At 40.9% G+C, this 250,116-nt stretch overlaps 3 protein-coding genes across 8 annotated transcripts in view; all 3 read left to right on the top strand.

Moving 5' to 3' along the window:
• Nucleotides 1–55,310: 55,310 nt before the first annotated feature.
• znf148 (zinc finger protein 148) lies at nt 55,311–100,515 on the top strand. 3 transcript variants are annotated; one of them, XM_039755372.1, is made up of 9 exons: nt 55,314–55,423; nt 59,871–59,987; nt 62,136–62,226; nt 65,154–65,494; nt 74,073–74,198; nt 76,626–76,749; nt 80,269–80,352; nt 93,834–93,952; nt 97,681–100,515. In XM_039755372.1, exons 4-9 carry the CDS (start codon nt 65,183–65,185, stop codon nt 99,283–99,285), a joined length of 2,370 nt encoding a protein of 789 aa, XP_039611306.1. In that variant the 5' UTR covers nt 55,314–55,423; nt 59,871–59,987; nt 62,136–62,226; nt 65,154–65,182; the 3' UTR covers nt 99,286–100,515. The 3 variants fall into 3 exon arrangements, with proteins under 3 accessions (XP_039611305.1, XP_039611306.1, XP_039611307.1); XM_039755371.1 differs by lacking the exon at nt 59,871–59,987 and having other exon boundaries at nt 55,311–55,423; XM_039755373.1 differs by lacking the exons at nt 55,314–55,423; nt 59,871–59,987 and adding an exon at nt 55,597–55,716.
• Nucleotides 100,516–118,102: 17,587 nt separating this feature from the next.
• Nucleotides 118,103–239,003, top strand: slc12a8 (solute carrier family 12 member 8). 3 transcript variants are annotated; one of them, XM_039755369.1, is made up of 14 exons: nt 118,103–118,420; nt 124,749–124,988; nt 132,968–133,114; nt 141,587–141,778; nt 143,056–143,287; nt 198,137–198,250; nt 207,422–207,509; nt 211,997–212,084; nt 218,666–218,812; nt 227,580–228,258; nt 228,470–228,567; nt 233,513–233,630; nt 235,196–235,256; nt 238,079–239,003. In XM_039755369.1, the coding sequence occupies exons 2-14, from the start codon at nt 124,857–124,859 to the stop codon at nt 238,242–238,244; spliced, it is 2,262 nt and encodes a 753-aa protein (XP_039611303.1). In that variant the 5' UTR covers nt 118,103–118,420; nt 124,749–124,856; the 3' UTR covers nt 238,245–239,003. The 3 variants fall into 3 exon arrangements, with proteins under 3 accessions (XP_039611303.1, XP_039611304.1, XP_039611302.1); XM_039755368.1 differs by having other exon boundaries at nt 118,104–118,415; XM_039755370.1 differs by lacking the exon at nt 218,666–218,812 and having other exon boundaries at nt 118,103–118,415.
• An 8,196-nt stretch (nt 239,004–247,199) lies between these two features.
• The window catches only part of heg1 (heart development protein with EGF-like domains 1), a 75,158-nt gene continuing 72,241 nt past the window's right edge, over nt 247,200–250,116 (top strand). For both annotated transcript variants that reach the window (XM_039755365.1, XM_039755367.1), the window contains exon 1: nt 247,200–247,726. In XM_039755365.1, the coding sequence (XP_039611299.1) occupies nt 247,339–247,726 (388 nt within the window). In that variant the 5' untranslated portion in view covers nt 247,200–247,338. The remainder of the gene's footprint in view (nt 247,727–250,116) is intronic.

The following is a 250,116-nucleotide window of genomic DNA, read 5'->3' as shown; positions in this document are numbered from 1 at the left end:
AAAATTACTCTGTGCAGAGTGGTATACATTATTGACAAATATTAAACACAAAATAGTTAATCGTGTCAAGTACTCACTTTGTTTTTAATACGACACGCCTAAATCATCACTAGTTCAATGGAGACCACCGGGCTGCGGTTTCAGTTGAGTGTAGTCTGAATGCTCCTCTCTGTAGATGGTACCGAGTCAGAATCATGACCCTCTTCATTTTTTTTTTATAACAGTAAAATATGGAAACTTCCAAGGGCGTGAGAACTTTCTACAGACACTGTATGCCTAAAGAAATACTATCCCTGTGTCATTTTTAATTTAACTGGCTAGAGTGAAGATGAACAGGTTTGGAGGCTGCATCGTACAGTCTTAATTACTGCAGCCCAGTAGGACCTCCTAGCACACTATGGTGCCTAAATGTGTGCTTCAGGACAGAATGCGTTGGAGGAGGGCTGCATTAGACATGAAGGTCTCTGATACTTCCATTGGCTCCAGTTAGTTCATGGTCAGCTGCGTTTATCATTATACCTAAGCCATCATTACTACTCTAAAGAGATGAGCCAAGTTACGGTGCTTTACTGCACAAGTTGGGTAGCTGGTTACAGTGCTAAAACAAAAGGACAGCTTTTTGAGAATGTGAAAAAACCTCAACTTGCATAAATTTGACTGCATCCTCCATCACCAGCTAATGTAAAAATAGCCTAGTGATCTGCTTGCATAACTTCAACTGTATCTTCCATTACCAGTTTATATAAAAATGGCAGTGTTGTGCCCCATATATAGTACACGAAAGGTCTTCTGTACTCTCACTCTATCACACTCTCTGCAGAACAGGATGGTGCAAAAAAAAATTAGATCAAGAGTACAGGAGCCACAGTTTAATTATTTCACTCATGGAGTCACAAAAGTAATGGAGATGACCTCTTTGTGTACATGTTTTCCATTGTAACACTGATGGCGACCTTCTCTTCGTTTTGTTACATCATCCTGCCACCATGGCATAAAATAAAATCAAGTACTGGTCTGTCTTACTCACCTCAGTGTGTGGTGATACAACATCGAGGGAGATGAGCACCATCTGTACTGTTGTGTCATCTCACACATTGCTGCATAGGAAGAAGCAAGATGGGCACCTTCTGTACTGTCTGTCTGCTTCACTCCCCACTGGCATCTTCTCCTGTGCTAATGGCTCAAGGCTGGCTGTATGCTTTTTGAAACCGTGCTGTGTTACGACTCTTTTGGTCCAATACAAGATACAATGTCTGCCTATGCTATAACCTTGTGCACAGAACCTTAGGTGGCCACAAAGCAATGGTCATGCTCTTAGACATGTTGTAATTGAAGCTATTGATGGGTACATATTAATAGGCAAGTTTACTGTATTTTAGAAGCAATGTAAGGGGCTTTCTAGAGTCATCACGCTATAGGAGATTTTCCATTATTAGAAAAATCAAGAGACTCCTTCCCTGTCTTGTGTTGACATTTTATTCAGCCCTTGTTAAGGGACTGTTTAGCCATTGCAGTGCGAGAAACTGTAAACAAGGTTTGGTCTTGGCCATTTTTAAGGTATTCCGAGGGTTAGTGTTCAGTAACCTCTACAAACTTGGAATAAGATTAGTCACGTGTTAAGAATTTCAGAGGTAAATTTTGAGACGTACAGTCATGGCCAAACGTTTTGAGAATGACACAAGTATTGGTTTTCACAATGTCTGCTGCTTCAGTGTTTTTAGATCTTCTTGTCGATGTTTCTATGGTATACTGAAGTAGAATTACAAGCATTTCATAAGTTTCAAAGGCCTTTATTGACAATGACATTACGTTTATGCAAAGAGTCAGTATTTGCAGTGTTGGCCTCTGCAATTAAGAATAAGAATGAAGAATGGGACCAAAACATCCTCCGAGAGCAACTTCTCTCAACCATCCAAGAACAGTTTGGTGACCCACAATACCTTCTCTAGCATGATGGAGCACTGGGCCATTAAGGCAAAAGTGATATATAAGTGGCTGGGGGAACAAACCATCAAAATTTTGGGTCCATGGCCTGGAAACTCCCCAGACTTTGATCAATGTCAGTCCTGGAGAGCCACAGTGGCTGCAGGTTTTTGTTCCAACCCAACTGCTTCAAGAGACGTCATTTATTGCTGATGAAGCACTTATTGCTCACGTGCCATTTTTCTGCTTCATTTTAGTCGTCTCTCTTATTAAGATTCTGAACAATTTATTTCTTATTTTAGTCTTAAACATGTGCATTCACTGTTTTTATTAGTATTAAGATATACATGACAAAGCAACATGCACTTCTCCATCTGGCTTGTTTCCATTTACACCTGTGTGTATTAATCGTGCACTATTTGGTTTAATAAAATACTGAGAAGAAAACTGAAAAGAAAGCAAAGAAATGAAAATGACTCTTACATTTTTGCCTTCAAGTCATTTTGATGATATTAGTAAGGAGGATTAAAAAGTATATGATTTAATTGTCCTGATATTGCAGAGTTTAAACACTAACAAGCCATGATGTTAAATAAGACCTGTTATTGGCAAGAATTGTTCTCTAATGAAGCAACTGGGTTGGAACAAAAACCTGTAGCCACTGTGGCCCTCTAGGACTGACACTGATCACCCTTACCATAATCCCACCGAGAACTTGTGGTCAATCCTCATGAGGCAGGTGGACAAACAAAAACCCACCACCAATTCTGACAAACTCTAAGCATTGATGATGCAAGAATGGGCGAGTGCCATCAGTAAGGATTGGGCCCAGAAGTTGACTGACAGCCTGTCAGGGTGATTTGCAGAGGTCTAGAAAACGAAAGATGGACCAACACTCGATGGACCAACACTTCAAATATGGACTCTTTGCATTAACTGAATGTCATTGTCAATAAAAGCCTTCGAAACGTATGAAGTGCTTGTAATCCTACTTCAGTATACCATAGAAACATCTGACAAAAAGATCTAAAAACACGGACGCCGCAAACTTTGTGAAAACCAACACTTGGGTCATTCTCAACACTTTTGGCCACCACTGTACACGTTGAACAAAGGTTACCAAGATCAGGGACATTACTTAGGCATTTCTATGATTAACTTACCCTCTAATAATAAAAGAACCCTTGGAGGCTAAAATGCCTTTCATGAACACTTTCATGACAAAACACCTCCTCTCCGTAGCAAAGGTGCAATTTAGAAAGAAGTCACAGGAAGAAAAGAGTTTTTACTGTTGTTCCTTAGAGAACAGCAATACATTTGGAACTGTCTGATTAGCTTCATTAAAGTGTTCCTGATGTTAGTAAATACGTCTGTGTTTAATGTCGTAAAGGCAGTTGCTTGAATCGCTGACAGATACACTATAACACTTATTCTATTAAGTTTATGGCCTGCTTTCACAGAGTTCCAGGAAGTAACTGTAATGTGGAATTAACCTTCTTATAAATATTTGAAAAGAAAAAAATAAAGTGCTATGTAAGCATAGAAGCCTACAAAGAACCTCACTTAATCCAGGTCATGACAACATGGAATAGGCCTCATCCTATCACACACATAGCCACATAGGGCCATTTGACAGTCACTGATCAGCCTCATGTACAGTATATACAAAATGAGGCAGAAAATAACAAGAAGGGGCTGCCCTGAAAGTTAATTTCACTCCAGAAAGCTAAACCTTAAAAGCTCTGGTAGCTGTCTTTGATTCGGACTACTACATTAGCTTCTCTAGCACTGGAGGGTAGAGTTTATGGAAGCCTTGCCAGGGATGGTGGCCAAATGAAGGAGAAACATGAAGCAAAGCTGAACAGTACAGCAATGAAAATGGCCAGGTGGATGTGTAGAGTGTCATGGAGTGAGATGAAGGCTTGGCGTCGAAGAGATGGATGTTGTTCTGAGATGGCTTGGACATGTTGAGTGAAAGACAAGAAGAGCTGCGCCAAGTAGGAGGTGGAGGGGAAGATGCCAAAGAAGACATGTTTGGAGCTGGTGTCAGATGATATATAACAAAGGACCTTACCCAAAAAGATGCCCAGAACCAATGGAGAGGTGAAGAAAAATATTTGATGCCAACCAGCTAACCTGGAAAATGAAAAAAAGTCGTGAAAAAGTAGGTAACATGCCATAATTTTTTTTTTCTTTTTTAACAAATGAGGATATAAATCAAGATTTGACCTTCATTCAAACAGTATCTATACATAAAGCTGATGTAACTGAAATTAAAAAAAAAAAAAAACACTGACTTTGCAATAATTTATTGAACAATAAATGAATAGACGTGCCATTTCAGTCTGATCAGTCTGAGTAAGTCTTCCCTGCAGCTCTAATAGCTGGTATTGCCCCTCAAGTCGGCGTTTCCTAGGACTGGCAAGCAGTCTCTGACAATGACAGGCATAAAGTTTTTCCCATTTCTCCATGAAGAATTCTTTCAGCTGTGTGATGTTTGAGGGGTGTCTTGTGTGCACAAGAGGGACTCGATGCAAAACTGAGTTGTGGGAACATTAAGGTTGAGAAACGCTGGTGAAAGGACGGTGATGTGGGCTGAATGTGTGGAGCAGCACCCATCAAAACAAGCGTGAAAGGGGCCTCCTAGAGTAGAAAACATAAGAGGCCCTGTTAAATAACAATATTAATAATAATACTGAAAGATTTATTAACAAAACAGCAAACTAAACTAAATGCCTGAGGGTTAAATAAGATGGGTTCAAACAAGATCCCCTCTAATAATGTTCTAACAATTTATAAATGATTCCAATTTGATTTATTTCAGGTAGTTAAATTAACAACTGACTACACTTGTCTACACAACGCAAGAGCAGCATGACGTTTCTTATATTACATCACCTTTATCTAATGATACTGTTTAAGTGAAGATCAAATTCTGATATGTACCCATATGTTTAACAAGAAGAAACATTTCATGGGGTGTACTTACTTTTTCACATGACTGCATTTTGAACCTTTGAAGATGATCCGGCTGCAGCTGTATACTGATGAAGGAATAAAACATTATGCATTTATCAAACGGATATCATTATGATAAAGGAAGAGAATATTCCCTTTAACTGTGGTACAATTGTAGCTCACATTTCAATGATATCAGGGTAGCTTCTGAGTAGTTAACATGATTGAAACATTTGGTTCATTACTTTTTACTAAAACAGTTATTAAAAATAACCAAAAAAACTGTAAAAATCACTTTAGATTTCTATTCAGTTTCTGTTTTGGGGATTGAAAAGAACACTTGGTGTTTTATTAATTTACTGCTGTGTCTCTTGCAAAATTTTATATAAATGAATTGCGTTAAATCAGTTATTCACATTTATTCTTTTAAGAAACAAAATGAATACACTAAAGTGGACTGCCCTATATACAGTATACGTGGACTTCCTCTATTAATTATAATAATACTTCTTATCAATTGAGATGATCTGTACACGAAATGTCCGCATGTTATGCTGTGCGTTTATGCTTAAGGCTTTCTGAGATGTAACGGTATATGCTGCCCTCTTGTGGCAAAATTAAAATACTTTGTGCTTTTTCGATACCTGCGACTTCACACACACAGTGATGTTCTACGCATTTATTATAAACATCAATTAGCTGCATTATGGATGATTCATTTTAATAAATCTAAAATAAGCTGGGCAGGCTGGCAAAACTGGTGGTGCCATGACCTGGATTTGAATTCTGCTCCCCGTTATTTCCCATCTGGAGTTTACTCATCCTGCCCAAGTCTCGAGTTTTTCTCTGGGTACTCTGGTGTCCCTCCCACATCAAAATGTCTGCCAGTTAGGTTAATGTCGGCATATGGTGTGTGCCCCTGCGATAGACTAGTGGCCCATCCAGTGCAATTTCCTGCCTTGCATCCTATGCTGCTAGGTTACGCTCTGGCCCCTAGTAACCCTGATTTTCATTAGGCAGGTTTGAGAATGTTATGTAAAAAAGTTACAAAATGTCTGTAAAGGACTAGGGTCAGGCATATGCAGGTGGATGAGCTTGTGGTGTCCTGTGTAATATACTATCCGTCCAGCAGTCTGTCAGGCTCAGGTACTGCGTGAGCGACACTGGAGCACCAGAAATGACTGCCCTGGTAGTGATTCGGCACTAATGGAGTGTATTGATGAAGGGATGCAATTGAGGAGAGGAATTTGGTGAAGAAAAAAAATTGCCTGCAACTTAACATCAGTAAAACCAAGGAACTGGTTATTGACTTTTGCCACACCAATGGGCCTCTATGCCAGTCACTGGCATAGTCAGTCAGGGCAGAGCAGACTTTTTTTCCCCTTAGGAGACTACACTTTTTAATGTGGGTAGTGACATCTTTACATCTTCTACAACTCTGTGACAGCAATTGTGATTTTCTATGCTGTGGTGTGCTTTGCCAGTAACTTCACCTGCAAGACAGACCCGTCGAATGGATCACCCCTTGAAATTACTGGAGGTAGTGGGTTCAGGCAAGAATGAAAACAAAACTGATTGCCATTATGAACAATGCTGCACATCCTCTCTCTGTGACATGCTAACTTTGAGAACTTTTAGCCAAAGAAATATTGAGCAGAAGTTTGTGAAGAAACACTACTTGGGCTCCTTCATACCTACAGCAATACGCCTTTGTAATGCATCACTGGAACTGGGACTGCTATTTTTATCTTAATCCATTACATCCCAGTGCCCTACAGCACTTAAAGGACCGCTTCTTAAGAAAGTAACTGCCCTCTAATTATTTTATTTTTATTTTAGTGCACCTGTTAATGTTTGGTTGAAATGTTTATTGAATAGAAAACTGGAGACATAATGGGTTAAGACAAGTCAGGACTTTTCATTTCTGGTTTTCTTTTTTAGTCATTCTAGTGTCATTTAGTCATTTGAAAGGGTTTTGGTGCTTGTCATAATATAATATGTATTTATCAATTGCATTTCTGTAAAAAGCCAAATCCCCTCCCCCTCAACCGTGGGTCAAATAAATTGCTATCTATTTCTCTATCTATTAACGTTCTTATAAAATGAAAATGCACCCTATTGGCATTTTGTCAGGGTAATCAAGACAAACACATTAACCCACGCTCCTGATTGACTGGCTTCTCACAAACCAGCTCCATCATCAACCTTTCTGACACAGGCTGCCAGCCTCAATAACTGATTTACATGAAAAGGTGTTGCTTATTTTAATGATCTCCCTTCTTTATCCTTTATTTCCCACTCTGTTCATCCAACATCTTTCAGCTATTGGCCTGACTTGTTTAAGTGTATGTATATGTGAAATGGAGGGCAGAGGCTTCTTTCTCAAAACAGCTTTATATGTTTAAATTATTGCACATAAACCTTTTTTTTTTTGCACTTTTACGTGACAAGTATATGATTTCATCGTGAATGGACCCACACATGCTATGACCAGTTCACATGCCCTATGCTACTGCCGGTTTCTCAGTGTTTCTGTCACTTTAATCACAATGGTAGATACGAAACTGAAGAAGGAGGATTGTTTATGGTACCTTAGGAAATGAGGCAGTACTGGCCTGGATCGAGCAGGTGAGAGGTGTGAAATCACTTAGGCACTGCACATAGTAGGGGTGGTGATTACACTGGAGAATTACTGCAGTTGTATTGGTTTAGGACAGATATGGCACAAAGGGATTTCAGTAAGTTTATAAGTAGTAGGTTACTTAGCTGTGACGAATGTAGAATTTTCAGTTTTCTTTCACATAAGCCATGGGTGCATCAGGAGTTCCTGTACTGTCAGGCGTTTTCCATATTGGAAGAAAAGACTCTTTCGGATCAAATCCTTGCTTACTGAGGAGAAGGAGAGACGGAGATGAAAAAAATATGTATTACGATACACAATACAATATTCAAAGAAGCAGACCTATTTCAAGGTTTCAACTTTTTTTTCCTTTTACCTTCAGAGAAATGACTAGTGAAGATGATGTTGCACTCTATAATTTCGACTGTGCTATGAAAAGGCTGCTTTCCACTCAATATCTCAAATAGTAAGACCCCCAGAGACCACACTGTGGCAGGTTCGGCTTTGTACATGCCAAACAAAAACCACTCTGGAGGTGAGTATAGAGGTGTGCCTGGACATACAAAAGATCACCAGTTACACACAACATTTTTCAACAACAAAATCCTGCATTCCAAGTGAAAACTTACCAGGTGGAATCACGTATGTCTTATTGGAGAGTACAGTACTGCATCCAAAGTCAATTAGTTTGATGTGGCCTGTGGTACTCTGGTACAAGATGTTCTCAAGTTTGATATCATTGTGAAACACTTGTTTGGAATGGCAGTAGAGAACCGCCTTAACAATCTGAAAGAAGACCTTCTTTGCATCATTCTCAGCCAAAGGGTGCATTCTGATTAAATCAAACAGGGTCATGCAGAAGTCAGGCAGCTCCATAACTATAAAGGAGAATATGGGACCAACAATCGTGTCAAGTATCCGAATGATATACGGGCAATCGTCACCAACTGAACGTAGGAAAGCCACCTCGGGTGGAATTCTCTCATTTGGCTAGGATGTAAGTAGGAAGAGATGATAAGACAAATCAACAGGTGGCACATATATTGATTCAAAAAATCAATAGTTTGCTTCTAACAATTTTTAAATCAGCTTTACTTAATATAGCGCCAATCAGAATGTATGCATTTTTATTAAGCTTTACCAACCAGGCTGCCAGCTGCATGGGTTACAAACAAGCAGATCTTTAGTAATGGAACAGATACACTGACAAACATGGGGGATGATGCTCAAACTTAAGATGAGTGAAAAGAAGTCAATTACCTATGACAATTTGTGGCAACTTTAATAATTTACTCTACTTCGTTGGTGTATTTTTAGTTCTTAGTTTGCAATTTCTGAAAGACATCTAGGTCTTCATGGGTTACTCTTACTCAAGCTGCAGAGCCAGACATATAATACATAAACAAGCCTGTAGACAGCCATGAGTGAACTGTACTTAAACATGGGTGGGAACAATTTAAGACGGTTCACTAAATTTTCAATTTCTAAACCAAACCAATGCCTCATGAAGGCAGAGCTTAAAGTAGGGACGAGAGTTTAAACAACAGAGACTGACAGTGTGCTTATTAACCTAGTCTAGCAGACAACAAGCCTGTGGCTAGGAAGGATAAACTTCTGTGGCTGAAAAAAAAAAAAAGTCCTAAAAAGACCCCCATTAAATATATATATACATATGTGTTGTGTGTGTGGAACACACCGTACGTTGTTAACAAAATAAATATAACCTGCTGCAAAGCAACAACCTTTTTGTAAGAGCAGATTATACTTCTGACATTCAAAGGCATGACTGGGCTAGTGGTAAAAGTGAGCTGTGGCTGGCTGTATGTGGTGTGTGCGACTATACTGCTGCAGTCAATGTGAGGTTAAATGGCAGCTGGGTTAGTCAAAAGATGAACTGAAAAATATACATTTGAATTAAATGGTGGATGGCACGGTGGCGGAGTGGTAACACTGCTGCCTCGCAGTTAGGAGACCTAGGTTCACTTCCCAGGTCCTCCCTGTGTGGAGTTTGCATTTTCTCCCCGTGTCTGTGTGGGTTTCCTCCAGGTGCTCCGGTTTCCTCCCACAGTCCAAAGACATGCAGGTTGGGTGCACTGGCGATTCTAAATTGTCCCTAGCGTGTGCTTGGTGTGTGTGTGTGTATGTGTGCGCCCTGTGGTGGGTTGGCACCCTGCCTGGCGTTTGTTTCCTGCCTTGCTCCCTGTGTTGGCTGGGATTGGCTCCAGCAGACCCGTGTGACCCTGTGTTAGGTTATAGCGGGTTGGACAATGACTGACTGACTAAATGGTGTGACTGGTGGTTTGTCCAGTTGTTGTTCCTGCCTTGTGCCCCATGATTACTGGGATATTCCCAATTTGCCCCAAGACCTTGCTTTGGATAAGCGGTTTAAGATAAAGTTGTAAAGGAGCTGACAAGAACTGCTGTTAAGTGTGTTGTTAAAGGAGGGCCACATAAGATGTAATTTTAAGTACTCAGTACAACCGATACAGTAAATGTGCCCAATCACACTGACAAGACTCCAGCAGAACCACGGATGAGGCTTCATAGCACCTGACGTATCACTGCACATCTAAATGAACAACTAAAGTAAGTTACTGTCTAACTGGAAATGTCAAAGATGCCATACATGAATATGGTGACAATGTTTCAAGTTTTATTGCCATATACAATCTGCTAACACGTAGAGTATATATAAATACAGTGGTGTGAAAAACTATTTGCCCCCTTCCTGATTTCGTATTCTTTTGCATGTTTGTCACACAAAATGTTTCTGATCATCAAACACATTTAACCATTAGTCAAATATAACACAAGTAAACACAAAATGCAGTTTTTAAATGATGGTTTTTATTATTTAGGGAGAAAAAATCCAAACCTACATGGCCCTGTGTGAAAAAGTAATTGCCCCCTGAACCTAATAACTGGTTGGGCCACCCTTAGCAGCAATAACTGCAATCAAGCGTTTGTGATAACTTGCAATGAGTCTTTTACAGCGCTCTGGAGGAATTTTGGCCCACTCATCTTTGCAGAATTGTTGTAATTCAGCTTTATTTGAGGGTTTTCTAGCATGAACCGCCTTTTTAAGGTCATGCCATAGCATCTCAATTGGATTCAGGTCAGGACTTTGACTAGGCCACTCCAAAGTCTTCATTTTGTTTTTCTTCAGCCATTCAGAGGTGGATTTGCTGGTGTGTTTTGGGTCATTGTCCTGTTGCAGCACCCAAGATCGCTTCAGCTTGAGTTGACGAACAGATGGCCGGACATTCTCCTTCAGGATTTTTTAGTAGACAGTAGAATTCATGGTTCCATCTATCACAGCAAGCCTTCCAGGTCCTGAAGCAGCAAAACAACCCCAGACCATCACACTACCACCACCATATTTTACTGTTGGTATGATGTTCTTTTTCTGAAATGCTGTGTTCCTTTTACGGCAGATGTAACGGGACATTTGCCTTCCAAAAAGTTCAACTTTTGTCTTATCAGTCCACAAGGTATTTTCCCAAAAGTCTTGGCAATCATTGAGATGTTTCTTAGCACAATTGAGACGAGCCCTAATGTTCTTTTGCTTAACAGTGGTTTGCGCCTTGGAAATCTGCCATACAGGCCGTTTTGCCCAGTCTCTTTCTTATGGTGAAGTCGTGAACACTGACCTTAATTGAGGCAAGTGAGGCCTGCAGTTCTTTAGACGTTGTCCTGGGGTCTTTTGTGACCTCTCGGATGAGTCATCTCTGCGCCTTGGGGTAATTTTGGTCGGCCGCCACTCCTGGGAAGGTTCACCACTGTTCCATGTTTTTGCCATTTGTGGATAATGGCTCTCACTGTGGTTCACTGGAGTCCCAAAGCTTTAGAAATGGCTTTATAACCTTTACCAGACTGATAGATCTCAATGACTTCTGTTCTCATTTGTTCCTGAATTTCTTTGGATCTTGGCATGATGTCTAGCTTTTGAGGTGCTTTTGGTCTACTTCTCTGTGCCAGGCAGCTCCTATTGAAGTGATTTCTTGATTGAAACAGGTGTGGCAGTAATCCGGAAATTGAACTCAGGTGTGATACACCACAGTTAGGTTATTTGTTAACAAGGGGGCAATTACTTTTTCACACAGGGCCATGTAGGTTTGGATTTTTTTTCTCCCTAAATAATAAAAACCATCATTTAAAAACTGCATTTTGTGTTTACTTGTGTTATATTTGACTAATGGTTAAATGTGTTTGATGATCAGAAACATTTTGTGTGACAAACATGCAAAAGAATAAGAAATCAGGAAGGGGGCAAATAGTTTTTCACACCACTGTATATAAGGACCAGAATGCTTCTCTAAACACTATTTGCTGCTGTTATGCCATGCAATGATACAACAGTCAAAACGACACCAAGATATATAAATTAATCATTAAGCTAAGGCTACTGAGCTCATGAGCTGAGAATAGAAATTTTAGCTTTCTGTTTTCTGTCAGTGTCATGTTTTTTGTTCAGTTTCTATTTCTCTCTCCCAGTCTTCCCACAGTTACTTTATGTATTTTTCTAACATGTGAGGATAAATGGGGTACTGCAATCCTGAATGTTTAAATTGCATGGTCTGAAGAACTCTGGGTAGGTTTTTAGAAAGATGCTATGGGCTGAGTCTTTCTGACGTCTATTCACGACAACCTTCTTAGCAAGTTGTCCCTAAACTTTTTCTTGTTTGAAAATCACATCTAGCCCATGGAGATAACTTTAATTCATGCATTTTAGTCTTTGACATACTGTACACTGTATATTTCCAGTTTTCTACCATCTGAAGGCATATATCAAAGAAATAAGTCTGAATTATCAGTTAACCAACTGACTATATTTACTGTGTGTACAAAGCAGTAAACACAATAGTCTTTTGCAAATTGCATTTTTAGAAAAGCTCTGACTGGCTACCCTATAACGTGTACTCGGTGTCTTTGGACAGATGAAGGTTATGTCTATGCCACATGCCATTAATATTTTCATTGCAAATTACTTAAGGGTTCAAAATCACCACAGGCTGAAATTCACTTCAAGATATACTGAAATAATCTTTTATTCATTTTTAGATATCTGATAGTTCAACTATCTTCAAATGCTGCCTTCTGGTTTTTTAGATGCATGAAACTCATTTTCATAATATCTTAAAATAAGTTCATTAATATTTTTAGATATCTGAAATGCATCTTGCTACATTTTTCGATATTTCCACATGTCTTCCTGTGCATTCAATGTATCTGATACTTATGTATTTAAGGATATCTCTATTACATTTTGAGATCGAGCTCAAAATCACTTTCTATAAAATTTCCTATTCTTTCAATGGATCTTCATATGTATTTTAAAATATTTCAGAATAAATTCTACATGTTTCAAAATGCAGGGGAAGTTATTTTAGTATATGTGGAAATTAATCTGACATATCCTGAAAAGCACAGGTAGTTATTCTGAAATATAATTAAGATATCTTAAAAAGTAGTAGACCATGGCCCCCTGGTTAAGAACCAATGCCTGATGTTTCAGCAGCAAGTAAGCTATCACAAGTGTAATTAGATTAAAACGTGAAATCCTCCAGAAACTAAATGAACAAACGCAAACTACTGTATACACAGTTCTCATGTCTACGTGTATTATTATCCAGTTGGTCATCATATTTGATGGAAAGCTTCATGGTGAGGTATAAATCATCACAAAAAATACACGGCTATAGGAACACATTTTTACAGAGATCATCAAAGCAAGGTTTTGATAAAAAGTCACATTAAAGACTGATTTGGGAATGAAAATTAACTTGACTAAACATTTTAATTGCTGCCACTGCAAATTCCTACTCACAAAGTTAACCATTCCTGAACTACATCGATAAATTTTGATGGCCACCTACAAAAAAGGAAACAAAAAAACAAGATGTTAGCCAATGCAGGGGAAGTTTCCATTAATATATATTTAACACTAAAGCAGGTAAAACAATCAAAATATTTTTATTATTTCTATTGAATCACAATCAGATATTAACTATGGAGAAATAATTTGTGCAAAAATAAATACATAAATGTGCAAATAAATGTAGAAATGTGAGAATAAATAATAACAATGATATGTGAGCATAAATAATTAAATAAAATTTATTTATTTCAATAATTAATTACATTTATACAGCGCTTTTCTATTCTCCTCAAAGCACTTTACATAGATAGTGGGGAGCCACTTCCTCTACCACCAATGTGCAACATCCATCTAGATGATATGATAGCAATTATTTTTGCACCTTTATGCTCACCACATATGAGCTATTAGGTGGTCAAGGGGTGAGAGAGAGAGAGAGAGAGAGAGACAGTTAGCTTATAAAGGGAGAGGAATGATTAGGGGGCCAGAATAAGCAGGCCATGGTGGCTAGTTTAGCCAGGACATGAAGAAACACACTACTCTTTTTTCTGTAAAATACCCAGGAATCCTTCATAGCCACAGAGAGACTGGTCCTCAGTTTTACACCTCATCCCAAAGGATGTCACCAATTTTTACAGCAGTGTCCTCAACACTACACTGGGGCATTGGGATCCACACATAGACCACAGGGAAAGCATCCCCTGATGCCCTCACCAGCATGTCTTCCAGCAGTAACCCAAGCTTTACCTGGTTGGACTTTCATCCAAATATTGGCCCAGGCCCAAACATGCTTAGCTTCAGGTGGATTACCCATTCAAAGATTCCATGGAAAACATGAAATACACCTTGAAATGAAACCTGATATTTTCATCCATCAACATACAAGGGCTGTGGTTTAGAGTGATGAGCCAAATGATTCCCAAAGCAAGCAAAGCACATACTCAAAATGCCATTGAAATAAATAAACCAAAATATAATAAAAATAAATGCCTACATAATACATATATGTAATTGTTTTATGTTTTAGACTTCAATTTTGTTTAATACTGTTTATCAGAGTCAGACAGTTTTATTAATTTTGTTCTGTCCATTTATTTGTCTTATTGTGTATTTTCTGTTCTATTTATTTATTATTGTTTCTATGTATATAATACTGCTATTTTCTTATATTTTGTGAGTGGAACCTCAAAGGTCAGGACCACTCCTTGCATCACTGCTAGAGATCACCCCAGCCCATTAAAAGCAGGCTAGGAAGCGATTTCCTTGTGATTCATCAAGTGTGTTTATGGAGTTTGTGAGTCCAATTTGCCTCTTTTGAGCATATTGTTCTATTTTCCTATTTTTTTTGTTAGTAAATCGTGCTTACAAAGATTATTTGCTGTTTTGTCTGCAATCCAGGGGTTTATTCTCCCTCGTGTTGGGCTTTTGCTATATTTTGGGACACTCCTTGTGATTTTTGAACATTAAAAGGCTGTTCTTCATTTTGAGGCCTAGCTATGCCTGAAACCTCCTATTTGCTTTGGGTCAGGCATGCCTTGGGTTGACACCCGTTTTGGGCAGGCCAGTCAAGATTTTGGCTTTTGTAGGTCTGTTTGTGGGCCTCACCTGTTTTTTGCAATTTTGGTGCTAGAAACATATTTATGCTAATAAATCATTTTGTTGTTATTTTTTTACAAGTGAAACATTCAGACCTACAGTCCTAGTATTTTTTTCACTTCTAGTGGCTGATTTATAGCACACAGAACCTTTCTATTTTGGCAAGATATGGTTTTGTTCTCAACATGAAAAAATACAGTGTGACATTGATCACATTTCTGATGAAAGTTTCTAAACAGTCATATATGTGTGATGCTCAGTTTTCTTTCTTTCTAATGCAGTGTTCCTCCTCACACAATTGACCTCTGTGATTTGCATGACACTCAGCAGATGTCACTGCTCATCTTTTTCTTTCTGATATGTCACTTTATTGATCATTCTGCCATCATAAACACATGGCCACATATTACTTTGCCAAGGTTACTGCTACCTAAAAGTTCTTGAAGATCCAGGATGTATCAGGTCATGTGCTTTAAATTAAGAGCAAGATGAAGGTTCTGTCCCCAGTAGTTCACAAGTAATCATTTTGTTAGCATTTTTTTTATATATTTCATTATACATTTATTCATTTAATTTTGTCAGAAATATTCTTCCATAGATAGAGCACAGCCTGAAAAATCAGCTTACAGTTAAGTTATCCATCTTCCTTTGAGCCCTTCTAACTTGACCAAAAGATCCTTTTCCAAGCACTTTTCCAAAATTGTACTTTTCCCGAACTAACATAAACTCTGAAAGAAACAAATGATCACGTGCATGAGGAAACAAAAACAATTAATTCTCATTCCCCATTCCCCCATATCAAATGTATAATTAATTATTTGAAACCGTTTTGATTAATAAAAACACCTCAGTGTCAGCCAAGCATTAAAATAAACAATAATAATCTGAAGAAAGTAAAGATGTTTTCAAGAGTATTCATCAGTATGTTTTTGTTTAGTTGTTCTACAATCAGACTAGATTGTTTTTCTCCAGAATCTGCACTATGAAGCAGTTTGAATTATTTTCTTCCACAAAATTTTTAAACCTCAGGTTTGAATCATTGCTTAAAATTCATTGGCTTACTGAGGGATTTCACAGAGACAGGTGTAATTATTGTGCAACTAAATTAAACTAAATTGTTATGCAGAGGGTTCATTTAGGTAATAGTGGTTTTAGGCACCAAACATAAAATTAACTGCGCCAGGCCTTGTGAAGATTTTCCATCCATCATCTCTTATTGTGTATGTCTACTTCTAATTAACCACAGTCTGCACTGCATCATCAGTTGAGCTTCCATGCTTTCATGTGACACTACTGTCAATACCGTAGCTGATCCATAATGACATATTCTTTTTGTTCGCCATTATGGATGTATTTAGAACTAAACTGAAGATTTCTCAGGACTAGAAAACGATGTGGTGGGCCAAACAATGATAAAACACAAACTAGTAAGGTGAGATTTCTGAAGAGTTAAATAAAAACAGTTTGTAAAAGACAAACAAAAGCCACACAAGCATTAAGTTCATATGTCATGCATAAATACTGTATATTTATAATATATAGGTTTCAGGGCCCACATCTCTATAGAGGTGATTTTTTATATAGCTATTTAGTTGAAAAAACCCAAATGACCTATATTTAACTGCTATTTGATTTGTTTTGGTTGTAATCTTTGATTATGAGGGAGAGATGATTATGAGGGCAGACATTTTTATCTAAAGTGACTTACAAAAGGAGTCAACAAACTCAAGTAAACATCAGTCTGTTTGGAAAACAAGTGTTACAGGATATGGTTACAGAAATGATCACCACAAGTGGAGAACTCAGAGCAAAATTCAAGCATGTTACAATTCCTTGGTAACAAAAAACTAATATCAGTCAGATAAAAGTTCATTAACCAAGAGAATTTTCATAGGCTCCTTAAACATATTAAGGGACTCATTATTGAAGCCACACAGAGGCAGCATCATCAGATGCCATTTTTCAGCAGTACTAAGCATCAAAAATTTGAACTTAATGTGTGCTGCAATAGGGAGTCGATGTAGTGATCTGAAAATATAAGTAACATGTGCCCACCATGGATCGTTGAATACTAGACATGCTGTGGCATTTTGAATCATCTGAAGTGAATTGGAGACAACATGCCAGTAACCCCTGCCAGCAGAGAGTTGCAGTGGTCCAGACATGACAAAACAAAAGCCTAGACCAGGAGTAGTGCTGCATGTTTTGTTATTTACAGTCTTACCTTGCACAAGTTATACAGTATAAAACAAGTCGGCAAGAGTGAGAGATCATTATGACATGGTCAGAGAAGTGTCTTCAGGTCATCTGGGCATTGATCATCACCCCAATGTTACATACAGACTATGGATTTTAGTGATAAAAAGCCAAGCTGAATAGAGATGGAGTGCTGAACGAGCTGGGACAACGAGAAGGTCCGTCTTTGCCAGGGTGCAACATTAGTAGCACATTAGTAGATTTTAGCTGATACTGTAACTATTTCATTGTATTAATGTACAATAACAACAAAACTAAATGTAATAAAGAAAACAGTTATCTATCAAATCATGCCTCTCGAGCATCAACAAAATTAGTCTTTAAAACCATATCCATTATAATGTCAAAATATTAAGATGAAACCCATAGTCCTCATCATCCTAACAAACAAGTGTCTGTAGATCATAATATGCTTTAAAGTAATAACGCCTTGTCTGGCAAGAGCCACCAATGCTAAGAATCAACTAGCACCATTAGACTCAAAACTAAAAGTCTGTCAAATTTCTCCTTTACAAGCTTATTACAAATGCAATGCAATACAATGAAGCTAACTGTGAGTTACTGGGTAATAAAATAAAATTGGAGCATGGTAAAGTGTGCAGGGTTAATATTTGCAGTGCTGTTCATTTTACTATAATGGTTCTCGATTTTGAATGATGTTGTTAAAAATGCATACAGTATTTACTTTTTGATCATGCCATTTACTCTTAACATAAGGAACAAATAATTTTGCAAAACCATGAATGTGGTCAGTTAATAAGGGAGTAGTTACCTGGCTCTCTTCTCAACATGTGCAGACTGGGAAATAGAGAACCTTCATCCTCACCTTCAGTTTCTTCCTCAGATTTTCTAAAATCTCCCAAATACATCCAATTTTCTTTAGAAATTACCTGTAGAACAAACAGTTATATTCTATTATATATATCTATTTATTATATAAAAAAATCCTAACGTGACTTTTTCAGAGAAATGCTTTCAAGTCCCGCAAGATGAGACTTTGTGCCAAGAGATTTAACCACACCTGGGGCCGGAAATAAAAGACAAAGAGTAGATGACAAAGTAGAACATCGTAAAGAGGTTCCAAAACGTTGGCATGATACACACGAAAGAACTAAAATTCAAAAGTCTCAAAAAAAATGATAGTAAAGATCATATTAGTGCAAACAAACGGAAATTATTACTCTGTGAAATAACGGAACAGCGAAAAGAGATTGAATATGTTGTTCGGATTTAAAATTAAGTCGGACACTTGTAGATTGTCTAATTCGTGTTGCCATCATGGAAAAGTAGTGTTTCTTCCCAATGAAGGGGCGTATCCGCAAGAATTAAAAGGTTTGTTGTTTGGTGAAAGTGAAATCCACATATGCAAGCAGCAGAGACACCAAGTAGCTGGCGCATAGCGCAGGTCGGGAGGTTGGCAAGCAAAGTGAGCAGGGGGCAAAGCCCCGTAGTATGTGTGTGTGTGTATATATATATATATATATATATATATATATAATTTTCATTATATATATATATATATATATATATAGTAATAATTTCCGTTTGTTTGCACTAATGCAATGTTTACTTTAATTTTTTGTGACTTTCGAATTTTTTGTACTTTCATTATCTCAAACTTGCTCTGGATGTGATTTGCACCAACGTTTTTTAACCTCTTTACAATGATCTACTTTGTCATGTACTCTTTGTCTTTTATTTCTGGCCCCGGGCGTGGTTATACCTCTTGGCATTAAGTCTCATCTCGCCGAATTTGAAAGTATCTCTCTGAAAAAGTCATATCTAATTCCAGGCTAAAAAGTCTCATCTCGTCCCAGGATTTTTTTTATATAATATATATATAAATATAATATATATATATATATATATATATATACACATATATATATATACACATATATATATACACATATACATATACATATACATATACATATACATATACACACACACAGTATTATTGGTCTTGTAATTTGACTTGAACAAAGGTATTAGCCCAACATATAATAACACTAAGTGCTGGGCTGAAAATGGCAATGTTGCAAGGTGAACCAGCACTAATTAGGCTACCAAAACTCTAAACTGTGCTCTAATGCAGTGTGAAATGTTATTTTCCATGAAAGATGCTAAATCAATCCTTCTTTCATTTTATATAGTGCCCTTTTACAGAGCACACCAACAACAGGTGTTTTACAAAACATAATTCAAAGGAAAAAATACATAAGATCAGTAAATACATAATCATTTACAAGGAAACTTCAACTTTTAAGAGTAACCATGAATGTAGAAGATTAACAGTATGAAATGACAATACAGTGAAATCATAATTTGTATATTGAGTACAAGCATTACCAATTAAAACATTGGAGAGAAAATGTGTTTGTAGGAGTTTATAAAATAAAGACATAATGTACACTGTATGGCAAAAGACTGTGGACACCTGACCGTTATATTCTGTTTCAAAACCATGGACATTAATAAGGAGTTGGTGCTCCCCTTTGCAAGAGCATCAGCCTGCACTCTTTTAGGAAGGCCTTCTAAAAGATTTTGGTGTGCATCATCAGCTCTCAGTGGCTCTGCTCTGTGAGTTTACCACTTTAAAGCTGAGCTGTTGTTGCTCCTCAATACTTTCACTTCACAATAATAGCATTTATAGTTAACCAGGGTAGATCTAGCAGAGCAGAAAAGGTGGAATCTTTTGACAGTGCTATATTTAAAGTCACGGAGCTATTCAGTACAACCCATTCTACTGCCACTCTTTTCCAATGGCGATTGCATGGTTATGTGCTTCATTTGATGCATCTGCTAACAATGAAACACCTGAACTCAATCATTTGGAGAGGTGTTTGCGTACTTCTGGCCATACAGTGTATATGGACTGACCGGATACAGTCACATTAGCAATGAATGTTAGTAACAAAATGTACTACTTACCTTTGTATTTTCCACAGCTCCTTCTGATCTAACAGTTTGAATAAATCTTTCCTCATCCACAAAGGTTTCATAATCATTTTCTACAAAATTCATTGTTTCTGGATGACGAAAATAAAAATGAGAAAGTGTTGTACGAGAGAATCCTGATGAAAACACCTCTGAACAGATGAGGCAGCCCTTTACAAGTTACCTGTATCTTTCCTCAAGCTGCTGACAGAAGGGAATCTCAATATTGTATCCTCCCTATTAGGTTGTTCTACAGTTACGTCATCAGAATCTATACATTCTCCTCTATGTACACCTTTCTGACTACATATTTCCTGCAACAGAAAGATACTAATTCAGCTGAACCAGTATACGATAATGCTAGCAATGGACAATGGATAACACTGTGCAGTCGGAGTCAGGTTTATCCTCCAGGCTCTGTTATATACATTAAGTTTTAATAACATATTACAGCATCTAAGAAGATAATTGATTAAAAAAAATTGACAAGCAATTATACTTAATGGCAGTTTTTGTGCTTTGTAGTTTGACTTAATAATTTCAGAGATTAAGTGAACAATATCTCATATTAATAGGCAAAATCTTAAGTTTATTTTACATCAAAGTTGTCCCTTATCTTTGCACTCCAATATATTTATTGACTTACAATATCTTCAAAATATAGGTTTTATATCTACAGTGGTGTTTATTTCTGATGATGCAATAAATCCATCCAATAATCAGTTACAAAAACCCACTTAATTCAGTAATGATTAATGAGAATCTAAGCTTATGCTGGGTGCATTAAACAGAAAGAAATAGCTCTAAATGGGGTGCCAGTCCATTGCAGGGTGCACTCACCCACACTAATGAGGCCAAATTAGTTGGAGGAGAAGTATAGGAAGCTAATCAAAGACTTTGTTAAATGGTGCAACTCAAACCACTTACACCTGAACCGGAACTGGTAGTGGATTTTAGGAGGCCCAGGCCCCTAATGGACCCCATGATCATCAGAGGTGACTGTGTGCAGAGGGTGCAGACCTATAAATACTATATAAATCCTTCAACATCTGCAATAAGATGCTGCAGATGTTCTACCAGATGCTTGTGTCGAGTGCCCTCTTCTACGCGGCGGTGTGCTGGGGAGGCAGCATAAAGATGAAGGATGCCTTATGCCTGGACAAACTTGTTAGGAAGGCAGGCTCTATTGTAGGAATGAAGCTGGACAGTTTAGAATCTGTGACAGGGCGACGGGCGCTAAGCAAGCTCCTGTCAATCATGGAGAATTCACTGCATCCACTGAACAGTGTCATCTCCAGGTAGAGGAGTAGCTTCAGTGACAGACTGCTGTCACTGTCCTGCTCCACTGACAGACTGAGGAGATCGTTCCTCCCCCACACTATGTGACTCTTCAATTTCTCCCGGGGGGATAAATGCTAACAACGTTATTGTCTGTTTACATGTATTTTTATTACTCTTTAATGAATTTTTTTTTGTATCAGTATACTGCTGCTGGATTATGTGAATTTCCTCTTGGGATTAATAAAGTATCTATCTATCTATCTAGTTGCCAATTAACCTAATACACATTTTCAGTATGGGCAGAAAAATACACTTCTTGGAGAAAAATCAACATAATGTGACCGGTTGTGTCACAGGGTGTTTAAACAAATTAATTTATTGTTTTTAGTGGTTTTTAGTACACTTCCTGTTGGCTTAATTACTACTAACAAGCGGGTCATACGTGAGCATGTGTGATCACTTGTATTTAGTTAATTGCTGTTGGGGTGGCAGCTAATAAACTGGCATCAACTGCAGTTGCCACAGTATAAAAAGTGGACATGGAGTAAGTGAGAAGGAACAGAGAAAGAGAGAGAGAGAGAGAAAAAAAATGGAGATGGGTAATATGAGAGTGGCAGCACTGACATCATCAGTCTATCTGATTTGTTGACCAGGGAGCAGGGACCATTGGCTGATGGAGGGAGTTCTGGGATTCAGCATGATTCAAGTCTGAAAGAGGGAGCAGAGGAGAACAGACGACAGCTGCCACAGGAACAGTGTGTGGGACAGTATCTGGAGTGTTGCAGCATCAGTAAAGAAGGAGTTTATCAAGAGCTTTGTCGGGAGGAAAGGTCCAGTAATCTCATTCTACCAATAGAGAGGGTTGCAGGTACTGATGGTGGCGACAGTCCTACATGCTGAGGACTTTGCTGGAGGGATGCGTTTCAGTGACTTCAGAACAAAAAGAGTACCTCATGGATGGGGTTTTGAGTTTTTTTTTGTTATTGCACTTCAGATGGTATTGTTTAATAGTACAATTTTACTGAATATGTATTTATTCATATTAAATTTCTCTGTGGCACTTTCTTTATTCTTTCTGAATAGACACTGTTGAGTTTTGCACAGAATTTCTGGTCTGCGTTCCAATGCAAGATAGTGTGCATGTGTGCAGAGTGAATGCACTCAGAGGCACCCAGTCGAAGTATATGTGAATTGGAACACATCTTGGGATCAATACAGTGCATATTTTAGTTTAGTTATTTTAAAAATTAAGATTAAAGTGACATGGAAAAGACAATGAAACCTTTTCAGAATTTCTCATCAGGAGGCTATACTTTTTTATTTTTTAAGTGGCTTACTTCAGTTTAATCTTTCAACATGGACAGATTTCTTTTCAAGAATTTTGTTGTATGGCAGTGTTTGTTTTTAGGTTATTTAGCTATTTTTGTATTATTATTGTAACCACATACTCCCAGTTATTCTGTTTGTTTTAGTTTAATCCTTCAGAGGAAGTAGGACAGATTACATTTTGTGATAACGAAGAGCTTGAAACTTAATTTTGTTACTTGTTTAAGCTTTTTTATTCAGAGATTGTTTATGTTATTGGAAATATTTATAATGTTTATTTGTAGCATCAGATAATTCAGCAGCCTGAAGTATAAATAATAAGAAAGTGGAGTTGCCTTTTTACTTCCATGTAAATGGAATTTTGGTTATGGAATCAAAAATTCACTATTGAGTGAAGTTCAGATTTGGATTCTACAATGTAAAAAATGTCAAGAAATGGTGTGTGTGCGCATATGTCTGTGGAAATAAACTCTTTTACAGGGGGTTACGCTTTTGAATTGAACACAGATTTCTGACCAGTGACTGAAGGGAAGAGGCAAGTCTAATTCAAAAGTGTGACTACTTGTGAAGGGGCTTCCAATTTGCTTTCATTTTCGAGTTATTTACTGTATTTAACAATATTTTAATAAGTCATATGCATTCTTAGCATATGACTGGATGACTTGACATGTGGAACATGCAGCACAAGTAATGTGAGATTTTTTTCTTGAATTGTTTGCTGTTGTCCAGCATTGGTTGCCATTGGATCTTACTCTATCAGAACATTTATGTCTTTCTTCCACAAGAACATGAGATTAACATTTTTTTTCTCAGGAAACACTCCAAACTACATGGTGTAAGTAACATATAAAAAAATATAATTTCTGGAGGGAGCTGTCCTTTAAATCAAGAGGCTTGAACAAAGGGAAAACTGGGTACATGATGATGTACTATCACCTTGTAAGAATGCAATAGTTTGGCAAGCTAAACTCTTGCAAGTAAACAAACAAATTAGTTATTTTTAATTAATGAATAAAGTGTGGGCTCTTACCTTTTCAATTTCTGCCAAGTTCATCTTTAACTTATCCAAAACAATCAATTTTTTGTCATTGTCTTTAATTCCATTTATAAGCCTTGAGTTAAACAAAAAAGAAAAAAGTGTGATAGGCCGAGCGATGTTCAGTGGTGTTCTACACAGTTCTATTAATAATTGATGTCCATAAATGATAGTAATGAAAATCACATTCCCAACTTCTTGTTGGATAGCAGGTTCACCCAAGTCAATCCTGACAGGATGAGCATCAGTAAGTGCACTGTAGAGCTACACTTAGAGAAATGACAAGGATCATGGTTCAGAGAGGACTGCCCACATGTGCAAGGTGTCAAGAATAGCAAGGAGGGTGAAGTACAATCACCTTCTGATCTAAAATGCCATGGATGCAGTAGTAGTTTCCTATTCATGGTTCCTATTTTTAAAAATGTTTACTATCATTTATTATAGTACTTTTCTGAGCTCTGTTTTATGAGGAAATTGTTTAATGACATTTTGCTGCTCATACCTGGACTAATTTTCATTACTGTATGTGGAATTTCATATAGTCCATGTGATCTGGTGAGGTTTATTTGAGGGCATTCAAGTTACAGTATTCCAGAAAGGGCAATTTTTTAAAATTCATTTTATTGTAATCATTCCATACAAAACACTCAATTTTTACAAAAAGTAGGATTGGAAGTCGCACACCCCTGAGAGAAAGAGAGAGAGAGAAAGAGAGAGAGAGAAAGAGAGCGCATGGCCAATGGGGTAAAGCTTATGGCTTGTAAACACACCTAAATTGATGAGTTTGATAAGCAGTAGAGATGAATGGAGAAGAAAAAGAAACGTGAAAATATTTGCTTCCTCGGTGCTTTAAAAGCTTATTGGATCTTTGAAAGGGAGGGAAATAAAATAATAAAATAATTTTATATATTGCAGAGATGATGTCTAAGTCCTTGAAATTGAGCAATATTTTTTCCAGCATGGACGAGGATGTAACATGAGGAAAATCGGGTAGGTTCTGTTTAACAAAGTTTCTAATTTGAAGATAGTGGAAGAAATGTGTAGCTGGAATGTTAAATTTGGAATGTAATTGTTCATAAGATGAAAAGATGTTGTCCATATAAGTATCTCTAACCAAGTTAATCCCATATTTTTCCAGATATTAAAAACTGAAAGAGGTGGTTCTCTTGCAGAGGTGCCACAGATAAAAGCTTCTCCATCTTAAAATACTCTCTACATTGGTTCCATATTCTGAGTGAGTAAAACACAATTGGCTTATCAGTATATTGCCGATAACTTGCATTTATGGGGGCACAAACCAGGGAATATAAAGAAGTACTGCAGGAGTTTACTTCTATTGCGGACCAGGTCTATGTATGTTCGTCTATTTGTGTCCAGGTTTTTATAGCTTGTATGTTTGCTGCCCAGTAATAAAACTGAAAGTTAGGTAGAGCCATGCCTTCTGCCTTTGGTCTTTGTAAGGTTGCTCTTTGGATATGTGGATGTTTTAAGTTCCAAATAATTGAGGTTATTGTTGCATCTTATTGCTTAAAAAATTATTTATTGATGTATATTGGAATGTTTTTAAATAAAAAAGCTTAGGAAGAATATTCATCTTAACAACGTTAATTCTTCCAGCTAGAGTGAGATGAAGGGTTGACCATCTATGCAAGTCTTTCTTCATTTTTTCCATGCAGGCGGCAAAATTTTGCTGATAAAGAGCTTTATGTTTACTTGTGATGCTTACCCCTATGTATTTAAACTGTTCTGCAATAACAAAAGGTAGGGTGTCTAATCTGATATTATATGCTTGAGAATTCATTGGAAAGAGTACACTTTTATTCAGATTAATTCTGAGACGAGAGATCTTTTGAAATTCTGTAAGTGCTGTTATGACTGCAGGCACATAATTTTGTGGGTCTGATATATACAGTACCATATCATCTGCATATAGAGAAATTTTCTGTTCCAGTCCTTCTCTGATAATCCCCTTTATCTGATCAGCATTTCGACAGTGAACTGCCAGTGGTTCAATGGCGATTGCAAATAGCAGCGGTGACAAGGGCCATCCCTGTCTGGTACCTCGTTCTAGTTTAAAGTAGTCTGAACAAATGTTGTTGATACAAACTGAAGCTTCTGGATTGGTATACAGTAGTTTGATCCATGCACAAATGTTTGGGCCAAACCCAAATTTCTCTAATGTAGTGAAAAGGTATTTTCATTCAATCATGTCAAATGCTTTTTCTGCATCCAATGATAATAGTGTTTCTGGGGTGTTTGACTTTGTTGGTGAGTATATTACATTAAACAGACGTTGAAGATTGGAAGATAAGTGTCGACCCTTGATAAATCCAGTTTGATCTTGTGATATTACCGAATGGAGCACTTTCTCCATCCTTCTAGCTATGATTTTTGAGAGTATCTTAACGTCTTTATTCAGAAGTTAAATTGGTCTGTATGATGCACATTGTAACAAGTCCTTATTTTATTTAGGAAAGACGATGATTAATGCTTGGCGAAAAAGTTTGATTGTCTCTAGCTTAAGTTTGAGGAAGAATTTGATTGTCTCTAGCTTCTGTAAATGTTGCTAATAGGAGGGGAGCTAGCTGAGCGGAGAATTTCTTATAAAATTCTGCAGGGTAGCCATCAGGGCCTGCTGCTTTCCCACATTGAAGTAACTTTATAGCATCTATTAATTCTGATAGCGCCAGAGGTTTTAGTTTCTCCGCACTAAGAGTATCTATTTGTGGTATCTGTAATGTATCCAGAAATGTATCAGATTGTGTGCTGTCTTCTTTAAACTAAGTAGAATACAGTGGAACCTCGGTTTGCGAGCATAATTCGTTCCGGAAACGTGCTCGCAGTCCAAAGCACTCTTATATCAAAGTGAATTTCCCCATAAGAAATAATGGAAACTCAGATGATTCGTTCCACAACCCAAAACTATTCATATAAAAATGATTAATACAAAATATAAAATAAAAATACATAAAACAAATTAACCTGCACTTTACCTTTAAAAAGAATCATGGCTGGTGTGAGTGAATTTCTAAACTCTTGTGGGATTTCACCCAACGGAACAACACGTGGAAGAGTGTCCCAAAGCAATCGCAGTCTCCCAGCGCTGTAGCAGTTCGCCGTATAAGCGTATCTAAAAATATCACAGACATGCTGTAAGCGCCTGCTGTCGATGGGTCATACAAGGAACATTATAAAGCTATCTCGCTACAATAAATAACAGCACTGTTGCTGTTTCAAGCTGAATAAAGCTGGTGTTGTTAAAGTACTGAGACTCAGCTTCCTGTTTTGGGGCGCAAGACGGGGACTCGCACTTCACAGCACACACACACACACACAGTCACAATGCTGTAGTAAACAGTATACGCTCGTACAGGTGTTGACTATATGAGTGAGGCACACAGATTCAGACGGAGAATAGGAGACGATTGCCCTCAAGAGGGGGAAGAGAGAGAGAGAGACACGCGAGCGAGCAAGAGATAAGGAGAGAGAGACGCGCGTGGCAAACGAAAGGAGAGAGGGATGCGCGCTGAGAGAGAGAGAGAGAGAGAGAGACAGACGGGCGCTGAGAGAGAACAATCTGCTCAGTTGTGATCACATGACGCTCAGCAGATAAAGTGTATCCATACTACTCATACTGCAAGACATCGCTCGTTTACCAAGTCAAAATTTATTAAAAAGTTTAGCTCGTCTTGCAAAACACTCGTAAACCAAGTTACTCGCAAACCGAGGTTCCACTGTATAAGGATTTATAGTAGTCTCTAAACATGTGCATTATATTTTTATGCTCGATGATTTTGTCTCCGTTCGTGTTGGTGATTACTGGGATTGCGTTGCAAACTTCTTCCTTGTGGATTTGTTGAGCTAAAAGCTTATTAGCTTTCCCTCCATGTTTATAGTAATGATGTATGGATTTATAAATTAGTTGTTCAGTTTCTTTAGTTGTCAAGAGGTTGAGTTCTGAATGCAGAGCCTGCCTTTTCTATGTAGAGCCTCGCTTGGAAGCCTGGCATGTTCTTCATCTATTCTAGTAATTTCACTTTTTAACTCTGATACTTTCTTGGTTTCTAAGTTATTTTTGTGGGAAACATATTAAATAATTTGTCCTCTTAAGAAGGCCTTAAGAGTTTCCCAGAGTATTCCTGCAGAAATCTGAGGATGTATTTGTCTCTAGAAAGAAGATGATTTGTTTGGATATAAATTCTGTACAATTCTCATCTGCTAATAGATGCGGGTTAAGACGACATCTGCGAGGTGAGTGTGTGAGGCATAGTGACTTTAGCTCCAAGATCAGAGGTGCATGGTCGGAAATAACAATAGCATCGTAATTGCAAGATTTAATCGTAGGCAAGAAATTATTATCCATAAAGAAATAATCAATTCTTGAGTAGCAATGATGTACTGGTGAGTCAAAAGAATAAGAGTTTGGGTTTAGAAACCTCCAGAGGTCTGACAACTTGCGGTCTGTTATAAACTTTGTAATTATCTTTACAGTGTTAGATATCGTCCCCCCTGTGATAGAAGTCCTATCTAAAAGTGGATTTAAAACACAATTAAAGTCCCCAGCCATTATAATTTTATGAGTGTTCACATTGGGAATGGATGCAAATAAATTTTGTATAAATTCCTTATCATCGACATTAGGTGCATAAGCATTTATCAAAATCATTTTACAGTTAAATAAGTTGCCCATGACCATCACATATCTCCCTTCAGGATCCGATACTACATCTGATGCTACAAATGAGACTGTTCTATGTATGAGAATTCCCACACCTCTAATTTTCTTTGTAAAGCTAGAATGGAACATTTGGCCAGTCCAGTCCTTTTGCAGCCGGAACTGGCCCTTGCTTAGTAAGTGAGTCTCCTGTAAAAATACTATTTTAGCATTTAAACCTGTTAGGTGAGAGAATATTTTCTTTCTCTTTAAATTGTGATTCAGACCTTTCACATTCCAGCTCACAAAGTTAACTGTCCCATCATGGAGGCATTGATTCTGAATTTTTTATGTCATTTTATAGTCTTAACTGGAAGCAAGACAGCTTTAAACTTAATTTCCTATTTTCCCAAGAGTTATTGCCATGCAGCCTATTGTTACATTGGTAGTTGTAATTATAAGGATTAAAAGGATAGATTAAAATAGATATAGCCTGCTCTCTTTCTCTCCCCACTCTCCCATTTTGCCTCCCAACATGAGGCTGGACCCCACTTCACACAGTCCAGGTCCTCTAACATACCTAGAGACATTGCACGTCCAAAGCAAAACAAGCCCCCACGCAGTGGTGTTTTAGGATTAAAAAATAGAGCTATCTATTGCCAATATAGTCTAAATACGATATGCCTAAAATATAATCATTAACAAAATATACACTTAAAATATAATCTTCAGCAATCTTAAAGTATTAAGATAATAAACCCGGGGAATGGTGTTAGAAAGTGCTTCAGAATAAGCATAGTAAGACTTGATGCAATAATAACAACAACAATAAACCAGGGGTATGATGTTAAACAGTCTCCTTTAGGGTATCAGAAAAGAAAAATAAATAAATAAATAAATACATGTCTATAACTGTAATTAAAACATAAACTAATTGTGTCCGAGTAATAAAAAGGATGTATAACTATAATACCCGTATCATTACAAATGGCTCAGACAGTAGGTTATATATCCTTGCCATGTCATGACAGGCTACGACTCACTATTGTGTTTCAGAATAGTGTCGGGATCAGCTTAATTAATTCCTTTTCTGCTTCTTCCTTGCTGGCGGAGACAAAGAATTGGCCTTGCACTTCCACTTTCAGTTTGGCAGGATACAAGAGGCTGTATTTCATATCGGCTTGCCGTAACCGCTGTTTAATGTAATAGAAGGCTGCACGTTTAGCAGCTGTTGAAGGAGAGAAATCAGGAATGATATGAATGTGGTTATTTTCATATATAATCTCTTGCTTGTGTCTGAGGAGTGCCGTCACCTCTAGCTTAAATAATAATCTCTCGAAGCGGATAATAAAAGACCTAGGTCTAACGGTATTTGATCTGCGTATGCAATAAGCCGCTGCTATCTCAGAATCTGATTTGAAGTCCTCTCCAATTATTTTAGAGAATAGTTCAGCTGCGAATTTCACTGGGTTTGGACTTTCACGATTCTCAGGTAGACACTCGATTCTAATATTATTCCTTCTGCTTCTATCTTCCAGAGCAGCAAGTCTGTCTCCGAGTTTTTTGCATTCGGAGTTGGCAGCTGTTCCTTTTCCTTCAGCAGTGGCAGCTAGACTTTCGCTGTTTCAATCCGAGTCGTAAATGTCTCCTTGACATCCTCCAGTTGATCGGCAAGTGTGCTCAGTTTAGACGTGGTTTCCTGAATGTGCTCTTCAATTTTACCCATCATATCTTTAAAGACTGCCTCCAAGTGAATATATATATGCGTTTCTCCAAGTCTTTATTATCCTGCTGCAGCTCCCGTCGCAGCTTCTCATTTGCCTTTTCATTTGCCTTCTCGCTTTTCCATATATCTTTCTTTATCTCTTGATTGAGCTCTGCGATCATCACCTTCAGTTTAGACAGATCATTTCTGCTTTCGTGCACAGTAGGTGAGGCGGTGGGCTCTATTACAGCTGGTGTTCTTGGCTTGTGCGGAGTAGTTGAGAGTGCGGACTGCAAGGCCTTTTCCAGTTTCAGATGATCTTCTCCAATCGAAGAGCTATGGTGACCTGCGTCATTCACACTCGTACATTCGCCCCCATTTTTCTCTCAGCCGGAGACGATGTAGCGAACTGTAGTCCCGAGGAGTTTGGGCTTTCGCCCATCTTATCCAGGTCAATCTCTGAAAGGCCACACTTTGAGCTTGAACTTGTCAGTCTGAGCTTGGATGTAGCTTTAGTTTTCATTTCTTTCTGAGTCCCTTTCTTGTTGGCCATGTTTATATATGCTTGCATATACTGCAGTAGTACCCTCAGGTTGGATAAATACAGGATGTCTCAGGATAATAAGAAGATAATATAAAAAAATAACACTACTGCTAACGGAGCTCTGCTTCAGACGTCCATCTCTCGCAACTGATGAGATCAATCCCCGGGCAACGAGGGCAATTTTAAGACTATTAACTTGATTTGGTATGAGTGAATGTGCCCTTTGATAGACTGGCATTCCACTATAGGTGGGATTTTGCCATGTGCCTTATTCTTCCCACAATAGGCCCATGTAGACTGCAACCTTGTACTGGAGAAAGGATTTGTAATCTATATGGGTAGATAGATTGAAAATTTACACTAAGACATTTAATTACTGAGAGATGCCAGAATGTTTATGAATGATTTAGTTACCGTTTCACACTTTTGTTAAGATCCTTTACTTTCAGCAATGCATGCACCCACTCCCACACAGAATTTTCCTTCACCAAAACTTCCTGGGAAGACATTCCCTCCTGGTTCTAAAAAAAAGACCAGAACAACAGGTTGTTGATTATATGATTGAGATTCTAGAGCCTATTTATGTGTTGGGTGTGTTTCTTACCAATTACTTATTAACAATAAATAAAAAAAAAACCTTTTTGGGAACTCAAAGCAATCTATCACATCCTATGTCATGCTCAAAAAGGAAGTTGAAAAGAAAAAAAACAATGAGTGTGGAATTAATTACACAAAATGTTTTATTTCTGCTACTGCCCTTGGAAGATTTTTATATACTATCTTTTCTGGTTATTTATCTAGCTAGATATTACAGACTGATGGAGAACAAATTGTTAAATACAACTATTTTGTGTGTGAAAGCCATGATATAAGAAATGAAAATACTGAACACCATGAGAATTGCAGAGTGTTGCAATTCCAAGTTAAGTAGTCATATCATATACAGCACTCGATGTAAGAGACAGGTCTGTTGTTCCAGAAAATGTGATAAAGTTGTGAATCACACTAATACAATCAAATTGATAGACACATTAACGGTTCTTCTTAAGTACCTGGCCCATGACAAATAATTATAAAGCCACTCTTACTTTATATTAGTTGTTGCTCTGTATTTTAGAGGGAAATTAGAAGTTTCTTACCAAAGCAGTGGTGGTTCTTCTGAATAAAGGCTGGCGCTCCATCTATAAATTTAAACAAAAATCAGATTTTTAAGGATAAAGTTAGGTGCTACTTTTAATACTTGAACTTGAATGAGGTCCAGTACTTTAAATGTGGTGTAAGAGTTATGATTTTAACAGAGGAAAACTTAATGCAGTCTGCATGAAAGCTGCATCTTTAGAGATTTGTTTACCAGCAAGACAATGCTGGTAAAACATAAAACATAAAGACATAAAGTCAAAGCTACACAGGAATGGCTCCAAAACAACAATGTAAAATGTCTTGGTGTGGCCAGTCAGAGGCCGGATCTCAATCCAGTTGTGAATTGGAAGGCTGATGACTCACGATCCAATCAGCATTGCAATCAGCAGTTTTGTAAAGGGTGTCCAGATGTGCAAAGCTCATAGGGCAAGACCTGTCGACACAGACTGGTACCATCTAATAAATACTGACTTGAATATTTATGCAATTAATTATTTTGTGTTTTATATTTGTAATAAATTCAGACCACTTTGCACAGATATTTTTTCACTTTGACAATAAAGAGTCTTTTTCTGGTGATCAGTGTCAAAAAAACCAAATGAAATCCACCATGGTTCAATGCTGTACAACAGAAAAATCTGAAAACTTCACAGGGGGCAGTGTATGCTGCTATTGGTAGTGTTAAGTAAGCACACACCATTCTATATAGTTCCTTTTTAGAGTAAAACTCATAGTTATGTTGGCAGTGCTGTTACACAATTACTGTTTTCATACAGTTTTGTTTGTGATGTGTTGGATTTTAGACAGACTTGTAAGCAAGAATTTCACCATACTCTGCAAATGGGACAAAATCAATACTATTCTTACTGTTGTTATTATTATTATTACTGTTACTATAATTATGTAGCTCATTTGTTAGTGCAACTTCCATACAGAAGCAATAACCCAAGTTCAATTACTTGGCAACTCTATATCAGTCTCAATTAGATAAGTGTGTCAGGTCAGTTCTGCCTTATACCTGTTGCCACCAGTATGGATGCCTGGAAAGAAAGTCCATATGGAAAAGCAGTGTTGTTATTGGGAAAGCATTTATATAGTGTCTGCACATTCTCCTCATGTTTCCATTTATTTTCTCATGGTATTCAAATTTTCTCATCCATCCAAAACAGAGGAGTGTTAAGTCAGCTGCTAACTGTAAATTGGCCTGGTGTTAGAGAACACATGTGTTTGTCCTGCAATGGTTTGTTATTCCAGTCAAAAGTGAATCTCATAAACCTACCAATAGGTTAATTACTAGTACATTAATCTGTGTAAGAATACTTATTTTAGAGCTCTCTGTTTCAGATTAAATGGAGGCACTAACTCTAAATGAAAACGATCAATCCTTTATTGACACTACTAAACCTATTCAGTGTTAGCAAGCGTTAGAGTCTCTTGCCAAGATCACACACAATTCCTAAATGTCTTTCACATATTCAACCTAGTAAATAATATGGTTACACACTCTGAGGATTTTGTGGGATTTGCTTATTTAGCATATTGGGTCAATATCATCCAAGACATTGCATGGGAAGGATAATCACCACCAACGCCACAATCATTTTTACCGTTGTTTAAAAAAATGGACAGTCGAATAGCCGACACAACTTCTGATACAACAATTTTCCATGAAGAAAAGCAAGTACTCAATGTACTTAAATGAAAAAGATTCATTAAAAATATAAGAAAAATTATGACTGCTAAATTGAGCAATAACAGAGCTACACATGAATTTCAGACACCCGCTGCTGTAGTTAAACCTTCATAAAACCCTATCTCTGCCAGGTGAGTGATAAATAACCATTTAAAATCAGTTCTGTTTCACTAAACTTACCCTTTGTATTTGCAGCACCCATGGTAAGCTCGTCTCTATGACTATGTTGTACAGAAAGATGCAAAAGATGGACCAACACAAAGTACACATGACAGATACATTTGCTATGAATATACTATTTGTGTAGTGTTTTATCCTATGTGTCCTATGTTTCATGCAGAGAAGGCGTTTTTGTCACCAGCTGCAGAAATGGCTAAAACACAATTTCCACTGCTAATAGAGAATGACTCCATCTATACTTTTACATGGGATATTGACTATGGGTTGCCCAAAAAAACTGTACAAAACTTTATATGTAAGTTATAAAGTATAGGAAATGTCTGCAAATTATTCTATAATTAATATGACCTTGTCCTGTTTGCCTTAGAATATTCAAAAATGTGTGCTTACTGGCTTCCACAAAACCTAACCATAGACCACAATCAGTGTGCGAAAACAGATGTGATCAGATTTACTCTTCCATTATGAGGCAGAGGGTCAAATCTTGGATCATTATTAATGATGACATACATGAAATGGAGACTAAAAGAATGGCAATGGTGAGCTTCTTCTGAGAAGTTGTTTAATGGTATTTGTTTGGTAGGGAAATTCAGGACGGTAGATAATAAAGCGGATGATCAAACCATTAACTTAAATCAGTACATTCACGATGCTTGAGTTGAGTTCAATCTCACAAAAATGTTGCTAAAATCATTCTTCAATATACAATTACATTTTTCAAATATCCACTTCTTTGCAGCCATTAGTGGGAAAATGTTTGGCAGTAATAATAAGGTCACTGAAGAAGTGCAGAAAAAAATATAAATAAAAAAACACCTTAATGAACTACCTTGTAGCAAGCAACCCACAAGAAGAAGAATGGCTAGTTGGGTTAAAGCTCTGAGTTTGTCTGTTAAACCTAATAAATGACACCCAGAGGTATAGTTTCTGCAGAAATCCTGTTAACTGGGTTTTTGATTTACTTTCCTCTTATCAACTGTCAACATGTTAATTTCAGTATTAATAGAGGTTGTACTGCCACATTTGTTTATATTAATCATCGAGATCACTTAGTTTACTGTGTGGTTAAATTAATTTTATATGTATAAATTGTGTAAGATTTTATAACTTACCGCTAGTGTATTAGAGCTGTAAATTTGTGTATTAGCTCACCGAGACTGCAGTCAGTGCACACTGCTATACAAAATCAAACTGAAACTTGCTAGCATAGATCTAGCGCTGAGGTATACACCACATGGCTACATCCTGTAGAAACAGAGTTTAGCAATTTGCTCCTATACTAAAACTAAGAATCTCCAATATTCCAGGGTCTGTCCAGTTTTCAAGTTATTTCCTAAGCAGCTAGGCTTGCAAACAAATACAGTTCAGCATTAACTAAGAAAAGGCTTAAGCAAATCTCAGAATAATATACAATTCTCACTTGTGTCTCACAATATTGGTTTATTCACATTAACACTGTCAAAATATACTAAATGACTGACATGATTATTCATTAACACTTTGGAACTAATCCCTGCAAATCATAATTAAGACACTGGCCTAGGAAAGTAACAATGGTAGTTTTCATGTCTGAAAGGGATTGATGGATAGATAAACAGATAGAGAGATGGACATATTTAGCTCAATACATAAACAACAGACCTCAAATACACACCAGAAATGTGAAAAATAAAGAAAAATATCTGACTTGGCCAGAGATAAGACAACAGTCACAGTAAGGTATTATAAATGCTACTGCCATTGGTATAAAGAAGCCCCAGTAGCATTTCTTGATACACTTCTGCTAAATAATTCATTGGCTGAATGTCCTCAGTTCTAGTAGGTCATGCACATCCTCCATAATAACACATTTTTTTCACTCCCTCTTTCACTACTACATCAGTGGATCAAGAGTGCATTCCTAAGTTTCCTTCTTAATCAGCTTGTTGATCCAGTGGTCCTCACAACACAATGCAATCACCAAGAGTTATAGAACATGTAACGAATGCCATTTTCCAGGTTAAGAGAGCACAATTTCATAAGAAAAACAGAATTTGCTCTGCTCATTTTTATACAGTTCCTCTGTATTTTGTACACAATATGCATGGCACATATCCAGCATTCATTTGTAAAACTCAATGCCTCAGAAAGACCCAACGAAAGACATTTGTATTACACCATTTTACATATTCCACCATTTTACACATACCTGTGACAGTTCCAAATGAAAACTGGCAATATCTTGGTCATATCCTTTTACAGGTGGCAGCTTATTATTACACTCTGTAATAAATACAATTTATTAATGTTTTAAATAAGCACTGTTATGTCTCTTACTGAAACATTTTCTCATATGCTCATCTAAATCAAGGCAGTGTAGCAGTGTAGAGTTGGCACATATCTCTTGGCAGCAATGTACTCAAACCAGCCTCATAACAGATGTTGAAAATGCATTATAGGGCAAACTCATTCTCATCAGGGCAATTCTGCGACATTAATAAAGCACACTTCTTGTGTTTAGCAATTAGGAGAGAAAAAGGAGAAAACGCATGTAAACCTCAAAGACAAGGACTTTATTTGTAAACTGGAACCAGACCCAAAACCTGCTAGGTGCCAACACTACCTGCTACACCATTTTGCCACTTGTAAAAGGAAATGATCTAGATCATAATATCTTTACACCAGAAAAACAGAAAATCCAAACTACATTATATATTCTGAGGAACAAAGGAATAAAAAACTTGAGGTGAGGAAATAAAGTGACAATCTGGTGGTTTACATTCCAATATCTAAGCCAATGGATCACATTACTTGTCTAGAATACTGATAAGGAACAAAATGAATGTGTGGCGATACACAAATTTAAAACCAAATAAACGATCAATGAGGCACTGAGAGGGCTCACCTCTTTAAGCCGCCTACTTTCTGACCCATCTGTCCAGCATGTCGTGCCCACTCTGATCAGAGAGAAATGCAGACTACTACAGAAAATAACTGAGCAATACTGTATATAAGATTAGACCTGAGATACGTAATAGCATCTGCCAAACATACAATAAGAATAAGAAACTAATGTTGCTCTGTGAAATGCATTCACTAAGGTTACTATTCCAACTTCTAATGCTTTTTGTTTTTCCTTAACATTACTAATATTGTCCTTATCTCTTTCCTCCAATTTTCTGTCCAATTTAGGATCCTAGCAGCATCTGGCACAAGCTGATCAACAAGTTAATATGGTTTGGTGGCCCACTACAGCACACACACAAACATCTTATCAGGTTTATTTTGACAAAACAATTTAATTAACATGTGCATCTTTGGGGTGTGGAAGGATGGCACAGATCCTGAGGAAAACATATGTGGACACAGGGAGAATGTGCACAGTGACTGGGTTGAAAATCAAATCTGCATTCTTACAGCTCTGAAGCAGCGGTAATAACCACTGTGCTGCAACGATACGTCCTAATTGTAACAGAATTTTTTCATCAGAGCGGTAAAATACAATAAAAATTGTATTTTTGGCCATGCAAAAGTGGTTTCTTTTTTTGGCACCTTGCTTGGTTCAGTTTGATTTCCAAATAATAACATAAAACTGAAAAACACTCTAAATCCTGAAACAATCAGAAAAAAGACACAAGGTATTTAATTTTAATCTATGTTCTTAAATGTAATAACTCCTCTATAACACATTATAACAACAAATGAAAAAGATTAATTACAAAGTATAAACAAGTTATAAAATATTTTAAAGTTAAAAATATTTTATAAAAATAAGAAAAGTTGCTAAATAAATATTACCGATGTTCGCATGCAGCTTTTCCACATTCTTTTGAACCACTTAGGCTGAAAACAAAAAGTTTAAAATATTAGCAACATCTTTAATTCGTTTACATAACAAAACCACACTTTATAAAAGGGGAAGCTTTATACATATTTATTATAGAAGGTAGAATAGTATTATAGAATAGTATTATATAGTATATATATATATATATACAGTGGAACCTCGGTTCACGAACGTCTCGGTTCACATACAACTCGGTTCACAACCAAAAAGTTTCCCAAACTTTTGCCTCGGTTCACGACCACACACTCGGTATACGAACAAAGCCAGTTTCCCTTTCGGTTTGTGTGCGCCTATGATTTCCGCACATGTTGCATTGTTCTCAGTCAGACGTGCCTAGAGAGAGAGAGAAATAGAGCTAGCCACGTGCCTGCCTGCCTGCCTGCCTGCTACTGACAGGGGGTGCGGGTTTGGGTCTGGAGGGAGGTTTGTGTGCACGTATGTGCCCGCCTGCCACTGACAGGGGAGGGGGGTACAGCAGAGAGAGAAGAGCCGCGTGCCTGCCTGCCTGGCTGGCTGGCTGGCTGGTTCATTTAAGCAGAGCCGCTCCCTGTTCATTGTTCTCAGTCAGACGTGCGTGCTTTACTTGAGCTCTCTTTGTGCTCTACAGTATTTTGTGTGCTTTTCCAGTTAACTATGGCTTCTAAGCAAGTGAAGAGTGGTGAGAAGAAAGTTTTGAAGAAAATTAAAATCGAAGTAAAGAAAGAAATTATTGAAAAGTTTAAGAGTGTGGCGTTCGTGTTACTGATCTTGCCGCCGAGTACAAGAAGTCAAAATCTACGATTTTGACTACAGTATTCTAAAGCAGAAAGAATCTATTAAAGCAGGTGATATTGCAAAAGGAGTTACAGCGTTAACCAGGCAGAGGCTTCAAGTGCTGGAAGAGGTGGAAAAACTGTTTACCAGTTTACTTATTTACCAATTTGAGAACCCCCGTGCTTTCAAGGAGCACAAAGTAAACAAAGCCAGACTGCCAGTAATGTGGAGGGCAAACACGAAGAGCTGGGTCACAAGAACTTTCTTTTTGAAATAGCTGCATGAGGCTTTCGCTCCCACCAGCTAAACAGCTAAAAACACCAGAAACCCAAGAAATCACAAGAGAGAAAACACCTAAAGGAAAACATCCTTCCATTGTGGATTCAGACTCTTCCTCCTCACTTCATGCCAGAACTCGACTCATGCAAGGTTAGTTTTCTTGGTGGTTTTTGTATTATGGATTTTTCAAAAGTAAATTTTTCAGTTCGTAGCGTGAATTGTTGCAATGTTACTTTTCTCTTTTTTCAAATGTTCCTTTTTTTCCGCTGTGCTTAAAACTCATTTTAAAAAAAGTGTTTACTGCGATAGGGCTGTAAGGCTATTAGCATGAACCCCTGCAATGTTACTTTTTTGGTTGCTTGTGGTTGGTTTTTAAATTAAAGTTCGGATTTGTTCAAATGTTCCCCTCTGTTCAGAGAGAGACAGCGTGCGAGCACAGAAAGAGAGAGAGAGCGAGCACGTGCTGCTGAAGGGGGGGTGTGGGGGGGTTGTGCTACAGAGAGATTAGCGAGCGCGTGCTGCTGACGGGGTGGGGGGTGTGCTACAGAGAGATTAGAGAGCGCGAGCAAGCAAGCGCAGAGAGAGAGTGAGCATGTGCTGCTGACAGGGAGGGGAGGGGAGGGGGTGGTGTGTGTGTGTGTGTTACAGAGAGAGAGAGAGAGCGCGAGCGAGCCTGGGTGTTTTGTGTCAGCATTATTCAATGCTTTTACATTAGTTTACTATTACACTGTGCATTCTATGGTGTAATTAACTATATTGGTGCTTAATCTTTACATATATTTACATACAGTTCGTACGTTCTGGAATGGATTAATTGTATTTACATACAATCCTATGTGGGAAATTGCTTCGGTTCATGACCAACTCGGTTTACGACCAAAGTTCTGGAACGAATTATGGTCGTGAACCGAGGTTCCACTGTGTCGTGATATATATATATATATATATATATATATATATATATACACATACATACACATACATATACATACATACACTATATATATATATTATAGTATAATAGTATTATAACATATACACTATTTCAGGTATTTCAGTAAATGACTTAGAGTTAGGATTGGGTAAATGACTTTTAAGATGAAAAAATATAACACGGTACAACATCCCAGTACTATACACTTGTGTTAAAAAGCTTGGAATAACCTAAATATGAAATTGATACTTTTTTTATCACTGTACTGTACCATTATTCAAGACATGACTAATGCTGCGAATAACTATTTAATAATAATAACTGCTTAAGATTTTAGTGTCCTAACGATGAACTCTCTTAGTTCATGCTCAATTAATCATTTTTAAATGTTAATTTGGTTATTAGATAAATATTAGTAATTGTGATAGCACAATAAACAAGTCGATCGTCTTTCCTTGAGTTGCAAGGTATTGGTATTCTTAAAGTTCAATTTCGGGTTCAAAAATATCCAAAACAACCATTTGCAACATTAATAATGTCTTGGTTGTATTTTTAAATCAATTTACTGGTATCTTGATAAAAAAGTATTAATATTAAAAAAAAAAAAATTCTGGACAATTTCAAACTTCTGCAATGCTAATTTATGTATTGTTATACTTAAGTGCTTTACATTACAGTATACGTTTAATTGCTTTACAAGCTGTTTTATGGTTGTGATCATGATGATAGAGTGCCATAAAATAAAATATGAATTGATCATTAGATTAACACAAATGTATTCAAGCCTTTCAATTCAAACACTTTAAAATGTGGTGGAGACATAACATGGAAAACATTGTGTTTTCCTGAATATTTTCTTAAAAATCCTCTATGCACTTTAAAAAAAAAAAAAAAACACCTATGCCTATTCACTCATTTTCTGAACCCTATAAATCCAATATGGGGTCACATAGATCGAAAGTCTGTTCCAGTAGCATCCAAGCACTGCAAACTGGGTGATGATGCCAGTTCAATGCAGGGCACATTCCAATATGTACCTATACATACTCCCTTACACTGGGTTATATTATAGTAGTCAACTAACAAAATGGAGGAAAGCAGAGTGGCCCAGATAGTAACCCTGCTGGCTCACAACTCCACAATCATTGGAATAAATCTTGGTCCTGACACTTTATAGGTCAACTTTACACATGGGAACCTCCATGTTTAAGTGGGTGCTCTCTGTGTGCTGTAGCTTTCTCCAGTCATTTTCTTTTTTTTTTTATTACAAAACCTTAAACTAAGGATTGTGTAAGTATTGACATTCCTCTAAATTGAGAGGAGGTAATCTTAACCCTTGTGGTTTTTAGTTAAGTTTATTTTAAAATTAAAAAAACTGCTCAGACAGCAGCAAATTTTACTTGATAAATAACATGCTTTTTACAATGTAATGTGAGAATGAGTGCTTGTGGGTGGTAACAATATCTTTGACAAAGCAATACAAAACACACCACAATTTCAATGAAAAGAACCTAAGAATTGCAAAAACAAATAAAAAAATAGCAAAAACAGTATAAACACAGTCTTAAAACCATGACTATCATATGGTGGTCATTTGTAAGACCTCCATCACCCAAACAGATGTATAGCAGTTTTTATCATCTACTCCATCCAATCTCAAACAAACTTAATCTAATTTAGCTGTGTGCAGACAAGAGTCTCCGCTGCATAGAGTGAGACAGACCTATATAAAGACAGAATGTGCAACCACCACACATAGTCAGGATAGAACTTTAGGAAAAACTGTACTGAGACTAGGCCCAAAAAAGCTCATTCATCCTATTTATTTACATTGTCCAAAATAACTTCAAGTCAAAATCAGAAGGTCCCAAAACTCCTGCTCTTCACGGCACGACTTGGTAATTTATTCTAAGGGTCTATGATTCTTGAAGAAAAACTTGTGTGAAGAAAAACTTACTAACATTTGATTGCAAGCTACATTTAACAAGTTTCCAACCATATTCTTCTTGCAGAGTTTATTTTAAAGTAAGAATGGATGTGTACTGTACTAATTCCTTTTATAATTTATAAACTTCAATTATGTCCCCTCTTAATGTCAGTTTTCTTAAACTGAAAGGGTTCAACTGCTTCAATCCCTTCTCAGAAGTCATGCCTGTTTGTCCCAGGATTCAACCCTAGGTCCCTGAAACTGTGAAGCAGCAGCATAAATTACTGTGCCATGCCACCCATATAGCAAACATTATCTAGCTGACCTAGATAGCCAGAATTCAAAAGAATTCAGCTTCAGATTTTCTTTTCGAACTTTAATCCTTAGAAAGATATATAAACAGCAATCAAAACCATAAAAGTTTAAAATAAAATAAGCTTCCTCCATAAGAGGGGACGACACTTGATTGTGTGGTTCAGGAACAAATGTAACGCTATGGCAAGTCTTGGTAGTTTAACATGACTCCAAAACCATATCCTGTGTTTCACTTACCAGTTTCTGCTTTGTAGTCTTTTCATACTCATCATGACTTTCCTGTTCATCGTGACTTTCTCTCTCATCATGACTTTCCTGCTCACAAGGGTCATCCTGTACAATTTGCAGCAAAAACAATAAGAACTTTGTCAATGCCTATGAATCAAACACATTTTTAATCCTAGTGATCCACTATATCTATAGCCAGGCATTTTTTCAACCCACTTAGTCCTGAACAGGTTCACAGGGGTCTGCTGGAGCCTATCCCAGCTAGCATGAGGGCAAGGCAGGAACAAACCCTGGAAAGGATGCCAGTTATTTGGGCTCTTTAATGCTCAAATTACAATGATGAAAAGGCAATATTTTTTGCTTTTTCTACACATATCAAATAGTTATGCATGTGGTATGTATACAGTATGTATTTATGTATACAGTGGAACAGATTTAGTGTTTTTACTTTCAGTTTTTAATGGATTTACACATTTTAGGCATCCCAACTGTGATATTTACTGTGGGGAATGTTGCAGCAATATGGTCCTCTAGTTGCCAAGATTTTATACAGTAAAATTAAATTAATCCATGGAATGTGCTTCCCAATTAATATTTACAAACCAGAAATTAAATCACTTATAATTTCTACTTACTTTCACCTCATGTATTTGTCATTAGTTCAAAACCTTTGCAAACACTTATGAGCAAATTAATATCTGTCCTAAATCTAGTAAAGTTAGCTTTGAAAGCACGTCCATTTTGTAAAGCAATATAAACAGTATGACAAGTGACAGCAAATCCCACTTTTAAATATAAGTCATATTACCAGTATTTTCCCCTTGCTCGTCCAAAAAAAGTATAACTACTAAAAAATTTAGTTTTATCCTAGGATATTGCAGGTTGAATTTTCACTGCTGTGTTATATTAATGAAAATGAAAATTAAGATTCTTAACCTAAATCTCACCCAAGGCCCTAAATCCTTCTACATCATATTAACAAATTTCCTCAAAATATAAATACAATAAAAGGTTTCTAAATGTAATCAGAAACCAATTTTCCTTACTACAAATAATGTAAAAATGTGTGAAACTTGTGCTTTTTAATGAAACACTGTATTACCTTACACAGTATTAATGTCACATCCCATATAAAACAGGTAAATATTTTAAAAGGTAAATTGGTATAGCATCTCTCATAGTTACAATTTAAAAATATTGTAAAACCTGAAAAAATATAACTCCCTCACATGACACTTTCAAGTACTAAAATATTTCATAACGAAGTTTCTCCACAACATATATTTTCTGAGCTGTACTGTTGTGATAATTATTTATGTTTCCATGAATTCCATGCTCTTTTACTACAATTTATACTGTTCAGTTACTTTATTTTTTAACAAGCATACTATTATCTACTTTATATCTTTATTATACTATATATATATATATATATATATATATATATATATATATATATATATATATATATATATATATATATATATATATATATATATATATATATATATATATATACAGTGGTGTGAAAACTATTTGCCCCCTTCCTGATTTCTTATTCTTTTGCATGTTTGTCAAACAAAATGTTTCTGATCATCAAACACATTTAACCATTAGTCAAATATAACACAAGTAAACACAAAATGCAGTTTTTAAATGATGGTTTTATTATTTAGGGAGAAAAAATCCAAACCTACATGGCCCTGTGTGAAAAAGTAATTGCCCCCTGAACCTAATAACTGGTTGGGCCACCCTTAGCAGCAATAACTGCAATCAAGCGTTTGCGATAACTTGCAATGAGTCTCTTACAGCGCTCTGGAGGAATTTTGGCCCACTCATCTTTGCAGAATTGTTGTAATTCAGCTTTATTTGAGGGTTTTCTAGCATGAACCACCTTTTTAAGGTCATGCCATAGCATCTCAATTGGATTCAGGTCAGGACTTTGACTAGGCCACTCCAAAGTCTTCATTTTGTAATTCTTCAGCCATTCAGAGGTGGATTTGCTGGTGTGTTTTGGGTCATTGTCCTGTTGCAGCACCCAAGATCGCTTCAGCTTGAGTTGATGAACAGATGGCTGGACATTCTCCTTCAGGATTTTTTGGTATACAGTAGAATTCATGGTTCCATCTATCACAGCAAGCCTTCCAGGTCCTGAAGCAGCAAAACAACCCCAGACCATCACACTACCACCACCATATTTTACTGTTGGTATGATGTTCTTTTTCAGATGTAACGGGACATTTGCCTTCTAAAAAGTTCAACTTTTGTCTCATCAGTCCACAAGGTATTTTCCCAAAAGTCTTGGCAATCATTGAGATGTTTCTTAGCAAAATTGAGACGAGCCCTAATGTTCTTTTTGCTTAACAGTGGTTTGCGTCTTGGAAATCTGCCATGCAGGCCGTTTTTGCCCAGTCTCTTTCTTATGGTGGAGTCGTGAACACTGACCTTAATTGAGGCAAGTGAGGCCTGCAGTTCTTTAGACGTTGTCCTGGGGTCTTTTGTGACCTCTCGGATGAGTCGTCTCTGTGCTCTTGGGGTAATTTTGGTTGGCCGGCCACTCCTGGGAAGGTTCACCACTGTTCCATGTTTTTGCCATTTGTGGATAATGGCTCTCACTGTGGTTCGCTGGAGTCCCAAAGCTTTAGAAATGGCTTTATAACCTTTACCAGACTGATAGATCTCAATTAATTCTGTTCTCATTTGTTCCTGAATTTCTTTGGATCTTGGCATGATGTCTAGCTTTTGAGGTGCTTTTGGTCTACTTCTCTGTTTCAGGAAGCTCCTATTTAAGTGATTTCTTGATTGAAACAGGTGTGGCAGTAATCAGGCCTGGGGGTGGCTATGGAAATTGAACTCAGGTGTGATACACCACAGTCAGGTTATTTTTTAACAAGGGGGCAATTACTTTTTCACACAGGGCCATGTAGGTTTGGATTTTTTTTCTCCCTAAATAATAAAAACCATCATTTAAAAATTGCATTTTGTGTTTACTTGTGTTATAATTGACTAATAGTTAAATGTGTTTGATGATCAGAAACATTTTGTGTGACAAACATGCAAAAGAATAAGAAATCAGGAAGGGGGCAAATAGTTTTTCACACCACTGTATATATATAGTATAATAACTTGAGTATACTGTAGCTTTTCTCAGAGTTTTTTTTTCTCCACAAGGTTTCCAGTTATACGAACATAAAAATGGGGGTAAGGAGTACATTAGGTGAGCTGACCTGTGTTTTCTATTAATTAAAATGTACCTATGTATTTAATATGTTCAGTGACAGAGAGTCGCAACATTTTGTATGTTGGTCAGACATTCAAGTAAGAATTTCACTGTACTTAGTAAATATGTCAAATTATGAGATTTTTCAGGTAAGGACCACTAATCATGGTTCCAGAGAACAGTGGCATATTGCATGTGCAAGTAAGAATTCCACAAGTCTTCTGTACACTAGCCAATAATTACCCTACAAACCTATGAAGACGGAGTGATTGAACGTCTGTAAAGGAAACAACCACATGATTTAAAAACATGATTTGAATCTGGGCAGCTAAAACCCCTCTACTAGAAGAAAAGAAAAATAAATTACCAGCACATCTGTATGGTTCCTCCACTGTCGACTAAACCAGTCATTCTGCAGACAATTGAAACATTAAAATTAATCATAATTGAATACTTTTACACTACACATTAAACATTTCTTGGGGAAAATGACAAAACAGTGTTCATTAAGGTCTGAAAGCTTTTAAAAAGTATTTAAATTAGAAGATAAGAATATAGTAAATATTTCTGAAGGGACCTCGATGGACATACAGGCTGATTGAGATAGATGTGGAAGTTGAAAGATGTGGAAATTAAAAATATGAAACATACCATGAATAGTCTAAAATGCTTATCAGTACTTTTCAACTGCAGTTTTAATTTATAATACAATAACTTTTAAAAGGAAAATATACATTCTCTCCCTCTCATCTTTTACTTTCGTCCCTCTCTCTCTCGCTCTTTAAATTTTAAACTTTCTGACTCTAAGCTCTACGAGTCACAGTTTTGAGACAGCTTTGAGACAGTGTTTGCTTCAGGGCCAAGCTCCAGAATCACTTCCAGGATTAAGAACAACCATCTTGGATTAAAATTCACCTATAACAGGAATTCTCTCTAGGAGTTACTCATGCTGCTGATTATTCCACTCCTCTCATGAAATCCCCTCAACCTTTGGTGCTCCCAAGGACTTTCTTTACCATAAAAGTACCAGCACATGCTTACAAGATAGAGCAAGCCTGCTCCTTCTAGATGGGGAGTACTGGCCATTCACTGCTGTGTCAGCCACCTTCTATTGTTTTGAAGGAACGTTGCATGCCCCTATGTAACCTGTATCTCCCCCCCTCTCTCTCCTGGGACCGATGATCCTTGCCTATTGCCCTGCCTAGAGTGCAGCATTCACACGCACACACATGAGAAGGGCTTCTGCTGATGCAATATTGGCTTTACTCCTTCCCTGAAGGTCTTACTTAAGACTTCCCACTTGCTCCTGGCAAACTCCTACCAGCTAAGCACTCATTTATATTACATACTGTAGTAGCAAAGTGCCCACACATGTACTTATAATCCAAAATAATAATGCATTACAACAATTCAAATATAAAAATGTATTTATTTATTATATTAAAACAACAAAGAAAAAATGAACACAATATGTCAAAAGAATATACAGTAAAAAAAGCCAAAGCAAAAAAAACCCTTGTCTCCACACTTCACTTAACTAAACACAAAGCAGTAAGTCTGGACTGTCTATTTCTCATACAGCCACACACTTTCCAGAGTTCACCTTTTAACTTTTTTCACAGTCTCGCTAGCAATGATACTCTCTTTACAACCCAGCTACTTAAAGAACAAGGTCAGAGGATACCATACAAAGTGTTCTCTGGTTACACTTCTCCCCTGAGCTCTGACACACAGTTGAAGGGCAATGCAATTATAAGAGATCTTAGCCTAACTGTCTTCCGACACATAAGGAAGAGAGTTAAGCAAACTGTTCTTGGAGAATCACAGTCTCAGACGCTTCACTACAGGAGCTATTTCTCCCTAATGATGCTTATTTATATAAATATCTTTAAGAGAAGGCCTTCAGCTCCTTGTTACGTACAATCCCTTTGACAGCCTCTCCATGGTCTCATGCCCATTCTAGCTTCCTGTTAATATGTATCTTTTATACATAAACACACATACACAGTATAGTCCCAAAGCGATCCTCTTTCTTTTAGACACTTGCAGAAAAAAGAAAAAAAAATTATTTTGTTATCATGCCCCAACTAACTATTTTCCTTTGTTGCAACTTCTGTTTTAGCAGCCTGTGATTGCACTGAAAGAAGTTGGTTAGGAAAATTAATTTGGTAATTAGTGTGAAGTTCACCTTTTTTATCCTCCTGCCATCACCATTGGTAACTTCTATCTATCTTATAAGCCAAAGTGCTGCTAAACTATGCCATATCAAGAACCTTAAAATTCCTATCTTTAGCAATGTGAAATGTCTTGTATTCAGTACTTGACAGAAGGCAGTTGCTAGAGCATAGGTTGGCAAAAAAGGAAGAAATAATACACTCACTGAGCAAATTATTATATACTAATACTAATAAGCAAATAGGGCCTACTTTGGATCTCAGTATCCTCAGTTCTTTGTGGTACAGATTCCACAAGATGTTAGAACCATGCCTTTGATGTTTTGTTCCATGATGACATGACTACATCACATAATTTCTGCAGATTTGTCAGCTGAACATCCATGCTTCTCATCTCCCAGACAAGAGAGCTGGTGACTGGGGAGTCAATTGAAAAACAACTTATTGTCATGTTCATGAATCCAGTTTGAGACAACTTTTGCTGTGTGACATGGTGCATTATCATGCTGTCAGTAACCACTGGAAGATGGGTAAATTGTGGCCATAAAGGAATGCACCTGGTCAGCAATAATAATCAATAGGCCATGACATTGAAGTCTTGAATGATTTGTATTAATGGCTCCAAACTGTGTCAAGAAAACACTCCCCACACCATTACACCGCCACCGCCAGCCTGGACTGTTGACACAAGGCAGGCTAGGCTGGGTATATGGATTCATGCTGATGGCACCAAATTCTGACCTAATTTCTGTCTACCTCAACAAAAATCAATATTTATCAAACCTGGCCACATTTTTCTAGATTTCATCTATCCAGTTTTGACGAGCATGTGCCCACTGCAGCCTCAGCTTTCTGTTCTTGGCTGACAGGAATGGAAAACATGATGTGGTCTTCTGTTGTTGTACTCCATCCACCTCAAGGTTCAAAGTGCTGTGCATTCTGAGATGCTTTTCTGATTGCCACAGTTGTCCAGATTAGCTAAGTCAGTTACTGTAGTCCTTTTGTCAGCTTGAACCTGTCTGGCCATTCTCCTTTGATTTGGCTCATCAACAAGGTGTTTCTGTCAACACAACTGGCATTCAATGGATGTTTTCTGTTTTTCTGTCCATTCAGAGTAAACTCTAGACAAAATTGTGAGTGAAAAATCCCTGGAGATCATTGGTTACTGAAATACTCAAACCAACACATCAGAAATTGTGCCACAGTCCACATCACCGAGATCACATTTTTCCCCATTTCGGTGTGTGATGTGAACATTACCTGAAGCTGCTAACTTGTATCTGCATGAGTTTATGCATTGTGCAGCTGCCACATGATTAGCTGATTATATAATTGGATGGACAAGCAGGTGCACATGTGTTCCTAATAATTTGCTCAGTGAGTATATAGGTGAAAACTTTTTTATAAACTGTTGACACTTATTTAAATATCGTATTCAATGTATGTGACAAAGTCTGCCTATCATTAATACTTGGCTCACCAAAAATGCCATTTTAAACAGAAATAGATCTCACTCCTCCATAGCTCTTCCCCCATAATGGTCTCTGCCTGCCTTTACTGAAGAAATGCAACATGCTGTAAATATAAATTATATTAGGAATCTACCATATGGATAGAAGGGGTGAGAGATATTTTTATGCCATATGTTCTTTCACTTTTACTTATCATATCTGCTTTCCTTCACCGTTTTAACATTCCGAAAATAAATTGCAAGATGTCACGGATAAACCAATTTACAAATTTCTATACCTTGGTAAACAGGTTAAAACTCTGAACTCCACGTCAACCTGCATTTAATGTAAGTATGTCTAAGCCACATTAACCCCTTAATTACTGCAACACTAATGAATTAGTAGGGTGTGCAGTGAACTGCACCTGCCCAATGGATATGCCAAGCAAGTCAGCAATCTACAAAGATCTAAAGAGAAATTTTTTTTTTAACCAAGTACACGAAAGATAAAACCCATTTGGTCACTGAGGGAGCAATGCTACTGTGCTACAGTGGCACACAGGAATACTTTTAGTGGGTACTAATTCTGTAAATAGCAAGACAATAACAACAATAATTACTATAGGGTTTCAAATTTAGTTATTACAAATCCATATAAAACACAGGTGTTAAACTTGACAGTAATCTGTTCGTCAACGCAATTGCCACCTCAATTTCTAAACTGGAGAAATTAGATTTTTCTCAGCATGTACCAGAATGTTAATCAGTTTTTAGTTAGGCCGAGATCTGTAACTGGCCCATTGTACACAGGTTACTGTATATCAATGGTATGTTCTTCAAACTATTCATATGCCACTGGCCACTCATACTCTGACGATAGTGGCACTGCCATTTTGGCAGTTTCCACTATTTCTAGGGGGTAAAAAATTACTGTATGATTAATGTGCTATACCATGTACACAACGTGAATGATAACTAATCTCACCATATCATTCCCCCCTTAGCACAGTTTCACTCATAAGTCTATATTTTAGGTCTATGCACTAAAATACGGCAATATTATCAATTTGTAAGAAGCTCATGAGGGACTGTACTTGGTGAAAATTCCTTTTCTCAAAGAATGGAGTTGTTTGTTTTTCATCGTCCTTCGAAACAATGCACAAACATTACAGTCTGTCTCTGGAATGATCTACCTACCAGTACTGGAGAAGCCCAATTAATTTTAGAATTTAAATCAAGGTTGAATGCATGTTATTTTAGCATAAAGGTTTTACAGCTATGGTTGAGTTATCACATAGAACCTAATAAATGTAGCCATTTTTTTTACTCGTCTTTGGTTTTATTTTTTTTTTCTCTTCTCCTCTTATGGCCCTTGAAGTCATTGCTATTTTGATCAAGTAATCCAAAGGGAACTGACCTTAGAATGAATGTGTCATCACAAATGACAAAAGTAATGTTAGCCTATTATTGCATTCTGCTGTACCATAGCACCTTGTAGAATACCCGGGGGGCTGTGTGAACAATTGACCAAAAATGGGAAGATTGTGGCCTGCTTTATTCAATATAACCATAGGTCTTAAACCATTATTGCCTCAGAAATCTGTAGGCTGGAATTTTGTTTCTTTCTTCCTCAATATCCGGAGACCTTAAAATTGATTTATTGAAGTCAATTTTAATCTATTGACTACATTATAACGCATAATGTTTCTGATTTAATACTTCTCACTGTGAATCCCTTAGTAAATTACTTTAATTGTGCTCCAGTTGAACTACATATATGTAAATAATTATGGATCCTAATCATTGTAAACAAATTGTAATTCTTGCATCTGAATGAACAGGTTAAGATGTAGATGGATGGCTGGAAGAATGAATGAGTAGGAAGACGGACCTTATGGGTGGTAAGCCAGCAAAATAAAAACAGGTGGTGATAGAAGGTGCAATGTTACAGAAAACATTCAGTTTGATTTCAGAATTTTTGCCTTAATCATCTATGGTCAAAAGAGTATTTCTGGAAGTATTAATGCAGCTGCTATTGCTCTTTAAACTGTATAAAAATTGTTAAAACTGCAGGTAAAACAAAATTAGATGGATTAGCCAACATCATAGAGACACCAAAATCACTACAATTCAAACTGGGCAAAATTTAAAATGTAATAAGTATAAGATAAGTGACAAATGAAAACCTCACATAAATAATAAAGCTGTGATGGACTGCTACTGTGTACTGGGCCTATTTCTACTACTAAATGCTGAACCTAATTTATGAAGTGAAAAAAAAATCAATTGAAAAACCAATGCACAGCATTTATAGGCTGGCAATATAGTATTCAAAGCACTGGACCATAGACTATATTTTTTCTGATTTAATTCCTGCCACTGATTCATTGTTTATCCCTGAGCAAATCACTTAATCTAGACTGTGCTCCAATTGCAATACTGTATATACATGTAAATAATTATGGATCCTAATCATGCAAACTGCCTTACATAAACTCATTGGACAAATATGCAAAAAATGGAGTTTGTCAAGATTTAACGTCTTTTTCTGATTGATAAACCTTACCCCAATGCAGTCAGGAAACAGCATATTATTTCACGTCAAACCCATATGCTGTGTCTCAAAGTTTAAAAATATAACTTCCTCATATTACACTTTCTTGAAAAAGCAATGATGAAGTAACACTTTTATATGTAGAACAGCTAATTTAACATGCATCACATACAAATTAGCTGAAATGAAAATAAGTATATAAGAAAAAGTAGAGGAATAGATCTACAGTACATTCCTGGTCTACTGCTTGACAGACAACATTGCTTTAGATGAGGGAGATTACAAAACTTTAGCACATCAGTGAAAAATGAAGTAGTAAGAAAAGCATTTCATTATACCATAAAATGGAAGATTTATTTTGACTTTCAAAATCTTTAGATCAGGAATATCAAACTCAGTTCCTGGTGGTCCACAGTGGCTACAGGTTTTCATTCTAGGCACTTTTCTATTAGCAACCAATTACTAATGGAAATGGCACATAATATGTTGTCATGATTTATGTGACTTCCATTTTGATTGTCTCATTTCCTCTTTAACGATCAGCCAAATAATAATGAGACGCAAGCAAGTCAAAAGATAACCAGCCTAACTTAGATCCCATTTTCATATGTGACTTTCATACTAAATCTATTTCAATAAAATTTCTGAAAAGAAAAACAATGAAGATCTGAGAAATAATGATCTGCTCTGGTCCAGGAAATATCTGGATGGTGATCTCAGAAAAAAGAAAATCAATTTTGAAAATGACTGGTGTGGCAGAATGAGAATACAAATGTGCCATTCAATTAAATAAAATGCTTCTTTAACAGCTAAGTATAAAATTGAGTGGAGTGAAAATGTGAACTTCCAGGACTGTTTAATCCCCCTGAAGCTGGTTGGTCATCTGTTGGCCTGCTCTGCACAATACCTCTTTATAGTTTGGTGCTGGTCAAGGAAAAACAAACATTAAGAAAGTCAGTCATAACTGAGGCATAAACTTTGTTTAATTAGAAGTAGTAACTGGTTATTATTATTATCATTAATAATAATACATTCATAAGCACATTTCAAGGTACTCAAATAGCTCACCAAACATTAGCCGTTAGGTGGTGAAGGGGTGAGCGATAGCCAATCAGAGACGGGGGATGATTAGGCAGACAAAATGACCAGGCCATGATGGACAATTTAGCCCAGACATCGGGATACACCCTACTCTTTCTGAAGGTTGCCCAGGGATTTTTAATGACCACAAAGAGTGAGGACCTCTGTCTTATATTTCATTCAAAGGACGGCACCATTTTTATAGCACAGGGATATATATATATATATATATATATATATATATATATATATATATATATATATATATATATACATATATATATACACATATACACACATATATATATATACACATATATATACACATATACACACATATATATATATACACATATATACACACACATATATATATATATATATACACACACATATATATATATATATATATACACACATATATATATATATATATATATATATATATATATATATATATATATATATATATATGTGTATATATATATATATGTATATATATATATATATATATATATATATATATATATATATATATATATATATATATATATATATATATATATATATATATATATATATATATATATATATATATATATATATATATACACATATATATATATATATATATATATATATATATATATATATATATATATATATATATATATATATATATATATATATATATATATATATATATATATATATATATATATATATATATATATATATATATATATACATATATATATATATATATATATATACACATATACATATATATATACATACACATATACATATATATATACATATACATATATATATATGTATATATATATATATATATATATATGTATATATATAAATAAATATATAAATATATAAACTGCTCAAAAAAATTAAAGGAACACTTTGAAAACACATCAGATCTCAATGGGAAAAAGAAATCCTCCTGGATATCTATACTGATATAGACTGGGTAATGTGTTAGGAACGAAAGGATGCCACATCGTTTGATGGAAATGAAAATGATCAACCTACAGAGCCCTGAATTCAAAGACGCCCCAAAAATCAGAGTGAAAAATGATGTGGCAGGCTAGTCCATTTTGCCAAAATTTAATTGCAGCAACTCAAAATTGTATGCAGCACTTTGTATGGCCCCGTGTTCTTGTATACATGCCTGACAACATCGGTGCATGCTTCTAATGAGATGACAGATGGTGTTGTGGGGATCTCCTCCCAGATCTGGACCAGGGCATCACTGAGCTCCTGGACAGTCTGAGGTGCAACCTGGTGGCATTGGATGGACCAAAACATAATGTCCCAGAGGTGTTCTATTGGATTTAGGTCAGGAAGGTGTGGTGGCCAGTCAATGGTATCAATTCCTTCATCCTCCAGGAACTGCCTGCATACTCTCACCACATGAGGCCAGGAATTGTTGTGCACCAGGAGCCACTGTACCAGCATAGGGTCTGACAATGGGTCCAAGGATTTCATCCTGATACCTAATGGCAGCCAAGGTGCCTTTGTCAAGCCTGTAGCGGTCTGTGTGACCCTCCATGGATATGCCTCCCCAGACAATCATTAACCCACCACCAAACTGCTCATGCTGAATGATGTTACAGGCAGCATAATGTTCTCCATGGCTTCTCCAGACCCTTCACTTCTGACACGTGCTCAGGGTGAACATGCTCTCATCTGTAAAAAGCACAGGGCACCAGTGGTGCATCTGCCAATTCTGGTATTCCATGGCGAACGCCAATCGAGCTGCATGCTGCTGGGCAGTGAGCTCAGGGCCTATTAGAGGACATGGGGCCCTTGGGTCACCCTCATGAAGTCTTTCTGGTTGTTTGGTCAGAGACATTCACACCAGTGGCCTGCTGGAGGTCATTTTGTAGGGCTCTGGCAGTGCTCATCCTGTTCCTCCTTGCCCAAAGGAGCAGATATTGGTCCTGCTGATGGGTTAAGGACCTTCTATGGCCCTCTCCAGCTCTCCTAGAGTAACTGCTTGTCTCCTAGAATCTCCTCCATGCCCTTGAGACTGTGCAGGGAGACAGTAATGACACGTATTGATGTGCCATCCTGGAGAAGTTGGACTACTTGTGCAACCTCTGTAGGGTCCAGGTATCGCCTCATGCTACCAGTAGTGACACTGACTGTAGCTAAATGCAAAACTAGTGAAGAAACAGTCAGAAAAGATGAGGAGGGAAAAATGTCAGTGGCCTCCACCTGTTAAACCATTCCTGTTTTGGGGGTCATCTCATTGTTGCCCCTCTAGTGCATCTGTTGTTAATTTCATTAACACCACAGCAGCTGAAACTGATTAACAACCCCCTCTGCTACTTAACTGACCAGATTATAGTACTGACCAGTATATAAAGTGAATCTTGAGACGTCACAAATTTTATCCTGCTCAGTTATGAATTTACCAGTAATGATTTTAATGTCTTTAAACTTAATTGGCTTTCAGTGCATCTTCCATTGTGCTTTTTTTTGTACCGTATTAATTATTCCTCTGAAAAGAACAGTGATATAATTCATGGCATTAATGGCACTATATAAGTGAACACTGAATGTTGCACATAAAAATATAAAAATCAAAAAGTCGGCACCGGAAAGCATGTACTTAACTTTGTACTTACAAACTGCCAGTTGTTCGACATTTCTTTTCCTTTTTTTGAAATAAGACACCCACGCACTGTTTAATAAGACGAAGTCGAAAAGAAACGTCTGAAATGATTAAACACGAAGCACAGCAGAGTGCGCGGGCCTTTTTTTTCTTCAGGGCGCACGCCGCCGAAACGAGCGTTCCCATGATGCACCGGCGCCGAGGAGGGGGCCGTGCGGGCAGGAATGTTGTTGCTGTCACAGGGAGCTTCAGCGGAGAAACTTTTGCAGACAAAACATGACAGCCAGGCGTGTTTAACGGCGCTTAGCAGAGCCGGTATGTGACATTCAACTCCCAGTTCAGCTAGGTCGCTCATGACGGAAGGCGGTGTGGCGCTGCGCACTTTACGGGATTAAAATGGCACTTTTCGTCGTGCGCTGCCTGCGCTTTTTTGTTTGTGTGTGCGCGCGCGTGTGTCTGTCTGTCTGTGTATGTATGCATGTTCGGATGTGTGTTATGTGTGTGTGCGAGTGCGAGCCAGCCGAGGCAAGCGGGCCTTAGCTCCAAAACCTCGGAAATTTGGGGAAATACAAAGCGGCAGGCATTTCTAGCTTGACAAGAGTGAAGAGGTGCAGTCTTTTTCCTTTCTAAGATAATTTATTTTTGCAACGCGTTTGCTTTAAATGGGACGCCGATTGCGGCGCTACCTGCTTTTTTAGCGTAGTTGCGCGATGGCGAGTAGCGCGAATAAAAGACAGCGAGCAGGCCCTGGAGAGCAAATTGGCAGCTCCTGGGTTCGTACGCAAATGAGCAACATTGACATTTACGATTCTATTTAACTTTTTTTAATGGAAATATTAGACATCTGCGACTGAAAAAAAAGACTTAAAATGTTGTGACCGGCAACTGAGCGGCGCTTTGTGGGTGGTCTAAGTTGTAACTTCCGTAGTGGTCACTCGAGGCTCTCTCTCTGGGTGCGAGGAGCGCCGCTCAAGGTTTGATCAAAGTTCACCCCCCTCACCCCGCCTCAAATTTGGGCAAAAGAAGAAAAGAAAAGAGACGTCAGACGGGGGTACAAACAATTGCGTGCTACAAACCTACCTTTAATGTTATGCGATCCTGGCCTAGAATTCTCTCGGCCTAATCGCTGATGTGTCATCTTTAGCGTAACATACGATCTTGCGCTGCGTTTAGTACGATCTCAAAAAGTGTGAAATCCTGTTTTGGCCAAGTTCATTCAAAAAGTGAAGTGAACGTTAATATATTGGATAACTTGAGCTAAGCCGTTCGAGAACCCCTCTTTTAAGTGGGCAAGAGTGTTTTTATTTCGTTTTATTCTTTATCGAACTACAGCCCTTAGAACAAAGTGCGCTGTGATTTTTATTTTTTATTTATTGAAAATGCGCGCTAATATTGGAATTATTGTTTACTATTTAATTGGGGGTCATTAATTAATGGAGAAACAGGAACTTGAGTTTTATTTTAATCAGTGATTAATTTGACCAGCAAGTTATACTTAAGACGTGTATTTACTTGGCCGACGTCAAATTTACAGCATTTGAGATACAATTGTTAAATTGACTTGCTCGCGGTCACACAATGTCAGTAGTGGTATTGGAATCCACAACCTCCTGGTTTAAGCCGCTACGCCATACTGTATGCCTGTAGGGTATACCTTTTACTTAATCACATTCGATTGTAGAATTATTTATTAGTTGCATTTTTTTTGTTCTTCTAGTTGGAGCACAGGTAGGTGATGTGACTTGCTCATGGTCATACGATTCAAATGTTTGGCTGTGCTTGTTCCAAATTAATTTGGATGGCATGACTAGGTTAACGTCGGTTGTGGAGGAAGTACATTATATTCTCTTTTTGCTCGTATTTTTTTTTTACTTCCATGCAGATGGAAGTTTGGTGATGGGGCCAAAAGTTTGCTTGTTAAGTACAGACTGATTCAACGATTTTTAAAACGTTGAGATAATTTGATTTTTACCATGGTCTCTGTGTGTGTGTCTTAATAATAATACATTTTATTTATATAACACATTTCCCATTCACAAAGCGCCTCACTGAAAATCAGAATGAAAAGGGCATATATTATAACAAGTACAAATATTTACATTAAACAAAAAAATAAAGATAAATACAGGATATACTCATCTTTGGAAGAGAATACAAGACAGTAAACCAAATAAAAATATAAAAAATCTACAGGAAAACTGTGAACAAGTAATGTCATTTGTGATAGAGATGCAAATCATCCTGAGCATCTGGACATAGAGGGTGAACCGAAATACACACTACATGTGTTTTTGGAAACCTATGTACAACAATAACCTCTGGAAAAAGTTGTCCTGTCTTCTTCAAACAAGTTGTATCATGTTTGTCTTGTTACAGGTGCCACTGTTATTTTTGGTCAATACTTACCTCCATATCCTTCAAAAAATGGTTTGATTGTGTCCAGCATTTTTTATTTAACCTGGATTTTTGTAGTCTTCTCCATTTAGTCATAAGACTTGGCCTATTGATTTGCAAAATATTTGCATAAGTAGTTCTTAAGATACATAATTTATTTAAAAGTACATGTATGCACACAAATGTATACTTTAATGTTTAAGTCAAAATAGCTGACAGCTTGTTTGACCTACCATAGTGTATGCCTCCTAGTAAAGAGAAAGAAATTTAACACAAACCCCCACACCACTAGATCTGTTAAGGTCGACTTGAACAGAGGTATTAAGCCACTTCTGTACCAATATATTCCCACAATATGATGCTGTGCTGTTTAGGATGACCTGTGACCCTAAATTGTACGAGTATGATTCAGTGTGTATGTGTACATGAGTACCACTAGCAGTCAACAGGTCTTTGCATTGTTGTTATTGGAATATGCTCTGAATCTGTTGTTTGTAGAACTGGAAAAGCCATGTGTGGTGTGTTTTTTTTTTTTTTTTGAGTTAGTTGATTTGTTGTTTTTTCTTTTTTTTCCCCCTCTCACTGTCACTGAGGTCAAACTTACAAGGTCTTATTGTAAAATAGTCCTTTACAGAAATGAGGGACACTGTGTGGTGCAAATATAATATTGCTGTTTCACTTCTGATTTGATTACCAACTGCAGTGCTTTTTATGGTGTCTGTATGTGCTCTGCTTATATGGTGTTCTGTCATTTACTTTGGTATCCTGCAACAGTAAGATACACTACATTGTGCTGGTTTGAGAGTGGACTGTGAATCTGGGCACCATTGCAGGATTAGAACACACATGATCATTTTAATTAGAGTCTTGGGTTGTTTAAATATTTTTTGTCTTTAAGCACAATGTTTCAGATCACATACTTGTAGACACGTGTCTAACAAATGTGAGACATGCTGGTTCACATAATAGTACTGCTGCTAGCTTTTTATTCTCTGAATGGTACACATTTATTATAAATTATTGTTATCTATATATTCATTAGTTAGTTTACAAATAAGATAAATGGTTTTATTAATTATCTGAATATTTTTTTTATTTATTTCTCTTAAAGCTTGTATTGTAGAACATTGGCATGCAGACGATTACCTACAGTATCCAGGAGGTTTTCATTATCTGTTAACTTCATTAATGTCAGTCTGTAATTTTTAATACACAAATATGACATTTGAAATGTTTTGCTTTTTTACCTTACAAGGCTTTGAACCTGGATTTAGTTTTGGCTGAATTGCCTTCTGTTTTGAATTTTCATGTCCTGTTCATGTGTGTTATTCTGTTTCTTGACTGTTTTTTTTTTTTTTGTTTTGTTTCCCCCAGACTCTGAATACCTTACGTAGCCCAAAATATGCAGGCAGAAGCATAGTTGATTATAGAATTCATTCCCAATATTTAAAATAAAACTATATTTTGGCTCTAGTGTCATCATGAAATGCTGTTTTTTTTTCTTGGTCATTACTATCACTGTTGTACACATTACGAGGTTTCACAGTATGTAATATAAGAAAATACACTATCATTTTCAGGCTCACCAAACGCACTTTGGTTTCAGTTTTGCATTTTGCTTTAGAATATTGCATGTTCATGGAACAAAAAGTTTTTAAAAGAACAAGTAAAACCATGACATTTCTCCTTTTTTCTATAATTTCAGCAGTGTGACCATAGAGACTTAAGAACAGTGTGGAAGCATGTAACAGTAGCAGTTAAGCCTGCACAATTCAAAGTGCCTAGTTTTTCTTTCTAGAATACATTTTGATATGTTTTGAATTAAGTCAAATCATTGCTTGCAAGTTAGGAACGTCATTGGGAACAACTTTATAGGCGGAGTGGTGGCTCTGAGGCTAGAGATCTGTACTGGCAATCGAAAGGTTGCCGGTTTGAATCCCGTAAATGCCAATAGGGACTCTGCTCTGTTGGGCCCTTGAGCAAGGCCCTTAACCTGCAATTGCTGACTATATAAATGCAAAGAATTATTAACTTTTAAAAGCCATAATAGTTCATTGGATGTAAACTTAACTATTTTCATTTTTTAAAATGCCGACATTGGAATTCATTAAAAGTAAACAAACTTGCTCCAGCATTAATGTGTGCATACTTGCCATTTATCTTCAAATCAAAAAGATAAGATTGTTTTCTTTTTTGAAGACCTCACCTGTATTACTTTTTAGTGATTTCCATTACCTTTAAAAATATTCCTTTTAGCATTTTTATAATATGGATTAACCTTGAAAGCCATTAACAATTTGACATTATTTGGTATCAGAATGTCACTTGGGCCTCAGTTTAAGGGTGCATTTTGCATTGCCTTTTCAAGATAGGCCAGAAGTATCCAGATGCTGAGAGATGTACTCTAAGGTCCCTGGCATCGCCATGCCATATGAGATTCCTGAGTTTGGACAAGTTGGCGACTACAACTTGGCAAGTTTTTAAAGTGATTGTTACTATCTTTATTTCATTAAACCACTTTCCCTTTAACAAACTTGCATATTATAATGTAATATGAACATAAATGTTTTAATGAAAACACATTTTAGTCTTTTGACTGCATTATTATAAAATAACTATTGTATTAAGCCATGTTTATGTCAGATCTACAGTGAAAAATATTCAGCTACACTAACTTGTGAATTATTTCTCGTGAAATTTGTTCTCCGTTTACATTCTCACATTTTGAATGAAATTTAACCCCAATAGCCTTCTATATGCAACCTTGTGTTCTTGATTAGTAACTACCATGTTATTAAATTAACAGCTGAGGTCCACTCTTATAATTCCTTTCATAATTTTAAACAACTTTATCACATCAACAGTTTATTCCTGTTCTCTTGACCTTAAAGCATTAATCTATTTTAATGTTTACGCTTAACAGCAAGTAGCTGTTCTCTGCTTTTTCTCTGGTAATGTTATGACATCTTCAGAAGTTTTTTTTTTTCCTTAGTTTTTTTGGGGATGTTACTTTATTTAGTTTGGTACACATCTAAAAAACTATTTACAGCTTGTTCATGTTGAATCTATTAGTTACTTTCTGGGAACTCCTTCAGTCATCCTCAAGTGTCACATGGATGATTCAAAATCAGGATAATTTTTAGGCAATGGTTTAAAGTAGTTTTAAAAGCTTTGAGTGCCCTTAATTACCTGTTAAATTTTAAATAGCATTTTTGTTCTTGCATGGTTGTCAAGAGACTACAGGATTCCTTAACTATTAGAGAGGCTCCAATCTGTTTTTTTAAGGCTGATACCCATCATCGATTTCATTGAAAAGCAGGGGCTGAAAAATAGAATTTTTTTTGTTATAGTCCTTTTCACAGATCACGATTGAGTCTTTTTTTTTTTTTTTTATTGAAAATTGGCCAATTTCAATTGGTGGCAGATTGATCAGTGTCCCTGTTATCATTCGGTGTACCAGTCATCCATTTTGTGAACCTATTTTCTTTCAATAAGATTGTAGGGATTTTTGTTCCTGAATTCATTTTTATCCAGTGGTGAGAAGTTTGGAGTGTGGGGCAGAAATGATTTGAACGTGATATAACAGTGTATGTGAAAATATTCTGGTTATTTTTAATGCTATATAATTTTTTCATATATCAGATTTTGTTCAGATTAATTTTACAATTTTGAAATGCAGTTTAAAAATAGGATATTGTTAATTTTGTATTGTACCTTGTTTTAGAGGTGGTCAGTTTCCTGTTTTGTTTTTTTAATTGAAAAATTGCATCATTCTAGACAGATTAGTACCATGTACGGAACCTGATTGTTTCTTGTTGCAGCAGCTTCTAACTCCATTTAGTGTAAAAGCCCATAGCTAGTTTGCAGTCAGTGTTATCCTCCATATACAAACAGACTTTCATTTAAATGTATTGTGTAGTTTCATTTTGAATAAATCACACATGCAGTAGTTACTGGCAGCATGCATAGTGCACTCATCAATCTTAAATATAGTGTGAAGCAGCATACTAAATAAGTTGCTACCTGTGTTTTAAAAAGTGACTTGAATACGTGAAAATATTTTAATTGATAATTTACCAGCTATTCCTTGCCGCTCAATGAATACTTATATATTTGTACCCATAACAGTTCTTCTCTTTTGACTTTCTTCAAAGCCATACCTTTGTCATTAATTATAAATGGAGATGCTGCTTTTACCATACTAAATGTACATATTAGAAAATGAGGCAACACTATTCTCCACCAATGTCTCTTTGCACCTTAACATACTCTGCAGAATGAGCACAGTAAAATGCATTGAACTGAATGCTTAGTAATTCAAAATTGTATCCCCTGGAACCTTGGATTCTGAATAGAATAGGTGTAAACATATTAGACTTTTAGAGGACCACGTTATTTCATTTGATTTCATGTATTTTTAATATAACTATTGCAGTTATCAGTTGTTCTTTAGAGAAAAATGTGATAGCTAGTTTCATTAAGTACAAGTTTTATTAATGATTTTAACCAACACATTTGGGTTTCCAATTTCAGACTTAATTTATGATTTACAAAGTATTTTTTAATAGTAGAGTGCTCTCAGTGTATTTTTCTGTGTGATTTTGGTATTGAAACTTTTTTTTTCCCTCCACAGCTACAGAACCATCATGTTATATCTTCATAAAGTCAAACCACACCTCTGCTACTGTCTTGATTTAAGCCTGAAAGTCATCATTGAACTTTAGGTAATAATTTCAAAATGCTACGTTTATTTTTTTTTTCCCCTCCCTGTTTGTGACAAAATGCAAGTACTGAAATTGTGTTAACCTCATTAATTGGTAATCTTGGACTTCATCATTTTTTAAACCCTTTCAGACTAATTTATTTACTTTAAGGTAGTGTAGTAACTGCTCTGAGGATATAGCCAGTAAAACTGAAGTATTTTGTCTAAACTCCAGAGTACAAGTGCCTCTGCGGTACATTGTAGTTTTTTAATATTTTGAAAACAGCAAAGCGTATCAAGTGGTAAAGGGGCTATCTTACTTTATTTGGGCATGCAACATACATATCAATATTAAAATAAGATTTAACAATCACTGCAACACTATTCTTGTTTAAGAAAGTTGCATCCTGATTTGTGCACATGCTTTTCTAGCAGGTGTTAATACCATTGGAAGGCTTTTTTTCCCTTTCTTTCATTTCTAGGAACTGGCATTTTAAAAGTGTATGTATCACTCTACCAGAAAAACAAAATTGTGTGTGCGTGCGTGCATGCATGCATGTAATGTTATATGTATGTGTGGGTGTGTATATAAGATATAGATATATATGAGAGAGAGAGAGACTGTGTGCACAATTATTAGGCAAGTGAGTATTTTGACCATATCATCATTTTTAATGCGTATATTCCAACTCCAAGCTGTATTAACTTGAATGCTTATTGGATTTAAGCACGTCAGGTGATGTGTATTTGTGTAATGAGGGAGGGTGTGGCCTAAGGAGATCAACACCCTATATCAAGGTGTGCAGAATTATTAGGCAGCTAGTTTTCCTCAGGCAAAATGGGCCAAAAAAGAGATTTCACTGACTCTGAAAAGTCAAAATTGTAAAAGTCTTTCAGAGGGATGTAGCACTTTTGGAATTGCTAAGATATTGGTGTGTGATCACAGAACCATCAAACATTTTGTTGCAAATAGTCAACAGGGTCGCAAGAAACGTGTTGAGAACAAAAGGCAAATTAGCTGCCAAAGATTTGAGAAGAATCAAACGTGAAGCTACCAGGAACCCATTATCCTCCAGTACTTTCATATTCCAGAGCTGCAACCTACCTGGAGTGCCCAGAAGTACAAGGTGTTCAGTGCTCAAAGACATGGCCAAGGTAAGGAGGGCTGAAACCCAACCACCACTGAACAAGAAACATAAGTTGAAACGTCAAAACTGGGCCAAGAAATATCTGAAGACAGATTTTTTTCAAAGGTTTTATGGACCGATGAGATGAGAGTGACTCTTGATGGACCAGATGGATGGACCTGTGGATCAGTAATGGGCACAGAGCTCCACTCCAACGTGGAGGTGGGGTACTGGTATGAGCTGGTATTTTTAAAGATGAGCTAGTTGGACCTTTTGCATTGAAGATGAACTCAAAATCAACTCCCAAACCTACTGCCAGTTTTTCGAAGACACTTTCTTCAAACAGTGATACAGGAAAAAGACCATGATTTTTATGCAGGCCAATGCTCCATCACTTGCATCGAAGTTCTCCACTGCGTGGCCAGCCAGTAAAGGCCTTAAAGATGAAGGAATAATGACATGGCCCCTTCCTCATCTGACCTAAACCCTATCGAGAACTTGTGGGCACTTCTTAAACGCTAGATTTACGGGGAGAAAAACAATACACCTCTCTGAAGAGTGTCTGGGAGGCTGTAGTCACTGCTCCACAAAAGCTGATCGTCAACAGATCAAGAAACTGACAGACTCCATGAATGGAAAGGCTTATGACTGTTATTGGAAAGAAGGGTGGCTATATTGGTCATTGATTGATTGATTTATTTTTTGAAATGTCAGAGATGTTTATTTGTAAATTTTGAGGTTTGTTTATTATTCTCACTATAACAGATGAAAATAAACAAGTGAGATGGGAAAATTTTCATTTTTCCTTTAGTTGCATAATAAATCTGCACACTAATAGTTGCCTAATAATTGTGCACATATGTATTCCCCTGATGATGTTCACACTCACATTTCCGTTGTGAAACATTCAGGTTTATTAACATTTTGGATTGACTGATAGCACTGTGTTTGTTCCATATTAAAATTAATCCTCAAAAATACAACTTGCCTAATAATTGTGCACACAGTGTATATATAGAGATATATTATATATAGATATATATATATATATATAGAGAGAGAGAGAGAGATATATAGATACTGTATAAACATATAAACACACACTTGTGCACAATGTAACATAATATAATAATAAATGTATTGCATATTAGCAATAAATTAATTGACATGCTGAAATGCTAAATCTCAGTACGTATGGAAGTTATTCATCAAGTTAACAAAAAGTAAATGTTGATGGAATACTTGAAATTTTCATGAATGCCCCTTAAAAACAGTGAAAAATGTTATTTATGTCGGATGGAATCAGAAGTTTGATTTTACTGTAATTTTATAACCCATTTATGCAACTTTTAATTTATCCTTCGAATAACATAAACTTTAGCTTCCAACTATCCCTGTGACTGATATGACAGGATGATGTCTTTGTGAATTTCATACGTTCTCACTGTTTCTGTCTGAGCTTTCTCTGGGTACTCTGGGTTTTCTTTTGCATCCTCAAAGACATGCTTGTTATGTTAATTGGTTATTCCAAGTCAGCCTTGGGTGTAGGTGTCAGTGTTGGTGGGGGTGTTTGTGTGTGAAGATGGGCTCTGTGAAAGACTGTTGGCCTGTCCAGGGCTATTTCCTACCTTTTGCCTGATACTGCTTTGAAACCAGCTTAACCCAATTCAGTGTCACAAAGTGTTATTTTATGTTGTATTTTTTTTTATGTAAAATGTGTTTTTACTGGACTAGAGAAAATGTAACCAAGCAATAAATATATATATATGTTTGTGTAAACATTACTTTTTTTTCCCCTTCTTAACTGACATCATATGTTTAGGGGCCTGCTGCACTGTCTCCTTCAGAACAATGAATATTGACGACAAATTGGAAGGTATTCTTCTTAAATGTACGGATACTGCAACAATGCAGTCTTCCAGAGGTCTGGTGTCGTTGCAACAGCCATTAGGGGGCAAAGTGGGAAGCCTGGATACTGGACTGGGAGACAGGGGTCTCTCACATGATGACATTCTGGACAAAGATCATGGGGAAATACAGGGTAATCAACTTATCCCACATGATGAATTAATGGTTCATGAGGAAACTGTGAAAAATGACGAGGAAGACCCAGAAATGCATGATAAACTGTCCCAGGATTTGCCATATGCCATGCATTTACCAGTAAGTTATTTTATGGTAATATCCCTTAATCCAGTAGTTTCATTTAGTGACACATTTTGACAATTGTTCCCATGTGATTATTGTATGAGGGAGGTGGTGTATTTTTACAGTGATTACATATGGAGTGTGACCTTATACTTAATTTTGCCAAAAGGGTGTTTAAATTCCACCAGTGCTTTTCTGGAAGCACAATTGGACTGTTGCTATAGTGTTGTCCTACAAAAAATGTTGCATTTTGCACATAATGACCATGTTTATTATATGTATTCCATTTACATAGCAAATACCAGCTAGAGATACCAACAGTTTATATGTGGGTACTGTGGGAGCGTGTGAATATTTTTGCACATTCTTTCATTTTCTTCTGGATCAATTTTCCTTTCACATCCCCTAATATGTAAATCCTAGGTAGATAGAGGTATTTTTGAGTCACCAAAGTCCAGTTCAGTGTTGTTTTCTGCCATATGTGACTTGTGCAGAATCAGTTTAACCCTATATGTATTAGGTTACTTGTCCTATATGAGCCAATTCTTGCCTTGTACTCCCTGTCTTTGTGAATGTGAAATTGAAGTAGGAAACAATGTATATAATAAGATAGTTACTGCACTTTCTTAGCACACTTCATTAACTCTAATCCAGTTGCGTTCAGTGATTGAAAAGGCAAGATGCATATCAGATGTAGAATTAAGTTGATTTTGGTGATTTGCATGCATATCTTTTTGTAGAGAAACGGCAGTCTCTCTCTCTCTCTCACACACACACACCATTTTATAGTTACCAGTGAATGCAACGACTAAAATAGTTTTAAACAAATTTAACAGATCTGTAATAAGGCTCATTTATTTGGTAGATGTGTTGCAGTGCTTGTGCACAACTGTGATTAACTTCATGTCCCATGTTATATTTTTAATTGTGTTTATATTGTATTGGGTAAACCAATAATGGCAGTTGATTTCAATTCTTAATAGTTTTATGCCCATTTTTAAAAATCAGATGAGAGAGGTACTGGAATGACATCATCTTAAGTGGAAACAAGATGAGACTGGAAAGTTGCAAGCAAATTTGACCAGATGCTTAGCAAAATTTAGTATGTTGTGCTGTCTTTCTAGCACTTGACCTCGGTGCAGAAAGAGGCCTTATATATAGTGTAGTGGCACAACTAACACTACAACATAAAAATGCATTCATGAATAAAATTTGCATTACTCAGCAGTTCTTCAATATTGACCAGGATGCTGTTTCAGGTGTGGTCCAGGATTGAGCATAGACTAACATGACAGTTGTAAACTTGGTTGTCAGAAATACTTTAACTAGATAGTTTTAAGCAGTTAGCTGTCTCTTTTGGTGTAGTTCATGTGATTCATAAATGTTCAAGAGAAGTTACTCGCCAGTGTTTAAATCGGATGCCAAGGCAGGTCTGCAGACCATGTCTCCAGAATTTGTTATAAATGCAGGCTGGCTGACTGCAGGTGGTGTGATTAACATGGAACAGTAGTCCCACCTGCACAGGAAGTGTGATAGAAAAAAAATTCTGAGAGCTCATAGCAAATGTTATTTCATCCAACTAGATGTTAATGTGGGTGCTTGGGCATAACTCACACAAATCTATATAAAAATATTATCTTAATTGATTGCAGATTAAGATTAATGTTTCTTTGTTTTATTTTGTGGCTTTCAAGGCCAGCCTAGTTATCAAGTTATGAGATATTGCCACCTTTAAATTGTACAAAATATTGGAAACCGAAGTCCCTGTGTCTCTGCAGCATCCCCTGGCAGTACCCACAGTACCCAGCAGGGCTGTGAAACCAGAACTCCATCTCCCATAGTGTCCTGCAGAAATCTGGAGCACTGCTAAGCTGCAGGGAAGTCACCATCTATATATATATCTATATCTATATCTATATATCTATATATATCTCAAAATACCCGCGCTTTGCAGAGGAGAACTAGTGTGTTTAAAGAAGTAATGAAAAAGAAAAGGAAACATTTTGAAAATAACGTAACATGATTGTTAATGTAATTGTTTTGTCACTGTTATGAGTGTTGCTGTGAGATATATATACATCTAATATAATCCAGAATCCATCAAGGAAGAAAAATGAAAAACATTTGTGCAAAATCTTAATTTACCTATCCATTCCTAAATAATTAAATGGGCAGGCTATTTTTGTATCAGTGCAATACGCTGCTTGTTAAAACGGATGACTCCTGCTCTTACGTGCACATCCTTTCTGTTCAAGTTCTATTTAAATTTTAAATACAGTGATCCCTCGCTATATCGCGCTTCGACTTTCGCGCCTTCACTCCATCGCGGATTTTAAATGTAAGCATATCTAAATATATATCATGGATTTGTCGCTGGTTCACAGATTTCTGCGGACAATGGGTCTTTTAATTTATGGTACATGCTTCCGCAGTTTGTTTGCCCAGTTGATTTCATACAAGGGACACTATTGACGGATGGCTTAGAAGCTACCCAATCAGAGCATGTATTACGTATTAAATAAAACTCCTCAATGATATACGATATGCTTCCCGCGCGGTGCTTTATTGTTTGCTTTTCTCTGTCTCACTCTCTCTGCCTGACGGAGGGGGTGTGAGCAGAGGGGCTGTTTACCTAGAGGATACGGACGCCCCTCTAAAAATGCCTCTATATCGCGGTGCTTTGGCATACTTAAAAGCCCAAAAGCACGTATTGATTTTTTGATTGCTTTTTTCTCTCTCTCTCTCTGACATTCTCTGCTCCTGACGCGCACTCCTTTGAAGATAAGATATGTTTGCATTCTTTTAATTGTGAGAAAGAACTGTCATCTCTGTCTTGTCATGGAGCACAGTTTAAACTTTTGACTAAAGGGTGTTATTTCATGTCTAGAGGGCTCTAATAATGTTAACAGTGTGGTAGAGTTTATAAGGGCTTAAAATATATAAAAATAACCATACAAACATATGGTTTCTACTTCGCGGATTTTCACCTATCGCGGGGGGTTCTGGAACGCAACCCCTGCGATCGAGGAAGGATTACTTTATAAGTAATTTTTATTTATTTCGACAGAAATATGTTTTGTAGGAATGTAAGTTAAATTTAGTCATCATTGCATAAATTTTTCTTCAACATAGGAATTTAAAGACTAAATTCAACTTGCATTACTACCAAAGATATTTCTGTCGACTAAATAGAACCTACTTATCTCCAAATAGAACTTGAAAAGATATATTTTTTCGAATCTGATCGCGTATTTTAGATCGACTTGACGCGCACTACATCGAGCCTGCGAGCTATTGAGCTGTTGCCTGCCTGCCTGCCTCAATAAGTGACCCTCGCTTCGCTCTTACTTTTGTAACGTTCATTTAATCATGGCTAGTCGCGAAAAAATTAGAAAATGGAAGGAGGATTACACTGAGTATGACTTTATTCGCCATCAATAATTGTTTTGGTAAAGTATCCATTATTCATAAAGCTTCAATTGGTGATCTGTTTTTCTGCGTTAACCTCATATTTTTTCATATTTCTTCTCAAACCAAGGGGGTGCTAGGGTAAAATGAATCGGGAAGCGCTGATATAGATTTTATATATATATATATATATATATATATATATATATATATATATATATATATATATATATATATATATATATATATATATATGCCCTAATTCTGGGCTCATTAGTTGTACACACTCACTGTACCCGCTCTCGGGAATCGAACCTTGGATGTCCGCGCTAGAGGCGAAGCCTCTCGTGTTGCACCACGGCGTGTGGTTCGTTTATTTGACAGTATGTAGATCGTGGTGTGTGTATATGTATATAGGAGTATGTGTGTGTATATATATATATATGTGTGTATATATATATATATATATATATATATATATATATATATATATCGGAGCTAATTCTGAACGGCGAACCCGCCCTATGGTATTTCTGGCAAAAGTCTGAATTCGCTTTAGGGCTGAAAATGTCCGCTCGACAGAAGCAGTGTACACGGGAATGCTCACCGCCAAATATACCAATGTGAACAGCTGCCCCATGCTCTCATTCAGATTTTTCTGATGAAGGAAGTCAGGGAGATCAGTGGGAGATTTTCCTGAAAATCATCCATGGCATACATTACAGTCAGTTCTGTTTTTAGCCGAGGCAGATGAAAAAGCGCTCCATGGCTCTTGTGTTAAACTGGAGAAGGCTGCATGCGTGAAATTTTTCTTGTATTCCCGAAACTTCTGGGGCTCGAGGAGTGTGACAAACATCAGGTTTTCGTGGTCTTGAAATCTGGTCTGTGTCTGGCAAATAATATTGTCCAGAATCCTGCCATGGAGTTGGCCGTAGTGCGTGTGATGATCTTTCGCTCGGAGCATTTGTGGTGCGTTCAGTGGCCTTGTAGAGTTCCTCATATCAGCTTCTATCCAATCAATGGGTCCGAATACAGTGACGTTGCATTACGCCTGCTAGAGGGCCCTACTGACACCAACTCAAAATCTAATCGGTTGAAGCAACAGGTTAATCGACATTTATTATTTGTTAGAGTGCCTGCACAACGGATTGTGAAGGCCTCTCTGCCTGGCAACAAATGATGGCTGAAATGTGATTGGTTAAATGTTTTAATACGAAACTACGCCTCCCATGAGCTGCAGTCTATTACAGTATATGGACGAAAATATGTTCCAGTTATGACCATTACACGTAGAATTTGCCAAATTTCAGCCTTCTACCTATACGGGAAGTTGGAGAATTAGTGATGAGTGAGTCAGTCAGTCAGTCAGTGAGGGCTTTGCCTTTTATTAGTGTAGATATATTATGTGTATATGTATGTAAGTGTGTGTGTGTGTGTGTGTGTATATATATATATATATATTGCTCAAAAAAATTAAAGGAACACTTTGAAAACACATCAGATCTCAATGGGAAAAAGAAATCCTCCTGGATATCTATACTGATATAGACTGGGTAATGTGTTAGGATCGAAAGGATGCCACATCGTTTGATGGAAATGAAAATGATCAACCTACAGAGCCCTGAATTCAAAGACGCCCCAAAAATCAGAGTGAAAAAATTATGTGGCAGGCTAGTCCATTTTGCCAAAATTTAATTGCAGCAACTCAAAATTGTACGCAGCACTTTGTATGGCCCCTGTGTTGTTGTATACATGCCTGACAACATCGGTGCATGCTTCTAATGAGATGACAGATGGTGTTGTGGGGATCTCCTCCCAGATCTGGACCAGGGCATCACTGAGCTCCTGGACAGTCTGAGGTGCAACCTGGTGGCATTGGATGGACCAAAACATAATGTCCCAGAGGTGTTCTATTGGATTTAGGTCAGGAAAGTGTGGTGGCCAGTCAATGGTATCAATTCCTTCATCCTCCAGGAACTGCCTGCATACTCTCACCACATGAGGCCAGGAATTGTCGTGCACCAGGAGCCACTGTACCAGCATAGGGTCTGACAATGGGTCCAAGGATTTCATCCTGATACCTAATGGCAGCCAAGGTGCCTTTGTCAAGCCTGTAGCGGTCTGTGTGACCCTCCATGGATATGCCTCCCCAGACAATCATTAACCCACCACCAAACTGCTCATGCTGAATGATGTTACAGGCAGCATAATGTTCTCCATGGCTTCTCCAGACCCTTTCACTTCTGTCACGTGCTCAGGGTGAACCTGCTCTCATCTGTAAAGCACAGGGCACCAGTGGTGCATCTGCCAATTCTGGTATTCTATGGCGAATGCCAATCGAGCTGCATGCTGCTGGGCAGTGAGCTCAGGGCCCATTAGAGGACATGGGGCCCTTGGGTCACCCTCATGAAGTCTTTCTGGTTGTTTGGTCAGAGACATTCACACCAGTGGCCTGCTGGAGGTCATTTTGTAGGGCTCTGGCAGTGCTCATCCTGTTCCTCCTTGCCCAAAGGAGCAGATACTGGTCCTGCTGATGGGTTATGGACCTTCTATGGCCCTCTCCAGCTCTCCTAGAGTAACTGCTTGTCTCCTAGAATCTCCTCCATGCCCTTGAGACTGTGCAGGGAGACACAGCAAACCTTCTGGCAATGACACGTATTGATGTGCCATCCTGGAGAAGTTGGACTACCTGTGCAACCTCTGTAGGGTCCAGGTATCGCCTCATGCTACCAGTAGTGACACTGACTGTAGCCAAATGCAAAACTAGTGAAGAAACAGTCAGAAAAGATGAGGAGGGAAAATGTCAGTGGCCTCCACCTGTTAAACCATTCCTGTTTTGGGGGTCATCTCATTGTTGCCCCTCTAGTGCATCTGTTGTTAATTTCATTAACACCACAGCAGCTGAAACTGATTAACAACCCCTCTGCTACTTAACTGACCAGATTAATATCCCATAAGTTTCATTGACTTTATGCTATACTCTGATTAAAAGTGTTCCTTTAATTCTTTTGAGCAGTATATATATATATATATATATATATATATATATATATATATATACACACACTCACCTAAAGGATTATTAGGAACACCATACTAATACGGTGTTTGACCCCCTTTGCCTTCAGAACTGCCTTAATTCTACGTGGCATTGATTCAACAAGGTGCTGAAAGCATTCTTTAGAAATGTTGGCCCATATTGATAGGATAGCATCTTGCAGTTGATGGAGATTTGTGGGATGCACATCCAGGGCACAAGCTCCGTTCCACCACATCCCAAAGATGCTCTATTGGGTTGAGATCTTGTGACTGTGGGGGCCATTTTAGTACAGTGAACTCATTGTCATGTTAAAGAAACCAATTTGAAATTTTTCGAACTTTGTGACATGGTGCATTTTCCTGCTGGAAGTAGCCATCAGAGGATGGGTACATGGTGGTGATGAAGGGATGGACATGGTCAGAAACAATGCTCAGGTAGCCCGTGGCATTTAAACGATGCCCAATTGGCACTAAGGGGCCTAAAGTGTGCCAAGAAAACATCCCCACACCATTACACCACCACCACCAGCCTGCACAGTGGTAACAAGGCATGATGGATCCATGTTCTCATTCTGTTTACGCCAAATTCTGACTCTACCATTTGAATGTCTCAACAGAAATCGAGACTCATCAGACCAGGCAACATTTTTCCAGTCTTCAACTGTCCAATTTTGGTGAGCTCGCGCAAATTGTAGCCTCTTTTTCCTATTTGTAGTGGAGATGAGTGGTACCCGGTGGGGTCTTCTGCTGTTGTAGCCCATCCGCCTCAAGGTTGTGCGTGTTGTGGCTTCACAAATGCTTTGCTGCATACCTCGGTTGTAACGAGTGGTTATTTCAGTCAAAGTTGCTCTTCTATCAGCTTGAATCAGTCGGCCCATTCTCCTCTGACCTCTAGCATCAACAAGGCATTTTAAGCCCACAGGACTGCCGCATACTGGATGTTTTTCCCTTTTCACACCATTCTTTGTAAACCCTAGAAATGGTTGTGCGTGAAAATCCCAGTAACTGAGCAGATTGTGAAATACTCAGACCGGCCCGTCTGGCACCAACAACCATGCCACGCTCAAAATTGCTTAAATCACCTTTCTTTCCCATTCTGACATTCAGTTTGGAGTTCAGGAGATTATCTTGACCAGGACCACACCCCTAAATGCATTGAAGCAACTGCCATGTGATTGGTTGATTAGATAATTGCATTAATGAGAAATTGAACAGGTGATCCTAATAATCCTTTAGGTGAGTGTATATGTGTGTGTGTGTGTGTGTATATATATATATATATATATATATATATATATATATATATATATATATATATACACGTACGTACACACACACACATACATATACAGTGCACCCTGTCTCTGCCTACTTCACCATATTGAGAGGATTTTTTTCATACAAGGAGGTCAGTGTTCATGTCTAATAAAGCCAACTGATCCATATTTTGCAAATCCAATAAAGGATGAACCTCAAACCCCAAAGATCAAAACACTCTGGACTGCCTAATAACTGCCGCCCACAGGTGAACTCACAAAAGTACAATCTGGGATGCAATTTGGCGTTTACCAGAGGCAAACGATCATGAATGTAACGTCATATTGAAATCAATTAGGTGCCACTACAAAACAACTTAAATGCTTAGATCGTCACAGCACATTCATTTAACCAAGATTTGAATGCCTGAGTGGACAGGGCCTTTATCGCGTTGTACAATTTTCAGATGATCCAAATTAATTTATAATTTGTAGTAGATTATTTGTGTTATCATTTCAAAGTATCCCCAAAATGTGTAAGAAGTTTGCAGTTTTAATTATTGTAAAACATAGTAAAATGAGATTCAATTACGTAAATTTTAATCATTTTTTAACTTAATGAATGCAGCAACACTGAAATGCCATTTTATCTTTTTTACTTACCTGAAATATTGTTGTATTTCTCCAAAATATTTAAATATTATTATTTACTTTAGAGTACCAAGTTAGAATGAGTCTAGGAATGCTATTTTTGATCTTTCTGGGCAGTAATATTTGCCTGGGTTTAATATAAGAGATTTGTTGTTTTGAGAATCACTTTTATTGCATCAAGCCAAAAGTGAGTAAAGTTTATTTCAAACAATTGGTAAACATAATCCAATCTTTTACAGGTTAATGTTAAACAAGAAAAGAAAGTGTCAGATGAACCAGTACAGACGAAAAAAGATAAGAAATTAGCAAGAGATGTTGTAGATGCCCAGAAAAAGAAAAAAAGAAAACAACGATCCCCTGCAAAGGTACATAAGTGCCTATTGTAAAATGTAAGACTGTTGTAATCTTTCAAATTGTTTGTTATTCTTTTTATTTAAAAAAAGCAAAAGTTTTATGTGTAATTTTTTTAGTCTACTATTTAGGTAGTATCTTAACTTGGCTGTCATTTGTTACCTCACTGTATTACAGTAATGTAATGTTTACATTCAGGTACCTCTGCACACGCAACCTGGGGAAACTGGCAGATTAACCATTCTAGGAATTAATTAATGTTATTTGGTCTTTCGCACTTGACAGTCCCAGGGACTGAGGATCTGAAAAGATATTCCAGTTTACCTAATAAACATGACACCCATTGAAGCAGTTTACAGCTACAGTAAACTATTGTGATTATATATCTGTTGTCTGTACCATTTTCTTCAGTAGATGCAATTTAGGAAGCACTACTGGGTAAACTCTTGTCTGTCACAGCGTAGTCTTATGAAGACACACCTATATTGAGGGATATTTGGCTTGTATACACTTGCCAATTAAACCTTTACACATTTTTTTGTTAGAAAGCCTGTGTCCGAAGAAAATACATGTGTGGACTTGTTAAGAACATACAGACCACTCACAGGCAGATGCAGGCCTCAACCCAGTTGAACCCAGTCATCCAGTATTATTAGTCAACAGAGCTCATTACTTCATGGCTGTTCTATCCCGAGTAGCTAATTGTGGTAAATAAATGAAGATTGCTATTTAAAACTTATCCAGTGATCATTTAAACTTTCTTTTCAAATTATTTCCATCCTACAGTGTACATTGCATGCATTTCCACAATGAAGTAAAAAATAGCTCTCAGCTAAAAATCATTTGTTTATTAATTCCCAGTATGGGCACAAGTGGGATGTGGTTGAAAGTCAGTGTTACTGTGAGAAACCTGTTTGGTTATGTTAAATCTGTACTTATTGGGTCTTGTGTTGGTTGCAGTTATGGTAAATGCTTCAGGGTCATCCATTGTACCCAAAAAATGTAATTTGTTAAATTAGAATAAAATATAAAAGAATTGTTAAAAACAAAATGTTTGATTTTGTGTGTGTATATGTATATTTAGATATATATAATATACACTCTGAGTGTGCCATCACAAAATACTTTATATAATCATCCATAAGTGATCATAAACCGCCTTCAATAGGTCTGAAATTCTGATAAGGTAAAAAATGTAAGTTGCATATCATTGTTCTATTTTCTTCTGGGTGTTTGCATTTTTTTTGGGGAGCTTCATTATTTTATCTATTTTTTTATTTGATCAAAATAGTAAGAATCAATTAATGTTTGGAATTTGAGTTCTTTGACCAGTTCATTGCAAGAGTGGTGACCTCATAGGTCCACTCTTCACTGGCAATATACATGAAAACAGCTGTATTGTTTCACATCCCTTTTTTTCCCTCTCCTTTTCAAAGCTCCCACATGAAAGAGTAATTTTTGCTATATAAAGATAGAAAAATGTGGTTGCTCCCTTTTAAAGTTCATATCTTCCAGTGGGGATTATTCTCTTTCAGGTTACCTTTTGTGTATAACCTGTTTTCATTTTAACAGTATATATGTTTTCTGAACTTGCTTTAGTATTACGTGACAGAAGGAATAAAAGGCCTATTCTAACAGCATTGGCTATGGAGCTAGAATTATTGTATTTCAACTTTTAATAGTTTTTCTTTATTAATGTGTTTAACTCGGATGCCTTAAATTGAACTCAATATATAATGCCTCTTTGACAACTTATTCAATGGAGCATTTTCAACTGCCAAACTAATGGCAAAATTTAATAATCAGTTTTTGGTTTACTTTGCATTTGCCAAATGTTAATTGGTGTTAGGATAATTGGCTGTTTTAAAATTGGCCCAGTGTGAGTATGGATAAGTGCATGACAGTCTAAAGCTGGTTCCGTTCTTGCATTTGATGCAACAAGGAATAGGTTACAGTCTCTTCCTAACCCCCACCCTTGCAAAACTCTTAATTGGATTAAGCAGATATGAGAATATTATGTAGGATTTACTGTCAGGTATGAGAATATTAGGAACTAACTGTGCTACCCATCTAAGACAGGTCAGAATCCCACTAATCAATGTAAACCTCGGCATTAACATTTGCAGTGCACCAAGCAGTGCATGTGTTTCTGTTATATGCCACTTGGTATGGGATTCGTGAAGGCAGGGTTATTGTTTGTGATGTGAAATCATTTGGAATGTCAGAGACATAGCAACCAGAAGGACACTGACAGACACACAGGCACCCTTTTATTAAGATGGATGTTATGATGTTAAGTATATGAAAGTATTCTATTACTTCAGAAAACGGCTCAATCTATCTGATACCTGAATTATAAAGACATATGGTAGTTTTTAATACATAGAAATAGATTACATATTGTTTTGCTAAACCTTTGTGTATGTTTCTGTTCATGTTAGATTCTTACAATAAATGAAGATGGGTCACTTGGTCTTAAAAGTCCGAAGTCTCATGTGTGTGAGCACTGCAATGCTGCCTTCCGAACCAACTACCATTTGCAGAGACATGTGTTCATCCATACAGGTATTTGGAGCTCATTCCTCTGTTTTACGTTTTTTTTTACTGTTTGCTAATTTTGAAATTTCTCATAATATTTCTCATTCCTGGAACCTTCATGTTTAAATGTACTGTCCCCTCCCACTTATTTTTCCATTCTGTTCTTATTTTATAAATAAAGGCTATTTACAGTGCATCCGGAAAGTATTCACAGCGCATCACTTTTTGCACATTTTATGTTACAGCCTTATTCCAAAATGGATTAAATTCATTTTTTCATCAGTATTCTACACACAACACCCCATAACGACAATGTGAAAAAAGTTTACTTGAGGTTTTTGCAAATTTATTAAAAATAAAAAAACTGAGAAATCACATGTACATAACATAAGTATTCACAGCCTTTGCTCAATACTTTGTCGATGCACCTTTGGCAGCAATTACAGCCTCAAGTCTTTTTGAATATGATGCCACAAGCTTGGCACATCTATCCTTGGCCTGTTTCACCCATTCCTCTTTGCAGCACCTCTCAAGCTCCATCAGGTTGGATAGGAAGCGTCAGTGCACAGCCATTTTAAGATCTCTCCAGAGATGTTCAATCAGATTCAAGTCTGGGCTCTGGCTGGGCCACTCAAGGACATTCACAGAGTTGTCCTGAAGCCACTCCTTTGATATCTTGGCTGTGTGCTTAGGGTCGTTGTCCTGCTGAAAGATGAAGCGTTGCCCCAGTCTGAGATCAAAAGCGCTGTGGAGCAGGTTTTCATCCAGGATGTCTCTGTACATAGCTGCAGTCATCTTTCCCTTTATCCTGATTAGTCTCCCGGTTCCATCCCCACAGCATGATGCTGCCACCACCATGCTTCACTGTAGGGATGGTATTGGCCTGGTGATGAGCGGTGCCTGGTTTCCTCCAAGCGTGATACCTGGCATTCACACCAAAGAGTTCAATCTTTGTCTCATCAGACCAGAGAATTTTGTTTCTCATGGTCTGAGAGTCCTTCAGGTGCCTTTTGGCAAACTCCAGGTGGGCTGCCATGTGCCTTTTACTATGGAGTGGCTTCCGTCTGGCCACTGTACCATACAGGCCTGATTAGTGGATTGCTGCAGAGATGGTTGTCCTTCTGAAAGGTTCTCCACAGAGGACCTCTGGAGCTCTGACAGAGTGACCATCAGATTCTTGGTCACCTCCCTGACTAAGGCCCTTTTCCCCGATCGCTCAGTTTAGATGGCCGGCCAGCTCTAGGAAGAGTCCTGGTGGTTTCGAACTTCTTCTACTTACGGATGACGGAGGCCACTGTGCTCATTGGGACCTTCAAAGCAGCAGAAATTTTTCTGTAACCTTCCCCTGATTTGTGCCTCGAGACAATCCTGTCTCAGAGGTCTACAGACAATTCCTTTGACTTCATGCTTGGTTTGTGCTCTGACATGAACTGTCAACTGTGGGACCTTCTATAGACAGGTGTGTGCCTTTCCAAATCATGTCACATCAGCTGAATTTACCACAGGTGGACTCCAGTGAAGCTGCAGAAACATCTCAAGGATGATCAGGGGAAACAGGATGCACCTGAGCTCAAGTTTCAGCTTTATGGCAAAGGCTGTGAATACTTATGTACATGTGATTTCTCAGTTTTTTTTATTTTTAATAAATTTGTAAAAACCTCAAACTTTTTTCACGTTGTCATTATGGGGTGTTGTGTGTAGAATTCTGAGGGAAAAATGAATTTAATCCGTTTTGGAATAAGGCTGTAACATAACAAAATGTGGAAAAAGTGATGCGCTGTGAATACTTTCCGGATGCTATGTGTGTGTATGTATGTGTATATATATATATATATATATATATATATATATATATATATATATACAGTCATGTGAAAACATTAGGACACCCTTTGAAAGCATGTGGTTTTTGTAACATTTTTAATAAATGGTTATTTCATCTCCGTTTCAACAATACAGAGAGATTAAAGTAATCCAACTAAACAAAGAAAACTGAAGAAAAGTCTTTTCAAGATCTTCTGTAAATGTCATTCTACAAAAATGCCTATTCTAACTGAGGAAAAGATAGGACACCCTCACATGTATTCCCTCTTAAATTGGCTCAGATCTCACACAGGTATATCACACCAGGTGCACATAATTAGTAGATCGTTACTCTGCATGTTGAATGAGGCTTGCCCTATTTAAACCTCAGACATTTAGTTTGGTGTGCTCCTGACTGTTGAAGTGAGAGTGAGCACCATGGTGAGAACAAAAGAGCTGTCAGAGGACTTCAGAAAAGATTGTAGCAGCCTATGAGTCTGGGAAGGGATTTAAAAGATCTCAAAAGATTTTGAAATCAGCCATTCCACTGTCCGGAAGATAGTCTACAAGTGGAGGGCTTTCAAAACAACTGCCAACATGCCCAGGACTGGTCGCCCCAGCAAGTTCACCCCAAGAGCAGACCGCAAGATGCTAAAAGAGGTCTCCAAAACCCTAAAGTGTCATCTCGAGAACTACAGCAGGCTCTGGCTACTGTTGATGTAGAAGTACATGCCTCTACAATCAGAAAGAGACTGTACAAGTTTAACTTGCATGGGAGGTGTGCAAGGAGGAAACCTTTGCTTTCCAAGAGAAACATCGAGGCCAGACTGACATTTGCCAGAGATAAAGTTGACAAAGACCAGGACTTCTGGAATAATGTTCTTTGGACAGATGAGTCCAAAATTGAATTATTTGGACACAACAGCAGAGGACATGTTTGGCGTAAACCAAACACAGCATTCCAAGAAAAGAACCTCATACCAACTGTGAAGCATGGAGGTGGAAGTGTCATGGTTTGGGGCTGCTTTGCTGCAGCAGGACCTGGTCAGCTCACCATCATAGAATCCACGATGAATTCTACTGTGTATCAGAAGGTGCTTGAAGAACATGTGAGACCATCAGTTAGAAAATTAAAGCTGAAGCGGAACTGGACCATGCAACATGACAATGACCCAAAACATACTAGTAAATCAACCAAAGATTGGCTGAAAAGAAGAAATGGAGAGTCCTGGAATGGCCAAGTCAAAGTCCAGATTTGAATCCCATTGAGATGCTGTGGGTGACTTGAAAAGGGCTGCGTGCAAGAAACCCTCAAACATCTCACAGCTGAAAAAGTTCTGCATTGAGGAGTGGGGTAAAATTTCCTCAGACCGATGTCGAAGACTGGTAGATGGCTACAAGAACCGTCTCACTGCAGTTATTTCAGCCAAAGGAGGTAACACTCGCTATTAGGGGCAAGGGTGTCCTATCTTTTTCCTCAGTTAGAATAGGCATTTTTGTAGAATGACATTTACAGAAGATCTTGAAAAGACTTTTCTTCAGTTTTCTTTGTTTAGTTGGATTACTTTAATCTCTCTGTATTGTTGAAACGGAGATGAAATAACCATTTATTAAAAATGTTACAAAAAACCACATGCTTTCAAAGGGTGTCCTAATGTTTTCACATGACTGTATATATATATATATAAATAATTTTTATGATAATCTAAACAAAAAAATAATTAACCTGTTTTCTTTGTTTAGGTGAGAAGCCATTTCAGTGCAGCCAGTGTGATATGCGTTTCATCCAGAAGTACCTTCTGCAAAGACATGAAAAGATTCATACTGGTAGGGTGAGAATTTATAAGGATGTGGCTCAGATAACAGGATTTAATTTATTAAGAATTATGGTCACCCTTTTCAGCTTTCTTTTTTCAGGCATAGTTATGGAATAATAATGTTTAATGTAAGAGTTTTTTAGACATTAATAGATAGATCTTTCTGCTTAACTAAGCAGTGAAATTGTTACTTCTAGAAGCTTGTTGATGCCCTTTTTCAGGAAATAAAGAATAGTATTTGACTTGCATGCAAATATGGAATCTCTGTAGCACGTGGTTCCCACCAACCTTTCTAGGAATATTTCAAATTTAAACTGTAAGAACCTTTTGCACGAGTTGAAATGGGAATTTCAAAACATACTGCAGTAAAGCAATTCTAAAATTAAAATCTAATAGGAGCCAGTATGAATTTTGCAGTTGACCACAAGCCTAAGATCATACACCCCTCTGAATATGTTAAAAATAGCATATGGTTTTAGGAAGTAGAGCTGTTAAACCCTAATATTGTAAAGAGATTTTAACATCAGTATTAATCAATATGTGTAAAATAAAGTATAACCAATAATTTCATAACCCAGAATTATATTTGATGAGATTATACAGAGGGTCTATATTGCAGCCCCTCCCTTTAGTTGGTGAAATTTAGAAAGACCACTCACCCTTTTGCATAAGTTGAATAAACTTCCTCTAGTCTTTTGTTTGTAGCTTCAGCCATGCTCAGTGACAAACCTATCCTCTTTTGTTTATATTGCCAATGGTGATGGTATATAGCTATGAATGTTGTCAAATTGTATTATCTACCTCTGTAGGACTGATTTTAGGGGTTAACTGTACATGCAGATGGTTTTAATGAAACTGTGAAACACTATAATATAGGTTTCCTTATGTATATCATTACTAAAGAAAACTGTATAACAGTTTTAAAGAGTTTTTATGAAGAAAATGTACTTTAACACGAGATTGTGTCAAGTCACCTTTGTATTACAAAGTGAAGCTTACTCTGATTTGATTACACTGCACAACAAAGTTTTTGCTTCTTGAACACTGTTGGGTGTTTCTTATAGGTTTTTGGGTGCTGATCAGGAATATCATGTAAAAATTTACCCATCACGTACAGTTTCAGTTTTGCCATGATATTTTCTTATATTTGTATCCAAACATTTTTGCTCCCATAAGTGAGTTATCAACAACAGTTTGTGCAGCCTGGGCATGTCCAGGTATGGAATCAGGCCAGGTTAGAAGCTGTTCTGTGAAAGTTGACATCCTGGGCAGGTCTGAACGAGCTTGATGCTATCTCAGCATACTATAAAGGTGGCTTGCATACACCGATCCTGCTCATTTGGTTTATATAGATAGTCAGTATGTATTTATAGTATCAGTATAGTAAAGTATAGTATCTGTAGCAATACAACAGTAAGTAAGCTTGATGCTATAGACGTTTTGCTGTCGGGCGATATGTCTCGTAAATGTCGTAACAGCCACGATACATTCTGCTATATCTGTGGTGAATATACACTTGTGCCTCAGAGACGTTGGATGACTGCTCTTGTGAAGAAAGCTTATCTGTATTTCGGCTGCATTATTGGTGATCAAGACAAGGAATGGGCGCCTCACATTTGCTGTGCAACGTGCTGTCAGTCTTGGCTATACAAAGTACTGTTGTTTCATCTGTGAATGGGACAGCCGTGCCAAAGAGTCGCTCTGTTCTCGACAGAACTGGCCATTCCATGAAAAGTTAGTTCCAGCAGAGAAAAATGTGGCACATGAATCGCTTGTCCACCCTGCAAATTTATTTTTGCCTCATCTTCACATAAAACTGGGACTTATGAAGAATTGCGTTAAAGTACTGAACAAGGAAGGTGAAGGTTTCCGTTATTTAAGACAGATGTTCCCAAGAATAACTGACGCCGAGATCAAAGAGGGCATTTCTGTTGGTCCCCAGATCAGACATGTTATGAGTGACAACGGTTTGAAGAACTGTTAGTTGGGCCGGAAAGAATTGCCTGGAAAGCCTTCAAAGACGACGTTGACAATTTTCTAGGCACTTACAGATCCCCAAACTACATTCAGCTGGTAAACAAACTTCTCAAAGCATACAAGACAATCAAATGCAACATGTCACTCAAGATTCATTTCCTGCACTCACACTTGGACTTACTTCTTCCCTGCAAATCTCGGTGCGGTCAGTGACAAACACGATGAAAGGTTTCACCAGGACAGTGCTATGATGGAGAAACGATACCAGGGCAACTGGAATATGTCGATGCTTGCTGATTACTATTGGACACTGCAACATGATGCACCAGACATTGAATACAAAAGAAAATCAGGAGCAAAACACTTTTAATTCTGTTGAATTTAATAGCTTAGGCGAAACATAAACGTGACTAAATATGTTATTGTTAGTAAACATATAAACGTCTGAGTTCCTTCATGATGCAGTAAAACCAAAACCATATTTGTGCATACCTAGTAGGTACCCGTCGCAATCAGCAAAAACTTCAGGAAGCAAGACTTTTCAAAAATATTGTTGTGCAGTGTTATTATTTTTTTATTATTTTAGTGTGATGTTGGTGACCAAACCTTTTTTTATCTTTATGTGATTGTGAAGGGTTTTTCTCAATTAACAATTGTTTGCTTTTTGTGATGCTTTTTATGGTCACTGCTTTCCAAAGTGCGTCATATGTTAAATATGCATTTCTTTAAGAACCGTTCTGAACCTTACCTATTTTAACTGTTTGGTTGTAGGGATTTCCTTATGGTCCCAAAGTAAGTAAGCAAAGGTAGTATATATGGTTTCTATCTTAGATTTGCAGTCTGCTCCATAAAAACTAAATTTCACAGCCTATTTATTCAGGTTTATCTCTTTCTCTTCACACGTACACTAGTATTTTTACTTAGACTGGTGACAAAGCTAATATTATGTTAGGAAGAATGCAACTTCAAAACTGTACAATGAACAGCATTCAATTTAATTTCTTAAATATATACATATTACACTTTATAATGCAAACTTTATGTATGGAAATTTAAAATTAAACTGAAATAATAAATATACTGTTGTTTATTCACCTCAGATGACTTTTATATAAATGTCAAGTATCAATCATTAATCCTAATCCATTACTTTGTTTAAAAAAAAAAAAATTTTTTGTTGCATTTCCTGGAGTGTGTGTGAGCATTTTCTTACTTTACCCTGTGTAGTTTGTAACAGTGGTCAAAAAAAGTTTTTAATCTCATATTTTTTTGGAGAAAGGACATAAAAAAGATTCTGATGGAATGGACTGGACAATAGTAAATGTTAGATGGCACCTGTAATTGTACAAGCTGACAAAAACAGAAAACCCAGCACAAGTTTTATGGGAGAAAATCAGCCCCCCAAACTCCCACCCGAAAAGGAAAACCTACTGCTCTGAAAAAATCAATTTTGAATCTGCAGTAGAGCCCAAAAAATCTGGGAATTTTGCCAGTGATAACTGTTCTAATAACAAGAGTCTGATTTATGTTATTACTGAATGAATATTAGTGACCAAGAAATAGCCCCTCACCTCAAAAAATGTCAAGTACAAAATATTTAATGTTTTATATTTCATAACAAAATATGCATACGTTATTATTGTAACAATGTACAAAAAAGTTAATTATTCAGAAAAATCACTGAATTAAACTATATTAATATAATTACCGTAGATACTCGCCTATTAGTCGACCTCGCAGATAAGTCGAGTGTATTGTTTAAGCTGAAAATTATGAAATTTGTTATGACCCGCGTATAAGTCGAGGGTAAACCATGACAGCCTATCAAATTCTTTGAATTTCATAATTATACCCAATGTACCTGGGCCCAGACTTTCAACATTTTAATCTTTGAAGAATTTTAGTAAGCCAAAATTAAAACTCCAAAAACATTTTTATTCATTTACTTACAGTTAGAATATAATTAAATTCATATTCAAATCCCTCGCATATAATAAAGTGGCCCTAAGTGTCTTCTTCAAATCCTTCAAAGTCTGACTCTTGTTGGGATCAGAGCTTAAAATAGCAGCCTGACATCCCAATTATACTGAATGTGGGATGTGGTTTTGGGGGGTGGAGTTTTGGGAATGAGTGTTTGTTTGTGGACGGCGTGGTGGGGCTCTTGTGTTTTTGGTCTCTGTTAAGCTAAAACAGGCACCTTAAAAAGGAGATAATAAAGTCAACCATTGAGCAGTCAAGCCTTGTTTGTCACTCCCTCCTGTAAATTAGGAGAAGGGAACTCAGGGACAGGGTTTTACCCCAGAGCACGTTGCTCTGGCCCTGGTGCTTCACACCACTGGACACGAAGAAGGAGAAGCTCCCTGCGTCACCCGACCACGGTCCGGAGACAGGCAGGAAAGGTAACACTGGGGGCTTGTCCGGGATTATTCCTGCCAGCACTAGTGAGTGACATGAAGCTTGTAAAACTGAAAGAAAATTGGTGCATTCCCTCGGTGGAGTGTGTAACTAGGAAACTATGAATGGCGACAAAACTAGGGGTAGACGCTGACCTGGAAGCAGAGTTTTCCAAAGCCACCGCAATTAGCACCAACCCCTTTAGGACATCGCCTACGCAAGAGGAAACTATGTCCCACCGTTTTCCACTAGTAAACTGGGAGAAAAGTGTCGAGGATGGGATTGTCGGACGCGAACGTTAGCGCCATTGTAACCCTTTCGTACAGACGGCGTGGACCGAACTCCGAGAACATGTGGACTCGGTCGCTATAAAGCCTGAACTGTTTTGTGAAGGGTATTATTCAGCGATTCGACCGCACACCTCCGGTACCAATCCGTTTATTTCGTATGTAACAAACGAAGATACTTATGACAGCGGGATCGAGACCCATTCATTGATATTGCGCTTTAAAATCCGGTGCACCTTATGATCCGAAATACTGTATGTTTCTGGTTACCGCCATCTACTGGCGGCTAATGGTATGTTTGTTATCCAAAACCTGCAAAAGCTAATGCTCAAATTCAAGTGCGGTATTTCACAGTTTAAAGAATTTAATGAAATTAGTGTTGCCCCGTGGATAAGTCGACTTTGTGTTTTTGAATGAATTTTAAGGCATAAATTTTTTAAATTATATATGAGTATCGACAGTAAATAAGATAATTCTTATAATTGTGAAAAATACTATATTTAATTCTGTACTGCTTACAAAACAATAAATAAAACGGTAAAACTCAATTATTGTAAAGAGCAGCTAATATGAGTAACGTGGTCAAATTAATACTTTAATTCCAGCAAAAGGTATGTGAAATGTCCGCTTCGGTCATGTTCCTTTCCATGCACAGAAAATCCCATTTTGGTGATGGGCAGCAGTGTTAATTTTGTTGATAAAATCTAAGACGAAAAATACTTGACATTTTTTGTGTGATGAAAATGGAATGAAAAGTTAAAAAAAAAAAAAAAATGTGGCTTTAATAATGAAAAACTAAGACTAATACTTTTAAAATCATTGTTGACGAAAAATAAACAAAGCTCTTTGCACATCTCTTATTACACATGATGTGGTCTGCTAACAGATAAGGGAGCATTCATGCAGTGCAAATTTAAAAACTTGTATACACGCTTGTAATTGGATAACACTAGTTTGGACACCATCAGGACATCATCACGTCAGCCAGAGTCCTGCTCCGCCCCCCTGTTATTTTGGCGAAGAAAGCATTCAGAAATATTGACCAACAATTACAACGTTGATAAAAATAAAACTTGGTGTAAGCCATGTGGAAAGAAGCTCACGGGAAAGAACGCCACAGACCTGAACCTAATTCACCGTGCTAATACTAATGCATCAGGTATGTCGGTTTATTTTAGGTGTGCTGCTAGTAGGTCTGTCACAAGAACTGATACTTCAGTGTTTGAGGATTTCAGCCCGTAATTGTGGAAAATGTGCTTATTAATGAAAAAGAAAAAAGGCAGCACACAGACATACACAGGATTTTGTTATTGCCAGTTTTATCCCTTTATGGGTTATTTAAGAAACAGATTTGGGCAGCTTGGAGTGTGTAATCACATGCACTAAGCCTCAGATGTGAGTTGTAACTGTTTAGCTTGTAGTGCTACGCATTTGTTACAGCAGATTAAATGACGGTGCTGATTAATAGCTTTTAATACAGCGTCCTACACATTCCTGATAAAGGAACAGCAGCTTTGCATTCATTCTTTGATTGTAATGAGCACATATACGCATTTATCCGTGTACCCATCCATATTGTAATTGGTGGATACAGTTCAGGGTTCCGGGTGAAGCCACATCACTCACATCCACTTAAGGCACAGTAGCCGTGACAACAGTAGTCGTAGCAATTAAAAATCAAGGAAAGTTTCAAACAAAGTGTCTGTTTTGCCTGTCTACATCATAGAAAAAATGAGCTTCTCCATTTGTTAAAACTAACATAAAATGTATTTAGGATTTCAGTACTTAAATTGTTTGAAACACATCTCCCAGTTAACACATAATGTATAGTATGGCAAAACAGCATTTGTTCATTAATTAATATGAATCTGCAAAAACTAAAATTGTGATATTTGTTTGGTTTTTGAGGACAAACTAATGTTTTTGAGCATAACCCCTAAAATGTGAAGAACATAGTAAAAGCACTTATGTCAAATACAGTATTAGAATGGTACAATAGTGAATGTAATGCAGTCTCTCAGTTATGATTTACTGACTACAGGCAACATTTGTAATGCTGGATTTGCACAAAGGCTAAGCAATAACTCGGTCTGATCACTCATGGCAGACACTTTGGAAACAGCACAGCAATATAAAAAATATTGAGATTCATGTAAAACATAGTACTCGTCCATTAAATTTTACTCTTCAGTAAGTTTTTTTTAACAAGCAAGCTAACAATAGCATTATTGCACACCTAACAGAGTGATTCTCTGAAAGGCCAGATTTTAAAAGTAGCTTTTAATGGTTTGTTTAAATATAAGTATCCTGAATTATTTTGGAATTCTCCATTCAAAACTACACATAATAATGTTTGAATTTTTAGTTTTTGTAATTTAAGCTGTATTTTTCAGTTCCTGGAGAGAAAATATCACAGAATACATTTAAAATGTGCACATGGTCAGGTAAATTAGTTGGTCCATGATGATCTAATTCTTTATAAACCCTATACTGAAATTACCCCCAGTCCCCCAGATAACAGCACCCTATTTATTGTTATACTAGGGCGATCTCTATGACTATCACACATTAAAATTCAAGTCCTACATTGTATTTTGATATTTATGAATGCCAATACTAGTTAACTTAAGTGACAGTTGGGTAACTACTGGAGGGATACAGTATACCACTGTTTTAAACCTACTGTTATCTTTAGTGTTTAAAGCTGTTACAGTGTTCTCACTGTCACAGTTTTTGAAAGCGAAGAAAGATTTACTGCCATAGCTTTTTGCTGTTTGAAAGATACATTTTCTAAGTTAAAAATGGTTTAAATCTTATTTGCTGGAAGGTTGTTTTTTTTTTAGAAAAAGACCTTGTCGTTTTCTGCGAAAAAGATCAGATGTGTGTTGCGTGGTCCAGTCTTTTTTGGTAAAATCTTATAGCCACGTATCTAAGGCAGGTTAATGGCCTACTCTTCATTTTATGTTCAATAATCACTACTTGTGGTTTTGGCTCATTTAGTGTATATGTTCGTATAATACAGGGTGATTAAAAATTATGTTAACATTTTAATGGCGGAAACATGATTTACAGGAAGGTCTCAACCTGTTTGCCGTCATGTTCAACACATATACCATATGTGGTACATAAATTGTCCACAAAAATTATATATAGCTATAGACATGGCACTACCATTAGAGTTAACATAATTTTGACTTGCCCTGTAGTTTTAGAGGTACAGTATATTCTGTACATGTATGTTAAACAAGATATCCATCTGATTTGGACTGTTTGGCTAATTTACATTTAGTTGACTAAAACAGATTTCCTTTATCTCGACTACAATTTACTTTTTCTCGACTAAAACTAACAATAATTGACTAAAACTAAAATGCAATTTAGTCGTTAAGACTAAAACAATCAAAATGTCTTGTCAGAATTGGGCAGTGGTTTTCAAGCACAAAAAAGCAAATTTATTGGTAATTATGAAGCATTCAAATCCATGTTAAATACATACATGTAATGTCATTTAGGACTTTCAACCTACGTTTAAATATGTTTAAATATTTACTTATTTTTAATGAGTATTCAAACCTTAATTTTGTATAATTTGACAGCCCTAGATAATCCTGTTAATTAATATGGTATTTATTTATTGGTAGAGAAATCCTGTCTTATGCTTCACAAAAGTGAAACACAAATGGTTAAAAATTTCCAGCTCTACCCCCACCCCAAATGAAGCTGCCTACCGTCCATGTTTTAAATAGTATGTAGATCCACAGAGTAATACATAATTTGAAAAGCTGCCTTTTATAAGTTTTTAATGATAACATACATCTACTGTAACATATTGTAAATTCACCATTAAAGATGATTATCAGCTAAAGATGAGGTGCTGTACTTGAAACATTTTTCAGTTTTGACAAAAATAAGAAGGGCAGATGCACTCATTTATGCAGTCCATTCACTGTTTTTTTACAAAACCAGTCTTTTTTATTTTTAAAGTATATAGTCAAGTAATTGTTTATCTGTGGCATAACTGCTTTTGAAATGGAAGAGTAGGTTTACTATCGTGTAAAGAAAAGACAAACCACTGAACATTTGCTGGCTACAGTGAAATAGACTCGAGTTAAGCTTAGAAGAACAATCTTTTGACACTGGCATTGCGTAGGATATGTACACAATGTATATTTATTCGCCAAGAACAAATAAGGCTTTCCTGCTGTGTGAAATTAGGATTTTTTTCTCAAGTACACTTACCTCCACTTTTTGTGTGTGCACCAAATCATGTGCATTTTGACAAACTCAGTCACTCAAAATGTTGACACCTTATTGGCATCACTTCTGCCAATGCCCCATTAAGTTATTAAGACCCATTATTGGCTGCTCACATCTGCCATGTTATTAATCAATCAGGCTCTAATCTGCACATAACTTATTCACGTCCATTTTTTTTGTCACATTCTTATTTTCATGCTCAAATTGAAGCAAACATTTTTGTATTGAATTTTCCATTTGTGGCATCATGTTGGCACTCAAAGTTCTGGATTCTGCAGTATTTCAGATTTTGGTATATTGGATTAGGGATTATCAACCTGTACAAGTCAGAATGTAATTTTATTTGATTATCAAATAATCTGAATATAATTAGTCCTCAAATTTAAATCTCTGTAGAATTCAATAGAAAAGTCTTATAAACACCATGAAGTACATTACAGATATCTCAAACATTCTTATAAATATCAAAAAGTACATTACAGATATCTCAAATACATTATGGATTTGTCAAATTCTGACAAGTTTAAGTTGAATTCGGACTGGTCAGAATATTATTGTGACTAAGTCATAAGAAGGCACTAAATGTTAAAATGGTTTTCTGTGCGAGCTTCCACAGAAGACCCCTCTAATGGTTTATAAAAAGCCTCATAATCATAGTTTGAAAGTATGCTTTCATTGGTAATGTCTCACTCTAGAGCATAGTGCTCCTTACACAGCATTAGTAAACTTTGCCCATCAGTGCCGAACAGACTTATTTAGAATGGCAGAGTGCTTCCGGAGTTTCTTTTCACATACCTCTCACCTTCCTGTTACTGCTATAACTTGACACATTGTGTCATTTAATTAGCAAAACTTCCCGACTTTATATAAAACGGCTCAATTGCCAATATCAAATTTTCTACACCCCTCTTGCATACTTTCAACAAACACGGGTTAGGCTTTTAACCTTTAGACTTACCTGCACACCACTTCCCACAAATTGTGTACTGGAGTGGTTTTAACACACAGCCGACCTCTTTCATGCCCTTTTCCTCCAACCATCATCTTTGTCGTCTTTTCATTTACCTTGATGTGTTTGACCTCTGTAACCTGGAGTTAAAATAAATCGCCATCTCTCGTGTGTGCTGTAAAAGGCTACTAAAGATTGTGGCAGTAGGGGGCGCTAGTGCTCCCTTGAACCCTCAGGTACAACTCCAGACACCGGATAAAAGTCCAAGACTCTTTATTATTTTTCACAGTGCACCAAGCACCTTCCACACTACTCATAAACTCATAATAAATCACCATCAACTCTCCTCCTCGCCCAGACACTTCCTCCTCTACCTCCCAGCTCAGCTCAGTGTCTGGACTAAGCCATCATCCTTTTATAGCCCCTGACCCGGAGGTGTTCCTGTCCCAACAGTCCACAGTTCCTTATTCCTTCCAGGTCAGGGCAATCAGGCCTTTACTTCAACCTGGGAGCACGTCGTTCCTTCCCGTCACGTGACTGTGATGTACTCCCCCATAAGCCCCCAGCGACTCCTGGTGGTCCTCAAGGTATCCAGCAGGGCTGTGTATAAATACTACAGCAGGATAGTGCCCTGCTGCACCTCGGGGCACTATCCTGCTGTCGGGAGAGCTCCTCCTGGCAGCCTGTGGGTGAGGACCGGCATGAGAAGCCGGCAGTCCTCCACAAGATGTTTTTCTGTCACAAAGGCTTTTTGGCCTTAAACATTTCTGCTCCTTGATTATATACTGCTCAAAAGAATTAAAGGAACACTTTTTAATCAGAGTATAGCATAAAGTCAATGAAACTTATGGGATATTAATCTGTTCAGTTAAGTAGCAGAGGGGGTTGTTAATCAGTTTCAGCTGCTGTGGTGTTAATGAAATTAACAACAGATGCACTAGAGGGGCAACAATGAGATGACCCCAAAACAGGAATGGTTTAACAGGTGGAGGCCACTGACATTTTTCCCTCCTCATCTTTTCTGACTGTTTCTTCACTAGTTTTGCATTTGGCTACAGTCAGTGTCACTACTGGTAGCATGAGGCGATACCTGGACCCTACAGAGGTTGCACAGGTAGTCCAACTTCTCCAGGATGGCACATCAATACGTGTCATTGCCAGAAGGTTTGCTGTGTCTCCCTGCACAGTCTCAAGGGCATGGAGGAGATTCTAGGAGACAAGCAGTTACTCTAGGAGAGCTGGAGAGGGCCATAGAAGGTCCATAACCCATCAGCAGGACCAGTATCTGCTCCTTTGGGCAAGGAGGAACAGGATGAGCACTGCCAGAGCCCTACAAAATGACCTCCAGCAGGCCACTGGTGTGAATGTCTCTGACCAAACAACCAGAAAGACTTCATGAGGGTGACCCAAGGGCCCCATGTCCTCTAATGGGCCCTGAGCTCACTGCCCAGCAGCATGCAGCTCGATTGGCATTCGCCATAGAATACCAGAATTGGCAGATGCACCACTGGTGCCCTGTGCTTTTTACAGATGAGAGCAGGTTCACCCTGAGCACGTGACAGAAGTGAAAGGGTCTGGAGAAGCCATGGAGAACATTATGCTGCCTGTAACATCATTCAGCATGAGCAGTTTGGTGGTGGGTTAATGATTGTCTGGGGAGGCATATCCATGGAGGGTCACACAGACCGCTACAGGCTTGACAAAGGCACCTTGGCTGCCATTAGGTATCAGGATGAAATCCTTGGACCCATTGTCAGACCCTATGCTGGTACAGTGGCTCCTGGTGCACGACAATTCCTGGCCTCATGTGGTGAGAGTATGCAGGCAGTTCCTGGAGGATGAAGGAATTGATACCATTGACTGGCCACCACACTTTCCTGACCTAAATCCAATAGAACACCTCTGGGACATTATGTTTTGGTCCATCCAATGCCACCAGGTTGCACCTCAGACTGTCCAGGAGCTCAGTGATGCCCTGGTCCAGATCTGGGAGGAGATCCCCCACAACACCATCTGTCATCTCATTAGAAGCATGCACCGATGTTGTCAGGCATGTATACAAGAACACAGGGGCCATACAAAGTGCTGCGTACAATTTTGAGTTGCTGCAATTAAATTTTGGCAAAATGGACTAGCCTGCCACATAATTTTTTCACTCTGATTTTTGGGGCGTCTTTGAATTCAGGGCTCTGTAGGTTGATCATTTTCATTTCCATCAAACGATGTGGCATCCTTTCGTTCCTAACATATTACCCAGTCTATATCAGTATAGATATCCAGGAGGATTTCTTTTTCCCATTGAGATCTGATGTGTTTTCAAAGTGTTCCTTTAATTTTTTGAGCAGTTTATATTAAAATGTTTTTAGAAAAACTGGTGGTGTTGATAATTGAAAAATGTTGTATTTAGTCATCAAGCAACAATATGACTTGATATGGCCAGCAATCCTACCACTTGCACTTCAGGATAGGTAGTCCGCCTGAAGCTAAGCATGTTTGGGGCTAGCCAGTACTTGAATTGGATACCATCTAGGAGAAGATTGGGTTGCTACTAGAAGAGGTATTGGTGAGGCCATCAGGAGTCACTTACCCTGCAGTCTATGTGTGGATCCCAAAGCCTCAGTGCAGTGATGGAGACACTGTACTGTTTTATTAAAAAAAAAAACATAACCCAAGATCCTGACTCTGTCATTGTAAAAGATCCCTGTGCAACTTTCAAAAGGAGTAGGCCAAAGCCTTGTCCATTCTGGCTCCGAATACTGGATTTCAGTCTCTTACCCCTTCACCCTCTGATAGCTAATGTGTGTTCAGTGTACTCACACAGGAATGAATGTCAATGACTTCTCTGCTGCTGTGAAATGGTTCTTATCAAAATATGGCTTACACATTACTAGTAAAATATAATTTACTTGTGCTATCCAGGTTATGGTATTGAAAGGGACACGGTTAAAAAGTTTCCTGACAAATGTATAAACCATTGGAAAAACATGCTGATATTGTACAATAAAAAGGAACCAAATGTCAAAAGCTGAAATATTGGAATTTGCATGCACACTCTACTTTAGTGTGAATTTTTCTTTTGGTGTGTTTAATGGATTTCTCAGGTCTTTTACTGCCACTTGGAGCCATTGGTTGGAGAGCTTCATGTGCAAGCCAGCCTCATTTCATATCTGTGCATAAATGTAATGCCCAAGTTATGTGATTTGTGATCCTGCTTAAACTCAAAAATAGGAGCAAATTGTGCATCTATCTTGGTTTCAACTTTATTCTAAATTGCTTACAACTTTTAGCACATGTATTTATACTATTTTTTTAACACCATGCAATCTGTTAATGATACCATTTAAAACCAGTTTTTGCCTTTTTCATATCTGATGTAGATTGGCAATATTTCAATTGCTTATTATCTGAAGTACATGGGGAAAATGCATTTAAATGTGTTTTTAACATTTTGCTAGCATGAAGTAGTACCTTTCTAGATATTGTAGATACTGAGTAAGTCCTCATACATTAACCCATTCTATTGTGCATATATAATTTAAATAAGTTTTTTTATTTGTTGAAAGTTATTGGGCCTCTGTTTGTGATTAAAATCTTCAAAAGAAGCATATTCTTTATTTCTGTTTCTAGGTGAGAAACCATTTCGCTGTGATGAATGTGGTATGAGGTTCATACAAAAATACCACATGGAGAGGCATAAAAGAACTCATAGTGGAGAAAAGCCTTATCAGTGTGAATACTGTCATCAGGTAACTATGAAAAGCAAAATTCAGTATAAATCTGTGCTTCTGTAAATACTTGTAAACAAACAGAATTTAAATATATACAGTGCATCCAGAAAGTATTCACAGCGCATCACTTTTTCCACATTTTGTTATGTTACAGCCTTATTCCAAAATTGATTCAATTCATTTTTTTTCCTCAGAATTCTACACACAACACCCCATAATGACAACGTGAAAAAAGTTTACTTGAGGTTTTTGCAAATTTATTAAAATTAAAAAAACTGAGAAATCACATGTACATAAGTATTCACAGCCTTTGCTCAATAATTTGTCGATGCACCTTTGACAGCAATTACAGCCTCAAGTCTTTTTGAATATGATGCCACAAGCTTGGCACACCTATACTTGCCAGTTTCGCCCATTCCTTTTTGGAGCACCTCTCAAGCTCCATCAGGTTGGATGGAAAGCGTTTGTGCACAGCCATTTTAAGATCTCTCCAGAGATGTTCAATCGGATTCAAGTCTGGGCTCTGGCTGGGCCACTCAAGGACATTCACAGAGTTGTCCTGAAGCCACTCCTTTGATATCTTGGCTGTGTGCTTAGGGTCGTTGTCCTGCTGAAAGATGAAACGTCGCCCCAGTCTGATGTCAAGAGCGCTCTGGAGCAGGTTTTCATCCAGGATGTCTCTGTACATTGCTGCAGTCATCTTTCCCTTTATCCTGACTAGTCTCCCAGTTCCTGCCGCTGAAAATCATCCCCACAGCATGATGCTGCCACCACCATGCTTCACTGTAGGGATGGTATTGGCCTGGTGATGAGCGGTGCCTGGTTTCCTCCAAACGTGACGCCTGGCATTCACACCAAAGAGTTCAATCTTTGTCTCATCAGACCAGAGAATTTTGTTTCTCGTGGTCTGAGAGTCCTTCAGGTGCCTTTTGGCAAACTCCAGGTGGGCTGCCATGTGCCTTTTACTAAAGTGTGGCTTCCGTCTGGCCACTCTACCATACAGGCCTGATTAGTGGATTGCTGCAGAGATGGTTGTCCTTCTGGAAGGTTCTCCTCTTTCCACGGAGGACCTGTGGAACTTAGACAGAGTGACCATCGAGTTCTTGGTCACCTCCCTGACTAAGGCCCTTCTCCCCCGATCGCTCAGTTTAGATGACCGGCCAGCTCTAGGAAGAGTCCTGGTAGTTTCGAAATCCTTCCACTTACGGATGATGGAGGCCACTGTGCTCATTGGGACCTTCAAAGCAGCAGAAATTTTTCTGTAACCTTCCCCAGATTTGTGCCTTGAGACAATCCTGTCTCGGAGGTCTACAGACAATTCCTTTGACTTCATGCTTGGTTTGTTCTCTGACATGAACTGTCAACTGTGGGACCTTCTATAGACAGGTGTGTGCCTTTCCAAATCATGTCCAGTCAACTGAATTGACCACAGGTGGACTCCAATGAAGCTGCAGAAACATCTCAAGGATGATCAGGGGAAACAGGATGCACCTGAGCTCAATTTGGAGCTTCATGGCAAAGGCTGTGAATACTAATGTACATGTGCTTTCTCAGTTTTTTTTTATTTTTAATAAATTTGTAAAAACATCAAGTAAACTTTTTTCACGTTGTCATTATGGGGTGTTGTGTGTAGAATTCTGAGGAAAAAAAATGAATTTAATCCATTTTGGAATAAGGCTGTAACATAACAAAAAGTGGAAAAAGTGATGTGCTGTGAATACTTTCCGGATGCTCTGTATATATTTAAAATAAAATCCAACGTCTGCATGTCTGTCTGCTTTTCATGAGAGAACTACTTAACAGATTTAAATAAGTTTTTTTTTTCTATAATTTGCTTGAACATTCAGGCTGATTTTTGCCACTTCTCTCATCATGCTAAATCTCATAGTTTGCTTATACGAGTGATTTATTCGCGCTAATCAGAGACAAAGGCTGTGGGCCGAGTGGTGGGGGAAGCGTGATGTCAGGAGTTTTTACCTAAAATTTACATCTTGTGTGGATTGCTTGCATTAGTATTCATGTATATGTGATTTGTCATTGAGTTTAAGTAACACTGTCAAATGTTTGTCTCACTGTCAACAGTTATCTAATGAGACGGATAAAGTAAACAATAATATCTACTGAAGGCTTGTTTCATTTGCTTTAAGCTTTGTATTATTGATGTTAAAAAATATTTTCAATGAATTATGACATTATATATTTTAAGCCTTGGGTTTTGGTTTTATCATTCTACTTTTTAAAGTTTTCTTTAAATACTTTGTGTCGTCTTCTTTACTGATAAATTTTATGTGCTGCCAGTAAAGTTCTTGTTTTTTTGTATCTATCTTTAAGGATATTTTTGTTGCATGTGTTTAGGGCAGCTGTCATTTGTTTTTAAATATAGTCTCGTTTTTCCCAGACAAAGTTTTTTGATTACTTTCAAAGTGAAAGTTTATATGCGGTCTTTTTAAGTTATGGTATGCTAATACTGTGTTTTTAGGTCATAGTATTAAATCATAAGGTTTACATAAAAAATGAAGCCTTGTGGTATGCATCCATTGTTGTTGTACCACTACATTAACATCTACTGTACTATTCAAAATTATCAAATATTCTCTGTTTGGTGGCTATTTTTATAAATCACATGTATACATGTAAATTTGTATAGCAGTTTCAGATCTTGTTTTCTCTGAGAACTAAAATTTTGCATACAGTAAAGCTGTCTATTTTTTTCTGATTTTTTTTTGTGTATTTAGCAATTAATGTGGTTTATTTTTTATAGCATGGAGAATTTTTTTTTGTTGTTGTTCTTGGTCATTTCTGGTCTTAGCTCTAAATTTATTTGAAAGATCCTACACATGTGAAGTGGGCTACTGTGATCATAATGGCTAAGTTACAGGTTCTAAACATTTAAATATTAATTCAGAGTATAATGGTTCATTGGATCTGGCAATTTCACATGACTCAGTTATGTGTTTTTTTTCCCTCATTACTCTCTTTTGAAAAGTATCTGAAAATTGAATACATTCTCAACTATTTTTCCATCTGAAATTGTTGATCAGTTATCAACTGTCATGACTTTGCTGTTCACTTTATGGTCATTTTTACCATCCATGGTATAGTTTATAAACCAAAGAAGTCTTTTGATTTAAGGTACGTCTTACTATTTAAAAAAAAAAAAAGTCAGTAAAATTAATGTAGCACTTGACCCCAGCTACTTGCTAGTCTATTTTCTGTTAGACAGAAATGCAAACAGCTGTGACATAAATCATTGCTGACTATTTGCACACTTTTTTATTGATCCCCTTCTTCTTATCTGGAAATACAATCTATGAATAGTGTGGACTTGTCAAATTAAGTTATTATAGTAGTTAGGAATAAGCAAATCCCCTAGAAATGTCCTGAGTTCTGGTTGTGAAAGACACAGTAGTAGAAATTGTAGAAAGCAAAAATCTTGTGTATTGAAGGATATTATTTGAAAGTTTATATTTTCTGTTCTTCATACTTAATATATGCACAAATTTCACAAACGTTGTTCAGGACCTTATTTCAATTATAATGATTAAAATACTCTGGTACAAATGATAAATATTGGTTGTTATTGCTATATTGAAAATTAAACTGCTTTCTTTTCTGTTCCTTGTTTGTGAGATGTACTATGATGGTACTTAGAAAATAATATACAGGTTTTTTGTCAAATGAGTAGTCTTTAAATTATTATATCCTATGTATGTAATTTATGTACATTTCTTAATTTCTTTTTTCAGTATTTTTCAAGGACTGATCGAGTACTAAAGCACAAACGCATGTGTCATGAAAACAGGGATAGAAAATCCAATAAAGCTAAAACGGGATTATTGGGACCTGAAGATGATCCAAGCTTCTCACAATCTCAGAAAGAATCCTCCCAGCCAAAGAAAAAAAGGCAGAAAACTGGAGAAAAGCAAAGAACTCACACAGCCCTTTCCAGTAAAGAAGGCAGTGAAGGAAAACAAGATCCGAAAAATTTAAAGAATGACTATCTGCCTTTGTATGCAATTGCCTCCAAAGTCAAAGATGAGTATATGGTGGCAGAGTATTCAGTTGAGTTGCCGCATTCTTCGGTTACTGGAGGACAGCTAGGTGAATCATCTTCTGAGGACATACATCCTCCAAAACTGGTCCTAAAAAAGGTAACCAACAAAAGAAATCCCAAGCAGTCTTTGGAGCACAGTCAAAGCCTTTCACCTCTATCTTCTTTTGATGAAGGTAAAGTTTCAAAATATTCTTTTGACCTTGTGGACAAACAAGGACTTCTTGACTCAGAGACCACTAGTGACATGGATCAGGTAGATGCCCTACAAGAGGGTCCAAGTAAGCCTGTGGCAAGTAGTACCAATTATGATGATGCCATGCAGTTTTTAAAAAAAAAGAGGTACTTGCAGGCAGCCACTAATACCAGTAGGGATTATGCTCTTAATGTGGGAACAATTGCTTCTCAGCCCTCTGTCACTCAAGCAGCTGTTGCCAGTGTCATTGATGATAGTTCTGCTGCCTCAATTTTGGATACACAGACATTAAATGTTGAAATTAAATCAAGCCATGACAAGAATGTGATTCCGGATGAGGTCCTTCAGACACTTTTAGATCACTATTCAAACAAAGCAAATGGACAGCATGAAATATCTTTCAGTGTGGCAGATACAGAAGTGACTTCCAGTATATCAATTAACTCTACTGATGTTCCTGAAGTTACACAAGCTGAGACCGTACTTACGACGTCCCAAGCACCTTCAACAGAAAAAGCCAGCATGCTTCAGGAATATTCCAAATTTCTGCAGCAAGCCTTGGACAGAACTAGCCAGAATGATGCCTATTTAAATAGCCAGAGCCTTATTTTTGTTTCTGAGAACCCGGCCCTTGCAAGCCAGCCTTTGTTTTCTACATTAGATAAGCAGTATACTTTGTCTAACCGATCCGCCTTTCGTTCTGGAATGAATTCTCCATTAAGGTCCACTTCAGAGAAGTCACATTTTGGACTTTTGGTTGGGGAATCCCAGCACTCATTTTCATTTTCAGGGGATGAAGCCAATCATTCTGCTGTTACTCCTACAGAAGATTTTTTAGAGCATGTGACTGCCTCAAAAAAGGCTGACACTCAACAGATCCATCAGGCCTTTCAGATAGGTACATTTGAACAGAGCTTCAGACCTCAGTTTCAGAGTTCAAGACCTACTATTTCAGCCCAGTTCAGTGCCACAAATGGACAAGTGAACTTGCGCAATCATACAGCAAACAATGATTTCTCTGAATTCCCTCTGGTTAATGTAACTGAAAGCCGAATACAAATGACTTCTTCACCAGATACCACCAGCAGTCAAACATTTGGCTAGAAAATGTTTTTCTAAATTATAAAGGCACTTTACAGTCACCATTTCTAGATGCTTGGGATGCGTTTTAGGTGATAGATCTTACTGAAATTTATTGGTGAATGCTGATTTTCATTGATAAGCAAAGTGAACGTTGATATGTGGAATTCTTACTTTAATCTTAATATTTCAGCCTATACTGTACCCAATTTCAGGGACTAGAGATACTTATAACTTCATCTCATACTTTGTGTTCTGGCATGCCTTTCTTTAAAATTTGTTTACTGCAGGGTTGAATAACCTTGAATTTTTTTTTTTTTTTTAATACACAAAATTACTTATGGAGATATGGTTGCAGTATTTGCCTTCTTCATTCGCTTTTAACTGTTTCCTTGGCCAATTACTGTTTATACTTATTTATATCAGTGGTGAAACCTTTTCAATAAGTTGTCTGTTTGTCGGTGTGTTGATTTTCTTGTGGCGTTTTCCTACCAGTGATTGAAACTTTCTCAAACTTTGAATTCAGTTTTAATCAGGATTTTGCTAAATTTAGTTATTTTTGGAAATATCAAAGTATGGTGTGTCGTGAGTGACCTCTAAAGACCATACACTTAATCTATTCATTGTCTGAACCCCCTCATTCCAGTCCTGGGCACTAATACGTAAAGCTGCTTTGAAAAATTATAACAGGCATAAAAACTAGAATTTTAGGGCAACACCCAGTGAGATGTTTTATATGGCTTATATACAAAATTAATTTAAACACGTCACCTACAAATACATTTTTGATTTCTATACTTTTATTTACAATAAGGAACAGAATATTTGTCATATTATGTGTGTGTTTGGGGACTTGGAAAGCTATAGGTCTGCTTTTATGTTACTGTTTTAGAGACCAAAAATCACTGTCACTAAATGAGACTCCAAGACTGGCTTATGAAATATTTTATATTTTCCGCAGTGTACTGTTTATCATGCAGGTACAAAGGAAAAAACACAATACAACTTTTGTAAAAATTCTCCACATAAATTTCATGTATGTTAACATTATAGACAGTGCATGCACACATCACTGATATCTGATTTGTTGTGCTACACCTGTATGTTCTCCAAACTGTTCCTGTGTTATTTGCCTAGATTATGAAATCATTCTGAGTCTCATATTTTTGCTTATTTGTTTCATATTGTTTGTCTGATAAATACATTCAAATTAATAATATATAAATAACATAATTTATTTTTTAAAAGTAATTTTATTCCCAGGCATGTGATTAATTGTATTATTAAATTGACTGTTGTTATGGTTATTATTTTTAATATTTTATTTTGAAAACCATAACATTAGAATGACATGATACATAATCAACTGTATAATAATATACCAGAGAGAACAATGGAAAAATTATAATTACTAAGGAGAAAACAAAATAAAAGAAAAAGATTCAACTCCCACTCAAGTAATTATTATAATTATATAGTATATTTATCAACAATATTTTCTTCATAAATCTGTCGTCCATTCCATAAAGTTCAAAAGATAAAGAGATTAGAAATTCTTCCATTCAAAACTATTCTAAATAGCTATTCATATGAGGTTCTTTTAGGTTAAATTCTTCCTGTAATGTGTAACCCTAATAAAATAAACACATGGTATTCCAGCAAATTATCTCCTAACGTGCTGAATTAGGCTTAATAATTGTTTAAAACTGAATATTAATGACAGTAATACGTGTAGGCTTTTAGCATTTGTGCTGCTTAATGTTGAAACAAAATCTAGGTTAATTTTAAAATTGAACATAAAACTTTACATTTTGTTGATGTAGCTCATGTGTCTGCCATGTTTCTATATAGTTTTAAAAAAATATATAATGATATTGCAGTGAAACTTTCATTAAGATATAAATAATAACCTCACAATGTTTTAAATAACTGCTTAATTCAGTTAAGTAAGATGTTCAGGGGACTGCATAAAAACAGTTTTAAAATCATGAGTAAAAGGTCATTTGATAAATCGAATAATATATCTGGAGCTTTAGAAAGAAAGTATACATAAAACATACCTCTGGGTTTAATTTACTTTTATTTGTAAATCTGTGTGCTTCTATTTGTAGCAAGGTGTGTAAAGAGATATTTATTTCCATAACAGAAATGAGTTAACCTATAAATGAATCTGTAAAATACTACATTAGAACAATATAAGCAAGTTTTGAACAAGCTGCCTGTAAGTCCTCTTTCCATTGGATGTTTTACCCGACAGTCAGGATGTAGGACCGTATCCTAAATCATATATCATTGTGTTTTAACATCTTCTGTCACCATACTGGGTTTTCTGTTTGGAAAGCCAACTTGAACAGAAGTAAAGTTATGTATGCATGGAGAACACAGACTTGTACAGATTAAAACCAGGCCACATTCAAACTTCCTATTGAACAGCTTTGAGGCAGTAGAGTTAGCTCAGGGTGACAATGTGCAATCCAGATTTTTTCTTTTTTTTAAATAATACCTGTTCTCTGTAACTGCTAATTGGATGTACTTAGACATAATATGCATAAATATGCATGTCCTGTATGAAAATTGAGAAAAAAATGTCATAAAAGGGAAGAATAAAAAACTGATAAAAGTGACAGTATACTTTCAGTGCAGGCTTGTTGTACGTTTTTTTTTTCTTTGTGCTTAGTTCTTTAAGAACTACAAACACATTCTTTGGGGGTGGTTAGTAGATGGCAGATTTTAAAATGTTGATTATGGTCCATCCGGGAGAGTCAGATATTTTATTAGCAGTAATTAATTTTTGACTGTTATTTTGAAGCATTCTTCATCGTGAAGGGTAACGTTTTAATTAAAGAAAACTCTTTTTAGAGCAAAACTTTTTTTGTTGTTTGCCATATAATGAGCAAACTGAGATGTAGTATCCTTTCTTTGCACTTAATTGACCACTTTATTATTTTGTTAGTGAAAATTGAGTATGCAATTTGAAAGTTTTGATAATCCATGAAAAAGGGAAGGTATTGTTACTTAGTAGTGGGAGTTTTATTCTGAAATATAATTGATGTTTTATGAGTAATGTTAAAGGTATCAGTCTTTGAATTTGTTTAAAATTTTGTATTAAAAAAACTGAAACCTAAATCTGTACAAGATTCACAAGCAGAATATGTGCAGTAACAGTTAAAGTTGCAGGAAGCAGTGCATTTTATACGCACATTGTGATCTTTTCCATTCTGACAATGTGGTTGAGCAGCATTCATATCCCTTGATTGAATTACCCATTGGATAATTTGTAGTGCTGGGGAATTAATCAAAATGAATGAAATGTGTACAGTTATTTTACTTAGCAAGAAAAATGAAAACAACTAATATCACCATGCGCACTGCTAATTGTTTTACCACTTCTATTTATATATTTATTTTTTATAATGTACAATATGGGTAAACAAGTAGTTAACAGTATCCAAATAAAGCAGAAACTTAAAAACAAATATTTCAAAGATCTCCATGCATAGTCCACGAGTTTGTTTAAAAATGTGCTGTATATAGGATTGTTTATCCTATAGGAAAATCAAACTATATGGACTTACATGTATTTGCTCAGACTGGTTGCCATGCATATTCAAATATAAGTGAATATTTTCTTGATTATATTAAAATGATTTTTTTACCGACTCTCCTTGAGTTTTCAATAAATTACATCACAAGCTGCCTATGGCTTGACTTTTCCGATACCAGTTCCTACATTTTTAATCGGTCTTGATAATAAACATTTTCATTTTCAGCATTTAAAAATATCCAAACAGGTTTTAATCTTGAAATGGGGAATATCTCCTGTAGTCATTCTTGTTTAAACGGAGTCTTCACACACCTTCAACAAACCACTTGCCTGATTAAATTTTCTTAGTATTCAGAAACTTTCAAGCACCGCTTGCAGACAGACCCCCATGCTACTATATTTTTTTAAACCCACTTGTAGCAACTATTGTACTGAAAAATGGTTTTCCAAATATTTTTTGCGTATGCATCATGGCCCTGCAGCCTCTTCCTGTTCACAGCCAGTTCTTTGATTTGCCATAGTATTAATAATTTGATCGACAATTGACTGACATGTCAGATCTTTCTGCCACGTATAGCTTACATCTGTTTTACATTTACAGTTTTTGGGCAAATGGTGAGAACTGTTGTTTTTAAGCTTTATATACCTTAAAGCTTCAGTGGCAAAATTGTTTTTTGTACTTATTTAATAAGTTATCGAAATCTACCTTTCTATTTTATGACTTTTATAATTTTATCCACAAATTATTCTTGCTTGTAGAACTTGTAAGTTAAACACGTCCTAAGTACACTTAATTTGACAGTGCATTTTATTTCCTTGTGTGTGTACTTTGCATGTTTCTGACTCCTCATCTCTCATCAGTGCCTTTTTATATCTCTTAATGAACTATCCTGTTTTACTGTAAGGAACAAACATTATTTTATAAAATAAAGAACAAATAGCACTTTCAGTGTTGGCAGCCTGTTGTTGCCTACTTATTTGTCCCTTATTCATAGGATATTAAATTTAGAATGTTGCAATGCTTTAGTAAAGATTTAACCACAATAAATGAATTAAAAAAATATGTTCATGAAAAATGAAAGCACTTTTAACTCTGAATTTCTATCAGTGGTTGTATAACGTTAGAGATAAAAATTTTACATTTTGACGTCTGTAACTTCAGAGTGTGTGAATGCTGCGACAGGTATCAAATGCCCATGCAATAAGACGCCCTAGAACATGTTACAATATATGAAAAAAGTTAAAAGGTTACTTCCACTCAGAAAAGGAAAGAAGGTAAAAGACGCAACGTTTCAGCTATATAGCCTTCATCAAGTGTGCCAGACATAGCAAAGATGTTGTGTATTTTACCTTCTTTCCTTTTCAGCATGGAAATAATTAACTTTCTCTTTACAGTTGCACGCTGAGGGATCCCTACACAACCTACTCTAAATGAATGACTTCCTGAAATAGATCAACATAAAGGAGGAAAATTAACATTTACAACACCACCAGCATTTGTTTAAGTACATAACTTACATACCATTATATTTAAAAAAAAAAAAAAATAATAATTATTTCCTTGAACAGAAAGGGCATTACTTGAGAAGGCAGCATTTAAGTAAAGCTTTTGCAATTTATGCTCTTCCGAAGTTAAATAATTTGATATTTAATATATTGATTGTAAATATAAAATACATATCTATATAACTGAGAGGATTCAGCATACAAGTTGCCACGAGTCATAAATATTGGCATGGACAGCAGGTTAGGTGCAGAGTTAAAGTACATTCTGCGATATCTAAATTTCCTCATGTTTTGCTTTTGTCCTTATTTTTAATGCACATTTTTTTGCTATAATTTGGTATGTTAATATTTGTATGGCCGTCTTCCCAGCTTTTAACACTTGTATATAAATGATAATCCAGTCAGAATGTTTATGTGCTGTTTTCTGCATAGTTTTTATATTGTAAATATGGAGTGAATTGGCATGGATTAAGGTATTCAATTTCAAATCACCTTTGACAATCAGAGACGACAAGGAGTTTCTTTTCTTTTTAGTTACACATTCCATTGGTTTAAGGTAAAGATAGTGGACTCGGTGTTGCCTGTAAATATGTATTGTATTTTAATTTGTATACTTTCTGTTATCTGTACATACAAGTTGTAAAGCAGCTACACTTTATTCTTAATAACTACCTGATCATTTTCAGTAAAGGCAATAATGTATAAAATGTAAAACTGGATCCAATGAGAAATTATATATAGTTTTAAAATTTAACCAAGAAACACATTGTAATCATGCTTATGTTGACTATAGAACATTAAATACTGGTTGTAAACCGATTCAGCCATGCAGTCTTTCCATTTTGTTGTTCATTTGGCTCCTTGTATAATATTCTGGAAACTTTAAAATGGGACAGAGACAAAAAATCCTCCAAAAAAGCCTTCTGTCCAGTGAAGTACATTATTGCAGTTCAGTGTTGAGTATTTATGTTCAGCATTTCAATTGTTAATAGTTACTGTTTGATACAGAGTATAATTTCAAGAAAATGCTAAACCCTATCAGGTTGCTTTTCATGGAGTATTACAAATGGTATATTGTCTATGCAGAGCAGCCTAATCATGATTAAAAATACTTAAAGAAAATAATTTACATATGTAACTTGAGTTTTATGGGGACATGTTTTTAAATGCTAGTTGTTTTATATTATATGTGCTTTACCATATTTGCTAGTCCTTTATTTTTTTTGGCATTTCCAGTACAATGGGTATCTTTTTTTATATGTATGCTAAGCATTTATTGTAGCAGAAGCATTTTGGTAAAGAAGAGAAAGATTTTGCAATATAATATATCAGTTTTTTTGGTCAGAGTCTAATTATACTGAATGATGTTTGTGTTTCTGTTTGTCTTTTTTCTGCTATTGTGAGCTAATTTGTTATTGAAATATAATATTTGCAGTACAAGAGTGGCATCAGAATAAAGTTTTGTATGTGGATATGTATAATGTATATATTTATATGTACGTGTGTGAGTGTATATGTGTATTGAGACAACATTCAATGCAGAAAATAGCCCTGAACAGGGCACTTAGACCATTGTGGGTGCCCACTGTGCCAACCCATATGTACAGTGGCTTTAGAAAGTATTCAGACCCCATTCACTTTTTTCATGTTTTTTTATGCTGCATCCTTGTGCTAAAATCATTTTAATTTATTTTTTCCCCCTCATCAGCCAGCGATTCCAGCCTGGGGTGCTGCGTCAGTGGACAGCTATTTTCAGGTCTCTCCAGAGATGTTCAACGGGGTCCAAGTCCAGGTTGTGGCCAAGCTACTCAAGGACATTTCCTGTGTTGTCCTGTTGGAAGGTAGATCTTTAGCCCAGTCTGAGGCCTGAAACACTCTGGAGTAGGTTTTAATTAAGGATATCGCTGTGCTTTGCTCAGTTCAGCTTTCCCTCAACCATGACTAGTCTCACAGTCCCTGCTTCACCACTTCGATGGTAATGCACAAGTGATGAGCGGTACCTGGTTTCCTCAAGACATGATGCTAATCTTGACTTCATCAGACCAGAGAATCTTGTTTCTAACAATTTGAGAGTCGCTTAGGTGCTGCTTTTTTTTTTTGCAAACTCCTAGTCGGGCTCCATGCATCTTTTACTGAGGGGAGGCTTTTGTATGGCCAGTTTATTAAAAAGCCCAGATAACTGGAGTGTTCCGGAAGGACAGCCATCGTTCCAAGTTTCTGCTCTCTCCACACCACATAGGTTTTCTAGGGCTCACTCAGATTGACCGTTAAGTTCCTGATCCCCCTCTCTTACCAAGGTTCTTTACCCACGATTGCTCAGTTTGGCCAGTGTCCAGCTCTGGGAAGTGCCATGGTTGTTTCAAGCGCCTTCTGTTTATGAAATAAATTTTTTACAGCCTTTCCCAGATATGTGCCTTGACACAATCCTGTCTCTGAGCTCTACAGGCAATTCTTTCAACTTCATGGTTTGGTTTTTTGCTTGCTAGTGAGACCTTCTATTAGACAAGTGTGTGCCTTTCATAATCAGTCCAATCAGTTGAATTGACCACAGGTAGACTCCCAACAAGGTGTAGGAGCATCTCAATGATGATCAAGAGAACTGTCAACAGAAAGGGTCTGAATACGTGCATCAAGGTGAAGTGTCATTATTTCTAAAATCTTGTTTTAATTTTGTCATTCGGGATTATCGAATGTTGGTTGATGAGGGGAAGAGAATCATTTTAAATGATGTTAGTACAAGGGTGCAGTGTAACAAAATATGGAAAAAGTGAAGGGCTCTGAATGCACTTTATTTTTGTACATCTATATGCACATACAGCACTGTAATAAAGGATGAAAATGTTTAAATATTTAATATTCAATTAATTTGGTGTTACAAGGTAGGAAACTTAAAAAAAAAAAAACACATTATAATGATGGGTTCGAACATGGCCTGGCCCAGTAAGAAGTTAGTTAACAAACCAGCTGTTCTGGTGTGGTGCTGAGGGGTCACCCGCTGTACTCGGGTACCAATCCAAGTGGTTTGGCATGTGGTGGGTGTGGCAATGCACATTCTCCAAAATGCCAGCCAATACAGAATAAAGGAATGTACATCATTTAAGGGTCTCCTAAAGGCTGTCACATTACGCAACATTTCCAGAGATTTCCTGTCATCCTCAAATACATAGTCTTAGTGAGTTTGTGACCGTCACTTCCCACTCCAACGAAGACCAGTCATGTAGTCTTCACATACCCAGCGATTGATTCACTGTGACTAGTGGGTGACTCTCTCCGATAGAATCGAACAAGGGCGGACTCTGTGTGCTTTAGAGCTGCCAACCCGTGAATGTACAATGCATGCAGTCATGTGAAAAAGAAAGTGCACCCTCTTTCAATTCTAAGGTTTTACATAACAACATAAAAAAAATCATCTGGTCCTTAGCAGGTCCTAAAATTTGGTAAATGCAAGCTCAGATAACAACATGATATATTACACCATGTTACATTATTAAAAAACAGCCAAAATGTAGAAGCAGTGTGTGAAAAATGAAGTTCACCCTTACAGCTTCCATAGGAGTTAAGCGGGTATTTATTGTAAGTAGCAGCCAGGTGCCGCTAATCAAATGCATTTGAATTATTGATCATCAGCAGCTGTGACCACCTCGGTAAAAGCAGACATTTTGGCGCTTTGCTGGTCAGGAGCGTTCAAGTCTGTGTTAACACAACACCAAGGTGGAAAGCCATCCATGGTGATCTCAGAGAAGCAATTGTCACTGCCCATCAGTTTGGGAAAGGTTATACGGCCATTTCCAAACAGTTTAAAGTCCATCATTCTACAGTTAGAAATATTACTCACAAATGGAAAACTCTACTGGGCCTCAGCATGTGAAATGTTAAAGTTCATGGCAGTACAATTCGAAAAAGATTCAACAAGGATGGCTCGTTTGGAAGGGTTGCCAGGGTAAAACTGCTTCTCTCTAAAAAGAACATGGCAACATGGCTTAGGTTTGCAAAGTTGCATCTGAACAAACCATAAGATGTCTGGAGCAATGTCCTTTGGACAGACGAGACCAAAGTAGAGATGCTTGGTAAAAACCGAACACCTCAGACCAACTGTCGAGCACGGTGGTGGAGGGCTGATGATTTACGATTGTTTTGCAGCCGCACGACTTGGGCACCTTGTAGTCATTGAGTCGACCGTCAGCTCCACTCTATACCAAAGTATTCTGGAGTCAAATGGGCCAGCTATCTCTCCGACAGCTAAAACTTGGCCAACATTGGGTCATGCAACATGACAATGATCCCAAGCACAGCAGCAAATCTACAGCAGAATAGCTGATAAAGAAAAGAATTGCAGTGTTTAAATGGCCTGGACAAAGTCCGAGACCTCAACTCATACCAAATCAATAAAATCAAAAAAAAAAAAATAAACTGTAAAATAAATCCAATTAAACCAGAGGTTAAAATGTAGTCACTGGTTCCTCCTGATCTCAGCCCACCTCTATCTTTGTCTCCCCGGCTCGGCCATCACTCATGCAGCTAGTGGAGACTCAGCAGCCACGAACTTCATCCACCCGACTCTAATCTTGGCTGCCTCCAAACCACTCAGCCAGACTGTCTGGTGTCGACTGTCCTCCCATCTTCCTTCACGCACCCGCAGTCGTACCTCGGATACTTAGGGAAGTCCTCTTCCATGCTCTCCCCACTCCATACCATAATTCAGTGGAGCGAACCAGCCCCTATAGCGTCACAGCGTACACTCCTTTGTGGGTCCTCAGCTCGTACTGCCTTTCCTCCCTCTTGGTGGTCAAATCATCCACCAGACACTACACTTCTGTCATCTTTCTACATCTGTTCTCTTTCTTTGCCCCCTCGATCCCCTTTCCCCCGTGCCCACCCATACTTATACGGCTCTTTGAGCGCAGCGTCTTAATCACGCACCACAGGAAGCTGATGAAGCAACTGAGACTGATTGCACCCTCATGGGCAGGTGCGACTTGCCCCAGTTACCTCATTAACTGCGATCGTGCCCACCGAGACTGACACTCCTGTCTAGATTATTTAAAACTGGCCATTCTTTTGAAGCTGCGGAGCTGCTACACCACAACCACAAAACACTTGCCCACTGCATCACTCAACGCTCAAATTATAACTCGCACTTACAAGATCAGTGGAACTCGTAAGTGAACTATTGGCAGTAACATAACTCCATATGACTCATGTACCTCCCGCCACAAAGCCCCGCCCCTTTCAGGTTAGTCTCCCGACGTTCATTTGAGGACTGCAGGTCACTACCCGATCTGTGCGCGCACACACACGTGCCAACACCGCCCCTTAAGGTGGAAGGATCGATCCCTCGCCTTTCTTTTTTGTCGTCTCGGTTGATGCCGAGTGACTTGCACCCTCAAATGTGTTATTCTTTGTCTCCCCCCCCCAATTTTCTTTAAACGGGGTGACCATCTGGTACCCCAAACTTTTGCTTTTTCCATGTCATCTTTTCTGAGCACAATGTCTAAGAGTTATCGTTTTTTCGTTTTTTTTTTTTTTTGGTCATCCTTCTTTTCAGCTTGCAGCCATAAGCGCTATGCCCCACCGGTCTGTTGTCACAGCCTTCTTTCCATGGCTGCCGCTACGCTTGTTAACTTGAATGATGGGATAGGAAAGCCGAGACAGAGGGAGTCCTGAGCCGAGAACTCTGCTGCTCATTCAGCCGCGTTAACCAACGCACGTTGGCCAAAATTCGAATTAGTATAAAATGGAGAGAGTAATAAAATGTACAGTTAGGTCCATACATATTTGGACAGTGACAACTTTTTTCTAATTCCGGTTCTGTACATTAATTACCACAATGAATTTTAAATGAAACAACTCAGATGCAGCTGAAGTGCAGACTTTCAGCTTTAATTCAGTGGGTTGAACAAAACGATGGCATAAAAATGTGAGGCAACTAAAGTATCTTTTAACGCAATCCCCTCATTTCAGGGGCTTAAAAGTAATTGGACAAATTAAATAACTGGAAATCAAATGTTCATTTCTAATACTTGGTTGAAAACCCTTTGCTGGCAATGCCAGCCTGAAGTCTTGAACTCGTGGACATCACCAGACGCTGGGTTTCCTCCTTTTTAATGCTCTGCCAGGCCTTTACTGCAGCGGCTTTACTTTCAGTTGCTGTTCGTTTGTTGGCCTTTCTGTGCGAAGTTTAGTCTTCAACAAGTGAAATGCACGCTCATTTGGGTTAAGATCAGGTGACTGACTTGGCCATTCAAGAATTTTCCACTTCTTTGCTTTAATAAACTCCTGGGTTGCTTTGGCTGTATGTTTTGGGTCATTGTCCATCTGTATCATGAAGCGCGCCCAATCAATTTGACGCATTTAGCTGGATTTGAGCAGACAGTATGTCTCTCAACACCTCAGAATTCATTCTGCTGCTTCTGTCCTGTGTCACATCATCAGTAAACATGAGTGTCCCTGTGCCACTGTCAGCCATGCACGCCCAAGCCATCACACTGCCTGCCTCCACCGTGTTTTACAGATGATGTGCTATGCTTTGGATAATGAGCTGTTCCACGCCTTCTCCATACTTTTTCTTGCCATCATTCTGGTAGAGGTTGATCTTGGTTTCATCTGTCCAAAGAATGTTTTTCCAGAACTGTGCTGGCTTTTTTAGATGTTCTTTAGCAAAGTCCAATCCAGCCTTTCTATTCTTGAGGCTTATACCTTGCAGTGCACCCTCTGGATTTCCTTTCATGCAGTCTTCTCTTTATGGTAGACTTGGATATCGATACGCCTACCAAGCCCTGAAGAGTGTTGTTCACTCGGTTGGTTGTTGTGAACGGGTTTCTCTTCACCATGGAAATGATTCTGCGATCATCCACCACTGTTGTCTTCCGTGGACGTCCAGGTCTGAGTTCACCAGTGCTTGCTTTCTTTCTCACGATGTACCAAACTGTAGATTTTGCCACTCGTAATATTGTAGCAATTTCTTGGATGGGTTTTTCTGTTTTCGCAGCTTAAGGATGGCTTCTGTCACCTGCATGGAGAGCTCCTTTGACCGCATGTTGTCTGTTCACACCAAAATCTTCAACATGCAAGCAGCACACCTCAAATCAACTCCAGACCTTTTATCTGCTTAACTGATAAGACATAACGACGGACTTGAACACACCTGCCATGAAATAGCCTTGGAGTCAATTGTCCAATTACTTTTGGACCCCTGAAAGGAAGGGATTGTGGTCAAAAAATACTTTAGTTGCCTCACATTTTTATGCAATCGTTTTGTTCAACTCACTGAATTAAAGCTGAAAGTCTGCACTTCAACTGCATATCTGAGTTGTTTCATTTAAAATTCATTGTGGTAATTAATGTACAGAACCAAAATGACAAAAAAAAGTTGTCTCTGTCCAAATATGTAAGGACCTCACTGTATACAGTGGATTCAGATTGTATTTAACCCCTTCACGATCCGCACACTTTGTTGTGTTGTAGATTTCATTTTAAACGGGTAAATGTGCTATTTGTTTTGCCTATCGATGTACATGTAATAACGCAGACTTCCGACCCTTTGCTTATTCCACTCCAAAAACGGTGGTCAGCTGCTTCCTTGTGACGTGTTTAGTAACTTGATTGGCGACCACCTGTGCCAACTTCAATTGATTTTAGAAAGGCTCACATGTATAGTCGCCTCGCAGGTCAGGACAAAAAAAAAAAAAACAATCCATGATCTTCAAAGCTGGGATTGGCTCCAGCAGACCCCCGTGACCCTGGAGTTAGGATATAGCGGGTTGGACAATGGACAAAGCAAACCTTAAAATATACTAATAATATTACATAAAATAATAATTTTACATTCACTGAGCACTAGAGAGATTCCGAAAGACTGGAAAATAGCAAATATTATCCCATTATACACTAACCTAAAGGATTATTAGGAACACCTGTTCAATTTCTCATTAATTCAATTATCTAATCAACCAATCACATGGCAGTTGCTTCAATGCATTTAGGGCTGTGGTCCTGGTCAAGATAATCTCCTGAACTCCAAACTGAATGTCAGAATGGCAAAGAAAGGTGATTTAAGCAATTTGGAGCGTGGCATGGTTGTTGGTGCCAGACGGGCCGGTCTGAGTATTTCACAGTCTGCTCAGTTACTGGGGTTTTCACGCACAACCATTTCTAGGGTTTACAAAGAATGGTGTGAAAAGGGAAAAAACATCCAGTATGCGGCAGTCCTGTGGGCGAAAATGCCTTGTTGATGCTAGAGGTCAGAGGAGAATGAATGGGCCGACTGATTCAAGCGGATAGAAGAGCAACTTTGACTGAAATAACCACTCATTACAACCGAGGTATGCAGCAAAGCATTTGTGAAGCCACAACACGCACAACCTTGAGGCGGATGGGCTACAACAGCAGAAGACCCCACCGGGTACCACTCATCTCCACTACAAATAGGAAAGAGAGGCTACAATTTGCACGAGCTCACCAAAATTGGACAGTTGAAGACTGGAAAAATGTCGCCTGGTCTGATGAGTCTCGATTTCTGTTGAGACATTCAAATGGTAGAGTCAGAATTTGGCGTAAACAGAATGAGAACATGGATCCATCATGCCTTGTTACCACTGTGCAGGCTGGTGGTGGTGGTGTAATGGTGTGGGGGATGTTTTCTTGGCACACTTTAGGCCCCTTAGTGCCAATTGGGCATCGATTAAATGCCACGGGCTACCTGAGCATTGTTTCTGACCATGTCCATCCCTTCATGACCACCATGTACCCATCCTCTGATGGCTACTTCTCAGCAGGATAATGCACCATGTCACAAAGCTCGAATCATTTCAAATTGGTTTCTTGAACATGACAATGAGTTCACTGTACTAAAATGGCCCCCACAGTCACCAGATCTCAACCCAATAGAGCATCTTTGGGATGTGGTGGAACGGGAGCTTCGTGCCCTGGATGTGCATCCCATAAATCTCCATCAACTGCAAGATACTATCCTATCAATATAGGCCAACATTTCTAAAGAATGCTTTCAGCACCTTGTTGAATCAACGCCACGTAGAATTAAGGCAGTTCTGAAGGCGAAAGGGGGTCAAACACCGTATTAGTGTGGTGGTCCTAATAATCCTTTAGGTGAGTGTATATAAAGGGTGACAGGGCAGATCCAAGCAACTATTGGCCAGTAAGCTTAACACGCATCACAGGAAAATTAATGGAAGGAATTATTAAGGATAAGATTGAGCAACACATGACAAGGACAGGAGTTATTCTGAACAGTCAGCGTGGGGTCAGAAGAGGGAGGTTGTGTTTTACTAACATGTTGGAATTCTATGAGGAGGCAACAAAAGCATACGATCAAAGTGGAGCTTATGATATTATTTATCTGGACTTTCAGAAAGCATTTGATGAGGTGCCACATGAGAGGTTGGGCATCAAATTAAAAGAAGTGGGAGTTCAGGGTGATGTTTGTAGATGGGTGCAGAATTGGCTCAGACACAGGAAGCAGAGGGTGATGGTGTGAGGAACCTCATCAGAACTGGCCGATGTTAAGAGTGGTGACCAGCAGGGGGCAGTGCTGGGGCCGCTTCTATTTTTAATACATATAAATGATTTAGATAGGAATATAAGTAACAAGCTGGTTAAGTTAAGCAGATGATACCAAGATAGGTGGATTAGCAGATAATTTGGAATCCGTTATATCATTACAGAAGGACTTGGATAGCAGACAGAATTGGGCAGATTTGTGGCAGATGAAATTTAATGTCAGTAAATGTAAAGAATTACACATAGGAAGTAAAAGTATTAGGTTTGAATACACAATGGGTGGTCGGAAAATCGAGAGTCCACCTTATGAGAAGGATTTAGGAGTCATAGTGGACTCTAAGCTATCAACGTCCCGACAGTGTTCAGAAGCCATTAAGAAGGCTTACAGAATGTCAGGTTATATAGCGCCTTGATGTGTGGAGTACAAGTCACAGGAGGTTTTGCTCAACCTTTATAACACACTGGTGAGACCTCATCTGGAGTACTGGGTGCAGTTTGGTCTCCAGGCTACAAAAAGGACATAACAGCACTGGAAAAGGTCCAAGGAAGAGCGACTAGTCTGATTCCAGGTCTACAGGGGTTGAATTATGAGGAAAGATTAAAAGAGCTGAGCCTTTACAGTTTAAGAAAAAGAAGATTAAGAGGAGACCTGACTGAAGTGTTTAAAATTATGAATGGAATTAGTCCAGTGGATCGAGACGGTGACTTTGAAATGAGTTCATCAAGAACACGGGGACACAGTTGGAAATGTCTTAAGGGTAAATTTCACACAAACATGAGGAAGTTTTTCTTTACACAAACAATGATAAACACTTGGAATAAGCGACCAAGATGTGTGGTAGACAGTAAGACTTTAGGGACTTTCAAAACTCGACTTGATGTTTTTTTGGAAGAAATAAGTAGAGAGGACTGGCGAGCTTTGTTGGGCTGAATGGCCTGTTCTCGTCTAGATTGTTCTAATGTTCTCATATGCGTGAGTGAAATGCAGTCAAAATTAGATGGTAATAAAAATATCATCTTTGGTAGATACAAACAGTAGATGGCGTGTTGGAACAAGAAATGGGGACCCTGCTATCACTGTGACGGCCTTTTCAAAGTGACAAGACTCGCGATGGCGATCTGGACAAAAATGTTCCATCAATAAAGTGTTCATAAGGATGCAATATTTGATTTACATCTGCTCAGAAATATTTTTTATGTTTAGAAAAGTAAGTAATAAAGGTGAAATAAATCTAAGAAATTTTTGTGGGTTATCTGCTGTGGGGTTAAGCCACAGTGAGGCTAAGCTTAAAAAATATTGTAACAGTCGCAAGGTAGACACCTTCCTCTTGAAGGCGCCATTTCATGACGGGACTCACTTGTGCACAGCTGACTTGGAGCGCATTAACATTTACACACACTTAACCGGGATGAGGCGTGTAACCAGGTTAGAGCAGAAAACTCGTTGGCATTGTGCAAGTGCGCTTCATTAGCCTCATTTATACAACTTTGCGTGAATTTGAGTTGAAAATTATGCGCTCGCCCGAGGGCCGATCTATAATACGACTAATGAAGCTTAAGCTTCAGGGCCCCTAATCGCAGAGAGTCCCAAGAACTGATTTTAGTCTGCATTGCTCTGGGCTAAGGGGACCATTAATCCCTTCAGGGTCACCCGGTGGCACGCATGGAACCAAACAGGGCTGTTCCATGGGACTACAGTTCCCAACATACCCTGTGGGTAATCATAGAGGTGCCGTAACCCAGGAATGCTGCCATCTAGTGTTTTGGGGGCGTAATTAATCTGGGTAAGTTGTCTTCCCCTATCCTTCCATTGTACTGGCCTCCCAGCCGGGTAAGGATCTTTGTTCAATCCTGGCCAGGATGCCAGACCCTCTACGCCATCCACTACAATATGCAAATGTTCTTCTGGGGCCTCATTTATAAAACTTTGTATGGATCCGAGTGCATTAAACGCCAATCTACTATGCAACTAATTAAGTTTAAACTTCAGGGCTCTTAATCCCAGAGAGTCCCAAGAACTGATTTTAGTCTGCATTGCTCTGGGCTAAGGGGACCATTAATCCTTTCATAAGTACCCATGGAACCAAACAGGGCTGTTCCATGGGACTACAGTTCCCAACATACCCTGTGGGTAATCATAGAGGTGCCGTAACCCAGGAATGCTGCCATCTAGTGTTTTGGTGGAGTAATTAACCTGAGTAAGTTGTCTTCCCCTATCCTTCCATTGCACTGGCCTCCCAGCCGGGTAAGGATCTTTGTTCAATCCTGGCCAGGATGCCAGACCCTCTACGCCGTCCACTACAATATGCAAATGTTCTTCTGGGGCCTCATTTATAAAACTTTGTATGGATCCGAGTGCATTAAACGCCAATCTACTATGCAACTAATTAAGTTTAAGCTTCAGGGCTCCTAATCCCAAAGGGGCCCTAGAAGTGACTTTAGTGCACGTTGCTCTGAGTTAAAGGGACCATTAATCCTTTCATAAGTACCCATGGAACCAAACAGGGCTGTTCCCGAGGGCCAATCTACTATACAACCAATGAAGCTTAAGCTTCAGGGCCCCTAATCCCAGAGAGTCCCAAGAACTGATTTTAGTCTGCATTGTTCTGGGCTAAGGGGACCATTAATCCCTTCAGGGTCACCCGGTGGCACGCATGGAACCAAACAGGGCTGTTCCATGGGACTACAGTTCCCAACATACCCTGTGGGTAATCATAGAGGTGCCGTAACCCAGGAATGCTGCCATCTAGTGTTTTGGTGGAGTAATTAACCTGAGTAAGTTGTCTTCCCCTATCCTTCCATTGTACTGGCCTACGAGCCGGGTAAGGATCCTTGTTCAATCCTGGCCAGGATGCCAGACCCTCTACGCCATCCACTACAATATGTAAATGTTCTTCTGGGGCCTCATTTATAAAACTTTGTATGGATCCGAGTGCATTAAACGCCAATCTACTATGCAACTAATTAAGTTTAAACTTCAGGGCCCCTAATCCCAGAGAGTCCCAAGAACTGATTTTAGTCTGCATTGCTCTGGGCTAAGGGGACCATTAATCCTTTCATAAGTACCCATGGAACCAAACAGGGCTGTTCCATGACACTACAGTTCCCAACATACCCTGTGGGTAATCGTAGTGGTACCGTAACCCAGGAATGCTGCCACCTAGTGTTTTGGGGGAGTAAGTTGTCTTTTTTTTGTTCTCTTTCTTCATCCTGTAAAGCGCTTTGAGCTACATCTTTTGTATGAAAATGTGCTACAGAAATAAATGTCATTGTTGTTGTCTTCCTCTGTCTTTCCATTGTACTGGCCTCCCAATAGGGTAAGAATCCTCATTCAATCCTGGCCACGATGCCAGTCCCTGCATGCCGCCCATTACGATGCGCAAGTTCACCACAGGAGCCTCATTTATCAAACTTTGCGTGGATTTGAACATGAAAATATGTGCTCGTCCAATGGGGCAGATCTACTATGAAACTAATTAAGCTTAAGCTTCAGATGGGCCCCAGAAGTGATTTTAGTCCACATTGCTTAAAAATTTTAGATGTCTACTTCATAGGATGGGGTTCTGATCCATCCATCATCCACGGGGGTCTGCTGGAGCCAATCCCAGTCAACACAGGGCACAAGGCAGGAAACAAAATCCGGGGTGGGTGCTTGCCCACCGCAGGGCACACACATTAGGGACAATTTAGGATCACCAATGCACCTAACCTGCATGTCTTTGAACTGTGGGATTAAACGGGAGCACCCGGAGGAAACCCACGCAGACACTGGGACAACATGCAAACTCCATGGGACCCGGGATGCGAACCCGGGTCTCCTAACTGCGAGGCAGCAGCGCTACACACTGCGCCACCCCAATAACAATATTAATAATAATAGAGTAATTAAGTAGATCAATTTTAATCAAACTCTGAGATATAGTGTTTAAATGTTGTAAAAATCCGTGGTGATCTGTAGTGGAACAACCCCATTGAGGATTACAGTGGTTACACAGCCTTTATTGCTGGATGCAAAGGAGCCCCCATAACAGTTCAAAGCTACAGGGCCCCAAATGACTGGGTGCCAATCCATCCCCAAGCCACAGGAACATCAACGACCACCGCTCCATTGATCACAGAGTTGACTGTCAATAATGAGGTGGGCGTCAAGGTGCTAAAACGGAACAAAGTGAAACTAACTCTGGAGTTTTTTCATTGGATGTCAACAATACCCTTGAAATGAAAACATGCCAGCCTGCTGCTTTCCAACTGTCCGGTAGTAAGAAAAAGGATGTTTGCCAAGCGGGCGGTAGTAGAGAGGCGTCTCCCGGATTTTTTTATTCCTTAATGATGTTTTAATCCTGGTGCCTTTTGGCTAAACTGGAAGGTTTTTTTTTGTTCTTGGTTGCTAGTACGCATGCGCGCGAAGGTAGGCGGAGAGAGGTGGATTCCGACAGGTGAGACGCACTGAGGTTTGCGAAACTGTGACACGCCGGCGATCATTTCAGTCAGCTGAGCTGCTCTCCGTGGATGGCGTGTGTCCGGCCGTGGAGTGGAAGTCCGCTCCTCATCAGCGCACCTCCACGGACACCTGGTGATGTTTAAAGCGGTAAGGTAAATTGGTCGTTTTTTATACCATTTATTTTTCTTGCGCGGTTTGAGTTGTCTCTTTTACGATTTCCTCCCGCAGGGTGCGGGTGCATTTAAGGGAGCGACACGTGGAGCTGCGGGCTTGACAAGAATGACAGCGGGCGACCCCAGCGGCTGACCATCGAGACTTTAACTATAGGCGCAGTTTAAAAGAGAGGAGGGCAGGCGCTGCGTTACTAAAATAAATCTCCAATAAAAGGTTGTTTTTTTTCCCCCTCTAAAATTTGTATGTCTCCTTCCAGTGGCAAAGCTAATTCAGTATGTTCGTCATCAATCCACAGCTCGCCGATCCTTAAAACGGAGAAACCTATTTTAAATTCATTTGGCTGACGCTTTTATTCAACATTTGGGATTCAATTGGTTACTTTTATTGCGTTTTTTCCCCCCAGTAGGAGTGCAGGTACGTGAAGTGACTTGCTCAGGGTCACACACATGATGTCAGTAACAGGATTAGAACCCGCAACCTCAGGGCTAGACATCCAAAGCCTAAACCACTACGGCACACTACCTGCCTACATCAATTACGGACTAATTTACTGTTTGAAATGTACCTTGAGAGGGGTCACGTACATTTGTAGAGTTTGTATTTGGTATTTTATTCTTTTTACATGCCAAACAGCCATTCCTGGCGACAAAACGATTCCTTCAAGTAGCTATTGAAATGACCGCAAAGTGGCACACGCCACATTGGACTGAAAATCCCTGTTGCTGGAATCCACATTGTGACCCTGCCGTGTCCAGCACATCCTCGGCCTTGAGCACCGAATGTAAACTCCAGCAGGCAAACACACCTGTACAAGGTGGCACCCCACCCCACCAGCTCGTCCTGTCCAGCCGGGTGCAAATAACTTTAAAGTCTTCGTGTGGAGTGAACTGCTGGTACTCCGCGCCGTGGAAGGTGCGCTGCCGTTCTGCGCCCCCGTGCTCTTTGCTTATATCCTCGTGGTTATCCTGGCTTAAACACCATGAAGTGTCACGAAGCAAACTGGAAGTCCAAACACGAGTGTAGATGAAGCTTCTTGTTTTCCTAATTCCACCCAACTGTCAAGTGTAATGAAGGGCCTTAACAGTCGAAAGTCTTTCTTCATTCCAGACGTCTGTCACTTATACAGTATAATGCCTTTAAAGCCATACGCCTCTCTCGTTTTCTGACTCTTAAATAGTGCCTTTCATTTTCTTTGTGTAGATAGAAAATACAAAAGTCTGTCTCTCTGTCTGTCGCGCCTTTCAATTTCATTTACCTATCCATGAGTATATTCCTTTCATGTTCTCTATTTCAAATGTAATGCCTTTTCATGTTCTCTATCTCAAATATATTTCTTTACATACCATCTGTTATATAGTGCCTTTCTCATCTATATATATATATATATCCTATAGTGCCTTACATATCATATCTCTGCCTCTTGATTAATGGCCTTCATATTGATCATGTTTCTTATGTTTTACTTTTTTATCTCATATATTGTCTTTCATATCTTGTGCCCATCTATCTGTTTCTTTATATAGTGCCTCTTATATCGTCTATCTCTTGTATAGTCTCTTTATTTCACCTGTCTTCCTCTTATATAGTGAAATTCATGTCTTCTGTCTAATATGTTACCTTTCATGTCATCTATTGATCCATTTATTTTTTATATCGTGCCTTTCATATCTATCTCTCACTCATATAGTGTCTTTCTCATCTATCTATCTATCTATCTATCGTGCCTTTTTTACTGATCAATTTATCCATCCATCCAATATCCAACCCGCTATATCCTAACTACAGGGTCATGGGGGTCAGCTGAAGCCAATCCCAGCCAACACAGGCTGATGGATTTATCTATCTATAAAATGTTTGTGACACGGCATCTGTTGGAATTACAAATGCAATGTATTTTATTACTACACATTTTTGTGTTGGGCCATAACAACCAGTCAGACAAATAGATGCACAAACTCACAGACCTTTTATTAAGGTGGATACATTGAAACCTTTACAGAGAGTTACTTTGGGATGTCTATCTATTATCCAACCCACTATATCCTAACTACAGGGTCACAGGGGTCTGCTGGAGCCAATCCCAACCAACACAGGGCGCAAGGCAGGAAACAAACCCCGGGCAGGGTGCCAGCCTACCGCCGGGCACACACACCAAGCACACACTAGGGACAATTTAGGATTGCCAATGCACCTAACCTGCATGTCTTTGGACTGTGGGAGGAAACCCACGCAGACACGGGGAGAACATGCAAACTCCACGCAGGGAGGACCTGTGAAGAGAACCCGGGTCATCCATCTATCTATCTATCTATCTATCTATCTATCTATCTATCTATCTATCTATCTATCTATCACCTTTCATATCATCTTTTGTTCTGTTTTTAATATAACGCCTTTCAATCATCTATCTCCTATGTATTATGTTTCATAATATCTATCTCATATATGACCTTTGATATCTTGTCTGTCTCTTTTATATAGCGCCTTTCGTATCCCCTCTCTTTCTGTCCTCATAGCCTGGCTGTTTCAAACTTCTTTCTGTCCACGGGATACAACGTGAGTTGGGAGTCGTTTAAAATCCCCATTTACTAGGCGCTGCCACATTCTGACCCAACCATGTCCAGCACGTCCTCGGTGGGCCGACTTTCTAGCGCCTTGACCACTGAATGTAAGGTAAACTCTAGCCAGCAATCCTATAAGCTGGCACCCTCATCCTGCCCACCCAGCACTGGCAGGCTGCCATCGCCTGAAAGCCTTGGCCTCGTTCTTATCAGCGATGGCGTGTGTAGGCATGAGAAGTGGCGCACGTGTTAGCAGGTGTGCTGCTTTGTCCTTCTGTTTCTGAGCAGACCTCCCTCACAGTCCTCCGGGGTCCACACAGCTCTCGCCCAGTTGTGCTGGCACCGTCAGCCTCATTACAAACGTTTTATGTTATTCCTGTGGCTGGTGATATCTCTGTGATCTCAGGACCTCCAAGTGAAGCCCTCCTCCAGTTTCTTTGTATTCCAGCATAGCTGAAACTGTCTATGTAACTGAATTCGTCGTCTTGCTCAGCCCGTGGTGCCTGCTGTTTTGTCCAGTATGTTGATGTCCTAATTTGTCTTCACTTTGCTCTCCAAGTACTCCATTAACAGGACAACCCAAGGAGAAGCATGAAGCGGCCACAGTGCATTCAATAAGGGCATTCATGTTGTCCCTTAGCACACAACACTCCGTACTCCATAATGACCAGGAGAAAGGAGGAGTTTAGGAATTTTCACAAATTTATTTAATATAAATAAGAGACACAAGTGTTTGGACCCTTTTCTCTGTACTTCGTTGAAGCCCCCGATTCCAGCCTGGAGTCTTCTTGACAAGCTTTCCATGCCTGAGTTTTTGTGATTTATTTTTATTTTTTTTCTCCATTCTCCTCTGGAGATCCTCTCTCTAACTCTGTCAGGTTGGATGGAGACCATCTGGGGTTGTTTTTTGGGGCAGCTGTTTTCAGGTCTCTCATTGGGGTCAAGTCTGTGATCTGGCCGGACCAGAGTTGTCCCTAAGCCATCCGTGTGTTGTTTTTGCTTTGTGCTTTGGGGGTCACAGCCCTGATGGAAGATGAAGATGAAGCTTCAGCATGGTTTGAGGTTCTGGAGCTTGGATTTTGGTGTTTTCGGCCGTTCTTCACAGCAGATTCTGTCAGATCGGATTGGAGACCATCGGTGGACAGCTACTTTCAGGTCTCACCAGAGACGTTTGATAGCAGTCAAGTCTGGGCTCTGGCCGGGCCACTCAAGGACGTCAACAAGGCTCTGCTTTGTTGTGTTGGAAGATGAACCTTCAGCTCGTCTCAGGAGGTTTTCATTACAAACATCTCTGCACTTTGCTCTGTTCAGCTTTCCCCCGGACCCCGACTAGTCTCCCAATTCGCAATACCACCGCATGATATGCTTGACAATACAAAATAGTACTAAAAGGGTGATAAGTGATGGTGGGTGTCCTCCAGACATGACGTTAATCTTGACTTCATCAGACCAGACAATCCTTGGTTCTCCCAGCTGATGAAATTCCTTTAGGTGTCTTCTTGGAAACTCCCAAGAAGGCTTTCATTTGTCTTTAAGTGAGTCGAATTGAAAATCCCCAATACTGGAATCCACATTCTGACCCTACCGTGTCCAGAACGTCCTCTGTGGGCCGACTCTCTACAGCCTTGAGCACTGAATGCAAACATACAAGCTGGCACCATCGCCCTGCCTGAAACTGATCTGACGTCACGGGGCTGTGGCTCTGCAAAGACGTCACGTTGAGAGAAACGGCTAATTGAAGGCAGCGTGGCCCTCTGGTGGTCAAGGTGCTGGCCAGGAAGCCATAAAGCTTTATGTTCAATCCCAACTGCTTACTCTGCTTACACTGTGTGACCCCCCGAAGCAAATGTTTTAACCAGCTAATGGCAGAAAACAATTTCCATATATACAGCTGAATCACCTGAAGGTTATGTTCGATACATACTGTATTAACCCCTAGTCAGAATCCGAATATCTTTATTGTCATTGTAACAAATACAACAAAATTAGGTGCAGTCCCTGCGGTGTCAAAATATAAATAAATATAATTGCAAAAGGATAGGAAAGTGATTATCCCTTTCTTTAACATCGGCAACCCCAGGCAATTAGGCAGAATGCCAGAATAGGAGAGAAAGTTACACATTTATTTGGGTATTTATAATTAATTTACCCAAAATTTAAGCAAACGAGATCCAGCAGATTCTGTCAGGTTGGATTGGAGACCATCGGTGGACAGCTACTTTCAGGTCTTTCCGGAGACGTTTGATTGTAGTCAAGTCTGGGCTCTGGCCAAGCCACTCAAGGACGTCATCATCAAGTTCTTCCATTAGAAACCTGAATGCCATGAGGACTGTTTGAGGTCATTTATGTCAGGTAGAATGCCTAGAGGGGTCTGGGTGGTCTCGTGGCCTTGGAACCCCTGCAGATTTTATTTTTTTCTCCAGCTGTCTGGAGTTTTCTTTTTTCTTTTCTTTTTTTCTGTCTTCCCTGGCCACCGGACCTTACTTTTATTCTGTTAATTAGTGTTCCCCTAATTTTAATTCTTATTTATTTTGTCTTTTTTCTCTTTCTTCATCATATAAAACCCTTTGAGCTCCATTATTTGTATGAAATAGTGCTATAGAAATAAATGTTGTTGTTGTCCCCAGTGTTGTCAATATGCCACTACTGTGTTGTCTTTGCTTTGTCCTTTTGGAGGGCGAACCTTCAGCCCAGCTGAGAAGGTTTTCATTACGAATATCTCTGCACTTTGTACTGTTCTCGGCCCTGGCATACATAGAGACCACCTCAAGTCCATCCATCCATCATCCAACCCGCTATATCCTAACTACAGGATCACGAGGGTCTGCTGGAGCCAATCCCAGCCAACACAGGGCACAAGACAGGAAACAAACCCCGGGCAGGGTGCCAGCCCAGCGCAGGGCGCACACACACACAGCACACACCAGGGACAATTTAGGATCACCAATACACTTAACCTGCATGTCTTTGGACTGTGGGAGGAAACCCACGCAGACACGGGGAGGACATGCAAACTCCACGCAGGGAGCACCAGTGAAGAGAACCCGGGTCTCCTAACATCTATCTATCATATAGTGCCTTTCACATCAATCTATCTATCTATCTATTTATTATATAGTGCCTTTCACATCTATCTATCTATTATAAAGTGCCTTTCACATCTATCTCTATCTATCTATCTATTATATAGTGCCTTTCACATCTATCTATCTATTATATAGTGCCTTTCACATCTATCTATTTTATAGTGCCTTTCACATCTATCTATCTATAATGTAGTGCATTTCACATCTATCTATTATATAGTGCATTTCACATCTATCTATCTATCTATTAGTGCATTTCACATCTATCTATCTATTATATAGTGCCTTTCATGTCTGTCTGTCTCCTAACTGTGAAGCAGCAGCGCTACCACCGTGCCGCCCACTACCTCAAGTCTTAAGACAAAATCAAACGATTAGGTTTTGTTAGGGTAAGTCATGGAATGGTTGGACTGAGTCGCTGGACTGTGTCAGGAGATGTGACTTGTAATGCTTGTGCACTGTGACCGCCATTGACTCTGCAACTGAAAGTCATTGAAAAGGTCATGTAATGTGTCCAGGCCTTTAGACATTTCTTGTATTAGTGTAAAACACTCTTAAAGTAAAGATGTTAAGTTCATACATCTCGTATGCTCTTTTTCCGTCTCAGTTAATATTTTTAATCGATTGATTGATGTATCTATGCTGTTCTTCTTCTCTAGGCATTACCCATCATATGGACCATGCTCCTTGAACATCATCTGGTTTGGATTCTTTCTACAAATTCCACCAGTTGACAGCGGAGGTTTTGCCTCTTTTTGAATTTGACCATGGAGGGGCACTCTGACCAACGTCCCACCAAGTCCAGGAAGTCGGCTGACGACAAAGTGACATTATTGGAGCTGAATACAAGAAGACAACCGGCTGGCCTTGTGCAGGAGCTTTTCCATGAGGATGTGCAGGTACTGTGTGGCTCTGCATTCAAGCAGATTAAATCTTCGAGAGATCACTGGGAAGATCACAGAGTACATGGCAGGTTGAGAATTCGGGTGTACTCACACTGGCAATCTGTTCTGTGCCCAAGCACATTTGTCTGCATCTGACCCCACAAAGTCTATTTTGTTTGACTAGTGTGATCGCTCCATGCCAGGCCAACCATACCGTGCCCTGGCCCGCTTGGAAGAGTAGCATTTGGGAACAGTGTGGTCGCTAGACCTGCCCGAGTATGGAAAACGGACATGACGTCAATGATGTGACAAGTCACATTTGAGTTAAAAACAAAAAAAAAACCAGATTGTCATTGTCACCTTACAGGTGGACGTGAATTGCAGTTGGCAAGAAAAGCTGCAAATTCCTCCCTTAACATCATTTGTCTCCATAAAAATCTTCTGTTACGTGCAGCACGATTAAGAGCAAAACGCCGCACTGCACACTCAATCAATCTGTTAGAGGGTGAGAATGTTGGACTCCAAAAAAAAAACACACAAAATAAGTAAAATCACTTTGACTTTCATGCTGTCACTCCGTTTTTGGATCTTGTTTTGGCTTTACATGAAGTCGCATGGTGATGACGAATGCATTCCCAGTGCACAGAACGTGAAGCGCAGTGTGAGTGCGGGCCAGCGTTTAACAATTCGTCCCGCACGCTGACACGAGACGATTGCTACCGCTAATCTGTCCTAGGAGACGGCAGATGATAAAAGGATAGGCCGATATCACACCCCAATAAATTTCCAGTATATCCTTTATTCTGCACGGTTCAGTCCCTTAATGTCGATGCATTTATAGCCCACAAAAAAACTAATCGTCAATATCGGTCATCACATAATGAATATCCACCCATTATCCAACCCGCTATATCCGGACTACAGGGTCATGGGGGGGTCTGCTGGAGCCGCAGGGCGCAAGGCAGGAAACAAGCCCTGGGCAGGGTGCCAGCCCAGCACTGGGCACACACTAGGGACAATTTAGGACCACCAATGCACCTAACCTGCATGTCTTTGGACTGTGGGAGGAAACCCACGCAGACAGGGGGAGAACATGCAGACTCCACACAGGGAGGATCTGGAAAGCGAACACCCAGGTCTCCTTACTGTGAGGCAGCAGCGCTACCCACTGCGCCACCGTGCCGCCCCATAATGAATATATTTACATAAAATAAAAAAAGAGTGCAATCCCTTACACTTGCACCCCCTTCTAAATAACCCTTAAATCGTAGCGCCACAAATATATACATATATATACACCAGTTCCCCTTCCAGAGATGGTAAATGGGTCCACAATTCTGCCCTGCTGATGCCGGCAGGCAAAATGAGGAGTTCTGACAATTGCGGACTCCTATCTTTGTCATAAAAGACATACAGTCAGTCTTGCGCGGTGATACAGTACAATAAGTCCTTTTGATATAGCTCACCCAAGTCCGTAGGAACTAGTGGAACGTTCAGTTCCCCCGATCAAAAGACTCGCTTCCACCTTCCGACAGGACTGTAGGAGCTCCTCGACTTCTTACATGGCCCGTGCAGTAGCTCATCTGTTTTTTATTCTCCGATTCTTTTTTTTTTTCCCCCTTCCTCTTTTTCTTTCTCTCTTTAAAACATTGCACTTTATGCAAATCACTCCCCGAAAGAAAAAAGTAAAACGGGAAGTTCCACCTCTGGGGCACCGCTGTCAATCTCCGGATGTAAGAACACCCACAACACCCGATCGACAGCAGAAAACGTATTCTATGTATGTGGCAGCGCTACAAGCGGGCAAGTAGAGTGGAGAGGGGGACGACAATTGCACTTGGACGCAGTACGGAACAAATGGGTCTAGTGTGAGTACACCCTAACGTTAATGAAGACACTAGGGTGATAATTGATGCATTTTATATGCATACTAGAAATACAAAATTGAAGGGTCCAGCCTCATTTGTTTACGGGTACCAGCAGGTCGCCACCACCACATGTGCTTGATGTGCAGTGGTTGATGCTGCAGCTGTTATTCGTCGTCGCCTTCTTCCCATCACGTAATCGGCTTCTACAATTTGCTTCACGTTCAGCAGATGTCGCCGCTCTTCTTTTTCTTTCTGCTATTTTACTTTCTCAATCAGTTTTCCTATATAATTTGTCGTAGGAAAGACGCAAACCCCAATAACGTGTCAGAAGTTTGCCGGTAGACCCATTTTTTTTTTTTTGCTTTACCAGAGTATATCATGTCATAAGTTTTTAGTTAAGACTAAGATCAAGGTTCTAACCCCAGTAGTTCACAAGTAATCGGGGACACAACCCTTTATCATTTTATACATGCTAGATTTTTTTCGTTATGGGTCTTGTAGGTTCTCGATCATTAATTTGCCGTTCATTTGTAATCTTAACTAGTATTGCTTGTCCTTTTCTTACAAGTAGCGTCATGTGATCAAGCTCGGTTACATTTCGGACATCGCAGGAAGTGATGTTATAAATATGCTGCCATTCACTGTAATTGCTATCCCTTGGTGGAGACTCTTTCCCTTCTGTGAAAAACCTCTGAAGGCCATGCCACATTAGTACCCTTCATTTATGTGATCTTTGCCTCTTGAAGCAGCTGTCTAGTCTGACACACCCGGTGACGCACTCCAGGTAGTCCGCGACTCTCAACAAAATCTTCTCTTTAGTTGTAGAGATGGCGTCTGTACTACACGAGAGCTGACAGCCAATGAATGCTCATTCGGATGTGAAATACAGAATGTAGCGAAGAGGAATGAGGACCACATATGTTTTGGACTTCACCAATACAAGACAGATGGGCTTCTCTCTTCTATTTAATGTACAGCACCAGCATGGAAGAAGGAGCCGAAATTGCAGCTGAACCTGGCGTACCCATTAACCAATATGAACAGTAGTGGGCATTCCAGCTCCCCAAACGCCCAACACAATCCAGCACGGGCACCGATTTAAAAGGCAAAAAGTCTTTTATTGCGGGCAAACTCTTCTTTTATAAGGATTTCCCACCACCACAGCCACAGGAACACTAAGCACAATGCTTTGTCTTCTCTCTCATTCTCTGTCTCTCACTGCCTCCTCTGCCCCATTTGCAAGCTTTGTCCTCCTTCCTCCCGACTCTGGCTCCCTGATATAAGGTGGGCAGTTCCTTTTTATTTTAACCAACCCAGAAGTGCTTAAGGAATAAGTGGAAACCCCATGACATAGGGGCTCCCTCTGGCGGCTCCAAATGGACCCAACAGGGCTTTCCCCCAGGACCACAATACCCGGCATGCCCTGCGGGCACCCATGTGGGAGTCTAAGGCTGGGCCTGATGCCATCTGGCATCATGGAGGAGGTAAAGCCCTTTGTAAGCTGTCCTTCCATCCTAAAGGCTTCCCAGCCGGGCAATGACGCCAACCGTCCTTCACACCATTTATATTAGCACCAGCTCCGTCAGACAGCACACTATTGGCTCTCTGAAAATGAAGCAAGCACTGCTGGGCTGGAAATGGCACACATAGTCACTAAATTTTTTTATGCCCAGAGACTGATTTTATCAGTCGTGTAAACTGAGATGGTCCGGTGATAGATCAGAATCTGCAGTCGACAAATCTGGCATATCCTAAGACTAGAGGTAGCATAATGTGACATTGGCTTTAGAGATACTTCGCTTCAGGTTCAGGCAGGACCTAGCGCTAGAAATGATGGCCTTCAATTTAGATTTAGCTTTTTTGGTTTTGACAGCACAGACTCTTTCCTTTTTGGTAGTGACCCCCTGCCTGCCGGTGACTACGATTTTATCTTTTTTATCTCTTGGTTTTTTTTTTGATTTGCGCCCACCAGAGATTATGATCCTTCTTGAAGGTTGTCAAGGTTTCTGCTTCAGCTCCATGGCGCAGTAGTTTGTTTCAGAGTCTCACAACTCTTTGTGCAAAGAAGTGCTTCTTGGCTTCAGTCTTGAATGCACTTCCTCTTAATCTCCACTAGGTGTCCTCGAGTACGTGATTCACTGTTAAGATGAAAGAATGTGGCAGGATCTTCTTTCTCACCGAAGTCCTGGTTTAGGTCCCCATGCAGTCTCCTCTATTCGAGACTAAAGAGGTTTGACTCTCCGAGTCTGTCACCGTAAGACGTGTCCTCGATCTCTGAGGTGTACTTGTTTCTTCTCCTCTGCGCAGCATCAGGTGCTGCTATGTCTTTCTTGTAACGTGGTGACCAGAACTGCAGACGGGACACCAGTTGTGGTCCTACTTCTTCATTATATAATTGCAGCATAACATCCTTTGGTTTAAATGCAACACGTTTTATGATGTAACATTTTATTTGCGTTTTAAATGGCTCTTGTACATGGCCTCGATCAGCACTGGTCCCCTGCCTAACATCTTTCTGACTTCTGGCCTGTTGCTGGATCTTCTTCATCAATGTCTTTGAGGATTTTAAAGTCCTGGTTTAGGTCCCCATGCAGTCTCCTCTATTCGAGACTAAACAGGTTTGACTCTCCGAGTCTGTCACCGTAAGACGTGTCCTCGATCTCTGAGGTGTGCTTGTTTCTTCTCCTCTGCGCAGCTTCAGGTGCTGCTATGTCTTTCTTGTAAATTGGTGACCAGAACTGCACACAGGACTCCAGATGTGCTCTCACTTCTGCATTATTAAAATTGTAGTATCGCATCCTTTGGTTTAAGTTCAACACTTTTTATGATGTAACATTTTATTTGCATTTTTAAATGGCTTCTGTACATGGCCTCGATCAGCACTGGTCCCCTGCCTAACATCATTCTGACTTCAGGCCTGTCAAATTTAATGATGTCCAGTAAATTCAGTTTGTCGCAAGTGGACTTCCAGTCCACGCATCTCAAAGAGAATTAAACCAAACGGGAGGCACCCGTGTGGCAGGACAAAGGGTCGGAATACTTTTAGAAACGAGCGATTTCAGGTTTCGATTTTTAATGCGTTTGCAGGCCTTCCTGAAAACATGTCGTCACTTTGTCATGATGAGTTATTGAGTGTAGATTAATAGCAAACGTGGCAAATGTGTTTGATTTAAAATGTAAATCTACAACACAAAGAGTGCAGGAAGTGAAGGGGTCTTTACTTGTTCATCTCGATTTTAAGATTTTCGTGTATTTTTAGTTTTTTTTTTTAAATTTAGCTTTTCTGGGTTTGTGTTATTTAAGCTTTTATTTCCTGGTGAACACATTAGTGGGTCCAACACTGAAGCTGCTGCAGGGTCTTAATCTTCTGTGCCATTTATCTCTGTCTCCAGGGCCGGATTAAGGTGGGTGCTATTGATGCTGCAGCAATAGGCCCAGATGAAAACAGTCGAGAATTTTCCGGAATCTGAACAGTTTTCCTTTGCTATATTAACCTCAAAATAATTCTTAGAATGATATTTGGAGTCCGACTTTCAGACGCCTAGACACAGCGTTACTTATTATACAGTCACTATTGTTCTTTGCGCTGTGACGTAACTATAATGTCGTTGTGTTTATTGTTAACCGAAGATTTCAAGTTAATGCTATCAATTTTACGTTAAACAGTTCACTTAGTAATTTAGCTGCGTTTTTTTGCAATATCTTGGGGATTCTTGCTACTTTATTATTGTTCGGTAAGTGCCACGTAGTAAATTTTTCACCTTGCAAGATATTTGTACAGTAAAAATCGATGGCTATTTAAATGGTTATCTGTAAAGGTAAAACTGAAAGTCAGCCTGCGGGCCCGGCTTGGATGTTTTAGAATTTTTAAAATCCTCGACAGGATTCTGGTCTATTATGAAATTTAAATCGTGGACAAATTTTTACCCTCAAGAGCCTGAACTTAGTCACTTTGACCCAATGTCTCTGCAAATTCATTTTTTCTTACTCTGTTTCGTAAGAGAATTGCGAAGTCTTGTGTGTTTCATTGTTAGGACGCCTAGACACAGCGTTACTAATTATACAGTTACTATTGTTCTTTGCGCTGTGACGTAACTATAACGTTCTCGTGTTTATTGTTAACCGAAGATTTCAAGTTAATGCTATCAATTTTACGTTAAACAGTTCACTTAGTAATTTAGCTGCGTTTTTAGCAATATCTTGGGGATTCTTGCCACTTTATTATTGTCCGGTAAGTGCCACGTAATAAATTGCCACACTGCTCGCACGATTCAGGCTGTGTATCTGATTTCTGAGGCTGTAAAGCTGTTCATAGTCTTGACAGCCATTTATCTCCAGATAACAACGCAGCGTGTGTAGGGACTTCAGCGCGTCCATGAAGGAAACAGTCTCTGCAGGTGGTTCATTAGGGCTCGTTTATACTTCACGCTCAGAACGCGTATGCACACGCATCATGGCAGCCACGCGTCCCCAGCGTTCATTTGACGCGTCCTCTGAGCAGGTCCTCAGAAATTAACGCGACGCGTGCGTGAGCTGCAGTACCAAGAAAAACTCGGGGGGCGCAGTGTGATAAAAGTTGGAATGTGACGTCAGAGTCTCGGTTTACTATCTACATGTGACAGAAAGCCACTTTGAGGATTCTACGAGGTCGGTGTGCGCGCTTCGATATTTGATGAATGGTTCGATGTGGTGAAGCAAAAGGCGATATACAGATGAAAAAATTAACGCGACGCGTGCGCGAGTTACAGTACCAGCAAAAAGTCAGTGGCCGCAGTGAGCCCATTCCTATGTCCGGAATGGGCCTAATGCTGCAGCATCAATAGCACCCACCTTAATCCGGCCCTGCCCGCCACTAGTACTAGGAGGTCCCAGGAAGTGGTTCATTGTATTGCTGCACTTTTTAAATGGTTATCTGTAACGCTAAAACTGAAAGTCGGCCCGCGGGCCCGGCTTGGATGTTTTAGAATTTTTAAAATCCTCGACAGGATTCTGGTCTGTTATGAAATTTAAATCGTGGACAATTTTTTACCCTCAAGAGCCTGAACTGAGTCACTATGATCCAATGTCTCTGCAAATTCATTTTTTCTTACTCTGTTTCGTAGGAGAATTGCGAAATTTTGTGTATTTCACTGTTAGGACGCCTAGACACAGCGTTACTTATTATACAGTCACTATTGTTCTTTGCGCTGCGACGTAACTATAATGTCGTCGTGTTTAATGTTAACCGAAGATTTCAAGTTAATGCTATCAATTTTACGTTAAACAGTTCACTTAGTAATTTAGCTGCGTTTTTTGCAATATCTTGGGGATTCTTGCCACTTTATTATTGTTCAGTAAGTGACACGTAGTAAATTTTTCACATTGAAAGATAGTTGAACAGTAAAAATCGATGGCTATTTAAACGGTTATCTGTAACGGTAAAACTAAAAGCCGTCCTGCAGGCCTGGCATGGATGTTTAGAATTTTTAAAATCATCGACAGGATTCTGGTCTATTGTAAAATTTAAATCGGGGACAAATTTTTACCCTCAAGAGCCTGAACTGAGTCACTTTGACCCAATGTCTCTGCAAATTCATTTTTTCTTACTCTGTTTCGTAAGAAAATTGCGAAATCTTGTGTATTTCATTGTTAGGTTTAGGTTTGAACGTTGATGCTACATAGTTTGATGTTAATCTCGAGTTGTTACGATACAACGTCGTTATTATTATTCATGTTCAATAAAGGCTGGCTGGTTGCGTCGCAAGCATTTCAGGCTCCTTGGCCGGTCTGAGTGCGCATGTACGGTGAGTGTCGAATGCACCGATGGCTTTTTTGCGTTGCAGCATCAGGCCCAATTTCGTCTTAATCCGGCCCTGTCTGTCTCCATGGGACTCCCTCTGTCCCACCCTAGGACCCTAAGCAATTACTCAACTCTCTTATTCTTGACAAGTAAGGTAACTACTTGTACAACATAGCAACAATTGGCTTTGGATTAAAAAAAAAAAATGTGGGGGGGTGTAAACAAAAACCTCCAGCCATCCAATCTGTAGCCCCCTGCAGTGCGTGACCTACACCACTAATAAACTGCAATAATGTAGTATTCGGCACAGCACTGAATTCATTTTTGTCCACCATTTTGTTTCTCAGGGCTCGGAGAACAACACCCAGCCATGGTGGAAAATCCAGTTATTCGTCTGGGAGCCGGTGCTCTTTGGGACCTGGGATGGCGTTTTTACCACCTGCATGATCAACATCTTTGGAGTCGTTCTCTTCTTGAGGACTGGCTGGCTTGTGGTGAGTGTCCTGCTGGTTTGCTTTGGTGGAGTTGCTCCAATAAACTTGGTGCTTTGAGACGGCCTACTCGGAAAGACGCCATACTGAGCTACTTGTACGTTTTCCTGCATGTGAGTGAGCGTGCAGAAGAACGTAAGAAATCTGACAAAATGAGAGGAGACCTTTCAGTCCATTTGTGGCTCGTCTGGGTTTCTATTCGCTAAACTGTCCCAGGATCTCCTCCACATCCTTCTTAAAGGTTGCTTCGGTAGTTTCTTCCTGATTTCCACAACTCTTTGCTTAAAGACGGACTTCCTCGCTTCAGTCCTAAATGAATTTACCCTGCTCTCTGTGAGAACACCACCTCACCTTGCCAGGTACCAATAGAGCTTGTGGCATTTCTGTGCACTGGCACTCCTATTATTTTATAATGTTTTTCATTCATTTCCACAAAATGTGATAAAGTTAGCTTTAGACTTGGAATTAGTAAGGGTCTTGTGGGCCTGGGTTTCCAAAAACACTTCCAAAAAATGGCCACTAGAGGGGGATACACATTTCCATTTATTTGCTTGGCAGATGCTTTTGTCCAAATCAACTTGCATATCGCCATCAAACCCTGGCTAGTAATTGGGGCAAGCAGTAAATCTTTATAAAATAAAACGTTTATTCTCACAAAATGCACACCATTATGCTGAGAAGCACAAGAAGTAAATTGCCCCAGAAATGCTTCGGCCATCCAGTGCAAAGTCCTAATACACAATCCAGAGATGTAGTCAAACACGGAGGGTGAAGGTCAAAAATTCAAAAGCACAGCCACAGTGCAATGAACTCCACGTCCCCAGAGCTCAAAATGAACCACCAGAAACTGCAGTGATTGGCATGGTGGGCCTGCCTCCTGAGGCACCACCCATTAACACAGAGAACATAACAAAGGCAGCTTACAAACATCGACAAAACCAAAAATGAAAGAATTAATAATGGCCAAAAGAGACATAAAACATAAATTTGTACCCCAATCAGGGGGAGGAACCCAGGCTGAGACATGACAGAGGGTGGCTGAGTGTGCCAGTGATGAATTGGCATTTCAGTGTTTGCTGGCTGCAGCTCGCAGTCACCTTGTAATGGGAAAGTTGCTTTTCTGTAGTTGCTGTTGGTCGGTGTGCTATGTGATTAAAGTCGTAAGCACACTACACTCGCCGGCCACTTTATTAGGTACACCTTGCTAGTACCAGATCGAACCCCTCCTGCCTTCAGAACTAACGTAATTCTCCATGGCGTTGATTCAACAAGGTGCTGGAAACATTCCCTTGGGATTTTGGCCCATATTGACATGATAGCATCACACAGTTGCTGCAGATTTGTCAGCTGCACATCCACAATATGAATCACCCCGTCCACCGCATCCCAAAGGTGCTCTACTGGATTGAGATCTGGTGACTGTGGAGGCCATTTGAGTCCAGTGAACTCCTTGTCATGTTCAAGAAGCCAGTTTGATTTAATCTGATCTTTGTGACATGGCGGTTTATCCTGCAGGAAGGAGTCATCAGAAGGTGGGCACTTTGCGGTCATAAAGGGATGGACTTGATCAGTGAAAATGCATTTAAACGATGCTCAGTTGGTACTAAGTGGCCCAAAGTGGGCCAAGAAAATACCCCACCGCCAGCAGCCTGAGCTACTGATACTCAACAGGATGGATCCATGCTTTCATGTTGTTGATCTGAAAGTCACAGCTGAAATTGAGACCAGGTGACATTTGTCTAATCTTCTATTGTCCACTTTTGGTGAGCCCATGTGAGTTGTAGCCTTAGTTGCTTGTTGTTAGCTGACAGGAGTGGCACCTGATGTGGTCTCCTGCTGCTGTAGCCCACCTGCTTCAAGGTTTGGCGTGTTGTGCATTCAGAGATGCTCTTCTGCATACCTCACTTGTAACGAGTGCTTATTTGAGTTACTGTGGGACAGGACAGTCATGGAGGAACTCGAGTGGCCCACACAGAGTCCTCGCTCTCAACACTACTGGAACACCAATTATCTACCAGGTCTCCTCGTCCAACATCAGCACCTGATCTCTTTTGGCTGAATGGGCACAAATTCCCAGAGACACACTGAAAAAGCTTCTGGAAATGTTAAAGGGGTTAGGGGGCTTGGGAGAACAACTTCATATTAATGCCCATGGTTGCAGAATTGGTTGTCCAATAACCTTGATGGTGTGATGATTAGGCGTCCATATGCTTTATAATAAAAAACATGAACTTTCCAGCCTGTCACAATACGTGCCACATGCATAGAGCTACGGTGGGCTGTGTCACATATTTTGTTTAATGGCTTTAATCTTTCTTGTTTCACCTCAACATTTAACAATGGATGTCAATTCTTCTTTTTTTTTTTATTTTTGTTTTTACCAAAGTGACATTTTGCTCAAATTAAAAGATGCCCGTCTGGTTGGGTGAGTTTTCACTGCCTCAGAGGGAAGGTGTTTTCTCATATTTCACCTCTGAGCTTCCTTGAATGAAAACAAAAGGAAGTCCCTGTGAAAAATTCTGATTCCCTTTTGTGAACTGATAGTAATATTTTAGAAAAAATGTGAATTATTTTGGCATGAAATTCCATCCATCCATCATTAAACCCGTTGAATCCGAACACAGGGTCATAGGGGGTCTGCTGGAGCCAGTCCCAGCCAACACGGGGCGCAAGGCAGGAACCAATCCCGGGCACGGCGCCAACCCAACGCAGGGCATGAAAGATTTTTTTTATTTTTATTTGGGACAGAATTTATAACTTTCATAAACTAGCCAATCGCTTTACTGTTTACTGCTTGGGACGCAAGTACAGGGAATGTAAGCTTAATAAAGATGTTGCAAGGCAGACACATTCCTCTTGGGAGAGCCATTTCTTTACAGGACGCACTCATGCACAGCAGACATGGAGTTCGTTGACAAATCCTGTTAAGACAGAAAACTGGTTTCTTAAAAACCTCTGTTTACATGTTGCGACCAGCAGAGGGGGCATTGCAATAATAGTTATTGAAAGAATATATTGAATACAGTTTTTAATACCGTGTGCTCATTTATATTTCCATGGTACAAGAAATTCGGATGGTTGCTTAAATAAAATACTACTTCCAGCTGAGTCATTTTTCTCAAAATTCATATCTGTTTGCTTTTTTATGACTATTAACATCCATACAAAATTTGAATCGTCTGGCTGTAATAATAACCATAGTTTTACTTGAAAATTCATAAAAATATTCAGTTAAAGTACAACTTCCAGTTGCCAGAAGTGACCCAAAAGTTGACAGGATTCCTTATTTTTGATATAAAGCATGTGTACAAAATTCTCATTGACCCGGGAGCAAAGCGTTATCGTGTTTACACACGGACAGAATTTCCAAAAATCGGAGGAGGTCTCCCCTCGACTTTCTCGTATACCGTACTCGGGTATGGGGATGGATATTTGTGGTTGAAACAGCAAGACAATGATTTTATTTTTTTATTATGTACATTAACTATTCAAATCAAATTTAATAATAGTATATTGAACAATTATTGTAAAAGTAGAGTTCAATAAATCGGACTCTGCAGCTCATGAATAAAAAAATTTGTCATGATAATTTGATTTTGGCAAACGATTCAAGTAAATTACCACTTTTGGTAAAAGGAAGTGGGTCAAAAGTTGCAAGAGACTTTAGTAATGTGTGTAATGCAATACTTGGACACAAAACGTTCCCAAATATGTATGTATTACCATCTGAACATCAAATGGAAAAACTGTGATTATCTCAAACCGGTTGTTTTTCAAAAAATGCAAAAGAGCAAAAAAATCCTTAAGATGTGGTGCTTTACCATAATATGATGTGAAATTATCACATTTTTTATATTTTTGGAGAAACATTTCAAGTAAAAAGTACCACTTCTGGTTAATGGAAATAGCTCAAACGTTGATACAAATCTACGTTTTGTACCTCATATTTAGGTCAAGCAAATTTTACATACAAATGAAAGCGAATGCAAATTATCGTGTTTATATATACACACAATTCCAAAAATGGTATTTTCGGAAATCGGGGAGGTCTAAAATGTTAAGATTCATCAAAATCTTGAAATCCAAGTTTTGGACGATTCCAATACTTTACCTATACGAGAAAGTAAAAATGGGTATTTTCAGAACCTCGGAGGTCTAAAATATCAAGATTCATCAAAAAGTAAAAATTTTTTCACGATTCCAATACTTTCTCTATACTATGTGTACAAGAAAGTAAAAACACATTATTCCCATATAACTGCTTAGTACATTTTTAATATGGTTATATTTTTGTAACCCAGCTTAGTTTTCTAATTCCTATATTGATCCCAAAACGCATAATCTGGGAAGTACCAGCTCAGTGAATTAGCCCAGGAGTCCAATTAAAAACAAAAGTTGATTGGAACAAAATCGTGCAGCAACAGGGAATCCCCAAGACGGAGGGGACCGAATACGTCGTCACTAAATCTGAGTGAACACTCTGTGTGACGTAGACCACACTTTGCATTTTGTTTCAGTGGTCTCACGTGCTAAGCTGTTGCTGCTACCTTTTCACTTGCGGCTAATTACAGGGCGTACTGCAATAATATGTCTTTTAACTATAGTTATCTTACTTATGTTTAAATGTTATTTTGTTCTATCTTATTGTGGTTATCTGTGATCTGCCTTTATCACAAAGCTTTAGGGGGTCATGGGCACTGTTTAATTACCAGGACCTGAGTCCTGAATTTTGTTTCTGCATATGGATATTGGACTGACAATTAAAGATCCTACAGATTTGTGCAGAATGTGATTTTTTATTTTTTATTTATTTATTTTTTTGCATTGAGCCCTCCCCCACTATAACCTATCGTCTATGGGGGAGGAGCAAAAGCTTCTGATTCGTCCAAAATCTTGATCTCCGGTTATCGATGGATCGTGACGTTTTAGGATCCCCTGATACTCAATGATGGGTGTCTGTCTGTCTGTGTGTCACAGCTTCTTGAGGACAGTCACAGCTTCTTGAGGACAGTCCAGGGGTAAAATGGCCGGATGGAAAAATGCCAAACTCGAAACTTCAGCCTGTTATGAAATGACGATGTGCTGATTGGTTTTTGAGCCAAATCGTGCGAGAGAAAGAAAGAGGCCCTCTAGAGCACGGGTGTTGAACTCCAGGCCTGGAGGACCACAGCGGCTACAGGTTTTCATTGAGACCCTTTGAGACCCTAATCAGTGACCTGTTTACACTGCTAATTCACTTTTTAATAGCCCTGTTAGAAGGATTCAGTCCTCTGAACTGATTTGTTTCCTCATTAAACGGCAGCCAAACAGAAATGAGACGTGAAACGAACCGACGGGTGACCAGCTAAACTGGGGCTTCAAACTCCAAACCAGCTTCTTAATGAGAAGTCGATTTAATTCCATGGCTTGTTGTTGCTCTTGTTCTGCCACAGTTGACATTTCCAAAGCTGTTGATTTTGTGTTTTTCATAAGAATGTCGTCAAACTTGTTTTGGTGAGTTGAGAGATCAGCCTTACTGAGACCTTCACCTTTATTTTCAGATATTGTGTGATGTGGCGGCTTGTTTTGTGTCTGTTTATTGTTTGGCTGCTAATTAAAGAAAAAGAAACAACTAAAGGGCCCGAGTCAAGTTAATTAAAAAGAATTAATTAGTAGCAAAAACGGGTCACTAATTAAGAAGATGGTTAGAATGAAAACCTGCAGCCACTGCAGCCCTCCAGGACCGGAGTTTGACACCCGTGATTTAGAGGAATCCTCAAATACCGTAATTCTGCAATTAATGATGAATTCTACCCATCAATTGCTATTGTAACGAATTATTTAATGATCAGAAAGATAAGCATCAGAGTGGTAAATAATTACTGAAATATTATAGAGTTTTATATATAGTTCAGGCAACTTGGTTCCTAGGGCACAAAGCCTACTGACGCTCGCGTCCGAATTTATTTTTTTTAAGAGTCCAATGCTTTTTCCTGGTCATACTCTTTTATAATCGGCTACTGTCCTGCCCCGGCAGGAAAACGGATGACTAATTTCTTGAGTTTAATTCGGAGATGCATGCAAAAGGTGTGAGAAACTAAAATAAAATAAAGTGACCAGAAACCATAGAAGAGGTAAAAAAAAATTCAGGCAAAAACTTAAAAACCAGACACGAAAATGAATCACCTGGAGAATACAATAAAGGTTTTGAAGGATTTATCCTTGGCTCGGAGCAAACGGCGCTGACCTTTAACCCAGTCTGCTGATGAACTCGAGGTCATGACCCACGAGACCACACCCCTAGAAACACAGAACGCAACCCAAATAATGGTAGGCAAAATGGCTTCCATAATAGGAAAAGACTACGAGACCCCAAAATTCAGCCCTGACCATGACAGATAGCTCCCCGCCACTAGCAGAACGTTCTCACTTTGTTCAAAATGCAATTCGAGTACAAAATTGAGCAGCTGACCGGGTTACACATTTTATTTGATTTAATTAAATAAGATGATCGGTCAGCTTTATGTCACAATTCAGAACTTTGGGTAGCTTAGATTTCACTAAATTGTGCTACTCTGACTTCTTAGGGTGTTCGTGTGGAATTTCTGACATGGAAAACTCGTATTCAACTATTTGCCCGATAGAATGTGAATGTGGCATCATATCCTATATAGAATACAGTGTGAAACATTACAAGGGGCAAGTGGCAATAGGTTGGCATGATACCACAAAGTTATTGTCTGTTATACCTGCATTTTTATCACTCTTTAATTTAATATTGTTTTTTATCAGTATGCTGCTGCTGGAGTATGGGAATTTCCCCTTGGGATTAGTAAAGTATCCTATCTATCTATCTATCTATCTATCTATCTATCTATCTATCTATCTATCTATCTATCTATCTATCTATCTATCTATCTATCTATCTATCTATCTATCTATCTATCTATCTATCTATCTATCTATCTATCTATCTATCTCATCAGTCTGTTTCTTATACACACTCACCTGAAGGATTATTAGGAACGCCTGTTCAATTTCTCATTAATGCAATTATCTAATCAACCAATCACATGGCAGTTGCTTCAATGCATTTAGGGGTGTGGTCCTGGTCAAGACAATCTCCTGGACTCCAAACTGAATGTCAGAATGGCAAAGAAAGGTGAGTTAAGCAATTTTGAGCGTGGCATGGTTGTTGGTGCCAGACGGGCCGGTCTGAGTATTTCACAATCTGCTCAGTTACTGAGATTTTCACGCACAACCATTTCTAAGGTTTACAAAGAATGGTGTGAAAAGGGAAAAACATCCAGTATGCGCCAGTCCTGTGGGCGAAAATGCCTTGTTGATGCTAGAGGTCAGAGGAGAATGAATGGGCCGACTGATTCAAGCTGATAGAAGAGCAACTTTGACTGAAATAACCACTCATTACAACCGAGGTATGCAGCAAAGCATTTGTGAAGCCACAACACGCACAACCTTGAGGCGGATGGGCTACAACAGCAGAAGACCCCACCGGGTACCACTCATCTCCACTACAAATAGGAAAAAGAGGCTACAATTTGCACGAGCTCACCAAAATTGGACAGTTGAAGACTGGAAAAATGTTGCCTGGTCTGATGAGTCTCGATTTCTGTTGAGACATTCAAATGGTAGAGTCAGAATTTGGCGTAAACAGAATGAGAACATGGATCCATCATGTCTTGTTACCACTGTGCAGGCTGGTGGTGGTGGTGTAATGGTGTGAGGGATGTTTTCTTGGCACACTTTAGGCCCTTTAGTGCCAATTGGGCATCATTTAAATGCCACGGGCTACCTGAGCATTGTTTCTGACCATGTCCATCCCTTCATGACCACCATGTACCCTTCCTCTGATGGCTACTTCCAGCAGGATAATGCACCATGTCACAAAGCTCGAATCATTTCAAATTGGTTTCTTGAACATGACAATGAGTTCACTGTACTAAAATGGCCCCCACAGTCACCAGATCTCAACCCAGTAGATCATCTTTGGGATGTGGTGGAACGGGAGCTTCGTGCCCTGGATGTGCATCCCACAAATCTCCATCAACTGCAAGATGCTATCCTATCAATATGGGCCAACATTTCTAAAGAATGCTTTCAGCACCTTGTTGAATCAATGCCACGTAGAATTAAGGCAGTTCTGAAGGCGAAAGGGGGTCAAACACCGTATTAGTGTGGTGGTCTTAATAATCCTTTAGGTGAGTGTAAATCACCTTTCATGTCTATCTATGAAAGGAGCAGGACTACAAAAATCGGCTTGAGTTAGAATGTATGGGCCACTAGAGGGCAGCAGCACTTAGAAGCTGAGTGAGAGCTCCTGGCTGTTTTAGACGAGTGCATGGGAGGGCTGGCATGTCCAGGGCAGATGCCACCATCCAAGAGGAATCTGTGCACCAAAAGAAAGATTTTGTTTTTTATATATCGTATGTCGGTTCATATGTCTTTATTATGGTGTCTCTTTTTGTCTTTCTCCAGGGAAACACTGGCATTTTACTTGGAATGTTCCTGGTGTCCCTAGTGGTGTTGGTGGCCCTGGTAACGGTGGTGTCAGGTATAGGAGTGTGTGAGCGATGTAGCATTGGCAACGGTGGGGTCTACTCCATGATTTCCACAGTCCTCGGAGAGAGAGTTGGTGCGACCATTGGCCTCCTCTACATCTTTGGTCAGGTAAGCCCTCGATTAAACTTCCAGGTCTTGGATTCCTTTGGGCCAATGTTAAGTCAGCATCTTGGATGGCCATTTAGTGACACATCTTAAGGTGTGTACAAATTCCAAGGCAACAAAAAATTTTTATAAGTGACTGGAAATGTGTATCCTTTTAATGAGTACAAGTAGACAGCATTCTGTTATTGCCACCAAAGTGAATATGTGTTTCCAAGCAAGACTTTGTAGCTGTCGTCATCTTCTTTTATTCTTGCTCTACTAGTATAGTCCTTGCATAGGGCTTCCAGTGGCCCCAAAACTGGTGTCCATGGCAACCCTTAACATCCACCCAGGAGCAATTATGGTCTGGGCTGTCGTTAAACACTGCTCGAGATCGCTCATGATATTAATTGTCCCCACAAAGTCATCGAATTTGACATCCCTTGTGAATTCTAGTCATGTAAAATGACACACTTGAGTGACAAGATTGGCAACTGCAGTCGTCAAGCCTGACGTGATCACATTATGATGGGAATTAGTACAGCTGGTACCTGCTGCTACTTTAAAGTACCGTATATACTCGCGGATGAGTTCTCCCACGGATAAGTCGGGACTTGATTTTACCGTACAATCTCGGGTCGTATAAGTCGAATGTGGAAAACTCCTGCTATTGGTGCAAGAGATTATGATATGCGAACGCCCACCTGAGAGAGTAGCCACGGAGCACATGGCCTTTCTTTTTCTATGTTGTGTGGCAATGCGCTGTATCAGCGTGTACTCCTAACCTCTCTGTCTCTATTGTGCCTACGTGACCACACGGTGATACCCCAACTATTCCGAAGTGACGTTTGCACTGTTTTGTGTTTCTTGCATCTCATACCCCTCTATTGTATGAAATTGGTTTTAAATTAAACGTTGTTGAAGTAGCGAAAGAAATTGGAAACTGCGCAAATGCAACAAAATTCAATGCATCTGAGAAACTTTGAGGAGGCAAGAAGATGTAAAAAAAAAAATAAATAAATTTAAGTGTAACAGTTTTGAACAGGCATATAAGTCGGGTCTGATTTTTATGATTGATTTTTCGGTTTTCAAGACCCGACTTATATGTGAGTATATATGGCACGTTCTGCAACAAGAACTGCCTGCATCCTTTTTTAATGTTTCATTATGTCTGGTAGTTTAAAGCGAATTTTCAATAAGATTTAAAATAAGAGTTTGAGCATTTGAGACCAAGAGTGTCCTGCTCTTCCTCCCAGATGCAATATCACTTTCACAAAAGTTGCGTCTCCCTTCTGTTTCAGTGTGTTGCGGGTGCAATGTACATCACTGGCTTTGCAGAGTCCATCGCAGACCTTCTGAGCCTTCGCAATATCTGGGCGGTCCGAGGGATTTCCATTGGGGTCTTGCTAGGGCTGCTTGGAATTAACCTCGCCGGAGTTAAATGGATCATCCGACTCCAGCTGCTCCTGCTGGCCCTACTGGCCATCTCAACCTTGGACTTCGTCGTGGGGACGTTTACTCACTTGGACACAGGTGGGCCCTTCTTTTTCCAGTACAATTAAAAAAAAAAAAATCAAATTATTCATTGTCTGTGGTTCAAGGTTTAGGTGTCATTTTCTTTATTACAGTATTTAAGATTAGATGAACTTTATTAATCACATTGGGAAGTACAGATGCATAGAAGCTGTGGATCCGAAAACAACTATGACGCTTGTGATAATTTTCTTGGGTTCCATAAATAGTCCTTAACGTGCCGTGAATCTTTTTTACATCCACAACCTGAGCCACTTTGAGCTACACTATTTGTATGAAAATGTGCTAATAAATAAATGTTGTTTTTGTTGTTGTATGAACACTGGCCTATGTGTTGCTGATGATTCGCGGTACAAACACCAATGCGTGTCTCCGTTGATTCGCCGTACGAACACCGGCATGCGCGTCTCCGGTGATGCGCCGTACGAACACCGGCCTGCGCGTCTCCGGTGATGCGCCGTACGAACACCGGCCTGCGCGTCTCCGGTGATGCGCCGTACGAACACCGGCCTGCGCGTCTCCGGTGATGCGCCGTACGAGCACCGGCCTGCGCGTCTCCGGTGATGCGCGGTATGAGCACTGCCCGATCACACTGTTTCAGCATATCTTTAGATAATAGCTGTATTAAAAACTAAACTGACACTTAGTATTAATATGTTTTATGTTACCGGGGTGTATGCCGCACATTCTTTTCTGCTTGCCCGTGTGATTGAGCCCTATGAAAGATGGCCATGGCCATGTGTGCTTCTTGCCTTATAGCCAATGCTGCTGGCATGATGATAACGCAGGTATTTTTACTTCAATAAAATGAATATTGTTTCAGGCTACTTGTAACCTAAAAAAGTAATCAAACTTCCCAACTCGCTTTACTTTCAATACTTTTATTTTATAAATACTGCATTTTATTGTTTTCCCTTGCACTCGGTGAGCGAAGCCACTGGGTAATCAGCTAATATTTATATAGATATATATATATAGAGAGATATTATGTCAACCAGGAGAAGTGGCGGAGCATTTGCCTCATGAAATGAATCTTGTGTGTCCTGTAGCTGCTGAAAGCTAACGCATGCGCAGGCTTACAGACCTTCAGACTACAAACTCCTTCAATGTAACCTGCTTAAGGGTTTACATGGCCAAATAACTGGGCTACTCATGCAGAAATCTACATGTGTTATCCTGGTCTCTCAGAGATCAATCACCTGGTTTCTATAACCAGAATAAGGGTTTACATGGCATTTTAGAAATTGGGTTTCTGTGAATAGCAAGATGGCATCGAGGCCGGATTTCAATGTGGAGATCTGGAAGGGGTGGGCTCAGGAAGGTGGAAACTGGAACTGACCAATCGTTTGGTTCTGCCAAAGGAGGAAAAGTAAAAAAGCATTAGGCAACAGCGCCACCCTCTGGTTCAGAGTGTAACAATCTGTAAATAAGCCCTGAGATCGTCACCCAGACATGCCCATGTAATGTAAATGCTATGGTGGACCCTTGCCCAGCTGGGAAGCTGTAACTGAAGGACCAAATGAGAAGTCGTCATGACCTGGCCGGGATGAGGCTGGATTATTATCCCAGTCAAGAGGAATGATTAGTGGATGGATTTGGGGGGTTGTTTATCAAGAGCAGTTCCTCCCCTAGTACAATAGATGGCAGTGTTTTTCTGGCATGGACTCAGTATGGACACCTCGCAGGGCTCCATGGGATTCATAGTTCTGAGGGACAACCCTGTTTGCCATCAGAGTACCCTTCAGAGAGGCTTGACCTGGAAGTCCTTCCTTCGGGCCATTCCCTGGCACCAGACGTACTCTTGGGTACAAATAAAAGCAAGCCCTCCAGTCTCCTCCACTTGAGTCCAAGGCGGGAGGCAGAAGGCAAATCGCACAGAGAAGGAAAAGGAGTATAGTGAATTGGATATTGTGGTGTGGACTATCCGACTATAGAGGGATCACACTCCTCAGCCTCCCTGGAAAAGTCTATTCGGGGGTTCTGGAGAGGAGGGTTTTCGTCCTGGTCGCGGAACAGTGGACCAGCTCTTCACCCTTAGCAGAGTCCTGGAGGGTGCATGGGAGTTTGCCCGACCGGTCTACATGTGTTTTGTGGACTTGGAAAAGGCATTCGACCGTGTCCTTCGGGGAATCCTGTGGGGGGTGCTCCAGGAGTATGGGGTATCGGACCCCCTGATAAGAGCTGTTCGGTCTCTGTACAACCGGTGTCAGAGCTTGGTCCGCATTGCCGGCAGTAAGTCGAGCCCGTTTCCAGTGAGAGTTGGACTCTGCCAGGGCTGCCCTTTGTCACCGATTCTGTTCATAACTTTTATGGACAGAATTTCTAGGCGCAGCCAGGGTGTTGAAGGGGTCCGGTTTGGTGGACTCAGGATTGGGTCACTGCTTTTTGCAGATGATGTTGTCCTGTTTGCTTCATCAGGCCGTGATCTTCAGCTCTCTCTGGATCGGTTCGCAGCTGAGTGTGAAGCGGCTGGGATGAGAATCAGCACCTCCAAATCCGAGAGCATGGTCCTCAGCCGGAAAAGGGTGGAGTGCCCTCTCAGGGTTGGGGGAGAGATCCTGCCCCAAGTGGAGGAGTTCAAGTATCTCGGGGTCTTGTTCACGAGTGAGGGAAGAATGGAGCGTGAGATCGACTGGCGGATCAGTGCGGCATCCGCAGTGATGCGGGCTGTGCATCGGTCTGTCGTGGTGAAAAAGGAGCTGAGCCGTAAGGCAAAGCTCTCAATTTACCAGTCGATCTACACTCCTACCCTCACCTATGGTCATGAGCTATGGGTAGTGACTGAAAGAACGAGATCGCGAATACAAGTGGCTGAAATGAGTTTCCTCCGCAGGGTGTCTGGGCTTTCCCTTAAAGATAGGGTGAGAAGCTCAGTCATCCGGGAGGAGCTCAGAGTAGAGCCGCTGCTCCTCCGCATCGAGAGGAGTCAGATGAGGTGGCTCGGGCATCTGATCAGGATGCCTCTTGGACGCCTTCCTGGTGAGGTGTTCTGGGTACGTCCAACTGGGAGGAGGCCCCGGGGAAGACCCAGGACACGCTGGAGGGACTATGTCTCCCGGCTGGCCTGGAAACGCCTTGGGATTCTCCCGGAAGAGCTGGAAGAAGTGGCCGGGGAGAGGGAAGTCTGGGCCTCTCTGCTTAAGCTGCTGCCCCCGCGACCCGACCTCGGATAAGCGGAAAAGGATGGATGGATGATGGATGGTGTGGACTAAAAAAAGGGCATTTGCAGATTGAAAAAAATCTTTATTTTGTAACCGGGACTGTGTTGGTGTGGTTGTGTCTGAGGTTTGCGGGGCTCCGTGGTGCCCCCTGGTGATCACAATATATATACGTACACTTCAAAGCATATGACATGGTAAGAGATGCCGACAATGGACTGAGGGAAGGTTGGTTTGATGAAATGATGCATGCATTCTTACTCAAGATTTTAATCCAAGCATTTTAAGTTGAAGCGCTAAGGTCTGGTTTTCCTTATTTGTCACAAGGAAGTGCTTGTTAAGTTAATATCAGGCTCTCCATTGGCCTGGTGTGTGAGTGAGTGTGCACTGTGATGGACTGCTGTCTCCTCCAGTGCTGATTCCCAATCCCCCAAATGCCACTGAGAGAGGCAGCAGATAAACCCCCCCACCCCAAAAGTGAATATGAAGGTAAGCAGATGGGTAAATGGATGAATTTTTATTTGTGGGTTTCTAACCTTTACTTTCCATTTGTATTTAGGTGCACTTTAGACATTTGTCCACTAGATGTCACTGTTTTAAAGAGGTTCACCTCTGTCGTAATGTTAAGCACAGACTGAATGTTTATTGGATTTGCGGCCAGGCCGCTTTTTAAATTATTATTTTAGTGCCCTTTTACCAATTCCTGTCCTGCAGATGTCTTAGAGCTCCTTGCTTTTCCATTTCTCAATCCTTATAGGGTTACCAAACATGATCACCTCAGGTGTATTTTTATTTGTTGGAGGACATTATTTGCCAATTTGACTATTTAATCTCCTCCAAACATTCAATAAAGGTCTTCAAAGAGCAGGGATTAGTGGGCTTCACAGATACATAAAGCTGTAGGTCATCAGCCTAAAAACGTAAAGAAATGTGTTTCCTAAAGCTCTTCTCCAGTGGTTGCATATCGAGTAGATTCAGGATGTCGTCTGACATTCTCCACATTTTATTGTGTTGTAGATTTCATTTGGAGACATTTGGCCATCTTTGCCCATCTATCTACACCCAATGACCCATAATGACCAAGCGAAAACCGCTTACAGAAGGGTTTGAAAATGTTAGTCAAAATCCAAAACTGAAATCTCTGAATCCTCTGTAAACGAGAAGAGGGCCTTAAGGTCATATGGTTGCTTTGAAACTACAGGATAGCCGCATTACTGGCGCCTCGAGAACTTCAGGTGTCATTTCAGGCCATGCCGCTGCCAGTGTGGCCATACGTCTTAGCAGCTTGTTGGGAAAGTCGAGGTCTTATTGCATGTAATCTCACAAGAACATAATCGGATTGACAGGGTCATCAAGTAAGGGTCTCTACAGCACAGCTACGCAAAAAGTGCAGACACCGCAGAGAGCCCTGCGCTTTAAGAACGGCTGGCCGCGTCTTAAGTCTGGATTAGTTCTAATAAGGTCACTTTGAGAAAGACGCGTCATTAAGCAGGGCTGAAACTGGAAATTGTCCAGCTATTTCACCAAAGGATGGCATAGCTATAATAATAATTATTATTATTATAACCATGGGGTGGTGCACTTGTTGGCATTGTTAGAATTTGGTTATGGTTGGTGATTTGGTTGTGTCCTTAAATTTGAATCCCACTTTCCACATGGATTATAGAAATCGCAGCGCCTTGTGGTCGACATTGAGGCGAGGATATTGTAGTGAAGAATCACAAGTCCCAAACGTTACATTTGATTACATTGTGCCTGAAGAAGGGGCCTGAGTTGCCTCGAAAAAATTGCATATGGTAATCTTTCTAGTTGGACTATAAAAGGTGTCATTTTGCTTCACTTCTCACCAAGTCCCAAATGGCAAGTGTTTGGGCGCCAGCCCAGTCGTCCCCATTTACATACAATAATGATAATAATAATAATTCTTTAAATTTATATAGTGCTTTTCTCACTATTCAAAGTACTTCAGTGAGTTGGGAGCCACTTCAACCACTCTAATGTGCAGCATCCACCTGGAAGAGGGGACGGCAGCCATTTTTGCACCGGTCCACTCAGCAGACATTTGCTGTTAGGTGGTGAAGGGATGAGAGACAATCAAAGACAGGGGAAGATTAGGAGGCCAGAATGACCAGGCCCGTGGTTGGCAATTTAGCCTGCACATCAGGATAACCCCCTACTTTTTACGAAGGGTGTCCAGAGATCTTTTATGGCCACAAAGAGTCAGGACCTCTGTTTTACGTCTTATCTAAAGGACACCATCATTTTTACAGCACGGTGTCCTTGTCACTGCACTGGGGCATTGGGATCCTCATTCAGACCACAGGCTAAGCACCCCCTGCTGGCCTCACCAACACCTCTTCCAGCAGAAACCCAAGCTTTTCCTAGATGGTCTCTCATCCAAGTACTGGCTGGGCCCAAACGTGCTTAGTTTCAGGTGGGTGACCTCTTCTGGTTTTAACAGAAATGAAAGCAAAACTCGAGCGCCCCCATGGCACAGAGACAGTGCATATACAGTCATATGAAAAAGTTTGGGGACCCCTCTCAGCCTGCATAATTGACTCTCCTTTCAACAACAAAGATAACAGTGGTACGTCTCTCATTTCCTAGGAGCATCTCAGTACTGCAGTGTTTTCCGAAGAAAGATATTTAGTGACGCAGTGTTTAGTCGTATGAAATTAAATCAAATGTGAAAAACTGGCTGTGCACAAATGTGGGTCCCCTTGTCATTGTGCTGATTTGAATGCCTGTCACTGCTCAATGCTAATTACTTGGTATGATGAGCTCGTTAACCCTTGAACTTCATAGGCAGGAGTGTCCAATCATGAGTGGTCAAAGGTATTTAAGGTGGTCAACTGCAAGTTGTGCTTCTTTCCCTTTGACTCTCCTCTGAAGAGTGATGGACAGCATGGGATCCTCAAAGTAACTCTCAAAAGATCTGAAAATAAAGATTGTTGAGTCTCCTGGTTTAGGGGAAGGCTACAAAAAGCCATCTCAGAGGTTTAAACTGTCAGTTTCAAGTGTAAGGAATGGAATCAGGAAATGGAAGGCCACAGGCACAGTTGCTGTTAAACCAACTCAGGAAACCAATACAGGAGCGGCATATGAGCAGGATTGTGAGAATGGCTACAGACAACACACAGATCACCACCAAAGACCTGCAAGAACATCTCGCTGCTGATGGTGTATCTGGACATCGTTCTACAATTCAGCGCAATTTGCACAAAGAACATCTGTATGGCAGGGTGATGAGAAAGAAGCCCTTTCTGCACTCACGCCCAGACAGAGTCGCTTGTTGTATCAAATGCTCATTTAGACAAGTCAGATTAATTTTGGAACAAAGTGCTTTGGACTGATGAGACAAAAATGGAGTTATTTGGTCAGAACAAAAAGCGCTTCGCATGGTCGAAGAAGAGCACCACATTCCAAGACAAACACCTGCTACCTACTGTTAAATGTAGTGGAGGTTCCATCATGCTGTGCGGCTGTGTGGCCAGTTCAGTGCCTGTGGCCCTTGTTAAAGTCGAGGGTCGGATGAATTCAACCCAATATCAACAAATTCTTCGAGATAATGTTCAAGAATCAGTCACAGAGTTGAAGTTACGCAGGGGTTGGATATTCCAACAAGACGATGACCCAAAACATAGTTGGATATCTACAAAGACATTCATGCAGAGGGAGAAGTACAATGTTCTGGAATGGCCGGCACACAGTGGTGTAGCATGGGTGTCAGCCGCCCGGGGCGGAGGAAAATTTTGCCACCCCCTTATTTAGGTATTTCAATTTAAAAGACTAAAATATACAGTAATTCTTTGCCGTCCCTGCCGCCCCCACTACGCTACGCCACAGCCAGCACAGTCCCCTGACTTGAATATCATCGATAATCCTATGGGATGATTTGAAGCGGGATGTCCATGCTTAGCAGCCATCAAATGTAAAACTGAACTGGAGGGATTTTGTATGAAAGAATAATCAGAAATACCGCCATCCAGAATCCAGACACTCATCAGAGGCTATAGGAGGGCAGCGTCGAGAGGCTCAAAGGAGCAAAAGGAGGCTCAGCTAAGTATTGATGTCATCTCTCTGTTGGGGTGCCCACATTTATGCACCTGTCTAATTTTGATGCATGTTGCATATTTTCTGTTAATCCAATAAACTTAATGTCACTGCTGAAATCCTACTGTCTCCATGAGGCATGTCAGATATTAAAAGGAAGTTGCTACTTTGAAAGCTCAGCCAATGAAAAAGAAAAATCCAAAGAATGAAGAGGGGTTCCCAAACTTTTTCATAGTCAGTCAAAAAGGAACCAAATTGGGCTTCAGGTTTCTTATACTTTCCAGTTGGTCAGTCATTCATGAGCTTCATTCTGTACGACAGTCTGCTCACAGGGTGACACCGGCTTCCATCGGCCATGTGACCTATTGGCAGGGCAAAGGAATGGGAGGAGTCAAGTGCCTTCAGTGGGTGTGTGAATGGGATAGGAGTATGTGTGTGTGTGTATGTGTGTATGTATATATATATATGTGTATATATATATGTGTGTATATGTGTATATATATGTATATGTATATGTGTGTGTATATATGTATGTATATATATATATGTGTGTGTGTGTGTATATATATATATATATATATATATATATATATATATATATATATATATATATATATATATATATAGTAATAATGACAAAGAATACTTATAAAGATTTGGGGTTTTTGTAGCCCCGTATACTGTACTGTAAACAAAGGTCAGAAGTTTTAAACAAAATCATCAGACATACAAGGATGGGTAGACGGACAATTTATGGAGGCAGACCGGAAATTAAACAGTGGGATGCTGGGAAAAACGTGGTGATGAATGGGTAACTGATGTCATCAAACAAGGATCAGAGGGTAGAAAGGGACCCAGAAGTGTTGCATTTCTTTGAGTCGTTCGGGCGAGATTATGGCGGCGTTGCTTTGTCTTTTCTGAGGAAATAGAAAGAGAGAGTTTAGTACCCCGCCATTGTCCCCTGGCACGACTTGTCGCATTGCACGTCGGGTCCTTAAGATGCTCCCCAAGCGCTTGTGCGTGACAATATATACACACACCACCTCCTCTCCCTTTCCACCTAACTCTGGCTCCTCGAACGGAGTGAGGAGGCCTCTTCTGTAGTGCACCCAGAAGTGCTCCAAGGTGCTCTCCAATCCTCATCCGGGAGCACTTCTGGGTTTGTCGGAAGTACTTCAGGTGCACCCGGATCCTCTTCTGGCAGCACTTCCAAGTGTGACGGAAGTGCTGCAGTCCAGGGCTCTAGAACTGTCCAGATGTCCCCCTGGTGGCCCTGATGCAATCTAGGGGGGGTTGTCCTCTCATGTTCCAGGGGAGGCATTTCCCCAAAAATGTCCTCTTCTCCGGTCCTCTCATCACAGGGGCGTCCCAGCTGTGCACCACAATATGTATATTGAAATTTAAATATAAAATGTTAGACATACGAGGTAGAAATGAGAGATTAAGGAGTTGAAACTTTTCAATTTAAGCAAACGGAGACTAAGAATTGCTATGTCCAAAGTGTTTAAAGTAATGAATGGAATTAGCACATTTTAAATAAATTTTGCAAACAAGAACCATGGGCGGCTGATTTCACACAAATGTTAAAAGGTTCTTCTTCACGCCAAAGTCGTAGATCTTTTTTGAGACGATCTGTGTGAATAAGTTAGGGTTGAATGGCCCGTTCTTGTCACAGCTTTTCTATTGTTCTAATGTATAAGCACTCAAAGGGTGTTCTGGGTAAGCTGTAGACCCTTGGGGTTGTACCACAGCTTGGATTTAATGTCTGGTGTGTGCACGCTGCTTAATTGACCATTGTTGAATGCATTTTCAGCCCTACAGTTAAGTTTAATGGGTTATTCTAAATTACCCATAATGCACAGGGGCCATTGAATCATTTGCCGGTGCACTGACAAGAAGGATGTGGCATTTGGCTCCAGCCAAATCGCTGACCACAGGGTCTTTGCATGAACTTTCCGAAGTCTCGCACAATACCAAGTGTAGCCAATCAAGTAGAAAAATCAACTCCTCTGAGCTTAAGGAGAAAACCTGACATGTAAACCTAAGCCGTGTTAACAAGAGGGCGTAATAAACTGCTCAAACAACCGTCGGAGGACATTCTACTCTGCAAGTATTATTTAGAAAAAATGTAAGTAGCAGTGGTCTCCAGGTTTTTCCAATTATAACTCGTTGTATCCTGGTGACATCAGTTTTGATCAAAAGCCAGACATTTCACTGGTCCAGCCGTAAAAATGAGTTACTGGTTACCTGCCAGTCGTTGTGAATTTGAACTGCTGTCCAGATGTTAGCATCTGGTTTGATCACAGCTTTGTCAAGGATCCCGATCTGCATAGCAAGACCGACGGAGAAGGAGAAGTGCAGTCCCAGCTGCTTTAAATGTGTGGACGCTGCGCCTGGCACTCCGCAAATGGAACGGGATGGTCGCTGGTTTTGGCGGGGCTCGGGCTCAAGTCGCAGAGCGAGCTGGTGATCTCATCCAAACAGCATTCAGGGCAGAGATGCTGCCTTTAACAGCGCATCGGAAAAGCCTGGCAGCGCTTACGTTTTGAAAACAAGGGAGTGAAAATGAATATTTAAATGTGTAAGAAAATGTCCGCGTGGCAAAAGATTATGGTGCATTAGGAGGCTTGGGTAAATGGTTTAAAATTTGGAGAATACCTCACCATTTTCTTTATTATTTTTTTTTTTTTAAACAGTGAGTCATATTTAAAAAATAACAGATAGCTAGCAAGGATGTGGACCTCTGGTCTTCAAATAAAGGTGCTTCATACAGAGCAAGCTGCACAATTCAAATTTTGGCCACACATTCTGTTGTTTTTAGTCTCAAAAAAGTGGTGGTCTTCAACCAAGCATTGATGTATGGATGTAAGTGTTTGCATATGGATGGGCGTTGGTTTGGCAAGAAGCTCAGGAAGTGTCACCCCTGGTGTTTCTTCTTGTGCCGTCAAAGCGTTTAGAGCAATAATTTATGATTGTGCGGATCAGTGTGGGCTGAGGACAGGCGCACACTTGTCTCGTAGATTCCCAAATGAGAATATACACATCTCTGGGGACAAACGTGTAGTCAACAGCGGCAAAATCCTATACTGCAATGGCTCCGCCCACAGGGCTTCATCCTAAAGCACCCGTCCCCCACAGCTCCTCCAGTCCGTGTGCTTTTAAACTGCTGTGGGGGTTTCAGGGAGAGTACAAAGGATACTAAAGAACGAAAGACTTGACAGTGAGAGAAAATAAAGTGAAAATTGCTGTCATCCATTCAGCAGCTCCACAGCATGATTAATACGTACAGTTGGAGAAATGAGCATTTGATCCCCTGATGAATTTGGAAGTTTGCTTGCTTTACAAAGAAATTAAGAGTCTCTAATTTTTATGGTAGTTTCATTTTAATGGAGAGAGGCAGAATATCAAGCTAAAAACACATTCCATAAATGTTATAAATTGATTTGCGTGTCATGGAGTGAAATAAGGATTTGATCCCCCTACAACCCAGCCAGAATTCTGGCTCCCACGGATTTGCTGCATGCCACACAATCAATCAATTAATCGATCAATTCCAGATGCTCCTGATCTCAACTCGTGATGTGTATAAAGCCCACCTGTCCGAGAATCAATTGCTTCCATTCCAACCTCTCCGCCACCATGGGCAACACCAAAGAGCCGTCCAAAGGACATCACGGACAAGACCTGCACAAGGCTGTAATGGGCTACAGGGGCATCAACAAGAAGCTTGGTGAGAAGGTGACAACTGTTGCTGCAATTATTCAGAAATGGAAGAAATAGAAAATGACCATCAATCGCCCTCGGTCTGGAGCTCCATATAAGATCTTGCCTCATGGTATGAGGATGATGATGAGAAAGTTGAGGGATCAGCCCAAACTACATGGGAGGAGCAGTTGGAACCACAGTCACCAAGAACACCATTGGCAACACACTATGCCCTAATGGATTGAAATTTTGCAGCACCCACAAGGTCTCCCTGCTCATGAAGGCAAATGTACAGGCCCGTCTTAAGTTTGCCAGTGAACCTCTGAATCATCTATCCATCCATCCATCCATCCATTATCCAACCCGCTATATCCTAACTACAGGGTCACAGGGGTCTGCTGGAACCAATCACAGCCAACACAGAGCACAAGGCAGGAAACAAACCCCAGGCAGGCCGCCAGCCAACCGCAGGGCGCACACACACACACACACGCACTAGGGACAATTTAGGATCGCCAGTGCACCTAACCTGCATGTCTTTGGACTGTGGGAGGAAAACCGAGCACCTTGAGGAAACCCACGCAGACACGAGGAGAACATGCAAACTCCACAAAGGGAGGACCCGGACCTCTGAATTATCAGATCATAAACAAGCTCCTACCATGTTGTTTTGGGCTGATCCCTCACCTTTCTCATGATCATCCTAAACCCCATGAGGCAAGATCTTGCATGGAGCTCCAGACCGAGGGCGACTGATAGTCATTTTCTATTTCTTCCATTTCCAAATAATCACACCGACAGTTGTCGCCTTCTCAACAAAGCTTCTTGCTGATGGTCTTGTCGCCAATTGCGGTGTTGTGCAGGTCTTGTCCCTGACATCCTTTGGACGGCTCTTTGGTGTTGCCCATGGTGGTGGAGAGGTTGGAATGGAAGAAATTGATCCTGTGGACGGGTGGGCTTTATACACATCAATCGGCTACAAGACCATCAGCAAGAAGCTTGGTGAGAAGGTGACAACTGTTGGTGCAATTATTCGGAAATGGAAGAAATAGAAAATGACCATCAATCGCCCTCGGTCTGGAGCTCCATATAAGATCTTGCCTCATGGGGTTGAGGATGACCGTGAGAAAGGTGAGAGATCAGTCCAAAAATCTTGCATGGAGCTACAGACCATGGCCGATTGATGGTCATTTTCTATTTCTTCCATTTCTGAACAATTGCACCAAGCTTCTTGCGGATGGTCTTGTAGCCCATTGCAGCCTTGTGCAGGTTTTGTTCCTTAAGTCCTTTGGTGTTGCCCATGGTGGTGGAGAGGTTGGAATGGAAGAAATTGATTCTGTGGACAGGTGGGCTCTATACACATCACGAATTAAGATCAGGAGTATCTGTAGTTGATTGATTGTAATCTGTGTGGCACATGTGGGAGCCAGGATTCTGGCTGGGTTGTGGGGGATCAAATCCTTATTTCTGTCAATGACATGCAAATCAATTTAGATAGATAGATACTTTATTAATCCCAAGGGGAAATTCACATACTCCAGCAGCAGCATACTGATACAAAAAAAATATTAAATTAAAAGAGTAATAAAAATGCAGGTAAAAACAGACAATAACTTTGTATAATGTCAGCGTTTACCCCCCTGGATGGAATTGAAGAGTTGCATAGTGTGGGGTCACCTCAGTCTGTCAGGACGGTGGCGGCAGTCTGTCGCTGAAGCTGCTCCTCTGTCTGGAGATGACTCTGTTCAGTGGATGCAGTGGATTTTTCATGATTGACAGGAGTCTGCTCAGCACCCGTCACTCTGCCACAGATGTCAAACTGTCCAGCTTCATTCCTACAATAGAGCTTGCCTTCCTCACAAGTGTGTCCAGGTGTGAGGCGTCCTTCTTCTTTATGCTGCCTCCCCAGCACACCACCGTGTAGAAGAGGGTGCTCGCCACAACCATCTGGTAGAACATCTGCAGCATCTTATTGCAGATGTTGAAGGACGCCAACCTTCTAAAGAAGTATAGTCAGCTCTGACCTTTCTTACACAGAGCATCAGTATTGGCAGTCCAGTCCAATTTATCATCCAGCTTCACTCCCATGTATTTATAGGTCTGTACCCTCTGTACACAGTCGCCTCTGATAATCATGGGGTCCATGAGTGGCCTGAAATCCACCACCAGCTCCTTGGTCTTGCTGGTGTTCAGGTGTAGGTGGTTTGAGTCACACCATTTAACAAAGTCCTTGATCAGCTTTCTATACTCCTCCTCCTGCCCACTCCTGATGCAATCCCCAATAGCAGTGTCATCAGCGAACTTTTGCACGTGGCAGGACTCCGAGTTGTATTGGAAGTCTGATGTATGTTGGCTGAACAGGACCGGAGAAAGTACAGTCCCCTTCGGCGCTCCTGTGCTGCTGACCACAATGTCAGACCTGCAGTTCCCGCGACGCACATACTGAGGTCTGTCTGTAAGATAGTCCATGATCCATGCCACCAGGTGTGAGTCTACTTCCATTTTAGTCAGCTTGTCCCCAAGGAGCAGAGGTTGGATGGTGTTGAAGGCACTAGAGAAGTCCAAAAACATAATTCTTACAGCACCACTGCCTCTGTCCAAGTGGGAGAGGGATCGGTGTAGCATATAGATGATGACATCCTCCACTCCCACCTTCTCCTGGTATGAGAACTGCAGAGGGTCGAGGGTGTGGCGGACCTGTGGCCACAGGTGGTGAAGCAGCAGCCGCTCCATGGTCTTCAAGACATGTGACATCAGAGCAACAGGCCAGAAGTCATTCAGCTCACTAGGATGTGATACCTTTGGGACTGGGGTGATACAAGATGTTTTCCAAAGACTCCGAACTCTCCCCTGTTCCAGGCTCAGGTTGAAGATGCGCTGTAGAGGACTCCCCAGTTCCAGCACACAGGCCTTCAGCAGTCGTGGCGATACTCCATCTGGACCCGCTGCTTTGCTGGCATGAAGTCTCCTCAGCTCTCTGCTCACCTGGGATACTGTAATTGTGGGTGGGAATGTCTCTCCTATGCTGGTATCTGCAGAAGGATGGGTTGAGGGTGCAGTACTCCAAGGTGAGAGTGAGTTAGGGTGGTCAAACCTGTTAAAGAAGTTGTTCATTTGGTTTGCTCTCTCCACATCTCTCTCGATGGTGGCACCCCGCTTCGAGCTGCAGCCAGTGACGATCTTCATCCCATCCCACACTTCCTTCATGCTGTTATTCTGCAACTTCTGCTCCAGTTTTCTTCTGTACTGCTCCTTCGCCGCCCTGAGCTGGACTTGGAGTTCCTTCTGCATGCGCTTGAGCTCAGGCCCTTGATGTCACTTGTAATCCATGGCTTATTGTTAGCATAGCAGCATACTGTTCTTACTGGAACTACAATGTCCATACAGAAGTTGATGTAATCAGTTGTGCAGTCAACAGCCTCCTCAATGTTCTCACTATGTAATCCCTGCAGGATATCCCAGTCCATAGTTCCAAAGCAGTCTCTCAGAGCCTGCTCTGCCTCAGGGGACCACTTCCTGAATGAGCGTGTGGTTGTAGGTAGCGCCTTCACTCTTGGTTTGTAGTGAGGCTGAAGCAGAACCAGGTTATGATCTGCTTTCCCAAGTGCAGGCAGCGGGGTGGTGCTGTATGCGTCTTTAACGTTTGCATACAGTAGGTCAGTAGTCCTATTTACCGGGTGTTACAATCCACATACTGGGAGAAGGCAGGTAATGGTTTGTCCAGCGTTACATGGTTAAAGTCTCAGGGTGCTGCGTTTGTAACTTAGCAACTGTGGAATGGATGATGTCACTCGCCATCTCCGCGTTCGCTCAAGAGGGGATGTAAGCAATAACAACAATCACGTGTCCAAACTCTCTGGGCAAGTAATAGGGACGCAGACTTATGGCCAACAGTTCGATGTCCTTGCAGCAAGTGGAGATTTTAACCTTTACATGTCCAGAGTTGCACCATCTTGTATTGACATAGAGAGCGACACCCCCTCCTTTCTGCTTCCCGCCGCGTACTTGCGTCTCTGTCCGCTCTAACTGTGCTAAACCCGGGTAGCTCCACGTTAGCAACTGGGATGTTCGCCATTAGCCACGTTTCACTAACATACAGCAAACTGCATTCTCTGTAGGTCCTGACATTTTTCACCAGTGCAGCCAGTTCGTCGATCTTATTTGGTAGTGAGTTCACATTTCCCAGGATCACAGAAGGCACCGAAGGTTTGTAGCGCCACTTTCTTGCTAGACGCGTGGCTTTTATCTTAGCACCGGCTCTGCTGCCCCGATACCGCCTTCTTACCTCGTCAGGTAAATCGGGAACCACACCGGCGTGCACATTTGTTCTCAGCGCTTGAAGTTGACTGCTTGAATAGACGAGTCTCGGTGTGTAAAAATCCATCTCCAAGTAGTAAAAAGTGTCCATGGAACGAGCCCACATAAAAGAAAGTGGTAGGAGTTAACAGTGAAATAAAGAAAAATGGAGAAAAAGGTAGAAAGATAAAGACTTTAAAGATAAAGTCATACACCGAGCTGCTGGAAAGGCTGCCACTTGCGTCGGCGCCTGAGTTAAATTAGTTCCATTTATAACTTTTATGTAATGTGTTTTTTCTCTGGATTTTTGGTTGATATTCTGTCTCTCTCCATTAAAATGAAACTACCATAAAAATTTGAGACTGTTCATTTCTTTGTAAGTGAGCAAATGTACAAATTCAGCAGGGGATCAATTATTCCCCTCACTGTACATTGTAATGAGCATGGCGATAGTGACACACGTGTAGCCCACCGCAGCTACTTTATCTTCACACCTCTGTCTGCTATGATATCTTTCTGTCATCACTGTATACAGTGGGATGCAAAAGTTTGGGAAACCTTGTTAATAGTCATGGGTGGCACACTGGCGCAGTGGTAGCGCTGCTGCCTCGCAGTTAGGAGACCTGGGTTCGCTTCCCGGGTCCTTCCTGCGTGGAGTTTGCATGTTCTCCCGTGTCTGCATGGGTTTCCTCCGGGCGCTCCGGTTTCCTCCCACAATCCAAAGACATGCAGGTTAGGTGGACTGGCGATTCTAAATTGGCCCTAGTGTGTGCTTGGTGTGTGGGTGTGTTTGTGTGTGTGTCCTGCGGTGGGTTGGCACCCTGCCCAGGATTGGTTCCTGCCTTGTGCCCTGTGTTGGCTGGGATTGGCTCCAGCAGACCCCCGTGACCCTGTTTCGGATTCAGCGGGTTGGAAAATGGATGGATGTTAATAGTCATTATTTTCCTGTATAAATCGTTGGTTGTTACGATAAAAAATGTCAGTTAAATATATCATATAGGAGACACACACAGTGATATTTGAGAAGTGAAATGAAGTTTATTGGATTTACAGAAAGTGTGCAATAATTGTTCAAACAAAATCAGGCAGGTGCATAAATTTGGGCACCGTTGTCATTTTATTGATTCCAAAACTTTTAGAACTAATTATTGGAACTCAAATTGGCTTGGTAAGCTCAGTGACCCCTGACCTACATACACAGGTGAATCCTGAGTATTTAAGGGGGTCCATTGTAAGTTTCCCTCCTCCTTTAATTTTCTCTGAAGAGTAGCAACATGGGGGTCACAAAACAACTCTCAAATGACCTGAGGACAAAGATTGTTCACCATCATGGTTTAGGGAAGGATACAGAAAGCTGTCCCAGAGATTGAAGCTGTCTGTTTCCACAGTTAGGAACATATTGAGGAAATGGAAGACCACAGGCTCAGTTCAAGTTAAGGCTCGAAGTGGCAGACCAAGAAAGATTTCGGAGAGACAGAAGCGACGAATTTTGAGAACAGTCAGAGTCAACCCAAAGACCTACAACATCATCTTGCAGCAGATGGAGTCACTGTGCATCGTTCAACCATTCGGCGCACTTTACACAAGGAGATGCTGTATGCGAGAGTGATGAAGAGGAAGCACAAACAGAGCCGCTTGAGGTCTGCTCAAGCACATTTGGACAAGCCAGCTTCATTTTGGAATAAGGTGCTGTGGACTGATGAAACTAAAATGGAGTTATTTGGGCATAACAAGCGGCGTTATGCATGGAGGAAAAAGAACACAGCATTCCAAGAAAAACACCTGCTACCTACAGTAAAATATGGTGGTGGTTCCATCATGCTGTGGGGCTGTGTGGCCAGTGCAGGGACTGGGAATCTTGTCAAAGTTGAGGGACGCATGGATTCCACTCAGTATCAGCAGATTCTGGAGACCAATGTCCAGGAATCAGTGACAAAGCTGAAGCTGCACCGGGGCTGGATCTTTCAACAAGACAACGACCGAAACACTGCTCAAAATCCACTAAGGCATTCATGCAGAGGAACAAGTACAACGTTCTGGAATGGCCATCTCAGTCCCCAGACCTGAATATAATTGAAAATCTGTGGTGTGAGTTAAAGAGAGCTGTCCATGCTCGGAAGCCATCAAACCTGAATGAACTAGAGATGTTTTGTAAAGAGGAATGGTCCAAAATACCTTCAACCACAATCCAGACTCTCATTGGAACCTACAGGAAGCGTTTAGAGGCTGGAATTTCTGCAAAAGGCGGATCTACTAAATATTGATTTCATTTCTTTTTTGTGGTGCCCAAATTTATGCACCTGCCTGATTTTGTTTGAACAATTATTGCACACTTTCTGTAAATCCAATAAACTTCATTTCACTTCTCAAATATCACTGTGTGTGTCTCCTATATGATATATTTAACTGACATTTTTTATCGTAACCACCAACGATTTATACAGGAAAATAATGACTATTAACAGGGTTGCCCAAACTTTTGCATCCCACTGTATGGTGTAACAGCAGCACACAGAGTTTAGCTAAGCATTGTGCTCTATGGGTGTACGACATGTTAAAACGCCGCAGCTATTCCGACGCGGCCTGTTTGCATTTCCAATTAGGCAGTCATGTTCAATTCCTTTAGTTATTCGTTTCGACGTGCAGTCAGAAGGTGGATGTCGTGCAGTCTCGTCTGTGCAGCTACTGGTGTCGTTAGGCAGATTTGTTGATTCGGGTGTTTTGAGCACTGAAATCTGCCTCTCCTGCGGTTCTTTGTTAGCAGCTCTCTTAGTGGCAGTCCTTTTGATGGACTGTGTTAGGGCTGACCCCTTTATCCAAGGCGACGTATAACATTTATGATACAAGTGGTTCCATTTCTTTTGGTTTTCCAATTTGGAGCCCAGGCAGGTGAAGTGACATGCTGAGGGTCACACACAGTGAACAAACAACCTGAAGCTTTGCGGTCCAGAGCCTTAACCAGTACACCACACTGCCTGCATACACAGAACAGACTGACTGTTGGCACTTTGTGTTTTTCAGTTCAGTCCATTGCTATATACCACCCTGTACAGTCTGACCGGACTGTCACATTCTTCACCGCTCCATTAGTGCCATGTGAGGGAGTGTGTGTGTGTGTGTTTGTGTATGTGTGTGACTCTAATCTCCAGCTGTTAATGGCCTGGGCGTTGCCCCCATCTCACCCTTATTTCAGAACAATGAAACGTTTGATGCAAGATTGAAATCTCGACCTCTGTGACTTTTAATAAACAACTCCTTCCTGGAACTGGCTCCCAGTGCTAGGCCTGGCCTATAAATAGGAAGCGCATTTAATAGCTGAAGTGAGGCCGAATACAATACGTTGGAGCTGCTTAAATGTCGCTTGGGCATTAAGAAAAGAAACAAATTTAGGAGGTATTGGAAGCATTCATTTTTAAAATGTATTTCCCTTTGCTAGAGTGCTTGCCGGAGATGAGGAGAGATTTGTTCTGTCATTTTTTCGCATTTCCTGCACGCTATGAATTCTGAAAAGAGGGCCAGATGGACTGGCCACTAATGGCACATTGTGGGTCACATCAAGGAGGGCAATTTTTTTTCCTTTCCTTCTAAATATTTCTCTTACTGGACAAAATTTCTCTTGGGATCCCCAGGATGTTGTGGGAAATAGAGGTCATCAATGAGCAAAAAGCGCACGTGGGGTATAAGCAGACCAAAATAAGCCACCCGAATGGGAGCTGCAATTCTTCACAGAATTTACCCAAATCCTGGTTAATAAATACGAACCACGATCATTAGTTTGATTTACTGCATCACACGTGTCATGAGTGTCACATTCAACTGATCGCACACAGTGACGTATTTCATAATGTTTCACCGCATTAGCGATTAAAATGAATAGAAAACAAGTAAGACTCATTAATATTGCAATTAATTATAGTTATATTGTGGTAAGAGTTAATTGAATATTTTTAATTGTGCCCCCTTACTGCATTCATTTCCTAGCCTATTGTCCTTTAAATGGAGTTTACATGTTGGCCCCTGTAATGACATGGATGCCCTGCGCTGTTGTGCCCAGGCTGATAGACGGATTAACCTTCTTAGTGTTAGACCCGAGCATCATTTGGGCAGCTGTATGGGTGTGTCTCGTGTAAGCGTTAGACCTGAGAATTACTCAGGCTGTAAATGTGCCAACATTGTTAGTGCCAAGCGTTACTCGGGCAGTTGTATGGATGTGTCTGGTGTAAGCATTAGACCTGAGAATTACTCGGGCTGTAAAAGTGCCAACAACGTTAGTGCCGAGTGTTACTTGGGCAGTTGTATGGATGTGTCTCGTGTAAGCGTTAGACATGAGAATTACTCGGGCTGTAAATGTGCCAACAGTGTTAGTGCCAAGCGTTACTCGGGCAGTTGTATGGATGTGTGTCGTGTAAGCGTTAGACCTGAGAATTACTCGGGCTGTAAAAGTGCCAACAGCATTAGTGGATGGCTGTATGGATGTGTCACGTGTAAGTGTGAAAGAAAATTTAACTGTTTTCAAGCTATAAAGTATTAAAAGCTGATTTGTCATAATGGTAGGTTATTCATACAGGCATCTGTCATAAGACAGGTTGCAGTAAGCTGACATGAGACAACTTCCTTCTTTAGGAATGCGTTTGTTAGATACAGGAAAGATGACTTTTCCTCCTTTGGAGCCCCTCTTGACACGTACACATGTCTCGATGGGTCAGGGCGCTTTTGGTGGCACCTAAACAATACCAGGCAGTTGGTTTTAATGTTGTGGCTGATCGGTGTATAGTGACCAATGCAAGACAACAGCAAACACTATTGAAAGTATGGATGGAAATCAATCTCGCGGTACTCGTGTCACATAGTGCCCACTTCCAGCCATATGCTCGGAACATTCCAAACGTGTATTTTCATTAAAATATGAGGAGAAGCCCAATAATAATTAGATTTTTTTTTTTTTGGAGGGTGGAGGGGGCATTAGCTAGGTGCGTCTACTGGACTGCCCTGTGCATCATTTGGCCAAGCGGCATCCTTGGGGAAAGGTCTGTAAGGTTGGTGTAATTTTTTTTTCTTGAATCTCTGTTACCGTCTTTGTCGATGATGACAGACTTGAAAGAATAACATGTTTGCATTAAGTTCTGTTTCTTTTTGGAGGAAAATGTCAGTAGAAGCTGTCACAATGCTTTGAGAGGCTTTCAAAGAAGAAGCTTTGAGGCAGGCGAGGGTTTTTTTTACCTTAAAGTGCTCAAGTTATTGCGCGATGCTGTGCAGAGAAAATGATCTGAATTGCTGTGATCAGGCGAGTGGCTCCTGCATCACGATGACGCTCCCCCTCACACAGCATTGAGTGTGTGGCAGTTTCTTACAAAAAATGGCATGACAATGGTTCCCCACCACTCCCCGGAACTTGTACCCTGCGATTTTATTCTTGTTTCCAAGAATGAAGAGGGACCTTAAAGGAAAGCGTTATTAGGATGTAGAGGAGGTCAAGAAGCAAACGACGGAGCCACTGAAGACCACCACTTCGCAAGAGTTTCAGAACAGTTTTGAACGAAGGAAAAAGTGGTGGGACACATGTATTGGGTCTCAGGGAGAGTATTTTGAGGGTGATTAAATTTTGGAAATGTTCAGAGAAATATACGATATAAAAAAAAAAAAAATCCCTCCTCATATTATTGAATAAACCACTTCTGGTAAACACCCTCGTGAACCAAAATAGAGCAAGTCATAGGGTCCGGTGTCTAACCTGGCACAGAAACCCACTGACCAAGCCTACAGAGAGTCACCTAGTGACACAACCTACGCTTCTTTAGGACATGAGAGGGAAAAGAGAAGTGGCCAGCAAAAACTCGACAGAAACATGAGCAGAAGATGCCATCTATACATCTCAGGGTCTAGGCCAGAATCCAGGAGTGTGCCATCATGTCACTCTAAATATCCTATGAAGTGCTGGAGAGGTGCCCCGTATTCATATATTTAACATAATATTCATGAATCCACTTAATGCCAGTCTGGGTCTGTGTGAGGGGGAACCAATCCTTGGCAGCACTAGGCATTAGGTAGGAGTGGGCACAGCCCACCCATGCACACACCCACACTACTCACACATTTACCCTTGGAGTGATTCCAGGAGTTTCTAACTGTCCCAAATGAATACTGTCACATTAGAACCTAGGGGCCTGGACCTGTGTGGCCGCAGCACTAACTACTGTGCCACTGTGCTTACCAGCTGCTGCTGCCTAAATAAAATGAAATCAAACCATTCTGGGCTCCAAAGGGTTGACTGTTACGCTGCCACTTTTATCATTTGAAACATCTGTTTGATCTTCTGTCTATATGACCCAGGGCAAAATGCCATATATATATTTTCAAACTCTTCCAATTTCCCTTTAAGACATCTGCTTCTCATTTAATGTCTACTGTAATGTGACTACTGAAAAGGCGACTGCTTATTATTTCTTTTTTTTTCCACAATAAGAGAGTAAGGTTCCTCTGGAGTGAATTAAAATTGTTCAGATTTGAATCGTGGACGCGGGGCTGACCTGATGGCTCGGTGGTTATGAGTGACACTTTGTCGCTGCAGTGACTTGGGTTCACATCCCGGGTTGCACCCGCTCTCTGTGTGGACTTGGCATGTTCTTCTTTTCTCTGTGTGTGTGTGTGGATTCTCCTCTGGATGTTCATCCCAATGACATGAACCTCGAGTTTAATTAGCCATCCAATAATCTTCTAATAAGCACGAGGAAACATGCGGGCCACTGGTCCTCAGATAAATACTCTGGGCATTGCTCTGCTGGGAATCGCTAGGCCCTGGCATTCATGTGGGTACTACTTTGACATGTACCCCTAACCTAAGGATTGGTTCATATAGAGTGGGCATTCTGATGGCACTTCAGGGAGTGCGACAGGTCAGGTGCAGGTTGGGGCACACTCACTGGGACAGCATGTTGCCGCACCCACCACAAGACAAAACAGCTTGGGGGCCTGGTTGGCAACCCACAGGCAGACCGGTGGTTCAGTCCCACCCTCTGGAAATGACCATCTAGGTGTTAGGTGGGCATCCCCTTGGCCTGGTCCAGCCACTCGGGTCCTCAACAATGGGTCACCCTCGGGGAATCGCACCACATGGCCGTAGTGCCGTAACAGATGCTTCCTCACAATGCGGCTAACATACGATGGCTGCGTTGAGTAAGTGAGGTGCGTCATCCGGTGTTTTGCTTTGTGCCGTCATTTGCAGGTCATTTATTAGCTTGTGTTCCTGTTCTATGATCTGAAAAGAATCGAGCACAGCATACTCAATTGTCACCTGTGAATGAGCCTCAGAAATGCACGTCCTCACGGGTTCCTGGCTGCAGGCAGTGCGTTTGTAAAGGCGAATAACTTTTATCTTTTAAGAGAACTAGTGGGCTTCGCTCAACAAACCTCAGTCCCCCACGTGCCAGCCACTTCTCGTCCCTGCCGCTCACGTATGTGGATTTCACTTTCACCAAACAACCAATCTTTTATTTCTCGCGGATACGCCTCTTCGTTGAGAGGAAACAATACTTTTCCCTGATGGCAACACGAATTAGATCTACAAGTCTCCGATTTAAAGTTTGAATCCGAACAATACATTCGATCTGTTTTTGCTGTTCCGTTAATAATAATAATTTCTGTGTGTTTGCGCGAATGTAATCTTTACTATCGTTTTTTTGAGACTTTCGTATTTTAGTACTTCCATTATCTCTAACCTGCTCTGCATCTCTGCATGTGTATCATGCCAACATTTTTGAATTCTTTGACGTTCTATAATGGTTGGTGATATTAACTTCCTGTTTGTGGCACATTAGTATATGTGAGGGGGGAAACTTTTCAAGATGGGTGGTGACCATGGTGGCCATTTGAAGTCGGCCATTTTGGATCCAACTTTTGTTTTTCAATAGGAAGAGGGTCATGTGACACATCAAACTTATTGGGAATTTCACAAGAAGAACAATAGTGTGCTTGGTTTTAACGTAACTTTATTCTTTCATGAGTTATTTACAAGTTTCTGACCACTTATAAAATGTGTTCAATGTGCTGCCCATTGTGTTGGATTGTCACTGCAACCCTCTTCTCCCACTCTTCACACACTGATAGCAACACCAGGGAGAAATGCTAGCACAGGCTTCCAGTATCCGTAGTTTCAGGTGCTGCACATCTCGTATCTTCACAGCATAGACAATTGCCTTCAGATGACCCCAAAGATAAAAGTCTAAGGGGGTCAGATCGGGAGACCTTGGGGGCCATTCAACTGGCCCACGAAGACCAATCCACTTTCCAGGAAACTGTTCATCTAGGAATGCTCGGACCTGACACCCATAATGTGGTGGTGCACCATCTTGCTGGAAAAACTCAGGGAACGTGCCAGCTTCAGTGCATAAAGAGGGAAACACATCATCATGTAGCAATTTCGCATATCCAGTGGCCTTGAGGTTTCCATTGATGAAGAATGGCCCCACTATCTTTGTACCCCATATACCACACCATACCATCAATTTTTGTTCCAACAGTCTTGGAGGGATCTATCCAATGTGGGTTAGTGTCAGACCAATAGCGGTGGTTTTGTTTGTTAACTTCACCATTCACATAAAAGTTTGCCTCATCACTGAACAAAATCTTCTCGTAAACTGAGGGTCCTGTTCCAATTTTGTTTTGCCCATTCTGCAAATTCAGTGCGCCGATCTGGGTCATCCTCGTTGAGATGCTGCAGTAGCTGGAGTTTGTAAGGGTGCCATTTGTGAGTAGCTAATATCCGCCGAAGGGATGTTCGACTAATGCCACTCTCCAGTGACATGCGGCGAGTGCTAAGCTGATGGGCTCTTGCTGAATGAAGCTAGGACAGCCACTGATGTTTCTTCATTAGTGACAGTTTTCATACGTCCACATTTTGGCAAATCCAACACTGAACCAGTTTCACGAAACTTAGCAAGCAGTTTGCTAACTGTAGCATGGGAGATGGGTGGTCTCGTAGGGTGTCTTGCATTGAAATCTACTGCAATGACCCGGTTACTGCGTTCACCAGACATCAACACAATTTTTATCCGCTCCTCACGTGTTAACCTCTGCGACATGTCAATGGCTGTAAACAAAGAGAAACTTGTAAATAACTCATGAAAGAATAAAGTTACGTTAAAACCAAGCACACCATTGTTTTTCTTGTGAAATTCCCAATAAGTTTGATGTGTCACATGACCCTCTTCCTATTGAAAAAACAAAAGTTGGATCCAAAATGGCCGACTTCAAAATGGCCACCATGGTCACCACCCATCTTGAAAAGTTTCCCCCCTCACATATACTAATGTGCCACAAACAGGAAGTTAATATCACCAACCATTTCCATTTTATTAAGGTGTATTCATGTAAATGGCCCACCCTGTACTTTGTCACCTACTCTTTGTCTTTTATTTCCGGTCCCGAGCGTGGTTAAACCTCCTGGCACAAAGTCTCGTCTCGCGGGACGTGAAAGTGTCTCTCTGAGAAAGTCACGTCTCATCCCAGGCTAAAAAGTCCCATCTTGTCTCAGAATTTTTTTTTATTATAATAGAGAGATTGGATCTTGCAGTAATCCATAAAGAAGGCCAAAGTCCAGTATTGACTTCAGTGCAAGCCCTGATGGCGAAACGTCGCTGATTTCGACACGGACTAAATTGGGATGTAACACCTGCTGCTTACACCCGGCCCATCTTTCCTACCGGTGGTCCGGGCAGTAGTGAGGCAATTTGAACTGTGGAGTGCATCCATTTTGGAACTGCAGTGCAGATGTTATTGGGGGCACAGAGCTTAACTGTTTTGTTGCTTAGCAGCTTGAGGGCACCCTTTACTTCTCTGGCATCTCCAATCCCCCTCCAGAACCCCTTGATCGTGTTTCGAAGATGACCCTCATTGGGCATGTGAGATTGAGAGCCTGGAAATCTCACGCAGATGGCTGGAGAACATGCAGACTGCACTGAGTCAACAAGTGGGCACGGGATTTCAAACCCAAGGTGGGGGATTTGTAAACTGGCAACAGTAACCACTGAGTCATTCCAGTCATTTTTAATGCCCGTCCATCTGTTAAGCTTTTGTCCTGTGCAGATTATTTTTTTTCTGGCCTTGTACTCTCATCAGGCCAGGAGGACACAGAAAGGACGCTCACTTTTCTTTTGGATCGTTTCCTCAGACATTCTTGGCTTTGCTCCAGCGTGTTACCGCTTTTTCTGTCTCTCGTGTTTTTTTTTTTTTTTGACCACCCTGTCCTTAACTGCCTCCAAAACAACGTGTGCGCGTTGGCATGTCATCTTCCTCTATTATCTAATCTATTAGTGACAGACTTCTTTCCTGATGTTTTCCAACTGGTTTCATGAATTGACAAAAAAAAAAAAAAAAATTAAATCTAAAGACTCTGGTTACATGAAATGTATCACCAACTCCCCTACTTTCACAATTTATTAAAGTGGTTTGGGCATTTTTTCTTTTTGATTTTTTTCTTTGAAACTGTGGTCCTTTACTATGAATGATTCAAGTGAGGTGTTTGACTTCCTGAATTTAAAACCCTTTCAAACCCAACCACCCATCTGATAGACATTGTAGGATGAGAATGGGTGTCCCGGCCGGAGTAAAGGATGTTTCATTACCCAGATGGGACGCCAGTGCGATGATGCAAATGGATTGGCCGGCAGGGCAAGGGAATACATTTGTACCCAGGAGGTATATTTTAACGGACAGACTAAGAAAAGCCGAGGATTGGGATCGGTTCCACCCCCCACTAGTTGGCAGTGGTCCTCGTATGGTTACCTGATTGGGACATCCGTGGTGGGAGGAGTACTTGGGACTTTGAGTTCCGGAAGTGCAGCCTTGTTGGGGTCCCTGAGGTGTGATAGAGGGCGATGAGGATCGACCATCCTACTTTTTCTGTGGCCTGGAAGTGCTTCTTCAAGGACACAGTTTAACACCAGAAGCATTCCTGGGTCCGACATAAAAAGAATCCGCTGCCTCACATTGGGGAGTCCTATTGTTTGTTTGATTTATTTGTGTAGTTGTGGCTGATTACTGGGAAAAGAAGAGCCTGGAGAAAATAAAAGTCCTTTATTTTAGTCTAAAGGGTATAGTGTATTGCTGAGTCTTGGGTTTGGGGCTCAGTGATGCCCCCTTCTGGTCACTATATAGATATATACTGTGTGTGTGTATGTGTGCAGATATATATCCTGTTTAATAAAACCCCTGTGTGCGTCCAGGTGTCCGTGTGTGTGTCTTCTGGTGAAGTGCGCATGCACGGGGCCCACACAGCACGTGTTCAGTCTCTTCCTGTGCAGAGAGAGAGAGAGACGCACACATGCCAGACAGACAGACAGACAGACAGTCAGACAGGCAAGCACACACAGGCGAGAGAGACACAGAGGCACGCGCTTAAGAGACACACACACACACATTATTGCAATGTTGCCTTTTTTGGTTGTTTGTTTATTAAATTACGGATTTTTCAAATGTTCATTTTTTTCCCTGTGCTTAAAACTCATAAAAAAAAAAAAAAAAGTGAGCGGGTCGTAAGGTTGTAGTGTGAACTCTTGCAGTGTTAGTTTCTCTGTTGTTCAAGGTTTTCTTAGTGTTATTCACTATACTATTACGCTGTGCATTCTATGGTATAATTAACTATATTTGTGCTTAAAAACTTAAAAAAAAATATATATTTACATACAGCTCATACGGTCTGGAATAGATTAATTGTATTTACATACAATCCTTCTCCTTTATATATATATATTGTAAGATATGGCCGGCCATGTACCCCGGCCAATACCCCCAAGCCGCCAGGTGGAGCCCTCCTTGCAGCATGGAGGTCCCCAGAAGACCAGCAGGGCATTATGGACCATGTAGTTTTAGTGCACCGCCCTGCTGGATGCCATGGGGGCCACGAGAGGGAGCTGCAGGGAGGACCGAAGAATTCTTCATGCCCTATGACCCGGAAGTTCGTCATAGGAAGAGCGACGGGCTTCCGGGGTGAGAAACATTATTTACCCTGACCCGGAAGGAATAAGGACTTGTGGACTGTTGGGAAGGAACACCTCCGGGTCAGGGAATATAAAAGGACTGTGGGGCTCCCAGACGATGAGCTGAGTTGGGAGGCAGGGTGGCTAAGCGTCTGGGAGTGGAGGATTTGTTATTGGTTATTGTTTATTGGAGTATTTGGGAGTAGAGGGTGCTTTGTGCACTTTATTATAAAATAAATATAATTATTGGACTTTTACCTAGTGTCTGGACGTGGTGTCTGAGGGTGCAAGGGTGCGAGAAGCATCTTATTCTGTTACAGTTGGCGTAGCTCGGCAGGATTCTCTGGCCGTCAGTTTGGCAGAGGACCTGGAAAAATTTTACTGTGGACAGAATACCCAGGGAAGACAGCGTCATAACACACACAGGAAAATCGCCAGAGACCTCACCTTTTTTCAAGTCTGTAATGGGAAAAAAGAAGACAAAACAGGGCAACAGCACCAGCGGAAGTTCCATGTTCGTCATGGCCGACACTCGGGATGGCGACAGGGCGACTACACGGATCGGGAGAGGACTCCGGACGAAGAAACCTACAACGAGGTATGTGCTGCAAATGTAGATAATCTATTTAAAATTACTCATTTGTACCATGCACATACCTCGGAAAAGATCATCCGGAGTTCTGCGGGATGCAGGAGAATCTCCGAAGATAGTGTGGCGCTTTTATGCGGGCAGACGGACAACGAAAAGGACTTCCGCATTACGGGTGCGGCGAGGGACACGGGAAGTACCACGAAGGATTCCAGAAAGGTGACGTCCGTGTCCAGCTGTTTATGACTTCGCCCAAGAAAAGACGGACTTGATTTTTCCGAAGGAGAAAGGGGTGGTGAGCGAAGCACTACTCAACCCAAAAGAAGGTAAGGAGGGCCGGGAAATGGCTGGTCGATCTGTCGACAAATTAATAAAGGCAGGTCGCAGTCGACCAAAGATGGCGGCCCGGTCCTCGTCTGTAGAGAACTCCAATTCCCAGAAACCCGTGCGGAACCCGTCAGAACACGTGCCGACAGCGGCGAAGTTCATTATTCCCGGCCGGACGGTATGGCAAACCAGGAAGTAAGCCAAACCCCGGCCGAATTAACTAATTATTTTGACGCGGGAACTCGAAAAATTAATCGAGCCCCGCGGAGTATTTTGCAGACTTTAGAGGCGATTAAGAAGATAGTTGGAGATCTGGGAGCGGCGGCGCTTTAAGAAGAGTACGTGAGTACCTGCGGCATTGGACCGAGCCTCCGTGTTATGTGATTTGGCGGTACAGACAGGTAATGTCGGTACCGTATATAATGTAATAGGGACGCAGTGTGATCCGGGCCGCTTTTAATCCATAGCGGTGCCAAATGGATGTGTGCCCTACAAGAGAGGCGAACGTTACGGAGCGGCGGGGAAGGACCGATCGAGCCAGAGCAGCTGGTTGGTGCTGTCTCTTGGGCGATTCGATCCTAAAGACCCGACCCATGTTGTTTATAAATCAAAGGCGTGCAGACAGTAAAAGGGCTCTCTTTCACTAATAGAGAGACCCAAACTGTGGACAAGCCCCAGAGTAAACTGGAGATCCTTAGAATAAAGAGGGGGTCTCCTGACAAGGTGGGAAAAAGGGTGGAGCTGACCGAGTTCCCGAGATGTTTCAGGTCTCGGGAAAAGAGCCAACCAGGAGGACTGCGTTGGTGCTACAATTGCCAGCAACCGGGTCACGAGTGGCGCCAATGTCCCCGGGGAGACAGGAGGTACACCGTCCCCAAGGTTTGCTTTCGAGGACAGGGGCAGCGCAGTCAGAGCCGGATGGCGTCCTCTTGGAGGAAGACTTCCCTCTCGGGGCAGGCGCCCGAATCTTTATAATTCGCCGCTGGGGAGTACTGTAAGATATGGCGGCCATGTACCCGGCCAATACCCCAAGCCGCCAGGTGGAGCCCTCCTTGCAGCATGGAGGTCCCCAGAAGACCAGCAGGGCATTATGGACCATGTAGTTTTTGTGCACCACCCTGCTGGATGCCATGGGGGCCACGAGAGGGAGCTGCAGGGAGGACCGAAGAATTCTTCATGCCCTATGACCCGGAAGTTCGTCATAGGAAGAGCGACGGGCTTCGGGGTGAGAAACATTATTTACCCTGACCGGAAGGAATAAGGACTTGTGGACTGTTGGGAAGGAACACCTCCGGGTCAGGGAATATAAAAGGACTGTGGGGGCTCCCAGACGATGAGCTGAGTTGGGAGGCAGGGTGGCTAAGCGTCTGGGAGTGGAGGATTTGTTATTGGTTATTGTTTATTGGAGTATTTGGGAGTAGAGGGTGCTTTGTGCACTTTATTATAAAATAAATATAATTATTGGACTTTTACCTAGTGTCTGACGTGGTGTCTGAGGGTGCAAGGGTGCGAGAAGCATCTTATTCTGTTACAATATATATACAAATCTACATATATATATTAGGGGTGGGACTCGATTAAAAAAATTTATCTAATTAATTAGAGGCTGTGTAATAATTAATCTTGATTAATCGTATGTAATCACACACGTATATTTGCCCCAAATCGCAAATTTTTTTTTTTTAATTTAAAAGGTTTTAGTGGGCGACAGAATCAAATAATAGACATGTACATGAATATTGTAAACTGAAGCTGTTTTAATTTCTGAAAAAAAAATGCTTTTAAACTGCATTTCAATTTAAAACAGAAGCAAAAATATCATCCCTGGCTAAAATTGGGCAGACTTAAAAATAAAATGGTAGTTTAAGTACTTTAAGTACATTTTCAGAATGGTATTGTCTTTAAATAATAATAACCAAAATTTCTACATAAAGTGCAGTTTTTCTTCTTAAAAAATAAGGCAGAAACATAAAAGGTAATTTGACCAGCTTCAGCTTTAAGCTCTGAGTAACCTTAGCGAAAATTATTATGTACATTAGGCTAAGACAGTGTGATCATTGAACATTTTGTAATTAGATGTATTTAGAATTACTAACGGTCACGGAAGTCCAATGATCCCCAGTAAGAGCCACAAAGTCCGCTTTCTGTAATGCATCTAATTTTGCTTGCTTTTCAGTGGGCACAAAACCACACTTTTATCAAGGCTTCCGTCGGGTAGTCTCTTGAAATGAAATTTTCCTCCAATCAGTCGTAGGAACGCGCTTTATTCCGACTCTAACATTTTTGTAGCTCTGAAGTGTGCATCAATGTCATCGATGTACCAGGAAATCATGCATTGACAAAAGTTCCCCTTTGCTTGCAATTGAAAGTCTGATTAAATGCGTTATTTTTTTTAACACATTATGGAGTACATGCATCAAAGCTTCTCAGCTGTGCTTGTGCTAAGAAAAGGAAACATTTTAAAAATAATGTAACATAATTGTCAAAGTAATAGTTTTGTGACCGTTATGAGTGTTGCTGTCATCAAGGATTTGATTATCATTATTTCTTGCAATCAGGCTCGTATTTGGAGGACGTGTTGTGTTCAAGTTATATTCCGTGTTTGTCAACCGTTGTAAAGATAACAGGTTTCATTCATCGAAGTGTTCACCACCCAAATCGGTACTCGTCAATGTAAGATGTTCAACAGGCATTCCCGGGATTAAGTTGTGGAAATTGCCTGCGAACATTTAGTGGTAACGTGTGTATGAACTTAATTTAATCTTTTCCAGTCCTGCAAAGTCAGTTGACATGAGCTGCTCTGAGTACATGCATCGAAGCTTCTCAGCTGTGCTCGTGCAATCTCGCGATGTCAACAGGTTTATTTAATGTTAGCTAAGACCCGGCACTTTAAAAGTTTCTCGCTACAGCAATTTTAACTCCGTTACAAAGTGATTCAAAGTCTCGTTTATACCTCGTGTCTTTTCATTAAACTTGTATCTCACAAATACCACATTCGTCGTAGGCATGACAAACGGCAGCGGGAGCATGTCTATAAACTTAATTTAAACTTGCAGTTCACACCGTGCTTTGTTTCCGCAGTAGCTGCACATATGAATATGCTTGTATGCATCACTCGCTTCTTATTGTTTCGCTGCCTTCTCAATTGTATAATGCATGTTTTTTTCAGCGCTTTTTGGAGGTCTTCCTTGTTTTCTACGCACTGCGTTGACAGTCAGTTCACGTGATTACGTGGGAGGCGTGATGATGTCAGACGCAACTCCGCCCCCCATGGGCATTGAGCTGAAGTCCATTACAGTATATGTAGAAAAATAGGTTCCAGTTATGACCATTACGCGTAGAATTTCTAAATGAAACCTGCTCAACTTTTGTAAGTAAGCTGTAAGGAATGAGCCTGCCAAATTTCAGCCTTCCACCTACACGGGAAGTTGGAGAATTAGTGATAAGGTGAGTGAGTGAGTGAGTCACTGAGGGCTTTGCCTTTTACTAGTATAGATATATATAATATCTCTCTATTATATAAAGAAATATTAGGATGTGACTTTCTCAGAGAGATACTTTCACATACTTTGTGCCAAGAGATTTAACCACGGCCAGGCCAGAAATAAAAAACAAAGAGTAGATGACAAAGTAGAACGTCGTAAAGAATTAAAAAACAACGCAATACGCATGCAGAGCAGGTTAGAGATAATGGAAGTACGAGGATTCGAAAGTCTCAAAAAAATGATAGTAAAGATCGCATTAGTACAAACAAATGGAAATTATTACTTGGTGAAATAACGGAACAGCAAAAAGAGATTGAATATATGGACATAGGTGGTATGACATATTGTTTGATTTTAAAGTTTAAGTCGGAGTCTTGTAGATCATCTAATTCATGTTGCCTTTAGGGAAAAGTAGTGTTTCTTCCCAATGAAGAGGCGTATCCGCGAGAATTGAAAGATTTGTTGTTTGGTGAAAGTGAAATCCACATACTCTGTCACGCTTCGGTTATAGAGTTGCACAGATACACGGGAGATGTTAGAGGCAGAAATGTTATTCAAACAGTTCAAACAAACGTAAGTCTCTTTCAGGAGTGAATCGAGCTCCGTGTGTAGTCGGAGGGGACAGTTGCGTCTCTCAATTAAAAGAATAGAAAATCTTCCTCTTCATAGCAGTGTGCCTCTGGAGCGGGACCCCCAACAGGAGCAGAGGATGTCTAGGGGAGAAGAGAGACAAGGCAGTGAGACAAATGGACAGCATCTGTACAGGCTTTTAAATGTTCAAAACGCCGTGCGAGATGCAGATCACGTGGCATGGCAACAGCAGCAGCAAGCCAGCAGCTGATCAAGCAAAGAAGAGGTAAAAAAAAACTTATTTGTTCCCATTGTACCACCATTTCAGAGAGGGTTTCGGATGAGCGACCGCATCTCCTTGGGGTGCGTTCAGCCCCCCTCTTCACAACACGAGAAGCAGAAACACAAATTGACTGGCGTATAGCACAGGCCTTTGTGTTAGGGCTAAGCCCCCTAGTGTGTGTGTATATATATATATATATATATATATATATATATATATATATATATATATATATATATATGTGTGTGTGTGTGTGTGTGTGTGTGTGTATGTATGTATGTATGTATGTGTGTATATATATATATATATATATATATACACACACACACAAGGCATTCGTAGTCTGAATCACAATCTGACACTGTGGGTGGTTACCTACCAGGTAACGCTTGTGGTTGGTCAGCAAGTCGGGTAACATCCACCATGGTGCCCTCTTTCAGTTGCAAGAAGCAGATCATACTGTAGAAAGGTTGAAATAGTTTTACTGTCAAATAATGTAAAGAGTACGTGACACGTGTTTCGCCCTAATTCTGGGCTCATCAGGCGTACACACTCCACTGCACCCTCTCTCGGGAATCGAACCTCGGACGTCAGTGCTAGAGGCTGTTTATTTGACAGTATGTAGATCGGGGTAATTACATTCAAGGTACAGTATATATATGTATGTATGTGTGTGTGTGTATGTATGTATGTATGTATGTATTGTGACAGATTAAGTGCTTTCTCGCACCCTTGTACCCTCAGACCACACGTCAGACACCAGATAAAAGTCCAAATAATTATTTATTATAATAATTATGTGCACAAAGCACGCTCCTCTCCACAATTCTCCAATAATAAATCTCAAATACAATAAACCAATCCTCCACTCCCAGACGCTTAGCCACCCTGCCTCCCAACTCAGCTCATTGTCTGGGAGCTCCCACAGTCCTTTTATATTCCCTGACCCGGAGGTGTTCCTGCCCAACAGTCCACAAGTCCTTATTCATTCCGGGTCAGGGTAAATAGTCCCTTTCTTCAACCCGGGAGCACGTTGTTTCTTCCTGTCACGTGACCGTGACGCACTCCCGGGTCACAGGGCACATAAGAGCCTACGAGCCCCCCTACAGCGACGCCTGGTGGCCCCCAAGGTATCCAGCAGGGCTGTGTACAAACACTACATAGTCCATGATGCCCTGCTGGAACTCGGGGCATGATCATGCTGTCGGGAGAGCTCCTCCTGGCGGCCTGGGGTTGAGGGCCGGAGTGAAATGCCGGCAATCCACCACAGTATGTGTATGTATGTATGTATGTATGTATATATGTGTATATGTATGTATGTATATATGTATGTATGTATGTATGTATGTATGTATGTATGTATGTATATTTAAAGTGTGTCTGTATGTATCCAGTATGTGTGTATCGTATTATAACAAACCACAACTCAATTGAACAAATGTAAACCACACAACAAGCATTACAGCATACGTTGAAAGTGATCCATGACACTCTGTGGTCCCCCACCACCTGAACCAGAGAGCTCTGTCCATCCTGGCACTTTGTTCTAGCAGGGGGCATTGATGTCTTAATTGAAGATGCAGTTAAATAGGAGCCTATAGTTCCATGAAGGCCCAGGGTCAGATCTGAGAAGCACTCCCCGAGTATCATGCTGACACGCATTTGACCACATCTGAGATGCCCGTCACAAGGGACCTCCAGGGCTTTGACTGATTAAGAAAGGAGATGATGGGAAATATCAAATGTGAAGTAGGCAGCTGATATGAGAAGTGGGCGACTGCTTAGCTTGGCTTGTGAACTCGCGGCCTGGCCGATGAGCGCAGCGCTGAGGAGTGGAGTCTGGAAGGGGTAAACAGGCAGTGCTTCAGATGGGTGGCGACTTCCTTTTGGGTAAACACGTCATTAATCTGAGAGAACACATTCTTTTTTAGTATCAGATAGGCAAAAGGAAATTGCCTTTCTGGGAGAAAAGAGGGCATTTTGAGGGAAATCTTGTTGTGCATGTTACAGAGGCACAATAAAGCCCAAGTAGTACTGTATGTGGCACATGTGAAGTGTTATGGTACCAGAGTTCACCAAATGCTCAATTGTTTAATTCAGCATAAGACGTTTTAACAAGTGACAGGAGGCTGTTTGGCCCATCAGGTGGCTGTTTAGTGGGCTTATAGATAAGTTGTTGTGTTGTCTCATCCAGATATTTTATAAAAGCTGTCAAGGTTTGTGCTTTCTATTTTTCCTTTTTTTAAGAAGCTGGCTTTTCTGAATAAGAAAGGTTTAGTTGTAGGAAAATTAAAGACTATGTAGGCTGAAGTTTCAATACCTACCTAATACCAACTCTATGGTGATGGCAGGATTGTTTTATTGGGACAGGGACATTTAAACTGGTCAGAATTAGGGGAAGGATGAATGCAGCTACATACAGAGAGGTCCCGGAAATAAACCTGCTCCAGAGTCCACGACATCTCAGACGTGATGATTCACATTTCAGCATGACAATGACCCGAAGCATACAGTACAGCCAAGACAATGCTGGAGTGGCTTTGGGACAAGTCTCTGAGGGTGTCTGAGTGACACCAAGCAAAGCCCAGACCTAAACCCCACAGACCTGCCGTGGAGAGACCTGAAGACGGCAGCTTACAGACACACTTCATCCCATCTTAACAGAACTTCAGAGGGTCTACCAGGAAGAATGGGGTCAACTGCCCAAATTCAGGTGTGCAAAGCCTGTAGAGCAGCGGTCCTCAACTCCGGCTGCAGGGTTTCATTTCTAACCCTTTTCTTAATTAGTGACCTGCTGTTGCTGCTAATTAACTCCTTTTGAATTCATTTTCATTGACTCAGACCCCTTCATTTTTTCTTTTTCCTTAATTAGCAGCCAAACAATAATGAGATACAAAATGAGCCAAAGCAACTGGTGTTCATCATACAGTATCTGAAAATAAAGAAATGTGAAGGTCTCAGGAATGTTGATCTGCTCAGGTCCCCAGTGCTCTTAGAAAAGCGAAAATCAACAATTTCAGAAATGTCTGCAATTGCACAATGAGAGCAGCAACAAGCCGTGGAATTAAAGAGCGGGTTGAATTAACGGCGAGACTCGCTTATTAAGCAACTGGTTGAAGTGAAATTGGTTGGAGTTTGAGGCCCTGATTTAGTTGGTCTTCTGTTGGTTCACTCACTTCACATTTCATTTCCGTTTGGGTTAAGGAAAGAAATGAAGCAATTCAGAGGAACGATGCAGAAATTCAGGGGAACAAATCTTAAAAAAAAAAAAAAAAAAGTCAATTAAAATTAATTCAAAAGAAATTAATTAGCAGCACAAACAGGGCACTGATTAAGAAAAGGGTGAGAATGAAAACCTGCAGCCACAGTGGTCCTCCAGGACCCAGAGGCAGCCTTAGGGATGTGCAAGGGCCTAGGGCTGACCAACCACATGCGGAGCTGGTTACATCAAAAGCTGCTACCGTTATGTGTGAACTGTATAAACGGTACACGAATTTAATAAAAAATAGTGTTTAGCATACACCGGATTTTCTCATTACAGTATTCAGCTAAATTTTTGCAAGATAACACATGGACTATATCAAGGTATAATGATATAATCTATTCATGATAATACCACGACATGCGGAAATTAGCAGGGCCTCTTCTAGAAAAAGTACCCAAGTATACTCTGAGTCTCGATATGCAGGATGTCATAGTGATAACTCACATTGATGTCATGTCAGCCGGTTATCATTAGCAATATGTAATTTTGTGCATTAATATTTGGACTATGGAATGTTTGTAAAGATGTACATGTGCAGAATTTGACCTTGAAGAGGGATTTTAAAATGTTCCCCTTAGAACCATCTCAAATATATATATATATATATATATATATATATATATATATATATATATATATATATATATATATATATATATATGTGTGTGTGTGTGTGTGTGTGTGTGTGTGTATATATATATATATATATATATATATATATATATATATATATGTGTATGTATATGTATATGTATATGTATATGTATATGTATATGTATATACATTGTGAATATAACTTGACAAACCAACTGGAACAGGACACGTGGACCTCAAAAGCAGGGGCGCCCTTAGGTGTGGGGCCTGGGGTGGTCGCCCCACTTGCCACCCCCAAATGCCGCTCTTGCCAGGACCGGAGTTGGGGACCCCTGCTGCAGAGACTTACCCAAGAAGACTTGAGGCTGGAATTGTTTCCACAGTGGCTTCTATAATTATTTACTAAATGATTGGCTCCAGAAGACCCCTGTGACCGTGTGTTCGGATATAGCATGTTGGACAATGACTGAAGGGTCGAAATATTTATATTAACGAGAGATTAGAGGTTTTGAATTTTTTAAAAATTAGCAAACCTTTCTGAAGACCTGTCTTCACCTTTTCATTATGGGTTATGGAGTGTAGATAGATTGGCATTAATTACAAATGTAGATCTCGCTTTCAATGGATACAACACCAGAAAGGGTGCAGGAAATGAAGGGGTCTAAATACTTTCTGAATCCACTCTTTTCTGGCACCTGCAGTTGTTCAGAGTCTAGAATTACCAGGAGATGAAACCTGAAACTGAAATTCTTGTAACGGATGTGCCGTGGCCCTAACCAGAGCCAGAAAAGTCACAGAGCAAAAATCAAAGGGCAAGAGCAAACTCAAAAGACAGGAATCGGAGTCGGGGTCCAAACAAAAAAAGGGGGCACTTACTTTTCCACACGACTCTATATGTATTTTCTTGACACTGAAGATTATGTAATTACTGTTAATTTTTCTTGAAGTTGAATTGCCATATTCTCTTACCGTGTGGTTCAGGTTGTGTATAAATGGCTTCCTTTTTCAACTGAACATGCATGATTATTGAGTTTGGCGCCTTAGAAATAATCTGTAAAGCTCTGGCCTGGCTCGTATTGTTTTTGGAGACTCGGGGCGACGAATTGAACCTCTAAAAACTGAAGTGACTGGAAAAAAAATCACATTATTCCGGGACGTAATTACAGCAAACCGTTGAAAACGGAGGACTTTGATTACTGGCCTGATGCGGGGATTCTTCGCTGGGTCGTCACTCTCCGGGCCAGATGTTCACAGATGTGATCTGGGCGTCTTCCTGTGGCTTCTGATTTTTGGTGTAGCTTTTTTTTTAAATCAGAGAAGCGTTTTTGAATATTTGAGCATTTTTATAAAATGGACTCAAAGTTTAACTCTTTGAGGGCTGAATATTTTTTCCAAAAAAAACATAGTTTCTGAAAAGCAATGGTTTCACATAGAAATCCACATAAAACATCTGTTGCTGCATGCTGTGGCTGCCAGTTTGCCAAGAATGTGTGGCAGGCTTATGGCCAGGCTGTCCTTTACATGGCTGGGACACGGTCACAGTGCATTGCAATCTGTTTCTACCTCTTATCACTGTTAAGTGGCAGTCCTCCCTGGCAAACATTGTCAGTACCACGATTAGCTGGGGACCAGTCAGCTGAAGCTGGAACCTCACATTTGTTTTCAATCACTTGTATCAAAATCTGAGTCTGACAAGTCATAGTCCAGTTCAGAGATAACAGGCAAAACGTCGTCCACTGAGTATTTTGCTTTACGCATTCACTTTATTCTCTCGCCGGATGTCGGTGCCATTTTTGCTGTTGTTTGTGCCTTGCTGCTCATGTGAACTCCTCCTTTTGACAAAAGTCGACATCAGACCTGAAAGAGTTAATCAGCAAATGGTAGCAGAGTAGCTAGATCAGACAGGAGCCAACTGTAGAAAGGATTCATCACAGAGCCACCTCACGCAATCCTTCACTCATTTTCAACTTTCCAGTTAAATTTACACACACATCTTTATGTTAAGGGTGTAAAACAGAGCAATGTGATCTGGCTGGTACTGCCAGTGGCCTGAGTGGTGAAAAACTTGAGATTCATCACCCAGTCTGTGGCACTCAGAAATGGATTGCTAACCAAGTGTGATGGTGCGGGTCGGCTCCTTTCTCTCTGTTTTGTCTTGGTAGAGTAATATACAGTATACCTCTACTTCCCCTTTTGTATTATTAATATGCCTTAGATCTCCCAGACTTACCACTGTTTATAAGGTATTGTACCAAATAACTTCTCCCCACCTTCTCTTCTACATTTACTGTATATCCTCAGGCAATTAGGTGTAGTAAAAGACAAGCAGGAGTTAAGTTACACTTTAAATAATGCATTATTGGTAATATTCATAAATAATAACAATATGCAAAGTACATTTAAATTTTGGCAACCATACAACCTGATAAATGGTGATGTGTAGTTTCAGGCAGCACACTGACTTGTTAGTTACTTAAAATCTCATATACTGTATGTGTAATATATATATATATATATATATATATATATATATATATATATATATATATATATATATATATATATATATATACTGTATGTGTGTGTGTATATACACTCACCTAAAGGATTATTAGGAACGCCTGTTCAATTTCTCATTAATGCAATTATCTAATCAACCAATCACATGGCAGTTGCTTCAATGCATTTAGGGGTGTGGTCCTGGTCAAGACAATCTCCTGAACTCCAAACTGAATGTCAGAATGGCAAAGAAAGGTGATTTAAGCAATTGTGAGCGTGGCATGGTTGTTGGTGCCAGACGGGCCGGTCTGAGTATTTCACAATCTGCTCAGTTACTGGGATTTTCATGCACAACCATTTCTAGGGTTGACAAAGAATGGTGTGAAAAGGGAAAAACATCCAGTATGCGGCAGTCCTGTGGGCTTAAAATGCCTTGTTGATGCTAGAGGTCAGAGGAGAATGGGCCAACTGATTCAAGCTGATAGAAGAGCAACTTTGACTGAAATAACCACTCGTTACAACCGAGGTATGCAGCAAAGCATTTGTGAAGCCACAACACGCACAACCTTGAGGCGGATGGGCTACAACAGCAGAAGACCCCACCGGGTACCACTCGTCTCCACTACAAATAGGAAAAAGAGGCTACAATTTGCACGAGCTCACCAAAATTGGACAGTTGAAGACTGGAAAAATGTCACCTGGTCTGATGAGTCTCGATTTCTGTTGAGACATTCAAATGGTAGAGTCAGAATTTGGCGTAAACAGAATGAGAACATGGATCCATCATGCCTTGTTACCACTGTGCAGGCTGGTGGTGGTGGTGTAATGGTGTGGGGGAACTTTTCTTGGCACACTTTAGGCCCCTTAGTGCCAATTGGGCATCGATTAAATGCCATGGGCTACCTGAGCATTGTTTCTGACCATGTCCATCCCTTCATGACCACCATGTACCCATCCTCTGATGGCTACTTCCAGCAGGATAATGCACCATGTCACAAAGCTCGAATCATTTCAAATTGGTTTCTTGAACATGACAATGAGTTCACTGTACTAAAATGGCCCCACAGTCACCAGATCTTTAGATCATCTTTGGGATGTGGTGGAACGGAGCTTCGTGCCCTGGATGTGCATCCCACAAATCTCCATCAACTGCAAGATGCTATCCTATCAATATGGGCCAACATTTCTAAAGAATGCTTTCAGCACCTTGTTGAATCAATGCCACGTAGAATTAAGGCAGTTCTGAAGGCGAAAGGGGGTCAAACACCGTATTAGTGTGGTGGTCCTAATAATCCTTTAGGTGAGTGTATATATATATATACTGGAGAATATAACTTGACAAACCAACTGGAACAGGACACGTGGACCTCAAAAGCGGGGGCGCCCTTAGGTGTGGGGCCTGGGGTGGTCGCCCCACTTGCCACCCCCAAATGCCGCTCTTGCCAGGACCGGAGTTGGGGACCCCTGCTGCAGAGACTTACCCAAGAAGACTTTAGGCTGGAATTGTTTCCACAGCGGCTTCTATAATTATTTACTAAATGATTGGCTCCAGAAGACCCCTGTGACCGTGTGTTAGGATATAGCATGTTGGACAATGACTGAAGGGTCGAAATATTTATATTAACGAGAGATTAGACGTTTTGAATTTTTAAAAAATTAGCAAACCTTTCTGAAGACATGTCTTCACCTTGTCTTTATGGGTTATGGAGTGTAGATAGGTTGGCATTAATTACAAATGTAGATCTCGCTTTCAATGGATACAACACCAGAAAGGGTGCAGGAAATGAAGGGGTCTAAATACTTTCTGAATCCACTCTTTTCTGGCACTTGCAGTTGTTGAGAGTCTAGAATTACCAGGAGATGAAACATGAAACTGAAATTCTTGTAACGAATGTGCCGTGGCCCTAACCAGAGCCAGAAAAGTCACAGAGCAAAAAATCAAAGAGCAAGAGCAAACTCAAAAGACAGGAATCAGAGTCGGGGTCCAAACAAATAAAGGGGCACTTACTTTTCCTTACTTACTTACTTAAAATGTCTCAAGTTAAGTCCTCATTGTGTGGTCAGCTTTCTTCAGAACAGGCCGCATGTCTCAATTTGGCTGCCGAGCTGTGCTCTTCATTGTGTTGTCCTTTTCAGTTCATGGTGTGTGAGATGGTCTTTCATCAGTTTGGTAAGAGAGAGATAGGGAGGGGTAAAGGAATCAAATTTTTAGGTTTTCTGTCCAACCCCTACAGCCAATGGGGCATCATGGTATATAAAGTCTTTTGATACAAGCCAATTCCAAACAGCCATACTGCATGCTGCAGATGTTCTATTAGATAGTTGTGGCGAGTTCCCTCTTCTACGCAGTGCTGTGCTGGGGAGGCAGTATAAAGAAGAGGGATGCCTCATGCCTGGACAAACTGGTAAGGAAGGCAGGCTCTATTGTAGGCACGGAGCTGGACAGTTTGACATCCGTGGCAGAGCGACGGGCGCTGAGCAGGCTTTTGTTAATCATGGAGAATCCACTGCATCCACTGAACAGGATCATCTCCAGACAGAGGAGCAGCTTCAGCGACAGACTGACTGACAGACTGAGGAGACCCCACACTATGCGACTCTTCAATTCCACCCAGGGGAACAGCACAGAGAGACGTCCACCAACAGGTGCAGACATCCTTCAGATCTGGCCTGTGTCCCCAGCCGCCCATACCAAGGCATTACACCGGGAGCCACCAGACCCTGCTCCCGTGCCCACTGCTGCCTTTCCAGGCTCCACCTGGCGAAAGCTTGCCATCGTTTCACCACTGCCGATTGCTGGATCCATCTGGTGAGAGGACGCTCCAGAGCATAACCATCACTCCTGTTCCCTGGTTACTCTACAGGAGTGAACTCCCTTGCCACCCTCCTGAGTGTTGGCCACACGCTACTTCCTGGGGCACCATTCCCGTCAGCCTGCTTCCCTCTAAGCACCGGTTCACTCCCACTCCGTCCTTCAACCTCCGATCCTCTTTTGTTTCATTTGCCTCCTATTGTGCCGGATTGCTCTTATAAGACTCCATGGGCACAGCATCTCACTTGTACGCTTCAGGAAGCCAATGAAGCAACTGAGAAAGACCGAACCTTCACGTGCAGGTGTTTCTCGCCCCAATTACTTTACCAACTACCCTCAGCTGTGTGAGTGGGCCCATGGCGGGCAAGCCGGCCAATGGATTATTTTATTTTTATGAGCCGTGGACCCACTATACCACACCAAGGCAACATTAAACGTATTCCCAAAGCTAAAACGTTAACCAAAAGTCAAAGTCAGAGGAAAAATGTTAAAGATTTTAGAACTGCAAGTCAAAAAAGAAACTTGCACAGTGTCCTTTGGTTTTATTGACAGTCACAGATGAGGACAGACCAATTGTGCTGGTGTCTAAAACATTGAATCAGCGACTCCAGATGCTTTTGTTGAGAGTCTAGGATTACCAGGAGATGAAACATGAAACTGAAATTCTTGTAACGAATGTGCTGTGGCCAGAACCAGAAAAGTCACAGAGCAAAAATCAAAGAGCAAGAGCAAACTCAAAAGACAGGAATCAGAGTCGGGGTCCAAACAAATAAAGGGGCACTTACTTTTCCTTACTTACTTACTTAAAATGTACGCTTTGGACTATGCCTTCCGGATTCAAGTAGTGTCCTGATAACAGGAATCACAAAATGGGGGTGAACGAATACACAATAAAATGGTGGTGTCGCGGAGCTAAGAAAGTCTGATTACAAATAGCCGGAAATGTTTCTTGACTTCCTAAACCCAGAAATCAATGCAGGAGTTCACAGAAAAAATGTTTTCAGCCCATAATTGAGGTTTGAAGAAGTCAGATTCTCAACACTGGTAGCATTTGGGTGCAAGGTGTAGGAAAACAAGTGAGGGATCTCTGTTTCATGCCCACCCAGAGATGCCAAATTCATGTAGGAAATGTGAGAATTTTTAACTACCCACCCGGCGACACCAGATAACTGAAGGAAATGGTGTATAGACATTGAGGAAAGGAATTGATTAATGGTTGGTGTAGGACAATGAGGCAGGGATTTCTATTTCGTGCCCACCCAGGGGCGACTAATGAATGTAGGAAATTTTAGGATCTTAACTTCTGCACACTAAGTGACCTCACGTTATTGTAAAAAATGTGAGAATTTGAACTTCTGCCCACCCAGGGACACCTATTTAATGTTGGAAATGATGGCTTAATGGTAGCATATGGGTGCAAGCTATAGGAAAATGAGTAAGGAGTTTTTGCTTTGTGCCCACCCAGGAACACCTAATTGATTTAGGAAATGTGAGGGTTTTAACTTTTGCATATTCAGGGATGCTGCATTGATGTAGTTAATATGTGTGGGATTTTTAGTTTTGGCACAGGATCGCATTTTAAACTGACAGAAAAGTTTTGTGCTGTTGTGAAAAACAATCATTTTTTATATGTATGTGTGTATATGTATATATATATATATATATATATATATATATATATATATATATATTGTGGAAACCGTACCCCCAACACAGACAGACCGACACCAGGATGTATGAAACACGCTCCTTTATTTACTACACCACAATGCCTTCTCTCATTAACTCTTTCCTTTCTTCTTCTTTCTCTTCTTCTTTCGCTCTTGCTCTTCTCTCTCTCTCTTTCTCTTGGACCTCCTCCTCCTCCTCCTCACAAGCTTCGCCTCCTTCCTCCCAACTCTGGCTCGCTCTCCGGAAGGAGGCGGCTCCTTTTATCAGGACCCGGATGAGTCCCAGGTGCTCCCCTTGACGCCACTTCCTGGTGTGGCGGAAGTGTCAGGAAAGCCCCTGGAAGCACTCCGGTCGTCTTGAACTGTTTCGGGAGCACTTCCTGGTGTGGCAGAAATGCTGCCATCCAGGACTCCCCAACTGACGGGCGCCCCTGGCGGTGGCCACGCATCCTCTCACGGGCATCCCAGCTCTGTCTCCGTGGCCCCCAAATAGACCCGGGCGGCTGCCCTCTTGTGGCCGAGGAGAAGTATTGTCCCCATTGGGGACTGTCCAGGCGTCCCGGCCGGGCAGTGTCCCCGTACATCTCTGACACTGCCCCCTCACCAGCTGAAGCCCATCCGGCAAAGCGCCCGCCCCGCAGGGTCAACAGTTTCCCATTTCGGGGTCCCGTACCATCTTCCATGGTCTGGACCTGAAAAGAAAACACAGGTGCGGAGACGCCGTCCCCGACGCCTAATGGCATTTCTGCTCGGGGCATATGGACAACGCCCACAAATGCCCAGCTCCATGGCACCTGTAACACCGCGCGCACCTTGTAATTCAGGTGTTCTCCGGGCCTGAAAACAGGACGGAACGCCCGTGCGTATCCGCTCAGGTTGGCTCGGGCAGCCCTCCATTGCCTCGAGAGATCTCTCGCCCGACACGAGCTCTTGCTCACTCTTTTGCCCTGTCCGAGACCCTCCATTTTCTCCGGGCCTCCCGTTGCTCTGGGGTGCCGCAACAGCTTGGATCCCCTTATGAATTAAAGCGGACCCCTTGCCGCTTGCACCCCTCGATCGGGCTCCGAGCACCGCCGCTCTTGGCGCGGGTGGTCTGGGTGCCGACACATACAAGCCGCACCGCCCCGACTCTGATTGTACTGCGGTCTCAGTACTCGTCCCCCGGTCTACTGTCGGAACCCTTGCTACTTGAATCCCTTCCGCTACATCCAGGTTCTTTTCGCTAAGGATTCCATAATCCTGTTCGGTACCGGTGTCACTTACCTGTACCGACGCATCAGACTTACTGGAGAATCCCACGCCGCGCCGCGCTAACCACCCCAGTACGGCTCTCAGGGGCGTCCGTAGTCTCCTCCAGCGCCTTGAGTACACTCGTCAGGTTCTGTAATACCTGAAAGAGGCTGTACAGGGCTAAAGACTTTCTCTAACTCCTGTACAGCCAATAACAAGTCACTTAAGCCAGCCGGCACTGAAGTCGACGCTTCTCTGACTCACCTGCCGGCTGGGAGCCGTGGAGCTCCTGCGCATGCTCCCTGGGTCTTGGTGTCCCAGGATTGGCGTTCGTTGGTCCCGCCTTCTTGTACTCACCGGCGGGACACAACACACACCGCCCAATCCCGTACTTGTTTTGGGGAGGAACTTCCGGTCTTCCACGCTCCCTCCACCCTATGAGCAGACGCCTTCGGGAAGAGACTTCCGGAAGCTTCCGCCCTGCAGCCATTCTGCAGTCGAGAACGGCTCCTCTTCGCCTCCCGCCGTCGTCTCATTGTCAGACCACGGGTCGGCATGCTTCGCCACAGACGCGGATTCGGGCAGTCCCCTGCTAAAAACATGACCAGGCGACGCAGGGAGGGTAAGTCCCGCCAAGCGTATCACCCTCCGACGCAGACTTACCTCCCGAATCCCGCTTTCGAATCCGCTGTCGCTGGGCGGCCTCTTCCGCCGCCCCGCCGCCCCGTGCAGCCGCAACGACGACGCCGGGTAGAGGCGCGCTACCTTCAGGGCCCGTTGCCCTTTTCTTCCCCATAACAGAGACGCCCGCCTGGCGTGGTTTACAGAGGCGTCAGCGCAGGCTTGCGTGTCGCGGCGGTAGCGCCTTCGCCTGCTGTGCGGGTTGGCTCCACAAAATATTTATAAAGACGGGTCCCCCTTTTAGCAGGGGTTAGTCCCTGGTCGGGCCATTGTGGAAACCGTACCCCAACACAGACAGACCGACACCAGGATGTATGAAACACGCCCTTTATTTACTACACCACAATGCCTTCTCTCATTAACTCTTTCCTTTCTTCTTCTTTCTCTTCTTCTTTCGCTCTTGCTCTTCTCTCTTCTCTCTCTTTCTCTTGGACCTCCTCCTCCTCCTCCTCACAAGCTTCGTCTCCTTCCTCCCAACTCTGGCTCGCTCTCCGGAAGGAGGCGGCTCCTTTATCAGGACCGGATGAGTCCCAGGTGCTCCCTTGACGCCACTTCCTGGTGTGGCGGAAGTGTCAGGAAAGCCCCTGGAAGCACTCCGGTCGCCTTGAACTGTTTCGGGAGCACTTCCTGGTGTGGCAGAAATGCTGCCATCCAGGACTCCCCAACTGACCGGCGCCCCTGGCGGTGGCCACGCCCTCTCACGGGCATCCCAGCTCTGTCTCCGTGGCCCCAAATAGACCGGGCGGCTGCCCTCTTGTGGCCGAGGAGAAGTATTGTCCCCATTGGGGACTGTCCAGGCATCCCGCCGGGCAGTGTCCCCGACATCTCTGACAATATATATATATATATATATATATATATATATATATATATATATATATATATATGTATATATATATATCTCCATTATCCAACACAGGGTGCAAGGCAGGAAACAAAACCCAGGCAGGGCGCCAGCTCACCGCAGGGCACCCACACACTAGAGACAAATTAGAACTGCCAATGCACCAAACCTGCATGTCTTTGGACTGTGGGAGGAAACCCACGCAGACACGGGGAGAACCTGGGAAGCAAACCTGGGTCTTCTAACTGCGAGGCAGCAGTGCTACCCACTGCGGCATAACCATGCAGAACCACAACTGGAGCCACAGCCTAATATGAGGATCCCCAGAATCAAACGTCTAAAACAATAAAAAATTCTAAACATTAAAGATGAGATGTAACATAGACAACCTTGTCCCTTTTCCTTTCGTACATGCTTTCCTTCTTATTCCTATGTTAAGTTTTTCATATATATATATATATATATATATATATATATATTTTTCATACCAATCGCTCACCAATCCCCGGGAGGGCGCTAGCCAATTCGCAGCTTTAAACAGATTTTTATTTTCATGGGAATTGTTACATATGCATAATACACCTAACTATTTTCCATTACAGCGAGTAATTAACTATAGTACAAAATAGTACAACATAATAAATTGAAAGAAAATTATGCTTCATGTTGCGTTGGAGGTATTCGTTGCGTTATACATTTTCGTTCTGTTAATACACAAATACTTTTTAAACTTATACTTTTATTGTAAACCTTCAGTTAAAAACATTTGGAATTAACATTTCATCAATATCGCATTAAATTTTGATTCTGTGTTTAGAGTTACATTGTGACAACGCAATGTATAACTGCCCATAAGTGAATATCGCTTCTGTCTCTCTAATAAATCGACTTTTTCGAATGTTTGGCTCTGTGATTTGTTAATTATCTTCTTTGCAAAAGCTATTCTAATGGGAAACTGTTAACATTTGAATACAAATGGCATATCAAGATCTCCTTTTGGTGTCGAATGTTATCCCCTGAAGATGTACAAATTAACTTTCTTGTCGTCTGTTAAAATTTTACATGTTAGAATTGTTCGAGCAATTTTCGAAGCAACTAATCTTGTCCTATTGCATAAGCCATCACTCATACATAAATTATGCAATAACATTACGATACATCCTTGTTTCTGCAGTAATTCGGCTGGCAGAAGACCGTACGGTGTTAACGGTTGTAGATATCCTTCGTGATATTGTAAGTGGATGTTTTCATCTTCCGCACCATCACTACCAACCGTTTCAGCATAGCCTATTGATACGCATTTAACCATTTTGCCTTGTTACCGATCGACAGCTTTCATGTTAATTCGTTTGACTTCATCGTTTCTCGTCCTAGGATTGCCCATGTACTCATTTCTTCTGTTGATAACCGTTTGTGATGAAATTCTTCAATAAGATTTGGACATAATACATCTTCTTTAATTGGGAACATAAAGTGAGGAAAACGTTAAAATTTATAAGAGCTGAGAACACAGGAACTGTGTCTGACAAAAGCATTCACACGAATGAGAGGTGAGATGACATCGCAGGCATGGGCTGTTAACCATAAATGGTTGAGAGGAGGGCGGGACTTGCAAAAATATCTTGGCAATAGTATCGTCTCAAGATTTTCTTTTATAATAGAGAGATGTTTTAAATTATGATGACTGGGCCAACATTAAATGTACCATGTAGTTAACACATTGGATTGCGTTTAATTTTGGCATAACGTGACATGATCAAGTGCTGTTAACAAGCAGGTACAGTATTTAAAGTAGTCTACAAACACAAGTTATTGTATTCTGTTATCACTTTTACAGTGGAACCTTGGTTTGTGAGTGTTTTGCAAGAAAAGCTATAATTTTTAATAAATTTTGACTTGATAAACGAGCAATGTCTTGAAATACGAGTAGTACGTATACGCTTTGTCTGCCGAGTGTCACGTGATCACAACTGAGCTGATGGTTGTCTCTCTCATTGCGGGATTGTTGGCAATCGTCTCCCATTCTCCAGCTGAGTCTCAGTACTTTAGCGACACCATCTTTATTCAGCTTGAAACAGGAACAGCACGGTTATTTATTGCAGCGAGTTCTGCCACTCTGCTATACACAGACCCAGCAGTCAGGCAAGGTCGGGGCCAGGTTAGTGGCCAAGTAATACTGTGCCCTGTGCATTTATAATGTTCCTTGTATCACCCATCAACGGCAGGCGCTTATAGCATGTCCGCCATCTTTTCGTATTTCGCTTTTTACAGTGAACTGCTACAGCGCTGGGAGCCTGCGGTTGCTTCGGGACGCTTTTCCGCGTGTCGTCCCGTAGGGTGGAATCCCACAAGAGTTTAGAAACTCACTCACGCCAGCCATGATTCTTTTCAAAGGTAAAGTGCAGGTTAATTTGTTTTATGTATTTTTACTTTATATTTTGTATTAATCATTTTTTTATGAATAGTTTTGGGTTGTGGAACGAATCATCTGAGTTTCCATTATTTCTTATGGGGACATTCGCTTTGATATACGAGCACATTTCTGGAATTAAATGCTCGCAAACCGAGGTTCCACTGTACTTATTGTTAGAAAGTAACAGAGTCTGTGATAACTGACTCTTTGAAATATGCAAAAAAAAGAACAAAAGTAATATTTTCCCGTTTTCAGATAAGTTAGCTAAGTCCCCAAATGCATCTGATTGTTACACAATGCGTACGTTTCCTTTTAACTACGTTTCATCTTCCGATCTTTCATTCGAATCAAATATAATCTGTCTTTATCTTCTGGCGGATGAACTCCCATCTGTAAAAGTGAATCCCATCACACAGAAGCCATGGGCACAGTAAGTAAATGCGCTGAGTTTAAGTTAATACAGGGTGGTCCAGATCTAATTATCCGTCCCGCTATATCCTAACTACAGGGTCATGGGGGTCCGCTGGAGCCAATCCCAGGGCACAAGGCAGGAAACAAACCCCAGGCTGGGTGCCAGCCCACCGTAGGGCACACACACACATACATACACACACACTAGGGACAATTTAGAATCGCCAATGCGCCTAACTTGCATGTCTCTGGACTGTGGGAGGAAACCCACGCAAACTCCACACAGGGAGAACCCAGGAAGCGAACCCGGGTCTCCTAACTGCGAGGCAGCAGCGCTACCACTGTGCCACCGGGCTGCCCTCAGATCTAATTATGCAACTTTTAATGCAATGCAAGACAAAAGAATTGTTCGAAATATCTTGTAATAAACAAAAATGGGCTTGCATTGAATGAATTCACTGATTTTTCCATGTAATGCCTCACTTGTCCTCCATTCAGTTGTGAATTCTCTATGTAATAAACTTAAGTTATACTGTAATGAAAATTGCATAATTAGGTCTGGACCACCCTATTTATTTTAGATTTATCAGTCAGTAATGCTGATTTGGGAGGAAACACATGCAGACATCAACTATGACCGAATGGGGGGGCTCACGTGTCAGCAGCGGCACCATTCCGTCCTGTGTTCTTTAAATTTGGGATGTGGCGGGTGGGTGTGTGTGTGCGTGGGGGGGTGTGGGGGGATTGAATATTTGAGGTTGAAGAAACACCAAGCTGAGCTCAGGCTGAACGTGTCGATAGGCGGTGACAGAAGTCCGATTTATTGCCACCTCCCCACCTGCTGATCCATTTTGTCCCTGAGGAAAACGTCCCCTGCTGTTAAATAGGTCAATGGAGGATAAAAAGGGGAAAGTGTCGTCGTAAGGAAACGCACAAGTGTGGCGGTTGGCGGCTCGGGTTACGCAGATGCCTTGGTGTGTGAGCCATTACTTGTGTTCAGAGATATTCAAGGCATGCCGAGCACAGCCTGTCCAAGTCATGGCTTTGTTCTGCTTAACAGTTGGGCTCAGCCCCGCATGGAGGATCTTCATTGCCAGCATAAATTCCAGTATGCTGAAACAATTTGTTTGGGATGTTGTGGATTTCACTCAACTGCTATGTTTTTTTGTTTTTTCCCCCCAATTGTGTGATTTTTAAAATCAATACTTTAAACCCTACCCAGTGTCATATATGATTTAATGTTTTCTCACTCTCTCTGAAAATGTTGTATTGATTTGCATTTTTGATCATTTTGTGTTTCATAGATGGCCTTGTGATGCTTCAGCTAAATAAAATGTAATCGTGAGGGTTCTTCAAAAGGTTACTGCACTTCACTCTTCTAGACGTTCTTACTTCTTTTTTGAGACAGCTCAATGTGGCTTCCATGCTCTTCAGTGAGCTTATTATTTATTTTTGTTCTTGATTTCGCCTTATACAATTTCTTGTATCGGGTGGCGCACAAAAAAACCGAACCAACTCCAACGTCGACGTACGTTTCTTAGCCCACACACAAAATGAAAGATATGCAGTACAAAAATCCAGTTGCAATTGTTTGCACTAAAATGCACGTTTTTCCTTGTCGTCGTCGTCCTTCAGTTCTTGGATACAAGTCATTCTGTACGACTTCATTTGTAGTGAGTGCAACACACGTCGACAAGACTTGCGTGAAACATTCGCTTGTTGTGCCGATTTACGTGGCGATTTCCTAGGGCTCCCATTCCTGAATATCTGCTACGACCGCCGGTGTACGAGCGGACGGAGCCCGGTTCCATTTTTGCAGTTTGCAGCTGACCCAGTCTTACTCCACTTCTTCACCAGCTCGTGAGTACTGCTCTTTGCTCGTAGGTTTATACCAGGAAACTTCTGTGCGAAAATGTCCCACATTTCCTTAAAAGAACCGGTAGACACATACGCCTTGACTATTCCAATCCTCTGTTGCAGAGAATACATCTTCCGGATCTCTTTCACGCACGTCTGTACCCACGAGCTTACAGCTTCCTTACTAATGCACAGTTGGGGCTGTTGACCCCGTCGTGACAACGAGACTGCACAATTGCGACGGCACCCGCCTGTATAATAGCTTGAGCCAGCCGATCGGAGACGGTTTGGTTTTTCGCGCGCCACCCTGTGTTAGAAATTTGTTAGTTTTCACATACCCCTTGGGATCAGCCATTGTACAGCGCCCCCTGGAGCAATTGCAGGGTAAGGGCCTTGCTCGGGGGCCCAGCAGGGTAGGATCTCTTTTAGAACATTAGAACAATCCGGATGAGAACAGGCCATTCAGCCCAACAAAGCTCGCCAGTCCTATTCACTTATTTCTTCCAAGTCGAGTTTTGAAAGTCCCTAAAATCTTACTGTCTACCACACTACTTGGTAGCTTATTCCAAGTGTCTATTGTTCTTTGTGTAAAGAAAAAGACGGAAATTTCCCCTTAACAAGTTTCGAATGGTGCCCCCGTGTTCTTGATGAACACATTTTAAAATAACCGCCTCAATCCACTGGACTAATTGCCTTCATAATTCAAATTTACCAGTGATGGGGATTCAAGCCGACAACCTTCTGGATACCAGCGCAGATCCTTAGCCTCAGAGCCCCCGCTCTGCCCTATTTTAGTTCATTTAAGAACTCCAGAACACCCAGCAATACTTTACTCCGCTCATCGCCGTCTTTTGTTGTAATACGAACTCCATTGAGGCTCCGTCCTCCTCCTTCTCCCTGCTGGAAAAGAAATTACAAATGTTCTTATATAAACCTCTAATAAAGTAAGCTGTTTGGTGTTACGTACACGTGACACGCGACAGGCGCTTGTTTACAGAGATTAAAGGTATGTTATCAGTTTTCTGGGGACTTTTGATTCTCTCATTCTGGCAGATAGTTCGATAGATGCAGTGGATTGATTGAAAGTGCAGCAGATGGGCAGATCGATAGTACTCTGTTGGTCTCCAAGGGGAAATTAACGAGAATTCCCATCCCTTGAAATTCTAGTGTTAAGGTTGTGAAGTTGATTCTCGAGCTTAGTGAAAAAGGGAGTGGGGGGCTGCAAGCAGCCCAACTCCACATACACTTCATAAGAGGTCCTCCACCTACAATACAACCATCCATTATCCAACCCGCTATACCCTAACTACAGGGTTACGGGGGTCTGCTGGAGCCAATCCAAGCCAACACAGGGCGCAAGGCGGGAAACAAACCCTGGGCAGGGTGCCAGCACACCACAGGGCGCGCACACACACACACACACACACACACACACACACACACCAGGGACAATTTAGAATCACCAATGCACCTAACCTGCATGTCCACACAGACACGGGGAGAACATGCAACTCCACGCAGGGAGGACCCGGGAAGCGAACCCCGGTCTCCTAACTGCCACCACTGCGCCACCGGTGCCGTCCAGCCTAATAAATCCATTGCTCAATTTGTTTGATTTATACTTTGTCTCTCTTCCCGTCTAGCCCTCTTGTCCACTTATTCATACTGAAAAGCATTGATGCTAAAAGCAAAGTGCTGAATTTGTATTAAGAATCCTGTTAAACAGAAGGAGTTGAAGTGGCCATTCAAATGGACCGGTCACATTCACACCTTGTCAGACACGATCACTTAGGCGGCACTCACGAGATGCTGACCGCTGCCAGTGACCCCAGGGAAATGCTCGAGGCTGGTTTCTGAAGGTCTCCACTCATGTTAAATCCTGCCATCACACCTACAGTAGTGCAAAAAGAAAGAGTAAATTTCACAATAACATTAGGAAGTTTTTCTTCACACAGAAAACCATGGACACCTGGAATAAGCGACCAAGTAGTGTTGTAGACAATAGGACTTTAGGGACCTTCAAAACTCCACTTAATGTGGAGTTTAATTTTAGAAGAATTAAGTGGATAGGACTTGGGTTGAATGCGCCTGTTCTTGTCCAGATACAGTGGAACCTCGAGATACGAGTTTAATTCGTTCCAGCACTGAGCTCGTATAGCGAATTTCTCGTATGTAGAACAAACTTCCCCATTGAAAATAGTGGAAATCCAGTTAATCCGTTCCACACCCCCAAAAATATCAACATAAAAATCAATTTTCCTAACAAATAACACTTATAAATAATATATACTGTAGTTTACCTTTATGAAGAGTCCTGGCTGGCTTGAGGGAGACGATAGGGAGGTGGGGAGGAGGAAACGGGTTACTGTGGGAAAGGAGAGTCCCGCTCTGATTCAGGAAGGCTCTCCCGTGGAATAATTATTTTCACGTTAAATGCAAAAAAAAAAACAATTAAATCACACGCGCACAAACGTGTAGATCCTCACGCTATGGGAGAACAAGGAACACTGAGTGAGCTGATGGGCGGGCAGCGTCAGTGTGGGTGAATCCCCGAGTCGAGGCGGATCGGGAAATGCGCCACTCATACCCACAGCCTGGCTCGTGGCTCGTTACGCGAACCAATGCTCGTATTTAGATCCAAATTTTTCGCTCATACTTTCCTTGTATCTTGAATTTCTCGTATACAGAGCTGTTCATATCTCGAGCTTCCACTGTAGTTCTAACGTTCTACTCTCATTGGGCAGGCCGTCAGGTGAGCACCTTAGTCTGGAATGACCACCCCAATATTATCCATCCTTCCATCATCCAAGCCGCCATATCCTAACTACAGGGTCACGGGGGGGTCTGCTGGAGCCAATCCAGGGCCAACACAGTGCGCAAAGCAGGAAACAAACCCCGGGCAGGGCGCCAGCCCACCGCAGGGCACACACACACACACACACACCAAGCACACACTAGGGACAATTTAGAATCGCCAATGCACCTAACCTGCATGTCTTCGGACTGTGGGAGGAAACCCACGCAGACACGTGGAGAACATGCAAACATCATGCAGGGAGGACCTGTGAAGAGAACCTGGGTCTCTGAACTGCGAGGCAGCAGCGCTACCCACTGCGCCAACGTGCCGCCCATCTATATAAATGATAACATTTATTTCAAAAATAGAAAATATAACAAGAAGCTCAAAAAAACAGGAGAAGGGAGTTGTCGAGAGTTTCAAAGTCAAATCAACGAAGCTAACTTTCTTTCTAGCAAAGAGAGACAACCTGTAACGTAACAGAGAGTTTTCTCGATGTTTACAGCTGATTACCACCCTCTACCCTTGGATGTCGACATCAGTCGACATCTGAAATCACCTCTTGTGGACACCAGAGGGCACTCCAGCTCCTGAAACTCCCAAATACAAACAGGCACAGAAACAAGTCTCAAGCACAATGAGCTTTTAATGTGGGAAACTCTAATAGCAAGCGTTTACCATGCCACAACCAGAATACAACCGCAGTACAGCACACAGGAATAATGCTTTCTGCAACTCTTTGTCGTCTTCTCTCAGTTCCTCTCTCTGACTCCTCCACACAATCGTTGACTTTCTTCTCCCTGATCGAGTCAGCCGGCTTCTTTTATGCAGCACCTGGAAGTATATCTCGTATCCTGGTGAGGTGGAAGCCCAATGAGATAGGGCTCTGAAGTCCCTGGTGGAATCCACAGAACCCAATGGGGCTGTGCCAAAGAAATCCATCTCCTATGATGCCCTGTGGGAATCCGGGGCACCGCTGCAAACCAGGGGGGCCTGCCATGTAGAGGCCTGGAGGAGACAATATACCCCATGCATACTGTCTCCACCCGGTCCTTCCATCTCATGGGTGTCCTGGCTGGGTAAGGGTCCCTGACTTCCTGTAGACCTGTCAACTCCTGCCTGTGGACAGTAGCTGAGCCCTGTGATTGCTAGAATAGACTTCCAGAAAACATAGAGCCTCGATGGATTGTATTGCTGTTTTTTATTTCAGCTTTTTTTTTCCCCATTTCAGATAATTAAGCGATCGCTGAATTTCAGTTTTCATATTCACTATAAGCATACACTTGCTTCTCACGGGCCTCCTTCACTAAAGTCCTTCTTGGTCCTTTGTCTTGACAGAGCACGGCTTTGTTGGATATTCCGAAGAGCTGATGCGAAACAACACCCTGCCAGACTACACTCTGGGAGAGACCTTTTTTACAGTATTTGGGGTGTTCTTCCCAGCTGCTACAGGTAACGCTTCTTTGCCTTTTCTTTTCTTTTCCCTGCGTATATGATATGATATATATATGGTATATGATAGAAATACGGCAAATAAGAAAAGTATTGTAATGGGGTTAGATTTGACTTTAAGCTTTTTCATTGGAGTTTTAAAGATGTCAAGCTCAGTTCATAGCGGGCCAACAGTTACTTCAGGTTCTTATTTCAGCCACTTCCCAATCAGTAATGCTAATGGAGCACATCATGAAGGTTTGATTTTGTATTTTTTTTTAACCTAACTACAAACACTAGCACTGCTTTTACGAATCCACAACCAAATGGCTTATAACAGAGACATACAATATGTATTGCATTAATCATTCCAGCAGATGGCGCATCACAAATATTCCTGCTGTTTTTTACGAATCCCATACTAAATGGCATATAACAGAGACATAGCATCTGGACGGGCACACCGATATACAGAGACTTGTCGTTTTTATTAAGGTGGATGCACAGTGCCTGCTGAAAGTATTTATTTATTTACTTTCCTTAGATATACAGGGCATGTTTGTTTATATGTACACTAATCCCTCCTCGATCGCGGGGGTTTGCGTTCCAGAACCCCCCCACGATAGATGAAAATCCGCGAAGTAGAAACCATATGTTTGTATGGTTATTTTTATATATACTGCTCAAAAGAATTAAAGGAACACTTTTTAATCAGAGTATAGCATACAGTCAATGAAACTTATCAATCAATCAATCAACATTTATTTATATAGCACATATTCATACAAAAAAAAATGTAGCTCAAAGTGCTTTACAAAATGAATAGAGTAATAGAAGACACAATAAAAGATAAACATAAGTCAACATTAATTAACATAGAATAAGAGTAAGGTCCGATGGCCAGGGTGGACAGAAAAACAAAAAAAACTCCAAAAGCTGGAGAAAAAATAAAATCTGTAGGGGTTCCAGACCAAGAGACCGCCCAGTCCCCTCTGGGCATTCTACCTAACATAAATCATCATATTTTCATGGAAGGACCTGATGATGATGGTCACGTAGACTTCTGGCTTTCTGTCCATCATTGTTGGAGCATCATGATGCTTTCAGCAGGTGGTGGTGGCGCAGGCCGCCACCACAAAGAAACCGGAAAAAGAAACAGAAGAGAGAGTAGGGGTCAGTACGGATTTTAGAGCCACCATGAATAGTTATTATGAAGAATTGAACATACAGAGTATCAGAATTATGTTAAAGTGAAGTTATAAAAAGGCCATGTTAAAGTAATGTGTTTTCAGCAGTGTTTTAAATTGCTCTACTGTATTTGCCTGGCGAATTCCTATCGGCAGGCTATTCCAGATTTTAGGTGCATAGCAGCAGAAGGCCGCCTCACCACTTCTTTTAAGTTTAGCTTTTGGAATTATAAGGAGACACTCATTTGAAGATCTAAGGTTACGATTTGGAATATAAGGTGTCAGGCATTCCGATATATAAGATGGAGCGAGATTATTTAAGGCTTTATAAACCATAAGCAGTATTTTAAAGTCAATCCTGAATGACACAGGCAACCAGTGTAGTGACATCAAAACTGGAGAAATGTGTTCGGATTTTCTTTTCCCAGTTAGGATTCTAGCAGCTGCATTCTGCACTCGTTGCAAATGATTTATGTCTTTTTTGGGTAGTCCTGAGAGGAGTGCGTTACAGTAATCTAGTCTACTGAAAACAAAAGCGTGAATTAATTTCTCAGCATCTTTCAATGATATAAGAGGTCTAACTTTAGCTATGTTTCTTAAATGAAAAATGCTGTCCTAGTGGTCTGATGAATATGCGATTTAAAATTCAGATTACAGTCAACGGTTACCCCTAAATTTTTTACTTCCGTCTTAACTACTAATCCTAGTGCATTAAGTTTATTTCTGATAACCTCGCTGAATCCATTATTGCCAATTACCAAAATTTCAGTTTTCTCTTTATTTAGTTTGAGAAAATTACTATTCATCCATTCAGAAATACCAGTAAGACATTGTGTTAGTGTATCGAAAGAGTCGGAGTCATCAGGTGCTATAGATAAGTACAGCTGTGTGTCATCATCATAGCTGTGGTAGCTCACATTGTAACCTGAGATAATCTGACCTAACGGAAGCATATAGATTGAGAATAACAGCGGACCCAGGATAGAGCCTTGTGGAACACCATATCGGATATCATGTGTCTTTGAGATTTGATTACCACAACTCACAAAGAATTTTCTCCCTGCCAGGTAGGATATTATGGGATTATGGGATATTAATCTGGTCAGTTAAGTAGCAGAGGGGGTTGTTAATCAGTTTCAGCTGCTGTGGTGTTAATGAAATTAACAACAGATGCACTAGAGGGGCAACAATGAGATGACCCCCAAAACAGGAATGGTTTAACAGGTGGAGGCCACTGACATTTTTCCCTCCTCATCTTTTCTGACTGTTTCTTCACTAGTTTTGCATTTGGCTACAGTCAGTGTCACTACTGGTAGCATGAGGCGATACCTGGACCCTACAGAGGTTGCACAGGTAGTCCAACTTCTCCAGGATGGCACATCAATACGTGTCATTGCCAGAAGGTTTGCTGTGTCTCCCTGCACAGTCTCAAGGGCATGGAGGAGATTCTAGGAGACAAGCAGTTACTCTAGGAGAGCTGGAGAGGGCCATAGAAGGTCCATAACCCATCAGCAGGACCAGTATCTGCTCCTTTGGGCAAGGAGGAACAGGATGAGCACTGCCAGAGCCCTACAAAATGACCTCCAGCAGGCCACTGGTGTGAATGTCTCTGACCAAACAACCAGAAAGACTTCATGAGGGTGACCCAAGGGCCCCATGTCCTCTAATGGGCCCTGAGCTCACTGCCCAGCAGCATGCAGCTCGATTGGCATTCGCCATAGAATACCAGAATTGGCAGATGCACCACTGGTGCCCTGTGCTTTTTACAGATGAGAGCAGGTTCACCCTGAGCACGTGTCAGAAGTGAAAAGGTCTGGAGAAGCCATGGAGAACATTATGCTGCCTGTAACATCATTCAGCATGAGCAGTTTGGTGGTGGGTTAATGATTGTCTGGGGAGGCATATCCATGGAGGGTCACACAGACCGCTACAGGCTTGACAAAGGCACCTTGGCTGCCATTAGGTATCAGGATGAAATCCTTGGACCCATTGTCAGACCCTATGCTGGTACAGTGGCTCCTGGTGCACGACAATTCCTGGCCTCATGTGGTGAGAGTATGCAGGCAGTTCCTGGAGGATGAAGGAATTGATACCATTGACTGGCCACCACACTTTCCTGACCTAAATCCAATAGAACACCTCTGGGACATTATGTTTTGGTCCATCCAATGCCACCAGGTTGCACCTCAGACTGTCCAGGAGCTCAGTGATGCCCTGGTCCAGATCTGGGAGGAGATCCCCCACAACACCATCTGTCATCTCATTAGAAGCATGCACCGATGTTGTCAGGCATGTATACAAGAACACAGGGGCCATACAAAGTGCTGCGTACAATTTGGAGTTGCTGCAATTCAATTTGGGCAAAATGGACTAGCCTGCCACATCATTTTTTCACTCTGATTTTTGGGGCGTCTTTGAATTCAGGGCTCTGTAGGTTGATCATTTTCATTTCCATCAAACGATGTGGCATCCTTTCGTTCCTAACACATTACCCAGTCTATATCAGTATAGATATCCAGGAGGATTTCTTTTTCCCATTGAGATCTGATGTGTTTTCAAAGTGTTCCATTAATTTTTTTGAGCAGTTTATTTTAAGCCCTTAGAAACTCTCCCACACTGTTAACATTATTAGAGCCCTCTAGACATGAAATAACACCCTTAAGTGAAAAAGTTTAAACTGTGCTCCATGACAAGACAGAGATGACAGTTCTTTCTCACAATTAAAAGAATGCAAACATATCTTCTCTTCAAAGGAGCGCCGTCAGCAGAGAATGTCAGAGAGAGCTCGCTAAGAAAAGCAAACAATCAAAAAATCAATACGTGCTTTTAAGTAAGCAGAAGCACCGCGATAAAGCGACATTTTTTAGAGGAGCATCCGTATTCTCTGTGCAAACAGCCCCTCTGCTCACACCCCCTCCGTCAGGCAGAGAGAATGTCAGAGAAGGTGAGAGAGACAGAGAAAAGCAAACAATCAAGCACCGCGCGGGAAGCATATCGTATATCATTGAGGAGTTTTAGTTAATATGTAATACATGCTCTGATTGGGTAGCTTCTAAGCCATCCGCCAATAGCGTCCCTGTATGAAATCAACTGGGCAAACAAACTGAGGAAGCGTGTACCATAAATTAAAAGACCCATTGTCCGCAGAAAGCCGCGAACTAGTGAAAAATCTGTGATATATATTTAGATGTGCTTACATTTAAAATCCGCGATAGAGTGAAGCCACGAAAGTCGAAGCGCGATATAGCGAGGGATCACTGTATATGTTACGGCCAAAACCCGAAGTTCAGCCTGTTCCCGAATTGGCTGGCCGCTTCGCATTTTGGCCGTGAGGTGTGACCAAAGTCCGATTTACTAGAAATGACCAGCGTATATGCTACTTTGCCGGACCATTTTGCGAATTGGTGAGTGCTCCCTGGCCAAAATCTGATGCGCTGATGTAAGACTGTCTACTCAAGGTGTGACGATGCTTAAAAACTTTCAGATGTAGATTCAGAAGCGAGTTTTCCATTCTGCATAAGAAACTGCTCAAGGCGGTTCTTGTTCAGAAAGCAGACGCCACTTGAGACGGCCTTCCCCTTGCCCAAACACTAACCTTAAGGTCAATAAAATAGGTCCCTGATGTTAAGTTACTATTTTAGGATTAAAATGATAAACAGAAATGTGAAACCTTCATATATACCTAATCTTAATTGTTGTGAAACAACCAAGTGGCATCCACTTTCTGAACAAGAGCCGTCAAGGCTACACTTGATGCAATTGCACTACTAAGTGCACAACAAATCGCTGCTCATGCCCTTTTTCTTCCGACTTTGGCTGATCGCCCTGTGCCATTTCGCAAACTGACTGGCCAAATTCCAAAATCGAGGAATTTACAGTGACATTGGGCATTTCCCGATTTGGCGGATTTCAGGTTTTGGCTGTAACATACAATTTAACTTTGTTGAACACTCTATACCACGGGTGTCGAGCCCCCGGAACTGGAGGGCCGCAGTGGCTGCAGGTTTTCATTCTAACCATCTTCTTCATTAGTGATCAGTTTTGGCTGCTAATTAACGTCTTTTGCTTTAGTTTTAATTAAATTGACTCGGACCCTTTAATTGTCTCTCTTCCCTTAATTAGCAACCAAACAATAATGAGACACAAAACAAGCCGTCACATGACCAGCTCCCCTGTGCCCATCACACAATATCTGAAAGTGAAGAAAGGTGATGGTCTCTGTAACGTTGATCTCTCAGGTCACCAAAACATTTTGACAATGTTCTTAGAAAAAAAACAGAAAATTAACAGTTTTGGAAAAGTCTGCTGTGGCAGAATGAGAGCGGCAAAACAAGCCCTGGAATTAAATGACGGGCTTAATTAACAGCAAGAATAAGCTTCTCATTAACAGATTGGTTGGAGTTTGAAGACCCAATTTAACTGGCCATCTGTTGGCTCGTTTCACATCACATTTCTCTTTGGCTGCCATTTAATGAAGAAACAAATCAATTCAGAGGACTGAATCCTTAAAAACTGGGCTATTAAAACGAAGGGAAAAAAGTTAATTAGCAGTGAACTGGTTACTGATTGGGAAAACTGTGAGAATGAAAACCTGCAGCCACTGTGGCCCTCTAGGCCCGGAGTTTGACACCCCTGCTCTATACTCTATACACTCTATATTTTAGTATATTTAGTTAAACCTCAAGCAAAGTGCTATTTGCAAAAAATTTAAAATTAGAAAATCTAAATAAGTAAAAGGTATATGTGAATTGAGATAGATAGATACTTTATTAATCCCAAGGGGAAATTCACATACTCCAGCAGCAGCATACATACGGAACAATATTACATTAAAGAGTGATAAGAATGCAGGTATAACAGACAATAACTTTGTGTAATGTTAACTCCCGGGTGGAATTGAAGAGTCGCATAGCGTGGGGTCTCCTCAGTCTGTCAGTCTGTCTGTTGCTGAAGCTGCTCCTCTGTCTGGAGATGATCCTGTTCAGTGGATGAAGTGGATTCTCCATGATTGACAGGAGTCTGCTCAGCGCCCGTCGCTCTGCCACGGATGTCAAACTGTCCAGCTCCGTGCCTACAATAGAGCCTGCCTTCCTCACCAGTTTGTCCAGGCGTGAGGCGTCCTTTATGCTGCCTCACCAACACACCACCGCGTCAAAGAGGGCACTCGCCACAGCCGTCTGATAGAACATCTGCAGCATCTTATTGCAGATGTTGAAAGACGCCAGCCTTCTAAGGTAGTATAGTCAGCTCTGTCTTCACTTCCACAGAGCATCAGTATTGGCAGTCCAGTCCAGTTTATCATCCAGCTGCACTCCCAGGTATTTATAGGTCTGCACCCTCTGCACAGTCACCTCTGATGATCATGGGGTCCATGAGGGGCCTGGTCCTCCTAAAATCCACCACCAGCTCCTTGGTTTTGCTGGTACATTTCTGTGACTTTTTATTTTCTTAGACACAATCTGAGTCTAATTGGAAATGGCCTCAATCTCGAGTGTTCTAATTAGGTCATTTCAGCAGACAGCATGTGTTTGTCTTTCATTTGTTGTTAGCACTGCTGATGTGCCTCTTTTATCTTTGTTGGCTTAATTGGTTTACCTTTCCAATGCATCTTCCTTTAATAAAGCACTAATTGAGTGTGTCGTTAGGATCTGAGAGTTTTTATCAATTAACAGATCCTTGAATCCAAAGGCCAGATATTTTTGATGTGATTCTTGTCACACTGAAGCAGAAAAGGGAGGAGCAGACCTCAATGAAAAAATATATATTATTTTTATATAAAAAGCCACACCAGCACATAGGCCCGGTCAGACATCCCAGAATAGGCCTCACCCCAGGCAGCCTATCTCCATATTCAAATGGCAGGCTTATTATACCACAGGTTTGCAGAGATCTGTTTTCACTTTGACATTTAAAGAGTCTTTTTCTGTTGATCAGTGTCCAAAGAGCCAAATACAGTAGAGTCTAAACTTATCCGACATAAACGGGCCGGCCGAACGTCGGATAAGCAAAAATGTTGGATAATGGCAGGTGTTAAGAAAAAGCCTATTAAACGTCAAACTATGTTATAATTTTACACATTACGAACCTAATAATCATGTTTTACAACAAAACAGAATAAATTAACTGAAAAAATGAACTTACAGTTACAGAATTGTCTGACGTTAAATACAGTATGTACTGTACTTAAAAAGTTGTCCTGTGATAATTTAAAGACATTTTTGATCGTAGTTCGCTTTCCTGACGAGTGCCGTTTCTTCGCTGTGAATTCTCGCCATCTTTGCAGCATCATTATGTCGATTCCTGTAGCTTCTTCTTGTTACTCAATGTAATTAATTGCAGTTTCTAGAGCCTTAACTCCGTCACTCATATAGTCAACATCCGTAAGAGCGTATACTGTTTACTACAGCATTGGGACTGTGTGTGTGTGTTTGTGCTGTGACGTGCGAGTCCCCGTCTTCCACCTGAAAACTCGAAGCTGAATCTCGAGCTTGCTTAGCAACAACAGCTTTATTAAGCTTGAAGCAGCAACAGCGCGGTTATTTATTGTGGCGGGATCTGCCATTCTCCTATACACAGACACAGCAGTCAGGCAGGTTCGGGGGGAAAAGTAATACTGAGCCCTGCGCATTTATAATGTTCCTTGTATCACCCATCAACGACAGGCGTTTATAGCATGTCCGCGATCTATTCGGATTGACTTTTACGTCGAACTGCTACAGCGCTGGGTGCCTACGGTCGCTTCGGGATGCTCTTCCGCATGTTGTCCTGTTGGGTGGAATCCCACAAGAGTTTAGAAACTCCCTCACACCAGCCATGATTCTTTTCAAAGGTAAAGTGCAGGTTAATTTGTTTTATGTATTTTACTTTATATTTTGTATTAATCATTTTTATATGATTAGTTTTGGGTTGTGGAATGAATCAGCTGAGTTTCCATTATTTCTTATGGGGAAATTCGCATTGATATACTGTGCGAGTGCTTTGTACTGCGAGCACATTTCCAGAACGAATTATACTCGCAAACCAAGGTTCCACTGTAATTAGGTGCGGCAGAGTCGGGAGCAACAAAGAATTGACTACGCTTACGCTTGTAACTTGCAGTTCTTGTTGCCGATTGATACGTATTTTTTTTGTTTTTTTACAGTGGGACGTCGGATAATACGGAATGTTGGATAAGCGAGACTCTACTGTACTGTGATTCAGTGTTGCACTTTATAATAATAAAATATTAAAATTTCAATGGGGACATGGAATTAGCTAAAGGATCATAAAAGTACGCAAAAACGAAAGAACTGTCATTTATAAATGGTTGTATAAAATTTAACAGACAATCAAAAAGTCCATCTTAACATCAAAAACTATCGTCAGATAAGCAGGAATTGGAGACAAATAAAATCTCCACTTGGTAGGATGTGGAAGAACATTTAAACTTCAGGGATTCCAAGGCTAAAAGTCCATCCGGCCTGCTTTGGGCCTTCTGCAGTTCACAAATGTGCCCACCATTATTAGGATACTCTGGTGGCTCTCGCTTCCTCTCCCCAGCTTCTCAGATGGCTCCATCATGTTTAGGCTAGTGGAGAGTTTGGTTTTTGTTTTTTTTTTACATTTTTATAAATTTCTGAGATTTTTTTTTTCTTTAGGTAAGGAAGAAGACAGAAGTTAAGAATTGAGATAACGCTACACCCTAATCATGGCACTTGTATAAACTAAAAGTCTGAAAACGTATATAAGAGAGTCCCAGAAATGCCCACTAAATGGGGTTATGTCGTAAAACCCTGACTAGATATAACAGCAAAATCAGGATGAATAAATAGATAGATAAATAAACCAACCATTTATTTATGACACTTCTCCAGTGGAAAATATGATGTTGATAATCATGAGAGGCATCTCAATTTTTTTTTTTTTTACAGTGATAGAGTATGCATTGAGGTGGATTTATGGTGCATGGACACCTCTCTCTGCCCTTCGATTTATTTACATTTTATTTCTTTTTGCATTACTATAGGTGTGATGGCAGGATTTAACATGAGTGGAGACCTTCGGAAACCAGCCTCGAGCATTCCCTTGGGGTCACTGGCAGCGGTCAGCATCTCGTGAGTGCCTAAGTGATTGTGTCTGACAAGGTGTGAATGTGACCGGTCCATTTGAATGGCCAGTTCAACTCCTTCTGTTTAACAGGATTCTTAATACAAATTCAGCACTTTGCTTTTAGCATCAATGCTTTGCAGTATGAATAAGTGGACAAGAGGGCTAGAAGGGGAGAGAGACATAAAGTATAAATCAAAGAAACTGAGCAATGGATTTATTAGGCAGGGCAGCATGGTGGCACAGTGGTAGCGCTGCTGCCTCGCAGTTAGGAGACCTGTGGTTCGCTTCCCGGGTCCTCCCTGTGTGGAGTTTGCATGTTCTTTCCGTGTCTGCGTGGGTTTCCTCCCACAGTCCAAAGACATGCAGGTTAGGTGCATTGGCAATTCTAAATTGTCCCTAGTGTGAGCTTGGTGTGTGGGTGTGTGCGCCCTGCGGTGGGCTGGCACCCTACCTTGTGCCCTGTGTTGGCTGGGATTGGCTCCAGCAGACCCCCATGACCTTGTAGTTAAGATATAGCGGGTTGGATAATGGATCGATGGATGAATAGTTTTATATGCAGCGGTAGGCTGGCACCCTGCACAGGGTTTGTTTCCTGCCTTGTGCCCGGTGTTGGCTGGGATTGGCTCCAGCAGACCCCCATGACCCTGGCTGGATGGATTTATTAGGCTGATTCGATGGTATGGTATGTTTTATTTTTTTTTTTTCCTGTGTTTTGTAGCGCCGTCACACAGGAGATGCCATGCAGTTCTTAATGATGTTTGTAAGGAAAGTGAAGGTGCGAAATAACTTGTGGTTACATCAGGAACTTATTCTTGTCCAGTCCTTGGCGTTTCACATTAATCCAAAAAACGTTTATTTTCCACGTTATATATTTCCACAGTCAAATGAAACTCAAGACAGACACAATAAGAAAGCCATGTGTTTCCAAAGCCCAATTAATCCACACACAAACTTACAATAACTTCCTAGTTCCCCATAACTCCTGCTACCCAGCACCTCTTCTTAAAGTAACAATACCCCATTTAAACTGAATAATTAACTAGCCCTATTCTTTATATATAAACTAAACTTGAACTACAAAAAAGAATGTAACATATTTTCAAATTAACTGAACATAAAAATGTTAATACAGAACTTGGCTCATACAGAAATGGTCTAAGAACTAATAAATAATGACATTTTAAATGGGTGAGAAAGTACCTGCAGTGGCTCAGTGCTGTCGTACAGCTCAACAGTCCTGGGTTTGAATCCTACCCTGGTCCCTGTGCCAACTTCACTTTCATTCCAAAGTCTGGCAGGTTAAACTGATTGGTAACTCTAAAACTGGTCTGTTTTCTGCTGTAAAAATGTCCATGAAAGGCACTTTAAACTCTAAGGTTCTTTTGATGTCGGAGCATAAGGCCTAACTTATTAGCTTTGAGTTACAGTATATAGACTCACCGCTTATCTATGTTACATTTATTCATCTTCCATAGTTCAAACTCCAATAACTTAGCAGGGTCCACAGAGACATCTGTATTCATCAGCTCTCTCAATCAATAACCCTGAAAGGACTGCACAAATCAAGCAGAGCAATTTGACCAAAGCTAGTGACCTTGCTTCAGTACCTTAGCAAGACCCCATAGAGACGTCTATATCCTTCAGCTCTCACACTGATACCTCTGAAAGGGCAGCAAAAAATCAAACAGAGTAATATAGCCGTGGCTATGTTCACACTACTTATAAGCCATGGCAAATTTGTTCTATTGAATCAGCGTCTATATGTTATGTTTACTGTTTAATTTTTAAATTGCCTTTACATTTTGATTTACCATCCTACACATACAGTCAACTTATCAACTTATGGTCTATGCATCTTATGACTATTCGACTTACAACCGCTGCCGTGTGTCATGGGCAAACAACATGTATGCCATGACTCCTTCGTCTCAATCTCAATTTATTACCTGCAGTGGTTTAGACTATGTTTAGTTCTGTTTATTTTGCGATTACAGAAAGAAAAGGCAGTTGATCTCGACACAAAAATTAAGGTGATCAAACAGTATGAGGAAGGAAAGAAAGCGAATGTTATCACACCTGACTTTAAGTTATCCTGTTGTAACTGCTGTTTACCACACGTGCGGTACTCCTGTGCTCAGGCTTTGAATCTGGTTAACCTCCGAAGTTTCTAAATTATGACTCACGATGTGCAGTTTATGCAAACTGGCACGAAGGGGTAATGCAACCACATTAAAACCTGAGTGAGTGTACCTGCCATGGCCTGGTATTTCATTCTTCTTGAAGATCCACCCTCACAATACATGGTACGGTATGTAAGAGAGCCACAAAACATATGTAGGTAATCTTCTCTCTCTCTCTCTCTCCTCTCTGTGTGTGTGTGTGTGTATATATATATATATATATATATATATATATATATATATATATATATATATATATATATATATCTTGTGAACGCTGGCCCGGACACAGACAGGCAGACATGTTGTTCATCACCCAACACACTGTTTATTTACAAATATTTACAAACTGTGCACTCACACCCCATTGCCTCTTGCACCGATTCCCCCAAGTCCAGGCCTCACCGTCTCTGTGCCTTTCTCTCCTGGCCGCCTCCAGTCCTCACTCCAGCTCCGTCCTCTTCCACCCGACTTCTGCCCATGACTGGAGGGAGGCGGCCCCTTATATACAGCTCCCGGATGAGCACCAGGTGTTCACGGCATTCCTCCCTTGGCCACGCCCCAGTGTGGCGGAAGTGCCGGCTGTCCTCCCGGCAGCTCTCCGGGTGTCTCCCAAAGTCTTCCCCCCAGCACTTCCGCCACACCAGGAAGTGCTGGGCTCTCAGGATATTTAGGCACTGGGACGCCGCCTTGCAGGGGCCACGGGTCCCGACAGGGCTGGGCTTCCAAGCCCTGTACCCGAGGCCCCCAGCATAACCAGGACGGACGCCCCCTCTCGGTCTGGAGGAGGCACAAGCTCTCCTCTGGTCCTCCTGGGCGTCCCTGCCGGGCTCCAGCCCCGGCCGGGTACCACAGGGGATATTCAGGCACCGGGGCGCCGCCTGGCGGTGGCCACGGGTCCCTACAGGGCTGGGCTTCCATGCCCTTTACCCGAGGCCCCCAACATAACCAGGGTGGACACCCCTTTCGGTCTGGAGGAGGCACAAGCACTCCTCCGGTCCTCCTAGCCCCGTACCACTATATATATATATATATATATATATATATATATATATATATATATATATAAGCCTAAAAGTGTAATGTTTTTATGTTACGCTCTAAATTGGCTTATTGTAAAACCTACATATATATGATTGATATCATTCTTTTCAGAATTTATCAAACCTTAATGTGATGTTGTTAGATTTTCAGATCCTTATTCCGTTTTTAAATTATAAACAAAAATTATAAACCCTTGCCATGAGATAAAACTTTGTGCCAAAAGATTTAACCACGCCTGGGGCCAGAAATAAAAGACAAAGAGTAGGACAGTTGCTGTACAGGCTTTTAAATGTTTGAAGCGCCACATGAAATGCAGATCACGTGGCACGGCAGCAGCAGCAAACCAGCAACTGATTGAGCAAAGAGGAGGTAAGAAAAAAAAAAAACTATTTCCCATTGCATCACCGTTTAAGACGGGTATTCAGAGGAGCGACCGCGTCTCCTTGGGGTGCATTCAGCCCCCCTCTTCACAACGTGAGCGGCAGAGACACAAAGTCGATGGCGCGTAACCCAGGCCGGGGGGTTGGCGAGCGAAGTGAGCAGGGGGTGAACCCCCTAGTCTTGTATATAAACATCAACGCATGGAAGTATGTGTGTCTGGCTGGCTGGCCCGGAAGTGTGAGGCTACAGTGTGAATTTCAAAGATACCGACTCTGTCGCCAAAGTGAAACTGCTGAGAAAAGAAATTTTGCCTAGCCGCTGATACACAAGAAAGGCGAGCACGTCAGCAAAATGAGACCTCTGAGGAGAGTGAAAGTCGCTTGGCCGTTGATAGACAACGGAGGCGAGCATGTCGGCAAAACGAAACCACCGAGGAAAGAGAATCTCGCTTAGCCGCTAATGCACAACCCTATGTGATTGATTGATTGAAGTTTCAGAATCCTTGATTTCTAGGAGCCCAGGCTTTTTACAGCTTGGGCTTACACACCTAGTACATAATAATTATTAGATAAATTTTACATGAAGAGAACAATATTATAAAAATTAATGGAAAACCATGAGCAATAATAAATGTTCTAAAAGAAGCAATTTAAAGATAAGTCGGCGAAGAACTCTGGCCTGACTGTAACAAAAGGCTAGTTAACCGAACCCTGGGGAAGGTCGAAAATCCTACGAAAGAAGAGACACGATAGCGTAATGGAGCACAACAAGACTGCTCTGAAAGATTTAATGTGAAGTCTAGCAGCAAAGTGAGAGTGGATGAGTGTGAAAGGCGCTATAGCAAATCAATGTTGACGGACTGTATTCTGTATTATGATTCATTGCAGCTGGTTCCTCTACTTGGTCTTTGTGTTTCTGCTGGGAGCAATTTGCACAAGAGAGGCCCTGCGCTACGACTTTATGATTGCAGAGAAGGTAAGCTCCATCTTTTCCAGATATGTCAGTCTTATAATATTGAGATTATATCAGGTGTGATCATTTTTGGTACAAAGTGTAGTTTTGATTTTTTTTATAAAGGCCATAAAATGAAGTGTTTGGATTTTGGGTCACCCACTCCTGTTAAGAGATATTTAAATGAATAAAAGGTTGGAATGAATTGCATGAATCTATGGTGCCTATGGAAAGAACTCACCCTTGGAAGATTTCACATTTTATTGTTCAAGAACAATAATTTAGTCTGGCTATTTTGACATTACTCAACAGAAAATTACTCTTTAATGTCAAAATGGCTTACTTAGAAATACAAAACACAAAGTAAATGATGGCATAAGTAATTCACCCCCCTTCAAGTCCATATTCAGTATTTGGCAGCCATGACCACCTCTGCTCATCTCCACACTTCCATTCTTCTTTGCACAACTGCTGAGGCTCTGTCAGGAATCATGGGAGTCAGGAATGAAGCGCCTTCTTCAAGTCCGGCCACAAGTCAATAATTGGATTGAGATGTGGACTCTGCCTCGGCCACTCCAGGGCATTCACATTGCTCAGGTTATGATGTACGTTATCATAAACCCTCCATCTCCACTGTGATACATGTGATGGTGTTATGTTGTCGGGATGCTTCTGTACAGCAGGACCTGGAAGTCTTGTGACAGTAAAATGAATGCAACAAAATATGGGGAAATCCTGATGCAGTTTACACCTTGGAAGAAGATTTGATCTCCAGCAAGACAATGACCTCAAGCTTAAAGACAAAACTCCAGAGGGATGGCTTTAAATCGGCAATGCTAATGTTGTGGAGTGGCCGATTCAGAGTCGAGACCTCAATGTGATGAGGAATAAGTGGCTGGACTTGACAAAGGCTGTTTGTTCTTTATCTCCATGATATCTGACAGAGCTGGAACAGTTGTGACAGAGAAGAATGGGGAGAAATGGCAGAGTCTAGATGTGAAAAGCTGGAAGAGAGAGTCATGGCTACCATCTACTAAATACTGACCTATAGGGGTTGAATAAATATGAGATCAAACAGTTTGTGTTTTACATTTGTCTTCAACTTGCAGAGATCTGCTGTCACTTTGACATTGACAAGTCGTTTTCTGTTGGTCAGTGCCAAAAAAGCCAAATTAAATCCACTGTGGTTCAATGTTGGATAACCAATGTGAAAACTTCCAAGCGGGTGAATGCCTTTTATAGATGCTGTAATTTAAATGTAGGTCTTGTAATGGCCTGGCATCCCATCCCATAGATTCCAACCCCATTCAACCCTGAACTGGATTTAGCATGTTTAGTCAAAGTCAAAGCGAAATTTATTATCATCTCAACCATATACAAGTATACAGATAGATGAAATTGCGAAGCTCAAGGTCCACAGTGAAATAACATGAAGTGCAAATAATAAATAATAAAAAAAAAAGAATTAAAATAAAAAATTAAAATTAAAACACAAACAAGACAAGACATTGTGCAAAGACAAGACAAAGAAGTAGCAGCAATATTGACGTTGTGAAAGATAGGGGCAGTATCGCTCCCTTGAACCCCTGTCCACGACTCCAGACACCAGGTAAAAGTCCAACAGTTGACTTTATTAACTTGCCACAGTGCACTAAGCACCCTCTCCTCCACTATTCTCATATAAATCACAATAATCAAACACAATAAACCAATCCCCCGACTCCCAGACGTGTTGCCACCCTTCCACCCAGCTCAGCTCGCCATCTGGGAGCACCCATAGTCCTTTCAAGTACCCTGACCTGGAAGTGTTCTCAATCCCCAGTCCATGTGATCTAGTATCACTTCCGGGTCAGGTAAAATGTTCTTTTTCTTCACCCCGGAAGCCCGTCGCTCTTCCTTTGACGAACTTCTGGGTTAAAGGGCACAAAGAAGTCTTCAGTCCTCCCTCTTGCGGCCCCTGTGGTATCCAGCAGGGTCTTGTATAAAAACTACATGTCCCATGACTCCCTGCTGGTCTTCGGGGCACCTCCATACTGCAGGGAGGGCTCCATCTGGCGGCCTTGGGGTATTGGCCGGGATGACAAGCTGGCCACATCTCACAACGTGTAGAACATTGATACAATGTATGGTATTTGCAATCTAGATACATAAATATAGTCAATTGATACATCAGTCAGTCATCGTCCAATCTGCTATATCGTAACACAGGGTCACGGGGGTCTGCAGGAACCAATCCCAGCCAACACAGGGCACAAGGCAGGAACAAATCCCGGGCAGGGTGCCAGCCCACCACAATAATAATAATAAATAAATAATAGATATAGATAATGCAGAAATTATCAGTGTATGATAATAGTTGTTTAAGACGTGGTAAACAATGACCGGTTAGAATGTTTCCCAGCAGAAGGATATCAAGCATGTCAAAATACTTAAAGGTCAGTTTGAGATTTTCAGTTCTTTTCTACCTGCACTCTCGTCTTTGCAGGAAAGTGGCTGGCATGTATAAACGGTGGTTGAGGCCGTGTGGAAGATCCCAGGGGGGCAGCATGGTGTTAAGGAGTCTGACAGCTTGGGGGTAAAGCAGCCTGGCAGATCTGGTTCTGACGCTGCAGTATCTTCTCTTGGATGGCAGAAGTGTGAAAAGTCCACGTGAGGGGTGTAAGGGGTCCCGCACAATGGTGCAGGCCTTTGCGGACACTGCGTTTGTAGAATATGTCCTTTAGTGAAGAGAGCGACACCCCAATAATGTTCTCTTCTGTCTACACTAACCTTTGCAGGCGCTTGCGGTCGGATATGTTGCAGTTGCCATACCAGACAGTGATGCAGCTGGTCAGAACCCTCTCAATGATGCCTCTATAGCACATGGTGAGGACCAAAGGGGGAAGACTTACTCGCTTCAGCCACCTCAGGAAGTGTTATAAAAATGTAATAGACAACCAAATCGTTTACCAGTTTTTATGTCTTTAATATAATATTGGCGCAGTGGGTAGCGCTGCTGCCTCGTAGTTAGGAGACCTGGGTTCGCTTTCCGGGTCCTCCCTGCCTGGAGTTTGCATGTTCTCCCTGTGTCTGCGTGGCTTTCCTCCCACAGTCCAAAGACATGCAAATTGTCCCTAGTGTGTGTGTGTGTGTGTGTGTGTGTGTGTGTGTGCGCCCTGTGGTGGGCTGGCCCCCTGTCCGGATTTTGTTTCTTGCCTTGCGCCCTGTGTTGGCTGGAATTGGCTCCAGCAGACCCCCATGACCCTGTAGTTAGGATATAGCGGGTTGGATGATGGAAAATGTTGGGGTGGTCATTCCAGACTAAGGTGCTCACCAGACGGCCTGCCCATTGAGAGTAGAACATTAGAACTATCTGGACAAGAACAGGCCATTCAACCCAACAAAGCGTGCCAGTCCTATCCACTTAATTCTTCTAAAATAACGTTAAGTGGAGTTTTGAAGGTCCATAAAGTCCTACTGTCTACAACACTACTTGGTCGCTTATTCCAGGTGTCTGTGGTTCTCTGTGTAAAGAAAAACTTCCTAATGTTAGTGTGAATTTTACCCTCAAGAAGTTTCCAACTGTGTCCCCCGTGTTCTTGTTGAGTTCCTTTTAAAGTCCCCATCTCAATCCTCTCTACTAATTCCTTTCATCATTTTAAACACTTCATTCAGGTCTCCTCTTCATCTTCTTTTGCTTCATCCTTGTGGCCAGTGCTGCCAGAATGAATTCCATCTCCCATGACCCTTGACTGAATTCAGCAGCTTCCAAAAAAAAATGGATGGATGGTTGGGTAGATTCCAGAAAAGTCAAACATGCTTAACAAATAACGCATTCCTGAAAAGAGCTAGTGGCCCAGCAGGGGTGAGACGTACGCCTGTACTATTGAGGTTGGGTGGAAGCCAGCTGGCCAGTGGTGGGGAGTTGAGTTATTAATTCAATCTGTAGCACCATAAGTGGCACTATGGAGTCTGCTCTCTGGAAAATAAAATTAGCAGCTTCTCCGATGCAGCAGCTTCTTAATATTTGGTTTAATATTCACGAAGCCAAGAAAAAAAAAATGGCATTTATAGGCTCATTATTCTTTGATATGCAGCAAATTAAATGTCATTATCAGTCAGAGAAGTGGCTTACCTTACGGTGGCTCTCCAGGGAGCAAAGTCAATTAATTCCTTATATTTATGCTAATTGTATTCCATCTTGAATATTGCAGTGACTCCGTGATGAAGAACAGAGAATCAAAAACAAATAAAAAAATAGAAAGGGAGAGCCGCCGTATATAGGCACACTTCTTTTTATTGTCCCAAGTTTTTGTGCACTACGCTGGAGATGCTGTGTTTGAATATTTTTTAGACAAAATGAAAGAAATAAATACGCAAATAAATAAAAGTGCAGTGAAATGTGACAACAAATAAAGAAAAAGAGCATGAAGTGTGACTTAAATGTGTTACAGAATATATATTTTTTGCAGCTTATTTAGTTAAGTTTGTCTGTAATATTCCTCCAAATACAACGTAAAATACGGCTGGAATTTAAAACTGTCACTTTCACTCGTCAAAGCTGAGAGGGCGGGGCTCTGGCGATTGCTGCTTTTTGATTGATTGAGAATTTTCGGAGTACTGCCCCCCAGATATGGAACATGGATCCCTGTGCGCAGCAACCGCGTGGCTAATTTGCACACACAGCTGCAGCTTTAAAGGAGGAAAACACATGTGACCCTGTGAAATAGCAACAATAACAAAAGAGATATTACCGTTTAAAAAGCGGTTCAGACTTCTTGATGGAAGAAAAGAGTGCACAGATAAATCGGAAATGATAAAGACGTTCCAGTTGGGCCCGGAGCTGCAACTTCGAACAATGGAAGGAGCCAGTCCCATGCTGCGGCCTAATGTGTGAACCAAGACTGGAAATCTGTGAGCGCCATGTTGTACAGGGTGAACCAAAAAGAAGTACCACCACATTTCAAATATTTATTCTACAAAAACGCTAGAACATAAAATAAATTTCATTACGACACAAGAAAGGATATACAAAATAGACTTTTTTCATTGTGTTTTAAAAATGAGGTGGCGGCCATCATTAGCGATATACTCTTTGAGACAATTTCTGAATGCTCGCATGACTCATTTGGCCATTTCAAAGGGAATAGCGGTGATTTCATGGTGAATAGCATACTTATTTCGGTGTACATTGGTTTCGGTTAGCGCAGGGAAGCCGCCTACCAAATTTCGTGAAGATGGGGCCATGAATAAGAAAGTTCAATATGGCGGACGTTGTTGACCGTTTTGACCGTTACGCATAGAATTTCGAAATTAAACCTGCTTAACTTTTGTAAGTAAGCTGTAAGGAATGGGCCTGCCAAATTTCTGCCTTCTACCTACACAGGAAGTTGGAGAATTAGTGACGTTTGGAAAATTCAATATGGCGGCCGACAGTGGCGTCATACCACCGAAATAAGTACGTACATCGGTTTTGGTTAGCGCAGGGAAGCCGCCTACCAAATTTCATGAAGATGGGGCCATAAATAAGAAAGTTCAACATGGCGGATGTTGTTGACCGTTATCGGCCGTTATGACCATTACGTGTAGAATTTCGAAATGAAACCTGCTTAACTTTTGTAAGTATGCTGTAAGGAATAAGCCTGCCAAATTTCAGCTTTCTACCTACATGGGAAGTTGGAGAATTAGTGATGAGTCAGTGAGTCAGTCAGTCAGTCAGAGAGGGCTTTGCCTTTTATTAGTATAGATATATATATGTGTATATATATATGTGTATACATATATGTGTATATATATATATATATGTATGTATGTATGTATATGCATATATGTATGTATATGTGTGTGTATATATATATATATATATATATATATATATATATATTGATGAATTACAGCCTTCTAAACATTGTCACCTTCTATATTTACTCCCCTACCCGATCTCTACACCACTCCGTACGTATCGTCCATTGAAAGAAGTCTTCTTGCTTGAGGCTCTTCAACAGGCTTGCTGTTTCTGTCTTCACTTCATCCATTGTAGAAAAATGTGTTCCCTTCAGGTCATTTTTGATTTTCGGGAACAAGTAAAAATCACAGGGAGCTAAATCAGGCGAATAGGGAGGACGATCGAGGACAGGACTGTTTTTGTGCTTTACGGAAAAGGAGAAAATTTGTTAGAAATTTGATTTTGATTCGCTGTTCGATATATATATATATATTTTTTTTTTTTCACCTGACATTATTGTGTAGCGATTGTTGTGAAAATACTGACTGGGCTATTCACAGGATATGCCTGGCCGGTCGACGGTTTGAGAGAGCGCACGTGTAGGAGGGGATATCGTTCTATGATTCACGTCCGGCCGACCTCCAAACATTTTTCCAGGAAAGCCCCAAGCCCAGTCTGATTATTTTTGTGTATCACTTGGTGCAGTATGTTATGTTATTATATGATATAATATGAAGCAGGAGTTTCCTCCATTGTGGTGTGAATGTCTGAAAAGTGCATAAAAGGCTTCGGCTGTCCTGGAGGGTTGGTTGAGACATCTTACTTCTTTTCAGTAAAGCTTTCTCAAAGGAGTGGCCTTATGTGATTTTTTTTTTTTGACATCTCCTATTTGTTTTCCCAGGTTTCTTTGGTGGGGTTCCTCTTCCTTCTCGGCTTGTACATTTCCTCTCTCGCTTCCTGCATGGGTGGTCTGTACGGGGCGCCCAGAATACTGCAGTGCATCGCACAGGAAAAGGTGATCCCCACCCTTGGATTCTTGGGAAACGGGGTGAGTGGCGACGCGAACATCTCTTACATTGTATTGAAGGAAGAAGGCTAATGTCTCAGACGTGAAGACGTTTTTATTAAGCACTGTGTCTGGTGCGTCAGTGTATCATGCCAGGGTGTGGTGACGCCAACCAGGGCTGTCTTCTACCTTAAGCTCGATGCCATTAAGATAGACTTCAGCCCTGGTATTTCTGAGTTATGGAAATTCCTGCAGATCATTTTTACTTTCTTGTAAAAGGAAGTTTGTGATGGGGTCAAATATTTGATATCAACCGGAGTTCAGATTCTGATTGTAGGATGTTCAAAACATCAAGAAAAGTTGAATTTAGCTTGGTTGCCTGTGTGTGTGTTGGTGCGTAAAATCAAAATGACTGTATATACTTGCTGTCTGTCACACACAGGCAAATAGGAGGCAGCTGAAGGGCTTACAGAATACTGTTAACATGTCCGCCATGGGGGCGGGGGAGTGCACTGCAGACCTTTCCCGCGATATCCCACCAGTAACCAGTGCCTCAACTCTGAGCACATCACTTCGGGCCCAGAGGACAACACCACTTCCGGCCCCTGGGGCCCGAGGACGGCACCACTTCTGGCCCTGGACCCTGAGGATGACATCACTTGTGGTCCCATGGCCCGAGGACGGCACTACTTCCAGCCCCCTGGGCCCAAGGACGGCACCACTTCCCCCAGACTCCCTATAAAGCCTCTTTTCCCTCTTCAGGATTCTGGATTTCAGTTCTGTTTTGGATTCAGTCTTGTATACTACTCTGGTGTTACAATTCTTTACTTTTGCAGCCAGGAACATATTATACAGGTGGCTGCTTCAAACCTTTATCATGTCTGGAGTCTCATTTTGTCACATTATGTATAAATCAGGTCTTGAAAACCGAAATATCGATCATAAAATCAGACCCTGACTTATACGCCCGTTCGAAAATACACTTTTATTTTATTATTTTTTTTTTCACATCTTCTCGTTTCCTCCAATCTCACATCAGTTTCTCAGACAAATCTTCTGGAGCCAATCCCTGCCAACACAGGGAGCAAGGCAGGAAACAAACCCCGGGCAGGGCACCAGCCCACCGCAGGGCTCACCCACACACCAAGCAAAAACTACGGACAATTTGGAATCGCCAATGCACCTAACCTGCATGTCTTTGGACTGTGGGAGGAAACCCACACAGACACGGGGAGAACATGCAAACTCCATGCAAGGAGGACCAGGGAAGCCAACCCGGGTCTCCTAACTGCGAGGCAGCAGCGCTACCCACTGCGCCACCGTGCTGCCCTACAAAGCAATCATTTTACACATAAATCAACATAAAACATTTGTTGCTATGTGCTGTGGCTGCTGTTGGTGCATGTTTGGCATCTCTGACGGCAGTCACTGCACAGGGGCACCTCGATGTTCATCAGGAATACACAGTGGTCTAGATGTCTTCGCACAGCAGGTGGTTGCAGTGTAACGCAATCTGATTTGTACCTCTTGTCGTCATAAGCGGTGGTCCTCCCAGGCGAACGCTACACGAAAGTGTTCAGCACCACGATCAGCTGGGGACCGATCAGACGATGCTGGTACCTCACTGTCGTTTTTCATATCCATCTCCAGGTCGGAGTCCGACAAGTCAGAGTCCAATTCAACGAAATTACGTGAGACGTCCATGGAGTATTTTGCTTTGCACATTTGCTTTGGTCTCTCGCCAACTGTCGATGCCATTTTAGAGGTTGTTTGCTCTTCACTACTCTCGCACACGTAGGTATTCGAGGCTGTGTTACTGTCCTTCTAGCAAAGAGAGTCGAACTAAAAAGTAAGGGTGAGTTTTGTCGCCGTTTACTGCCGATTACCGTCCTTTACCCCTGAATTTTCACAAAAGTCGACATCAGCCCTGAAAGAGTTAAATGCTGCAGCAGTATTTGTAGTCGTGTTTAGATCAGAGCCTCGACACCATCCTGTCTGTAAGCTCCAATAAAAATGTACAAAATTAGACTTAAAAATATTAAATTAAACTTTACTCAAGCCATTGACAAAACCCTGGCTGAACGATAACACACACACACACACACATACAGTGGTGTGAAAAACTATTTGCCCCCTTCCTGATTTCTTATTCTTTTGCATGTTTGTCACACAAAATGTTTCTGATCATCAAACACATTTAACCATTAGTCAAATATAACACAAGTAAACACAAAATGCAGTTTTTAAATGATGGTTTTTATTATTTAGGGAGAAAAAAAATCCAAACCTACATGGCCCTGTGTAAAAGTAATTGCCCCCTTGTTCAAAAATCACCTAACTGTGGTTTATCACACCTGAGTTCAATTTCCTGATTACTGCCACACCTGTTTCAATCAAGAAATCACTTCAATAGGAGCTGCCTGACACAGAGAAGTAGACCAAAAGCACCTCAAAAGCTAGACATCATGCCAAGATCCAAAGAAATTCAGGAACAAATGAGAACAGAAGTCATTGAGATCTATCAGTCTGGTAAAGGTTATAAAGCCATTTCTAAAGCTTTGGGACTCCAGCGAACCACAGTGAGAGCCATTATCCACAAATGGCAAAAACATGGAACAGTGGTGAACCTTCCCAGGAGTGGCCGGCCGACCAAAATTACCCCAAGAGCGCAGAGACGACTCATCCGAGAGGTCACAAAGACCCCAGGACAACGTCTAAAGAACTGCAGGCCTCACTTGCCTCAATTAAGGTCAGTGTTCACGACTCCACCATAAGAAAGAGACTGGGCAAAAACGGCCTGCATGGCAGATTTCCAAGACGCAAACCACTGTTAAGCAAAAGAACATTAGGGCTCGTCTCAATTTTGCTAAGAAACATCTCAATGATTGCCAAGACTTTTGGGAAAATACCTTGTGGACTGATGAGACAAAAGTTGAACTTTTGGAAGGCAAATGTCCGTTACATCTGGCGTAAAAGGAACACAGCATTTCAGAAAAGAACATCATACCAACAGTAAAATATGGTGGTGGTAGTGTGATGGTCTGGGGTTGTTTTGCTGCTTCAGGACCTGGAAGGCTTGCTGTGATAGATGGAACCATGAATTCTACTGTCTACCAAAAAATCCTGAAGGAGAATGTCCGGCCATCTGTTCGTCAACTCAAGCTGAAGCGATCTTGGGTGCTGCAACAGGACAATGACCCAAAACACACCAGCAAATCCACCTCTGAATGGCTGAAGAAAAACAAAATGAAGACTTTGGAGTGGCCTAGTCAAAGTCCTGACCTGAATCCAATTGAGATGCTATGGCATGACCTTAAAAAGGCGGTTCATGCTAGAAAACCCTCAAATAAAGCTGAATTACAACAATTCTGCAAAGATGAGTGGGCCAAAATTCCTCCAGAGCGCTGTAAAAGACTCATTGCAAGTTATCGCAAACGCTTGATTGCAGTTATTGGTGCTAAGGGTGGCCCAACCAGTTATTAGGTTCAGGGGGCAATTACTTTTTCACACAGGGCCATGTAGGTTTGGATTTTTTCTCCCTAAATAATAAAAACCATCATTTAAAAACTGCATTTTGTGTTTACTTGTGTTATATTTGACTAATGGTTAAATGTGTTTGATGATCAGAAACATTTTGTGTGACAAACATGCAAAAGAATAAGAAATCAGGAAGGGGGCAAATAGTTTTTCACACCACTGTATGCGCACACACAGAGCACCTTTAGAAAGTATTCAGACCCCCTCACTCTTTGCACGTTTTGTTGCAGCCTTGTGCTAAAATCTTTTAAATTAATTTTTTGTCACATCCAGCAACACTCAATACCCCAGAATGACAAAGCGAAAAACAGGATTAAAAAAAAAAAAAAAAATTCCACATTTAATACAAATAAACGGCTGAAATATCCCACTGACACAAATATTCAGAGCCTTTCTTCAGTAATTTGTTGAAGCCCCTTTGGCAGCTCCTCTAGCCTGGAACCTATTGTTGGGTTTTTGGCGGGGCATTCAGCAGACCTAAAAAACGTACAGAGAAAAGCTTAACGTGCAGAAAGTATTTTTACAAGGTGTAGCAAATGGTATCTCTAAAATACAATCCCTGCCGCTCAAAGGTTTTAGAACACTTCAGTTTTTATGGAAATGCATGCAAGTTTAATGTCTTAATGTTTTCATGGAATCAAGCAATAGACAAATAAACAATCCATCCATCCATCCATTATCCAATTCACTATATCCTAACTACAGGGTCACGGGGGTCTGCTGGAGCCAATCCGGGTGCAAGGCAGGAAACAAACCCCGAGCAGGGCGCCAGCCCAACGTAGGGCACACACACACACACACACACAAAGCACAATTTAGGATCGCCAATACCCCTAACCTGCATGTCTTTGGACTGTGGGAGGAAACCCACGCAGACACGTGGAGAACATGCAAACTCCACACAGGGAGGACCCGGGAGGCGAACCCAGGTCACCTAACTGCGAGGCAGCAGCGCTACCCACTACGCCACCATGCCCCCCAAATAAACAATGACAAATAAAATTTATAAAAAATCAAGGAATCATTATGTGTGCAAAATTCTATTGAAGTAATTTATTCAACAAAGTAGGCTGCACCTTTTGCTGATATAACAGCCAAACTGTGGTGACCCTTTTGATTCAGAATGCCAGTCACCAACTCTGCCTCCAGTTAAAGAACCCCAGACCGTCACATTTCCTCCTCCATGTTTGACAGTTGGTGTCACATGCTGAGGGACCATCTTTTCACCAACTTGACGGTGTACAAACACCCTGCGTGATGAACTGAAGATTTCACATTTGCATTCATCGCTCCATAAGCTTTCTTCCAGCCTGCAGTTGTCCGCAGCTTATATTTCAAGGCTCTATTGTGTCCTTTAATGAATGGCTTTCTTCCTGCCACTCGCCCTGTCAAACCTGCAGCACAAAGTCTCCTCTTCACAGTCCAAACTGACACTTGCTTTTGTCGGCCTGCATTGTTAAGCTGTTCTGCTGTGATGTGCCTGTGATCACACAAGCTGGTGACACCTCAGAAACTCGTCTTCTGATTGGCTGGTGACTTTGGCTCAGCCAGATCGCGTCCTATCAGAGTTTCTTTTAGTCTCCAGTTGCCTTTAGATTGTGTAGGACACCACTGCACTCACTGACACTTTGATTTTGTTTGCGGTTTTTCAAAATGAAAGGCCTCCACTTCTAAGGGTAATGATGCTGTGTCTCATTTCTTATCACTGGGATATTCTCCAAGTCGCTCTGCTCCAACTCTGCTTTGAGACAGACAGGGGGTTTAAGTAATCAACAGAAGCCACCACCACACTTTGATGAAGTCTCTTGTGTATGGTGCCTCCCAGTGACTGTGACACCAGTGCAATCAGAGTTAAAGATAAGACAGGAAAGAGGGACTGATCACTGGTTACAGAGCACTTTGATGTTGGCAGCTTTGGACTTATATTTGCCAGGCGGTACAGTCAGACGTGAGGGCAGAAGCACTGCAGCTCTTGTGTGCTTTTTCAATTTTACTTAAATGAATTTCTTCCACATTTATTTTCACGAAAGTTTGAATGAGCTACAGCTGGCATTTTAGGTGACGAACCTCTGTAAGGGATTATTTAGGGTGACACAGGGATGCAGTGGATCTTGGGCGGGAGTGTCTTCTCGGTTAGGTTTGTGGTGTGTTTTCTATCACTGTTGAAACGCCTGCAGACTAATCCAATCTAATTGGACTTGGCTGTCATTTAGGGGTTGTAGCGGAGGTGAATATTCCACCCGTGTTTTGTTTTTGATGAAAGGATTTAATATCTTTTTGATCTAAACAAGCTATGACTGTTAGATGGATATGAAAGACACTATATAATGTTAGATAGGAAAGGCACTATATAATGATAGATAGATAGGAAAGACACTATATAATAATAGATATATAGGAAAGGCACTATATAATGATAGATAGATAGGAAAGACACTATGTAATAATAGATAGGAAAGGCACTATATAATGATAGATAGGAAAGAACCTATATAATAATAGATAGATAGATAGGAAAGGCACTATATAATGATAGATAGATAGGAAAGGCACTATATAATGATAAATAGGAAAGACACTATATAATAGATAGGAAAGGCACTATATAATGATAGATAGATAGGAAAGACACTATATAATGATAGATAGATAGGAAAGACACTATGTAATGATAGATAGGAAAGGCACTATATAAAGATAGGAAAGACACTATATAATAATAGATAGATAGATAGATAGGAAAGACACTATATAATGGTGGATATGAAAGACACTATATATAGATAGGAAAGACGCTACATAATGATAAATACATAGATGAATATGAAAGGCACTATATAATGATAGCTGGATATGAAAGGCACTATGATAGACAGATATGAAAATCACTATATGATAGATAGTTGGATATGAAAGGCATGATGGATAGGACTTTATTTGTCTCAAGGGGGATATTCGGCTTTTTACAGGAGCTCTTTAAATAAATAAATACATAAATAGGTAGATAAGTAAGTAAGTAAACGATTAATGAAATATATAAATACACTTTGGTTATGTGTTTGCCATTCACACTCCTCTTTCTAAAGAGGCAAAACATATAGGCTGCAACATAGATAATAACAACAATAATAATAATCCTCAAAATGGCATAGCACAGGATGCAAACAAAAATAAACGGCTAAATAAAATAAAGTAATCAAAATGGCAGCAGGACAGCAGCTCTATAATGTATTGCTAAATGTTGATGTAATTCAAACTATAATCATCTCTCAGATGGGCTTACCTGTACAATCAAACTTCAGTTAAAATGTGCCTTATTTGCATACTTTAGCAAGGATGAGTAAATGGGAATCCTGGGTAAATCTTCAAAGATAACAATTATATTTCTATTTTATTGAATTCTGTTGCTATTTTAGGGATTTCACTTTATTGCAGTAGCCTAAATGAAACATGTGTAGCTACCTCAGTAAGATATTTAAGTAAATAGTTACCATCATGGTAAGATGTCTGGTAGCTGGTGGGTTAAATACTGAAGGACAGGACTTTTTACAAATCAAATTTGGTGATTTTAAGGTTTGTTTTTTTTTCCCCCCTCCTCTTAGTGAACTTTTATGTACTGATCAATAAGTAACGCCTGCCAATAACAGCCCAATTCCAACATAATTTCTGAAATGGCATCCCATCGTGTATTTATTCTTCTGAGACTGTCTAGTAAAGATGTTGCTATAAGAAACCAAGCACAACACCCCATCCCTCCCCCCGACACTCTCAAGATTGTAAATTCTCGGTCCTTGGCTCCTCTCTCGTATCTCCAGGTTTCAACATACATGTCTGGCTGTTGATGATTCTGCTCAAACCGTTTACAGCTTCGCCAAAGGGCAGCAAAAATGCTCGAGCCGGCCCTGCCACCTTGTTTGCCCTTTGAGCCTTAATGCATGTGGCGTGCTTAACGATCCATCAAAGTCTGTTAAAATGAATGCCCTTCAATGCAGTGGGGCAGTGGTGTATGTCTTTTAACCAACGGACATCCATGCAGGGCAAATTTTGCATCCCCATTTAACTAAATCCACACATCTTTGGGGAGGTGGTTGGTGACCTGGAGTACTGGGTGGGAGGGAAGAGGAGACCAGGGGACTCTTTGGGGTCTTAATTCTAACAGACACAGCCAGAACATGCAAAACCCCACATAGAATGGCCAGGCAGGGGATTTGAATTCAGGCCACTTGAAAATTGAGGCACCGTGTTAGCCCTGGCATTACCATTTAATTACATTAACTCTCTTTAGTTTTGCCTTTACTTTACCCTTTAGCCTCTGATTTGAAGAATATTTTGACTTATAAATTTCTCACAAGATAAGAGTGGGATGACAAACACAGGAAAGTGTGCAAGACCACCCAGGTGTGACAGGAAGGCTGCCAGCAAATGCCAGGCGTCACTGTCTGCCTCTGCATTTTTTTTTTTTCCAAAGCTCAGAACAGGCCTGATAGTGACGCATGGGTACTCGATGGACCTCGTGTGAAGAATTGCTTGCCGTACCTTTCAGAGGTCTGCTTGATTCCTTGTGGGAAGTTTGATACTTTGACTTATGGGTTCTTTCCATTTGAATAAATCCAGTTAAAGGTATTTGGGAGGGGGGGGGGGTTTGGGGTCCTGGGCCTTGTGCAAAGTATAAAGCTAAGGGTCATCAAGACGCCTTTATCAAGAAGTAATGAAGAAGCAAGTGTTAAAGATGCCATGTATGTGTGGTTCCAAACAAGATCGGGTGGCAGAAGTGAAATGTGCCAGCTTTGGCTTAAAATAGAGGATGGCACTGGATAACCTGGCATGCTGCTTGTTAGGAGGCTACTTGGAACCATGGTGGTGGTCCGGGACCTGGAAGTGATGTCAGCAGTGGCCCGGAACCTGGGAGTGATGTCGGCAATCCCAGGCAGAATTTCCCATATTTGGTCTACAGGATATAAAAGACAAAGGGTTATTGCACCCTGCCACCCCCTGGCCTGGCGTGGAATTCCCTTTTTTTTGGTCTTACTAGCTGCCTCCCATGCGCACGTATGTGATGGGATATAGCAACAAGAAAACCTTTGCGGCCTTTGTGAGTGTGTAAATTGGCTAAAGCTTTAGAAAGAATTAACGACCACGCGTTTGTCTCGTCCATTTTTTGGCTCGGTCTGTTTCACTCTCTGGCAGAACAACTCCCAACATTATAAAATTTGGTTTTCTATTATTCTAGTTATATTTAATCTGTCCGTGGTTTTCTTTTTTTTTTTTACAGAGAGGACCCAACAAAACCCCAGTGGCTGCCATATGCTTGACAAGCCTTATTACGATGGCCTTTATCTTCATTGGTCAGGTGAACATCTTGGCACCAATTGTGACCATTAACTTCATGTTGACCTACAGCGTCATAGACTACTCCTACTTTTCTGTATCGATGAGCTACAATCTAAAGAAGAAACAAAGAACACCCCTCTTAGCGGAAGAATCCCCGAAGAGGAACTCGTGCAAGGCCTTCAGCCCTCAAAAATGCCAAAGTTATGGGACAGTTAGGGCTCTAAATGGCCATCGGGAAGGGACTTTGCTGGAGTTCACCAAAGACATGGACCAGATTTTTCAACCGCTCAGCCTTGAGCCACAAAAGAAGGATGCCACAGATGATCGTCTTCTGAATCAGAGGGACAAAATCCTAAAGCCACAAAATGCGGCAAAGCAAATGCTGCTGGACAGCTTCAATCTGGACAAGAACTCCTCTAAATTAGACACCCCAGCAGACCCCTTGGGGAGAGGTGACGAACGGACCCACGGTTTAGACCTTGACAATACTTTACTGACTCCTGAAGAAACAGACCATGAATGGGGAAATTCCTTGAAACTGTTGAGTTCTTCTGAAGCAGAGCCAGAATTAGAGAACTGCAGTGCAACCGTGGATTTGAGAAGACCCAGTTCTACAGAAGGTAGGGGGTTTTAAAATGGGTTGCTTTGTAGATCGGGGGTCACTGTCTCTATTGTTGGAAGGCTTTGAGGTGAACATTTCATCCACATTTTTATACTTTAAATGGAGCTTTTGCTAAGAAGGCCCATCTCCCCCCTTAAATTTGAACACAAGATGAAAATTTCAGTAATTTGGGCCATAAGTTAAACTCTGATCTTTTCTTCTGTACGCAGGTGATTCGGAAATACAGAAAGTTCCAGAAACTGAAATTCACCAAATGCCAACCTCCTTCTACTCCAGACTGTGTAATCACTGGGTGTCGTTCATTGGTGTAAGTGGAAGAGATGCTGTCCTCACCATCACTGCTCCGGTGGGAAGTCATGAACAGATAAGACAGAGAGAGGAGAGCTTGAGGAACATTTCCCAGACTCCCCTTTTCATCTATCCATCCATCTTCTGATTGTGCTCTTACTATTTTAAGAATATGAGATCTTTCTTGTATGAGTGTGGTGAGAAGTGATGGGTGTGATGGCCTGATGTCCTCCTCAGGGTTGAGCAGATTCAGACTCCCAAGGACTTGTATTGGATTAAGTGGGCTTGAGAACATGGGTGGATACCTGGACTGCAGTGAAAGATATTTTAAGTTATGTTTATCTCTGGGGGACATCCTGGGACTTCACGGAGATCCCCTCGAGGTTGCTGGATATCATGGTCGGCCTATACACTGGTACTGTTAGGGCTGTGCAGAGTGGAGGCAGAACCTCTGTGTTTTTCCCAGTTGATTCTGTGGTTCGTCAGGGGTGTGTTTTTGCTCCTACTCTGTTTAATGCTTGCATGGACTGGTTGGTGGGCAGAGTCATGGGGTTCAACGGCTGTGGGGCATCTGTTGGTGAAGAGAGATTCACTGATCTTTGCTGACGATGCTGTGATCTTCGCAGAGTCAATGGAGGCTCTGATGGGGGCTCTCGAGAGACTGAGTGAGGGGTCTGAGTGTCTGGGCTTACGAGGGTCCTGATAAAAAAACAGCATCCAGGCCTTTAATGACCTCTTGGACACGGCCATCAGCAGTGTGTCTGTCTGTGGATAGAGTATCGAACATGTCGAGAGGTTTACTTACCTTGGCATTGACATTCATGACTCTGGTGACTCTTCCTATGAAGTCAGTAGATGGATTGGGAGAGCATGGGGGGGGTCATGAGGTCACTTTAAAGGGGTGTGTGGCGCTCCTAATATCCAAGTCTTTAGAGCCCTGATGCTTCCTGTCTTGCTATATGGTTGCGAGACATGGACGCTATCCAGTGACTTGAGATGAAGCCTGGACTCCTTAACTCTTTCAGGGCTGATGTCGACTTTTGTCAAAAGGAGGCGTTGACGATGGTATTCAACTGTAACCTGGGACAAAACCAACCGTTAGGTTTTAGTTGGACTCTTGTTGCTAGAAGGAAAGTTAGCTTCACTGGCTTGACTGAGATTTCCTGTACTTGGCGTGAGTAGCAAGACGCAAATAATGGCAAAAATGGCACTGATATCTGGCGAGAGATCAAAGCGAATGCGTAAAGCAATATACTCCGCGGATGACGTTTTGCCTATTATCTCTGAACTGGACTCCGATTTTGATACGAGTGATGAATTCCACCTTCAGCTGATTGGTCCCCAGCTATTCGTGGTGCTGAACAGGTTCATGTAGCTGACACACCTACAGCAATGTTCGTCAATGAGGACTGCCACTTAACAATGATAAGAGGTAGAAACCAGATTGCAATAAACTGCGACTGTGACCGCTGCCACTGCCTCAGCCCCAGCCACACAAAGACAGCCTGGCAGCAAGCCTGACGCACATCCTAGGCAAACTGGCAGCCACAGCATGCAGCAACAGACGTTTTATGTTGATTTCTGTGTGAAACCAGTGCTTTTCAGAAATTGTTTTTTGGACAGAAAATTCAGTCCTCAAAGAGTTAGTGTGCCTCTCTTCGGGGAATCCTTGGGTGCCGCTGACTTAACTTTGTGTTGCTCGTGGAGTCGCGAATGAGGCACATGACCTGCACTGTGAGGAAGCGTCCGTTACGGCACTAAGGCCATGTGGAGCGATTCCCTGAGGGTGATCTGGCTCACAGGACCCAAGTGGCTGGACCCCAGGCAAAGGGGACGCCCATGTAACACCTGGCTGTGACAGATAGAGGGTCATTTCTGGAGGGTGGGACTGGACCGCGTGTCTGTTTCGGGGGCTGCCAAGCAGGATCCCAAGCTGTTTTGTAGTGTGGTGGGTGCGGCAATGCGCTGTACCAGTGTATGCCCCCCCCAAAACCTGACCTGACCTGTGTAACAAAATGAATATTCTGAAGTGAACTATTTTAAATGCAGTGCCTTCAGAAAGTATTCAGACCCCTTCACTATTTACACATTTTAGCTAAAATCAATTTAATTCATTTTTCCCCACATTGAGTACCACACCTAGATTTGGGGATTTTCTGCCATTCTTCTCTTCAGCTCCTCTCAAACTCTGTCAGGGTGAATGGAGACCATCGGTAAGGCAGCTATTTTCAGGTGTCTCCAGAGATGTTTGATTGGGTTCAGGTCCAGGTTCTGGCTGGGACCCTCAGGAACATTCACGGTGTTGTCCTGAAGCCACTCTTGAGTTGTCATTGCTTTGTCATGTTGAAAGGTGAACCTTCTCAAGTCCTCTGCTGTCTGAGGCAGGTTGTCATTAAGGACATTTCTGTACTTTGCTCCCTTCAGTTTTCCCTCAATCCTAACTGGTCTCCCAGGCCCTGCCACTTCAAAAGAACCCCACTGCGTGATGTTGCCACCACCAGGCTTCACTGTTGGACTGGTATTGCACAGTTCATGGGCGCTGACTGGTTTTCTCCAGATGCTTTGAAATGAGGCCAAAGAATTCCATCTTAATTTCATCAGACCAGAGATTCTTGTTTTGCATAGTCTAAAAGTTCTTCAGGTGCCGTTTTGCAAACTCCAAGTAGGTTTTCATACATCTTCTGCCCACTTTGCCATAAAGCCCATATTAGTCAGTGCTGCAGTGATTGTTGAGTGTCTGGAGGGGACCATTGTGTGTTGGCACTTCACAAATAATAAACTCCGATCTCCACACAGGTTCTCTGGAGCTCAGTCAGAGTGATCATTGGGTTGTTGGTCACCTCTCTTACCATGGCCCTTATCCCACAATTGCTCCGTTTAGCTGGGAAACCAGCCTGATTGTTCTAAACCTCTTCCATTGAAGACTTATGGAGGCCACTGTGCTCTTGAGGACCTTACATTTTATCAGGAAAAAGTCTTTAGCAAGGCATTCCCAAGGATTAGGATTTTTGGTTTGATGGGTTGAAATCTGAGAAATCAGCATAGATCTCAACGTTAACATTTGCAGAGCACCACCTATTGGAATATATTTTGTAATGCACGTAGTAATAAAATGCATTGCATTTGTCTTTCCAACAGATGGTGCTTCACAAATAGTAATAAAATGCATTACTGGATATGTTTCTGATGGGTCATCTGTTGCAATGGTAGATGCAATACTTAATGTACACTCACCTAAAGGATTATTAGGACCACCACACTAATACGGTGTTTGACCCCCTTTCACCTTCAGAACTGCCTTATTCTACGTGGCATTGATTCAACAAGGTGCTGAAAGCATTCTTTAGAAATGTTGGCCCATATTGATAGGACAGCATCTTGCAGTTGATGGAGATTTGTGGGATGCACATCCAGGGCAGGAAGCTCCCGTTCCACCACATCTCAAAGATGATCTACTGGGTTGAGATCTGGTGACTGTGGGGGCTATTTTAGTACAGTGAACTCATTGTCATGTTCAAGAAACCAATTTGAAATGATTCGAGCTTTGTGACATGGTGCATTATCCTGCTGGAAGTAGCCATCAGAGGATGGGTACATGGTGGTCATGAAGGGATGGACATGGTCAGAAACAATGCTCAGGTAGCCCGTGGCATTTAAACGATGCCCAATTGGCACTAAGGGGCCTAAAGTGTGCCAAGAAAACATCCCCCACACCATTACACCACCACCACCAGCCTGCACAGTGGTAACAAGGCATGATGGATCCATGTTCTCATTCTGTTTACGCCAAATTCTGACTCTACCATTTGAATGTCTCAACAGAAATCGAGACTCATCAGACCAGGCGACATTTTTCCAGTCTTCAACTGTCCAATTTTGGTGAGCTCGTGCAAATTGTAGCCTCTTTTTCCTATTTGTAGTGGAGATGAGTGGTACCCGGTGGGGTCTTCTGCTGTTGTAGCCCATCCGCCTCAAGGTTGTGCGTGTTGTGGCTTCACAAATGCTTTGCTGCATACCTCGGTCGTAACGAGTGGTTATTTCAGTCAAAGTTGCTCTTCTATCAGCTTGAATCAGTCGGCCCATTCTCCTCTGACCTCTAGCATCGACAAGGCATTTTCGCCCACAGGACTGCCACATACTGGATGTTTTTCCCTTTTCACACCATTCTTTGTAAACCCTAGAAATGGTTGTGCGTAAAAATCCCAGTAACTGAGCAGATTGTGAAATACTCAGACCGGCCCGTCTGGCACCAACAACCATGCCACGCTCCAAATTGCTTAAATCACCTTTCTTTGCCATTCTGACATTCAGTTTGGAGTTCAGGAGATTGTCTTGACCAGGACCACACCCCTAAATGCATTGAAGTAACTGCCATGTGATTGGTTGATTAGATAATTGCATTAATGAGAAATTGAACAGGTGTTCCTAATAATCCTTTAGGTGAGTGTATGTCTCTGTAATATACCATTTGGTATGAGATTCATAAAATCAGTGTTAGTATTTGTGATGTGTCATCTGTTGGAATGGAAATGCAATGCACATGTCTCTGTTACAGTATATGCCTTTTAGTATGAGGTTTGTAAAAGCAGTATTAATATTTGTGATGGAATTGCAATGCATTTTATTACTACAAATGTTACTGATGCACCATCTGTTGGAATGACTGAGACATAGCAACCTAACAGGTACACAGACACACAGACAGACACTTGTCCTTTTTATTCATATGGATTATCAGCAGTAGAATAGAATTGAAATTTTCATGTATACTAAGTACACAGAAATTGTTACTTGCTGCTTAGACCAACATGCAACTCCTATAGGATTAGATGTCGAGAGTATTGCACACATTAAGCAATAGTTTACATTTTGCAGTATTAATGAAAGTGACTATCTCTCATTATGTTATAGCAATTTGCTTCTATTTATCCTGATAATGAACTGCTCTTCTCTTTTGTTTTCAGGCTTTAAGTTCGCTTATGATCATGTTTGTCATTCAGTGGATATACGCCTTGGCTAATATTTGTGTCGCCATTCTTCTCTACTTCTACATCGGGCAGGTGAGCCCAGGACTACCACCAGGTACGTGAGCGACACAGCTATTTATATGTTTGTTCATAAAATATTTTTTGTAACAATGGGTAATATTTAAAAATAACAGTTACAATGGAATGTACAATGCCTTGCAAAAGTATTCATTCCCATTGAAAGTCCTCATCTTTCTCTGGATTTCAAAAGATACTCACACATATTCCCCCGCTAAGTGTTTTTATTGACACGCCTATTTTTCTAACAGTTTATTTTAAAGCCAAAGTAAACCATGTGGCAAAAATATATTTCCATCCAGTTCTCACAAATCGATTCAGTGGAGCGCAACGCGAGTGTTAAAGCGCATGCGTCTCCTACATTTTGACGTCGGTGTCTCCAGTTTCGCGGATTCTGGTTGATGTTTAAAGCGCATGCTCAAGAATAGCCTGACTCGTTATGTCCCGACTCACTTGATTCGTGAGCGAGTCTCTCACTACTCCGAGAAACAGTCTTGTGATTTTCATTCATTTGATTCGTGAATCATTACGAGTTGAACAATTCTCATTCACGTGTGATTCTGTAATGTAACGCCATATTTTGATTATGCATCTTAAATGAGTTGTAATGCTTTGGGCACTGAAGCAAGACAATGGCATACGAATTATGTTTATATATATAATGTACAAATGGTTAAATGATATATTTGTGATACAATCAGAGGTGGACCCCCAGGACTTTACGTATGCGCCAGCATCTGATCCTAAAAACGAAACAAATTAATCAAAATTGATTCACTTAATCTGATAGTTTGAAAGATCTGAATTAATAAAGTGACTCGAAAAGCCTGTCACTAACTCGTAATGATTCGTCTGCGAATCAAATGAACGAGAATCATTACACACACTGGTTCGTGTTACGAATTAAACGTGTCGAGGCTCATGTTTCAGGCGGTTCTTGCGCATGCGCTCCCAAATATAAACCTGCACCAGGGTAACTAAAGAGGCTGACGAATCAATTCATACGATTCACTGAAAGGGGTCGTTGAAAAAGAACGCGTTTGCGAATCACCCATCACTAGTTTTCAGACACAGGTGGCACATGGAACCCTAGGCAGAGTGCCAGTGCCTTGCAGGAACCACTCATGGACGAACACGCCCATCAGGGCTAATTTAGAGTCACACTGTAACCTAAGTTGAACATCTTTTTGCAATGTGAGTTGAAAGCCAAGAGCCGACTTAGTGGGCAAAACGGGCAAACTCCACACAGACAAATACCAGATGCAGAATGGTGGATGTCTGAGGGAGAAACAACTGTGCCACTATGAAGGGAACAGGTTTGGAAAATTCCTGGATGATGGAGACGTATTATGCATTGTGAATTATGCAGATGATTCCACATTTTTGCCTTTTTTTTTATTTTTCTCAGTTTTTCAGACAAACTTGCCCTAAACTGGAAACGCTTACAAAACATTTAAGCAAAATATGAAATAGTAATATATTAAGGGTAAAGCAAGTGTTTTCTTTTGTGTAAATTTCCCATCAGTGGTGTGTTGTTACATTATAAACTTTAGAAGAAATCATAAACTGTTGTATTTTTTTGTAATATATTTCTGAAATCAGGAGCAGCGGCAAATTTCAGCTTCTTGAAATGGATCCAGTCGTTGTTTCAGTTTCTGAGCAGGTGAGTCATAAGAAAAATTCTCATTCTGTCAGTACTCTGAAGCTGAAGCGCGAGTTGCCTTTTTATTGCTGATCTTCGGAGTGCCCTTCATACGCGGCTTCACTGTGATGACGTGTCGTTATCGAGCCATCGCAATGTCCTTTCACAGCTGATCAAGCGTCGGAGATTTTAGGATTACAATTAAAAAAAAAAAGTAATAAGAGGAGACTTGATTAAGTCTTTTCACAAAATATAAATTACATTTACGTTTGAAATAAAAATGACTTATGCTGAGCGACTACAAAAGACTGCATTTCTGCAGGTACTGAGCTAAAAGGTAAAGACTCTATAGCGCCCACTGCTGGACTGTGTTGTGATATGCCTTGAGTATGATGCATTTTACTGCTTTAATCTTATTATTAGTATATAGCACCTTTCCCAGTCTCAAAAAACATTTTTTTCATTCTTCTCAGAACTGACAAATAACTATCTATCTATCTATCTATCTATCTATCTATCTATCTATCTATATGTTAGATAGATAGATGTGAAAGGCACTATATATATGTTATATAGTATCTAACTATCTATTTATCTATCTATGTCTGTCTGTTTGTCTGTTATATAGTGCCTCTATCTATCTATCTATGCACATACAGGGTATGTTTTTCTTTTCAAGTCTTTCATGTTAAATGTAGTGAAATTCTTACTTGCACGTCTCCTCCAAACAATGACAATACAATACCAATGAAAGAGACGCACCAAAACAAGTATAAATAACATGAAATGTGCGCATTGCCCTGCTGTAATATTTGAATATGCAGCTTGCATAAGTCAAATTATCACATGGAACTGATACTAAAGACAGACAGTTTCATTGAATGAGTCATCTTCTTGCATATATCCATGTGTGTTTATACTGAGCTCTCCCACCCTGACGCTGCTGCCGTTAGCCCGAGTGTATCTGAATGACGTTTTACGATTCTGAACTCACTTGCACTTCGGTTCCAATGATGTCGAGCTGGTAAGCCTCAGACATGAAATAAGATGCAAACCAAACACTGGTGGAAACACAAAGTGCCTCCACTTCCCACCCAGATGTGATGATGGCAGCATGCGGACCCCCATTCCTTAGCTTTCAGTTGCTTCTAAGGGATTTCTTAGGCTTTGTCAGGGTATGTTCAGTTTGTGCAAATTTTATTTTTATACAGTTCAAATTGTGAAAATTAAAGCAACGTACACATTTATAAACCTAATGTAGTTTAAACGTAAGAAGACATGAAAAAAAAACTAAAAGTCCTCCAAGAAAAGTACCAGGTGATATTATATACACACACACACACACACACACTTAAACTGTATGTACGTACATATATAGGGTGGTCCAGATCTAATTATTAAATTTTCATTACGCTATAACTTATTATGTTTATTACATAGAAAATCACCCGAAAAAATCCCGGACCATTTTGAAGTGTGCGAACTGATGACATGAAGAATCAGAACTGGAATCGTCCCCTAAATCAAAGTCATCCAGACGATCTGGATCTGCATAATTAGATCTGGACCAGCCTGTATATACTATTAGGTTAGATCTTCCTCTTCTTCTTCATTTGGCTGCTCCCGTTTGGGGTCGCCACAGCAGCTCATCTTCTTCCATGTCTTTCTGTCCTCTGCATCTTGTTCTGTTGCACGCGTCACTTGCATGTCCTCTCTCACCGCATCCGTAAACCTTGTTTTTTAATCCCATGGGGAAATTCAGATGCTTACAGCAGCAGAAACATAAAAAGCAAGAATACAAACTCACAGCACAGATAATACAGCCTGCCAATTAACCAATCAGTCGATAAGTAAATAAAAATAAACTTGATGAGTACATCGGGTAGATGCATTGAACTGCCTGATTGCAGTGGGCAGAAAAGACCCCAAGAGGCACTTCTTGGCACACACCGGGGTGGAAGGAGCCTGTGGCTCAAAGTGCTCCACTGGGAGCGCCGCCTGGCGTTTTCATGATGGCCTCCTATTTTTTGCCACCATCTTCTTTTTCCAGTGTGTCCAGGGTGGGCCCTGTGATGGCGCAGGCTTTCCCTGAGAAATTTGTTTCAGGGCTTGTGCTGCTTTTGAGGTCAAGTCGCTTCCCAAGGAGACCATCACACAGGCTACTATGGCCTGGTAGGTACGATTGGCACCAGCAGTCCCCCCGTGACCCTGTGTTAGGATATAGCGGGTTGGATAATGGATGGATGGAGGTAGGTAGGTGGATGGTATAATTAATGGAGTGCAGCATTGGTGGGCATAGCTAAAGGTTTGAATGTCAGAGACACAACATTTCATTTCATCAATGCTTTAACAGAAGTGAGAGCTGCTATATAATAAATTAGTGACTGCCTGGTGCTAAGGGCAACGAAGGCTGTGGAGGCTATGAAAGGGGCTGCAGACGCACTGTGGGCACCATAACTAAGGTGGTGCCATGTGGATATGAAAGCCCTTATCCTACTTCAGTACGTAAGGCGCTATATAAACATGAGGTATTGCAGAATGGATCTTTTTTTACTTTCTGTAACACTGTTGCTCAGTCTGTAAGCCACTTGAGGATTGAAATGAGAAGCCCCTGCTAGTTTTAAGTCTCAAAGCAGGAGCAGTGCGCGTGTGTGTGTGTGCGTGTGTGTGTGTGTGCGTGTGTGTGTGTGTGTGTGTGTGTGTGTGTGTGTGTGTGTATGTGCGTGCGTGTGTGTGTTTTAGTGTAGGGTGGTATGCACTCTGCTAGGAGATGTCTAAAGGAATGGCAGCAAGTCAAAGTCCCGATGTCCACTGTGATTGCCCATTGTGCTCTCTGCTTTCAGAAGGGGTCCGGCACCTCGGGAGCAGATTGTTGTGACGCCCTCCTTTACATCCGTTGGCATGGAGACCAAGCAGCTCACCGAGGAGAATGCCGATTTCGCCTCCCGTGACCGCTACCACCATTCTTCAGTCTTCAACCAGGAAGAACTCAATCACCAGCTCAAATGAGCAAGGACCTGTTTGAGATGGAGCGGTGCCCTTCTGCGGAACGGGATGGCACCCTCGTCTCGTCCCCCAGTCCATAAGCCCCCCTTACACCTGCTGGAAACGCGAGGGGCTTTTAGGGGATGCTGCCTGAGGTACTTCTAAACCAGCATAAAGTGACCGCTTTGTGAAAAGCATATCCTGGAAGGTCTACGGTCGCATGTTTCTTTTTTTTTTTTTGGACTGATCATTTTGACCTGACCGGTTAATATTTAACAACGAAAATGTTACCTCAATGACAAACTTGAACGTTTTGCACTACTGTGAAAATTCAAATTTAACCTAAGATGGGACAAGTGTCTAACAGCTCCCAGGTCGGACCCCATGGTCCCAGTTCATGGCCTATTACTGCTACACGTATCGAAGTCTGGGAGCTCGGGTTACAGTTCCGAGGCAAATTAGCACAATATATTTGACGTGATCTCGAGTGCGGTCTGTGAACAAAAGCGCTCACGTTTATTACGGCCGCTGGCCATCTTGCACGAAACATTGAGACTTTGGTATCAGAAGGATAATAAACTGCTTATGAAAGTAACTCCATTTCAAAACTTCCTGGCTGCATATTCCAGTCATCAGAGTTGGGACTGGCTTTGACGGAGCGCTATATAATTATTTTTCCTAACAGGGGCATTTTCTTACAGGCGGTTCTTGGCTGTGAGAACATTCACGGCCACCACGGCTGTATTCTGTTCTGTGACCAATGCAATGCAATAAAGTCTGAAAAGCTGGTGTCCTTCTCCCTTTCATTATTTTTATGTAGTCTTGTACATGAAAAGAGGTGGTTTTGTCGCGGTGGTCCTATCCTCATTCTAGAACCTTCCATATACAGTAGACCGGAGCATCCCCAATCCTTGGACTCCTGCTCTGTTAACTTGACAAGCAGTTGCAGTCCGCCGCTCTGCTTGGGGGGTCACCATCAGCGTTTGACAGCACCTGAGGTTGACGTACATCCCCCCCCCTTCTCTTCTCTCTCGACCCCAGTTGGTTCAAATCAAAGCAGAGAGGCAGGTTCAAATGTTTATTCACTCCATAAGGAAGAACATTCTTCAAAGTACAGTTTTTAATGTGCCGAAAAGCAGAAACAAACAAAAGTACGTGACAACGGTGCCACCCGGATGGATAGCAGCAATTCTTGAAGCTAAGGCATCCGGGGGCCCGATGTGCTCTTCTACAGGGGTGTGCAAAAGTATTCAACCCCCTTGAGAGTCCTCATCATTTCGTTGTTTTTTTTTACATTTTATTGAATTTATTAAAAGCAAATAACATCCCATACAAGCCAGTCAAATTTTACAAAACTAAGTTCAGGTCAAATCAAACCCCCAGCCATGAGAAAGAGAGATTGATAGATAGATAGATAGATGTGAAGGGCACTATATAACAGACAGATAGATAGATTATTAATCCCAAGGGGAAAGTCACATACTCCAGCAGCAGCATGCTGATTAAAAACAATTTTAAATTAAAGAGTGATAACAATGAAGGTATAACAGACATCCAAAAATTTTGTATAATATTAATGTTTACCCTCCCGGGTGGAACTGAAGAGTCGCATAGTGTGGGGTCTCCTCAGTCTGTCAGTGGAGCAGGACGGTGACAGCAGTCTGTCGCTGAAGCTGCTCCTCTGTCTGGAGATGATCCTGTTCAGTGGATGCAGTGAAATCTCCATGATTGGCAGGAGTCTGCTCAGCGCCCGTCGCTCTGCCACGGATGTCAAACTGTCCAGCTCCGTGCCTATAATAGAGCCTGCCTTCCTCACCAGTTTGTCCAGGTGTGAGGCGTCCCTCTTCTTTATGCTGCCTCCCCAGCACACCACCGTGTAGAAGAGAGCACTCGCCACAACCGTCTGATAGAACATCTGCAGCATCTTATTGCTGATGTTGAAGGATGCCAGCCTTCTAAGGAAGTGTAGTCTGCTCTGTCCTCTCTTGCACAGAGCATCAGTATTGGCAGTCCAGTCCAATTTATCATCCAGCTGCACTCCCAGGTATTTATAGGTCTGTACCTTCTGCACAGTCACCTCTGATGATCATGGGGTCCATGAGGGGCCTGGGCCTCCTAAAAGCCACCACCAGCTCCTTGGTTTTGCTGGTGTTCAGGTGTAAGTGGTTTGAGTCGCACCATTTAACAAAGTCCTTGATTAGCTTCCTATACTCTTCCTGCCCACTCCTGATGCTGCCCACGATAGCAGTGTCGTCAGTGAACTTTTACACGTGGCAGGACTCCGAGTTGTACTGGAAGTCAGATGTATGTTGGCTGAACAGGACCGGAGAAAGTCCAGTCCCCTGTGGTGCTCCTGTGTTGCTGACCACAATGTCAGACCTGCAGTTCCCAACACGCACATACTGAGGGTCTGTCTGTAAGATAGTCCACGATCCATACCATCAGGTGTGAATCTACTCCCATCTTTGTCAGCTTGTCACTAAGGAGCAGAGGTTGGATGGTGCTGAAGGCGCTAGAGAAGTCCAGAAACATAATTCTTACAGCACCACCGCCTCTGTCCAAGTGGGAGAGGGATCGGTGTAGAATATAGATGATGGCATCCTCCTCTCCCACCTTCTCCTGGTATGCGAACTGCAGAGGGTCCAGGGCGTGGCGGACCTGTGGCCTCAGGTGGTGAAGCAGCAGCCGCTCCATGGTCTTCATCACATGTGATGTCAGAGCGACAGGCTGGAAGTCATTCAGCTCACTGGGACGTGATACCTTTGGGACTGGGGTGATACAAGATGTTTTCCAAAGCCTCAGGACTCTCCCCTGTTCCAGGCTCAGGTTGAAGATGTGCTGTAGAGGACTCCCCAGTTTCAACACACAGGCCTTCAGCAGTCGTGGCGATACTCCATCTGGACCCGCTGCTTTGCTGGCACGAAGTCTCCTCAGCTCTCTGCTCACCTGGGATGCTGTAATTGTGGGTGGGAATGTCTCTCCTATGCTGGTATCAGCAGAAGGATGGGTGGAGGATGCAGTACTCCGAGGTGAGAGTGGGTTAGGGTGGTCAAACCTGTTAAAGAAGTTGTTCATCTGGTTTGCTCTCTCCACGTCTCTCTCAATGAATGGTAGGCCAACAGAGTAAAACTTTAATAGTTGGAAAAATTAGTAAATAAATACAATAATTAAAATTAAATACGGGAAGAGAATCCACTTCCTCCCATTTAAGTGCTTATTCTAAAATGTTATTGATTAGATCCGGCCAGGTTTGAAAAAAGTTTTGCACAGATCCTCTAAGTGAGAATTTGATTTTCTTCCAATTTAAAAAAAAATAAAGGAGCACTTTTCAATGAGAGTATAGAATCAAGTAAATGAGACTTCTGGGCTGTTGATCAGGTCAGGTAAGTAACAGAGGGGCTTGTTCATCAGTTTCAGCTGCTTTGGTGCACTAGAGTGGCAACAATGAGACGACCACCAAAACAGGAATGAATGGCTTAACAGCTGGAGGGAGGCCACTGACATTTTCCCCTCCTCATCTGTTTTGTCACTTGTTTTGCATTTTGCTACAGTCAGTGTCACTACTGGTAGCTTGAGGCCATACCTGGACCCTACAGAGCTTGGTGGCACAGGTAGTCCAGCTTCTCCAGGATGGCAGGCACATCAATACGTGTCATCGCCAGAAGGTTTGCTGAGTCTCCCAGCACAGTCTCAAGGGCATGGAGGAGATTCCAGGAGACAGGCAGTTACTCTAGGAGATTAGCAGCCAAACAATAATGAGACACAAAACAAGCTGCCACATCACCAGCTAACCACATTATTTGAACACAGAGAAAGGTGAGGGTTGGTTGATCTCTCAGGTCACCAAAACATGTTGGTGATGTTCTTAGAAAAAACAGAAAATCAACAGCTTTGGAAATGTCTGATGTGGCAGAATGAGAGCAGCAACGGGCTGTGGAATTAAATGATGGGTTTCATTAACAGCAAGAATTGGCTTCTCATTAAGGAACTGGTTGGAATGAAATTGGTTGGAGTTTGAAGCCCCAATTTAGCTGATCATCTGTCAGCTCATTTCACGTCTCATTTCTGTTTGGATGCCATTTAACGAAGAAAAGAATCAATTCAGAGGACTGAATCTTTAAAATCAGAGCTATGAAAATGATTGGAAAAAGAAGTTAATTAGCAGTGAATACTGGTCACTGATTAGGAAAAGGGGGAGAACGAAAACAAAAGCATTTATTTCTATAGCACATTTTCATACAAATAATGTAGCTCAAAGTGCTTTACATGATGAAGAAAGAGAAAGTAAGTAAGAATTAAAATCAGAGAACACTAATTAACATAGAATAAAAGTAAGGTCCGATGGCCAGGGAGAACAGAACAAACAAAAAAACTCCAGAAAAAACTCCAGATGGCTGGAGAAAAAACAAAATCTGCAGGGGATCCAGGCCATGAGACCGCCCAGCCTCCTCTAGGCATTCTACCTCACATCAATGATCTGGCCTCATTGTATTCAGGGTTCTCATGGAAGGACTTGATGATGACGGTCACGTGGACTTCTGGCCTTTAATCCATCGATGGAGGGACATCACGGTGCTTTGATCAGGTGGTGGTGGCACAGGTCGCCACCACAGAAAACCGGAAAAAGAAACAGAAGAGAGACTAGGGGTGAGTACGGATTTTGGAGCCACCATGAATAATAATGATACTTAATTGAATATGCAGAGCATCAGGATTAAATTAAAATGAAGTTTTGAGAAAGCCATGTTAAAGTAATGTGTTTTTAGCAGTTTTTTAAAGCGCTCCACCATATCAGCCTGGCGAATTCCTATTGGCAGGCTATTCCAAATCTTAGGTGCATAACATCAGAAGGCCGCCTGCCCGCCTCACCACTTCTTTTAAGTTTAGCTCTTGGAATTCTAAGCAGACACTCTAAGGTTACGATTTTTAATATAAAGATGGCAGACACTCCGATATACACTCACCTAAAGGATTATTAGGACCACCACACTAATACGGTGTTTGACCCCCTTTCACCTTCAGAACTGCCTTAATTCTACGTGGCATTGATTCAACAAGGTGCTGAAAGCATTCTTTAGAAATGTTGGCCCATATTGATAGGATAGCATCTTGCAGTTGATGGAGATTTATGGGATGCACATCCAGGGCACGAAGCTCCCGTTCCACCACATCCCAAAGATGCTCTATTGGGTTGAGATCTGGTGACTGTGGGGGCCATTTTAGTACAGTGAACTCATTGTCATGTTCAAGAAACCAATTTGAAATGATTCGAGCTTTGTGACATGGTGCATTATCCTGCTGGAAGTAGCCATCAGAGGATGGGTACATGGTAGCCATGAAGGGATGGACATGGTCAGAAACAATGCTCAGGTAGCCCATGGCATTTAAACGATGCCCAATTGGCACTAAGGGGCCTAAAGTGTGCCAAGAAAACATCCCCCACACCATTACACCACCACCACCAGCCTGCACAGTGGTAACAAGGCATGATGGATCCATGTTCTCATTCTGTTTACAGCAAATTCTGACTCTACCATTTGAATGTCTCAACAGAAATCGAGACTCATCAGACCAGGCAACATTTTTCCAGTCTTCAACTGTCCAATTTTGGTGAGCTCGTGCAAATTGTAGCCTCTTTTTCCTATTTGTAGTGGAGATGAGTGGTACCCGGTGGGGTCTTCTACTGTTGTAGCCCCTCAAGGTTGTGCGTGTTGTGGCTTCACAAATGCTTTGCTGCATACCTCGGTTGTAACGAGTGGTTATTTCAGTCAAAGTTGCTCTTCTATCAGCTTGAATCAGTCGGCCCATTCTCCTCTGACCTCTAGCATCAACAAGGCATTTTCGCCCACAGGACTGCCGCATACTGGATGTTTTTCCCTTTTCACACCATTCTTTGTAAACCCTAGAAATGGTTGTGCGTGAAAACCCCAGCAACTGAGCAGATTGTGAAATACTCGGACCGGCCCGTCTGGCACCAACAACCATGCCACGCTCAAAATTGCTTAAATCACCTTTCTTTCCCATTCTGACATTCAGTTTGGAGTTCAGGAGATTATCTTGACCAGGACCCCACCCCTAAATGCATTGAAGCAACTGCCATGTGATTGGTTGATTAGATAATTGCATTAACGAGAAATTGAACAGGTGTTCCTAATAATCCTTTAGGTGAGTGTATATAAGATGGAGGGAGATTATCTGCAGCCACTGCGGCCCTCCAGGCCTGGAGTTAGACACCCATGATTTAGGTGGTCACCTATACCAGGTAACGCTTGTGGTTGGTCAGCCAGCCTCTCAGGTGCGAGAAGCAGATCATAGACATTTTATACAGTATCTGCCAAATAATACAAAGAGTACACATTATATACAAGTATTTTGCACTTACTGGGCACACTTTTGCATTCCCTTTTGGGGATTGAACCTCAGTGCCTGAGGCAAAGCCTCTGACACTGTGCCATGGCAGCTGGTTCACTTATTTGATGAGGTGAAGATCGCAGTACAGCATTATACTCTTAGTTCTGAATTGCAATCTGATTATTTAGGTGGTTACCTACCAGGATACGCTTGTGCTTGGTCGGCCAGTTGGCAAAAAAACTCCTTTACTTAATTATTTAATACATAGTGCCTTTATTGTATGTCTAGAAAGATTAAAGGTACTATATAACGCAGTTGATCGAGCTGCCCTGTGGGACACCCTGAGGGTTCGCGGGATCCCCTCGAGGTTGCTGGATATCATGGCCAGCCTGTATACTGGTACTGTGAGTGCTCTGCAGAGTGGAGGCAGATTATCTGTGTTTTTCCCAGTTTATTATGGGGTTCGTCAGGGGTGTGTTTTTGCTCCTACTCTGTTCAATGCTTGAATGGACTAGGTGTTAGGCAAAGTCGTGGTGTCCGCCGACTGGGGGGCATCTGTTGGTGAAGAAAGATTCACGGATCTTGACTATGCTGACGATGCCGTGAGTCTCTGATGGGAGCGCTCGAGAGACTGAGTGAAGAGTCTGAGTGTCTAGGCTTGTGAGTGTCCTGATAAAAACCAACAGCCAGGCCTTTAATGACCTCTTGGGCACGGCCATCAGCAGTGTGTCTGTCTGCGCAGAGAGTGTTGACCTTGTTGAGAGGTTTACTTACCTTGGCAGTGACATTCATGTCTCTGGTGACTCTTCCTATGAAGTCAGTAGATGGGAGTGCATGGGGGAGTCTTGAGGTCGCTGGAAGGGGGTGTGTGGTGCTCCCGATATCTCTGAAAAAGGACGAAGGTCCAAGTCTTTAGAGTCCTGGCACTTCCTGTCTTGCTATATGGTTGCGAGACATGGACGCTATCCAGTGACCTGAGACGAAGACTGGACTCCTTCTGTACTGTCTCTCTCTGGAAAATCTTGGGTACCGTTGGTTTGATTTTGTGTTCCTCATGGAGTCTCAAATGAGGCACATGACCTGCATTGTGAGGGAGCATCAGTTATGGCACTACGGTGATGTGGCGCATTTCCCCGAGGGTGATCCAAACCTCATTGCTGAGGACCTGAGTGACTGGACCAGGCCAAGGGGTCACCCATGTAACACCTGGCTGCGGCAGATAGAGGATCATTTTCCAGAGGATGAGACTAGACCAGGGGTCCTCAATCCCAGTCCTGGAGAGCCGCAGTGGCTGCAGGTTTTTGTTCTGACCTGGTTGCTTAATTAGAAAGCAATTCTTGCCAATAAAGCACTAACAAGCTATGAAATTAAATTAACTCTGCTATGTCAGGTCATTCTCATATCCTAGATTTTCTTTCCCTTTCTATCATGCAAATGATTTGAAGGCTAAAATGGACGAGTAATTCTCAGTCCTTCACTTTTTTCTCTTCATTTTTCTTCCAAGTATTTAATTAAACCCAATAGTGCAGATAAATACACACAGGTGTAAATGGAAATAAGCTAAATGGAGAAATGCTGCTCTCTCTTGTCATTTGCATGTTATTGATAATAAGGAGCAATTCAAATAGCTGTTTAAGACAAAATGAAGCAATAAGGGCTCAAAATCACTAAAGTGAAGCAGAAGTGTTACTTTAGCAATAAGTGCTTTTTATTAAGCAACTGGGTTGGAGCAAAAACCTGCAGCCACTGCGGCTCTCCAGGACCAGGTGATTGAAGACCCCTGGACTAGACCACGTGTCTGACTGGGGGGGGTTGCCAACTGGGATCCCAAATTGTTTCGTCGTGTAGTGGGTGCAACAATGCACTGTACCAGTGCCTGCTCCCCAACTTGACTTGACTTGATAACACATAAATAGATGGATAGGAAAGGCACTATATAAAAGATAGAGGAACGGTACAAGGAGTTATAGTTCCCGGACCCCCTTCACCTGCCCCCCTAGAAATTCATTCTTGGCAAAACCAACTCCTTTTGTCATCATTTGTTTAACTAAAAAAAAAAATCAATTGCTAGGTGGTGCTGTTGCCTCACGGGTTCAGTGTCCCGAGTTCGAATCCCGTGCCAGATTCCTGTGTGGCGTTTGCACGTTCTACCCTTGTCTCCATTAGTTTTCCTTCCACATGACAATAAACTAACTGGCAAATCGCTGACATCCCGTCCTGGTTTGGTTTCCACTTTGCACCGAATTGTGCGGTGTGTTCGTTACAATGGCTTGAAATTACATGATATATGGCATCACTTTATTTTATGTGTAAAATGCATTTGTTTATTTAACGATTAAAAGTATTGCTTCAAGTATGATCGTGTTTGTCGAGAAAGTTAACAAGCAGAAACGAACAAACAGACTTCACATGAAGTTTGTTTTTAACGGTGCATGAAATACGAACGATTAAAAGCACTTTTTTTTTACCCCCGCCAGCAGATTCGGTATCTCCCGTGTTTGCTCCGTGACCGCCTCACGATGATGTCCGCCGTTATGTGCGTCGCTCCGCACAATGAGCATTAATCGATTGAAGTTGCGAGCGGCGGTCGCGCAGGCAAGGCGGACTCGGGAGGAGGAGAAAGTGGTGGAGGAGGAGGAGTCACAGCGCTGGAGTGTAATGTGCGCTTTGGAGTGGCTCACTTTTTGCACAGGCGTCTGTACACAAATGTGGTGCCGGTGTTCGCCGCGATCATGGGGGCCCACAAGACTGCAACCGGGCTCTTTAAATGAAGTGCCTACGGGATGGTGATCTGTTTTATTCGCTCGCCTTGAAGAAGAAAAAGAAAAAAAAGCAGCTTAATCTTTCTGAATTTGGGTCCCGCTGTCCTCGTCACAGCATCATGGCAATGAGCGCTTTGATCAGCCGAGTCGTCCTTTTGGCGCTGCTACTTTCGAATGCCGCCCGATCACAAGCAACTGATGATGGCTCCGAACGTGAGGTGACCGCCTCGGCGGCTCTACAGCTCGATTTCACCGCGATTGTTAACGGAACCATTGACTCCTCAGAGGAGACCTCCAGCTCTTTAACAATTTCACCGGGCAACCACTCTCAGCCGACTTGGGCAGATCCGACGACCACCGCGGAAGGAGAAACGCAAACCGCTGCCGACAATGGTAAGAGTTCCGCGGGCTACTTGTGCGGTCGTCCCGTGTGTTCCATGTTGGGTTGGCAGCGATGTAACGGGATGGTGTTTGACAGTCTATTTGTCAGGGTAACTTTAGCCCACTGAGTAACATGCTGTCTACGCGACCCCTTGAGATTTCATATCGAGTTAATACTCCTTGCATATGGAAAATAGCTGCACATCCTTGAGAGGTGTCCTGGGGTAAATTTACATCCATGAAGAGGCTCAGTAAATCGAATTCTACACTTAGTTTGCCGTATCACGCAGATTTCACCCAAGCACGAGGTGTAGAACTGAGTAACTGTAGGAGGATCAACGGAATTACCGCACGAGCTCACCGGACTTGGCTCTCGACTCGCTCGGCCATCCAGATTTCCGGTCCACCCAGAATCTCCAGTTCGGGGCTGCGACTGAGGGGGCAAGAATACCGCACATGGAGTGACCGCTGACAGCTATTGATCGTGTACCTGAGGCTGCGGCACTTAATAAGGGAATCTGGGCGCTGGACGTTTCCACCGTAAAACTGTCAGGAAAAACGGAGCCCTGACTTCTCGGGAGCCATAGGAATTCCGCGACGGTTTAGCAGATTAGCCATCGTGTGCGAGTGGAAGAAAGAGAATGGAGGAGCTGCGACTATGTGCGCGTGTGTCCGTCCTCTGAGTCAGGGCATCCGAGCCCACCACTCCCATCGCCATTCACATGCAGTGAGATAGGAGGATAGTGGGCATCGGTGGGCTCGATCGCAGACTTCACCTTTAACGGCAGGCACAATCAAGGCACTGGCGAGATTTCGAAGGAGCGCATCTTCACGATGACTGGTAACGGGTCCCCTTTTGTATTCAGTTTGGTTATTGTATTATGAATTTTTCATTTTATTATATTACATAAATAAAGGAAACAAAAGGCACCGTATAAAAGACAGATACAAGGATATAAACGACTTTATGGAATAGATAAATAAAAGGAAAATAAAGATAAACTGGGAAGAAGAAATTAAACGCACTTGATAGTGTCTTACGTACTTTATAATAGGTAAATAAATAAAAGGAAATAAAAGGCACTATATAATACGTAAACAGGTAAGAAGAAATGAAATGCACTTGATAGTGTTTTACTTACTTTTATCAAAAGATAAATATATAAAGGAAATCAAATGCACTAAATAAGACACTATGCATATAATAGTGTTTTATTTACTTCTATCTACAGACTGGAAAATATATAACGGAAATAAGTCAATATATAATAGGTAAATAAATAAAAGGGCACTATATAGTAGGTAAATAAATAAAAGGAAAAAGAGGCACTATATAATATATATATATAGTTTCATAGTGTCATTATACATATAATAGTATATTATTTCGTTTTACTCATTGTCAGATAGATATGCAGGAATTAAAAAGGCATCTGTATAACAGACAGATAAAAGGACATAAGTCACTATAAAGTGGATAAATAGATAAAAGTAAATAAAATACACTACATAATACAGTATTTTATTTCTTTTTATCTGTAGACAAGCAGATACTGTATTATACAACAGTCACTATGGGATCAATAAACTGATAAAAGAAATAAAATACACCATATAATAGATAGATAAATGGTTAGTAGGAAATTAAAGATACTGCTTAATGGTGACATTTCTTTTTGTCTATAGACAGATAGATATGTAGGAATAAAAAGGCCCTGCATAACAGACAGGTAACGTACATAAAAGACATGATATAATAGACAGATAAAAGGAGATAAGTCACTATATATTAGATAGATAAAAAAAACATATACTAGATAGATAGTGTCTTATTTCCTTTTATATATAGACAGACAGATATGTAAAGGAAGCAAAAGCCGCTATATAATAGACAGATGAAAAGATAGAAGAAAATAAAAGGCACAATGTAATAAACATATACGTAGGTAAAAGGAAATAAAGGGCACTGTATAATACATATACAGATAAAAAGAAGCAACATACAGTATATAATAGATAAAAGGAAATAAAAGTTACTATATAATAGATAAATAGATAAAAAGAAATTTGATTCAGCATAAAATAGTGTCTTATGTCCTTTTATCTATTTACAGATGTATAAAGGAAATAAAAGTCACTATATAACATATTGAAAGATAAATAGATAAAAAGAATTAAAGGAACTATGTAAGAGATAGTGTCTTATTTCTTTTTGTCCATAGACAGATATATAAAAGTCAGTATATAATTGATGGACAAATAGACAGAAGGAAATAAAAGACACCATCTAATAGATAGATCCTGTAGTGTCCTATTTACTTTTATCTATAGATTGATATATAAAAATGCACACGTAGTCGACAGATAAAAGGAAACATCAGACCCATATGACAGACAGATGA

Source organism: Polypterus senegalus, chromosome 6 (assembly GCF_016835505.1).
Source record: "Polypterus senegalus isolate Bchr_013 chromosome 6, ASM1683550v1, whole genome shotgun sequence".
Taxonomy (NCBI): domain Eukaryota; kingdom Metazoa; phylum Chordata; class Cladistia; order Polypteriformes; family Polypteridae; genus Polypterus; species Polypterus senegalus.
The sequence above is the reverse complement of the archived record's forward strand: the minus strand, read 5'-3'. Positions and strand labels throughout refer to the sequence as shown.

What these genes read in the sequence shown, in the direction of transcription:
- znf148 (XM_039755371.1), top strand. Translation starts at nt 65,183, where the DNA reads ATGAATATTGACGACAAATTGGAAGGTATTCTTCTTAAATGTACGGAT. An exon ending in ACATGTGTTCATCCATACAG is followed by an intron (nt 76,750 to 80,268) that starts GTATTTGGAGCT and finishes TTCTTTGTTTAG; the next exon opens with GTGAGAAGCCATTTCAGTGC. An exon ending in ACATGAAAAGATTCATACTG is followed by an intron (nt 80,353 to 93,833) that starts GTAGGGTGAGAA and finishes TTCTGTTTCTAG; the next exon opens with GTGAGAAACCATTTCGCTGT.
- slc12a8 (XM_039755369.1), top strand. Translation starts at nt 124,857, where the DNA reads ATGGAGGGGCACTCTGACCAACGTCCCACCAAGTCCAGGAAGTCGGCT. An exon ending in TGAGGACTGGCTGGCTTGTG is followed by an intron (nt 133,115 to 141,586) that starts GTGAGTGTCCTG and finishes GTCTTTCTCCAG; the next exon opens with GGAAACACTGGCATTTTACT. An exon ending in GTTTACTCACTTGGACACAG is followed by an intron (nt 143,288 to 198,136) that starts GTGGGCCCTTCT and finishes TTGTCTTGACAG; the next exon opens with AGCACGGCTTTGTTGGATAT.